The sequence below is a fragment of the Panthera pardus genome, unplaced genomic scaffold, assembly GCF_024362965.1.
Source record: "Panthera pardus isolate Hobbes unplaced genomic scaffold, ASM2436296v1 HiC_scaffold_6, whole genome shotgun sequence".
NCBI classification, from domain to species: domain Eukaryota; kingdom Metazoa; phylum Chordata; class Mammalia; order Carnivora; family Felidae; genus Panthera; species Panthera pardus.
In genome coordinates, this window is record NW_026526991.1 from 87,407,903 (window position 1) to 87,641,440 (window position 233,538).

General features: G+C 35.0%; 3 protein-coding genes, 1 long non-coding RNA gene and 1 pseudogene across 12 annotated transcripts; 2 read left to right on the forward strand and 3 right to left on the reverse strand.

The window, feature by feature from the left end:
- The first annotated feature begins 2,059 nt into the window (after positions 1-2,059).
- SLCO1A2 (solute carrier organic anion transporter family member 1A2) lies at positions 2,060-127,481 on the forward strand. Of its 8 annotated transcripts, XM_019452160.2 has the most exons (18): positions 2,060-2,203; positions 70,243-70,357; positions 72,804-72,994; positions 73,335-73,454; positions 78,386-78,527; positions 82,937-83,069; positions 84,665-84,751; positions 86,603-86,709; positions 88,531-88,677; positions 91,647-91,745; positions 92,313-92,534; positions 94,908-95,072; positions 96,274-96,469; positions 102,561-102,726; positions 103,672-103,844; positions 109,726-109,790; positions 110,337-110,454; positions 127,195-127,481. In XM_019452160.2, the coding sequence occupies exons 4-18, from the start codon at positions 73,395-73,397 to the stop codon at positions 127,412-127,414; spliced, it is 2,100 nt and encodes a 699-aa protein (XP_019307705.2). In that variant the 5' UTR covers positions 2,060-2,203; positions 70,243-70,357; positions 72,804-72,994; positions 73,335-73,394; the 3' UTR covers positions 127,415-127,481. The 8 variants fall into 8 exon arrangements, with proteins under 8 accessions (XP_019307705.2, XP_053750923.1, XP_053750919.1 ...); XM_053894944.1 differs by lacking the exon at positions 84,665-84,751 and having other exon boundaries at positions 2,062-2,203; XM_053894947.1 differs by lacking the exon at positions 84,665-84,751 and having other exon boundaries at positions 2,062-2,203; positions 96,442-96,469.
- Positions 17,677-28,937, reverse strand: IAPP (islet amyloid polypeptide). The gene is made up of 4 exons (XM_019452163.2): positions 28,904-28,937; positions 23,401-23,597; positions 22,980-23,074; positions 17,677-18,067 (listed from the first exon to the last, which is right to left on the reverse strand). Exons 3-4 carry the CDS (start codon positions 23,057-23,059, stop codon positions 17,878-17,880), a joined length of 270 nt encoding a protein of 89 aa, XP_019307708.2. The 5' UTR covers positions 23,060-23,074; positions 23,401-23,597; positions 28,904-28,937; the 3' UTR covers positions 17,677-17,877.
- Positions 58,537-66,659, reverse strand: LOC109268693 (uncharacterized). Its single transcript, XR_002080737.2, has 3 exons — positions 66,520-66,659; positions 65,500-65,616; positions 58,537-58,639 (listed from the first exon to the last, which is right to left on the reverse strand). It is a non-coding gene; the product is annotated as an uncharacterized LOC109268693 (long non-coding RNA).
- Positions 127,482-139,662: 12,181 nt separating the features above from the next.
- Positions 139,663-212,643, reverse strand: SLCO1B3 (solute carrier organic anion transporter family member 1B3). Of its 2 annotated transcripts, XM_019452149.2 has the most exons (16): positions 212,518-212,643; positions 211,677-211,751; positions 206,672-206,802; positions 179,294-179,435; positions 175,621-175,753; positions 172,234-172,355; positions 170,739-170,885; positions 170,479-170,577; positions 169,969-170,211; positions 168,758-168,922; positions 166,974-167,169; positions 163,110-163,275; positions 160,829-161,013; positions 155,021-155,085; positions 150,385-150,502; positions 139,663-139,933 (listed from the first exon to the last, which is right to left on the reverse strand). In XM_019452149.2, exons 3-16 carry the CDS (start codon positions 206,756-206,758, stop codon positions 139,726-139,728), a joined length of 2,076 nt encoding a protein of 691 aa, XP_019307694.2. In that variant the 5' UTR covers positions 206,759-206,802; positions 211,677-211,751; positions 212,518-212,643; the 3' UTR covers positions 139,663-139,725. The 2 variants fall into 2 exon arrangements, with proteins under 2 accessions (XP_019307694.2, XP_053750562.1); XM_053894587.1 differs by lacking the exons at positions 211,677-211,751; positions 212,518-212,643 and adding an exon at positions 205,602-205,670 and having other exon boundaries at positions 206,672-206,694.
- On the forward strand, positions 175,844-178,642 carry LOC109268546 (prefoldin subunit 4-like; annotated as a pseudogene).
- Positions 212,644-233,538: the final 20,895 nt, after the last annotated feature.

Below are 233,538 nucleotides of genomic sequence, written 5' to 3' on the forward strand. Positions count from 1 at the left end.
AGTGCAGCTGTGTTCCAATAAAACTCAAAAACAAGTGGCAGGCCAGATTTGGCCCCAATGCGTACTTTGCTGAGCTCTGTTCAATCCTATCCATGCAATGGTTAATATGGATACCTTATAGTGGGGGAACAGGTATCAATACAGCATCCTTGCCAGCATGGTGAGATGGTGTCTAGGTCAGAACTTAGAGTTTAATGAGTTATCCCTCCACGGGTGCTACATCTTCCAACGTGAGAAGAAACATAACCCTCTGATCCAGGCTATAGGAATCTTTATAGTGGAATTATTACCAAGAAACACTATCTCCATTGCTGCAAGTTAGAGATGAGGACTTGAGGGAAGTAAACAGTAAAAAGAGTTTAAAGGAGACTTCTCAGTTATTTTTGGATGTCTCCTCTTTGAATAAATATTTATCCAAGATCATCATCCCTCCTTCAGCAGCAGTGAAATACAGAAGCCCTTTATACTGTCACTGCTGCCCCTGCCTCTGCTTACAACATTTAATGTGACTTCTTAACATGCAGTAGTATTTTACCATATGCTTTGTTGCACCCAAAGACCTGTGCATATGTTCCTCCACACTTTGCTGGTGAGTCCACTGGAGAAACCGTTCACTAACGAAGATTTCCAATCCCTTCCCTGCAGGTGAAAATCCAGTGTACCATGTTGAAGATGCTGGTCCTATAAGTTGCCAGATAAAAGTTCTAGGCAGGAAGGCACATGAATCAGGAAAGTAGGCCACCCTTTCAGCGTGTGTGTGTGTGTGTGTGTCCACATGCATGGGGTTGGTGGTACTTACAGACAAGACAGAGCACAGTCACTCACTTTAAAAATGAGGATGAAAACAATGTGTTCAAAGATCCCCAAAGCTATCTTAAAACAAGTCTGAATGGCTGGCAGAATAAAACCTACTTTTGTTTCCAAACAGATTCAAACTTATAAGTACATAGGCAATGAAGGTGTAGACAGAACTCGTAGATTGGTCTCAGAAAGACATCCTGGGTTCTGAAAGCATTGATAAGTCCAATTTTGATCCAGCCTCTCTCCCAGCCCTTTATAGTTTTTAAAATACATTTATTAAATAGGCCTAGTGAGGGGAAAATATTCTCTCTGAATCTTATTATGTTGACTTTTTTAGATCTTCCTTCCTTCAGTCAGAACAAACAATGCCTATGACTTCTTACCACCTAGGATAGTATTTTGCATAGAGTAGGCACTTAGCAAATATTTGTTGAATGAAAGAACAATAATCACATCAAATATTTGAGGTAGATGCTATAATTATCCCTTAGCATAGGTTAAAAAAACAAAGCTAATGATCTTGTCCAAGAACACAACTCATCAGTGCTGGAGCTGGTTTAGCTGGTGCTTGTAAACATTCCATAGCATTTGTTTTATGTTAATCCAAACCATCCTTTCCACTTCATCCTGAATTTTACCTGGATCTGACCACCTCAGCACATGACATAGCTAATCTTTCACTCACTCGATCTGGCTGGCAAGTTACCAATGGAATAACTTGTAATCATTGTTTTTCTCCTATCCGCCTACTGTTTGGAAATGTTGTTGGCTGACGGGAGAAAATCAATGTTTGATAGAAATGAATGGTCCTATCCACAGCATTGCTCCAAGTTTATTGTCTCCAAGTTTATTCCTATTTTGGTATCATCTTTTCTTAGGTTATCCAGTTACCCAGAATTGAACTAATGCTCAACATATTAAGTTTGTTCAATACATGAGTAAATCAGTAAGCAATTCTTTGATTTACAAAAGATTTGTTAATATACAAAGAAAAATACTGAAGTCTAAGAAAGTTAAGTACTTATTATTTAACTTATTATGTACTCACTGAGTTTTTCTTTACTCTTTTGATACAATGTTATAGTCTGAACCACAACCATATAAGAGTTAACTTAAGAAAAAACAGCCAGGGAGAGGAGCCTCTGTTTCCAAGTGATTAATCTTTTCTTTAACCTGTTTTACGTAACCCTCAGAGCAAAGAAACTTTAACAAAGGATTAAAAGTTATATAAACAAAGATCCCTTTATTTATAACTCTGATTCTCTGCGGGACAGGAAGTTCCAACTTACATGTGTGCAGAGAGTTATACATATTGGTTACTCAATGTGTACTTTTAAAAAACTGTGATGATCTTACACAAGTGTAGAAGCAGCAGTGAATGGAGATGATGGTGAATGCTAAGGTAAAGGGAGTTCATTGACTTGGGTTGTTGTGAGTGCATTTCAGTTATTTTTGCTTAGAAAAAAATATAAGGCCAATTTAATACTTGGAAATATAAGACTCTTTGGGTTTTCTAATTATCTTGTCTATAATTTTCTGGTAGTGACAAGAATTCTGTGTAATGCAGGATCATGTAATTATAATAATATTGCTTGTTCACTCACAAATATATGGATATATACTTGGATTTTTTCTAAATATGCAGTTATGTGATTTGGAGCATTTGAAGTGAATCTAAATGATTCTGGATAATACTGCTTTCCTCTTGTTTTGCCCATGGTCTGAAAGACTTCTTTTTGTTTATCTGGTTCCTCCAAACCCATCCTTCTAGTTCTGATCAAGCTCCATGTTCTCCATATCCCTGTCTCTCTCCCATGAAATCCTAGAGCATTAGCTGTCTATATTATACACATACAACACACACACACACACACACACATGGGTGTTTTCTTTAAAAATTCAAAAGTGAGAGTTATATTTTTAATAAAGCCAGATGACACAAATAGTACAAAAAGAAAAAGTCAATTTGGTATATATCTTTTTACATTTCTTCCTATATTCACATAAAATATACATATATCATATATAATTATACATATTTATATACAAATGTTCCCCCTACTTTTATTCACATGAATAGAATCATCATTATATATGTGACTTACCTTGTTGCTGTATTCATTCAACTGTGTACCATGAACATTCCTTTAGGTCCACACATATATCTAAATCATTCTTGGCCTGTATCTCCTTAGAAAGAAACATGTCCATTTCTAGGGAACAGATTTCCAAAAGGGAAATTACAGAACCATTGCACCCTGCAATTCACAACTTACCATTTTTATACCTAATTTGATTAAATATTATAAATTTCCATAAATTTTTAAATTTATTATATTAATAAATGAGAATATTGTGTTGTGCTAAGTTGCATTTCCTTAGCTATTAGTGAGATTTGACATTCTTTTACAAAAAGCTTTTTATAAATTTTTTGGGCCATTGCATTTCCTCTTTTATGAACCCCAGCTCATACCCATGTTTGTCTCTTTTCTTGTCAATTTGTAAGAGTTCTTTTTTCACATTAGAGATATAAACCTCTGCCTCTTGTATATATTTCAAATCTTTCCTCTATCTCTTTCTCTTTCTTTCTTTCTTCTTCTTTTTTTTTTTTAACCTTACTTATGGTACTTTTTGGCCTTTGTGTAATTTGCATCATTATGAAGTCAACTCTAAATTTTTTCCATTATTGTTTCTTGTTTTTTTTTTTTTTTTCTTTTTGGAAGAGTTTTTTCCCAATCCTAACACTCCTACTTTTAAAAAATATTTTCATTTTTTACATTAAATCTTCAATCTATTGCTCTTTTCACTTTTGAACATGACATTAGGGAGGGCTAACAGTCTATTTTCTTTCCAGAAGGAGATCTAATTATGATACAATATCATTTATTACACAAGATATATTTTTTCCTGATGAACTATTATTGAAGTATTTATCTTTTTTTAAATGTTTATTTATTTTTGAGACAGAGACAGAGCACAAGTGGGGGAGGGGCAGAGAGAGAGGAAGACACAGAATCTGAAACAGGCTCCAGGCTCTGAGCTGTCAGCACAGAGCCTGATGCTGGGCTCGAACCCATGAACCGTGAGATCATGACCTGAGCTGAAGTCGGACACCTGACCGACTGAGCCACCCAGGCGTCCCTGAAGTATTTATCATATATTACATTTTCAATTTTACTGGATCTAGTTATGGACTCAGTCTGTGCCAGAGACTTGTTTGCCTGCTTTTTTGCTCATGACTTACTCTTTGAATCACATTAATGCTACAGAAGATTTTAGCATCTCCTATGGCAGGTGCCTACCATCCTTTTCAATTTCAGGGCAAAGACATTGTTTTGCCCAACCTCAAGCTTAGTGAGCATGATTTTAGAGGTTTGCTCAGAGTGCTTTATATTTGTCCTCTACAGTTTGGAGGATTCAGAGACTGGTCTGATTCCTGCTAAAAAGTCTAGAAGGCAAAGAGCGGAGGTGGATCCTCCTGCCAGGAGGTGGAAGGAAGCAAGGGCTACATTTGAAAAGGAGCAACATCCCAGTCAAGGGTGGGTCAACTGGTTTGAGTCTGTCTTAAGTCTGGCTAATTGGATTATATGGAGCAATGATGAGACCTAAGTAGAGAGGCTAAAAGTGTGTCCTACAGGTAAAAATTTGAAGGAGAACTTGTGTGTGACTAGTCAGAGGAAGTGCATTTACCCCACCGAAGATACTGCACATTAGAGATCACAAATGAAGGGTAACATCTCCAAAGACCCACAGAAATGGCCGGGAGAGTCTGTTTTAAATTGCTCTCTAGGCCAGAGAAAGAAAAAATGACATTACCTGCCTCTTTAACTTCCCACACCAAGTTTCAACTCCGGAGGACACAGAAGCAGCCTTGCTTCACTGTGTGGGAAGAGCTGCAGTGGGGCTAGGGAGAGAGGCCAGGAGAAGCTAGAGCAGAGCATAAACAAACTACCTGAACCCTTTTTCCCACCTGGAAGATTTGGATATGTTGTAGTGGGAGGAAAGAAGCTTCAGTTTAAATGAAGTTCAAAGTCATTTTTGTGAGACTAATGTGACCAGAGGGCTTTTATTTTTCTTTTGAAAGTCAACAGAAAGTAGTGCAAACTGAAATTCCACTTAGTATCAGGAGAAGAACAGGTCCCATAAAATCATTTTATAGTCAGTGGAGGGAGAAGAATAAGGCTTACTCTCTGATGTTATAAAGACCATTTGTTCAAGGGATTTGTACTTGTGATCAATTTCTAATGTAAATAATAGGGTGGATTATTTAAATTTTAAAGTCTTTTTTCAACAACACATCCCTTTCAGTAAACATTGGCCTTCTTCTCAGAAAGACACCAGGATTATATATTTGCCTGCCTTCAATCTTCCCTTTACTTCAGTATACTGTTGCTAGTTGCTCTACTGAAGTATTTTCTACACATATGTAGTATTTTACCATTTAACCTAAAGACATCTTTATGAATCATGAGAATAGATTTAGCTTTACAAGTATGTCATCAATTCCACAGGATAGGGATTAGTAAGGACAGTTGAAGCATGTGACTCAAACTTGGGCCACGTTATAAAGGGAGTTGTTTTCTAAGTGGAATTATCATTTATAGTAATGATGATAATTTCAGAGATTTATATAGTATTTTAAGTCTTCAAAATAGCCATTTGTTTTTTAAAAGACAGGATATAAATAGAATTGCATGTCCTATACTGAAATGAGGACAGAATGTAGAAAATGTCTCAAGAGTTACAGGGGTACCTGGCTGGCTCAGTCAGTAGAACATGAAATGCTTGATCCTGGGGTCATGTGTTTAAGCTCTGCATTGGGTGCAGACATTACTTTAAAAAAAAAGTTACTTAATACAGCTATTCAAATGCAGAACAGGATAAGATGAAGCTCAAGCTTGACAGCTTTTTAGTCATTTTGTCTAGCAACAGAGGCAGCAAGAGCTACCAATTATTGAAACTTATAATGTGTCAGGCTTTCTGACAAGTACTTTGCATCATTTGTCTCCTTTTTCATTACATGCCATGTGGATGTCTAATCTTTTCAGGATCCACCAAGAAGATTTATACATCCCTATTTGAGTCAATTCTAGAAAGCCTGACAAGATCTACCTAGATGGTCCCTTAGCAGTTCTGGAAAATCAGAGGTATTCAGGTTACTTGGGTTTAAAAATTAGAATTAATTCAGATATGGCAGTGGGAGCTTAGGTGCTACAAAATGTCATCTAATATGTAATGTAAATCGCATCATATTTGTAATCCAGGAAAAGAATGAGAGAATGTAGAATGGGTTCTATATTAGTTTGGTTCACCAACATTTTTGTCTTATAAATTATAAATATTTTTGTCAGTGATAATATATGACTTCATATACTTTATGAGAATATAATATGGCAATCCAGCGATCACCAAACTGTATAACTTTTATTTACATTCTCAATGGAAAAACAGCTAATGAAATAAAACTGTGAAAAACCCATAGGAAATACCTCATTGTAAAGACATCCTGGTTTCCTTTCATATCCATATTCTTTTATTTATGTATGAATGTTATTTTTTCTTCATTTGCTAGTGACACATTGTGGTTTATGTACTCCTTTATGCTGTGAATCTTGACGTTAAAGTCCAGCAAATGGGGCCAATTATAGGACTACTTAATATCTAAATTCACTATGAACTACAATGTCAGAAATATATATTTGAGTAGTGAACAAATCTTTGATCTTCCTATCCCATCTTTTGCCATATTTATCTGACAGAATAAATTGTTTACATACATAAGGAAAGGACAGAGGGTAGACTATGTTCCATGTTTCTGTTTTCCAGATGGGACCCTGATCATTTGCTAACCTCTTACATCAATATTGGATCTTAACTTCTTAATAATCTCATCTGTATATGCAACTCATAATCACGTTTTTGTGTATTTCTATCAGCTAAATTAAGTTTTAAGTAGTCATTCCTAGAAAAGGCTAAAAAGAAAGGTGTGTAAGTGGTAACAACGCCTTAGCTTTTGTGAGGCAAAGTTCCAGATAAAAACTTGTAGAAAAATGTAACTGTATGTGTTATGACTATTTTTAGATATGTAAACACTTTGTCCTGATGCTTTCCTGTATTACAGTTGGAAAAACAATTTAGCTCAGATTACTGGTCACAGTGACTAAGCTCATTTGGTAGAGCAGCGCATTATCCGTTTTAGGTGATTCTGCTCTTAAACGCAAATATACCAAAAGGGCAGCATGTGCTAGAGATGTGTAGACGTAAAGGATGGTTAAGTACCTGAGCACATGATGTGCTAAAACAGCCACAGTCAAGCGTTCGTTAGATTGTTGTATGAGGATGTTCATGATGATGAAGAACAAATGGGTCTTCTCTATATTTGAATAGGCTCTAGAAGACGAATCCTACACTCACAACTTTTCTCAGCTGTAGCTGTAGGGTCTCCTAAGCATCCTGATTTGAGTTTACTGTTTTCTTATTTTTTATTTGGAAGTCTTAGAATCAAGGTGCAGCCAAACGTGAACAGAGTGAAGTTGTATCAGTATTTAATACCTCATGTTCTGGTCAAGGCCGTATCTTGGAATTGAGCTAATAATAATCACAGCTCAAAGTTGCCAAATGTAGTATAGCCAGGTATAATTATATACTAAGTGATTTCCATGCATTATCTCTATCCTTTCATCTCTACAGAATAGATTATCTTTTTCATATATTAATGAAGGAATTGAGGTTAAAGAAACTACGAAATGTTTTCAAAGTTTCGAAAAGAACCAGGATCCTAACAAAGGTCAGCCTGATTCCAAAACCCACCCTTCCCACCACACCAGCAACCTCACTGTAGTAGCTTCCAGAGTCCTGATGAGTTTTTGTTTTTCAACATAATGATAGGACATCCTTCAAATGATTGATTTTACTTTTCTATTATGGAAGTTGAACACACCTAGAGCAATATCTCTTGGGTATAGACATCTGCTAATTATAAACTCAAATTCAAAGAAAGCTCCAGAAACTGGCATTTAATGTCCTGGTCCTCAAAGAACTTGGTTCTGTTTCGTAGCCTCTTTCCAGTTCCATTTTTGTAGGTGGGGGACTCTGGGAAAAAAGAGTCCCAAGGATTCAATCCTGTCTGAGGAACCCCGAGGAAGCTTCAGAGAAACAAATGGTTTCCATTGTGTTGCTCTTTTCCCTGCTTTGTCCTGTCAGCCTTCTCTACTCCACTGACCCAGGCTAACAACATTTAGGATATTTAAAAAAAATCTTATTTATTTATTTACTTATTTTATTTGAGAGAGAAAGAGAAAGAGAGAATGAGAATGAGCAAGGGAGAGGGGTAGAGGGAGAGAGAGAGACAATCCCAAGTAGGCTCCATGCTGAGCAGGGCTCAGGGCTCGAGGCAGGGCTTAAAGCTGGCTCCTGTGGGTCTTCCACAACCCTGATCTAAGCCAAAATCAAGAGGCTGTCACTCAACTCACTGAGCTACTCAGGCTTCCCACATTTAGGATCTTTATAGCCAAAGTAGAATCGGTGCTTTAAACACTGATCATGCCTAACTCTGTGCAAGAAAATGGTTACAAATGAATGTAGGTACCAAAGCCTGACCAGAGGAATTGTAAAATAACCAGGACCCTTTAAGTCTTTTCCTTCTATTCTTTCTCCTTTTTACCCCTTGCAACTTGAGCCTCCTGCCCACCTTTTTTTTTCTTGACTTCAAGTGATGATTCTATTCTCCGAGGGTTTGTTATTAGCTAATCAGTACTGTACTTCATCTAGGGTATTATTTGATAGTAAGGATTTCTCTGTCAAGAGAGATTTGTCTTTTATTGAGGGACTTTTAAGCTAAAAAGCCTTTAAAATGCAAAGTAATAGATTTCAAATTGTAAAAAAATTATGGGGGTTAATTGGGGTAGGGGTTTTACTCAAGCAAGACCTGTTGCTTATTCAGATTATTCATATTTCTGGCAGTGGAGGCACTTACCGAATAAAAGAAAGTCAATTGTCACAAACAGTTTTATCACACTTATATGTGTGTAGGGCCATAGGCTCCTAGCCCTCAGGTAAGCTCACGCTACTTATTACAGCATTTCAGTTTCCCAGACCCCACATTCACATATTTATAGGATAAAATTACATTGGAAAATAAAAGATTTTTTTTACCTATGTCTACAAGTTTTTGACAAAATTAATTTCCCTTTTTACAGTGACTGTCCATGATTTCAATTTAAAAGTATTAAACTTATTAATATATGGTTTGTTATATATGTGGTGACATTTCTGGCTGCTTAAATTCCAGCCTTTAAAAGTTTGAGAATTTGCTCTTGCTCTTCTAACCTACTTCCAACCCAGGTAAACTCTACCAGATGTGCTTTCTCTATATTGTCTGTGATTTCCTTATTAGGGTTTGTGTGCCACTTCTTACTGATCATGACCTTTGTTCTAAAAACAAAAGGAATGTTTTTCTCAGCAAAGAGGTGGATTCTCAGAAACTGCATCTTGTATGGCTCTGTCAAAATTTTGTAATTCTAGACATGGTTGTGCAGGACAAGTGTCTTTGCATTGGTTATTGGAGCAGGAAAGGTATCTTGCGATACAAATCCTATTTAGGATTTGGGTAGATTATTGTCATTATTCTATTTCCCTTTCTGTTTCTTTGAATGTTTCTCCACATTGTTTTGAGCCCCTTTTTGTTATCTACCTTTATCATTTTCCTCCCCCTCTCTCTCTTTTTAAATTCCTTTTGTTTGCTATCAATAACAAAAGTACCAACTTTTGTTGGTCCAATATTGTTCCTTTCTTTGTGTACAGTGGCCATGACTGTAATAGCTATCACTGATGGAACACCCAAGATGCATATTTTCTTCCTACTCTTTAATAATAAAATCCTACAATTATTATCCCCTGTTTACAAAAGGTGGGAGTTGCCATACTGTATCAACTTTATCATACTGTATTAAATCATAACTTTATATTAGGTTTCATTCATTCATTTATTCATTAGTCATAGAGTACATTTATTTAACAACATATATTGAGTGCCTGTTATGTCAAGTAGTGGGCTTACATATTACAGGAATTACAGAGATGACTCATATGTCCTTGTCTCCAGCTAGTTTACAGGCTAGATCAGGAAATAACACCTGGTCATACAAACCAAAATGCAAAGTAGAAACTAGGAACTTCGTCAAGATGTCCTCGAAATTGTAACCAGGAAAGTATTATCAAATACCAAAGTGAGCTAAATAATCATTTGTTGAGTGACTGAGTAAATGTTTGAATAAACTGGTATCAGAAGAGTAATACAGATAAAAGTCTATGCAAATTCAGAGGAGAGCTGAAAACATCATGAGAGATTCCTCGGAAAATGTGGATTTTAGCAGAACCTCGAGGTAGATTTCCGAAGGGTGAAGAAAGACTACAAGTTCAGTAAATTATATGACCAAAGTTGTGGAAGTGGGTGAGTGTGAGGTGTGAAATATATAGAGATTAATATGAAAGACAGGCGGTAGCAATGAAGATAAAAATATAGTCTGAGAACCCTCATAGGAGAACCTCAATAGATTGGCTACTGAATGAAGGCCTATTCACTCAGCAGAGTTTCATTAAGCCATAAAAGAAAATTTTCGTAGTTGTATACAGAGCAAAGAAATAAAATCTCAATAGAAAACTAAATATGAAAATCTAAGTTGAATTTGGTGAGGGGTGGGAATCAAGATAAGCTACAAGCAATCTTTCAGTATTAGACATATTTAATAAGTATATTCGATTTTCCAAACTTTCTTTCAATTGAAACCTTAAAAAAAACAAGGCAAAACTATCTCATACTGGGTAATGATTGTTATTCTTAACATCAAACAAGTTCTTCATATTTTGAAAAGATATTTTTGTCCTATTATTCTTTTGCCTGACCTGTTTATCCAGTTCCAAGACAAACTGATTTGGCAAGGTTCTACATAAAATAAATCACAGGACATAGTGGAAGTACAATAAAAATATTTTTGTTTGGACATGATGTAGAGAAATTGTCTGGACTTTGGAGACTGATAAACCTGGGTTCCAATATTGTAACGACCCTTATTAACTGTGTGATCCCGGACAAGTTGCTTTATTTTCTTTAAAGAAATAATCGCTTTATTTTGAAATATGCAGCTGTTTTGAGACAGCAAAGAAATCCTTATTATTATCATCTATTTTGCAGAATGAAATTTTTATGCCAGCTCATTTTTTGCTCCTTAATTTTTATCAGCAAATGGTATAACAATATTTGGCTCATAGAGTTTTCTGAAAATTAACAATTATATATATATATATATATATATATATATATATATATATACATGTGTATATATGAGTATGTGTAGATGGTACTTAGAAAATAGAGACTTTTTTTTCTAATACTGCCCAGATATTTTGTTTCCTTAAAATCTTTGTGGTTTAGTTTGTTAGGCTGTGAAAGCAAGATGATGGTTTTGCAAATTAGGAAATAATTTTTAGGGAATTGAAGTTGGGGGAAGCAATATAATATAGTGGCTAACAGCATAGCTCTTGTACCTAGCACCCCAAAACTAGGATGCAAATTCCATGAGGATAGGGATTTTGTCTGGATTACTAATACATCCCAAGCACTATGAATGGCATATAACAGGCCTCAGCAAACATGTGGAATGATGAGTATCTGGGTTAATACCTTGGCTCTGCTATGGGACTTGGATTGTATTTGGTCCAAACTGAGGCAGAAGGTAAAGTGACTTTCTCAAGGTCAAACAGCCTCAGTTTCTTCATTTGCAAATGGGGATACTAAGTGTATTTTTTATTGAGACATAATTGACATATAACATTATATTAGTTTCAGGTGTACAATATAATGATTCAATATATGTATATATTGAGAAATGATTGTCATAGTATGTCTAATTGATATCTATCATCACACATGGATACAAATGTTTTTTCTTATCTTTTTATAATTTTTTTTAAATGTTTATTTTTTGAGAGAGAAAAAGCGCAAGTGGGAGAGGGGCAGAGAGAGAGGGAGACACAGAATCTGAAGCAGGCTCCAGGCTCTGAGCTGTCAGCACAGAGCCAGATGCAGGCTGGACCCCACGAACTGTGAGATCATGACCTGAGGCAAAGTCGGATGCTTAACCGACTGACCCACCCAGAACCCCGAAATGTTTTTTTTCTTAAGATGAGAACATTTAAGATCTACTTTTTTTAAAACACCTTTCAAATATACAATACAGGTGATTTTTTTTTAATGTTTATTTATTTTTGAGAGAGAGAGATAGAGTGCAAGCAGGGAAGGGGTAGAGAGAGAGACAGAGAATTTGAAGCAGGCTCCACGCTGTCAGTGCAGAGCCAGTCATGGGGCTTGAACTCGTGAACTGTTTTGCCCTGAGCCAAAGTTGGAAGCTTAACTGAGTCACCCAGGTGTCCCACACAATACAGTATTAACTATAGTCACCATACTGCATATTACATCTCCAGGAGCTATTTCTTTTAAAACTGGAAATAATAGTATTTATTTCATAGGAGGATTTAGTCAGATAATAGATGTGAATAAACTTAAAATAGCATCTGACACTTAGCATGCCATAAATATAGCTCTAAACAGGAAGGCAATGAGTGCTTAGCAATCAATGGGTATCAATTAAATTGTACCGAGTATAAGCTGATGTAGATAAACAGATAGGGACATTCAGATGTAGGGTAGAGTACCTGCTATTAAAAAAATAAATAAAAACATGTTAAATGCTCTCTCAAGCACCTGGCTTAGTTCTACAGTGGGCAGGTACCTCTCCCTTACAAAGTGTGGCCCAAGGTCATTGTGCTCTGGCAAGGTGGCTTTTGTGGGAAATGCTTTGTAGGGAGAGAGGAGGCTTCCTCTCCAAGGGGAAAGGGAGAGAACCAGCATTTATTGCAGAGCAGATTTGTAGCCAAAAATCCCAGCTGTTTTCATTAATGATACAATCTCTTTTCATCTTCACAGCCAATCTCAGAAATATTTTTTCATGCCATATATGAGGAAAGAGAGGTTCAAAGTAATTTGACCTTAGTCACACAAGTGTACATGACTCCAGACCATCTAGCTTTCCTATCTTAAGGCACTAATGAGGACACATACTCATCAGCTCTCTCCTAATCACTCCAAGGAGTGTTGCCGTGGAACAAATGCAAATCTCCCATCTGTCATTGTGAAGAAATAGCAGGTCTGAAATCATCATTTTTTCCTATGCAAATAAGAAGTGAAGAATTTGACAGCAATTTTTAAAGAATCTGCCATTATTTACCCAACATAGGTGCATTTCACACCATTTGTAGACACCAAGGGGCCTTGGAAACAACAATGGAATTTTTAACTGGACTTCGTTACCCAGTGACTTCTTCAGCAGTAGAAAACTGGCACTGTATTATAAAGCCTAGGTATATGAAAAACCCCTTTAAATAATTATCAGATAAGTAGTAGCATTTTGGAGATGTCCAGAAGATCTCATTATTCACTATCAATAAATGTTTCAAAGTAGAGATCTTTCAGCTAGTATACTTTCCAAATGATATAGGTTAAAGAGCCGCATGAATAGGAATGACAAATATACACTACATTCTCACAAAAGTGATCAATAAATAATTTTCGAAGTTTAAGCAATAGGCAAAGATTCAAATTTTGTTTAGGAATTCAGTGTATAGTCTAAGTCAATAATAAGGGGAAAGGGAAGGTTGATAGCATATTTTATCCTTTTTCAAATGAAAAGGCATTTTTCAAACAGTAAGGTGAGAAACATGGCCATTTGCTCCTGTCCCACTCCACCAGAAGACCCATTTTCTATGGAAGTTACTTAATCTCACTTAATATGGAAATTTAGGATTTTTATTTCAATAGTTATCTTACGGAATTTAAATATTTAATTGTGTAATACTATGTTAACTTTATTGGGTGATGGATTTCATTTCCCAAGTGTTTAGTAATTCAAATCAAGGCAAGAAAACCATAATTAATATGTTCTAGTCTATGTAAGGTATATTCCATACCAAAAGTGAATGTCAAGTAATTTTCAGAAAACAAAAACTGTTAAGCTCTGTGCCAGAACAATATCAAGAACAGAAAAAGGAAATTGTTCAAGTAGCTTACCTTTCTCCAGAATGTGCAAATAGGCTTAAGCTCCTTGATTGTAAAATAGAAAATTCATGGAATGGAGACTAAGTCCTAGTTTCTGCCCTTAGGAACCTAGCAATGTTGAAGAGAAATGTGTCAGTTACCCAAATAAGACAGCAACAACATAACAACATAGTATTTTTAATACAAATAATGATATAATATAAAATAATGTATTTCTTTTGAATCTGAAATATATCCTCAAAGTGTGATGGCAGCTCAGTGGGTGGAGAAATCATATTCAGGAAAAGAATGATGAAAGATTCTTGACTTTGTCATTAAAAGGTTTAAAAAGGCTGCACTGGGGACAGTTGTTCAGCTTAGAGGGAATGGAGGGAAGAGACAGAGACTGGAAAAGAAGAGGATATGTGATGATATCAGTTTAGGAACAACTAAAACAACCAGAGTTTGACAGGGAATAAATGTATAAAGTGAAATGCTACGCAGTATAGCTGGAAAAGAAGACTGGGGTTAGTTTGTGGTGAGACTTGAATGTCAGGCTAAAGAATTTGATGGATTTTAGTAGATTAACAACATGCCTTTTAAAACTTCTGTGTAGAAGGCTGATGTAAGAAATGTGCTTTAGGCATTGGTGTATAGAATGGCAGAAAATACTGGACATTGGAGAACTATCTGCAGGTTGCTGTAAGGTCCTGACTTGCAGTAAAGAGGTTGAAGTTACATTATTGGCAATGGGAGAAGAAAGGAGAAACATACCTTAGTAGCAAGGGGACTTTCAAGTACATGTGTCCTGGTAACTGATTTGAATGTGTGGAGTGAGGAATTTGAGCAATTGGTGATAATTCTAAGATGTCAAGACTGAGTTATAGTGAGAGAATGCTTATGCTATTATTCATAAAGCCGATAGGAGAAGCAGGTTTGTTAGGTTGAGTAAAAGTTAGAGTTTGGTCATTGTATTATGGTGGGTTGTAGATAAGTTATAAAAGTTTATTTCCTGATAACACTCCGTGTCCAAGAATGGAATGCTCTCCATGAAGTCACTCAGAGCTCCCACCTGATGGATGTGTCCATCCTCATCAGGAACTGCTGCAGTAGAGGAAAAAAAGATTGAAAACTGTAGGCTTTTTACCTACTGGATCAGCCTGAAAATGACATATCACTTCGCTAATATTTGGCCAGAATTAGCCAAATGGCCTCACGTAAATGCAAAAGGGTTGAGACTATAATCTCTTGTAGGTTCAGGAAAGAGAGGATACTGGTGAGCACTACAATGTCTACTAGAAATGCACTGAGTGTAAGATGAATCTTTCCATAGCTTTGGATAGTGTGTGTGTGTGTGTGTGTGTGTAAAGAAGAATCGGTAAACAAAGAATACTTCCTCCTACTTTATTTAAAAAGTCTGTTTTGTACTCAGCTTAAGGAGCTTTGGACCCACAAGCTTTCCTTCTCTTGACCAAAAGGTATTCTACATAATATTGCTAGGTAATGATATTCAGGCTTCACAGAAGTAAGATGTTCATTGCATAACGTTTCTCAAAATGCTCAAGAGAATTTCCAGAAGTTTTTTTTTTTTATTAATTTATTTATTTTGAGAAAGACAGAGACAACATGAGTGGGAAAAGGGCAGAGAGAGAGAGAGGGAAAGAGAGAGAATCCCAAGCAGAATCCAGGCTGTCAGCACAGAGCCAGACACGGGGCCTGAATTCACGAAACCATGAGATCATGACCTAAGCCGAAACCAAGAATCAGACAGGACACTTAACCAACTGAGCCACCCAGGCACTCCAAGAGAATTTCCGGAAGTTTTAAATGGAGTTTTACTAAATAAATTCTTGTCTAACTCTGTATTTCAACATGGAAGATAGGGAAATCATTTGTACTTTTAGTAGTTTAGTGAAATATAACTTGTGCCATGCATGTGAGTATTTGGAGGCTTAACTCACTTCTAGATTATTCAAAAGTACCTATGATTTCAAGTATCCAAGACACAATGAGAAAGGTTGGGATAAATGTAGTCCCCAAAACTTACTGTTAATATCACCAATTGTATCAATTGAGTTTTACTCATTGTTTTCACAAGGCAATTATAAAAAAGCAGGGAAAGTATTTGGTAAACTGCATGCAATAAGGCATTTCCAACTTTTATGAGATTCCTATTGGCCTACCAACCAAGAAAATAATCCTGAATTTGTTCAAATGTTTCACTTTGATAAATTTAATGAATAAATTTATATGGACATCTACTGTTAATATCTCTTATATCAATATAATAAATTCTTTTCTTTCCCAAAATCTCCCGCTTAGAATAAGTTACATAGCTACCCTAACTACATTTCACTCCTTAGCACCAGAGGTTGTTAGGTTACTATAATCACACATAATTTTGCTATAGAGTTGATATGCAATACAGTTTTATTTAAAGTAGACTGTTATTGGAGCACCTGGTGGCTCAGTCGGTTAAGTGACTGACTTCAGCTCAGGTCATGATCTCACGGTTTGTGAGTTCGAGCCCCACATTGGGCTCTGTGTTGGGCTCAGAGCCTGGAGCCTGCTTCAGGCTCTATGTCTCCCTCTCTCTCTGCCCCTCCCCCACTCACACTCTGTCTATGTCTCTCTCTCAAAATAAATAAATATTAAAAAACATAAACTAGACTGTTATGGGAAATTTTTTAAATAACTAAGTGTAAGAAATTATAATTTAATCATACCTTGCTTAATTTAAAATGTTGAGCTCAACTCCACTTTGAAAGAAGGGCCAACAGTTTAATATCACAAATAGGAATTTATACATTAACTTATTTATTTCAAAATGCAACTTATGACATAAATCATTATAAATATCATCTCCTGTTTCTATACACCTATACACACAAACAACTATAATATGACAATCTAAGGCATACTTCATAAGGGGAAATTTTAATGTATAAATCAAGTCAATGAGTCAGATTCTCACTAACATTGAGATGCTTTTTTTTTCTACTTTTTTTTTAAATACAAGTTGAGTGCTTTTAGAAATGGCATAATACAGCATGATAGCAATTTATCTCAGTTAATGCTGTTTCCAAAGGTAACTAACTCACAGAGAAAAGCAGATACCCCTATATAAATGAGACTTAGAGGGAAACATTACAGTTCATAGCCAATTCTACAGCTTCCTTCAAAAAAAAATGTATCATACATATGTAACCTCTGCCAGAAATGTCCAATTGGTTTAACAAACAAAATAAATCACCATACAGTATACAATTCCCAGAAGTCTGTGGTCTTTTAGTTGAAAACATGATTAATAGGAACACAAGTTGCTTTTGCAATACGCTGCATCAGAATATGACTGAGGTTTGCTGAAAGTCACTTGAGCAGAATAAAAGGGATATATGTTTAACAAAAGCACATCGATGATAACACACAATGAAACCCTCATGAACACAAATTGCTTTAAGATTTTTAAATAACCTCTAGTACCAGCAAATCCAGCAAAGAATATAATTTCAAAAAAATATTTTGACTGAGTAAGAGCAAAAATTAATTAAAATTTTTACGTAGCATTTTATCTCATTTTAGAAATCTAATGCAAAATGAATTACTTAACAACGGTCCTTATGATTACTGGTTTTTTAATGTTCTTAACTTTACTCTTAGCTGTTTACAATTTACCAAGTTTCCAAATACCATTTTCTCCTTTGTTCTCAAACTCAAGCCATAGCAATACAAGCTAAAGAGTGACTTTTTAATGTTTTTAAAATAAAAATCTATAACAAGAACACTTCACTTTTAAAGATACTGACTTTTTATTACGGGACCTTAATTAGTGTTAAATTTAAAACAATTCTTTTCAAGACAATTTATATGTACTGGCAACAAACATGGGACACACAGACGCAGGTTCATGCTAATGTTAAATTACACAGGAAATCACTAGAATATTTGTACATGAAACAAGAAGAATTCTAGAGGTACATTGACCTCTAAAAGGGTAAGTAATTCAATGGTTCCCTGTTTAAAATATCAATTGTGCTCCTCTTTCCATATGTATTGGATCCCACATTGGTAGGAGAAAGAATGGCACCAAGATTGTTGCTGGAACGAATTAAGAAATTTGCCAGGCGTTGGGTCGCACATGTGGCAGTGTTGCATTTCCGCTTTTCCACTTGGTTACTGGTGGCATAGAACAAATATGAAAGGTTAGAGACTTAGACTCATGGTTGGATATATTAATGTGACAACAAATATATCAATGGGAACTGGTTACTTTTACATAAGTAACTCAGTGTTTTGGTTTGGAAATAGCTGGATAACAGATTTTTTTTGACACCTTGAAAATGCAGCAGAATCAATTTTTGACTAGGAAATCATACAGCAAAACTTCCATTATAGTCAATGTTGAATTTCCTAGTATTATCCTTTGAAACCTTAGAATATATTCCAAACAGTAACAATAATAAAAGGTTTCCTTATGTTATATTCTTCTAAATCTTGATGAATCTAGTTCCCAATATATAAAAAGCATTTAGAATAGAAAATGTATATGGAATCTGGAATATGTAGAATTAAACACATATATATTCATTTCCCACATCTTTCTAATAAAAATTAAGCAGTGTAAGATATTTTTGTTAAGTTCCCTGAGATCATCAAATCAGGGGTGTTAAGAAAGAAATTTCAAGTATTATAAAGTCTCAAGAGAATCAAATTTACCATCTGTTCCTACACTTGGACTATTGTAGTGTGGGAGTTCTGTTACTCTTAATATAAATACATGAATGTTACTATCTTTCTGCCACCTACTTAGTTCCTTTTAACAATTTTAATGATAAGACTAGACTGAATGTTAAAATAAAAGACTTTTTATATTAATAGTATTAATGTTCACCACATTCTTTCGGCCAGCTGGAACAATTGCATAATAATATTATGGGTAAGTCAGAAATGATCACTATGGTTAAATAATTGATTTGAATTTTAACTTTTGTTTCTTTTTACAGAATTTATTTATGTCAACTCTACATTTTTGTACCACCTTTTGTTTTAATGCGCTCTCAAAATGATATTGGAAATGGATACAGAATAATAACATGCTTCCTTTTTGTAGATGATTATAAAAGCTAGGGAAATGTTTTAATTTCAGCTCCATAGAAATAAAAATATTGGTAAAACTTAGGATAAGTATAAACTGAGAAAGAAATATAGGTATGAAGCAATGTTCAGAAGCCAATGCATATATTTTATTTCAATGTGTTTACTTTATGTGGAGAGTACTTCTTACCTGTATCTCTGTATAGTGATAGCCTCAGGGTGTTTTTAAATCTCATGTGAAACTTGAGAGTTTTTATTCTCATATTTTTTTCCTAAATACAATAATTTCTTATGGCATTAGGTATCTGGATGATACCTTCTGGTATTAGGTATTGGGTTGAGTCTAAGTGTATGCTGACAAACCAATTATTCAGGCAAAGGAAATCCACTCTGAGACTTAATTACTTGGTATATATGATAGTATTATTCATATTATCTATTTAATTATTTCTCTTTGCATGTGTCATAAGCATGGCCAATGTGCATTTCCAAAGAATGATTTAATGCTTTTTAAGGATTAAACCAATAATTCATACATCAGACATTTAATTCTGAAACAGAATAAACCTTTCTTGAAAAAAGCAGAAATTAGAATTTGACCCAAACACTTCAAATTAATAAATATAAAGAAATAAATAAAGTTCTGAGTGAAATTGGAAAGATGATATCTGTTCCAAGATATGTTTGGCAAATGCTTGGAGTAGAGTGTGAACTAGTCTATTTGCTAAAAATCTGAGTGGTACTTTGATAATTGCTCTCAAGCTCTGTAACAGGATTTAAAATTATTCCAACCAAAATGTTATCTTATTTGGATTAGCTAGAAGAACCATCATTCTACTAAACAGAAATATTAAGAGCTTTTATGATGACTGATTTCATTATTGTGCAAATGCTTTCACAAACACAACTTTTCATGTAAACATAGCAACAGTATGTATAAGATTCTATCCCAAACTATTATTAGGATGGAAAAAGACAGATTAAATGGTTAGTAAAAGGCATCACGCCCCTACTTTCAGGCATTTTGTTCTCTTTAACTACTTGGGTAGGCAAGGCTTGCCATCTAGTAACAAACACTGGTTCAAAGCTATTGACAATTTATACACATGCATATGTCCTTAACTTTAAGAGTTTAAAAAGTGAAGACTGTAAGCTAAAGTATCACTCTTAAATTGTCTCTCTTTAAAAACACCTCAGTTTCAGGGTTTTTAAAAGTTTTAAACTGTATCCCTGCTCTAGCTCCCAATATTCATTTGTGGAAGTATAAGAATTCCTACAGCAAGCTCCTATGTGTATAGCTTGGAAAACTCTGTTAATTATACTGTTAGATAATCTCTGATTATCTGCTAAGCAGGTTTACAACTGAGTGTTTAAAAGGTGTGGGCAAATGTATGATCCTGTTGCTCCAGTCAAGAGTATTAAATAACTATTTTTTAGTATGACTTGTAAAGTCTGTTTGTTACTTCTTTTTTTTTATTTTAAGATTTTTTGAACTGTTTATTTTTTTTATTTTAGAGAGAGAGAGAGAGCACGAGGGGGAGCAGAGAGAGAGGGAGAGAGAGGATCCCATTGCAGGCTCTGTGCCATCAGCCCAGAGCCCAATGTAGGGCTCAGTCCCACCAACTGTGAGATCATGACCTGAGCTGAAATCAAGTGTCTGACGCTTAACCAAGTGAGCCACCCAGGTGTCCCAAGTTTGTTACTTCTTAGTCTCACCTCATACATGTGTAGACGTTAAAAAAGATCTCAAGTGAGATGATTAAATTTTATGAGAAAAATCACATTCAATGAATGATAAATTAACATCAGCTTTGTCTTTTAAAGGTGTTTGAAATTTGAGTCATTTTCTGAAGAAGATTTTTTTGAGGTTATAGAATATTACATGGTTGAACAGCTCAGGATGATAAATTTTCATTAAAAAAATGATGAGACATACTCATTTCAGGAAACCCATTAAAAAGCAATTTGAAGAATGCTTTACAAGTATTTCTAATGAAGATTCTAAGTAAGAGATTGTGAAAATAACTTGATAATAATGTTATATACTATTTTATTTTCAAGTGAAATTCACTTCCTAATAAACTAATATCCATGAAGCCATACTGCATAAAGGTGCTTATCAAATGTCTATACCTAATGAAAGAAAAGATCAAGATATAGACAGAATTATGAAGTAATACTGCTAATTTTCCTGTCATTCTATTGTTCTGCTGGTTTACCAGAAACTTCATGTCAGTTTTAGTTATTTTTATCCACAAAAATCCAATTGAAAATCAGAGTCAATTCTGAGAATATCCTGTAAATTCGATAAGCCTGAAAGGACAAAGGAAGTCTGATAACTCCTGCTATTTGTTTCATGTGGGTGCTGTAGAAATATACATATCACCACAGATTGCCACCTCAATGAAAAAACACCCCAAGGGAAAATGGACAAGATGCTAATAATTCTATGAGAAAAGTTCTAATATGACTTAAAGCAAACTCTTCAAATATAAACTTAACTCTCTTTGGTGTTAAAGAATGTGTAAGTTCAGTCCTAAAAGACTACAAGGAGTCAAACTGATTTAAGTACAAACAAATCCTCACTATATTGTATATGACATATGTATGCATTTGGACTTGAGAATCTTTTAAATAAAAGAATTACCGTTTTAAAGGCTTTCCACTTGAAAGTTGTAATTACTGCTAACATTATCACCTGATAGTTTTTAGACTTCCTTAAAATATTACCAGTTAAATGACATGACACCTTCTGAAATAAACCTTTTTAGGAAATTCTGGTGAATATGCTACCTACTGAATTCATTTTTAAGAAGTATTAATTTACATTTAGTTAAGCTCAGAAGTAATCTTATGAAGAATATATTTTTTTATAATTTTATTTCATTAACAGAACAGTTAACAATATAGAAAAAAACCCCTAAGAGCAAATGGCTTTTTTTTAAATTTTTTTTTAACATTTATTTATTTTTGAGACAGTGAGAGATAGAGCATGAACGGGGGAGGGGCAGAGAGCGATAGGGAGACACAGAATCCAAAGCAGACTCCAGGCTCTGAGCCATTAGCCCAGAGTCCGACGCAGGGCTCCAACCCATGGACCGCAAGATCGTGACCTGAGCTGAAGTCGGACGCTTAACCGACTGAGCCACCCTTTTTTTTTTTTTAATTTTTTTTAAACGTTTATTTATTTTTAAGACAGAGAGAGAGCATGAACGGGGGAGGGGCAGAGAGAGAGGGAGACAGAATCTGAAGCAGGCTCCAGGCTCTGAACCATCAGCCCAGAGCCTGACTGCAAATGGCTTTTTAACTAGTTCTTAAAATTTTTAATTTGCCCCCTGATTATTTCTATGTATTTTGATTTCCAGAAAGAGATGTAAAAGTTCTGGATATTGCCAGAGCGCTCCAAGGAGAAAAAGAAATCTGTAAATAGACAATAAAATCCCACCTGTTATAAAATATATGCTTTAATTAAGTTTTTACAGTTTGTTTTAGAATCAGGTTAATATAGTGGAAAATACTACCCTTGGCTTTTCCTGCTTCATGTTCTGGTTTTGCCCCTCTAGTTTCCAAAAGCATTTTTCTTTTTCTTTTTCTTTTTTTTTAATATGAAATTTATTGTCAAATTGGTTTCCATACAACACCCAGTGCTCATCCCAAAAGGTGCCCTCCTCAATAACCATCACCCACACTTCCTGCCCTCCCACCCCCCCTCAGTTTGTTCTCAGTTTTTAAGAGTCTCTTATGCAAAAGTATATTTCTTGATAAAACTGGAACTATTCCATTCCTTTCTGTCAGTTCTGTCAGAAAGTCATCAACCACTGGTGTTATTCTTTAAAGAACACAGAATTCAAGGAACAGATAAACAGTTTAATGTACTGTTCTTAAGCATGATTTCATCAGAAATCTAATGGCATAAGGGCTGTTAGTTACATAGCAGTTTTTAATTCTAATTTTCCCACATTTTACAAAAGAAACAGGATTTTTTGTTACTAACCTTTCAATGGGGGTAGCTTTCAGATGGTGTAGTGCAACCAAGAGCACAATGAGAACTACTGGAAGTTTCAGGAGGCACATTGCTTCTCAAATTTTCTGAAAAGAATAATTCAGCATCGAAATCAAGAAATGTCTTATAGCTCTGATTGATGGAACTTGAGACTAGAGCCTACTTTAAAAAAAATCTCTTTAAACATAATCTCCAAATATAGCAATTTTATTGATACAGTCTCTTGATACTGTTTAAACAATTTTCAAATATTTTCAAAATTTTCAATTTCCCAATTTCCTTCTCTAAACAATCTGGAAAGTTGATATTATACCACATTATTGCTTTAGCCTTTCTTTGAAATAAGTATATATTTGATCCCAAATCTAAGCTTCCCTAAACGATATTTTCCCATAAACAGGAAACTCTTTACCTTTTAGTGTTTCAGCGTCAGCAATATCAGAGAATGCCTCTAATGGTAAGAAAGCTTTATAAACAATCCCAAGCTTGCATCCACTGGAGTATTTGCCCCCACACTTGCCAATGAGTAATCCAGCTCTTATATACTCTTCACACCTTTCCCGGCTCTGACATCAGGCAGCTCAGAGAAACTGTCATTAATTTCCATCCCTATAGAAAGTGCCTCATAGACAGCAGAAGCAGATGGGTCATTATTATATTACATTAACACATCAGTAAATATTAAGGTAGCAGATACAGAGTGTCTTTGTGCAGTTAATGGTGTGTCACACACAGCAGAAGTTTGAATTTTCCATTTTTGTGAAATACAAGAGTGGATTTTCAAAGATTAAGTGGTATGCTCTAGTAAAGGATTGATAGAAAGAAGTGATTAAGAATAACAAATGTGTTTATATGCAAAGAGTGAAGCCAGGGACATTGAAGAATCTAATGAGGAAGCTAAAGCCAAATGACCCCAATGGCTTAATTCCATGAACATTCAGTAGTAGAGTAAACTATGAGGCCAGGGTGGATAAAAAAAGACACTTAAAAAGATGGGGGGGTGGGGACAGAAAGAAATCGAAAGCTACTTATAATGAAATGGGGATGGAAGATTAAAGGCAGCAAAACAATAATTTTCAATCCCCAAATTCATTTGTCAGCATTTAAATAGAGACACATATCTGTGTGATTAAGAATTTTTTTGCTGACTCTTTCTATTATTACATAGAAACATCACAATTACTTTGAAAGAATATTTAATTTGTTATTTTTATTTTCACCAAATTGTTCTTTCTTTTCTTGTATTTCTAAGTTATATTTAAGTTAATGTTCTAAGTTATGACAATAGCCGATGTAGCAAGTAAGACAAATTCCAAATGCTTGTGGAAATATGCATATCTATGCAATCTAAAAAAGATGGAAGTACTCCAAGTAAAAAAAAATAAGTTCACTGAACTCATATAATTCTTTAAAGCTTAGTAATATAGTTTGAGGGTGGTTAGTAAAAATTTCAGGAAAAAAATCAGTTTTCCCAATCCTTATTCTAATTATCCAATGATTCTGAAATTTTAATATTTCTGTAAAATTTACTGATATTCCAAAAAGAAAGAAAACATAAACTCAAATGATTTGGGTTATACCTGGGTGGCTCAGTTGATTGAGCGTCTGACTCTTGATTTCGGCTCGGGTCATTAGCTCATGGTTCGTGGGTTCAAGCCCTGAGTGGGGGGAGGTTCATACTGACAGTTGGGAGCCTGCTTGGGATTCTCTCTACCTCGTTCTCTGCCCCTCCCCCACTCATCCTCTCTCTGTCTCTTTCTCTCTCTTAAAATAAATAAATAAACTTAAAAAAATATTTTTAAAAATCAAGTGATTTGGAAGAATGATAATTTCCTGTAAGAAAATGATTGATGTATTTAACAAAGTATATACAATGATTTAGAAAATATAACAGAAGCCCAGAGATGTTAAATAGCTTATTCAGCATTATACATCTAGTTCATTTTGAAACCTTGAGCCAAAGCTTGGTTTTTCTGATTTATGGTCTCGTGTTCCTTTAAACCAAAATACCTGCTTTTAGCTACATATTTATTTTATTTCCCTATTTTTTTTCCCCTCTGAGGTGTTGAAGGTGCCAAACATAACATTCAAAAATTGGTTTTCTCTCCCTGTAGGAAATTAATGTTATAAGGAAAATGTTCTACCTAAGAAAGGAACAGGAGAACCTGAATCTTTTTAAGGGCTACCTTATGTCAGTCATAGTTATTTAATTGATATATGATTCCTCACTTCATCTTCACACATCTGTTTTCATCATTAGATGGTGATACAGTGATTCAGAGAATGTAAGTGGCTACTTAAAGTTGCACAGCTACTCAGGGCAAAGTGAAATTCAAATTCTCATCTCCTTGTTCCATGATATTTATTTCTTTGTTATAAAGGATCTCTGTTCTCATATACTGAATTGCTAATTCCTTCCTGTAAATGTTGTATCTTATTATAACACTTCAAATGACTCCGTTGCAGCCAAATATGGCCTTAGGCAGTCTTGTATAATGTTTGGTAAGGTCAACATCTATCCCAATCTCTAACAGCTTTAGGTCTTTCATGCTTCCTACACTATTGAAAGTGGAGGTGGTAAATTGTCTTTATGAGGTAACTCCATTTCCAGATAATAAGCTCCTTCCTACATGACAAACATTACTGTCACTCATCTTTGTACCCACTTTAGCCTTGCTAGTCCAAGCGTAAGTAATGCCATGGCAGTTTTGGCCTTATTTGGAAGCTTGTTAGAATTTCAGGCCCCACCCCAGAGCTACTGAATCGGAATGTGCATTTAAGAAAAGGTTTTCCTGGGGTGCCTGGATGGCTCAGTCAATTAGGTCTCTGACTTCGGCTCAGGTCATGATCTCATGCTTTGTGAGTTTGAGCCCAGCTCAGAGCTGGAGCCTGCTTCAGATTCTGTGTCTCCCTCTCTCTCTGCCCCAACTCCCATTCATGCTCTGTCTCTCAAAAATAAATAAACATTGAAAACAAATTTTTTTTAATTTAAAAATATCTTCCCTGGGTGACTGTATGCACACTAAAGTTTGAGAAAATCTGGTCTATTGCACATTCCATTTATTCAATGATTCAATAAACACTGATTAAGGACACATTCTATGATAGGGAATGTTCTAGGGACTAGAGCTACAACAGTGAACAAAGCCAAGTCCCTGCTGTCATGGGAGCTTAGAGCCAGTGAAGGAAACAAAATCAAAAAAGTGAACAAGTGAATATGTAATTACAAGTGTGAAGTGCTGTGGAGAAAACTAATTTGGTAGTGAGAGAAAGAAAAGTGGTGATGTTTAAGTTGAATCCTAAACCGTAAGAGATGACAAAGGAAAAAGTAATGGAAAGTGTTTAAGATCTGAGAAACAACATGTGAAAATTCAGGTAATTGAAGGAGAAATTGGTGTAAAGATGATTATAGCGTTAAAAAATCAGTGTGGTGTTGTACATCTGAAACAAATGTAACATTGTACGTCAACTACACTCAAATTAAAAAAAGTAATAAAAAAATAATAAAGAAAACATTAGGCTGACTACTGTGGGTAGACTGGATCAGAGGGGAGCAAGAGTAAAAGCAGGAAATCTGTTGGAAGACTATGGCAGTGTCCAGATGTGAGACAGTGATGCCACACATAGGGTGATAGCAGAGCAGTAGAAAAGTAAATGAGTTCAAATCACATTTGGGATCATTACATGATTTGACAATGGATTAAGTATGGAGAACAAGTGAATGGGAACAGAGCATTAAAATGAGAGCCAGGTTAGGATATAATTAATAATACAAATTAATGGGCTTTTCATCAAATTTACAAAATATATTTTATAAATCTTTTAGAAAATAATTTCTATTTTTTATCAAATTTGTGTGTCTACAATTTTTAAAAATCAAATACTATCAGAAGTCTAATAATAAAAACAGCAGTCTTCTGTCTTCCTTCAGCCTACCTCTGAATTTTGCTCTCCATTGGTAATCAATTTTAGCGATTTTAGCTGTTTTCTCCATATTTTGAAAATAATCTCTTCTTAGGACACCTGGGGGGCTCAGTCAGTTAAGTGTCTGACTTGGTTTCAGCTCAGGTCATGATCTCATGGTTCATGAGATCAAGCCTTAAATCAGGCTCTGTGCTGACAGCACATACCCTACTCTGGAAGATAAAGAGTTAGTTAGTTAGTTAGTTAGTTTATTTACTTGATTGGTTGATTGATTGATTGATTTTTAAGTAATCTCTATACCCAACATGGGGTTTGAACTCAACCCCGAGATCAAGAGTTTCATGCTCTACCAACCGAGCCAGCCAAGCACCCCAAGAATTAGCATTTAACAGCACACTTACTTTTCTTCTTTATCCTGTTCCTCTAATATTTGAATAAAACATTTTGAGGGGCGCGTGGGTGGCTCAGTCGGTTGAGCGTCCGACTTCGGCTCAGGTCATGATCTCATGGTCTGTGAGTTCAAGCCCCTCATTGGGCTCTGTGCTGACAGCTCAGAGCCTGAAGCCTGCTTCGGATTCTGTGTCTCCCTCTCTCTCTGCCCCTACTCTGCTCATGCTTTCTCTCTCTCTCTTTCAAAAATAAATAAACATTTAAAAAAATTTAAAAAATAAAACATTTTGATTGTATCAATATTAGATGGATTTTTAAAATATTTACATTTAAATTTTTTGTTACAGAAACTTTCAAATGTATATAAAGTTTTGATAATTATCAAATCACAAATATATCTTATTTTCTCTATATTCCTACCTACTTTCCTCCCACTCCATACCAGATTGTTAAAAACAAATCCTAAACACTATACAATTTTATATGTAACATTTTTCAGGTTTATATTCATGAAAGACAAGGAGACTTTATACAACACAGCTACAAAATTGTTGGTATAGCTAAAGTGAAATTTTACAGTAATTCCTTAATATAATTAAATAATCCAATCAGTATTCACATTTTTCAGTTGTCTATAAAATATTTTTAATTAGTCTGTTAGAGTCAGAATCTAAATAAGATTGCATTTGTTTTTTTGTCTCTCATGACTCTTTTAATATATAATTTTCCTTCCTTTCTTTTTCCTACCATTGACTTATTAAAGAAACCAGGTCATTTATTGTATAGAATGCCCCACATCCCAGATTTTGCTGATGGCAATCATGAGGTATCATTTAATGTGTTCCTTTCTCACTTGTATTCTCTTTATACTGGTTGTTTGGTCTAGAGGCTTGATCACATTCAGGTAAGAATGCTTACCTACTGCATTACAACATCTGGTTGAATCTTTATTCCTACTGCATTACAACATCTGGTTGAATCTCTTTTATGGCATTAAGACTGATCAGCGAGGTCAGATTTTGTCAGCCACATTGTCCATTCTGAGTTCTCCATTAGCCTTTCACTCTGATTTTAGCAACCATTGGTTATAATTGCCTAGAACCATTGTTTTATTACAGGCTTCCAGTGATAGTCTAATTATGTTATTCCCTCTACATTTATTTGCTGAAATTCTCCAATAAAGGAGAGCATTCTTCATTAAGTATTTCACTACCTTGAGGTACAGTTTTAAAGAAAAAGCAGGATATATACTTCATTCTTTCCTCTCATTCATGAGTTTTCTGCATACAGTAATGAGATGGTTCTCAAGCATCCTCTAAATATGAACTTAAAGGTTTTTTGGGGGGGATGGGGGTGGTTCTCAATGTGAACCCATATATTTTAACATACATGTATTTTGATCCCCACTTTTTTGATGTTCAAATTATCCTATGTTAGAACTCTTGCACAATGCTGGTAGATTAGTTCAGCCACAATGAAAAACACTATGAAGCTTCCTTAAGAAATTAAAAATGGAACTAGCGTATGGTCCAACAATCCCACTTCTGTGTATATATCCAAAGAAAACAACATCATCGTCTTGAAGATATATCCGTACTTACATGTTCATTGCAGCATATTCACAATATCCAAAGTATGGAAACAACCTAAGTGCCTGTTGACAGATGAATAGATAAATAAAATATTATTTTCTAGAGAGATAAAATATGATACAAGATTGTCTATATACAATGGCTGAACTATACACAATATTTTCATATAAAAATAGAAAACATAAAAATAGTAAGAGTTTATAGCTGATTTTTCACTAAACATTTTTTTGTTGTTGCTACATAGTTGTAAAACTATCTTGGGTACTTATAAAATGGCAGAGTAGGAGGATCCCAAACTCACCTCATCCCGTGTATACACCTACATAATACCCACATCAGTGTATATAACCTAGAAAATGACCTGAAGCCTGGCAGAATAGACTCTCCACAGCTAAACATAAAGAAGAAGCCAAATCAAAAAACGGTAGGAAGAACAGAAATCCAGTGAGGAACTAAACTGACTTCAGGACTGTCCCCAGGAGGGAGGGACTCTGCAAGCAAAGAGAGGGGAGAACAGACCCCATACTGGGCATCTTAAGTAAGGGGAACCTGTTCAGAGAAGACAAATATCCATACCATTTGGCTTTGAAAACCAGAGGGGATTAACATCATGAGTTTTAACAGTCAGTAGAGCTTAACAGTTGGAATTTTAAAAATCAGTTCTGGGAGAGCTGAAAAGTGATAGGAAACTGAGTCACCACCCTTAAAGAGACAGCATAACAAACAATCCTGCTTAGATATAGCATAGAAGCAGCAGTTTGAAAGATGTCTGGGGTATATAGAAAGGAGATTTATTTACTAATCTCAGAATATGTGCAGGAAGGGCAGGGATCTTTGGGAGACTACACCAAGAACAAAGGAGCTGGCAGGCACTATTTTCCTCCTACACCGCCCAAGCTAGACACATGGACACCTGTGGGAAATAGCACATGAACACTCTCCACCTAGCTGCCTAACAACATGCCCCCACCTCCATGCTCTTCTGCAGACTCGCCCCCTCCAACTCAGCCTCTGCAGCTCTCCAAAACAGTGCCACCTCTCCTCTCATGGCAGACTTGTGCAAAATTTGCTAACACTTCATGCCATGTCCCCACACTGTTCTGTGGACACACTCTCTCCAACCCTGCCCTCAGCAGGAGTCCATCCAAAGTGGTACCACAAATGTGGTGGTGTGCAAGCAGCCTTGACAGTAGCTAGCACCACCACAAAGTGACACCTACCCTGAGGAGAGGGGAAGATAACCACACACAGCAGTTTGACTGCAGTCTGAGCAATGGGCTGGAGACAGATATCTTGTCTGACCTCAGGCCCTGCCCACCAACAAATTTCTTAGGGGGACAGAAGAGGGATAATGTTTCTGACTTTGGTGGGACCACACCTCTGTCAAAAGCCTAGTTTCACCCAATTCATACCCAAAGTGGCCCAAGACTGGCCCATTAATAACACAGGAACCAAACCCTGGGCACTACAGGCAAAGAGAACCACTGCAGATGGCTGGACTGAAGGCAAATGCACTTAGCCACAGCAGTAGGGTGCACACTACACCTATAGAAAGTGACAGGTTCTGGTGAGCAGGGGACATGCACTACACAGGGCACTACAGGGCTTCTTCTTCATAAGGCTACTACTTTCAAGAACAGGTGACATTGCTGACTTACCTAACACATAGAAATGGAGAGTTAGATAGAATGAGGAGTTAAAGGAATATGTTCCAAATGAAAGGAAGGGAAAAATCAGACAAAATGGAGATAAGTAATATGTCTGACAGAGATTTTAAAGTCATGGTCATAAAGATATTCACTGGATCTGAGAAAAGAGTGAAGGACCTCAGTGACATCCTTGACAAAGAGAAAATTTAAAGAACCATCAGAGATAAAGAATTCAATAACTGAAATAAAAAATACACTAGAAGGAATAAATAGTAGACTAGAGGACAGAAGAATGGATCAGAGACCTGGAGGACAGAATAATGGAAAGCAATCATGCTGAACAAAAGAAGAAAAAGGTAATAAAAAAATAAGAATAGATCAAAGGAACTCAGTGACACTATCAAGCATAATAACATTTGTATTATAGGGATCCCAGAACAAGAGAAAGAAAGGGGGGCAGAATTTTATTTGAAGAAATAATAACTGGAATACAGGGAAGGAAACAGAAATTCAGATCCAAGAGGCACAGCGAACCCTCAACAAAATCAAGCCAAGGATATCCACACTAAGGCATGTAGTAATTAAAATGGCAAAAAGTAGTGATAAAGAATCTTTGAAACAGCAAGGGAAAATAAAATAGTTATATACAAGGAAAACCCTATAAGGCTCTTAGCTAATTTTTCAGCAGAAACTTTGCAGGCCAGAAGGGAGTAGCATGATATATTCAAAGTGCTGAAAGGAAAAAACCTGCAGCCAAGAATATTCTATTGATCAAGGCTATCATTCAGAATAGAAGGAGAGCTAAAGAATTTCCCAAACAAAAGTTAAAGGGATTAACCACCAGTAAAACAGACTTACAAGAAATGTTAAAAGGGATTTTCAAGTGGAAAGGAAGGACTATAAGTAGGAGTAAAAAAATTTGGAAGCACAAAAGTAGCAAAATTAAGTATATCTATAAAAATCAGTCAAGGGATTCACAAAATAAAAAGATGTAAAGTATGACACTATATGCCTAAAAGATGGCAGGGGGGAAAGCAAAAATTTAGTGCTTTTAGAATGTGTTCAGACGTAAGTGACCATCAGTATAATATAGACTGTTATATGCATAAGATGTTATATATCAACCTAATGGTAACCACAAATCAAAAACCAGTAATAGAAATGCAAAAAATAAAGAGAATAAACTTAAGTATATCATCAAAGGATGCCAGCACAAGAGAAGAGGGCAAGAGAAGACAGGAACAAGAACTATAAACACAACCATAAAACAAGTCACAAAAGAAATAAGTACACAGCCATCAATAATTACCTTGATTGTAAATGGATTAAACTATCTAATCAAAAGACTAGGGTAATAGAGTGGACAATAAAACAAGACTTATCTATAGACTGCCTGTAACAGACTTGTTTCAGTCCTAAAGACATGTGCAGATTGAAAGTGAAGGGATATTAAAACATTTATGCAAACAGAAGTGAAAAAAAAAAGCTAGGAGCTAGGGGAGCAATACTTATAATGGACAAAATAGATTTTAAAACAAAGACTCTAACAAGAAGGACACTACATATTCATAAAGGGAACACCCCAAGAAGTTATAACAATTATAAATATTTATGCACCCAATATAGGAACACTTAAATACATAAGGCAGCTATTAACAAACATAAAGGAAGCAATCGATAGTAATACAATAATAGTAGGAGACTTTAACATTCCACTTACATCAATGAATAGATCATCCAAACAGAAAGTCAACAACTAAACAGTGGCTTTGAATGATACATTAGACCAAAAGGATCTAACAAATATATACAGAACATTCCATCCTAAAACAGTGGAATGTCATTCTTTTCAAGTGAACATGGAACATTCTCTAGAATAGGTCACATGTTAGGCCACAAAACAAATCTCAAAAAATTCAAAAAGATTGAAATCACATCATGCCTCTTTTCTGAACACAACACTATGAAACTAGAAATCAACCACAAGAAAAAAAATCTAGAAAGAACACAAATACATGGAGGGTAAATAACATGCTAATAAACAATGGATGGGCCAATCAAGGATTTAAAGAGGAAATAAAAAACTACATGGATCCAAGTGAAAATGAAAACATGATGGTCCAAAATTTTTGAGATGCAGCAAAAGCTATTCTAAGAGGGAAGTTTATAGCAATACAGGCCTACATCAAGAAGCAAGAAAAAACTCAAAAAAACAACTTAAACCTATACCTAAAGGAAGTAGAAATAGAAGATCAAACAAAACACCAAACTATCAGAAGGAAGGAAATAATAAAGATTAGAGCAGGAATAAATGATGTAGAAACAAAAAAAAAACAAAACAAAATAAAAACAAACAAACAACAAAAAACAAAAACAATAGAACAGATCAATGAAGCCAGAAGCTGGTTCTTTGAAAAGATCAACAAAATTGATAAACCTCTAGCCAAATTAATAAAAAATAAGGACTCAAGTAAATGAAATCACAAATGAAAGAGGAGAAATCACACAACCAACACCACAGAAATACAAATAATTGTAAGAGAATATTATGAAAAATTATATGCCAACAAATTGGACAACCTAGAAGAAATGGATAAATCCCTAGAAACAGATAAATTACAAAAACTGACAAGAAATAAAAAACTTGAACAGACCAATAACCAACAATTAAATTGAATCAGTAATCAAAAACTTCCAACAAACAAAAGTCCAGGGCCAGACAGCTTCACAGGTGAACTCTATCAAACATTTAAAGAAGAGTTAGTGTCTATTCTTCTCAAACTATTCAAAAAATAGAAGAGAAAGGGAAACTTCCAAATTCATCTTATAAGGCCAGCACTCCATCAAAAAGAGAACTATAGGCCAATATCTCCGATGAATATAGATGCAAAAATCCTCTATGAAATACTAGCAAATTGAATCTAACAATACATAAAAAAATTCACCATGATCAAGTAGGATTTATTCATGGGAGGCAAGGGTAGCTCGGTATTCACAAATCAATCAACATGATATATCACATCAACCAGAGAAAGGATAAAAACCATATAATCATTTCAGTAGATGCAGAAAAAGCATGTGACAAAGTACAACATACAGTCATGACACAAACCCTCAACAAAGTAGGTTTAGAGGGAACATACCTCAACATAATAAAGACCATATATGAAAAATCTGCACCTAACATCATACTCAATGGTGAAAAACTGACAGCTCCTTTCCTAATATCAGGAACAAGACAAGGTGCCCACTTTCACCACTCTTATTCAGCATAGTACTAGAAGCCCTAGCCACAGCAATCAGACAACAGAAAGAAATAAAAGTCATACAAGTAAGGGAAAAAAAGTCTCAGTATTTGCCAATGACATGATACTACACATAGAAAACCCTAAAGACTTCACCAAAAAATACTAGCACGATAAGTGATTTTATAAATTCACAGGATACAAAATTAATATACAGAAATCTATTGCATTTCTATACACTAATAATGAAGCAACAGAAAAAGAAGGTAAGAAAACAATCCCATTTATAACTTCACCACAAAGAATAAAATACCTAAGGATAAACTTAGCCAAAGAGGTGAAAGACCTGTACTCTGAAAAGTATAAAACATAGATGAAAGAAATCGAAGATGACACAGAGCAATAGAAAGATATTCCATGCTGATGGATTGGGAAAACAAATATTTTTAAAATGTTGATACCACATAAAACAACCTACAAGTTTAATGTAATCCCTAACAAAATATCAATGGCATTTTTCACAGAACTAAAACAAATAATCCTAAAATTTGTATGGAACCACAGAAGGCCCCAAATAGCCTAATCAATTTTGAAAAAGAACCAAACCGGAGGTATCAAAATCCAGATTTCAAGATATATTACAAAGCTGTAATAATCAAAACAGTTTGGTACTGGGATAAAAAGGGATACATAGATCAAGAGAACAGAATAGAAAAACCAGAAATAAATCCATAATTATATGGGTATTTAATCTTTGATAAACAAGACAAGAAAATACAATAGGGAAAAAGTCTCTTTGACAAATGGTGCTGGGAAAACTGGACAGCTACATGCAAAAGAATGAAAGTGGACCACTTTCTTACACTGTACACAAAAAATAAACTCAAATGAATTAAATACCTAAATGTGAGACCTGGAACCAAACAAAATCTAGAAGACGGTACAAGCAGTAATTTCTCTGATGTTGGCCATAGCAAAATTTTTCTGGATATATCTCCTGAGGCAAGGGAAACAAAAGCAAAAATAAACTTTTGGGACTACATTAAAATAAAAAGGTTCTGCATGGCAAAGGTAACAATGAACAGAACTAAAAGACAACTTACTTAATGGGAAATATATTTGCAAATGGTATGCCTGATAAGGGCTTAGTTTCCAAAATATATAAAAAAAATCATCAAGTAATTCAATTAAGAAATTGGCAGAAGGCATGAACAGACATTTCTCCACAGAAGATATCCAGATGTCAAACAGACACATGAAAGATGCTCAACATCACTCATCATCAGGGTAATGCAAATCAAAACCATAATGAGGTATCACCTTACACCTGTCAGAATGGCTAAAATAAAAAACACAAGAAACAACAGGTGCTGGTGAGGATGTGTAGAAAAAGAAACCCTAATGTCTTGGTGGGAATGCAAACTACACAAACTATGCAAAATTATGGAAAACAGTATGGAGATTCCTCAAAAAATTAAAAATGGAATTGCTATACCATCCAGGAATTCCACTGCTGGGTATTTACTCAAAGAATACGAAAACACTATTTCAAAAAGATGTATGCACCCATATGATTATTGCAGCGTTATTTACATAGCCAAAACATGGAAGCAATTCAAGTGTCCATTGATAGATGAGCGGATGAAGAAGTTGTAGTATATATACACAATGGAATATTACTCAGCTAAAAAAAAAAAAAAAGAAAAAGATTGAAATGTTGCCATTCGCAACAACATGGATGGATCTAGAGGGTATACCGCTAACTGAAATAAATCAGTCAGAGAAAGACAAATACCATATGATTTCACTCATATGTGTAATTTAAGGAACAAACAAATGAACAAAGATAGAAAGCAATGAACAGAAAAACAGACTCTTAACTATAGATAACAAATAGTTACCAGAGGGGACGTGGGGGTTGGGGAATGAGTGAAATATGTGATGGGGATTAAAGAGTACAGTTATCGTAATGAGCACTGAGCAATGCGTAGAATTGTTGAATCACTGTATTGTACATCTGAAACTAATATAACCCTGTATGTTAACTATACCAGAATTAAGAAGATAAATTAATGTTTACAAACTTATTTTTTTAATGAATTGCCACAAATGGTGTGGAAATAATATTATTGTTCTAAACATTTTCAGAGGGAAAATGTGTTTTTATTTTTATTTTTATATTTTTTAATATTTTGGTAGATCATGGCTTTATATACTAAGCCCAATGGGTTAAGAAAAAAATAGCTGAGGGATCATCGTGAGGGCATTATTTATTTTCTCTTCTTTTTTTTAAATTTAAATTTTAGGTAGCCAACATTACAGTGCAGTATTTGTTTCAGGAGTAGAATTCAGTGATTTGTCACTTACATACAACACCCAGTGCTCATCACAAGTGCCCTCCTTAATACCCATTACCCATCTAACCCATCTCCCACCCACCTACCTCCGTCAACCTTCAGTTTGTTCTCTGTCATTAAGAATCTCTTGTGGTTTGTTTCCCTCTCTCCCCTTTTTCTCCCCCACCCCCTTCCCATATGTTCATGTTTTGTTTCTTAAATTCACATGAGTGAAATCATATGGTATTTGTCTTTGAGTGACTTATTTCACTTAGCATAATACATTTTAGCTCCATCCACATTGTTGCAAATAGCAAGATTTCATTCTTTTTGATGGCTGAGTAATATTCCATTTTATATCCACATTTTCTTTATCCATTCATTGGTCAATGGACATTTGGGCTCTCTCCATAGTCTGGCTATTGTTCATAATGCTATCTGTACACCTTAGAATCTGTGAAACAATTTGTTTATAATCTATGCCACTTTGCATCAAGTAATGTTTTTTTTCATTCCACTCCACTCTGAGGGTTTAAGTAAGATTATTTTTTATGCAAAAAGCTACAAATTAACAACGTGGGTAATTTTTCCAACATACATACTTTCACCTCTGTAAAATCACAGAAGCACTTTGCTGGAAAGCAATCTAGAATTGCCATTGTTTTCACACCACATGTAGCCATTCTTTCCTGCCATCCTTTAAAATGCAGCACTGAGGGACTCCTGGGTGGCTCAGTCGGTTGAGTGTCTGAACCTGATTTTGGCTGAGGTCATTGATCTCACGGTCATGAGATTGAGCTGTATATTGGGCTCTGCACGGAGCGTGGACCCTGCTTGGGATTCTCACTCTCCACCCTTCCCCCACTGATGCACATACTCTCCTCTCTTTCTCTCTCCCTCAGTAAATAAATAAATAAATAAATAAATCTGTCTATAATCATTTTAAAAATGTAGCACAGAAAAATTTAAGTCCCTAAAGTGAATAATGTCTTCTCCAACACTTTCTTCACATCTCCTCTTACCAGATTCAAAAAATGTGAGTAATATTTTGAAAAGAGACAGGAGCCCACTGCACCCCACCAAAGTCTAGGGGAGTGTGAGTAATGCCTTTCCCTCACAGCTTCAATTCATTTGTAAGCTTCTGTGGAGAGCTCAGTATGCGAGGTTCGCATCTTTATATTTTAAAAGTTTCTCAAGAAGTTATCTTAATGAACATGTGTTCTTTCTATACTATTTTAGTATTTTTAAAAATAATGTATTTTCAATGACTTCTAAGATCCTAATACAGATTAGGAGCTTTTGAAAGGCCTATTGTGTTCCCCCAAAATCAAAACAAAATAAGCACACAAATGAACAAAAATCTTTGAGTTAGAAGAGGCTGTAGGGAGAATTTAATTTACTCACTTTGATGCTTGACTTATTTATTTAATGATATTACAGCATTATTTGGTACTAAACTCTGAAATATGGTGTAATTGGAGATTTGGGCGACTGAACAGAAAATAGCAGTGATGTTTTCAATCCGCTGAGTAAAGTACTGCAAACAGAGTGACTTACAAACAGAAATGTATGGTTTCATAGTTCTGGAGGCTGGAAGTCTGAGATCAAGATGTGAGCAGGATTGCTTCCTTCTGAGGGCTGTTCCATGCCTCTCCCCTAGCTTCTGGTGATTGCCTGGCAGTCTTTGGTGTTCGTTGGCTTGAAGAAGCATCACATCCATCTCTGTATTCATTTCTATGTGGTATTTGTGTGTGTGTGTGTGTGTGTGTGTGTGTGTGTGCATGCGCGCATCCAATTTACCCCTCTTTCATTAAGACACCAGACATATTGGATTAGGGGATGAAACTACTCCAGTTGACCTCATCTTAACTAATTACAAGCACGTTTTTAAAGCCATACTTTTCTACTTCAGTTACCAAATTTCAATATATGTGCATATCATGTAATTTATTAAAAATGTAATTCAAGTCTTCTAAATCCTTTTTTAATGCTTTTCATCTTGTTATGTCTTAGACTGGGAAGAGAATTAAGGCCACTTATTGTTTTTGCTGATTTATCTTTGTACCTCCTGAATTTTCTGCTGTGTGAAATTGCCTGACTGTTGCTGGGTGCACAGAAATGTATCACACATATTTTTCTGTGAATTGTCCTGTTTAGTACCTTTAAACTACCTTTCTGTATTTTTTCTAATGCTTTTTGCTCTGAATTCTAGCTTGTTAGACATTATCTTGTTTTTTCTTGTCTACCTTGTGAGACTCTTGTTTTTTCTTTTTCTCTTTTCTTTTTTGCATATGCTATGTATATCATTGCTCATCTTTTATTTTAATCTTTCTGAATAATTTTATATTTAGTGTGTTTCTTACACAGCATAAGGTGAGATTTCATTTGTGAGTTATCTGAAAAACTCCTTCTTTTGGTAAGGAAGTTAAGCCCATGTGTTTCTTGATATAATAGATATTTTGGAATTACCTCTGTCATATCAATAATATTTGTTCTATAGGCTTAATATTATCAGCTTTGGTCCAAGCACTTCATCCTTACACAAACCCCTATTTTTTAATATATCATAAAACTGAAATACAAGAGGATAGTAACATACCTAAGGTCACAGACCCAGTTAGTGATAGAGCCGGAATTCAAATTGAGTCTGGTTCCTGAATCTTTTATACTAATTCTGAGTATTATCCTGAAATCTCTTCTTCAGTTCATGAATTGTCTCTTTCATCTCTATCTGATATGCTGTACCCATTAAATGAGTTTTTAATATCAAAGGTTAAGTTGTTTTACTTTTAAATATTTATTGTTCATTTATAATAGTCTTTTTTTGGTTGGTTTTAAAATAATCCAACTTTAGGTTTTTAATCATTTGATATATGTTTAATGTTGTGTTTCTGATAATTTCAGCATATGAATTTCCTTAGAAATTTAATCTGTATTTTGTTTCTGATAGCTTTCAGTCAAAATGGCTTGATTTATATGTATAAGATCATATGCTTTTAAATTCAATCTGTAGGGGGTGGCACCTGGGTGGCTCAGTTGGTTGTGCTCAACTTCAGCTCAGTCCATAATCTCATGGTTCCATGAGTTGAAGTCCCTCATCAGGCTCCCAGCACATAGCCTTCTTCAGATCACCCTCTCTTTGTGCCCCTTCTTCGTTCTCTCTCTCTTTCTCTCTCAAAAATAAATAAATAAATAAATAAATAAATAAATATGTTAAAAATACGGATAAATTCAATCTGTAAGAATCCAAGGGGCCCATAGTGGGATGTTCCCTTAGAAAGGATATTTATGGTTTCATCTGCCACTATCAGAATTTGCCAGTATTTGGGATCACTTTAGCTCCAAGGAAGGTCCAGAGTTATATAGAAGACTCACATTAGTTCTCCAACCTTGAGGTTAGGACTTCATGATTTCAGGATTTTTATCAGTATTTGTTTCCAGGGCAACGTTCTTTCACTTACTTACTTGTGGCTGTGCTCAAATTTTAGTTCATTGTCTCACCCCTCCTACTTTGAGATTTCCTTTTCTTCTTATGAGTTTAGCCATGCCTATCTGTATCTATATCATCTATATCTATCACCCATCATCTATCATCTATCTATCTATCTATCTCCTAATGTATCCAATTTCTTGCTACCTTTTTATTAAATTTATTTATTTTGTGAGAGAGAAAGGGAGAGAAATATCAAGGAAGAGAATCTCAAGCATGCTCCATACTGTCCGTGCAGAGTCCATGTGGGACTCAAACTCATGAAACTGTGAGATCATGACCCGAGCCAAAGTCAGGTGTCTGACGCTCAACCAACTGAGCCACCCAGGCACCCTCGTTCTAGTTGTCTTTTAGTGGGAGGGTCCTTTGGTATAACTTCACAGTATAGAAGCAGAACTGTGTAGGTATATTTCAAAGAATTCTGAGCTATAGAGCCAAATTCCTCTGTATAAAGGTTGTAATAATCTTCTCATCTTTAGAAATGCATTAGTGTATCTGTTCGTCCTTAAATTTTTCAACACAGTTATATTATTTAGAAAAAAAAAAAACTACCCATCACTTGTATGGTAAAAGAACGCAATATTTTTATAATAACTTGAATTTCTTTGATTACCAATGAAACTTAAAACTTTAGTGTATTTGTGCAATTTATTTTTAAATTGCCTTGAAATATGGATTTGGATTTCAGGATAGGTCTAACCTAGAAATGTGGGATGTTTTTGGACATAAATTATACAATGAAAAAAGAGGATGTACAACAAGAATAAATTAAGACAAAGAATATCTTGGGGCACATCAAAATTTAGGAGTCATACTGAAGAGTAGGAGTAGAGAAAGAAATAGGAGTGCACAAACATGACTTATTGGGAAATGAAAGTAATTTCAAAAATGAAGTGATGGGAAAGTTCCAAGAAGGAAAGCTTGGGATGAATGTCACATGGTACAAATACATTATGTAGGATGAAGACTAAAAATAGAAATTGGAAGCTGGCAAGTAAAAATTCACTGATGACAGGGCACCTGGGTGGCTTAGTCGGTTTAGTGTCTGACTCTTGATTTTGGTTCAGGTCATGATCTCACAGTTGTGAGCTGTCAGCACAGAGCCTGCTTGGGATTCTCTCCCTGCCCTTCCCCTGCTCACACGTGTGCGCGCTCTCTCTCTCTCTCTCTTTCTCTCTCTCTCTCTCAAAATGAACGAATAAACATTAAAATAAAGTTTACTGATGGCTATAGCTAGGAAAATTTCAATTCATAGTAAGGAGAGAAGCAGATATAAAGGAATAGTGTGACAGTCCTGAAATGTTACTGATGTCTATCAGTGGATCTCAACATATTGAGGATAAGGATTCTTTTAAGACTATGATGGGAAAATAGTATGTGGAAAATATGCACTTGAACATGTCATCTAAATTTTGGGCACAGCACCCAGACATTTATACTTCCCCTGACAATACTCTTTATATGGATTCTTCTACTACAGCCTCTTTGAAGAGCTTTCATCATAAAGAGGAGAAAGAAAGACCAATAGCTTCAGGAGAGGTTAGGGTTAGGTTAAAATAACATGGGAAAAATACCTGGCCAACTTGCTAACTACACATTCAATAAATGTTTATTGATCTTTCAGGAGCCATCAGAAAAGGGGAGTTTGGTGAGCGGGGAGAGAAAGAGATAATTGTTGGCATAGTGTTCTCAAAGAGTTGGAAAGCAATGTTTTATGGGGAAGAGGGAGGTGGACATTAAAAATGTATGGTTATCTAGAATCTGCTCTGTGTCAGGCATTGTGTTAGGATCTTCTGTATAATATCTCACCTGATCTTCAAACAACCCTGTGAAGTAGGAAATAATTAACTTCTACTGAAGATCATTTGAATGCTTTGAGAGATTATATAACTTTTCACATTCATGTTAGGGTATGGAAAAAGAGTCTAACATCCATTTCCACACACTACAGCTGCCACACAGTTGGAACAATTATATATAAGTTAGGAAATTAATTTTTTTAGGAAATTAAGTCTTATAACTAAGATTGGAGTTTGAAGGAAGGTAAATTTGGGAAATTTGAACTGTCAAATGGCAGAAAATGACCACTTGAGAATAATTATTAGCCTGACCTTCTTTCTATTGACTCATCAGAAATGCTCCTTAGCTATGCTAAAGGGGTGTCCTTACATCCTAGCAGACCTGCAGCTGCTTGGCCTGTGCATTGACCTCCACTAGATCTGATAGCAATGGAACCTGGGGTTGGACCAAACCTCTGGGAAAGAGCCAAGTTGTCTGCAGGAGATTTTCAAATATGACTTAAATAAAAAGGAAGAACAAAAAAGAATATAATAGGCCCATTAGAGCAATCATATATTATCTCCTACCAAAGCCACTGAACACTGACTGCTCTTGCTCTTATATTTCCTTAACACAAATCAAAAAGTATGGAAAGAAGCTGTAAACGTTCCATGTTGTAGAAGTCTTGGGAGTAACCTTTATTCCCCTCTATACAATATTACTGTCTATTACTGTCTATCATGGTTCTAGTTAGCTCTTTTAAATCTTGTTTAAGATTTTAAATCTTGTTTAAGATTAAATCTTGTTCATTAGCTCTTTTAAATCTTGTTTATATTTTTTTGTTTTGTTTTATATTAGAAACCTTTTATAAATAATATTACTTTCTGTTGTTTATATTTGAGTTTTATTGCAATTTGATCTAAGTAACTTCCAACCTAAGTAGATATGCAATAAAATTAACTGGCTCCAAATAGTAATTTTAGTTATGAATGCTGTGGTTGGATCTAATTACAAAGATGAGTTTTGTTGTTGTTGTTGTTGTTTTTTTTAAATTTTTTTTTCAACGTTTATTTATTTTTGAGACAAAGAGAGACAGAGCATGAACAGGGGAGGGGCAGAGACAGAGGGAGACACAGAATCTGAAACAGGCTGCAGGCTCTGAGAGGTCAGCACAGAGCCCGACGCGGGGCTCAACCTCATGGGCCGTGAGATCATGACCTGAGCCGAAGTCCCAAAGTCAGATGCTTAACTGACCAAGCCACCCAGGTGCCCCACAAAGATGAGTTTTAAGTGATACTGTGTATAGTCAAAAGAACTCTGATTAGGATTTGCTCATTTACACAGGTCCTATAATAATTTAAGAAGAGACCCTGTGATTATGTTATGGCACTGCTCAGAGTAACATAAAATTTAAATTGAAATCTATCTATTTTATATCCACTGTTGAGAAGTTTAATAACTTATGCCAAAAATTGCTTTAAAGATTAGTGGTTTAGGGGCGCCTGAGTGGCTCAGTTGGTTAAGCGACCAACTTCAGCTCAGATCATGATCTCGCAGTTCATGAGTTTGAGCCCCATGTCAGGCTCTGTGCTGACAGCTCAGACTCTGGAGCCTGATTCAGATTATGTGTCTCTCTCTCTCTCTCTGCCTCTCCCCCACTCATGCTCTGTCTCTTTCTGTCTCTCAAAAATGAATAAACATTAACAAATTTTTTTTTAAATAAAAACAGATTAGATTAGTGGTTTCACTGTAAGTGTAAATTCATTGGGTGACAAAATTGCCAAGCTCACTGAGATATTTTTGCCTACATTCACCCATACTCCTTCTACCCCCAGACAGATTAGTTAGAAACAGCTAATTAATCAGTGAACCAACCAAATATGTACAGCACAGGGAAAGAGTGTTTTTATTTCAGTGTGTTTTAGCATAGATGGACTATTGATATTTGTTGTACTATACCTTTGGCTGTGGATGGAAAAGCCAACACCTATGTATTCTGAACAAATATGTTCAGTTTCAGAGGCTCACAGCAAGAAAATTTTATCTATAAACAGATGATAGGCAAAAAGGAGTGATTATACATAGGCAGAGTTGAAGGTCTCATGATGATGACTGTGTTCTTGAACACATCTAAACACAGCCATAGTAACACCCCTACTAGGGGGCCCCAAATGTTCAATTTAGAGATTCTCTCAGTCAGATGACCTTACTGAAACAGGTGAAGGTGGAGAAATGGGGGTGGTGACCCAGTTACTGGGAAAATGGAGTAGGACTCTTTGAGATTTTACTGACAATATGGAATTGGAGCTACCATACTAAAGCCCCCTAGGCTTTTAATGGCTTGAATTTCTTAGAATCTTATCTAATTGCTACCATTCACCCATCTTAGTATTTCCTCTCTTTGCATTTCCAGAGATAAATTCAGTTTACCTCTGGATAAACTGTGGGTCTGGTGTAGGCTTGGTGTAGGTCTGGACTGAAGTGCTTTGGTGAAGTGCAAGTCTAACCTGTCAGTCTGTGAAATAAAACAGAAGACCTTCCCTTTTAAAGGCTATCCTTAAATGCAAAGGGAAGAAAGACCAGGAAGGGTGGATGATATCAGTTAGACAAAGTTCTAAGAAGTTTGAGCCATTAAAAACCATTAAGGTGCCTTAGTCTATATGTGACAACATGGATGAACCTGGAAGATATTATGCTATGTCAGAAACACTGCATGATTTTCCACTTATATTAGTATCTAAATAGTTAAACTCATACAGAGTAGAATGGTGGTTGCATGGGCAAGGAAAGGGGAAATAGGGATTTGTTGTTCAAGAGGTATAAAGTTTCAGTTATATAAGATGAACAAATTCTAGAGATCTGCTGTACAATATTGTGCTTATAATTAACAATACTGTATTGTGTACTTAGAAATCTAAGAAGTTAGGACTCATGTTAAGTGTCCTTACCACGGTAAAAAATAAAATTAAAATGTCATCTAGTACAAACAAGACAAAACAAAACAAAACAAAATTCTAGCAGAGCTTTTAAGATAGTGACTAAGAGGCTGATGCAATCGGGAGCCTGACATTTTCCATAAGAATAGAGGTATTTGGAGGTATTTTGAATCCACCTCAATCTGTCCTTCAAATTTGTCCCAAGATGTGTTTGAAACCTAGGAGAAAACTTCCTAAGGCCAATTTCAAATCAGTACAAACCAAGACCCAAAGGCCCAGGAGATGTTGGTGGGTTACACGGCATTTGTCTGACCTCAGGTATGGGAACACAATATAGCCTGGTGTTGGTACACTTCTTATATTCCCTTGACCAAGAATCAAGCTTTCAGTATTATATTGCTAGTAACGTTTATAAGTATTGTAAGGCATTTTTTTAAAAAATGCAAGATACCAAATGTATGATGTTCATGGAAATCATTTGAATTCTCCTGAGTTGGTAGGGATTTTTTTCTCCTGAGATGAGCTGATAAATATGTGGCAGATGGGCTGAAGGCCACATTTTGAGAAACCATACTAATAAAACAAGATGACGTGCTTGTTATTCCCAAAACACCCCTGAATTTTTTGACCTCCAGGTTTGTACCTCTCATGTTATAAAACACATTTTCCCATGTTGTACAGTAGTCTACATGTCTTACTTATTGACTGCTAAGCCGCTTGAAAGTGAGAGCTACTAATTGCTAACTTCTTATTCACCCAATGACTCTTAGCACAGTGTCCTGTACACATTTAGGCACCTTGTTATTATAGTGTAATGATTAAAAGTTAAGCTTTGGAGGCTGACAAAATTGGATTGGAATCCAGGTTGTGTGGCCTTAAACAAGTTAATATCTCTAAATCTCTATTTCCTCATTTATAATACTGAATAACAAAAGCAATCTTTAATGGTTATGTGGTAAATGATAATGCATATGAAATATTTTCCACAGTGCCTAGAAGTTTATAAACACTCGATATATGGTAGCAATTTTGTGAGGAAAAAAATTTAAATCACCCAGTATTTTCATTAAAAAAACATAGAAAATACAGATAAGCAAAAATATTAAAGTAAAAACCAACTTAGTCAAACCTCCAAGATACAATAAAACATAATATTTTGATGAATATTCTCCCAACATAGATTTTTAATCTCTATATATCTTCATGTAGACTTAAAGTGACATCATATCTTTCATACCATTTTGTAACATGCCTTTGTTATTTAAGAACATGCTATGAATACTTTTCTTTTTTTTCTCAGTAGATCATATGATTTATTTTTTCATATGAAATTTATTGTCAAATCGGTTTCCATAAAACATCCAGTGCTCATTCCAACAGGTGCCCTCCTCAATGCCCATCACCCACTTTCCCCTCCCTCCCATCTCCCATCAACCCTCAGTTTATTCTCACTTTTTAAGAGTCTCTTATGGTTTGGCTCCCTCCCTCTCTAACTTTTTTTCTTCCTTCCCCTTCCCCATGGTCTTAAGTTTCTCAGGATCCACATAAGAGTGAAAACATATGGTATCTGTCTTTCTCTGTATGCCTTATTTCACTTAGCATAACACTCTCCAGTTCCATCCACGTTGCTACAAAAGGCCATATTTCATTCTTTCTCATTGCCAAGTAGTGCTATGAATACTTTTCCATGTCAATAATAACCTTGTAATAATGTGGCCACATTTTATTCTATTGCATATGCATAAAATAAACAATCCCTATTGTTGGACATTCAGGCTTTTTTTCTGTAATTTAAAAATATTTTATGGAAGCAAAGCTGTGGTAAATATTCCCTTCTACATTATTTTGTCCATAATTTTTTCTTAATCTTTCCAGAAATAAAATTGTCAGGTCAAAGACTACAGTTTTAAATACCTGATATCTTCTACTCAGTTGCCATTTCAGTACTTTCATCATCAGTACACGAAAGATCTTTGCCAATGTTGAGTATTATAATAAAGCAAACTTTGACAATTTGATGAGTAAAAAATGGCAGCTCATTTGTATTTTAAAATTCAGTCTCAATTCAGCAAATACTAATAGGCATCTATTGTGTTCCAGGCACTGAATTGGGTGATGGTAGGAAGTGGGGGGGATGATTCAGAGGTAAGCAAGACAGATCAGGTTCTTACTTTGATAGAACTTAAAGTTTAGCTGGTTTAAAAGTATAAATGATATGATGTCACTCTAAATCTATATTAAGCATGTAGCAGTTAAAGGCGTGATGACGAAGAACATATCTAACGGAGCTATAATTTAGGCCAAGGTGTTAGACTCAGCCTCCTGGAATACACTTACAGATGAGCAGAAGTTGACCCAGCTGGGAAGTGAAGGAAATGCAGGGAAGCACAGAAGTAAGCGCTTTTCAGACTGACTGATGTTTGAGGAACTGAAGAAAATATAGTGTGGCTAGAACATGGACCCCAATCGAATGATTCAAGACACAGTGTGAGAGGTATTTAGAGGTCAGATCACATAAAGGCCTTGGAAGCCACATTAAGATTGAGGACTTTATTTTAAGGATATGATTTTTCATTTTTAAAATATAATTCTAGTTGCATTTTGATAATGGAGAGTAAGAGTGCATTTGGGGAGAGTAAGGGTGCATTTGGGGAGATTAGGTAGGAGGCAACAATGTGGACAGGAGTGACTTGCAGCTTGTATTACAATTCTTTGGTTACAAGTGATAGGAATCTAACTTAAACCAGCTTAAGGCAAAAGGGAGAACTTTTGGCTCTTTTAACAAAACATTAAAGTAAAAATTTCACCTGGTTCTTAGGAACAATGGAAACCCCAAACTCCAACAGTCTCTTCCTCATTCCCTCTCCCTTTCTTTTCCATTCTCTTTGCTGTCATTACCCATCTTTTTCCTTTTTTTTTTTTTTTTGTACTTTCTACTTTTCAGACTGATTGTCTCAGACTGGTTTTTTCCACATGGCTACAAACAAGGCCACAGGTGGCTCTAGTAATGCAACTATTACTGCTGCATCATCTATAAAAGGACAGACTCATATTTTCAATGAGTTAAAAACAAATCCAATAGAGGACTTCTGGTAACAAAAAGAAGTGGAGGGGTGCTAGAAAGTCAAAACAACAGATGTCCATTATAGAGCAGGGATAAGTGGATGGATTCAGAAGATATTTATAAAGCAGAATTGACAGACGGAACAATTCATTGAATGTGGAAGTGAGGGAGAGAATATAATCTAGGAGGACTCCAAATTTTCTGATTTAGACAGTTTGGTAACAATAAATTTGAAATGTTTGCAAAATATCCAAGTTGAGTAGTTTAGCAGGCAATTGTTGGAAGAGTCTGATGTTTGTGTCTTTATAGATGGCAATGGAGGCAATAGGAATAAGTAATCTCCACAGGGGTAAAATGAGGAAGGGAAGAATAATAACAGAACAGAGTCTTCAAAATTTCCAGCATTTATGGAGTGGGTAGAAGAGGAGCATCCAAAGGAGAGTAAGAAGGAGCAGATAGAGAAAGAAAGCTATGGAAGGTAGCATCACTATTAATATAAATGGCTGAATCAAATTAATATTAATTCAAGTGATAAAAATGTCTTCTGCCTTTGATCTCTGGTGGTTGATAAATGACTCAAAATGCAGTGAGGGTACAGGTAAGAGGTGATACGTACGGAACATGATATCATGAAGCCAAGGGAAGATAATATATATATTTTTAAAAGAGAATGGTCCTCAGTGTCCAATATTGCTAAAAGGTGAAGAAAAAGAAGGACTAAAAGGTAGATGTTTGTTGGATTTAGCAACAGTGAGCTCACTAGGGGTTCTGATGAAGGATTTTAGTGCAACAGTTTGGCTGGAAGCCACAGTGGTTGAGAAATGAGGTCAAGAAATAAAGATACTGATTATAGGTGATTTATTGAAAAAGTTGTTAAAGTTTATAATTTTAAATGTATGGTAATTTACTTGCTATTTATTCTTTTGTGAATATGTTCTTATTTTTTTGTCCATGTTTCTGTTGATGGTATATCTTTCTTATTGATAGGTAAGCATTATTAATATAAAGCTATTAAAATTTGTCATATGTATTTCAGTGTTTCCCAGATTCTTATTTGCTATGAATAGACTTTATTTTCTTTATTTATTGTTGTTGCTCTAAATTTTAACTTTTTAATATTTAATATAAGTATTTTTGCCTCTACTTTTATATTTAGAAAGGTCTTTTCTTCCATCATAACCTATAAATAATGCAAAAATTTTCTTCCAGAACTATTTTTTGAATTTATTTTGGGCTATGGAATGAAGTGGGAATTTAGTATTTTTCTTATGGTAACCAACTATCTCAAGAAAAGTGATAATAATAAATGACTGAGTTGAACTGATAATAAAAGTAAAGAGATAAAAGAGTCATGTGCTTGATCATTTGTGGATTGATATAAGACTCAATGAGCACTGGGCCTAAAGATGAGGAGAATGATGTATGTAAATTCCTACTTACTCTAGCAGTCAAAACAGTTCCAGTAAAGTGAGACCAGCCATTCTTTTAGTCATATTTGATTTGGTTGAGATCTCTTGAATCCACATTATTGTACTGACTGGCAGTATGAATGCAGTACATATTTGAAACTCAGCACTAACTAGGAAATATGGGTGTAAAAATAAGGTAAAACCATAGTTCTAGGCCACAGGGAAACTTAAATATTGTTGAGACCTAGGCATATGAAACAATAAGCATGCCTGATGAGCTATAATACATGGTAATTGTGAAGTAGAGACAATTACTGCAAATGGAGTTAGAAAAGGTGATGAAATGGACCAAGGCTACCGCTTAACTCTAATGCCCAGTGTGCCACTTTGTACTCTGTGTATACCGAATAAATTGTACTTGAGGAAATAGATCAATTTGGGCTCATTGACAATGAATTTTAAGCAAGTTATCTTCAAAGGTGTTTCACTTTCAACAATTTCTTTCCATATGAAGTTAGCAAAAAGGAAGACAACTCCTCTGTATCTTAAAACAGTCCTCATCTTTCAATAACACAGTTTTGACTGTCTATAAATAGCAGCTTTCTCCCCCCCCCCCCCACTGTAGTTTGAAATAAGTTTGAATTTGAGATCAGTCATGTTACTAAGAGATTTCCACAAGGAGTGAAGGAAATGCTCTACCTTACACAAGGGGATTTACATTGGGCAATTACTGCAAAACACACTGGACCTATTGTTAATGGCACAATGTCATTTGTATGGCTTGCTAGCTAGCTCATCTTGTGTCCAAATGAGGTACATTGGAAAATGTGGGTGTTTCTTTCATAAGGAAGTATGCAAATTCAGGATATACAACATCTGATGATATTGGAGGTTGGGTCACACAACAGGCCAAAATTCAGTCAAAGAGAAATTGCTCTGGAATCTAAAACGAGATATTTATCACTACTGGAAAGATGGCTATGCCCGTGGCTTCCGCTAAATCAGGGATAAAAGATAGTTATTGTTCCATATATGTTTTCTTTTGGGGATATATCTTCTCAGTATAAAATCACATAGTTAGCAGTTTTAGTTTGATTGACTGTACATACAAAAAGGCAAATTCTTTCGAACACAATAACCCATTTTTGATCTACATCCTGTGCTCAAAAAACATGTTTCTGTGTTTGACTGCTCTATAACACATACTACCTTTTCACCACAATTTTATGGAAGTAGGTGAATTCTTCAAAGATCAAGGCACTGAAAGCCGTTAATGGAACAGACTTTAAATTTACTAGTTTACCAAAAATATTGTTTTAAGGATTAATCTCTATAAGAACATTAAATGTTTTTTTGTATGGTTTCCTATAAACATAATTTATTGGTTATATAAAGTGAATATGATTATTTTTTTCTTGAATATAGTCAAGAACCTATTGAAGAATATGTTATATGAATACATTCTTCATAAATGCATTCTTCCTAATTGTATTCTTCATGAATATATTTATCACAAATATTACTATTCAATGAATTTATTCATATTTATTATGCTTATAATACCATCTTATTAGGCTGTATTTAATTAATATACTTATATTTTAGAACATATTAAATTTTAATATATTTAATATATTCTATACATTTATTAGAAAATAATTAAGACCAAATAAGCTTAGGACTCAGCTTTTGACAAATTGAATATTCTTTAAAATGTATTTATACAGAGAAAGACAGATACCATATGGTTTCACTCTTATGTGGATCATGAGAAACTTAACAGAAACCCTTGGGGGAGGGGAAGAAAAAAAAAAAAAGAGGTTAGAGTGGAAGAGAGCCAAAGCATAAGAGACTCTTAAAAACTGAGAACAAACTGAGGGTTGATGGGGCGTGGGAGGGAGGAGAGGGTGGGTGATGGGTATTGAGGAGGGCACCTTTTGGGATGAGCACTGGGTGTTGTATGGAAACCAATTTGACAATACACTTCATATATTGAAAAAAAATAATAAAATGTATTTAATGAAAATATATGTATGTTTAAAAACAATATGCCTTATGACAAGTTTTTATAAGTTTGCAAATTTGGTAAATTTGGAAACTTTGTCATTTGGTAAACTGACTTTGTAACTGATGTCAGATTTAATTCTATTATCAGTTCATTTGTTTAAAAAAAAACATAATTTGTGATTGTCTTTCATGACTTGGAATGGAAAAATGCATTTCAGTTTTACACTTTTGGTTCAGTTTTGACTACTTGGCTTCAGTGATGACGTGGCAAAAACCAATTTAAAATCAATTACAATTCATAACATTATACTATAAATCCATTCCCACAAATTGATAGTGAACCTAAATTTTTTAGGATTACCCATTCACCTAAAATTAACAAACATAGTTATTATTGTTTGTGCCAAAGGAAAAAAAAAGATAGTATGGGGCTTGCTTGCAGATAAATCTGTTATTCTTTCTCTGGTTCTAAACTTTTAGAATAGTCTATTCTCAGTCTCTAGACTGCTATGCTCATATGATAAGCATTGATCCACAGATTTACAATAATTTAGTTTTTCTAGTGCAAGGAGCAGGTAGAGTCTATATGAATATGCACATACATTTAGACTTTCACATACCTTGATTATCTGAGCTTAGGTAAAGAATGAATTAAATTTGGACTATAAAAAGTCTTAGAAAATTCTGCAAATGTGCTTAACAAAATCAAACATAAAACAAAAACAGATCAAAATCAAAGCAAAGCAACAAGTAACTGAAGATTGAATATTAATCTGCTTCTTTGAAGGTATTGTTATGGTTTAGTTTTGTGTGTGTATTTAACTACCATCTACTGTCTCCTATAGATTAATTGCTCTGTATTTACAAAACATGGATTCGAAAAATCATTCTGTTCATTTGAGCTAGGGATTTTGAAGAAAGAACCTTTATTATCAACACTGATCTTACCAAGAAAAAGGACAAGCAGTACTACAGTTCGTTATTAAAGAGAAAAGGGCTGGGGTTTACTAACATCTGAATTCAGTGTACAGAAAAACTTACTCTAAATCTAAAACCTCAGACTGCTACCTTACCTTTAAAAAAGAAAATTGTGGGGCACCTGGGTGGCTCAGTAGGTCAAGCATCTGACTTCAGCTCAGGTCATGATCTCATGGCCCAGGAGTTCAAGTCCAGTCCTGTGTCGAGCTCTGTGCTGACAGCTCAGAAACTGGAGCCTGCGTTGGATCCTGTGTCTCCCTCTCTCCCTGCTCCTCCTCCACTCATGTTCTGTCTTTGTCTCTCAAAAATGAATAAACATTAAAAACAATTAAAAAAAGAAAATTGTTTATAACTTGATGAGCCAAATGCATTATTGTGCATAGAGTGGGACTTTAATTAATATGTTCATTTTCTTTCATCTTTCTCTCATGAATATAATTTTCTGCTACATTCATCAGATAAGTTACAGTATAATATGAAGGATCTTAAAGGGTTTTCCTATCAAATATTCATTTGCCTCTTTGGCTTCTTGTGTGCTAAAATTCCCAACATTCGAGCCAGTCTTTTTAATGAAAAACTTTAACAAAAGGCCCATTAAAATATGCACCTGCCTGGGAGGAGCCTGGTAAATTCAAAATTAAGAGGCAGCAGAAGAGGATGTTACCTCTTAGTGAGAATGGTGTCTTTAGTTAGCTGGCATCACATTGGAAAGTAGCAAAATGAGGCACCTGAGGGACATGTCTGAAGAGTTAAGAGAAAGGGAAGAGCAAAAGGGACTGAAAAATATTTTGCCATATGGAAACCATTTTGACAATAAATTTCATATATTGAAAATAAAATAAAATAAAATAAAATAAAATAAAATAAAATAAAATAAACAAAAAAAAAAAAGAAAAATATTTTTCCATAGAAGTTAGTCCTTGGGGCACCTGGGTGGCTCAGTCAGTTGAGCATCCGACTTTGGCTCAGATCATGATCTCACAGCTCAGTGAGTTCGAGCTCCACATCGGGCTCTGTGCTGACAGCTCGGAGCCTGGAGCCTGCTTCGCATTCTGTGTGTGCGTGTCTCTCTGTTCCTTCCCTGCTCACACACTGTCTCTCTCTCAAAAATAAATAAAGATTAAAAAATTAAAAAAAAAGACCTCAGTCCTTGATGTAGCCTGTCATCTCTCATACAGACTAAGGAAGGAAAAATAAATGACAATGACAATTTGATTTTCAAGATGACAGGTGTATATCACATGGGCACGTGTGGTACGTGGCACATGTGTGTGGATTTTTTACAGTATATATAGGTGTTTTAGCTTAACTGGAGGCATGAGGTACAACTTCATAAGTGATTAGCTGTATCTACTGACCAAATATTTCACTGTGCATAAGGGAACCTGATAGTGGCTAATATACTATTATCCAATCTACACATATTTGCTGAGTCTCTTTTATTCATGGAACTACATTTTTAACAGAAACTGTAATATCTTATAAAGGAATATAGGAAATTTTTAACCTTTTGAGAGTGATATTTTGGAATTAGTTTACTTAAAATCCCATCATAGAGACAACCATTTATTCTGGCCCAGTCCAAAGAAAAGAGTTAACCGACCACCAAAAGATGCTTAATTAAAAATTTTCTATATTGGTAGGTCCAATGATATTTTAAACAAAAGATACATTAGTAAGTTACATATATTAGCTATTCTGCTAACCAAGAATGTTTTTGCCATTATATGATGAATTTGAAGACAGTCACATTTCCACAAACTCAGAATCATGGCCTGGTGAGTAATGAAAGTAAAATATTATCTGGTTTCATTAGCCAGTGATTGATGAATCATAACTAATGACCTTTTTGTGAAAAACTTTAGGAAAATGAAGTCTTTGAGCTACAGTCAACTTACATCACATTTCTTTCTTTCGGTTATATTAATCAAATCTCTTTGTGTAACATAGCTAAATTTGCAAGCAATTCAGATGATCCAGATAAACTCAAATGTATTTCACGTCATATTTTAATACATGTATCTATCCTAAATGATATCATTAAGGGGTCTGCTTAAAAATTTGGTTGGCTAACTGGAGATAATACTTTGACCGCTTGGGATACTGATGTCCATTCCATGTAGTTTCAAATAAACAACAAAGTTGGCAAGAATCTCCTAACTTAAAATGCAGACAGCTAGTGTGAATATGTCCTAAGTGACTTTTCCAAAGTATTTTTATTCAGCTTCCTCTAGTGTTAAGCAATGGTTTTTGTGCCTGACTTATTCACTTCTTTTTGGGGATACAGACCAGACTTTCATCAGGTCTACTTTCTCCTTCATGCCCAATAAGGTTAGCTACACCTGGTTTGCATGAAGTTCTTTATGGTTCTTCCTACTTAAAAAAAAATGCCTGTAACAGCAGACTACAGGGCTACTTTTTTCTTCTGTTTGGTTTGAAACCAGTCATTACTTTCAGTTAATAGAGACAAAACTGGAGTCATTACCTCTAGGTGTTCACATTAGAATGTACATTTATCTACCTGTGTATAGATGCAAAATAAGATGTGTGCGTGGATATGCGTGTATGTGTGTGCACATGTACATGTGTGTTGGGGCCTTAGGAGGACAGTGTTGGGGAGAAACTAAAGGCCTGTAGGTAAGGGACCGCTTTGGGAGCCAGGCAAGTGATGGCTCTCCCCTGAAAATATCTAGTACACGACTTTCAAGTAATCTCATAATGAATTCGGTTTCCTATTCAGGAAATTAATATAATCATCTAATCCATCCTTGTCTTTTTACACACAGAGAAATCATCATCCTGTTAGCAATAGCAGAAGAGGGAAGGAGCCAGAAAAGAAGCAATCATAGATCATATAGTCTCACTAATCACCAGTTGCCCACATTAAGATATTTACCCCATTTTCTGTATGCCCGTGGGGAATGAAGAGCTTCTTGAAGGAGCCTGCTTATTTCATGACAGACTTGCTTTTTCACTTTCCTGTCAAGAATGCCTAACCTCTACCTTTCAAGTTCAGTTTGAGTGCTGCCTAAATCATGAAACTTTCTGTGATTCCCTAAGTTGAAAGTGATCTTTTTCTCCAGTAATAATAGTAACTAATATTTATTTAGTACTTTTTGCAATCCAGGAATGATGCTTGGATCTCTGCACATAGTAACTCATTTGATTCTCAAAACAAACCTTCAAGGTAGGTACTCTTAGTGAGTACATTTCGTTGATGAGGAAATAAGTTGGATAATTTTTCCAAGGTCATGTAGCTAGACAGTTGTGAGTCAGGATTGGAATCAGTCTGGCTCCAGAACTTACATTCTTGTTCCTTAGTCTATGCATTGGCATGACATAACTTTACATTATAGTTACTTCTATAGATATTTTATTTAATAAGCCATAGGCCTCATGTAGATAGAAACTGCATTTTCTAAAGCTACATGCATCTAGAAGAGTGTTCTGTATGTATTAGGTATATATGTTTACTAACCAAATCTGTACAAAGCAGGATTGGGAGAGCTATATAATCAAGTAAAGGAGAAATAATTGTTTCCCTTAATAAAAAAAAATGCTAGCATAGAGAACATTAGACAAGATGGCAAATTGGACAAAGGTGGTGGCAAAGGAAATAAAATGGAATTGATTCAAGGACTAGTTAGAAGGGAAACAGATGGGATTAAATAAAGCTTTACTTATAAATCTTTTTAAGTCTCCTCTACCATGGTGGCAGATCTCTAAACTAAGAGAAGTGCCTCATATTTTTATCTATCTCGTCTGCATTGGTATGAGTGGCACGAATACAAGTAAGATGTAGGTGCAATACTAAGTAAGAGACAGCTCCATAGTTTCAGACATAAGATATGAGACAGCCCATTCTTTAGCTTGTATCATATTTTCAGATTTCTGGCCTTGTAGGAGGGAAAATCAGATTAGCCAACATTCAGATATAGACAAAATGGACACACAGAAATTAGTTTATATCGTAACTCACCTTGGCATGTTTTCATTAGCCCCAAGGAAATATAATTCTCTCCTAACCAGAAATTTGTGCTGAACAATTTTTCTTACGCAAATTCTATTTATTATTATCTGACTTATTCCTATTGGTTGACTTCAAAATATTTAATAAAGAAAAATACTTAGTTAATAGTGCCTTTTTAAATGGTATTCAAGCATGTACTTTTTCTATAAATTGCACAATCATATTTGTTATGTGTATTGACATCATATTTAAGAAATCCCATGACAGCTTATTTAATTTATGCATCTTAAGCTCCAAGAAAATGTGTGATTCACACTGATCTGTAGTATTTTGAACTTAGAATGTTTGTTTCAAAATACATGATTTTAAAGTGCTATTTAATTTATGGAAAGGATTTACAGTTTGTTATTCAGTGAGTATTTATGAACTATTTATTAACAGAGCAACACTTGTCTAGGTGCTTTAGAGCTTTTTCTATAGCACACATAAAAAATAACTATTTGTATTGTATATCGGTACAAACAAAAGTGGCTGCTCCCAGCTAGAGGTGACAGTCTTAGGGACTCTGGCTGTTCCAGGCCCAGAATGGCCCTCTTTTGGCTGGGCTATTAGCATCTCACTACACCTTTAACCTGTTCACTAAATAAGTGACACATAGTCTGGGAAGGCTTTTTGTACAAGAAGCTCTTTTTTATGAGTAAAATGTTGTATCTTCCTTTAAAGAGATTGTAATCTGCCTGGAGATACACATACCTATGTATTTTATAATGCAGAAACTGATTCAGTGAAAAACAAAAAAAAATTGTATGAAAGTAAATATTGATGAAGATGGGATGGGGGAGACTTCAAAGAATGGTACTTTTGGAGTTAGACCTTGAAGAATAAGAGGAATTGGCAGAGAAAGCAGAAAAATTTTCTATTAAGATGGAAGGACATAGTGGTAGGTGAGTTTGAAAAAGTAAGTAGCAGATACAGATAGCTGGAGCATAGGGTGAGTATAGAAACGAATATGGATCTGACAGTTAGGGCCATATGACTTTTCAGATCCTCTGGCTATGGGTGAATATACTCTGATCCCTGTCCCCCATCACTGACTTGGCCATTTGGCATGCTCTGGCCAGTAGAATACAAGCAGAGTATACTGTGTAGGTTTAGCACAAAGCACTAAGGAACTCTGCAATAGCATCTTCTGCTTGCTTCACTTGCACTCTTGTCATCTAATGTGAGAAGAATATGCTTAAAAATAAAACTGCCCTATGACCCAGCAATTGCACTACTAGGTATTTATCCAAGGGATACAGTTATGCTGTTTCAAAGGGACACATGCACCCCAATATTTATAGCAGCACTGTCAACAATAGTTAAAATATGGAAAGAGCCCAAATGTCCATCGATGGCTGGATGGAAAAATAAGATGTGGTGTATACACACACACACACACACACACACACACACACACACACACAATGGAGTATTACTCAGAAATCAAAAAGAATGAAATCTTGCCATTTGCAACTACATGGATGGAACTGGAGGGTATTATGCTAAGTGAATTTAGTCAGTCAGAGAAAGACAAATGTCATACGACTTCACTCATATGAGAACATTATGATATAAAACAGATGAACATAAGGGAAGGGAAACAAAAATAATAAAGAAACAGGGAGGGGAACAAAACACAAGAGACTCTTAAATATGGAGAACAAACAATAGGGTTACAGGAGGTGTTGTGGGAAGGGGGATGGGCTAAATGGGTAAGAGGCATTAAGGAATCTACTCCTGAAATCATTGTTGCACTATATGCTAACTAGTTTGGATGTAAATTAAAAAAAAAATAAACGAATAAATAAAAGAAGAATATGCTTCAGGTAACCTGTATTTCTAAGTGAAAATATGTGGAATAGAAATAAACCATGACAGAAGCCTAGGCTCCAGCCTGTCTCAGCTAAGTACTGCCTATGTCCAACCCACAGCCAAACAACAGAGCTATAAATGTGAAAATACTTCTTGTTTTGATGCCACTGAGGTTTTTGAGGTTGTTATGTGGCATTATTGCACAACACTGTATACATACAGAAACTGGTACTAGAAATAGGGTTCTTCTGTAACAAAAACATGAAGTATGCGTCACTGGTTTTCGAATCAGATGGCAAAAACCTGTAATATGATTTAGGAAAATGGTGACTCATGTTACATGGTGGTAAACCATTTAGTCAGTTTGCCTGCAATAGCCTAGAAAATGAAAAAAAGTACCTAATGAACTTGTGGCACAGGCAAGGAGGTTTTTGTGGCAGAAATGATAGCATGAGCTGGTTGTTGCTAACTGGAATTGATAATAGGCACTACAAAAGAGAGATGTGCTCAGACAATGGTGTGTTTCCAAGCAGAATTCAAAGGAATTATTTAGAGCCCAGTAATCTATGATTGTAAAATAAAATTCTTTCCATTGAAGATGTCTTGGCCATTAAGGCAGGTCCCCAGGGGGAAAACTTTATATACTAATTGTTCTTTAGGGACAACTGCATCAAATTCACATATTGAGCTTACCCATCTATTTATTTTTTGTCTCAAGCTTATATTTTTTGTCTCCTCTCTCAGCTGATACTAAGGGACGTTGCTGATAGTGTAGATATGATCTGATGGAGAGATGTAGGTGCAATACTAATCGATGACATGGAGTATGGTCTATCTGCTTGCGCATGCCCTCTGAACTTGCTTGTGCCTGATAACAAAGGCATTACTTTTATCTTGATTGATTGCTTGGCTCTTACCTCACTCCATAGCTTGGTGAGTCTGACAGAATCCAGCTCATCATGGGTGTCTCTGGTCACACGGTCACTTGATGTGTTCTAGGCAGTCAGTCGCTCTTTCATTTTCAGGGCCTGGTAGTTGCAGAGAGCAAGGCCTTGCTTTAGAAACGCAGGGGGATAGGGGCGCCTGGGTGGCTCAGTCGGTTGAGCGGCCGACTTCAGCTCAGGTCACGATCCCGCGGTCCGTGAGTTCGAGCCCCGCGTCGGGCTCTGTGCTGACAGCTCAGAGCCTGGAGCCTGTTTCAGATTCTGTGTCTCCCTCTCTGACCCTCCCCTGTTCATGCTCTGTCTCTCCCTGTCTCAAAAATAAATAAAACGTAAAAAAAAAAAAAAAAAAAAAAAAAAAAAAAAAAAAAAGAAACACAGGGGGATCAGTGCACCTGGGTGGCTCGGTCAGTTAAGCATCCAACCTCAGCTCAGGTCATGATCTCACAGTTTGTGAGGTTGAGTCCTACGCACCAGGCTCTGCGTTAACAGCTCAGAGCCTTGATCCTGCTTTGGATTCTATGTCTCCCTCTCTCTCTGCCTCTCCCCTGCTTGTTCTCTCCCTCCCTCTCTCAAAATAAATAAACATTAAAAATTTTTAAAAGTAAATAAATATCCTAAGAAACTGAGGGGCGGGAGTGTCTCTATTGTGATTCTCATACCAGAGCTTGCCATGACCTCCACACATTGTCTTTTCCCATTACAGCTATCTCTGTAAATGTGAATGTAAATGCAAATCATTTTTTCTCCCACACAAATATGAGCAACTTCTGGTTCTTTTTTTCTGATAAAGATAGAAAAGAATATATTTTACAGATGAATGGTTGCATAATATACATGTATAACATGTACCTGAGACCATGTTAATCTTCCCTAGAAAAAATAACACACTTTCACAGCAGCTGTAAATGGGATTACTGATAGTTTGAGTTTGTGATGATCTATTGTCATTCTCCAGAATTTGTCTATTTATTGCAGGGACAAGAGCAGTGTATAAATGGGGCATAGGAAAGGAATCCTGCACTTTTGGTCTTTTAAGGTGGCATTATTTTCTGCTGTTCTCCACAGATCACTATGATAGATCTTACCCCATAAGCCAAGGAACAAATGTGGGGGTTCTACCATTTACCAAGAATATCCATTCTAATTATTGATCAAAAAAAACATGGCCATGAGTGTCTCTGTGGACCCACTGCAAGCTAGACCTGGACTAGAACTCCATTTATTGTCTGCCCACATGTGGCCCCAAACTAACAAGAAGCCTGTAATGACTATTATGGTCTCTAGGTATCAATGTCAATTCAGATTCTACATACTAGTCCCTGAAATACTTGAGTATATCCCTTTCCCCAACATAAGAATACTCTAATAAATGTTTAAATAGCTCATTTAGGAAGGACTGGAGGAAACCATACATATGCGTTGAGATGTCACAATCTTTTCCTCTTGGGGACCTGGCCTCGCCTTCAATCAATAGTTTCCAGTCTGAAAAATGGCTCATTTGGGGAAAGTAAACAAGATATTATAACATTTTCTTAGGGATGGCTTCTTTCAACCTCTAGAGAATCTATCCTTGATTTCTTTTGATTGTGTAGGTTGAGTAACATTCATGTTGGTTACCATCTATCTTGCACCTATGGTTGTCATGTTCTGTTAACCATCCCCATAACTTTCTGCAGTTCAAATCCCACTGATTACTACTCCAATGTTGACACTACTTAAAGTTGTTGTACCAACTTTGCTTCTGATATTTAAATGTTACCATTTGGCCTCTACTGTCTTATGATTTTATCATCCTCTTTGTTCTTAGAGACCAATATTCTATAATAGCATCTCTTAATGTTATCCCAGGTAATCATCTCTGAATTTCTCAAAAAATGCTTACCAATGAATTCCATAATGCTTGGGCAAATACAATATCCTTTGGAGTCTCCTGTGTAACACAGCTGACTGGTGGGGTTTTTGGCCTTATGTGACATATCTACTTTAGCATGCTTGCTTCTTTGAGCTTTTTTTATCCCTTCTCCTACCATCTCCATAGAAGTTCTGGAATGTCTATTTCACTTATTGTAGGCTATCACTTTTCTAAGGTTCTAAGAGACATTATAGAAGCATACTAACTTAACCCTTGTCAACTATTAAACCTTAAAAAAAACCTTTATATGTAAGGGGTGCATCAGGAAAGGAAAGGGGAAAATAGTTATAGATTGTTTTAAAATGTCAGCTAGGAGAATTTTTTTTAATGTTGGAAGAATCCATAACCTTGCCAAATACTAATTATAAATTTTACCAAAATTTTTAGAAACAATGCATTTGAAAATTTTTTGATGTATTTGAGAACATTTTTGCTTAGCCTGGACAAATTTCACATCCTGTATCAAGCATTCAAACCTTGGTGGTGTTTTTCTGAGTACTCTTCTGATATCTTGCACCAGGAAATGCATCTGAATTGTTTTCTTTAATAATAATATTTTATTTATGTAACTCTCTAACCTTTTAAATTAGTCAACTTTTCATCTGTCTCACGTTACTCATAACCTGACCCACCCTGTGGTTTCAGTCTGTTTCTTCCTTCCTTCTTCCCTTTCTTCTGTACTCAAACTTGGCTTTATGGTACATAATTTCAATTCTATACTTACTGGCCTCTTAACTTCCTTTACTCCCCTAACCAATTATTGAATCAAAATTGCCAATTCCAAATTCTAGATAAGCACATTTTTCTATTTATCTCCCTATTTTTCTATTTCTATTGAATATTTCTGGCACTAATTACACAATGGTATTTATGATCTTCTATAAAATTGTATCATCAAATCTTACTCAGTCTAGCAATCAGTGCTATTCACCAATCTTTTTACTCACTTCCATTTCACCTTTTGTTTTTAACCTCAACAGTGACCACTTTTAACTTGTTTCATTCTACTGTGGTCTTCCAGCATGTCCCTGACCCATTTGCTTTCTACTGACAAACTTAATTCTCCTCACTGAGAATGTGGTAGTCATTCCACACATATTCTCTTAACTTCCTCTTACCTCAAAATTTCTTCAGATTTCAATCAACTGTGCTTTTTCTAATGTGCCCACATATCCTTCCTCATACAAAGAACACCCACATGAATAGACAAATACTTGTATAAATACGTGTAGACAATGTCATTTAATAAGGAGAAAGAGTTAAACAGCAAAAGCATCCATTGGTGTCTGTATCTGCTGAATGGAGTGAGAATGTGTTTGTCTTGGACTTAGTACAGAGGTTAAACTTCTAGCAAAAAGCAAATAAGAAAATAAAAAAAAATTAGAAAACAAGAAAATACAAAAAATACAAAAACAAACAAAACAAAAACAACAACAACAAAATAAGTACAATAAAGACTTTTCCATTGCTTAAGCTCAGAAAACACAGAGGCAATCAGCCAGAGGACAGAGTGCTCAGAACAGATAAATGAGCAAAAAACAAGGCAACAAAAAAAAAAAAAAAAAAAAAAAAAAAGAGAGAGAGAGAGATACTTGTCAGCCGGGGAAAATATTTAAAAAGTGGCAAGCTATTTTAGAAGTTTAGTTTTACTTTAAATTATTGAACTAAGTAAGGACATGAATTTATTGACAAATAAATCCAAAGACATGATATTATATTAGCTTTTGGAGTCAAGTATATTGAAGAAAAATAATGTCTTGTTATAAGAACTTGAGATAAAAAATTATCTGCAGTTAATAACAGAGAGGATGAATTTTTTTCCAAGAAGAAAAAAAATGATTATTTCAGTACAGATCAGTGTTGTCATCATGGAAAATGTTTTGGATTGGATTTGGAAGTATCAGTTTGAACCTGTGTTCAGTATCTATGCATTTTCCTAAATCTATATTACCTATCTTTACTTGTTGATATAGACATCTATTTCCTGGGAGTACATATGTATATATCTCTATCTTGGTTTGTAAATATTATTTCCCCCTAAAGAAACTGGGGTTTCTTGGAGAAAAAGTTAACCCGAGAGCTGTGCCAGGGAGAATGAAAATGAGCCTAGAATATTTTCAAGAGCCAGAAAAAAAGGAAATGCCCAAACAATGATGGAGACATAGCCAAAAAATAGAGTAACCAGTTGGAAGGGATTTCTATTGGGAAATTTGAACATGAATATATATAATGAAGGCAATAGATTATAACTCATCAAATAAAATAAAACTCGTGAGTCCATATTGAAGTAAATGAATAAATAAACATTGAGAGAAAAATGATAGCTCTTTTTTTTTAATACCAGAATGCCTACTAATAAATTTAACAGGAATAAAGGGATTAGAAAACCATCAATGGATACTAAAACTAGAGGATCAAAATCTGAGGAGAAACAGGATATTTACACAGGTCTCAAAGTATCTCCACAGAAATTATTTATGAATTACAAAAGGAAAATAATAATTATATAGAAAAAAATGGCAGCTATACTTTCACCAAGTGATCAAAGCTAACGTTTGCAAAATTGTAACAAGCTGACATCATGTGCCTCAAGATTATATGCCCTGAGGAGGACACATCACTTCAGTGGTATTCCTATCTAAAATGTGTAACCAGAACTTAAGAAGAAACATCAGACAAACTCATTTTGAGAAATATTTTACAAAACAGCTAACTTATGCTCAAAAAAAATTCAAGGTCAGGAAATACTTAAAAGAGGGAAAAAATGGAAAGAAAGAAAGAAAAAGGAAAAAACTGAATAACTAACTGTTTCTGATCAAAATAAACTAAGATATGACAATGAAATGCAGGGTATGGTGCTGGATTGGATCCTACATTATTAAAACAGAAAAGTTATAAGACCTTATTAGGACAACTGAAGCAACTTGAATACAAACTATGGATTAGATAAGAATATTGAACTAATGTTAAATTCTCAGGCTTTGATAATTGTGTTCTGGTTATATAAAAGAATATCTTTAAGAATATCTTTGTTTTTAGGAAATACACACAGATATCTTTAATAAGAAAGGATCACAGTATCTCCAAAGTATTCAAGCGGCTTAGGAGTGGGAAGGGAAGAACATATACACAAAGAGAATGAGAGAGAAAGAAGGGGGTAGAGGAAAAGGGAGAGAATATGGAAGCAAATGATGCAAAATGTAACTAACAGGTGAATATGAGTAAAAAGTATATGGAAATTCTGTATATTCTTGCAACTTTTCTCTATGTTTGAAGTTATACCAAAATAAACACTGCTAAAACAATACTGCTGCTTAAAGGAGCAGATCCAATAAATGAAACTGTTCATAAAAGCTCTGCTTTAACAGCATTCATTTCTGGTGGGGAGTGTTAGATCATAGGAATAGGTAAAAAGATAGACCAGTAGGTTGACTATTATGATATGTTCTGGCTAAGAACCATGGACTTTGGCAATATTTTGGCTTTTAGTCAATCACTGTGTAAAAGTGTTTTATTAGGTATTTTGTGTGCATAGATACATATGATGTCTATTTCCATATTTTCCAAGTGAGAACTTGACTGGACCAGTGTTCATCCATCTCTTTTGGCTTATATAAGATTCTTATTCTCCTTCACGATAATGCATAATCTTTTGAAAATTCTTATAAATTAAAAAAAGCTTATTTAATAGTAGACAATTATACCTAAATGTTTAATTTAATTTTTTTATTTTATGTTTTAGAGCGAGGGAGAGAGCATGTGTGGGGAAGAAGGGCAGAGGGAAAGTGAGAGAGAATTTTGAGAAGGCTCCACACTCAGTGCAGAGCCCAACATGGGGCTTGATCCCACAACCCTAGGATCATGACCTAAGCTGAAACCAAGAGCTACCCAGGTGCCCCTAAATGTTTAATTTTAAATTGATATTGGTAGGCAATTATTAATTTTATTTAATTATGATATTTGGTAATATTAAGTATGAATGCAAATTTCTTGTCATGTACATCATATTAACAAAAGGTGTACACTCTTAATTTTAAACTAATATTGTGAGTAAATGTTTGATCTGTGAAGAAATAAATCCAAAAATGACATTATGTTGTCTTTGGCTGTGGGGAATCACATATGAAAATGTAGATTTTTGTGTTTATTATATTTCTTAAGGTATTTAAAAAGCTGATATGATGTTAGGAATTTCTATGCTTAGATTGTTTAAAAATATTTTAAAAATCAGAAAAGTTAGTTTTATAATGCTTGACTTTTTTTCAAATTGAGGAAATAGGGGAATGGCTTTTAAGTTATTATTTGCAGATATGTCTCTGAGTGTGAAAAAAAACATCTAGGTTCAATTTTCCACCTATTATTCCTTTTCAAAATTGATTTTGGAACAATAAGGCCATAAGATAAGGTCCTAGGTAAAATTTTTGATTAGATGAATGAAACTTAATGATCCAATGAAACTAACCTTATGGGAAATTTATAACATTATTATTTTGGGGGGCACCTGGGTGACTTAGTCGATTGAGGGTCTGACTCTTGATTTTGGCTCAGGTCATGATCTCACAGTTCATGAGATCGAACACCACACTGGGCTCTGTGCTGATGGTGCAGAGACTCCTTGGGATTCTTTCTCCCTTTTTCTCTGCTCCTCCCCACTCTCTTTCTCTCTCTCAAAGTAAATAAATCAACTAAAAAAATTACTATTTTTTAATGCTCCTCATTAGGTTATATTTTAACATTAGTGCTTCTCAAGCTTCCTGTGGCCCATTCAGTGGCCCATTAGAAGTATAAATAAAAAAGCATACGGCCATGAATAAAGATAATTTAAAATTGTCTAATGACCCAAGCCACCATGCTGACAAATTCAGCTGAGGGGTAACTTGAAGGAGATGCCAGTCATGTGCACATTCATGTGACTGACACTAGCCCCCGAGCCTCTCTCTTGATATTTATTCAGGCCTCTAAACTGTTCCCTTTATATAATTTAAACAATTGTTTCACTTACTAATCCCAGAGTAGAAATAGGAATGGATACCTTCATGGCCTGTGCCAACATGCAGCCAGTGTGAAGTGCTAAGTAGTGAGGCCAGATACCTTCTAGCTCTTTCAGTGGCTTCAGTCAGGAAATTTATAAATGCATTGGGCTGAATAGCTAAAATAAATACCAAATAATCAAAGAGAAGGGAGAGAAAAGGAGACAAAATATATTAGTGAAAGCAAAATAATTAAAGAAACAAGAAAAAATAGAAGTAGTTAGGAATACAATATGAACATGAAGTAGAAGTGTGCTACATTCTTATTACATTAAAAAAAAATCAATTCCAAAGATGGGTGTTCTTTTTCTCTATTTTTTTTAAATAAAAAAAGTATAACCATTCTTGTGGAAAACAGCACAGAAATTTCCAAAGGAAAAACAAAACAAAATCAGCCATAACGCATCCAGAGAGAACTGCTTTTAAGATTCTGGTTTAGGTCTTTCAGTATTTTATCTAAATGAATACCACAATGAACACACACACACACACACACACACATACACACCCCACATCCTAATGGAGAGGCAGCCTAGGTTAATAATCTCAAAGGCATACTGCTTGGATCTGAATCCTGGCTCTGACACAAGCTATATGTCCTTGCACACATTACTTGACCTCTCTGTGCTTTAATTCCACATCTTTAAAGTTGGGATGATATTATTGATGTCATAGAGTTTTAGGAAAATTAAATGGATTGACATTTATAAAGCTTCTAGAGAGGGCCTACAATATAAAAATTATGTACAAAGTTTATATTTTTTATTATCTCCAATTATATATAGTTTTACAAAAAATGGTATCATATTGTATATATAATAATAGATCTTGTGTTTTTCTAATCTGGTCATAGCCTTTTAGGAAAACTGCTTCTCCATGCTTTCTTTGTTTGTTGGGACCTTTGAGAGTGTCCAATAAATATCAATAAATACCAGATTTCCCCCATCCTAATTTGAGTCAATTGAAAAACAAGACAGGAAAGTATAACACACAGAGTCCAAAACATCACTTTTAGCACTTACCAAGCTGATAGGGAATGTAGCTTACTTCTGTTAGCACACTTTCTTACAGTTGACCTCCAAATAAATAGGCTTTCCCAAGTAGTCTTTCAATCATATCAGCCATCTCACATGGAGTAGGTGAGGTTACAGAGAGAGGATTTGGTTGTGAATTCTATCCACATAGAAGGAAATAATGAGAATAAGGAATAATAATAATGCTAGTCTTTTCCCTTTTTCTTATTCCACCATTGACAGGTTTACTTCTGACTGTACTTTTAAAAATCTGGTTGTTGAAACATTCTAACAAAGCGCTTAGTGGTAACTAAGAGTATATAGCTCAGTTCTCTTTGGACATTTTTCCTACATATAACTTAAATAAGAAAGCTGGATATGTACCTTTTTATGTGAAGATTTGGTGACCGAAACTGTGTTTACATAATATAAAAATAATTGATTTATGTATGAGTCAGCTGAAAATCAGTTCATTTGATGACAAAGTCTCATGTCTTACTGGTTATCACATATAGATTGCAATGTCTACATATGTAAAGTTGAGAGCTGGCCAATTATGGAACTAGTTAAATCTCCTGAGTCTATTACTGAGAATTAAAAAGACATTGAGGGGGCACCTGGTGGCTCAGTCAGTTAAACATCTGACTCTTGATTTTGGCTCAGGTCATGATCTCATGGTTCATTAGTTTAAGCCCCTCATCAAGCTCTGCACGAATGGTGCAGAGCCTGCTTGGGATTCTCTCTCTCTCTCTCTCTCTTTCTCTCTGTAGCTGCCCCTCCCATATGCTCTCACTTTCTCTCCCTCTCTCAAAATAAATAAATAAACTAAAAAAAAAGAGTATTGAGGATTGAAAGTATATTATCCAATAATATAAATAGCAACCCTTCACTGCATGTTGATTATCCTCTAACATCATATTACACTTTTATTACATATTATTTTAAATCTACTCCAACTGATTGTGGCTGTCTTGGTTATTTGTTTTTCTGCCTCCCATCCTCTGATCCTCTCTGTATCCCAAGAGACTGAATCTCCCAGGCACCCTTGCATCTGATTTCATGTTAGGTTGTCAGAGGCAAGTATTGGTGTGAGACTGGAATTGTTAAAATCAAAACAAACAAGATCAGCCTTGGAAATTCCTGGAGCAGAGAAAACCAGTTTACTCATTTAATTTAGTTTATTTTTTGCAAGACTAACTGGATGTGGGTTATTTCTTGCTTGTGCTTCTGGAAATCATAAGCAAAACTTAAAGTATTTCCCAAAGTTGATATGAAATAACCACTGACCAATTCACTATCACTTAAGAAAATTCTAATATTCTGACCAACCATTGTGAAAATAAAACAGTCACTGTTTTCTTACTATGCTTAGATGCTTTATAATAATATACTGCTGAGCCACATTCCATGTTTTCGTTTGTGTGATAAATAAGCCCACTGACCCAATCAACAGAGTAACACAGAGACTCAGAGCACAGTGAAGTGAGGATTTAATCAACATTCTTACAAGAGTGGGTGCCTGATGAACAAGCACACTTGGTACAGTTACACAGGCAATTTATCTCATAGCATGCAGTTCCCTCTCCTGATTCCTCATCGGCTGAGTACTATACAGGTTACAGCCTTACCTGGAAGTCACCTATGCCCGTGTAAGGCAAAAAGTAGTCTGATTGGAACAAATGTACATTCCTTGAGGTGATGCAGAGACTTCAGTTCTTTGCCGCATACTCATTGCAAAGCCCACGAAAAATAAGTGAAATGAAGAGGGGAAGAAGAACCAGGAAGTGAAGTGTCTAAGGGTTTGGGTTCCATTGCAGGGGAGCGGTTCGTACATATTCCCAATAGGTTGTAAGCTTATTATTAACTACATAGCACAGCTTTTATTTGGTGTTTCTGAAAATTAACCATCTCACTTCTCACAGTTTTAGTGCTCCTGGTTTTGCAAACTATCTTTTTTGGTCTGTGCACAGTAAACTTTTATTAATTACTACTCGAGTGATTCATTGGTCTTACTTCTGTTATTTCTGAACTTTTGACAGGAGTGTAAAGAGAAAAAAACAGCCAGGGCATATCCACCCACTTTAGGTAGAGCCTCTGACAGTGGCTGTGTGTCCTTGAAGGACACCAGCTCCTGCAGCGCAGTCTTTTTCCCTTTTTGATAACAGCGTTAGGCATGGGAATGACTTCCTACTGGTATATGGCTTTTTAACTCTTCTAATACCTTTATGACACTTTTTCATATTAAATTCCTTTACTGAACTACCTGTCATGAGCTCTGTTTTTCTGTCCAAACCTTGGCTGATACAAAGGTAGAGGCTATCTTCCTTGTGTGGATAGATTAAGGTAACCTGTAAAAATCACACAGCTAGTTTAACACCAGGCTTTCAAACCAGTTGTGCTTCACTTCAGAGCCCAAGTACTTAAACTGCTGTGCTGTATTCAAATGATATTCCAAATGAGTATTCAAAAAAACAGTTTTCATGAATCACTTCTTCCCATTAGTTCAAATTGTCTGCATTATGGCACTAACTAGCTATGAGTATCATTTAATTGTCTATCCCCCCAACCCCAATAGCTTATGAGATCTCTTGAGAGCAAGAACATATGTTATTCATCTCTGTATCCCTAGCACCAACTACTGTGCTTGGAATGTAGTAGAGTCTTAATAAATATTTGGGGAATGAATGAATAATAATCATTGCCATTTATAGAGTAACTGTTTCATTCCAACAACAAAGCTAGGGATCTTATGTAAATTTTATAACTCAATCTTCATTAACAATCTTGCAAGATAGGCATAAATAGTCCAACATCATTGTTAAGGAAAATAGGCTCAAGAGATTAAACAACTCACAACTAAACTAGGATTAGCTAAATGGGCTTCATGTCCTGACATTTTTATTATATCTAGCTGCCTCTATTAATATGAATGGACAAATACATATATCAATGGTTTGGGGGGGAAAAGTAAACATTTTATTTGGGGAGCTTTATAAACAGACAAAATATTATGTCTATGAGAAAAAGGAGCAGCTCAGTATTTACTTGCCATAATTAAACGAAGGAACACATTTTTGTATACAAAGTTATGTCTATGAAGGCAAAAGGAAAAGAAGAATTGGAGTAATAATCTAAATAAATGAAACAGTTTATATGACAAGTGTGGAAAGTGTTAGCTATTCCCATAATTATCTAGTCATTCTCTAGAATAAATTGGCATGAAGTAACAATGATGATATTTACAATCAGTTCTCCTAAAGATTTAGAAGTCAGGTTTCAGTTTTACTTTTTCCACATATTGGTCTATTACCCAGAGTTAGACAGTATGTTACCCAAAGTAACACGGTAGGTATATTTATTTCTGGATTGCTAGTGGAAGCTTTTGTTTGTGTTTTTGTATGTTCTATTTTTCACTTTGCCTGGTGAAATCCATGTACGAGTCTATGACCCAGTTAAGTTTCTACCCTACTTTGTCTGCAGTCGTGCATTTCTTGTACCTCCTCTGCATGTAGGAAGGAAAATATAACTATATTTATGATGCTGATTTGCAGAACCCATTATCTTATTTTTTGATTTCTGATGGAAATGAACTAATAGAAGAAAAATAATTTGGTAGGCATCATACAAAGAGTTATTGTTGCTTCCATACATGCCTGATTGGCACTACTTGTTGTGCTATTGGTTGAAATTATTTCAGCTGGACAGCACCAAGAGGCTGTTCTCTTCTTGCAGGGCTAGTAGGAACCATTTGAAGATTCTGGAAATAAACAACTTTCATAAGATTTTTGCTGGTGCAGCCCTCTCTTTTTTTTTCCCGGGAAAGGATGTTCTCCTAAGTCTTCTTCATGTATGTATTGCTAGTGTTGTCATGATAAAGGAAAGCCTTTATTTTCTTAATAGTATAGAATAATGTAAAATTAAATGTATACATGTTTCTTCAGTGATTTATAGTAACAAAAAACTGTGTCTAGATACTTAACATTGGGGGGAAAGCACAAACAGGACCATTTATTCCTTTTGTAAAAATTTCACTCTTTTGTGACTGAAACATATCATTAAGGGCTGACAACCAAGGGGTGCCAAAACCCCCAGGGTGTTGCTATTCAATGGTTATAGAATTTCAGTCATGCAAGATGAAAAAGTTCTAGAGATCCAAATACCAAAAATGTGCATTTAGTTAATTCTATAATGTGCCTTTACCACAACTAAAAAACAATACAAAAACAAAAACCCCCAGAGTCATGACCACTAGGTATGGAAGACACTCAACCACATTTGTATGAGAACACATACTAAAGAATTACCTGCTTTCATTTGAATGCTGAGAAGGAGTTAGTGAAAGAAAATGCTTCTCCACTTAATAAAACTCAAGCAAGTTGTTTTCATTAACAGTAATGATTGATGGAGATTTATTGGTGACACTGTAGTCCCAGGAGCAGAAGTCACCATGTAAACAACACTGTGCTAACAAAAAGGGACTGTTCACATGGCTGGCACTTGCAGGGCCATGAAATATGAAGAAACAACACGTGCATTCCCTGATTCAGAGCCACGGTGCTCAAAAGTGATGGTGACATTAACCATTGGATTTCATGAATTTTGTTAAACAAACAGAATAAATTTTATTCATTCCTTTATTTATTTTCCTTCATTAAAAGTTTTAAACATATCTGAAAAGCCAAAAAATTTTTAGGGAAAGTTTACTATTAACTCAATCACATTTAATTTCTTCCAAGTGCTTAGCTTCACACACTACCTCTTACCCCAGGCAAGACAACTGTTTATAGAACTTCTCTCAAGATAGTAAACACATTTCAAACAAATCTTTGAGGCATGGTGATAAAACCTGCTCAAGATGGTTACATAGTATCACAACGCATAGAAAGAACTACAGAATTCCCCTTTGTAGTGACTTTCTGTGTCACTAACTCCACCTTCTATGTTCTGTGGCTGCATAGGAAAACAGGCATTTAGAATAGTCATGACTTTAGCCACTAAAGAGTAAAGCCAACTTTGACATGGAAGAGGAATAAGTTTTCTCCCTCTTGTACTGTTTCATTGGGTGACCATAATTGGGCTCAGATATTAGCAAGGAGAACAGAAGGAAAAAAGGCAGAGGAAAGACCAGATTCTAAATCATGAGAAGGAAGGAACGAGAGCAGCTGAGAGGTTTATAATACAGGTATAAAATAAAAAGCAGGTATAATACAAATGAGAACCAAAGAATAGCAGTTCCCATTCTTTCGAAAAATTAACCCTATCTATTGGTTTTTCCAAAACTAAGGCCATGTACTTGTTCTATAGTTAAGGTGATTTGGCATTTTAGGTGGGGGATTTCAGCATGAGTTCATGTGTATGCCATTCAGATTTGCCAAGATTGTCTCTAATAATTTTCATGTATGATCTATGAATTTCTCACCTCTTACATACCAAACAATTTGTATTTGATCTGATGCTATTCAGTTCTATTCCACTGTGTTTTATTTAGAAGTTTTATGTTTTTCAATAAAAATAGAATTTCCTTGGGATCTGGGTCCAAGTACTTTCCACAGAGACTCATTAACTAGGTTATAACTAGTTTCTGTTGTCTATAAGACAGCCTATCTGTCTTAAACACTGCTGAAATCTTGTGATTAGCACTATGTCTGGTACATAGCAGACATATTTGTTGTCTGTGAGAGAATGAGTAAAGAAAACTAAGTTCATACATAATTGTTTAGACTGTTGCCTTCATGCATGTAGGGAAGTGGGATTCAGCAAATGTATAGAGGTAAGACAATTAAGTTTTGGAAAATGGGAATCATTGAGGATCACTTATTAAATGGATTTTGTTCAGAGGATTTTAATAAATGAACATTGAAGATACTACTAAAATATCATTCTGGCAACCTGAAGTGGATTTATGAAAATAAATATTGTCAGAGTGAAACACTTTAGTTTTGGGGCAAAATAATGCCCTAGTTTCTTTCTTTTTTTTTTTTAAATATGAAATTTATTGTCCTAGTTTCAAGACACAAATAGACAAAATCTTTGAGAAGGGGTTAGTAGAATTTAATAGAGTTTAACTCATCTTCTTGTTTTACATATAAAAATGTGTGCCTATGTATTATATACAAGTACACATATATCTGTATTTATTACATATGTAGGCATATCGCTCTCCACTTATATATTTGGTCTTCTTATACACCTCACATTCTAACTTCCAACTGTAGGATTCTTTTCCAGATCACAGAATTATTTGTTATTTTTACTTAGACTATTTCCATGATTAAAATTCCATATCTCCCCAGGTTTCCTTGAATCAGCAGTGCCCCAGAAAGTGTTTCCCTTCCTGAGACTCCAGGGAAGTCTTGGAACGCAAAGAACTTGAAGAGGGAGCCTGGCCAAATAGAGATTTTTGAGCCTTGGTAGGCTTGCTGAAGCAGATTTTTAGCACAAACACAAATCAAAGTCTTTGTGTTCTTAAAAGCAGCATTTTCATGTAAGTCCAAAAAGCTCACTTTGGTTCTATTTGTTTTGGCTAAAGAAATGAAAACCTTTGTTTTAACCACGTGGTCATTATTTTGCAAGGGGACCATAGCAAATTATTATAATATCTTTAATCTAGCTAAAGACTAACTAAAGTTATTTGATGTAACTTTCTCAGTGGAAAATTAGCAACTAAATCTTCTCTAACATCATTATTTTCTGGATCTGAATAAAAGCTTCTAAGGTATTTTTGTAATACAGTAGAATCTGATTGTTACTCAGATTCTATATTTTCTTCAAAAGAATGACGACTTATGATTTTGCCAGTTAACAGATTTTTGTCTTCTTAAAAGGACGAACTAAGAAATTTCAAGCTTTGAAACATAAGTATTTGGAACACTCAGAAGAACAACATGGCAGAAAATGAGAAAAGAATTAAAACCCATAGAATAAGATGTCTTTCCAAGATGAAGGTATGGACTTTTGTGTGTATGGATATATGTATGTGTACTTTTTTTTTTTTAGTTTAGAGTTTGCAAAGTTGCTCACATGAAGTGCTTTAATGTTAATGTCACATTACCTAATATATTGATAATTTCTTGCTTTAATTAAGTTGGTTTTATAACTGAGGGTTAAACAGGGCTACTGATTCAGGTAATTTAATCAGAAATGATTTTGAGGAACTTAAATGGAAGACAAGTTCTTAAAATTTTCAGGCGATAATATGTTACAATAGGATTTGATTTTCTGGATAAAACGGCCAATTTAATGTTCACTCTTTTGAGGTTTTTAGTCCAGAGGAGTGTGGGGGTCTCACCTAGAAAACGGTTCATTGTACAGAAATGCTTTGTTGGTCTGTTTGTAACGATTAATTCACAATGACCTAGTAAAACAAATATTTACTTCAAGCTTTGGCAACATATCAACCATTGTCTGCAAGAATAATGCCCATTTTGTTAGCTGTTTCTGGTACTCTTGACCATTTCAGAACAAATTCTTTTTGTATAGCTTCAAAGCCATTTGCCTTCAAAGAAAATTTTAATTTGTTTTAAACCAAGGGATCTGGATATTTGTCTTGATTCTAAAGCTAGTGACTGCAAGTGGTTTTTAGACTAATGTCACCAATATTCTCCTTATCAAAGTTTGTTTTCTCTTCATACATGTGTAGGGAAAATCTATACATGTGCATAAAAGTGGAGAATGATGATTTAGATCTAGCAAGCTACATTTGCCTGAAATGCTGTATTAATTATTTATTTAAAAAATCCCCTTACAAAAAAAAAAATTCCCCTTAAATTATCCCTCAATTCTCATGCCCTTATCCTAAAACTGAATGGTTAAAAATAAGGATCTAGGCTCAGGCTCCCCGTGTTCATGCCTAGGTTCAACTGCTTTCTTGCCATATGACCTTGGACAAGTTGCTCTTTGTGATTGCTTCATCTTTCTGATTTGAAAAAGGTAATAACAAAACTCCTATTTCATAGGATTTTTTCCTTTTTACATACTTGGAAAATGACTAGAATATTATATACATTCTATAAATATTAGCTATTATTATTAATAGTACTATATTTTCACTAACTGGAATTTAAATAAAAACTTGGAAGTAAAAAATTAGTATTAATAGCATTTGTGTATAAAAGTCAAGTGTCATTTATTTAAAAAAAGGTTTTAATGTAATATTTGCTTACTTAGGGGTATGACAAGATTAGATATTGATGTTCACATTATGGTAAAATGTTGCAAGGACAAATTTATCAGGTAAATTGGGAAGCAACTGCTTAATAGCCAGATTTTTTTTTTTTTTTTGGCTTCTCTGAACTTAAAAATATGCATGTTAAGCAAAATTCTTTTTTTTTTTTTTTCAGTAGATAATCACATGGTTTATTTAAACTTGAGGATAACTGGATACTCTTCATTTTTTATTATTTTTCAAAGCTCAGTAGCTCCTAAACTTTTAACTTGTGCCCTTATAGTAGTAAATTTTAAGCAAAATTCTTAAAAAACATCAGTGGACTGTCCTCAGTAAGTTTGCTTCAAACTCTGTGGCATTACTGTTAACAGCTAGTAGAACTAGCTTCACAAGTATAGAGGTTATTTCGTACTAGACATGAGTCAGAATAGCCACTGATTGCTTTTACTTTGTGACTAGAACCAAACAGTTTAGGTAACCCATCTAGGTGTTTTAGGAAAGAACACTGGGGCCATGATTCTTCTAGTGTCTGTTCTTAAAATATTAAATAAAATAAATTATACCCCTAAATATGATTTGTACATTATTTGGTAGACCTTGCTTTTAAATATAAAACCTGAAGGGGCACCTACGTGGCTCTGTCGGTTAAGCGTCCGGCTTCAGCTCAGGTCATGATCTCGTGGTTTGTGGGTTCGAGACCCACCTCGGGCGCTGTGCAAACAGCTCAGAGCCTGGAGCCTGCTTGGGATTCTGTGCCTCCCTCTCTCTCTGCCCCTCCCCCACTCATGATCTCTCTCTTTCTCTCTCTCTCTCTCTTTTTCAGAAATAAACACTTAAAATTAAAATTAAATATAAAACCATGTGAATTTTTTTTCTCAATAATGTGCTCTGCAAAGATTTATAGTGTGGAGACAGTTTCTACAAATGACATTTACTATAAAAGAATAAACAGAGATATAGCCATATAATGGTTTAGTTCATATTGAGCTTTATACTTAAATTTCTCAGGACTTTTTCCACATAAATTTCTATTCAGATTTCTCCAAATGAATTGGTACAGCCAATTCATCTCAGTTGTATTTAATTCTATTACATTTCATCTTATATTCAGCTTACTTTCAGCTCTGACCACTTCTTCAAGATGTTTTTGAATACTTATTCTGTTATTAATTCAACAAACCTGTATTAAGTGCCTAGACACCAATGATCTAAAGATAAATAATATATGTATCCCATATTTGAATTGTTCACAGTACAGTGAAGGAGGCATCCAAGTACATACATAAAGTGCACGGCGATAAGGGTTATAATAGAGGCAGTACACAGCAGGATGAGAAGGTAGAGTGAGTGGTCAAGGCTACTTGGGGAGCAGAACAAGAAGTCTTGACGATAGAAATGATGATAGAGTTGACTTTTAAAAATTGAGTATATATTTATCATATACACAAGAGGAAGAAAAGTATTACAAGTGGAATACCATCCTGTAAAATACACTGAGATGTAAAATGGCATGGTGAATTAAAGAAACTTTAAGTAGAACATTATGTATAGGGATAAGCAGCAGGAATGTTACTGACATATAGATGAAACATGGTTTGCCATCTAAAAAAGTATAAATGTTTGTTTTTGAGAAGTCATTAAAACATTTTAAGAAGTGAAATCACATGCCAGTTATGGTGGCAGGTGGAGGGAGTTTAGGTGTGGACAAGACTACAGGCAACTAAGGAATGCTGACAATTGTCTCATCTAAACTGGTTGTACATTTGAGGGATTTCAGCATTTGGGTGATAGGGAAAGCTATGGGGATAAATAAGATTTCCTAAGGAGAGCACAGATAGCACAGAGTAGAGGGTGCAAGACAAATCCTGAATGAGCTGGCCAAAGAGAAGACTGAATAGAAAGATGCTAGCAGGTAAGTGGACATATAGGTGTATGTGTGGGGGGAAGGGGTGGAGGGTGGGAACCTCAGGAAGAAAAGAGAGATTAATGGAGTCAAATGACTCAGAGACATCAGAAAAGCTGAGAACTGAGATGTATCTATTGAATTTGGAACTCAGGAAGTTGTTTTTGACCTTTAATGGAGTAGCTTCAGGAGAGGCTAAACAGTAGGAAGGTAAAGGGTGAATGGAAAGTTAAACAGTCTAGGCAATAAACTTAGACTGTTCTTCCAAACATCCTGTTGGTAGCTGGAATTGCAACCATCAGGGGGTAGGGAAAAATACCATATATATATATATATATATACACGTATATCACACACATACACACACACACACACACACACACACACATATATATATATATATGAAGACAGAAGTATTTTAAATACATTTATAAATTAGTAGAGAGGTGGTAAAGAGTGTGAGGTTGAAAATAGAGGAGAGAGTAGTAGTTGATGAATCAAGATCTCAAATGGGAAGAATGGATTCAAAAGCATGGGTAGAGGGATTTTATTGTACTGGAGAAGGGACACCTATCCTTCTAAGGTAGGAAGGGAATTAGAGAGGCAGTGATGGGGGAAAGTTTGATGGTGCTGTTGCTGAGATCATTTGCTGGTCATGAAGACCACATGACTGGTTCGAAGACTGAGAAATAGAAAAGATTGTGAATAACTGTGAAGGGAATGTACAAGGTGCAATATAAATTGTGGGGTTGGTTTAAGATTGAGAATTTGGAAGATGAAGGGGTGAGGATTTTACAGATTTGAGTCTGCTGGCTAGAGAGTAGATTGAATGGTCTCCAGGATGGAAGTTTCATCAGGAAACATCTTTAAGTAAGACCAAGGAAAAAGTCCTTTGGCCTAGGGTTGGAAAACCACCATTCAGGATGACCTAAATCTATTTATCTCTATTGTGTATTTACTTAACTATGCTATCACTCAGTATACAATACTCCTTTGCCAAATCTTCTACTAAAATCTAAGTCTGCTTCTTCCTAATTTAATAAATCTGTCAAAATTGTGACTTTTCCACATTTTCAGTAAAACCATACTAGTTTTTGGTGATCACAATGGTTCTGTTTGTTAAGTTGCCCTTGGTTTTTGTTATGGATCACATCAACCTGACTGTCCTCTAAAACTGTATCAGTAAGTAGGAAATGTGATTCAATAAATAGAAATTTATTGCATTCATACTTGTTTCTTATAGCAAATACCTGTTCCATTTAGAAACATTTTTATAACGGTTTATAATTACTTTATAATATATTTTATTATAATATATATAATATTGTTTTAAATAAATAAACTGGTAGTGAGCAGCAATCTAATGTTGCATAATTTGCATATTACTTTGGAGACACCTTGAACAAATTTGCTATAGAAATAATGTCTTTGTGTAATGCTGTGTTCCTTTTTTATCATATATGTATTTCTTGTACTACAGATGGCAGTGTAGTGTTGAAGATCTATTTAAAAGCTATCTCTTATTTATAATGACTGTTTCTGCATATGTAAAAGAGGTACCTATAAAATAATGAGGCTACAAATACCCACAAAATTCAATATTACTAATCAGTCCTACTCTGAGTTTTCAGAGACAACATGGCATGAAAGACCAGATGAAAAGACTGCATTAAAAGTTTCTTGCAAATTTAAGGGTTACTTATGTTGGAGATGATCAGTCTTGTGTTAGAAGAAATTTTGTCAACAAATGGAAAATATACAATTTAAAAATAATTTTTCTATGTTTTCTTATATTCTTTTCTCCCTAGATGTTTCTGTTGGCAATAACATGTGCATTTGTATCCAAAACACTATCTGGATCTTATATGAATTCCATGCTCACACAAATAGAGAGACAATTCAACATTCCTACATCTCTAGTTGGATTTATTAACGGGAGCTTTGAGATTGGTATGAATTATTTTTGTATTACTCCTTTTTATATTTTATCTATAAAGCTAGCCTGAATTTTATTCTCCTCATTTGCAATTTTAGGCCATCTAATTTGACTGAATAATATGTTTTCCAAAATGGATGAATAGCCTTGCTAACTTTGGATTATGCTTAGAGACAATTCATTTAAATATTATCTCCCAAATAACACCTAAGTATTGCCACATATCCCACCACTGGACTTTTTATTCTAATAGTTTTTTAGCTAGCTAGGATAAGTAGCAGAGTATTTAAGTTTTTTAAATTTAATCTATCATTTGAGAATTCTTAAAAGCTCTATCTTCCTATTTAGAAGACATATGTCATGGAAAACAAAAGAATCTGTTTTCCAAAGGAAACATGAATATTTTTATTTTCCTGCTGTTTCTGGGAGGTTAACAATTCTTCTGAGTGCAGAAGGAAGAAGAAACTGTTTTTCGCATCTCCCTGAATTTATTTCAGAAACAGACTCTAGGAAGGGATAAAGTCTGTTCTTACTCTCTGAATTTTGTGGAGGACTGGGAAGATGTGAACATAGGGGAGGACTGAGGAAGAGAAAGATTTCTCTTGTAAACAAAGCTACATAGAAATACGAATGCCATTCTTTTACAGTTTTAGAGTGACTTCTATTTCCTCCAAGGTGAATTTTGCTTTCAATATACTTAATATCCGGAAGAAAAATCAGGATTGAGGGGAGGCAAAACTGAAACAGGTGATGCTTGATTGTATATTCTAGCACTTAACTCCCTGAAACTAAACTCGGCACCACCTGTGTGCTGGATCTTGGTGATGGAGTTAGATACAACTCTTTATATAGCCCTGCCTAGACTGTGCTCACAGTCAAATGGAGGGCATAGAGACACAATAATAATTTTAATTGAATGCAGTACATTTGGTGACATAGATAGATGCAAGGTCCTATAGAAACATACAGCAGGGACATAGCCTTACTGAGGGAAGATCTTGACAGATGAGTAAAAAGTTGTCTAGGTGAAGAAACAGGGTTAGATGAGCGTGAAGGGAATTCCAATAGAAAAAGAAGCATAAGGGTGAGTCAGAGTAGTAATTTGTGTGGGGAGTAACATTCAGCCCAATATTGTTGACTCACAAAGCTTATGTGGGAATTATTAAGATATGAGTCTGGAGAAATGGGCAGGGGTGAGAAATGGAATATGGTTGGTCTTCTGTGCTAATTACGGCACTTGCATGAAATAAAAACTATAACAGTAAAAAGGGAAAAAAAGGTAAAAAGAAACCCAGTTTTATTTGAATAAAGTTACCAAAATATTAAAACAACCTGCCATATAATAATATTTGTGCTTGCCAACACACTAAATACAATATCTACCCTAATTTTGAAGTAATGAGTAGTGTCAATATTTTGAGGTATTTACAACAATGTAATGTCATATGCCAATATCTATAACTTTTATTGGTGACAATCTGTGACAAAATCGTAGGTACTGTTAAGGCTACCATAGTTTGCGTCTACTCTCACTATCAAAGAAAATGCTAATATAACTTTAATTATAAGTTAGTGAAAATAAAGACGCATTTTTTTTTTCTCACTCAAGATCATAGAACCCCTGATTTCTATCCATGGACTCCATGGGTGTTTGTTTATATATGGCAGGTTAGGCGGGCCTATTTAAAACAAAGGTCAGATGGGGTGCCTGGATGGCTCACCTAGTTGAGCCTCTGATTTGGGCTCAATTCATGATCTTGCAGTTTGTGAGTTTGAGCCCCACATTGGACTTGCTGCTATCAGCACAGAACTTGCTTCAGATCTTCTGTCCTCTCCACCCCCCTCCCTCCTCCACTCCTACTCGAGCTCTCTCTCTCTAATATAAATAAAATATTAAAAAAAATTAAAACAAAGGTCAAATTTGCTTTCTAGCAGGGCCATGCTTGTGGCTGTGTTGGAGATAGATTTGAAGGTGGCCAGCCAGCCAGAGAGGATTCTAGCATGGCAAAAGCACAAGAGAGAGCTATCTGGATCTGAGTCACGGATCATACTGGTAGGAATAGAAAGAAGAGAGTGACCTAAGAAATATTTAGGAGTTAAATTCCTGAGAACTTAGTGACAGATTGGATGTGGTGGATGAGAAAAGTAGGCATCCCCAGATTTATAGCTTGGGTAGTAGAGTGTATAATGGGGAAGGGGGACAAGATTGTGGTAGTGGCTATGGGAATGATGGTGAGTTCTGTTTAGGAAAATTGTGGTAGTAGCAGTGAGATTTTGAGTAGTGATGTCCATGTTGCAGTTATAGGAGTTGGAAGCATTGGAGGAACTGTCTGAGCTGGAGGAACTGATTAGTGAGTAAACAGGTAGTTGTTAAAACTAGAGAACAGATGAGGCTATTTAAGAAGAGGGTATATGGTGACAAATACCATGGGCAGAGTGCATCCTTGAGGTACACCAATATTTCATGAACAGGTGGAAGAAAGTAACCCACGAAAGTGTTAAGAGAAGAAATAGAGAATTAAGAGGGGAAACAGGAGAGAACGTATAGATACCAAGGGAGTACAGGTTCCCAAAATAAACATTTCTCAACGGTCTCAAAAGCATTAAAAGATATCCCATTAGATAAGGATAGAAAAATATTCCCTGGGTTTGATGAGATAATTGATGATCTTTGCCAGGGCATGTTTAGCTGAATAGTGGATATACAAGCTAGGAGGAAGAGAGAGAGCAGTGACTTTGGGAAAGAACAAGAGGGAAAGAAGTGGAATCTGCATCAATTTGGAGAGAAACTAGAGAACATCTGTAATTAAAATGCATCAGAGAGGGAGACACTTAACATATACAAGAGAGATTATAATGAGTGGAGTAACTTGTTGGAGGGAATGGAAGTGCCCAGGTTGTGTGTTAGTCTGTGGATGGTAGGAGGGGCACCACAACCTCTGAAACAGAAGGAAAGTGGTAAGGCCATAACCTGGGAACTGGACTGCCCCAAATTTCTTGACAAAGTAGAAAGTATTAACTATGGAAAGTGAGTGGTGATAGGTGGCTTGAGAGCAATGATGCAGATCTGAAATAATCGCTGAAGAGAAAAGGAGAGGTAATTTACAGATGCCAATAAATGTATTACTTTGCTTACCTTTCCTCAGTAATGTTTATAGATAGCGTTCTCCATACCCTTGACAAAATCTTGTCTGTCCTTTCCTATTCCCTCTCATGGTAATTATTTTATTGACAGAGAAATGCAATTTGAAATATCAGCTTACCCTTATGTGGAGTGAAGTCTCTTCCTTTCTTCTCCTTTCAAAAATGGATATGGATTTCAAACTGTGGCTTTCTAGAGATGATACTGTCAACATGGATGGCTTTGATGATAGGAATTTTAGAGACTTAGGTAGGACAAGGTGGTTGTACTTGGTGAGGCACTGTCCATATAAAATAATGTAGGCACTGACATCTCTTCTACTTACAAGGCAGACTAGAGAGAAACAGATATGGAAAGAAAAGTTTTCAAAATATACATTACTACATAGAAAAGTATTAACAAATTGAGGGAAAGTTTTTAAAACTTTTATAATTCTTGAGCTCATCATAGAGGTTTTCCTTATGCATAATAAGATCAGGGAAAATATTGATTACTGAATTTAAGATGTATGATATGAGAACTTCCTCATGTGTTTGGTTCTTTTGACCCTTTACACCATACTTATCAAGGACCTGTTCACCATAATGAGGCCTCCCCAATTAGTTTCTTTATCCTTAAAATTCATTCTAAGACATGTGGATAAATTTTTCACTGAATTATTTACTCCTCAAAGCAAGTGTTATTTCTAAAACTCAGTGGAGAAGTGGGTATCTACTCTTTTTTACTTCTAAGGAGAGAAAAACAAACATAGATCTCTGGCTTGATTATATTGACCAATACAAAGTTATATCTAAACAATGAGTTATAAAACATATATATATATATATATATATATATATATATATATATATATATATATATCTGAATTTGACTTTTGCTTCTCTTTTCCGACATAGGAAAACATTATAATATTCTCTGGAGCAGGAATGGAGGGAAAGACCAGAGGTGACACATCTAAGACTAGATAATAACACACAAAGTCTTTAACATCTCTCAGAACTATCCTTCAATCCCTTCTACTCACTTCTCTTCTGCTGTTCTCTTTAACCGTTGGGGTTCCACAGATACCTGTTTGTGTATTTGTTGACATTGTAAAACAGAGTCCTTCTTCAAGGCAAGAATTGTGTCTTATTCATTTATTGTTTCATGCATCCCTAGTACCAGTTCTAGTATTTGGAATAGGTTTTATAAAAGAAATGCTAGATAGTAAATGATTGAATGAAGATAAGATATTGTTCATGCTTAATTGAAATATTCATTTCAATATCAATTTTCTCCTAGGAAATCTTTTGTTGATTATCTTTGTGAGTTATTTTGGAACCAAATTACATAGACCTATACTGATTGGTGTTGGATGTGTGGTTATGGGTCTAGGGTGTTTCTTACAATCTCTACCTCATTTCCTCATGGAGCGGTAAGTACTCAAGTTTCTGATTATTTCATAGATTCAACTTTGGACTGTATGGAATGAAACTTGAAATTTCCTTTCTAGGAGTAAAGTTTCCTAAAAGCACAGAACACTGCAATGGGAACTGGAAGATGCAGATTCCATTCCACTGGTCCACTGTGCTCTTGGCTGCCTCACTTCATTTATATAGTCATATTTTTCCATATATGAAATAGAGATTTGGGATTTTATGGAGTGAAGTCTGATGAAATGATTTTTAGGACCAGGCAAAATTATCATATTGCACAAAGAGTTGTCCCCTGCCCCTTCACCATTGTCCATATTACTAGTTTTGAAGAGAAGTTACTTGCAATTCTTTTAGTTCTTTCTTCTTCAATTTGCCTCCATAGTTCTAAGTAAATATTTAACCTTTTAGTTTTTAATACTTTCATGTTATGTCATATATTTTGATATCTTACTATAAAATTATATTCACTATTTCCATGTGGACGATTATGTAAGTATCTTTCACCACTGAACCATGCTATTATTTTCTTTTAATATTTTTCATTTTTATTGGACTTCATAATTGCTCCTTTTTTATTTGATTCATTTTCTTTTTATCTCTCACTAATCATCAGCAAACTCTCCACTGGCAGGGCAACATCTCAAAATACTCATACATATCACAAGTTTTCATTTTTGCCTTAGAGATACCTCTATGTCACCAATTCTCCATTTTCAGTCTGAACTGGAATCTCCTTAGGCTTGGTGCATGGCTCCTTCCTTGAAATTTTTCCTCACCATTATCCTTGGGAATTTGCTTTGCTTCTTTCCTGTATTCAGTTAACTTAGATCCTGGATATCATATCTTCTACTTTTTTACTCACTCCTTTTTTTTGGAAAACATAATCTAATAGGTTCCTGAGAAAATGTGTAAGAGACATAAAAATTTTAAGACCTTGAACATTTGGAATTCTACTCTCACACCTGATTAATATTCTGGCTGATATAAAATTCTAGGTTGGAAATATTTTCCTACGGATTTTGAAGACATTGTTCCAATGTTTTCTAGTTTACAGTAGTACTGTTGAGAATCTTGTGCCACTCTAATCCCCATGACCAGTTCCTTTTCTCTGGGAGCTATTGGGATTTTCTTTTAAGCTACAGAGTCTGGATTCATGATAATTGTCTTAGTATAAATCCTTTTCCTCCATCATGCTAGGTGTATTCAATCTGGGCATTTGGAGAATTTGTATTGTTTCTTTGATAATATGTCCCCTCCCCATTTTCTCTTTCTAGAACTTCTACTGCTTGAATTCTGCATATCCTGTTATATATTTCTCATCATTTTCTCCAATTTTATATCTTCTTGTCTTTTTGATACTTTTTGGGAGATTTCTTTAACTTTATCTTCTAAAGCACTGAATTAATTTCTAACTTTTGCTATCCCATTTTTAATTCCCAAGGACTCTTTTGTTCTTTGTATCTTTTGAAGGAATATTTTGTTCTTCTTTCAAGAATATGATGTCTTTTTCCAACTAAATTTGTTCATCTATCTTCTTTGTCTCTGTCTTCTCTGAGTGTATAATTTTTATTTGTCCTTGTCTTTACTATTATAGGCTTTCCTCATATATCTGGTGGTTCTTGGTTATCTATACATATTTAAGAGAGAGGAATAACACAAGCTACCTGGAACTTCTGTGTATGTGTGTAAGACTTAATTAATGGAAAATTTCTTTGTAGGGTGATTGTACATGGCCTGGCTGTGTATTAAGCGACTCATAACTGCCCATAAACTATCTTAGGCAGGGATTCTCCAATCTGTTTTCCGGGAGGTAGAAGCTTGGTTACCAGCACATGGGAGTGGAAATCTCACTTTTCAGTATATGGATTTTTTAAACCTAATATCCCCAGTTTTTAGTATATCCTCCCTATCCTCAGTGTGTTTATTCAGACTCTAAAGTCAAAAGCCATATTCAGTTGAAATGACAGAGGATGTCTAAAAAGGCTTAACTGCTCCTTATACATACTTGAAAGCAATCCCCTTTTTGGACCATGCATCCTCTCACCTTTAGAAGTATCTTCTCTCTTGACTGAAGCTTTCCAGGGATGTGTGGCATGTGTTCAGTTGCTCTCGTACAGGCAATTACTCAGTTTTATGTTTCTCATATCTACTAATTCAGTGATCATTCATTTATCTACTTTTCCATTTTCAAAATCCTATTAAACTCTCTCTTCTTGTCAGATGTTCCCTTTTCTTTATCCTCATGGCATTATGTCTTTTCCTTTTCTATTTTAAAATCCAGTTACTGCCATTTTGCTGATGTTTTGGGAATGAACGGACATGTGATGTGTTATTGGGTTTTAACTCAATAATCTAAATGAAAAAGATATTTTAGCTCTCAGATATTTCTGAAGGGATCAGAGGCATCAAGACAAAGAATATCTACTGTTCTTTTATTTCCTATCATATCCTATCCTGTTCAAGACAATGTTGAGTAATATTCAGCAATTTTGTCATTTCTTTCTATACTCTGCCAAAGGTATTATTTATTTTGTCTGAAGCTTCCATGTCTCATGGTACCATGGGTGTGGAAACAGAAGCCTTAGTCCACAGTTCACAGCCAAACTCTATGGGTATGACTGGGCAGTGTTTCTAAGGGGAAGGTATTTTAACCATTTTTATTATGTTCTGTAACATATTAGGACTCTTGGTGACATCCAAGTATAACACTCTTGAGCTCATTTGAAACTCAGAAAGGCAAGTTTTCTTTTGGCTTTCTCTTATCTAATAGAAATATAGAAACCAATCCAGTGTAATTTCTAACAAAGAGAGACTTAGCTGGACATATTTCCTCCATTGTTGCAGCATATAATTTACTTTCTGAGAAAGGGCATGTGGATCTTCTGGTAATATGCCTAAGATAAATGGTCACAGTTTATTAACACTTTTGTTTTCATGAGAAGAGAAAAAGTCATTAAATTGTGCTGTCACAGTGTTTAAGATTCTTCTATGGTTTCTCATGATGGGTAAATGCTTTGTTTCTTTTAGAGGGTTAATGAACAGGTGAAGGAATTATTGTTTGGATTCTCAGAAAGTGAGAGTATATTTCTTATTAGGAAACCTTAGAGAATCCAAAGTTAGAGAACTGCTTTATTGTGCTGTTTTTTCTCTCCCCGAAGCCTTTATCTTCTTAATTATGCTTTGTTGAGTCTATTATTTTTCTTGGTTCTTGTTTCTTATCACACAGTAATTAGTTCCAGGAAATGATCACCTAAAAACCACCAAAGGTCGATGTCAGATGATTTGGAAGGTAGATCATCCACATACAGATAATTGCAAACTAGCTATCAAGGGATTGTACATTGAGAGTGAGTGGCAAGTTCTTTTCAATAATATTAATTTATGATGATTAGGTGGCAAAGACAAAAAGATACTTTCTTTTCTGGATTTGGATGTTGTGTCTTAAGTGAAGCAGGAGTTAATAATCTGCACAATGCTCACATTGTCATCGTTGGCTCCTTAACATCAACATGTTTTCCCTGTGTTCATACAGATATGAATATGAATCTACAGTTTCAGTTTCAGGCAATTTGTCCTCAAACAGTTTCTTGTGTATGGAAAATGGAACCCAGATTATCAGACCAACAGAAGATCCATCAGGTTGTCTACTTCATTGTATTGCTTTCTGTTCAGTGAATTTGTAACTGGACACTTTCTGCTGGGGGGCTTTGAATGTTATTAAGTTTGGTTAAGTAAGCAAGTAAATGAACAAAACATATTTTTTTCAGGGATTTTGGAGGAGATCGTGGAGGGGATTAGGAATGGCTTATATCCATTGGCTTATATCCATCCAATAACATTATAAAATGTTATTCCTCTTATATTTGAATATATTTAATAACAATGCCTTATCTATTCTTTGAAATGGTTATTTAAAAATAAGCCGAAGACATCCGTTCGAGGACCACTTAGAGTTAATTCCACAGAGGAAAACACGTTAGAAAGATGGATTTATGCTGATGATTTGTAAATGAATAATAGAGATAGAAACAAAAAGATTTGTGTTATATCACTGATCTTCTATAGCAGAGAAAGGAAGCAAGTATGCTCTAACTCTGATTTACTCTATTCTCTTTCTGCTGAACTAGGAACTTATCTTTCTGCCCTACTTCTTCCTCCCTACCAGAGATACTACTTTACAGTCTGACACAATAGTGGTGCTTCTTCTGGCTTCCTGCAATCCCAGGCACCAACATGCCAGCTTCTGCTCCTTCATATGCTAAGAGACAAACAAACAAACAAAACCAAAACAGTGACATCAAGAGTGGCCTATATACTCTTCTTTTGCCAAAGACTGACTAGGTCCTATTTTCTATTTTTTTCTTTAAATATGCATTGTAGTGGATAAATAAAAATTCTTTGATCACCAGATATTTTATATTTTGCCCTGTGGTAGGCCTAGAGTTTGACTATGACCTCTAGATACAACTTGCTATTCTCACCACAGAAAAAAATTATGAATACCCAGAAATTGACATTATGATTTTCTGGATAGGAATGACTGAGAGATAGACATATAGATAGATATATAGATAGATATTTCCAGGCCCAGCTGTGCTCAGGACCCTCACATCTTTGGGTACCCAGCCAGATTATAGAAGATGAAAATAAGTTGTCATTCACGTTCCTGAACATGACCCTACAGAGTGTCCTCCTGGCTTGGTAGCTATTTTGGCTTAGAAAAGAATTGGCTGTTTTCAGACATGTGCTTATCTTCATCCCTTTCAATAACCTTTGGCCTAATATTTATTATTCTACTAAGCAGTGCTGCTCCAAGGATTGGGGTGGATTTCTTTGTTAAAAGATTATTTGGCGGTTACAGTAAACAGTAGGTTCTATAGAGAAAATGTGATTACTACCAGTTAAATATTTTTAGTTTTTGTGAAGTGGTTAGAGCTGTAGAGAATTAAAACTTCAGTGAGATTATTATTTAAATCATATAGTATCAGTTCTAGGGAGAGATATTTGTAGGTTTATTTTCTCTTCCCAAAGTTAGTGTAGAAATCGGACAGCTCTCATAGTAGCTAACTGGGTCTAGTAGCTAGTGGCAAACTGTTTCTTTGGAGGGAAATATAGTTCTGGTTTTTAGTGTTTGTCAATTTCCATCAAATACTGCCATCAACTGCCAATATGTTGTCACTAAATACTAAACTGAAGAGAGATGTGTATACTACTCATCTCTCCCAACCTAGTAGTAACTGGCTCCAACATACCATTTATATTTGCCATACCTAAGTACACTTTCAGAAAATGCAACTGGAATGGCCCAATGATTCACTGCTGACATAGTAATACAAGTAATTGAGAAGATGCCATGTCACATAAGAACTGTGAAATGTTTAACAAAAATTTAGAATTAAGTATTACTAATACTTTACTACCAAACCATGAATACAATGTATCTTTTTTCTTTTAATACAGAGTGTGTGAAAGAAGTTAAATCATTAATGTGGATGTATGTACTAGTAGGCAATATTATACGTGGAATTGGTGAAACTCCCATCATGCCTTTGGGTATTTCCTACATAGAAGATTTTGCCAAATCTGAAAACTCTCCTTTATATATTGGTGAGTTTGAAAATCTGCCTTAGCCTCCTTTCAGGAAAGTTAGTTTCTTAAGGGTGGATATCAGTTATTTGGAGTCAGTGATTTCCAGAATGACGAGCAAAGTACCTCGGCACAGCTGGCCATCAATGAAAGTTTGCTGAATGGAGCAATTACATGCTAACTCCAAATAAGCCACTTTGCTAATTCTGCTTCTTTCTATTGAAAATACTACTAATCTAGTGCCCCAGGAGTTCTCTTTGATTTGTCCATTTCTTTGGCACCATTCTACATCAAATATATTAAGTGATTTACCAATATTTTCTTTAAAATGTCCCTTATTATTCAAAACCTTTCTTACAATTTTCATTACCTCTATTTTTTGTTCAGGTCTTCATTACTCCATCTGTAGATTATTATAACATCTCCATTGGTCATTTTATTGCTAGGATTTTTAATATCAATTTCTTATCAATGTTTTTGCAGTACAATTTTCTCAAACATTGTTTTGATTATGTCTTCTCTACCAGTTTATATAACATACTGGCTTTTTATTTACTATCTCTGATCTCTCCACTTATTACAGCTCTGTACTCTATTTAGTTTATTTAGTTTTTTGTATAGTTTCTCTTCATCACAGTCTCTCCATGCTAGTCAGATTTTTCAGATTCTTCACAAATCTCTGGTTCATATTCTTGGTTGTGTTTCTGAAAATTTTCTTTTCTAAAATTGATCAGTGTCATCTCCGACAATAATCAATTTAAGATCTACCCTCTTAGGTTGTCTTCCAATCTCCTAAATAGTCTTCATTTATTATGAATAACTTATTTATATTTTTTAGTTATTCCATCTGTTGTTAGCATAAAAGCATAACTTTTAGTACAGGAACAATTTTGCCATTACTGTAGACATATATTTTAAGAACTGGCAATGTCAAAGAAGGTCAAAGAAGACAGGAACAGAGCTACACATAATTGGAAAAGATCAAAATATTTACAGATCCTTTACCCCAACGAACCTTTGGCACTTTTTGATGATGCACTGATTTTGCAATAACTTTTTTCAATGTTTTTCTTTTTGGTACTTTCAAATCCCTTCACATACTTATCTTGAAAGAATACAAATGCTTTCCTGTAATAAATTAATGAATACCTTTTTATATGTATTTCTTTATTCAATAAATACTAGGATGTATATTATATAGAAATAACTGTGATAATATCTATATGTTCTAAGGTCAATAAGACAGTCCATATGAGGTTTAGTATATAAATCGCTACATAATTATAAATCAATCGAATTTGATAAATATCTCTGTGTAGTTAATTTTTTTAAATAGACTTAAAAATTAAATAAATAAATGTGTGTGTGCATGTAATTAAATAACTATAAATCAGTTAGCTATACAATTGAGGAAAATACTTCCATGTATGGCTCTGAAGTTTAGAAGAGAACATAAAATCTAGAAATGAATTTTGAGAATCATATATAGAGAAAATAAATTAAGAGGGAGAAATGAGTTTTCCAAAGGAAGCCATATATATAGTGAGAAATCCTACATTAAAATACTAGAGAAAACTTTTAGTTAGTGAGTAGAGTATAAAGAAGAAAAAGCAGGGGCACTTGGGTGGTTCAGTTGGCTACTGTCCGACTTCAGCTTAGGTAATGATCTCAGGGTCCATGAGTTCAAGCTCCGCATCAGGCTCTTTGCTGACAGCTCAGAGCCTGGAGCCTCCTCTGGATTCTGTGTCTCCCTCTCTCTCTGACCCTCTCCTGCTCACACTCTGCCTCTCTCTCTCTCTCTCTCTCTCTCTCATATAAATAAAAATTAAAAATTTTTAATAAAAAAAATAAAGAAGAAAAAGCAAAGGAGTGGTCACATGGGGAGAAAGTAAAACAATAAAGGCATAGTTTTATGAAAGTATTAGGAGGAAATGTCAAAAGAGGAGCTAGCAAGCAATGTCAAATAACATGAAGACTAGGAGGATGGAGACCAGAAAAGGACACTGAATTAGTGACAAAAATAACACTGGTCTTGCCTGCAAGTGCTTTGAGAAGAATGTGGAAGAATTTGGGTAGATTCAGTGAGTGGTGAGGCCATAAGTGTAGAGTGTAGTGAAAGGAAAGAAAGCAGGGTAGATGTGAGATAGTATAACCAGAGGGTAGGAGAGATTGAACAAACACAAATAAAGACATGTTTAATTGAGCAAGATCTCTGAGAAGATAGAAGGGGATGACGTCAAGAAATGTGGTGTGTATACTGGGTGGGCTAGCCTATGGAACGGTGGAAAGGCAGAGACACTGGTGGAGACATATTTTGAAGTAAGGAGGAACAAAGTTGAAGAAGGTCATGTCTTGGTTTTCAGGAGCTGTGAGAGCTCAGCCTTGATTCTGAATTGTAGATATGCTAAGAACTAATTGATGATGAAATTCCAGATGAGTAAGCAGTCGTGAGGAAAGAGGGGACTGATGAGTATGGAAGATAATGTGGAGAGTAAGAAAGGAGATCATGATGAAAGTGAAGAGAAGGATCAGTGACAGTGAGGACAGAGCCAGAGGAGGCTTCAAGTTGGAGATGTGAGAGTAAAGCTTTCCTGAGGAATATACCACAAGAAATTTACAGGGTGTTACTTTAGAATTCCTCCAAAAATGTGCCTATAGAAAGCAGTAAAAGAATCTTGCTCTGTATTGTGGCTTTGTCAACAGCATGATCCCAGCCTATGCTGCCACAGCAGATTTTTACCTGCAATTCACCATGAAAGAGAATTTAGAGGCCTAGAGAATGCAGTTTTACATTTTGAGGCTCTTTTTTTCCACATTTACAGAACAAACTTGTTACTTATATGTACACTAAGCTTCATTTTCTTACAAACTGAAAGTTTAAGGCAAACATATCTGAGGCAGAAACAAGTCAGGCTCTAGACTTATGGAATTAGGACTCTTTATGGGGGTATATAACTATATTATAACTTTATATTTTCATTTATTTTTAGGGTTTGTAGAAACAGGAGCTATCATTGGTCCTTTGTTTGGACTTTCATTAGCATCATTCTGTGCCAATGTTTATGTTGACACTGGATCTGTGAACACAGGTAATTCAATACGATTATTTATAGTATCAATAGTAACTGAAAGTAACGTCAGTTGTTATCACAGTTAGTTGTTGCCTTATTTGACCCTTGGTTAGGTAAATTGATTCCACTTTTCAGGTTCACAAATTGGAGTGAAAGAGTTTAAAGAATTTTTGAAATATTTCAAACCAGTGATCAGGAAAATAAGTTAAAATGCTGACCTTCAGACTCAAAATCCTGTGCTCTTTCTATGGCACCACAATCATGTTTCTTATTTTCAAGAGATTTAAAGATATAGGTCTGAATTTCTTTTAATCAAATAATCATTTGTTTATAATTAAATAGAGCTTGTAGTTATTTAATAAGTATCTACTAATAAGTTCCTTATAGGATAGGCCAGATAAGCAAAATAATTTATTGCTAGACAATACTGTAATACCACATATTGTCAGACAAATGTTATGAATGTCTAAGTTGCATACAAATTCTAAACTTGAATAAAACCTGAGAACTGTAATATTAAGAATTTTCTACAGTTCATGAAGGAAATAGTGACAAGCTAACAAAAATGTGTATATTTCTTTACAGATGATCTGACCATAACTCCCACTGATACTCGTTGGGTTGGTGCATGGTGGTTTGGCTTTTTGATTTGTGCAGGAGTGAATGTGCTCACTGCCATTCCGTTCTTCTTTTTGCCCAAATGGCTTCCAAAGGAAGGACTAAAGAGTAATGCAGACATCATTAAAAGTGACAAAGAAGAGAAACAAAGAGAAGAGGTCAAGAAGAAAAAGGATGGAATCACTAAAGGCAAATATAAATACTATATAATTTATTTTTTATTTTATACAGATGTGTCTGTATTTCAGTCTAACACTATAACATGCCAGACTGCGTTAAGACAATTTGTCATTAATAGTGAGTAGTCAATAATGTCTAACTAGTCTGAGTCTTCCTGTGCTACTATATGGAAATAAGTGATATAATTTCAAGACAAATTATCTGTGGTCAGCATTTATATAAAATTTTATATCAATTCAGGCACTAAATAAATAAATAAATAAATCCCCATTTGCCTTTAAAAAAATCTATTTTATACAGAACATAAGTCTAATTAAAAAAAATTCAAACAGAACAAAAGGAGGAAAAAATATACACTATTTCAAAGTGTATACTTCTGAAACTAAAACTGTTAGCTTAACTTGAGCTTCCTGGAAGTTAAGGCATAAAAAGAATACATGAAAGGTCATATAATTCTCTATATTTGATACAGAGAGGAATAATAGTTCTTAAAGAGAAACTGTTCTCAAGTAACACATTGCAATTAAAGAAAAACATTCTCATATGATGTATGATACAGTAATACTGAACCACATAGTAGTTCTTTTCCAGCAAGTGCAAGTGCACATTTCATAGAACAGGTTTTGTTTTTTTTTTTGGATAATCTTCAATAAAAACTCAAAGAATAATTTACAGAAAGTGTTTCTGTGGGAAACTAAGCTAAGGTAGTCTAAGTATTTAGTGTTCAAGAACACTGATTCTCAAACTTGGCCATATATTGGAATTACTTGGGAAATTAGAAAAAAAATATTGATGCCTAAAATTCTGTAGTATTCCCAGGTGTGATTTAATTAGTATGAGTTATCACCTGGGCCTTGGAATTCTTAAAGATTGTTCATTTACAAGATGAAGAGAGACTCAGTTTACTTATCTGTAAAATGAGGTAATAATAGTACTTTTAATATAGAGTTGTTGTGTGAGGGTAAAAGGAATTCTGGCACATTACTGTTATTACTGCTAATAGTATTAGTGTCATTACTGTTGATGTTGCTACTTCTACTATCACCCATAAATTATAATACCAATTTGCACAGAACTTTTATTAACGATTACACATTAACTTAAGCTAGTATTAAACATAATACTTCTTAGATCATTAGGAGTCAATTCAGAACCTTTAAATTTTCAGTGATCATGATTAACAATTCTTTTTGAAAGGTTGATGTGGACTCATAGAGGATTTTAACATAGAATATTGTTTGTGATCTGCAAGGTCCATTTTCAAAACTAGGAAAGAGGTGAGCTTAGTATGAGAGATATAGAAAGGAAATTTGAACTACTGAGACTCGTTTACTAGGACAGAGATGTCAACAAACACGTACAACTTAAAAAGCTCCAAAGTGCTCTGAACACAACTCTCTCACCCACCATGTACTTTATTCATATTTGTGATATGAATTCTACAGCTAAAATAGTTTTCTTTGCATCGAATTGTTCTTCCTTCTCTCCCAATTTATTTGTTCTTTGGATTTTGACAGTTTATTGAGAAAAAAATACACAATAAGGAAGGAAATCAAGACAAAAAAACATGAAGATAGGAAAAGTGAAAAGTAACTATACATGAGACTTTGATCCCAAAAAGGTGGCAGGGCAACCCAGAATATTTGCAAGAGATGGGCCACAAATTTGGCTTCGAGCTGTGTCAGTCCACACCGACAGGGGAAGTTTGGGTTATATCATTTACATAACCCTTAGTATGTTGTACCAAATGAATCAAGATCTCAGAGAGTGGGACCTGGGCGTTTGTATCTTAAAAGATCCCCAGGTGATTTCATTGTGTACCCAGTATGAACCACTGGCAGGACCAAAACTGTTGTTCTGAGGAAGAAGAAAAATATCCGGTACTTGACAAATTATATCCCATGAATACCCACATATATCTTCATTTTGAATGTTGAGGAATGATAATATCAATATTTGAGTGTGAACTTTATCAAGTTTACCTCCTTCTAAACTTTAAAGAACAGAACAAGCATCCTTCATTCTAGATGATCTCTAGAGAAGAGAGGATATTCAGAGAAGGAAAAAGAGAAGGAAAAAAAAGGAAATGGTGTGAATGCAGACAATATTTTCCCTAAGACACAATAGTAACTTAATGATGGCAAAACCGTTGTGTTCTGATCCCTACCCAGTCAACTGCATTATTGACTTGCAGAAGGTACCAAAAGGATATAGCTTTAGCTTTCAAGAGGTACAAACAAAACAAAACACACATTTAAAAAACAGTATGAGCATTATAAATAGAAAAATGTAATTTGGAAGGGAAGTTGATGTTTTAGAAAAAGTAAATCTTAAAATGCAAAGCCAAGCTAGTATAATACTGCTGTCATTCTTTCATTTCAGATTTTTTGCCATTCATGAAAAGTCTTTTATGCAACCCAGTTTACATGCTTTTCATACTAATAAGTATTATACAGTTCAATGCATTTGTTAATATGTTCACCTTCATGCCCAAATATCTGGAACAGCAACATGGAAAATCAGCTTCAGATGTAATCTTTCTAATTGGTATGTTTATTCTCCTCTGTATTAGTAGCCCACTTGTTTTTTTTTTTTAAACCATGAAATGGTGAACAGTGTGATGATGTGTCTAGGAGACTCCTAAATTGAAATACATTGAGATGTTTCTGTCTCTGGTACATTTCCCCCTTCCATTCTTCCGGGAAATCAACAAAGGGAAGGAAGGAAAGAAGCCAGGAAATCCTGGCTTTTTTCTTCTGCTCTCTCTCCAATCAGAATGCAAGTTCAAAATATTTGTGGAATTCTTGGGGAATGTACCAATTAGAGAGAGTTTTTAGGTAGGCAAGCCATTAATATGCAAAGGAAACCAATGCTAATTCGTCAGGAGTCTGTTTTACTTTTTTAACTCCGGTTTATGAATTCTGTCTCTCCTTAGTTCCCTGGCCCTCTGGTGGTGTCTTTGCAGCACAGGCATTCTTATTTTCCTGTGACCACATTAACTTCGGTGGTATTCCTCTACCTTGGGTTTCTCCTGAGATCTTTTGATTGATCTGAAAAGTGAATTTCTTAGACTACCTGGATCCACGTCACATAGAGTGCTTGTTAGAAGTTAAGATACCTGGCACCCACCTCAGACATACTAAATTAGACAATCTGGCGTGGGACTCCGGAATGGATTTTTAAACACTCTCCCAAGTAGATGTGATGTGCTTCTGTGACAGACCCTGACATTAAGAATGCCATCAAGGGCTGTCTTTTTCTTGTTTTTTTTTTTTTTCTTTTCTTTTTTTAGGGAGAGGGACATGAAATGTAAATACACTTGACAATCACAGGCTCAGCAAAGTAACCTTCTAAGGTACTTTGAATGAAGTCAAATTCTTAACAACTAGAGTCGGTACAAACAATGCCAAAATCATATTAATCATAAACTACTGGTTAACTTTGAATTGCCACTCCTGCCTGAATCATTAGAAAAGAGATGTAGATCATGATCCCTGCATATAAGAAATTTACAACCTACTACAATAAATTAAATGAAGGACAGTGATAAGAGTCTTAATATACTTTGACATTGTGGAGCATTTAAAAATCTCTCTGTATGTAATATGTAAATAAGTGGAGATAATAATCAATCAGCTTTCTTCACTGTGAGTTGGACCTAGATGGTTTCTTATGTAAGACATATTAGATACCATATTTGTTCTTTTGCTAAATCACTTTGTAAACAACATTTTACTTACATTTATAGGTATTTATAACTTACCTCCAATATGCATTGGATATATAGCTGGTGGTTTAATTATGAAGAAATTCAAGATTACTGTCAAACAAGCTGCCCACATAGCATGTTGGTTATCTTTAACTGAATATCTTCTTCATTTTTTGTGTTTTCTCATGATCTGTGATAATTCTTCAGTTGCTGGCATAACCACCACTTATAAAGGGTATGTTGTTTTCTAATGAATGTCATACTTTTAGAACAGTTAATGACATATTTTATTCAATGATTACCCAATGACCAGATCATTTGCTAATTGGAATTGATAGCAATAATCCATGGTCTTTCTCTTTCCTCCATCTGTCAGTTATAAGCCTATCCCTCCAGGCTAATAGGGTTAGTTAGTTTATGAGTGCACATGTATGTGTGTGGGCTTGTTTTTGGATATCCTAGTAGACATTAAAGTGGATATCAAAGAAACTGCCAATAGTTTTAGGTTGCATTAGGGTATGTTGTTCATATATTTTATACTCTCATAAATGGGTAAAATTAAGAATTAACTATACAATCTTAATCACCTTTATATGTTTCCACGATGGGCTTAAATCCAGCATAACTGAATCCGAATACACGATATTTTAATTCATATGTAAATTCATACATTTGTGTAATTATGTCTCTATCATTGAATAGTTCTAGATTTATATTTGAGGGTAATCTGAATTTATAGGAAGGTTATGCATACTGATATCACCTCTTGTATTTTGAAAATACATATCCTAACAGGTGTGAGGTGATATCTCATTGTGGCTTTCATTTCCATTTCTCATAACTGGTGATATTAAGCATCTTTTCATTTACTTATTGGCCATTTGTATGTCTTCTTTCAAAAAATTTCTATTTAATTCCTCTGCCCATTTTAACACTTTATCTTATCCAAAAGACCAAGAAGCAATCTTCTGCCTATTTTAAAATCATATTGGTGTTTTTTGTTATTGTTGTTATTGAGTTTGATTAGTTTTTATATATTTTGGATATTAATCCCTATCAGATATATGATTTGTAAATATTTACTCGCATTCCATAGGCTGCCTTTTCACATTGTTCATGATTTCCTTACTGTCCAGAGCTTTTTAGTGTGATGTAGGTCCGCTTGTTTATTTTTGTTTTTGTTACTTGTGCTTTTTGGTGTCCAATCCAAAAAATCACTGTCAAGGAGTTCACCCACAATGTTTTATTCTAGGAATTTTATGGTTCTGGGTCTTAAATTTAAGTCTTTAATCCATTTGAGTGTATTTTTGTGTATATAAGTTAGGGATCTGCTTTAATTCTTTTGCATATGGCTGCCTAGTTTCCCAACATCATTTATGAAGCGAGTATCCTTTCCCCACAGTAAATTCTTAGCTTGTTTGTTGTAAATTAATTCACCACATATGCATGGTTTATTTCTGCATTCTTTATTCTGTTCCTTAATCTTTGTGACTCTTTTTTATGTTAATACCAAACTGTTTTTATTACTATTACTTTGTAAAATAGTTTGAAATCAGGAAGTGTGATATCTCTAGCTTTGCTCTTTCTCAAGATTGCTTTGGCTATTTTTTTGTGATTCCATACAAGTTTTAGAATCGTTTTCTATGTCTATGAAAATGCCACTGGAATCTGTATAGGGACTGCACTAAACCTGTAGAGTACTTTGGGTAGTATGAACATTTTAGCAATAATAATTCTTCCAATGCATGGCCATGGAATAAATATCTTCTATTTATTTATGGCCTATTTTGTCTTTAACAGTGTCTTATAGTTTTCAATGTAGAGATTCTCACATCCTTGGTTAAATTTATTCCTTAAGTATTTTATTCTTTTCATTCAATTATTGGATTGTTTTCTTTTTTCTTTTAATAGTTTGTTGTTACTGTATAGAAACAGAACTGATTTTTGTATACCGATTTCCCATCCTTTAACTTTACTAAATTAATTTATTAGTTCTTGCCATATTTTGATGGAGTTCTTAGGGTTTTCTATATATATCATGTCACCTACAAATAGAGATAATTTCACTTCTTCATTTCTGATTTGAATGCTTTTTATTTCTTTATCTCACCTAATAGCTCTGACTAGAATTTCTTGAATAAAAGTGGACAGGATGGACATTCTTACGTTGTTCCTGATCTTAAAGGAAAGCTCCCAGCTTCCCATCATTGAGTATGTTGTTAGCTATGGACTTGTCATAAATGGCCTTTGTTGTTAAATTTCTTCCATATGTAATTTGTTAAGAGTTTTTATCATGAACGGATGTTGAATTTTGTCAACAAAATAGATGCTTTCTCTGCATCTATTGAGATGATCATATGATTTTTATCCTTCAATTTGTTAATGTGATGTATCACATTGATTGGTTTATGTATGTAGAAACATTCTTGTATCCCTGGAATAAAACCCACTTGATCATGGCATATGATCTTTAGAATGTGTTGTTGAATTCATTTTACCAGTATTTTATTGATAATTTTTTGCATTTTATATTCATCAGGGATATTGTCCCATAGTTTTCTTGTAGTGGCTGCATCTGACTTTAGTATTAATATGATTCTGGCCTCATAAATGAGTTTGGGGATGTTTCTCCTCTTCAATTTTTGGAAGAATTTCAGAAGAATTGGTGTTAATTCTTTAGATGTTTGATAGAATTCACTAGTGAAACCATCTAATGCTGGGCTTTTCTTAGTTGGGAGGTTTGTGATTATGATTTAATCTCCTTGCCAGTAATTGATCTATTCAGATTTTCTATTTCTTCATGATTGATCTTGGTATGATAAGTGTTCTAGAAATTTACTCATTTCTTCTAAGTTGTCCAATTTATTGTTGTATAATTAATAGTTTTGTCTTATGATCGTTCATATTTATGTGGTGTTGGTTGTAATATTTCATCCTTAATTTATAATTTTATTTATCTAGTTTTACTCTCTTTGTGTTTTTCTATTTCCTTGATATGTAAAGTTAGGTTGTTCATTTGAGGTCTTTTTTTTCTTCTTAATTTATGTGTTCATACTATAAACTTTCTTTTTAGAATTCCTTTTGTTGCATCCTAGAAATTTTGGTATGTTATGGTTCCATTTATTTGTGTCAGAATATTTTTTTATTCCCTTTCGATTTCTTCTATGATCCAGTGGTCATTTAGGAGTGTGTTGTTTAATTTCCATATATTTGTGAATTTTCCAGATTTCCTTCTTTTAATTGATTTCTAGTTTCCTATCATTGTGGTCAGAACAAATAGTTGATATAATTTCTATTTTCTTGAATTTCTTGAAAATTGTTTTGTGGACTAACACATGATATATCCGAGAAAATGTTTGTGTGCTTTTTAAAAGAATGTGCATTCTGTTGCTATTGGATGGAATATGTTGGATTTGTGTATGTCTTGTAGGTGTCTATTGTATCGTTCAAATCTGCTATTTCCTTATCGATTCTCATCTAGGTGATCTATCCATTGTTGATAGTATGGTATCAAAGCCTCTATTATTGTATTGTTGTTTATTTCACCTTTTAGTTATGTTAATATTTGTTTTATATACTTGGGTACTGCAATATTGGGTACATAAGTATTTACAATTGTTATATCTTCTTGATGAATGAATTTCCTTTTGATTTGATAACTTTTCGTGGCAGTATGGCTTCACAACTTTAGCATAATCTTTTATGTATTACTATAGTTCTTTCCTTTGTATGAGGCTTACATTAAAGTATATTTATAGCATCCTATTTTATGTTAACAACTTGACTTTGATAGCATATGGAAAATATATTTGTATTTCTCCCCACTCACATTTTAGGTTAACATTAAAATTTACATCATTATTACATGGTGTATCTAATAATGTATTATTCTAATTATGGTTATTTATTTTTTTTTAACTTTAAAACTAGAGTTGTTAGTGAATTAATTATACACCATAATCATGATGTTAGAGAATTTGACTTTGACTATATATTTACCACTACCAGTGAGCTTTACACATTCACATGTTTCTATAATGTTAGTTATCATCATTTTATTCCAGTTTAAAGAATGTCCCTTAGCATTTCTTGTAATTCAGGTCTAGTAGTGATGCACTCCCTCAACTTTTGTTTGGGAAAATTTTTATCTTTCCTTCATTTCTGAAGGACAGCTTTGCCAGGTATAGTATTCTTGATTGAGAGTTTTGTCTTTCTATATGTTGAATATATTATCCCACCCTTCTGACCTGCAAAGTTTCTGTTGAGAAATCTGCTTATAGTCTTATGCGAATGCACATGAAGTGACAAATAATTTTTCTCTTGCTGTGTTCAAAATTCTCTCTTCATCTCTGACTTTTGTCAGTTTAATTACTATGTGTTTTTGTGTACTTTAGTTTTGAATTCAAACTATTTGGGATTCTTGGCTGGGTTACACATTCAAATGAGGCTACCGGTGGGCGTTTTGATTGGGAAGGGCTTCTGACTGTGCTCTGCAGTTCAGTGGGACCACTGATAGATCTTTGCAATCACCTCTGGTTGGACAAGGTTGTAGGCTATATTCCCTGGCAGGATGATGCCACCGGTTGGACTTTACCACTGGTCAGAGCAATGGGCTGGGCTTGCAATTGCTCCTGGTCAGCTTGGGTCTCTGGCTGTGTTCTGTAATCAGAAAGGGCCACAGGTATGCCCTGAAGTTGGGTGGACCATAGACTGGGCTTCATAATCAGGTAAGCTGCTGACTGTGCTCTGCTGTTGGACAAAGTTGCTGGCCAGAATCTCTAGAGGAGAGAGGCTTCTAGTTGTACCCCAGAATAGGGTGGTACTAGAAACTGCATCTTCTGGTTGGGCAGAATTGCTCTCCAGGTTCTCTCATCAGGTGAGGCTTTAAGTTTGTTCCATGATTTGACAAAGTCACTGGATAGGTTCCCTGCCTGATCAAGGCTTCAGGCTGTGTTCAGCAATTGGCTAAGGCCAAGGACTGGGCTCTGTTGCTGGGTGGTGCTGTAGTCTGGGCTCTGAGGCTTCCCAGGGTTACTGTTCAGGCTCCTTGGTTATGTGGGGCCAGAGGTTATGTTTAACAATGGGGCAGGGCTATTTGCTTAGCTTCCAGACTGAGCAGGCTGTAGGATGGACTCTATGACTCCCTAGGTTCTTTGGCCACGCTTTCTGGGTGGGTCGAACATGAGGCTATGCTCAGCAGTTAGGGAAGCCTGTGAATTTGCTTCCCTGCCCAGATGTGGCAGCTGAATGGGCTCCACAGCCAGTATAGTCTGTTGACTGTAAATAAAGCAGAACTGCCAACTGAGTTTCTTGGATAAAAGGAGCCATCATTCAGCTCTGTAGATCAGTAGAACTACTGGCTGGGATCTGTACTTGGATAGTGCTGCAAGTAAGGATACTGTCTATCAAGAGCTGAGTGCTGGTTGTTGTAATCGCTGTCCCCCTTCTCTATCTAATCCCTAATAAGTGAAGCCTGCAGATTCTTCTAGTCATCCTCATGAAGTGAGACCTGAATGAGCCTCCTGGGTAACATCCCACAATGCTGAAGGTACTTGATGTCCACCTTGGGCTCTCTTTTCCCACTGGAGAAATTGTAGACCCAAGGAGGTCTTCTCAGTGTGGTGTTGTGCTGACCTGGGGGATGCACAATTTTATCAGAGTCTAACTGTTCCTCTTACTCTTCCAATGTGGTCCTTCTAGGTCTTTGTGCTCCAGGAAGGTGCGTTAGCCTCATTCCCAGATTCTGGGATTTTCACAATGGTATCTTGTCTATAGATAGCTGCTAATTGGTCTTCTTATGAGGGAGATTCATCAAAAACAAACTGTGTTGCCATTTTGATAACCCCTGGACACTCTTCATACTAGAAGAATGTCTTTATTTACTCAAGTAGTTAGATTTCTGAAGCTAAATGTAATTAATATCTGCATTATAAACTGAATTTATAGATTTTGATCTTCAAGCTTGCTTTCATAACATATGATCTCTTGTTAAATGCTACCATATGGATCAGCCACAGGGATTAGGTCATCTTCATTTTTGAGTGCTAATAATACCTGGAAACATACCTTCCATATGGTGGACACTCAATTAATACTTGTTTATCGGCTATTTGTTTATCTGAAATAAATCATTGATAAAGTGGCTATGTGATCACCAAAGCAGGTATATTTTATGCCAGAGATATAGTATTGAGGCCACACATTGGTGGTTGGAAGATTTCTGTTTCTATTTTGGGAAGGAGAGGAAATATAATTTTGGATTAAGATGAAAAGAAGAAAAAGAAAATGATCTTTCAATAGCCATGAATTATTTTAAATTATTTCAGAATGCAACAAGATTTATATATGGAAAACGCCATTCTTGCTGACTGTAATAGGGATTGCAACTGTCCAACTAAAACATGGGATCCTGTGTGTGGAAACAATGGTGTTTCATATATGTCAGCTTGTCTTGCTGGTTGTGAGACATCCGTTGGAGCAGGAATAAACATGGTAACACATTCTGTTGGCTTTCTTTTTCCCACAAAACTTTGTTTTTATGTATTGCACTAGAACATTCCCACATGAACTGGGGCCACATTTGATAAAAGTAAAAGTAAAGTTTTTCTGTATGTTCACTTGATTTACCTTTTATTTCATAAATCTTATTTTAAACCTCTGACCACTGATCTTATTTTTAATCAAAAAAATTTTTGAGTATAGCAGACATCGATCACTGAAATTTAATTTCATAGCTGTTGGCAGTATTACTCAGGTAATTTGTTTTAAAAATACTCTGGATTGAAATATTTTTATCATGGAGATAAAGTTGGTGGTTTTGATATCAATTATTTACCTAATTGCTTTTTTTCCCTTTTTTCCCCTGTATGTATGCTTGCATGTGCTTTCTGTGTTTTTCACATTCTGACAGCTCTTTTAAGAAAATGTAACTAGGTTTTGTTTTGTTTTGTTTGCCTAAAAACATATTACAACATTTAAATGTTGGTTGGTTATAAATTAAATATAACTTTTAATTCCAATTAAAACCTGGAAACATAAAAACTTTAAAAGGACTTATTTTACTCTGTTTTTGAAATAAACTGTATTTTTGAAACAAAGTTTTATTAGTAAGTATCTAAATATTTTAACTGACTTCCAAAACAATTTTGTTTGTCATACTTCATTTTGTAACAAAAGAATATGTGTTTTTAAAAGGCTCGTCTTTAAGGTAGCTGAGTTACTGCAAATTTACTCTATTTATTTAGAAATAAATACCATTTTTCTAAAACCATCATTCAGTAGTTTGTTTTGCTATAATCCTGAGAGGCACCACAAAGGAGATGAGAATAAAGAGAATAAATGGTCTCTGCCTTGATCCAGTTGCCTATGTACAAAATATTTGTGATTTGTGTTCAAAATTTTACTTTCTTTAAATAGGATAATATTATTTTCTGATAGGTATTCCAAAATTGTAGCTGCATTCAAACATCAGGAAATTCATCTGCAGTTCTTGGGCTGTGTGACAAAGGACATGACTGTTCCATGATGCTCCAGTACTTTTTAATCTTGTCAGCAATTGGCAGTTTCATTTATTCCTTATCTGCCATACCTGGATATATGGTTCTCCTAAGGTACAGAAAATATTTTCTTTATTTATATTCCTTTTGGATCCTTTATTAAAGAGCCTTTTTCTAAGAAATCCCCCTGGAGCCCACATTATCTAAGAATCCTGTGCTCATATATATCATTTATTAAGAGTTTAACACTAGACATTGTCAGATTTTACAAAATTTTAAAAGTATAGGAATATAAATATTCATATTTTGCCATTTTCCTCCCTATCTTTCCTTCCTTATATTTTGCAGTTAAATTAGTGACCCTCTCATTGTTTCACACAAAAGGAAACACATTTATATTTTAGTGTAAACCATATGAAATGGTCATTTTGATGGGTAAAGAGTGGTTGCCTTGCAGTCATTTCAGATGGTTCAAAGTACTGGGCAGCAGAGTGCAAAGCTGTCAGAGCCTGTGTCACCAATTCCTATCTACAGGGACTTAAACAGGTCCCTTGATTTATTTGAGCTTCACTTTAAATAAACAATAGGCATAATAATAAATGCTTGAGTCTTTTACAAAGCTATTGTTAGATACAAATGATGAAGGGCTTTGCAACACTAGAAAATTGTAGAGCTAAAATTCAGACTTAGGTGTGGCATACATGTGTTCTTGTTATTCCAAGATTCTTCATGTCTAGTAAACGATTGTAAACATCCCTAGTAAATAAAATTTGCATTTTCTCCCTTTTTTTCATCATATGTCATTGGAACTTAGAAGCAGAGTTAAGTTCATTGTGATTCTCAGTTCACAGCACATTATCCTCATAGGCTGGGATAAGTTTTCACTCTTTCTTGATTTTGCTTTTTTTCATTCTATTTTTCACCTCCTCTCACCATAGCCACCCATATTAATATGATAGCTACATGAACTTAAATATGTATTTTCTTTTGTAAAATACTAACACCTTTTTGTGAGTATGTGTTGCTATATTCACATGTGTAGTGTTGTGCTTTAAATCTTGCTTTGGTTCATAAGACTCACGAGTACATACATTCACCAAATACTGCTTAGTATGTATATGTATGAGTTCTCACACATTCCCCACTTGAGAGTTCCTGCCTTCTTACAGCCTCACTAACACTTGACATTATCTAACATTCTGACTTAGACTAGTCCAATGACTGTAAAATGGTAGTTCACTGATGTTTCAATATGTGATTTCCTGATCCAGTGTGTTTAGGCATCTTCAAAATTTATTTTTTAGCTATTTAGGCTTCTGATTCAAGATGCTTATTGATTTTCTTTGCTGATTTTCTATTATATGTCATATATTTTTCTTGGTGATTTTGCTGATTATTGTCTAAATTATAAATGTTAATGTAATATTGCTTACATGATACAATTATCTCCTAGTCTCTCATCTTTCTTTTAATTTCTCCATACTCTCTTTTATGAAATTAAATCCTAAATATTGTTGTACTGAAATCTTACAATTTTCTTCCCTTAGGGTTTGTGTGTTGGGGAGTCACATTTTAAAAATGTTTTTATGTTCCTAATCTATACAAATATTCACCTAAATTTTATCCTAATAGCTTTATAACTTTACCTTTTACATATGGTCTTGTGTTGTTTTTTTTTTTTTAACATTTATTTATTTTTGAGAGACAGAGACAGAGCACAAGCAGGGAGGGGCAGAGAGAGAGGGGGAGAGAGAGAATCCTAAGCAGTCTCCGTGCTGTCAGCACAGAGCTCAACATGGCACTTGAATTCACGAATCGTGAAATCATTGCCTGAGCCGAGGTCAAGAGTTGGACTCTTAACCAACTGAGCCACCCAGGTGCCCCTGTCTCTTCACTTCTAAACCTTACACATCTTAGGCTTTTAAATTCTTCTTAAAGCATCAACGTGGACCTCCAAAGCTATGTGAAATGATAGTGATGATAACGAGTATTCTTGTACTCTTCTAATCTTAATGGAAAACATACACATTTTTCCTTGATGATATTTGCTGTAGATTTTTCAGTATACAGTTTTCATGTAGTTTCTAAGTTTTTAATAATGAAATAGGTATTAAATGTTATTAGATGTATTTTTCTGCATCTATGATTCTATAATTTTTCTACTCAGTATTTTTGGTGTAGTAAAATAAAATGGTAGATATTTTCATGTTGAACTGTTTGCATGGATGAAAAAAACCATACTTAATTGTATTTTTATATATGATTTGGTTTGTTTAAATAATACTTTATTTAAAACTCTTACTTCTATGTTGATAAATAAAATAGACATATTTTCTTTTTTTTCTTTTTATTCTTTTTTTTGTTCTGGAATCATCATAGGCCCCACAAAATGAATTAATAAATTTTCTATTTTTTAATTTCTGGCACTACTTACACTAAATATTTGTTGAAAGCTATATGAATCCATCTGTGAAAGTATTTATACTTTGGGATTGTTGGGACAGTGATACTATTTATTATTTTCATTTATTTAATATTAGTGCCTATTCATATTTTCAATTTCTACTTAAACCTGTTGTATGTAGGTGTTTACAATATTCCTTATCTGATATTCTCTGATGTATCTGAAAGGATTTCCCTTTTCTTCTTACATATTTTTTTATTTGCCTCCTCTTTACTTTTTCTTGATCATGGTTGTCAGAGGCTTGTCTATTTTATTTTTCTCTTTTTAAAGAATGAGTTTTGGTTTTGTTAATCTTTATTTCATGTAATCCTGCTCTTCTTGATTTTTTTTCTTTTAGGCTTGCTCTGTTTTTCTTTATCCAACTGTTTGAGTTTAATACTTAGATCATTTGTTCATTCTGACTACTGTACATAAATCTATACATTTCTTTCCAAATATTGATTTAGCAATGCCTCAACTAGTATTTTCTGTGGAGTTTATTTCTATTTCGTAGTGATTTGCCCCACCAGGCCAAAGATTATTTATTAATGTGTTATGTAATTTCCATATCTTTAAGAACTTTCTATAGGTATAATTTATTATTATTGTTCTATTTTTTATGTTCAGACAACTTAATCTGAAAGATTACAGGTTGGGGAGATGGAATATCAAGGTTTTATTTGGGGCCTAGCGCATTTTTTTTTAGTATTACATGTCTTTTTTAAAAGAATGTGTAACTGAATTTTGGGTATATAGTTCCATATCTCTTGCATTGAAGTAAAGCATTGTGTTATCTAAATTTTGCAAATGTATTCTTGTTTTTGTCTGCATTAATTCATCAGTTTTTCAGAGATGTTCAAATCTATAAATATTGCTGGTGTATTTCTCCCTATAAATCTCTCAGTTTTTTAATTCATATATTTGGAGGCTATATTATATGATGAAAATGTGTCTTTGATCATTATATTTCTATTGTTAGCATCACTTAATTTTCTTTATCTTTTAGTTATTTCTTTTAGGGAATTGTATTTTTTTTTTCATTAAAATGGAAGTTCTAGCTTTCTTTTGGTTCGTTGTTACCTGTTATATCTTTTCCCTTTCCTTTATTTTCAATCTTCAGTCTTTCATTTTGCTTCATAGGCAATTTGCTAGGTATCATTTTATAATCTGAGATAGGTACATGTAGCTCATTTATATTTATTTATTTTTAAAAGTTTATTTATTTTGAGAGAGAGAGAGAGAAAGAGAGAGAGAGAGTGAGAGTATAAGCGGGAGAGAGAGGGAGAGACAGAGAATCCCAAGCAGGCTCTGCATTGACAGCACAGATCCCAATTCAGGGCTCAAACTTATGAACTGTGAAATCAAGGCATGAGCCAAAAGCAAGAGTTGGACACAACTACTCAGCAACCCAGGCACCCCTCACTTAGATTTCTTGTAATTATTGTGGTAAGATTCTTTTTGCTATTTTATTTAATATACTCTATTTATTTGACTTTCTTTTTACTTCTTTTTTTTTCTTTTTTCTTTTTTCTTTTTTCTTTTTTTTTTTTTTTTGCTTTCCATTGTACAGTGGTACCCCTTTATCTGCAAGGGACATATTTTAAGATCCCTAGCAGATGCCTGAAGCCATGGATAGTAACAAACCCTAAATATTTGATATTTTTTCCTAAAGATACATAACTGTGATAAAGTCTAATTTATAAATTAGGCACAGTAGAGATTAAGAACAATAACTAATAATAAAATAGGACAATTATAACAATATACTACAATGAAAGTTAAGTGCATCTGGTCTCTATCAACATATCACATTGTGCTGTACTCACCCTTTTTCTCCTTGAGATGATGTGAGATGATAAAATGACTACATGATGAGATGAAATGAAGTGAATGATGGAGCTCTTGTGATATACAGACTGTAGCATTCAGCTGCTATTGATCTGATATGTCAGAAGGAGAAATATCTGCTTCCACACCACAGTTCAATGTGGGTAACTGAAACTGTGGAAAGTGAAACCATAGATAAGAGGAAAGTACGGTATATATTGGATTTTCTTCTGCTACTTTGATTATTGAAATGGTCAGACTGATTATTGATATTCTTAATTATACTTATATTTTGCTCATCAATTTTAAAACTTTTCAGTTAATATCTACTTCCTAATAAAACAAGTACTTAATCATGCTCTCTTAATGTCCCTCCTCTCTTCCCCCACCTCTTTCCAGGGTCATATTGTAGAATTTAATACCTGGATTTTTGTTAATATGCTTGTGTTGTCTCTATTTTTGCGGGATCTCCCTGGATTTCCTACCATGATGGCAAAGGGATGCAACATCATTGCTATTCTGCCAATTTAAAGAAAAATTTGAATTTCTCTCAGCATTTTCCCATGATGTGCATGCTAACTTTTCTGATTCCTGGATTCTAGAAATTGTTATTATCAATGCCAATCAATGATAGAGTTTGTAGAATAGTTTAAACTGTTTCAACAGTTTAAATAATAACAGTTTAAATTAGTATTTCACATTTCTGTGAGATCATTCAGTAGTATATTAGATATAGAGAGGAAAGAAAAATTCTTCAGTAAAACTTAAATGCCTTATTTTCTGTATTAAATGGAAATCATGGGACCTAGAGGGTCATGCTGAGTCTCTTGGCTTCTCTTCCTTCTGAGTAAAATCATTGATGTTGTCTAAATAACCTATGTGTCAGGTAGATAATGTCTAGATCAATCTATAAGGTTTCTGAAAATTCAGTAAAACATTTATGTTAAGAAAATGCCAATAAGATGACATTTTTGCTAAAAATGTATGCTTTTGTGAAGAAAGCTACTTTTATTTTCTCAGCTTTGAGTTAGTCAGGGAAGAAAAGGGAATACAGTAGAACTCTCAACGTGAATTCTTTGAGGAGCTAGCCATGGTGATGCTGGAGTGAGTGGGACACATGAAAGTCCATTGTAGAATTATAGTCTCTATTTCTGCATATAGGAATTTCAGGCAACAGTGCAAAAGACTGGGGATTTTGGAGAGAATGGAGAGATCTTTGTGACTCTTGAAATGATACCAAATCACTTAAAATATGTTTGCCTTGGATTTCTTCATCACATTCCTTTGAAAATTTCTATCCTTGTTTGCTTTCTGCCTTTCATTTATTTATATAATTCTTGGCTTTTCTGTATTTTGTTAACACAAATAATTTAAATACAGCTAGGGTTGCATTATTCTTGTTTTAGGCTGAAGGTTTAATCAAGAACTACTGCTTCAATAAATGGATACTGGGGTAGAAACTGATATGAAATATTTTCTTCTTTGATAATTTTCTGATAATAATGAGCAAAAAAATGATAGGTAAAATGCCAAGAATCAAAAGTAGGGCTCGTGTGTAGACTACAAACTGGATAATCAGGCCTTGGATAACCAAGATCTGAGCATGCAAAAAAAATGTTCTAGTGCCCAGTGTGTTACCAGCATTTACAAACAATTTTTTAAAGAAACTACAACAGCGTTTAAATCTCTATTTTCATTTTATTTATGAATTTACTTATTTTTTAGGTGTATCAAGCCTGAAGAGAAGTCTCTTGGTGTGGGGTTACATACATTTTGCACAAGAGTATTTGGTAAAAATTGTTATTTTTTTCCAGCATCATATCAGGCCACTATTAACTACCAAAAAAATGAAATCATTCTCTCCAAGTCTAGCAAATATCCCTTCTGTTTGCAGCACTTAGTAATTTGTATGAGAATAAGGTACAAGAAGAAATGGAGAATTTCCCCTTTTTCTTGAAAAAGACCTATCTGAACTTAATTTTGCTTTTCAGCTGTTAGAAGATTTGAAAAGCAAATGAACGAAAAATACTTTGTTAAGGTAAAATGTATACATGATTGGTACAAAAAATTGCAGAAAAAATATAAAGAGTCACTAATTCAATGATTTTCAATATCAGTGATTTTTATGTTGCATTTATCCATCACATTACTTATCCTTTATAACTTAGAAATGTTATAGTAAAAGTAACAACTTCTGATATGTAAAAATAAAATTAAAGCATTCTATTCATACTTTATTCTACAAATAGAGAAAACGGAAATGTTTACAAACAAAATAATGTACCTTAATTCTTACCTTGTTGATGTTTTTTTTTTTCTCCCCTCTTTAACTGTAGCTGGAATTCCTGCACCTATTTATTTTGGAGCTTTAGTGGATTCCACATGTTTACACTGGGGAACTTTGAAATGTGGTGAGTCAGGAGCATGCAGGATATATGATTCAGCCAATTTCAGGTAAATATAATAATCTTTTTTTTTAAAGAATTGCTTTCTAAGCACAGACTGTACATAAAATGACAACATTCATGTATAACACTTTCTTTTTCAGTTACTAGACTACTTTTGGCTATGCTTCCAGAACATATGCTAATACTACATCTCTATTCCTTATTTATATACCAGAATTTTATTTCCTCAATATTTTCAAACTACTTGGTAAATATAAGCATGGATAACTCCCTTAACCTAGCCTTTCAAAATAATCTTTGTTAAATTGTTTGCAATCAACGCATTATTGAAGGTAATAGCTATACATAAACTACCTTTAAAAATTATATTACTCTTTAAAGTATCCTCATTGCATCCTACATCATTTCAGCATCTTACTAGCCTGAATATTTACTTCTTTTTACATCTACCTCTACTTTTTGAAATATTTTTCCTTCTTCGTTAAATTTTGCTGACACAAAATTCTTCATGTCTCATAAAGTCTTATTCTTTTGTTAGTATAAATCTGATTTTAAACAAAACTCAACATAATGTGTTTTTGAACAAAATACTTCCATTTGCTCTATTTCCATGTTCTTTTTTATCTGGAGACCTGAATTTTGTTTAGATCTGTATCAATTTCTCTTGATCGTACAAAATTGAAAGTACAAAAATTCATTTACTAAAAAACAATTTAGCATTGTTTAAAACATTCTAAGGTCTTATTTTGATTAGTAAAAGGATATATGGCAAGTACTATGAAGAGATCAGACAGCATGAGATTCATGTTTTCATCAGTTCTCTGTTCCCCAAAAGCTCTTCAGAGGTAATGTGAAGGTGGGCCCGCGTACATACCTTCACAGTTGAGAAACACTGAGGATCACTGATATAGATTGGCCTCATCCTGCTACCAAGATTCCTGTTGATAGTAGCCTTAATTAAATGCTATTTTAGACAAGATGATTTTATTTGTTAGCATCCTCTATCAGTCAGATTAATTAGAGTGGCTGATAAAGTGTACTCGTGAGAAAATTTACCAGATGGTGTAGAGTAGAAACAGGAGGTGGATATTGTTGGTAAACAGTTCTCCATGGGTCTCTTACATTTCTGCATATCTTATTAGCAGAGAATTTTGTTTTGGACTATCTTTTCAAGGATGTTTGAATAGTAAATGATCTTGGAGTATGTAGATGATGTTTTCCTATGGAGCAGAGTTTGCTGTCTAGGATGATAAAAGTAATAACTCTCTCTAAGGCTGGCAGATTTTCTTCCAACCCATTTAAAAGAATGGGATTTCCTAAGTTCAGGCTTTCTTAGCTGTGAACCAAACCCATTGTATGCACAAAATTCACATAGGTTTCCCATGGTGTGATTTCTTTGGGACTTGAAGGTTAAGGAAAACCAACCTGAACATGAAGCTTGTGATGATTGTTGTACTGTGAGTAAAAATGTCCTTTGTCTCTGGCCTGGAAGTCTCGTATCTCCAGCCAGCATCCATGCAACTATGTCAGGCTAAACTGTCAGTTTAAAATCCAGGGAAAATCTAGGACTCTTTTACAGTTCGAAGAATAGAAATACTGACTAACTTTAAGCTATGCCAAAAATGTAAAGATATAAGGATGGCCACTTACATTTATTCCAAGCTAGTAGAAAGGAATAAAAGGATTAAGGAAAATTCAAGGAAAGTAAGAAATAGGGAAATAAAAGCACACAAAATAAGTTGAAAAAATAAGCCTAAATACATCAGCTTTCATAATAAATGTGAACCAACTGAACTTGCTTAAAAGATACTTTCATGTGAGTTTCAGTGTTTTCAAAATTCCAGCTATATGTTGCTTACAAGACATAGCTTAAAATATATATGTGAAGAAAGATTGAAGATAAAGGTCAGGAAAAAAAATACCAGGCAGATATTAAATCAAGCTTTTGTGATTATATTAATGACTGTAAGACAAAATAGAATTTAAGGTGAAAAGGATTAACAGTTAAATAAGGATATTACTTAGTAATAAAAAAACACTTTATCAATAATATGTAACAGTCATCAACCCATATATATTTATCGACCTAATCTCAAATATATAAAACAAAAAATTTACAAAATTACAAGAAGAAATCTACAGAGTAGAAAATTTCAACACACTTTTCCAAAAGGAAATATAAAATATAGGCAAAAAGTTACTGAGGATACAGAAAAATTTGAATCGCCAAATTGTACAAGAGTTATCTAATAGATATACAGCAATTTAAAAAACCCCAACCAATAGAATATATATTTTTCTCAAGCCTATAAAAAACATTACAACTAAGTCTAATGTCACAAAGTTTAAAAAAAAGTTTGATACCTTAAAACCATTGTTTTCTGTCCATAATGCAATGCAATTAGAAATCTATGATAAAATGTTCCCAAAACCTCACATTTGAAATTACTTACAGGTCAAAGCATAAATTATAATAAAAATAATGAAATAACTAAAGCTCTACATCAGTGAAAGCACTGCAGAGGAAAATTTGTGGGACAAAGCTAAAACAATACTCAAAGGTATATTTAGAACTTTATATGTATATATACATATTTTTTAAAGACTAAAAATTAATGAACTAATTATTTATAAAAAGGACAACAATGTAATTTCAAATAAGGTAGAAAAGCCTGATAAGTAGCTCAATAAGTTATGTATTGATATATTTCTTATTTCAAATAAGAACAATAGATATAATTTTAAATTTGAAAGGGATATATCTGGGTTCAAAGATAATACATGGGGCGCCTGGGTGGCTCAGTTGGTTAAGCGTCTGACTTCAGCTCAGGTCGTGATCTCACGGTTTGTGGGTCCGAGCCCCACGTCAGGCTCTGTGCTGACTGCTCAGAGCCTGCAGCCTGCTTCAGATTCTGTCTCTGGCTCTCTCTGCCCCTCCCCTATTTGTACTCTCTCTGTCTCTAAAATAAAAATTAAAAAAAAAAACGATAATATAAACATCATTCTGGACATCCAGTTTTCCTGAAGTAGAAATTGAACAGCAACATAAAGGAATAAATAAAAGCTGAATACAAAGGCTAATGCAAAGCCTCTAAGCCTAGAAACAGGAAGTGGTTTCTGGGTGATCAGTTTCCAAAGAAAAAATAAAGTACTTCCAAGGAGTCAAGAGATTAGATCCAGATTCAGTGCTTAATCCATGAGGTGGTGTTGAACACCCATGAACTGGGTTGAGTAGTGTCCCTCAAAATTTCATGTCCACTCATAACCTCAGTATATGACTTTATTTGGAAATAAGTTGTTTGTAAATAAGTCTTTAAATTAGTGAAATTAAGATGAGGTCCTTCTGGATTAGAGTGGGCCCTAAATCAAATCACCAGTGTCCTTATAAGAAGAGGAAAAGAGGCATAGAGACACGTATATACAGGACGAATCCTGTGTGAAGGCAGAGGTAGAGATTGCAGTGTTGCATCTACAAAACAAGGAATTCTATGGATTGCTGCCAGTAGGTAGGAAGAGTAAAGGAAGGATTCTTTCCTGGAGTCTACTGAGGAAGCACACTTTGGCTTCAAATTTCTAGCCTCCAGAACTGTGAGAGAATAAATTTACTTTGTTTTAAGCCATCAAGTTTGTGGTGCTTTGTTACAGAGGTCCTAGGAAACAAATACAAACCTCTTTGTAAAAGAGGTTTTAAAAGAATCTCTTTAACACATCATTGTTATGTTACTAAGGAGGAACTAAGACATAGATATATCCAAGAACCAGACCAAACAATCTGTTCTCCTTGTGATTAATCCCAGTATCACTATAAAAAAAATCACCCTTATAAAAACTCAGTCTGGCCTCAGGAACAAAGGGAAAGCTATTAGATTTAGAAGAATAAATACAGAGAAAGAGCAAACAGAACAAATTTGGGAGAATAAATACACAGGAAGAAAACCAGAACAGTCAACAAAAACAACAACAAAACATTCAAAATTGTTTAGTTTTGCAAGCTAAAACTTAAAAACACATGAACAAGAGGAGCCAAGATGGCAGAAGAGCATGGAAGTTTTTTGAGTGTCTTGCATCCATGAAATACAGCCAAACACTAAAGCATCCTGCACACCTAGAAAACTGATCTGAGGATTAACACACAATCTGCACAACCTGAACCACAGAATTCAGCAGGTATGTGACATGGAGTGGTGAACTTGGGAAGACAGAAGCCACAGAGGGCAGGAAGCTGCTTTTGCATGTGGAGAGAAGACAGAGACAGAGGGAAAATATGGGAAAAGCACCCCTCCCCAAAAGCAGCTGGGGGAAAAGAGGAAAATTGGAAACAGCCACAGGGACTGAAGTAAAAAGAAATGAGTAAGGAGACGGTTTAAATTCCATTAAGACTGTAAACAGGAGGAGCACAGAGTCTAAACTCTGCAGCTTGATACCTGACGGTGCTCTGGTGGAAAGAGCAAATCCCAAGGAGCAGAGTGGGGTCCAGGAGGTTCTCAGGCCACACGAGGAGAAGCAGTTCCACTGCTGGAAGGACATTTGGTAGAGGCCGTGAGACCACCTGGGCCCAGCAGGCCCCAGAAGGCGGCCACATTCTCTGGTGTTGGAACAAGGTCATTAAGGGTGAAGCCTGGTGCCAGATGTGTGTTGTGATTTTCCATAATCCCTAAAATGCTGCTGCTACACTCTCTTGTGAACTTTTTCTGGGGTGGGCTGGCATCTGGCCACAGTCTCAGGGCACCAGCAGCAGCAGGGTCCAGCAAGCATTCCTGGGTGCAGCCAACATTTGGCCATTGCTCGGTGAGACCCTCCCGCAGAGGGGCTGAATGGGTCAAAGCTGCACAGAAGTAAGGGGCCTGGGAAAACAGTCGCATCTGAGATAAAACTCAGGAGAGAGGTACTGCCTGGGGCTTGGTCAAAGACAGTGAAAAAGCAAGAAATGGACAAAAGCTGAAGACAGAGGACGGATGCATGATTGCTGGTTGCAGAAAACAGAGTTCCAATACTAGAGACTGGGTAGCTGGGTGACACCATTTTCACCACTTCCACGTATGTGCATACGCACCTGCAAGCACCACAACAATCGACCCCAGTAGGCTAACAGCGCCATCTAGTGGAGAATGGAGCCAGTACACTAAGCCCTGCCCAACTGGGCCAACCTCTGTCTTTAAGAACACAAGCCTCACCGCCTACTTAGTTTATGGACTATAAAATGCTTCATAGTTTGACTTCTAGGGGAAAATGAAGTAATTTCAGTCGTATTTCAGTCTGTTAGACAGTCAAACTATTCAATTTTCTTTCTTTTTTCTCTTTTTCGTTTCTTTTTTCTTGAATACAGAAAGAGAAAAAAAATCATTTTTATTTTCAATTTTTGTTAAAAATATTTTTCTTTAAGTTTTTTCTACTATATTTTTTACTTTGTTTAATTTTTTTTCATCTCTTGTTACAGCCTTTAATTTAAAGTCTAGTTTGTCTGATATAAGTATGGCTACTCCAGCTTTCTTTTGGCTTCCAGGAGCATGATAAATAGTTCTCCATCCCCTCACTCTCAATCTAAAGGTGTCCTCAGATCTAAAATGAGTCTCTTGTAGACAGCAAATAGATGGGTCTTGTTTTTTTATCCATTCTGATACCCTATGTCTTTTAGTTGGCGCATTTAATCCATTTACATTCAGTGTTATTATAGAAAGATATGGGTTTAGAGTCATTGTGATGTCTGTATGTTTTATGCTTGTAGTGATGTCTCTGGTACTTTGTCTCACAGGATCCCCCTTAGGATCTATTGTAGGGCTGGTTTCGTGGTGACAAATTCCTTCAGTTTTTGTTTGTTTGAGAAGACCTTTATCTCTCCTTCTATTCTAAATGACAGACTTGCTGGATAAAGGATTCTCGGCTGCATATTTTTTCTGTTTAGCACACTGTAGATATCGTGCCAAGCCTTTCTGGCCTGCCAAGTTTCAAAGGAGAGATCAGTCACGAGTCTTATAGGTCTCCCTTTATATGTGAGGGCACGTTTATCCCTTGCTGCTTTCAGAATTTTCTCTTTATCCTTGTATTTTGCCAGTTTCACTATGATATGTCGTGCAGAAGATCGATTCAAGTTACGTCTGAAGGGAGTTCTCTGTGCCTCTTGGATTTCAATGCCTTTTTCCTTCCCCAGTTCAGGGAAGTTCTCAGCTATAATTTGTTCAAGTACCCCTTCAGCACCTTTCCCTCTCTCTTCCTCCTCTGGGATACCAATTATGCGTATATTATTTTTTTTTAGTGTATCACTTAGTTCTCTAATTTTCCCCTCATACTCCTGGATTTTTTTATCTCTCTTTCTTTCAGCTTCCTCTTTCTCCATAACTTTATCTTCTAGTTCACCTATTCTCTCCTCTGCCTCTTCAAGCCGAGCCATCGTGGTTTCCATTTTGTTTTGCATTTCGTTTAAAGCGTTTTTCAGCTCCTCGTGACTGTTCCTTAGTCCCTCGATCTTTGTGGCAAGAGATTCTCTGCTGTCCTGTATACTGTTTTCAAGCCCAGCGATTAATTTTATGACTATTATTCTAAATTCACTTTCTGTTATATTATTTAAATCCTTTTTGATCAGTTCATTAGCTGTTGTTATTTCCTGGAGATTCTTCTGAGGGGAATTCTTCCGTTTGGTCATTTTGGAGAGTCCCTGGCGTGGTGAGGACCTGCAGGGCACTTCCCCTGTGCTGTGGTGTATAACTGGAGTTAGTGGGCGGGGCCGCAGTCCGACCCGATGTCTGCCCCCAGCCCACTGCTGGGGCCACAGTCAGACTGGTGTGTGCCTTCTCTTCCCCTCTCCTAGGGGCGGGATTCACTGTGGGGTGGCGTGTCCCGTCTGGGCTACTTGCACACTGCCAGGCTTGTGTTGCTGGGGATCTGGCGTATTAGCTGGGGTGGGTAGGCAAGGTGCACGGGGGCTGGAGGGGCAGGCTTAGCTCACTTCTCCTTAGGTGATCCACTTCAGGAGGGGCCCTGTGGCAGCGGGAGGGAGTCAGATCCGCTGCCGGAGGTTTGGCTCCGCAGAAGCACAGAGTTGGGTGTTTGCGCGGAGCGAGCAAGTTCCCTGGCAGGAACTGGTTCCCTTTGGGATTTTGGCTGGGGGATGGGCGGGGGAGATGGCGCTGGCGCCTTTGTTCCCCGCCAAGCTGAGCTCTGCCGTCAGGGGGCTCAGCAGCTCTCCCTCCCTTTGTCCTCCAGCCTTCCCGCTTTCGGAGCAGAGCTGTTAACTTACGACCTCCCAGACGCTAAGTCGTGCTTGCTGTCGGAACACAGTCCGTCCGGCCCCTCCGCTTTTGCCAGCCAGACTCGGGGGCTCTGCTTGGCCGGCAAGCCGCCCCTCCGCCCCGGCTCCCTCCCGCCAGTCCGTGGAGCGCGCACCGCCTCGCCGCCCTTCCTACCCTCTTCCGTGGGCCTCTAGTCTGCGCTTGACTCCGGAGACTCCCTTCTGCTAATCCTCTGGCGGTTTTCTGGGTTCTTTAGGCAGGTGTAGGTGGAATCTAAGTGATCGGCAGGACGCGCTGTGAGCCCCGCGTCCTCCTACGCCGCCATCTTCCGGAACCCCTTCTGTTTAATTTTTTTTCAAATTCTATTTTACTTCAATCATTTCATTTTAGTCTACTTCAGCGTATTCTATTTTTCAAATTTTCAAATGATTTCTTTTTTTCTCCCCTTTTTTCTCTAATCTATCAAGCTACTTTCAACACCAAGACCAAAACACACTTAGGATCTAGCATCATTTATTCGATTTGTATGTGTGTGTGTGTGTGTGTGTGTGTGTTGTTTGTTTTTAATGTCTTAATCTTAATACTTTTTTAATTTTAATTTTTTCTGCCTCATTAATTCCTTTTCTCCCTTCAAAATGACTAAATGAAGGAATTCACCCCAAAAGAAAGAGCAGGAAGAAATGACAGCCAGGGACTTAACCGGCACAGATACAAGCCAGATGTCTGAACCAGAATTTAGAATCACGATAATAAGAAGACTAGCTGGAGTGGAAAATAGATTAGAATCCCTTTCTGCAGAGATAAAAGAAGTAAGCTAGTCAGGATGAAATAAAAAATACTATAACTGAGCTGCAATCTCAAATGGATGCTGTGGCGGCAAGAATGGATGAGGGAGGACAGAGAATCAGCGATACAGGACAAACTTATGGAGAATAATGAAGCAGAAAAAAAAAGAGGGAGATTAAGACAAAAGAGCACGATTTAAGAATTAGAGAAATCAGTGACTCATTAAGAAGGAAGAACATCAGAATCACAGTGGTCCCAGAGATGAAGAGAAAAAGGGGTAGAAAGGTTATGTGAGCAAATCATAGTGGAAAACTTTCCTACCCTGGGGAAAGACAGAGACATCAAAATCCAGGAAGCACAGAGGACTCCCATTAGATTCAACAAAAACTAACCATCAATAAGGCATATCATAGTCAAATTCACAAAATACACAGGCAAGGAGAGAATCATGAAAGCAGCAAGGGAAAAAAAGTCCCTAACCTACAAGGGAAGACGGATCAGGTGTGCAGCAGACCTATGCACAGAAACTTGGCAGGCCAGAAAGGAGTGGCAGGATATATTCAATGTGCTGAATCAGAAAAATATGCAGGCATGAATTCTTTATCCAGCTAGGCTGTCATACAAAATAAAGGCAGAGAGGGGCACCTGGGTGGCTCAGTTGGTTAAGCGGCCGACTTCGGCTCAGGTCATGATCTCGCAGTCTGTGAGTTCGAGCCCCGCGTCGGGCTCTGTGCTGACACCTCAGAGCCTGGAGCCTGTTTCAGATTCTGTGTCTCCCTCTCTCTGACCCTCCCCCGTTCATGCTCTGTCTCTCTCTGTCTCAAAAATGAATAAACGTTTAAAAAAATTAAAAAAAAACAAAATAGAGGCAGAGATAAAAAGTTTCCCAGACAAACAAAAATTAAAGGAGTTTGTGACCACTAAACCAGTCCTGCAAGAAATATTAAGGGGGGCTCTCTGAGGGGAGAAAAGATGAAAAATACATACATACATACATACATACATACCAAAACCAACAAATATTAGAAAGGACCAGAGAACACCACCAGAAACTCCAACTCTACAAACAGCATAATGGCAATAAATTCATATCTTTCAGTACTCACTCTAAACATCAATGGACTAAATGCTCCAATCAAAAGACACAGGGTAACAGAATGGATAAGAAAACAGGATCCATCTATATGCTATTTACAAGAGACCCACTTTAGACCTAAAAACACCTTCAGATTGAAAGGAAGGGGACAGAGAACAATATATCATACTAATGGTCAACAAAAAAAGCCAGAGTAGCCATACTGATATCAGACAATCTAGACTTTAAAATAGAGACTGTATCAAGAGATGAGGAAGGGCATTATATCATAATTAAGGGGTCTATCAACCAAGAAGACCTAACAACTGTAAACATTTATGTGCCAAATGAAGAAGCACCCAAATATATAAATCAATCACAAACATAAAGAAACTCATTGGTAGTAATACCATAATAGTAGGAGACTTCAACACCTCACTCACAGCAATGGACACATCATCTAATCAAAAAATCAACAAGGAAACAATTCTTTGAATTACACTTGGACCAGATGGACTTAACAGATATATTCAGAACATTTCATCCTAAAGCAGCAGAATATACATTCTTCTCCAGTGAACATGGAACGTTCCCCAGAATAGGCCACATATTGGGATACAAATCAGCCCTCAGCAACTACAAAAATATCGAGATCATACCGTGCATGTTTTCAGACGACAATACCATGAAACTCAAAATCGACCACAAGAAAAAATTTGGAAAGGTAACAAATACTTGGAGACTGAAGAACATCCTACTAAAAATGAATGGGCCAACCAAGAAGTTAAAGAGGGAATTAAAAATTATATGGAAACCAATGAAAATGATAACACCACAACCCCAAACCTCTGGGACACAGCAAAGGCGGTCATAAGAGGAAAGTATATAGCAATCCAGGCCTTCCTAAAAAGGAAGAAAGGTCTCAGATACACAGCCTAACATTACGCCTTAAAGAGATGGAGAAAGAACAGCAAATAAAACCCCAAAACAGCAGAAGACAGGAAATAATAAAGATTAGAGCAGAAATTAATGCTATCAAAACAAAAACAAAAACAAAATGCAGCAGAACAGATCAATGAAACCAGAAGCTGGTTCTTTGAAAGAATTAACAAAATTGATAAACCACTAGTCAGTTTGATCAAAAAGAAAAAGGAAAGGACCCAAATAAATAAAATCAAGAATGAAAAAAGAGAGATCACAACAAACACAGCTGAAATAGAAACAATAATGAGGATATTATGAGCAATTATATGCCAATAAAAAGGGAAATCTGGAAGAATTGGACAAATTCCTAGAAACATATACACTACCAAAACTGAAACAGGAAGAAATAGAAAATTTGAACAAACCCATAACCAGTAAAGAAATTGAATTAGTAATCAAAAATCTCCCAAAAAAACAAGAGTCCAGGGCCAGATTGTTTTCCAGGGGAAATCAACCAAACATTTAAGGAAGAATTAATGCCTATTCCTTTTAAGCTGTTCCAAAAAATAGAAATGGAAGGAAAACTTCCAAACTCTTTCTATGAAACCAGCATTACCTTGAATCCAAAACCAGACAGAGACCCCACTAAAAAGGAGAACTATAGACCAATTTCCCTGATGAACATGGGTGCAAAAATCCTTAACAAAATATTAGCCAACCAGATCCAACAATACATTAAAAAAAATTATTCACCATGACTAAGTGGGATTTATACCTGGGATAGAGGGCTGGTTCAATATCCACAAAACAATTAACGTGATTCATCACATCAACAAAAGAAAGGACAAGAACCATAAGATCCTCTCAATAGATGCAGAGAAAGCATTTGACAAAAACAGCATCCTTTCTTAATAAAAACCCTCAAGAAAGTAGGGATAGAAGGATCATACCTCGAGATCATAAAATGCCATATATGAACGACCCAATGCTAATATCATCCTCAATGAGGAAAAACTGAGCGCTTTCCATAACGAGACAGGGATGTCCACTCTTACCACTATTATTCAACATAGTATTGGAAGTCTTAACCTCTGCAATCAGACAATACAAAGAAATAAAATGCATACAAATTGTCCAGGAAGAGGTCAAACTTTTTACAGATGACATGACAATCTATATGGAAAACCCAAAAGATTCCACCAAAAAACTGCTACAACTGTTTCATGAATTCAGCAGTTGTAGGATATAAAATCAATGCACAGAAATCGGTTACATTCCTATTCACCAACAATGAAACAACAGAAAGAGAAATCAAGGAATCAATCCCATTTACATTTGCACCAGAACCCATAAAATACCTAGGAATAAATTTAACCAAAGAGGTGAAAAATCTATACACTGAAAGCTATAGAAAGCTTAGGAAATAAATTGAAGAAGATACAAAAAAAAATTGAAAAAATTCCATGCTCCTGGGTAGGAAGAACAAATATTGTTAAAATGTTGATACTACCCAAAGCAATCTACATATTCAAGGCAATCCCTACCAAAGTAACACCAGCATTCTTCACAGAGCTAGAAGAAATAATCCTAAAATTTTATGGAACCAGAAAAGACCCCGAATAGCCAAAGCAATCTTGAAAAAGAAAACCAAAGCAGGAGGCATCACAATCTCAGACTTTAAGCTATACTACAAAGCTGTAATCATCAAGACAGTATGGTACTGGCATAAGAGCAGACACTCAGGTCAATGGAATGGAATAGAGAACCCAGAAATGGACCCACAAATGTATGGCCAACTGATCTTTGACAAAGCAGGAAAGAATATCCAATGGAATAAAGACAGTCTCTTCAGCAAGTGGTACTAGGAAAACTGAACAGCTACATGCAGAAGAATGAACCCAGACCACATTCTTACACCATACACAAAAATAAACTCAAAATGGAAGAAAGACTTCAATATAAGACAGGAAGCCTCAATCCTTGAGGAGAAAGCAGGCAAAAACCTCTTTGATCTTGGCCGCAGCAACTTCTTACTCAATACGTCTCCGGAGGCAAGGGAAACAAAAGCAAAAATGAACTATTGGGACCTCATCAAAATAAAAAGCTTCTGCACAGTGAAGGAAACAATCAGCAAAACTAAAAGGCAACCGACAGAATGGGAGAAGATATTTGCAAATGACATATCAGATAAAGGGTTAGTATCCAAAATCTATAAAGAACTTATCAAACTCAACACCCACAAAACAAATAATCCAGTAAAGAAATGGACAAAAGACATGAATAGACACTTCTCCAAAGAAGACATCCAGTTGGCCAACAAACATATGAAAAAATGCTCAACATCATTCATCATCAGGTAAATACAAATCAAAACCACAATGAGATACCACCTGACACCTGTCAGAATGGCTAACATGAACAACTCAGGCAACAATAGATGCTGTCAAGGATGCGGAAAAGAGGATCTTTTTTGCATTGTTGGTGGGAATGCAAGCTGGGGCAGCCACCCTGGAAAACAGCATGGAGTTTCCTCAAAAAATTAAAAATAGGACTACCCTACGACCCAGCAATTGCACTACTAGGTATTTATCCAAAGGGTACAGGTGTGCTGTTTCAAAGGGACATATGCACCCCAATATTTATAGCAGCACTACCAACAATAGCCAAAGTATGGAAAGAGCCCAAATGCCCATCGATGGATGAATGGATAAAGAAGTGGTGGTAGATATATACAATGGAGTATTACTAGGCAACCAAAAAGAATGAAATCTTATCATTTGCAACTACTGTTGCCATTTGCAACACTTATGCAAAGTGAAATTGATCAGTCAGAGAAAGACAAATATCATATGACTTCACTCATATGAAGACTTTATGAGACGAAACAGATTAACATAAGGGAAGGGAAACATATAATATAAAACAGGGAGGGGGACAAAACAGAAGGGACTTTTAAATATGGAGAACAAACAGAGGGTTACTGGAGGGGTTGTGAGAGGGGGGATGGGATAAATGGGTAAGGGGCATTAAGGAATCTACTCCTGAAATCATTGTTGCACTATATGCTAAATAACTTGGATGTAAATTTAAAAAAAATTAAAAATTCTGAAAAAAAAAATGAACAAATCTAATGGTAAAAAAGATAAGCATATAAATTCCCAAAGAAACATGACTTCGTTCCTGATTAAATTTCATATAATGTAGGAGTTTGACAAAAACTTTAAAATAAGTATGCTTAACCAGCTCAATAGTATTAAAATTAATAAATGGCATAATATCCATTAAAAGTTAACAAGAAATGATAGGAAAAATCAAGCAGAAATAAGAATATTAAGAACTCAGAAACATTATAGATTAAATGCATGTTATTGAGATAATAAAAGGAATCCTAAGTATATAATAAATTTGAAGGCAATACAGTTGAGAATTGGTGAACTGGAAGAGAGTACGGAAGAATTTATCTAGAATGTAGATCAACAATGTGAACTGATTCAACAAAAATAAACACCTATGTAATATTAAAGACCAGTTAACAATTAAAACATACACCTCAAAAAAAATTTCTAGAAAAAGAATAGAGGAAATGGCAGATATGAATTTAAAAAAATTAATGGCTTAGAATGTTCTACAATTTGAGGCATGAATTTTCACTTCAAAATACTTTTTTTATATTTATTTATTTTTTAATATATGAAATTTATTGTCAAATTGGTTTCCATACAACACCCAGTGCTCATCCCAAAAGGTGCCCTCCTCAATACCCATCACCCACCCTCCCCTCCCTCCCACCCCCCATCAACCCTCAGTTTGTTTTCAGTTTTTAACAGTCTCTTATGCTTTGGTTCTCTCCCACTCTAACCTCTTTTTTTTTTTTTTCTTCCCCTCCCCCATGGGTTTCTGTTAAGTTTCTCAGGATCCACATAAGAGTGAAACCATATGGTATCTGTCTTTCTCTGTATGGCTTATTTCACTTAGCATCACACTCTCTAGTTCCATCCACGTTGCGACAAAAGGCCATATTTCATTCTTTCTCATTGCCACGTAGTATTCCATTGTGTATATAAACCACAATTTCTTTATCCATTCATCAGTTGATGGACATTTAGGCTCTTTCCATAATTTGGCTATTGTTGAGAGTGCTGCTATAAACATTGAGGTACAAGTGCCCCTCTGCATCAGTACTCCTGTATCCCTTGGATAAATTCCTAGCAGTGCTATTGCTGGGTCATAGGGTAGGTCTATTTTTAATTTTCTGAGGAAGCTCCACACTGCTTTCCAGAGCGGCTGCACCAATTTGCATTCCCATCAACAGTGCAAGAGGGTTCCCGTTTCTCCACATCCTCTCCAGCATGTATAGTCTCCTGATTTGTTCATTTTGGCCACTCTGACTGGCGTGAGGTGATATCTGAGTGTGGTTTTGATTTGTATTTCCCTGATAAGGAGCGACGTTGAACATCTTTTCATGTGCCTGTTGGCCATCCGGATGTCTTCTTTAGAGAAGTGTCTATTCATGTGTTCTGCCCATTTCTTCACTGGGTTATTTGTTTTTTGGGTGTGGAGTTTGGTGAGCTCTTTATAGATTTTGGATATGTCTGATACGTCATTTGCAAATATCTTTTCCCATTCCGTTGGTTGCCTTTTAGTTTTGTTGGTTGTTTCCTTTGCTGTGCAGAAGTTTTTATCTTCATAAGGTCCCAGTAATTCACTTTTGCTTTTAATTCCCTTGCCTTTGGGGATGTGTCAAGTAAGAGATTGCTACGGCTAAGGTCAGAGAGGTCTTTTCCTGCTTTCTCCTCTAGGGTTTTGATGGTTTCCTGTCTCACATTCAGGTTCTTTATCCATTTTGAGTTTATTTTTGTGAATGGTGTGAGAAAGTGGTCTAGTTTCAACTTTCTGCATGTTGCTGTCCAGTTCTCCCAGCACCATTTGTTAAAGAGACTGTCTTTTTTCCATTGGATGTTCTTTCCTGCTTTGTCAAAGATTAGTTGGCCATACGTTTGTGGGTCTAGTTCTGGGGTTTCTATTCTATTCCATTGGTCTATGTGTCTGTTTTTGTGTCAATACCATGCTGTCTTGATGATGACAGCTTTGTAGTAGAGGCTAAAGTCTGGGATTGTGATGCCTCCTGCTTTGGTCTTCTTCAAAATTACTTTCGCTATCCGGGGCCTTTTGTGGTTCCATATGAATTTTAGGATTGCTTGTTCTAGTTTTGAGAAGAATGCTGGTGCAATTTTGATTGGGATTGCATTGAATATGTAGATAGCTTTGGGTAGTATTGACATTTTGACAATATTTATTCTTCCAATCCATGAGCAGGGAATGTCTTTCCATTTCTTTATATCTTCTTCAATTTCCTTCATAAGCTTTCTATAGTTTTCAGCTTACATTTTAAAGGCATAGTCAAAAAATATATAAATGAGCATATCAGAGTAAAATTATAAACATTCAAGATAAAGAAAAATGAATATAAAAATTACCAGAGAAATAAATAGGTGACTTACAAAGAAATAACAATTAAACCAATAGTAGATTGGTTGTTTACAGCAACAACACAGCCACATATCTCTGATCCTTATTGCTTTGGGTTTGAGTTGAAAAAAAAAAACACACACAAACCAAAGAGCAAGAAATGAGCCAATATCACTAAATATAAATCTAAAAATTTTCTTTATGACAGAAGACACTATAGACTATAAAGAATGTTGGTAGTAAATAAAAACTATTGAAGAAAACGTCTGGACAATTGCTGAGTTGGGTACTCTAAGACCCTGAGACATTTTAGAGAAAATCTTGCTAACATACACAGGGAGACATGTAAAAGGAGATTTACTGAAGTATTGTTGATAACAGAAAAAAAGTTAAACAATACAAGTGTCCAGTCTTGATATTCAGATTGGACAAGTTCAGCATAAGGAAAAAAGTATAGGCTGGCTTAACTTATAAATACACATGCAAAAATTCTAAAAAATAATAAATCAAATGTAATAATGTATAAAGCCTCACTGATAGAGTTTAGTCATGCAAGGATGGTTCAACATTAGAAAAATCTATTAACCTAATATACTCTATTAACACAATTAAGGGGGCAAAATCTTTGATGTTCTGCTAACTATGGAACAAAAATAATCTGGTGATACTTTATGCATTCATAATTGAAACTCTGAGCAAATTCAGAATAGAAGAGGAACTTTCTTAATCTGAGTAAAATCATCCAGGGGCGCCTGGGTGCCTCAGCTGATTAAGTGTCCAACTCTTGATTTTGGCTCGGGTCATGATTTCATAGTTGTGAGATTGAACACCGTGTCAGGCTTCATACTGAGCATGGAGCCTGCTTGCGGTTCTCTCTCTACCTCTCTCCCTCTCTTAAAATAAATAAACCTTTTTTAAAAAGCCATGAAAAAGACCCCCACAGAATATATAATATAATACAATTGATGGTTATTCTTTGGAAGCATTCTTATTAAATACTAGAATACAACTGCTGCCATTGTCAGTATTGCATTCAAACCAGAGGTTCAATTTGTTGTAAAAAGATTTTAAAAAACCCAAAGATAAGAAAAGAAAATAAGTGTGAATTTTCTAGATGAAAATTTGCAAAAAAAAATTTAACAAACCATTAATAAGTGAGTTCAGCAAAGTTGCTTATATAATATTGACATGCAAAACAGCTGCGATTGTCCTCATGGGAATGAAATATTAATAATTAAAGATACTCAAAACTAGCTTGTACTCACCACACTATGTAAGCTTAATATTTAAAAACATTTTTTTATAGATACATCTACCTTGGTTTGCCAGCAGCTCTAAGAGGATTAAGCTATATCCCAGCCTTTTTAATCCTAAATATTTTGAAGAATCGTCATCTACCTGGTGAAAATGCCTCTTCAGGAACTATACTTACAGAGGCAAAAACTACAAAGAAGGAAAATGAGTGTAAAGATATGGACCAAAATTCCAAAGTTTTGAATGATAATGAGTTGAAAACTAAATTGTAATACCCTATTATATCATGCTTCCCAGAGTTGTGGACTACACTTATAACCGAACTGCTTTTAAAATCAATAGGGGTAAGTGCGTAACTTTTTCTTATCTTTATGAACCTCAATTTTTTTTTTACCCAAGATAAAAAAATGTTCACTGATGGTATTTCTGAGGAATCCACGGCACTTGAAATTTTCCTCAGAGGACATTTATAACAACCTTCAAAACAGGATATTAGACCCAGTTTTATTTTTTATGTTAAAATAGCAATTTCTCTTTTAACTCATGTGAAATAAGGGTATATATCCCACATCTCCTTTTCCAATTGATCTTAAAAATTTCCTATTAGGAAAATCTGTTTAATTTCATTGAATTTCTGCTTTGTTATTGGGGTTAGAGACTGAAATTCTTACATGACTATTAAAATACTTACATGACTACTTAAATGACTATTTAAATGACTATTTAAATACTTTATTCAAGTTCATCATTTTTATGTGAAAGAAGCTGATGTCTTCTAATTATTTAACTTTTCCTTAAAGAAGTTTTCTTTTCTTTAACTGTTCTTTAACTTTTCCTATTCATTCCAGACATGATTGTTTTAAAAATAGATTACTCATTACTATGCCATCACCTACTATCAATTTGTTTTCTGCTTTATTACTCAAGTAATATATTTGCTCATTTTGTTCAGAATACTGAAAAACTGAGTCAGTTTATTAAAAATCATGTAACAAAGATTGTTGGAATTTTTTTTTAGCAGTTCAAACCTGGTGACTAAATTCTCTCTGAAAAACAAGTATCTGTGTCAAAGGATGAAAGTATAATATTAGAAAAAAATAATCCTTAAAAGTTATAGTGTCAGATATTGTCAGAGGAACATTTTCCCAGAAGACAGAGGGATTTATCACAAATAAAGAAAACAAGCTAAGGCCACAGCCAGAGAGCTAAGCAAAACAAATATAAATAACCTTCCTAATGGAGAACTTAAAGCAATGATCATAAGGATAGCCCCTGGGCTTGAGAAAAGAAAACATCAGTGAGAGCCTTACAAAAGAGATGAAAGAGTTAAAAAAAAGTATCAATCAGAGATGAAGAATCAATAAATGATATTGGAAGCAGGCTTGATGTAATGAACAGCAGGCTGGAAGAAGCAGAGGGATGAATTAGTGGCCTAGAAGACAAAATAATGGAAAATAATGAAAGTGAACAAAAGAAAGAATTATACAACCCAAGAATAGACTTAAAGAACTCAGTGGCTCCATCAAATTTATTACCATTCATATTATAGAAGTTTCAGAAGAAGAGGAAAGAGTAAAGGGGGACAGAAATTTTATTTGAAGAAGTAATAGCTTAAAACTTTCCTAATCTTGGAAGAAAACAGATATCCAGATCCAGGAGGCACAGAGAAGTCCCACAAAAATCAACAAAAGCAGGCCAACAATAAGACATATTATAATTAAATTTGCAAAATATAGTGATAAAGAAACACTCTTAAAAGAAGCAAGAAAAAAGAAGTCTTTAACTTACAAGGGAAGACTCATAGGATAGCTGGATATTTCTCAACAGAAACTTGGTAAGCCAGAAGGGAATGGCATGGTATATTCAACAGGCTGAATGAGAAAAATCTGTAGCCACGTATATTCTATCCAATTATCTATGTAACTATAGAAGGGAATTTTATAACGTTCCACTGACATCAATGGACAGAACATCTAAACAGAAAATCAACAAAGAAACAATGGCTTTGAATGACATACTAGAACAGATTGACTTAAAAGATATATTCAGAACATTTCCTCCTAAAAGAGCAGAATCCACATTGTTTTCAAGTGCACATGGAACATTCTGAGAATATAACTTATATTAGGCCACAAAACAGGCCTTAAAAATTTTTGTAAAGAATTGAAATCAAACCATGCACATTTTCTGATCGCAAGCTATGAAACTAGAAGTCAACCACAAAAAAAAAAAAAAAAAAAAAAAAAACCTTGGAAAGACCACAAGTACATTGAGGCTAAACAACAAGCTACTAAACAACAAGTGGGTCAACCAGGAAGTCAAAGAATAAAGGTAAAACAATACATGGAAACAAATGAAAATGAAAAGATAACACTCCAAAACCTTTGGGATGAGGCAAAAGCACTCTAAAAAGTAAAGAGTAGTATAGGCCTATCTCAAGAAGCAAGAAAAATCTCAAATAAACAACCTAGCCTTATATCTAAAGGAGCTAGAAAAAGAACAACAAATGAACCCTAAAGCCAGCAGAAGAAAGGAAATAATAAAGATTAGAGCAGAAATTAATGATGTAGAAACTAAAACAAACAATATAAAAAACAAAAAACAACAAAAGACAAGCAAAGAGAAAACAACAAAAAAACCCAACAATAGAACAGATCAATGAAATCAGAAACTGGTTCTCTCTGAAAAAAAAATAATAAAATTGATAAACTTTCAGCCATATTTATCAAACAAAAAAGACAAAGGACCCAAATAAATAAAATCACAAATGAGAGAGTAGAAATAACAACCAACACCACAGAAATACAAACAATTATAAGAGAATAGTATGAAAAATATATGCCAACAAATTTGACTACCTAGAAAAAAAGAGACATGGTTTTGGACCCAGTGCTTTGGGCTCATTCTTATCTCCTCCTGGCAGACGGCATTTTACCCTGAGAGCATAGGGTTCTCTCTTGACATTTCTTGGTGGAGGAAAGAAAATTGGAGAAAGTAGTTGGAGTGCTTTGTGATCTAGGAGATCTGTGGAGGTCAGTTCTTGCTCTGAACACTTAAACTTCTTCATGATAGGGTAGACGTAATGTCATAGCAGATAAAAGTGGAGAAGAGAAAAGGAGAAGATAGATAGAGGGAAGCCTAGGATCACTTACTTTCTTAATTAATATTGTGGAGAGTCTAAGTTAATGGAAATAGAAAGAGTAATTTAATGTGTTACTTATAATTCTAACTATAATCAATGCTTACAAGAACCAAAAAATAAGAACTTAAGAAAATATAAAAGTTGGGAATATATATGTAAAGGGAAAGAGAGGGAATAACTATTCTTCATATTTCATAACACGAAGTTAACAAATATTTTAAACTTGATAAATTAACATAAAATTAGCATACACATATTATTAGAACTGCTTAAAATGGTTGCCTCTGCAGCACTGGACTATCAGGAGGAGAAGAAAAAATAATATATATGTCCTTCATTTTAGTTCATTTTGCACTCTGAATTTTCCCCCTGTGCATATAAATCATGGTTAAAAAATAGTACTTCATGAAGAATAATAACACATCAGCAAAAACAATAATAATAATAAAAGAAATAAGATGATGCATTTTACAGAAAGGGACAAACTGAGTCTTCCAGTTTGAAGAGTTGTTGAGGTTTTTCAATGGGTGTTTATTGAACAACTACTTTTGCATTTGTTGGTCCTAGAGGATATATGGTCCTAGAGGTCCTGACAGTGATGTGAACTAACTAAGTGTAGTCTGTAGAATTTAAGTAGAATGAAAGTTGGCGCCATTTTATTAGGTGAATAAATATACACAGAAAACAATTATAGAACAACAAATAATAGCACAATGTAATTTCCAACACTGTGAATGTGTAATGGGTCACTGAGTAATCGGAGTTTTTGCATAAGCTCGCCATTCAGGTCTTGGTGGGAAATGATGACTCCAGATTGATAGAGAAAGAAAAAAAATCCAGTCCTAATTGAAGGAATGATTGAAGGGAATGAAGAATATCTTCTTTAACTACAGATATGAGTTATTGGCAGAAACTTGCTAATTGGTAATTTTTTTTCCAAAATAAAAAGACAAAACTTTCTGAGAATACATTGTGTGGTCTTTCTTCCTTCCTACCTGAACTGTGGATATTAGGCCTTGAGGAGCAAGAGCCACCTTGCAACCAGACAACAGGCATAAGAATGGAGACCAACATTTGAGGAACGTGGAGCAGGAAGACAGCCAGAGCTTGGCCACCTGATGTAGTGCTGAAAATCTGCACCAGCAGGGTCAGGGCTAAGTTTTGTGGAATATTAAGGTTATAATGTAGAGTTTATATAGAAGAGAGCCTATATAAGAAAGCTTATAATATAAGCTTATAGAGAGGAGAGCCTATATAAGAAAAAATTAAATGAATACAAAATAAGGTTAAAAGTGAATATTTAAGATGAGAAAAAACCCACAACAAATTCCATGTTATATGCTTCAGGACACAATCATGATAAAAAATGACAACAACAAAAAAACTTACTGTAAATATTACAGTTTAATGAGAAATTTTAAAAGCTTTCCTGCTGAGGATGAGTGAGAGAAGAAAACACTTGCTGTCATCATTTCCATTTAACATTATGCCCAATGTCCCAGCCAGAGAAACAGGAGGGGAAAAGAATGAATGAAAATTTGTAAGGATAGGAAAAGAAAAAATAAAATCATCAGTGACATGTTGTGTAAGCAGAAAATCCAAAAGTTACTAGACATAAACTGTCCAAATAAGTGAATTTTAACAAATCTGGATACACAAAATCAAACACAGATTTTCAAGTATCAATAGCAATTAGGAAATGATATTAGTAAAGCATACTATGTAGTATAGTATCAAAAAAAAAAAAACCACCACATTGAAATCTTAGGGATAAATCTCATGGCAGGTATCCAAGACCTCTACCCTCAAAGCTACAAGAGAGTATCCAGAGAAATGAATATCTATATCATATTTATTGGTTAAAACATTTAATACTGTAAGGATGTCAGTCTTTCCAAAATTTATCTACAGATTCAGTGAAATCTTAAACAAAATCCCAGTACTTTTTGAAATGCAGACACTGACAAGATTATTTGGCTTTTACATGGAAATATAAAGGGTCAATGCAATCTTGAAGAAGAATGAAGTTGGAGAAGCCCACCACCAGATACTAAAACCTATAAAACTAAAATAATTAAGGCAATGTGGCATTGGCAAACAATCCCCCATCCTGGGTGCCACCCAATCTTCCACTTCTGGTGCCACTCTCTCTCCCTTGCAGATGACCTCTTCACTCAGAGTCCAACACTATGTACTGTAATTGCTCTCCTACCTGGAAATCTTTCTCACTCTACTGAAGTTCCAACACCTCACATCATACCTCTGTCCTGCTTCCTCCTACAGGGATGTCTACCTCTATTTAGATTTTGTCACCCATGCCAGAATGCCCATGTGTTATTGTCCTCTTTACTCCTGTGATGGTTAATGTTATATGTCAACTTCGCAAGGTCATAACACCCACATAGTAAGCCAAGCATTATTCTAGATGTTTCTATGAAGGTATTTTTTTTAGATGAGATTAACATCTAAACCAGTAGACTTTGACTAAAGTAGATTACTTTCCATAGTGAGGGTGAGCCTCAACCTAACAGTTGAAGGCCTTAATAAAAAAAAGACTACCGTCTCCTGAAGAAGAGGAAATTCTGCCAGCAGACTGTCTCTGGACTCAAAGTGCAACATAAACTCTTCCCTATGTCTCAAAATTGCTTGCCTAATATCTATATCTATATCTATCTATCTATCTATCTATATTATTGATTTTGTTCCTCTAGAAAACCCTGACCAATATTCATTTCCTCGGGTTCTGGCACCCATGTTGGTCCATCCCTCTTATGGACACTCTCCTAGCATTGCTTGAACCCTTGAGCTTTTACATGCCACTCAGTTCCCTGTAGTTCCCTCAATAGCTAACGTTTCCTATCTACCTACATGCTTACTTTTTTGACTCCATCTAATGGCTCAGGATTGAATTATTCAGTTTAGGGAAAAGAAAGACAAGACTAAGGAAAGGAAAGAAAAAAGGAGAGAGAGAGAAGAAGGGGAAAAACACAATTAAAATATTGATAAATTTTATTAAAATTGATAAATATCTAGAAAGTAGATGCATGTTGCTAATTATATTTTCACACTAAGCTCACTTACGTCCAGGGTTAGATTAATAAATGCTTCTACACAATACTGTGGTCTTGAAACTTAAGTTGATTTCATATTATCTCCTGCTCTAGAATAGAAACAAAGAGTTTTATTGACTAAATATTTAAAATGTTTTTCAGTTTGTTGAACCATACAGTGAGCATAGGAAATCCTGGAAGTGATTTTAAAATTTATGACTCATGTATCTACTTCTTAAATTTATTGCTCAAGAGATTTGTGGATCCAACAAACAACTATCTCAGTAGATTGTTTTTATGTTGTTAAACAATAAGTTTACTTTACTTTTACTTTTTCTGTGTTATAGCCTGGTTAATACATGTATATATACAACTCATACCGGACAATAGTGCCCAGAACTTTGTTAGAAACAGTGATATTCTTTTTTGCATTTGGTCTTAATAAAAATTTAAACAAATGTTACTTAAAAGAAAAGAAAATCACAGTAGCACTGAGAGGGATATAATTCTTGTTGCAGTCAATTTCCAAATAAGATTATAATTTGATTGGTCCCAATGATATGTCAACTTGGTAAATTCAAAAGACATCTTTCACCAATATCATTTTTTATAAGTAAATGACAGTAGTGTAAGTTACTTGAAAGGGAGGAAAGGATGTTGCTGGGGAGAGAAAAAGAGATACATTCTTCCAAACAGTACCTATATACCTAATGTGCTAAGTTTCTTAGAATAGGCTAATATACAGAAAAGATATTTAGTTGGCTTTCACATGATGGGAAAACCTCATTGTTTTCATAATTCTGTATATTTTCCTAAAACATGTGAGAAAAATAACTTATAGACCTGGTGTAATATACACCTAATGACTTCTAACAAGTTCACCACATTGGATATGTTTGTGCAGGCATTCCAAATATCAGGTGTATTTGCAAGATTACGCCTTTTCTTCTACCTTCATCCTTAATGGCATTATTTGTGCTTTTCCTTATCAGTTTGTTTAGAGACTTCATATTAATGAAAAGATCATATTAAGAGTATGGGAAATATTGCTAGAAGAACATCACTAGAACTATTTATGCACAGTTGCTAGGGATAATTTTTTGAGTTAATAAAAATAGACTCTAATTTAAAAAATCCAATCTTTAAAAGAAAAAATTAACTGAGAAGATAGATGGAACTCAATAAAAAAAAATTAAAAGCCTTCTTGCCTGATGACTTGAGCTTATAGAATGAGTTACTTTAGAAATGATATGTGTACTAAGATCTGTTTACCAAATAGATAAGATACTAGTTATTGGAGAATCTACTGACTAGAATCAAATGAGGGAAAGGAAGAGAACTACTCTCTAGTTATCTAAAATGGTCTTGCAAATTCATAGTTAATTGAAACACATTTTCTTTTTCATTAAAGGAATAAGAGTGAGATTTCCGGTTTCAGTTCAGGCATGCACAGAGCAGGAAGGATTGTTGCACCTACAACTTTACACTAAGAAAATGCAAATTATAACTTTTCTCAAACCCATCAGTGAATTGATATTAGTGTGCAAGCAGCTAACTAGAAAGCTGAAGAAGGAGAGGCTTCTGCAGGGAGAAACAGAATTTGAACATTTACTCGCTTAGGGCAGAAGCCACTCAATGCCGTATAAGTTAGTAAAACGATTCAGGTAGAAATTTTTAATGAGTACCTAAAGACCATATGTGGTTTGGCATGTGAAGGTCCTGAAGGTGGCAAAGAGAAGGGTTTTACACCTCTTGCAAGTGATTCCTCCATGAGCCCAACCAGGCATCCTCAGGGAACATTAGAGAGAATCTTGTAAAAGCACTATTAATGCTGGCTGGGGATAGAAAACAGCAGGCACTGCTCAAATTCTACACAGACCAGTACCCCCTCTTTCCACTAAGTAACAACAGCCTTTCTTTCCAGTGGGGAATGGCAACAAAAACTGTAGCTCAGGGTTACTGGTGAAAACTACTACAATTGGGAAGGGAAGCAAGAAAGAAAAGTTTCACTCCCAAGACCTAGGTTCACAGAGTTTGTTTCAGTCTCCCTCCTCCATACCTGTAAACCCCACGATAGTAGCAAGCATCTAGTAAGAATAAGAGTGGAATACAGTGGGAGAGCTAGAAGACACAGATTATTTCTGGGTAACAAAACAAAAGGGAGAAGCAAATCCATATAGGGAGTAGAACTCTAAACACAAGGTTTCCCTGGAGGAATCTGAAGCCCTAGGTACACTGAGGGTATCTATAGCAAAAACAAACTCCAAACCCAGCTCTACTTCTGCAACAAACCCCACAATACAGTCCTGGCCGAAGGAAAGATGGACTCATCTACAAATAAAGAAGATATTCACCTCAGTATTGACTGTCCTATAATACATTTATGGACTTCAACAAAAAAGTATAAGACACACAAAAAAACAATAAAACACACTGTCTGAATAGACAAATCATCAGAATCAAGCTCAGATATTAAACAGATTATGTGACAAATGATTAGACAAATTCATTAGACAAATGAAGACATTTATTTAAGTGAATGTGACTCAATGGAACATTTTTGTAGGTTTAAAATGTATAGGACTGTATCATTAGTATCAATCCTAAAAATAGGCAAAGGATATTTTGGTGTTTATAATCTCACTTTTCTGTGACCTTTTCTCTTATTTTCGGAATATCCTCATGTTCTCCATTCCCATTATCACAAACCTGCTTCTAGAGAAAAGATTGGAATCTCACTCACACTATTACATGACTAATAATTCGTGATCCCTTCCAATTTAAGTGAAGACCAAGTGTTAATTCAAAAGAATAAACTTCTAATGATGGAACTTGGGGCAACATCAGGTTTAACAATGGAGATTGGTTTGGGGTCAAAGATCCATCTATGACTTAGGGGCAGGAGTGCTCCACAGTGTTGCTGAAAATGCTCCACTTGCATAGTGCTCTCACTGGAATTTTTTTATTATTAATTCTCAATTTTTGGTAAAATATCCAAAAATACCTATGTTGAAATCGAAACAGAGATGAGAATGGTCCCTGTGAATGAGAGACAAGGACATGTTTATTCTAGAATAGTATTTATTATAGTGTATATTATCATATGTTTACATGCCTGTTTCTCCAACTCTTTTGTGGGCTCCCATAGGGCAAAGACTGTTTCATAAATGTTTTTGTTACATGTGCTTAGCATGTAGATGGCAGTCAAAAGATATTTTTAACATTTTGAAAAGTATTTCTTAGGGACACCTGGGTGGCTCAGTTGGTTAAGTGTCCAACTCTTGATTTCAGCTCAGATCATGATCCCATGGTTTGTGGGATTGAGCCCCATGTCAGGCTCTGTGATGACAGTGCAGAGCCTGTTTGGGATTCTCTCTCAACCTCTCTCTCTCTGCCCCTCCCCTGATCATTCTCTCTCTCTCTCTCTCTCTCTCTCTCTCTCTCTCTCTCTCTCTCTTTCAAAATAAGAAAATAAATGTTTTAAAATTTTATTTTTTCATTTAAAAATATTAAAGAAAAATTTCAAAACATCTAAAGTCCCCACTCCCTATCCAATGACCTTAATGGAGCTTTAAAATGTTTGCATATTGTTTTTATGAGTGGCATTTTTGGAGTTCATTTATTCATTCACTTATTCCTTCATTCAAAAATAATTGATGAAGCACCTGCTATGTGTAGGACACTGAGCTGAATGCTGGAAATAAAATAGGTAAAATGAGTTTAATTTCTACCTTCCTAGAGCTTATGACTGTGAGGGAGACAGTTAACAAATCATAAATACATGTAAAATCACTATTTTTTTAAGTCCTATGTTGCTACAAATATAATTGGAGGACTCTTAAGCAGAGAAGTCAGAGACACTGAAGGAATGGTGATTGAGCCTAGATCTGAATGCTGAGACGCGGTTAATTAAGTGGAAAAAAATTCAGAAGGAAAAAATATCATAGTAAAAGTTCCCCCTGCATGAAAATGGATGGGATTGTAAAGACAGGGTGCAAATAAAAAGTCTTAGGCTGTATACTGAAGTCTCTCTTCACAGCAGAAAGGCATTCTGCCACTAAATTTTTAATGTTTCTTTTCTAGATCTGATTTCCTCTTCAAATATATCAAATTTCCTAGGTTGGTGCTTTAGTTTGTCCTCTAAATTGCCATCTGACTTCTAAATCACCTACCTTTTTTCCATAATTTGCTTTTTTATCTTTTTCCTCCACATTTTCACAAATTTTCAAATTCAACTTCATCATTGATAAGGTTTTTTGGCCATTGTCTTCTTTTAACCTTATCCAATGTATGTCTTAATTACACTCTTGCATTATTTTGCGTCCTTGCAAACTTTCCTTATTCATATTTTTGTAGAATTCCCACTCCCCTCTGCTTTCCCCTAGGATTTGTATTCCTGTTTAATAAATGTCATTGAATTAAGGATTAATATTCTGGATTCTTGGATTCTGAACTAGATCAAATAATCTGAGGCATATTTTAATATTCTTTTCCTTCACTGCACATATCACATTTATAAATATAAATTTATTCTTTTAATTTATATCATTTTATAATTTTATAACAGTTAATTTTATAACATTGGTAATGTTTGTTTCCTTTAAAGTATAAGCTCCACAAGATAGGGTCCTTTGTTTTGTTTTGTTTTGTTTTGTTTACTATTATATTTCATTTTGCTTGACAGATATTTTATACTTGAAATATATTTGACACTCAAAAATTGTGGAATAAATATTCAAGATGTTGCCTTTATTTTTTTTTATAATGCTTTAAAAAACAGCTTCATAATTTTCTCTATTTTTTGAGACAAGGTCACACCAGACTTGTAACATAGTAACTGAGCATGTTGGTGGTTTTTCCAAATCTCTGTTTGTGGGAGGAATAAATCTTCTCAGGGCTACAGTTTGAGAATAGTTGAATATACATAACTTGTAGGCTAATTCTCAGATTCTAGCAAGCATCATATTATGTGACTTTGTCATACTCGGGAATACCTTCTCCTATCCTGTGGTTTTCTGTATCTCTTTATCAGGGACTCTATGTAGACTTTTTTTTAATATTTTAAAAAAATTTTTTTTAACATTTATTTATTTTTAAGACAGAGAGAGACAGAGCATGAACGGGGGAGGGTCAGAGAGAGGGAGGCACAGAGTCTGAAACAGGCCCCAGGCTCTGAGCTGTCAGCACAGAGCCCGACGCAGGGCTCGAACTCATGGACCGCGAGATCACCACCTGAGCCGAAGTCGGACGCTTAACCGACTGAGCCACCCAGGTGCCCCTAGACTTTTTTTTTAAAGGAGATGTCTAGGATACATGAAAAATTGTTTTGAATCAGAATCTCTGGGGGTGGGTACATAACTGGTTTCTTTTAAAAAAAGTTTTACAGGTTATTCTAATGCCAAAAATTGTCCTTTAACCTTATTGAGTATAAAAACTACAAATTTTTAGCAGTCAGTATAAAGCTGTTGTCACTTAACAAACACAATATTCAAACATTTGTTCTCATCCACCCTTATCTTATTTGTGAAAGCTGTCTCTTGGTGCACCAAAAACAAACAAACACACACAGACACACACACACACACACACACACACACGTAATTGAGAAACAGCTGGTAAGTTATCTGGTACAAACTCCATGTCTTCCAGGGAGCAAATGGAATGAAGATACATCTTGTAATGGGCTTTGGTTTCTCAAGTTAATGTCAGTTTTCTTAATCCACTTCCATGGGCCTGAAAGAAACTTAACACATTCTGTAATATGCTGTCTGACAATCATAGCTTGCAAATTCTCAATTATGTCTACTTCTTCACTAGTATTTTAATGGAAAGTTGGAAGAGGATACATCAGGGGTTCATGGTCAAATGCAATTTCAAATTATAAATTAATGAGGTCTGTGAAATACATGACTTAATACATGAATGACAGATGTCATCATAGTATAAAGCCTCCATCACATTAACTTCATGTTTGAGTAACATGGGCCAAACTGGTTTAAAAAAAAAAAAGTATTAGGCTTTTTTTTAAGGTTATTTATTTTTCTCCTTCCTTTTTACTTCTATTTTCTAGTCACTGGTTTTATTGAGTTACAATTACCTGGGCAAAAATTTTTTATTACATACTAACCATACCTCTCACTATAAATTTGTATGGATCATCTGCATTAATGTTCACCTAAAATGCATAGTCATACCCTGAACAAAGAGTACTCTCATTCCTTTTTATATATAGTCTGGTTCATTATGACAAATTCATAGGTGATTTGCTGTACTTTCATAAGGGAAGAGTGTGAGGACTCTCGGTGAAAAGACCAAGAACTGCTCAAAATAACATCCTACTACTTTAATACAATGTTAGTGTAAAACACAGCAACATATTTTTTTCTTCCCCTTACATATGTGCTTCATTGTCTGCAGAAGGTACAAAATATCCATCATTATTTAAGGGTTCTAAGTTTGCTTCATTCATATCTTTTCTTCCATTTTCTGACGCCCTGGTATTTTTTCCTTGATATATTTTCTTCATGGTGAAAATTAATACAACAAGCAGAATAAGTGCTGAAAATCTTAAGCTCACAATCAAGCCCAAGTAGGTATTTCTGTTAAAAGAGAAAAAAATTGAATTTCCATTTTCAGTCATTTAAAACAATTTACAGTGTTGTTCTCCAGTATGCAGAAGACCTCAAGAGGAAAAAGAAATGGGATTTGAAATTATACATAAGAATATTCAGTCAGCAATTCTAGTGGTTATTTTTACTGATACATAGGAGGGTTTTTAAAATTATTTTAAAAGGAATATATAAGCCACAGAAACTAAGCATGATTAATGATCTACCTAAATGCTTTATAAAAGTAAGGTATACTTGGAATGTTTAGCTTTCTCAAAGATGGATTAGTTCATGTGTAATGGAAAGAGACTATGAAGGAAATGAATTAACTAACAGATCATCAAATTGAATTCATTTAGATTGAACCAGGAGCCAAAGTTTAGTTTATAGGCTAAATGCAGTCCACAGCCCATGCTGTATGGCCTAGTGGAAGTGGTTTTTTTTGTTTGTTTGTTTTGTTTTAGTTTTATTTATTTATTTATTTATTTGAAATTTGTTGTCAAATTGGTTTCCATACAACGCCAGTGCTCATCCCAACAGGTGCCCTCCTCAATACCCATCACCCACTTTCCCCTCCCTCCCACATCAACCCTCAGTTTATTCCCAGTTTTTAAGAGACTCTTATGGTTTGGCTCTCTCCCTCTCTCTTTTTTTTGCCTTCCCCTCCCCCATGGTCTTCTGTTACATTTCTCAGGATCCACATAAGAGTGAAAACATATGGTATCTGTCTTTCTCTGCCTGACTTATTTCACTTAGCATAACACTTTCCAGTTCCATCCATGTTGATACAAATGGTCAGATTTTATTCTTTCTCATTGCCAAGTAGTATTCCATTGTGTATATGAACCACAATTTCTTCATCCATTCATCAGTTGATGGACATTTAGGCTCTTTCCATAAATTGGCTACTGTTGAGAGTGCTGCTATAAACATTGGGGTACAAGTGCCCCTATGCATCAGCACTCCTGTATCCCTTGGGTAAATTCCTAGCAGTGCTATTGCTGGGCCATAGGGTAGATCTATTTTTAATTTTTTGAAGAACCTCCACACTGGTTTCCAGAGTGGCTGCACCAGTTTGCATTCCCACCAACAGTGCAAGAGGGTTCCCGTTTCTCCACATCCTCCCCAGTATCTATAGTTTCCTGATTTGTTCATTTTAGCCACCCTGACTGGCATGAGGTGACATTTCATTATGGTTTTGATTTGTATTTCCCTGATGAGGAGTGACGTGGCACATCTTCTCATGTGCCTGTTGGCCATCTGGATATCTTCTTTAGAGAAGTGTCTATTCGTGTTTTCTGCCCATTTCTTCACTGGATTATTTGTTTTTTGGATGTGGAGTTTAGTGAGTTCTTTATAGATTTTGGAATCTAGCCCACCTACTGGAAGTTTTTAACAAAGCTACATTAAATTATCTTGCACACATGGTCGATTCTTATGATTCTCAGCTTTGGTTGCACATTAGAATTATACCAGGAGATTTTTTTAAATCCCATGCCCATGCCACAGTCCCTGAACAATTAAATAAAAATTTCTGAAGATGGGACACAGATATTTGCAGTTTTTAAAGCTCCTCAGGTGATTATAATGAACAAGAAAGACAGATTGTCACTGACCTAGTAGGTTAGGAAACACTCACTGGCCTCATGACATTGTTAACTAATTGACAAGCTTTACACAAAAAAAAATATTTGAACAATTATTAGGCTTAATTGAAGCTGAATGGATTTATAGAATTTTGAGCCATATAAGCTTAAATTTATTAAAATTACAATAGAATGTTGTGGTGTCCCACATATAACAAAAGAAATATTTTAAACCTTCAAATATATTTGTCTCATCCTTGGGTTATGTCAAGTAGTTCTACAACAATGTTAAACTTTTCAGAATTTCTATTGTTACTGAGAAAAATTACTATGTGTTTTTGGTTATGTAACTGTTGCTAAGAAAACTTGAGTAAACTGGGTTTAGGTTAGGGATTGATATCATAATGTAGATTTCTACTTCTTGGAGTAGGAATTGTTTACATTATTTTTATGCTAGATAAAATGAATGAACAATTATCTGGTTACCTCAAATATTAAATCCAAAAAAAATCATAAGGTGACTAGGTTTTGCTGTTTCTTCACTGGGGAACACGCTGCTTTTTTAAAATTCCACTTTGGACAATGTCTAGGCAGTACTTTTCAAAGTACTTTAGGCAATGAACACAACTGACCAAAAGGAAAGTGATAAGGCCCTTGAGTGAGCTTCAAAGTGTTAAGAGTTCTAAAGAGGGTTAGTTATCTCCAGCTGGTTGCAATATTGCAAACTTCATGACAGAAAGTAGTAGCTTTCTTAGACTGCCTTCTTTCACTTGGCAATGTGCATTTAAGATTCTTCCTAGGAGGGGGGGCCAACATTGTGGAGAAGTAGGGGGATCCAAAGGTCCCTCGTCTCACAAAGTAGTGTTGAAGCTAAAGGACTTTGAACTCCAATAGTCCAGAAGGAAAAGAGACTGTGGCTTCCAGGGACCCACCAGGACAACCTGATGGGTCATAGGTGTGTGACTGTGAACTGGAAGAGACAAAATGAACCGAGGGGAGGGATCCCCTTCTGCAGAGAGACAAAGGGAAGAGAAGAAGCAGCTGGGGAAGCATAGGTCTGTATCTAGACAAGAAAAATCACAGACTGGGACAGAGAAAGAGGCAATCTCTAACTGAGGGGCTTTCTCCGGACTGGGACTGGGGTCAGCTGCCTGGCCTGTGCCACCAGTTAGGGACCACCTATTGGGCAGCATGGAGTGCTGCTTCCCCAGTACTGGGCGCACAGAGTGGGAGTTTGAATTCCAGCCAAGCACCAGGACACTGGAGTTGGCGGAGCAAGACAAACCGCCTCATTTGCAGCCGAAGCACAGTGAGGACAGCTCAAACAGAGTGGTTTGGGACACCTGGCCCATGGAGGAGAGACTGGGGTGTCACCATTTTCTCCTCATCACCAACAAGGTGGGACTTCAGCAACGGAGACCCGGGGGGTGGAGGCAAGGCCAGTGAACACCATGCCACGCCCCTCTGCACCTGATAACTGTGTATCTACTGGAGTGAGATTGATACTGATGAACCAGATGGCCCCTACTCCAGACCAGCGCTGTCACATTGCCTGATTTAATTCTCAGACAATTCTTATTATATAGATACATTCTTCTTTCCTTTTCTCCTTCTTATCTCTTCCCTCCTCTAGTCTGGTTACTCTGGTTGTTGGCTTGTTTAAACAGACATATTTAATCCATTCTCTTGATACATGTTCCACATCTCTTTCTTTATTCTCCTTTCTTTCTCTCTGGATTAAGCCCTACAGTTTCTTTGTATGGATAACTTTATTTTCTTTTTCTTTTTCCTTTACTCCTTCTTTATTTTTCTTACTCTTTCTCTCTGGATTAAGCCATATAGTTTTTCTGGTCAATTTTTATTCTTTATTTTTCCCCTCCCCTGTCATTTCTCTCTTTGTATGGGATAAGGCCTCTTCCATCAGTACCTCCTCCACCCTTTTATTTACTTGTAGCTCATGTTTGGTTTTTTTGTTTTTGTTTTTTTGTTTATGCGTGTGTTTGAGTGTTTTTGTTTTCTGTGTGTTTTTTGTTTGTTTGTTTTCCTTTCTGGGGATACTTCAAGGAACAAATCAAAGCACACCTAGTGAAGAGTTCAAAACATCACTATGAGTAGGGAGATAAAGTAACCAAACTCACAACAAAAGACAGCAAGTACACTCTCCAAAAAACACCTCCTGAAGGTCCAGGCCCTGGACAGTGTATTACCCCTCTTTAATATAGTAGTTCTCAGAGGCGCAAGACACATAACAAGCTTTTAAAACACATAAGGGACATAAAACTAGCCAAAATGATGAAACAGAAGAATTCTCCTCAAAAGAAATTCCAGGAAGAAAGGACAGCTAAAGAACTGCTCAAAACAGATATAAACAGTATAACTGAATAATAATTTAGAAAAACAGTCATAAGATTAATCTCTGGACTTGAAAAAAGCATAGAAGACAGCAGAGAATCTATTGCTGCAGAGATCAAGGAACTAAAAAATAGTCATGATGAATTAAAAATGCTGTAAATGTGGTGCGAAATAAACTAGAGGTGATGACAGCGAGAATTGAAGAGGCAGAGGGGGAGACTGGTGAAATAGAAGATAAAATTATGGAAAAAGATGAAGCTGAGAAAAAGAGATATAAAAAAATTCTGGATCACAAGGGGAGAATTAGGGAACTAAGGGATTCAATGAAATGGAACAATATATGTATCATAGGAGTTCCAGAAGAAGAAGAGAGAGAAAGGGGCCAAAGGTGTGCTTGAACAAATCATAGCTGAGAACTTCCCCAATCAGGGGAAGGAAACAGACACTGAAATCCAGGAGGCACAGAGAACTACCTTCAGACATAACTTGAATTGATCTTCTGCATGACATATCATGGTGAAACTGGCAAAATACAAAGATGAAGAAAGAATTCTGAAAGCAGCTAAGGATAAACAGGCGTTAACCTACAAGGATAGACACATAAGGGTAGTAGCAGACCTATCTACTGAAACTTGGCAGGCCAGAAAGGAGTGGCAGGAAATTTTCAATGTGCTGAATAGGAAAAATATGCAGCCAAGAATCCTTTATTCAGCAAGTCTGTCATTCAGAATAGAAGGACAGATAAAGGTTTTCCCTAACAAACAAACCTGAAGGAATTCATCACCACTAAACCAGCCCTACAAGAGATCTTAAGGGGGGCTCTGTGAGTGTTGTAAAGACTGTAAAGCACCAGAGACATCACTATAAGCATGAAGCCTACAGATAACACAATGACTCTAAATCCAATCTTTCAATAATAACACTGAATGTAAATGGACTAAATGCTCTAATCAAAAAACACAGGGTATCAGAATGGATAAAAAAAAGACCCACCTAATTACTGTCTACAAGAGACCCATTTTAGACCTGAGGACATCTTCATATTGAAAGTGAGGGGATGAAGAACCATCTATCATGCTATTGCAAGTCAAAAGAAAGCTAGAATAGTCATACTTATATCTGAAAAAAAAAATAGATTTTAAACTAAAGACTCTAACAAGAGAGGAAGAAGGGCATTATATCATAATTACAGGGTCTATCCATCAAGAAGAGCTAACAATTATAAATGTTTATGCACGGAATACAGGAGCACCCAAATATATAAAACAATTAATCACAAACATAAGCAACCTTATTGGTAAGAATGTGGTAATTGCAGGGACTTTAATATTCCATTTACAACAATGGGCAGATCATCTCTACAGAGAATCAGTGAATAAACAATGTCCCTGACTAGTACACTGGACCAGATGGACTTGACGGATATATATAGAACTTTTCATCCTAAAGCAGCAGAATATACATTCTTCTTAAGTGCACATGGAACATTTTCCAAGATAGATTACATAGTGGGTCACAAAACAGCCCTCAGTAAATATAAAATAATTGAGATCATACCATGCACACTTTCAGATGACGATGCTACGAAACTTGAAATTAACCACAGGAAAAAGTTTGGAAAACCTCCAAATGCATGGAGGTTAAACAACATCCTACTAAAGAATGAATGGGTCAACAAGGCAATTAAAGAAGACATTTAAAAATATATGGAAACAAATGAAAATGAAAACACAACAATCCAAACCCTTTGGGATGCAACTAAGGCAGTCCTAAGAGGAAAATACATTGCAATCCAGGCCTATCTCAAGAAACAAGAAAAATCCCAAATACAAAATCTAACAGCATACCTAAAGGAACTAGAAGCAGAACAACAAAGAAACCCCAAACCCAATAGAAAAAGAGAAATAATAAATATCAGAGCAGAAATAAACAATATGGAATCCAAAAAAAAAAAACAAAAAACTGTAGAACAGATCAATGAAACAGTTGTTTTTTTTAAAAAAATAAGCGGGGCACCTGGGTGGCTCAGTCGGTTAAGCATTCGACTTCAGCTCAGGTCATGATCTACCAGTCCATGAGTTCAAGCCCTGCATCAGTCTCTGTGCTGACAGCTCAGAGCCTGGAGCCTGCTTCAGATTCTATGTCTCCCTCTCTCTCTGCCCCTTCCCTGCTCATGCTCTGTCTCTGTGTCTCAAAAATATAAAAACATTTTAAAAATTTTTTAAAAAGAAAAATAAGCAAAATTGATAAACCCCTTGCCAGAGTTCTAAAAAGAAAAGAGAGAAGACACAAATAGATAAAATCATGAATGAAAATGGATTTATCACAACCAATCCCTCAGAAATATGAGGAATTATCAGAGAATACTATGAAAAGCTATATGCCAACAAATAGGAAAACCTGGAAGAAATGGACAATTTCCTAGACACCCACACACTACCAAAACTCATATGGGAAGAAACATAAAATTTGAACAGACCCATAACTAGTGAAGCAATTGAATCAGTTATCAAAAATCTCCCAGAAAATAAGAGTCCTGGACCAGACGGATTCCCTGGGGAATTCTACCAGATATTTAAAACAGAGTTAATACCTATCCTTCTCAAGCTGTTCCAGAAAATGGAAATAGAAAGAAAACTTCTGGACTCATTATATGAAGCCACTGTTACCTTAATGCCTAAACCAGACAGAGACCCCACAAAAAAGGAGAACTACAGGCCAATACCCCCGATGAACATAGATGCAAAAATTCCCAACAAGATACTATCAAACTGAATTCAACAGCATATAAAAAATATTATTCACCATGATCAAGTGGGATTCTTTCCAGGGCTGCAGGGCTGGTTCAATATTCACAAATCAATCAATGTGATATATCACATTAATAAAAGAAATGATAAGAACCATATGATCCTGTCAATAGATGCAGAAAATGCATTTGACAAAATACAGCATGGTTTCTTAATAAAAACCCTAAAAAAGTTGGGATAGAAGGAACATACTTAAACATCATAAAAGCCATATATGAAAAGCCCTCAGCTAATACCATCCTCAATGGGGAAAAACTGAGAGCTTCCCCCCTGAGATCAGGAACACGACAGGGATGTCCACTCTCAACACTGTTGTTTAACATAGTGTTGGAAGTCTTAGCATTAGCAATCAGACAACAAAATGAAATAAAATCCATCAAAATCAGCAAAGAAGTCAAACTTTCACTTTTCACAGACCACATGATACTCTACATAGGAAAACCCAAAAAGACTTCACCAAAAGACTCCTAGAACTGATACATGAATTCAGCAAAGCTGCAGGGTACAAAATCAATGTACAGAAATCAGTTGCATTTCTGTACACCAATAATGAAGCAACAGAAAGAGAAATAAAGAAACTGATCCCACTTACAATTGCACCAAAAACCATAAAATACCTAGGAATAAACCTAACCAAAGATATAAAAGACCTGTATGCTGAAAACTATAGAAAGGTTATGAAGGAATTTGAAGAAGACACAAAGAAATGGAAAAAGATTTCCTGCTTATGGATTGGAAGAACAAACATTGTTAAAATGTCGATAGTACCCAAAGCAATCTATACATTCAATGCAATGCCAGTCAAAATTGCACCAGCATTCTTCTCAAACCTAGAACAAATGATCCTAAAATTGTTGTGGAACCACAAAAGACCCTGAATACCCAAAGTAATATTGAAGAAGAAGACCAAAGCAGGAGGCATCACAATCCCAGACTTTACCCTCTACTACAAAGGTGTAATCAAGACAGTATGGTATTGGTACAAAAACAGACACATAAACCAATGGAATAGAATAGAGAACCCAGAATTGGACCAAAAAATGTATGGCCAACTAATCTTTTACAAGGCAAGAAAGAGCATCCAATGGAAAAAAGACAGTCTCTTTAGCAAATGGTGCTGGGACAACTGGACAGCAACATGCAGAAGATTGAAACTAGACCACCTTCTTACACCATACACAAAAATAAACTCAAAATGGATGAAAGACCTGAATGTGAGACAGGAAACCATTAAAACCCTAGAGGAAAAAGCAGGGAACAACCTCTTTGACCTCAGCTGCAGCAATTTCTTACTTGACACATCTCCAAAGGCAAGGGAATTAAATTACTAGTAAAAATGAACTATTGGGACCTCATCAAGATAAGCTTTTGCACTGCAAAGGAAACAACCAACAAAACTACAAGGCAACCAACAGAATGGGAAAAGATATTTGCAAATGACATCGGGTAAAGGGCTAGTATCAAAAATCTATAAAGAACTTACCAAACTTAACACCCAAAAAACAAGAAATCCAGTGAAGAAATGGGCAGAAGACATGAATAGACACTTTTCCAAAGGAGATATCCAGATGGCCAACAGACACATGAAAAGATGCTCAATGTCACTCCTCATCAGGGAAATACAAATCAAAACCACACTCAGATATCACCTCATGCCAGTCAGAGTGGCCAAAATGAACAAATCAGGAGATTATAGATGCTGGAGAAGATGTGGAGAAACGGGAACCCTCTTGCACTGTTGGTGGGAATGCAAACTGGTGCAGCCTCTCTGGAAACCAGTGTGGAGGTTCTTCAAAAAATTAAAAATAGATCTACCCTATGGCCCAGCAATAGCACTACTAGGAATTTACCCAAGGGATACAGAGTGCTGATGCATAGGGGCACTTGTACCCCAATGTTTATAGAAGCACTTTCAACAATAGCCAAATTATGGAAAGAGCCTAAATGTCCATCAACTGATGAATGGATAAAGATGTGGTTTATATATTCGATGGAATACTACTTGGCAATGAGAAAGAATGAAATCGTTCCATTTGCAGCAACGTGGATGGAACTGGAAGGTATTATGCTGAGTGAAATAAGTCAAAGAAGGACAGATATTATATGCTTTCACTCATATGTAGATCTTGAGAAACTGAACAGAAGACCATGGGGGAAGGGGAAGGGGGAAAAATAGATACAGAGAGGAAGGGAGACAAACCACAAGAGACTATTAAATACAGAGAACAAACTAAGGGTGGATGGGGGGATGGGAGAGAGGAAAAATGGGTGATGGGCACTGAGGAGGGCACTTGTTGGGATGAGCGCTGGGTGTTGTATGTAAGCCAATTTGAAAATATATTCATAAGAAAATAAAAATAAAAATATTTTCCATCAAAAAAAAAAGATCCTTCCTGTCTCAGGGTACCTGGGTGGCTCAGTTAGTTAAGCGTCTGACTCTTGATTTCAGTTCAGGTCTTGATCTCAAGGTGATGAGTTCAAGTCTCTGTGGGGCTCCACACTGGGCAAAAGATTCTGCCTTGCCTTTCTGGAGCTTAATAGCTCATTTCTTCTTATGGTTGAATAGTATTCTGTTGCATGAATGTACCATAGTTTGTTTATCCATTTACCATGGAAGACCATCTTAGTTGCTTCATTTTTTTTTTGTCAATTATGAATGAAACTGCCATAAATATTTGCATACAGATTTTGTATGAGTGTAAGTTTTCAGCTTATTTGGGTAAATACCTTAGAAGCACAATTACTTGACCATATAGCAAGCCTATGTTTAGCTTTAAAAGAAACTGTCAGACTCTTCTAAAGTGCCTGTACCATTTTGCATTTCCACCAGCAAAGCAAAAGATTTCCCATTGTTCCATATCTTTGCCAGCATTTGGAACTGTTTATTTTTTATTTTTTAGGAGCTCTTTATATATTCAGGACATTTGCCTTGTGTCTGGTTATAAGTTACACCTTCTTTTTCCAATTTACCTTTTGTCTTTGAACTTTGCTTCAGTTTTGGGACACAGAGTTTTGTTTTGTTTTTTCTACTGTGGTTTTAGGGGCTAGGATCATACTGAGCAACACATTCCTGCTTCCTAGATAATTAAAAGTATTTCTACCAGAGTTTTTTTCCTAATACTTGTAGTTTCATATTGTAAATATATGTGTTTGATTAATGTGCATTTATTTTTTATGTAAGGTTAAAGTACTATTGCAACTATTTTTTTTCTAGATGACCATCCAGTTGTTTCCCCATGAGTAGAAGATTGTAGAAACAACATTTTTCCTTTTTTTTCCAGACCTATGACCAGAGCTCCAGCTGATAATTTTATATCATCTTAGAGAAGCCAGAATGTCACTGAAAATAGTTTTCTTTAGTATTAGGAGAGATTTTAGAAACAACAACAACAACAACAAAAACCTGAGTACAAATCCCAGATCTTATTGTTATTTACTGTATGATTTTGAACAAATTACTTATTCTTTTTGAGTCTTTATTTCTTCATATTTAAGGAAAAAGGAAAAAAATCCATTTCCTACAGTTGCTAAGAGTATTAAAATGAGATACCATGCTGCCTGATACAACATGAATACAAAGTTCATTAAATGGTGTTTATAATCATTATTATACCGAAAATGACATGTCATCTTTTAGGCATTAATATAGTCAAAGGAAAAAATCAATTCAAGAAATATATTTATGACATCTTACCCATATAATCTGGAGTTATACAACCTGCAAAACCCTCGTTTCCCACAGCTGCTGGTAGACCACTTCATACATGCTTTATCAATCAGAGCCCCAAAATATATAGGAGCTGGAATTCCTCCTGCAACATGAGATGAGAAAAGGTCAATTCAAGGAACATGTTTCAAACATAACTATGTGATATTCCACACTGATACATTTTAGATTAAGTAAAAGTTAAAAATTTTAAAGCACTCTTCCATTGTTTTGACCTAAATTTACTCAATATTTGAGACTGTTAGGAATCTCAAAGGCTCAAATCACATATAATAGCATATATCTGTTATCTACCTCACCCGCCACACATAGGGAAGAGAAGATGGAACATTAAACGCATGTACACTCTGTTCTTATGATTCCCAAGTAACTTAAGCCTGACTGATGAAAAGGAGAATGTTGTGAGTAAAACATGAAAGTTACGTTGGTTCGTACATAATTTTTCTTAGGCAAGGAAAGCTGAGGAATGGGAGTAGAATTATAACTTCACAGGGAAAGGTAAATGTTCTCAACTCAATTACTGCAAAGTCAGGAGAGTCTTGTACGCTATTTTTAAGAAAATTAGAAGGTAGGGGCACCTGGGTGGCTCAATTAGTTGAGCGTCCAGCTCTTGATTTCTGCTCAGATCATGATCTCACAATTCAAGCCCTGTGTCAGGCTCCGCACAGAGTGTAGAGCCTGCTTGGGATTCTTTCTCTCTTTCTCTCTGTACCTCCACGGCTCATGCTCAATTTCTCAAAACGAAATAAACAAACAAAAAATTAGAAGGTAAATGCCAACACTAGCTCTTCCTCCACAGACAAGCACAGGCTCAGCTTCACAGAATTCTAGGCATCTTGGCAGGTTGTCCTTTCTTGGCTTAGAGCTCCCCTTCCACTTTGTTGGTGTCATTAAAGCCCACAATCCTGCATTTTCTCTCCATTGATTGTGCACATTTTTAAAATCTCCTGAAGGAGCATGGGCTGTTCAAGTTAGGGCTGGTGGCTGAATTTTGTTTCTGTTAATGTTCTGATGAAAATGATGCCTAGGTGTCTAGTGGTCTGTGCCTAACCCAGGTTTTATTTGTAGTGTACAGTTTTACAGAATGTAAAGCTTTTTAGAAATACATATGCTGCCTTATAGAAGAAGTGCCCATCTATTCCTACTGCTATTTTAATAAACTCTGAGATAAATTCCTAGTTCAAAGGACTAGTAATTTGAATAAAATTTTAGGGACATGCCAGTAGAGATCTATATTGCATATGGTGGAACTGAAGTGGCCATGTTTTTACTTTGTTCTTTTTGTATTTTGATGAGTGGCTGACAATTTTTATTTTGTTACATAAAAGTGGTAGTGATTCATATTTCACAAATTTTATTAATTCCATTTACTTTTAATTAGTCTCAATTTTCTGAGAGTGAAAAATTGGAGATGACAAAAGTCTGGTGTCTGGGCTAAACATATCTGAGGAAAACTGGTACTGAGAAAATGGGTGAAAAATTTGCAGCTTTCCACAAATCACAGCCACCCTTTGAAAAATGAAAAATGCATGCCAATAATTTATTTTCCCCATATAATACCACCAGTCTGACCAAACTGACCAAACTTAATGCATTAAATGTTTTAGGTAACAACCTTGGTCTTAAGTCATTACTAGAATTTTAAAACTTCAAATTATCTATTTTTTGATTATCCTTTTCAGTTTAATGATTCTCTATGGACTCCTCACAATTTACACATATTTTGTATTCAAGAAAATTATTTGTGAAAGTTCACTACTCAGGATGCACTTTTTTTCTCCCCATAAAAGCAGTTAGGTTCTATTGCACCATATATTGGACACATCAAAATAATGTGCTTAATTAGGATGGTAAAATTCCTTGCTTTCTGTTTTATGGCATTAGAATAATTTCCTCTAGTCTCAATCTTATTTCAGAATCTAAGGAGGAGTGCTTGCTTCCACATTCTATTTCATCTGCTAGCTTCTATGGCTTAGCTTCTAGGAGTGGGGCATCTCCATCATATCTGGAGGCAGGAAGCTTCTAGGACAGACAGAGCTGTGAGATTAGAGAAGAACAGAAGGAAGGCTGGGTCGAGAACTAAGTGGAATCCTGCAGCACCTCCATCTTCTTCTCTCCATATGTTTTGTATTTCCTCTTTCTACCTTTAAGGATCTGTGGCCTTCTCAAATATACTTCCTGTACAACTTCTCCAGTGCAATTAGCCATAGAGTTATGTTTCTTCCTTTTGCTTGCACAGATCCCAGGGACTGGCCCCTCTCGCTTACTTTTCCTTCTGCCATCAGTGGCTGCCTCCAGGCCTGGTCAGTCTTCTACCCCAATCCCTACAGGAATGGTGCTCTTTTCCTACTTCCCAGGAATAAGCATACTATGTTAATACATCTTACAAAGGGGCTTGCACAGGAGTTAAGTTAGGAGTTGGTGAGCTAGCAAGGGAAATCTGTGTGGTATAAATGGCAAATGACAACAAGGGAAAAAGGGCGATATCCTATATCTTGTACTAATCACCTCATTCGAATATTTAGAAATAGGACTCTAACCTCTGGAGTCTACAGCCCTACTCTTTAACAACATAAAACATTACGTCCTGAGCTTTCTTTCGTTCAGAACACTCCTTTAGTCCCAGATGTTCAGTCCTACCATTTAGTTCCCATTTCCTCTCTCATTTTTAACTTCTGATAAAGGTTAGGGTCCCCAGCCTTAGAGAAGAGGCACAGCAAAAAGTCTGCTCCTGTTGTTTCACACAATCTCAGCCTGACCGGATACCCAGTACTTCCAAGCTGTTTTGGGCATTAACGTCTTTGTGTAGAAGGAAGGCCCTCCACTTTGCCTATGGGAAGTAATATTCTTAATTCTAAAAGTAGAGAAACTTGGAGGATCACTTATCTTTGTGTTAAAAAGAGTGTAAAACAAATATGATGACTCTTTGTTCTAGTTAAACCTTGACATTAACTAGAATGAACAATCAAATTCTCTTTTAATAGATTTTGGATACTAGCCCTTTGTCCGATATGTCATTTGGAAATATCTTTTCCCATTCCGTTGGTTGCCTTTTAGTTTTGTTGGTTGTTTCCTTTGCTGTGCAGAAGCTTTTTATCTTCATAAGGTCCCAGTAATTCACTTTTGCTTTTAATTCCCTTGCCTTTGGGGATCTGTCGAGTAAGAGATTGCTACGGCTGAGGTCGGAGAGGTCTTTTCCTGCTTTCTCCTCTAAGCTTTTGATGGTTTCCTGTCTCACATTCAGGTCCTTTATCCATTTTGAGTTTATTTTTGTGAATGGTGTGAGAAAGTGGTCTAGTTTCAACCTTCTGCATGTTGCTGTCCAGTTCTCCCAGCACCATTTGTTAAAGAGACTGTCTTTTTTCCATTGGATGTTCTTTCCTGCTTTGTCAAAGACGAGTTGGCCATATGTTTGTGGGTCTAGTTCTGGGGTTTCTATTCTATTCCATTGGTCTATGTGTCTGTTTTTGTGCCAATACCATGCTGTCTTGATGATTACAGCTTTGTAGTAGAGGCTAAAGTCTGGAAAGAGCTCACCAAACTCCACACCCAAAAAACAAATAACCCAGTGAAGAAATGGGCAGAAAACATGAATAGACACTTCTCTAAAGAAGACATCTGGATGGCCAACGGGCACATGAAAAGATGTTCAACGTCGCTCCTTATCAGGGAAATACAAATCAAAACCACACTCAGATATCACCTCACGCCAGTCAGAGTGGCCAAAATGGACAAATCAGGAGACTATAGATGCTGGAGAGGATGTGGAGAAACGGGAACCCTCTTGCACTGTTGGTGGGAATGCAAATTGGTGCAGCCGCTCTGGAAAGCAGTGTGGAGGTTCCTCAGAAAATTAAAAATAGACCTACCCTATGGCCCAGCAATAGCACTGCTAGGAATTTATCCAAGGGATACAGGAGTACTGATGCAGAGGGGCACTTGTACCCCAATGTTTATAGAAGCACTCTCAACAATAGCCAAATTATGGAAAGAGCCTAAATGTCCATCAACTGATGAATGGATAAAGAAATTGTGGTTTATATACACAATGGAATACTACGTGGCAATGAGAAAGAGTGAAATATGGCCCTTTGTAGCAACGTGGATGGAACTGGAGAGTGTGATGCTAAGTGAAATAAGCCATACAGAGAAAGACAGATACCATATGGTTTCATTCTTATGTGGATCCTGAGAAACTTAACAGAAACCCATGGGGGAGGGGAAGGAAAAAAAAAAAAGAGGTTAGAGTGGCAGAGAGCCAAAGCATAAGAGACTGTTAAAAACTGAGAACAAACTGAGGGTTGATGGGGGGTGGGAGGGAGGGGAGGGTGGGTGATGGGTATTGAGGAGGGCACCTTTTGGGATGAGCACTGGGTGTTGTATGGAAACCAACTTGACAATAAATTTCATATATTAAGAAAAAAAGAAATTCTCTTTTAAGTTACTTAGTTTTCCTCTCATTTTTTATTTACAACAAAAATAGAAATTATTTTGAATTGTAACTTCTAAACATTTCTTATAATTGGAAATTAATTATATTCAGTCTGTGAGCTTTGGCATGAAAATTTGTATCTTAAATTTTTAATCTCTATATTTAGCATACCTAATGCTCGTATAGTTAGTGAATGGAAACCCACTGCAAGGGATTTCAGCTGAGGTTGAACATTTCTGAAATAAAATAAGGGCAAAGAAACATTAAACATCTCCAAAATACCAAACCAAGTTCAATACTTAAACATTTCTTGGGGCTCCTGGGTGGCTCAGTGAGTTAAGCATCTGACTCTTGATTTCAGCTCAGGTCGTGACCCCAGGGTCATGAGATCAAGCCCCGCATCAGGCTCCATGGTGAGCATGGAGCCTGCTTAAGATTCTTCCCCTCCCTTCCTCCCTCCCTTCCTCTCTCTCTCTGCCCCTATTTACTCTTTCATAAACAAACAAACAAACAAACAAACACTCAGTGGCATTGTTCTTCATGATCAAATGAAAACCCTCAAGTGAATGGCTGACATTTCAAGTTGTCTTTCAGTTGTTTTAAAACGGGAACATATGAGTGATAATAATTATTATTCTCTTATTTTTCAATATGTTGAGATTTCAAGACAGTTTAGCATTTTCACATTTGATCCTTTGAAATCCTATCAGTTTGTGATTGGAACAGACTTTATTATGCCTACAAAGAAACAGATCTCCTGTGACCCATTCAGTTGACACAGGCCACGTGATACAGCAGATGCTTTTATTGAGGTCTTGGTGTGAGGAGAAGAACTCTTTTACCATCCTATTTCTGTCATTTCTGCTAAAAGCAAAGTTCACTAATATGATTCATAAACCATGGAATATAACCAAGAGGGTCAAAAAAGATTCCTGTGTATTCTAGTGTCTAATGTATGTAAATGGCATTTTAAAGGGAGCAAGCACATTTGTATCCTCTCTTTTAGAAATTAACTCACTCTTCCATTTAGAAATTTCTTTCCACCATTCCATTTTTCTGTGTCCAATGAGATGATGACACTACCATACCTGTGATAGCCTAATACATTTCAAGTGAAATGAATTATCCAGCAGTAATGGCAGGATAGGGAGGAGTTGACTGTTTCTATGGAATATTTCTATGGAAATACTTGATTAACTAATACAAAGGTGTTTTTTTTTTTTATTTGAACTGTTTGGATGACTGTATTTGTTCATAGAGATAAGCAGATTTAGTCATTCAACAGATGTCTAAGTGTCTCCTATGACATTCCATGCTAGTTCTTGTTCTTGAATAAGGAGATAATGGTTGTTCATATTGAATAAGTGACTTGGAGAAATCATGTAACCTCTCTTAGTATCAGTTTCCATATTCCTGAGTCCCTGGGTTCCGACATGGTTTAGTTCATTCTTTAATCACACCCAGTCTCTTGTTCTTACAGCACTCAAACTCTTCCATTATATCCCTTGTTACCAGGAAAATCTTTAGATCATATGTTCTTAGGAAAGTTTTCACTTTCTTGTTCTAACAAAGCCTGGCTTCCCCCTGATGGTTCTCTTTCTATGCAACTCTTTCAAGTGGGGGCTGTTTTTCTCCCATAGCCTGCAGTCTCACTGGGCCTCAAGAATAGATGTCCTTCTTGCCTTTTCCTTTACTTATTTTTTTACTACCTGCAGACTCTAGTGCCTCCTCTGAAAGTCCTCTAACTTCCCTCAAGTATTGTGCCATTCTAATATATCATTCTCTAACTTGCTGAAATATCTATGGACTAGCACAACACTCCCTGCCCCCCCCCCCATCATTCCTTGGCAATTTTAGTACTAGGCTGTGATTTTTTTCCCAAAACTATATCTGCCACTCTTCATAGTTATTTTAATAATCCATGTAAACCATCCTCTCAAAGCTCTGGCCTACATGTTTCTTGACCTCTTCACCCATTTGGGGTTATCTCACCCACTGCATGGTCATGCTAATCAGTACATACTTCCCTAATTATCAGCTTTGAGCTCCCTTCTTCATAACACCTCTTAACTTCACTGTATCCACTAAACCATCTCCAACAAAGTTCAGACCCACAGGGCTCTTCAGGACCTTGCCACCCTCCACCTTGTCCCCACCCATCTCCGTTTTCACCACCTCATTTCTTTCCTACCATGTTCTCTCATTACCATCCTTCCTTTCATATACCTTAAACTTCATGTCCCTCTCATCCATTATTGTCCCAGGCAAGCAAAAATGCTTTCATCCAACCCCTACCTTTTTCATTAGACCCCTCCAGAGCTGTGCTGACTTGAGGAAATCATTCAAACATTCTGACTAAGCTCATTTTAAATTCATAAGTACAACCCCCAAGGGCCTCTGGTACAATCCTACTGTATTTTACTAGCCCACTTTCCCAGTTTATTCTCCCAACCTTAAAGATTATTAGTTCCCACTTTCTGATCTCATTTCAAGCCACTTCTTTTTCCTCCTCTCTCTTAGTTGATTACCTTGCATTTTATTTAGCAGAAAAAGTAGAAGCAATCAGAACAGACTTTCAATACCCTTGTATGAGTAAAGCTAAACATGTAACTCTTTTTTTTTTACTCACATAGAAGACATTCCTTTCTGTTATAGAATAAACTCCATGCACTTGTTCATATCCCCTTTCACCTTCCCCTGTCATGTTCCCTTTCTTTCCTGTACCATCAATTTCCTTAAACTCTACTGGATAATTCTCATCAGTACACAAGCATGCTATAATATCTAACATAAACAGAAATCTTGACACCACACCCTTGTTAACTTACCACATCTCTTCTCTGCTTTTTTATATAACATTACTAATATGAAGGATTTTCCCTGAGTATCTACACTTCCCCTTCTTGCATTTTCTATTGGTTCTTTGCAAAACAGCCCTTCTTTCCTCCCATCTTTATGCATTACTTTTGTTAAATCTAGTGACAAGTACATAATGAAATCCAACAATTACTCCCTAATCTTTAACTGCCATGATACACCTTCTTGGTTTCTCTCCAACCTCATGGAATCTCTTTCCTAGTTTCCTTCAATGGATTCTCCTCCTATTCTTGGTTTATGAGATTAGAGTGCCTGGGTCTTGGTTCTAAAATCTTATTTCTATCTGTATTCAATCTTTAGAAGGTCTCAACATTGCCAAGACTGTAAATAACATCTCTGTGTTATTCATTCCAAATTTAATGTCTCCTGCTCCAATATTTCATCAATAGGCATCTCAGACTTACAGGGATAGAACAAATTCTTGCTTATCCACTATCTTCAACTACCCTTCCTTAGTCTGCCTCAGTTTGTTGAAAGTACCACCATCTTCTCAGAGCTGAGCCAGAACCTTGAAATCATCCTTAAATTTTTCTTCTTACATGCCACATTCAATCCATCAGCAAATACTATTGACTTGGTTTTAAAAACAGATCAAAGACAAACTCATATCACTTTCTAATTCCTTTACCATCACTATCCTCAATCAAATTCCCATCCTGTGAAGAACTATCAAAGCCTTCCATTCTCCCTGATTCCATCCTTGAGTCCCAAAAACTTGATCTCCACACAACAGCCAGAGTCATCTTACAATTGGATAAGTCAGGTGTATAATTTTAATGCCTAATGGCTCTGCTGGCTTCTTAATACAATTAGAATAAATTCCAAAGTTGTTTCTGTGACCCACAGGGTATGTTTTATCTGGACCATGCTCTTCACTTGTACCCAGATCAGCATAGCTTATACCCTCATTTTTTATTGTGCTCTCTTATCAAGTGACTTCCAATGCACAATATTTGAATTATTATCATTTATTTGCCCCACTTCTATATTCTTAGTCTGAGTTATTTTTCTTCCTAGTGCTTAATACTTCTATTTTACATATTTACTTGCTTATTTATTGTTTCTTCTTTTATGCTCATCCAGTCTTTCACCCTCACTGGAAGCTAGTAAAAGAGGAGCCTTTATCACTTATGTTCATAGTTCTGTCTCAGCTCCTAGAATTGTGTCTGACACATAAAATGAATATAATGAATGAGTGAGTATCATCATTCCTGCTTAGTCTAGTTTTAATAATAGCCTTATGATGTAAGCATTGGAAAATCATTAATAGACTGAAGTTCATATTTTTATTCTATAGTCTGCTTCACAAAAGTTTTCTTTCATTAAAATTAAAGGCTGGTGAGAGATCAGTAAATGTTTTTGATGGTAATGTTTATCTTAACCACTTAATAAGGTAAAATATAAATGTCATCAATGATGAAACAGTGTTCTCTAAAACCCTCTATTCACTCTGCAAATATTTTAAATTAAAAAGCTAACTAAGACTTAGGGGCACCTGGGTGGCTCAGTCAGTTAAGTGTCCGACTTCAGCTCAGGTCATGATCTCATGGTTCGTGGGTTAGAGCCCCGCATCAGGCTCTGTGCTGACAGCTCAGCGCCTGGAGCCTGCTTCAGATTCTGTGTCTCCCTCTCTCTCTGCCCCTCCCCCTGCTCTTTCTCTCTCTGCAAAATAAATAAACATTTTAAAAAAAATAAAAAATAAAGTACTAAAACATTTTTTTAAAAAAAGCTAAGACTTAGATAAAGCTAATGCAGAATTTTGAGGGAGTTTTTTTTTTTCTGATAATTAATGTGTAATTTGGCAAATATGGAAGAGTTCTGTTTTTGAGTAGACATTTTATATTAAGGTGGAGACATAGCTGTAGAATAAATTAGCATAAATAATTTAACAAGATTTGGAGTAAGAATAAAATTTAAACAATTATAGACTCTGTCTGCTCATGTATATTCATTTTAACACAACTTATCACATTTGTTTTCTTTCCCTTCCATGTCATGTTGTTGGCTGACAGTGAACTTGTGGTTAACTACCTAGGTCCTAAAAGTATAATTTGGATGTTAACCCAGGTTACCATATTTACACCTGTATATTTTTGAGATATGCATGCAAGTTTTAATATGTTTTCAGTTTTAGGTAACTGAACAATTAACCTCATCAACATGGTCTGTGTGATCTTCTCCCTTCCTAACTCTCCAATCTTATCTTATGTCATAGACCTCTCACTCATGATGTTCCAACCAACTCAAACACTCCAGTTCTTTCTGGTCTGGAAGAATTGGCACTGATGCTCTTTTTCTATAAAGTTCTTCATTTGGCTAATGTTAACCTATTCTTTAGACTTTAGGATTCAATGTTGCTTTTTTTGAGAAGTCTCTGAGTCCTCTTCTCACTGCTCTTCACTTCAATCCTCAATTAGGTTTTCCTCTTTATTTTCTTTAATGTTGTTCTTTTTCCTTACTAGTACTAATGACAGTTTCTAATTATGTATATATTTTTAAACTTATGTTTCTTACATCATTATTTCCTGTAATAATCTAATGTGTATCTGTTTTATTCACCATGGAATATTCTTTAAGCATGGTGTAAGTATTAGTCTAATGAGTGAAAAAAGGAATGAATTCTGCTCATATATTTTTTTCTTATCTATGAGGGTAATTGAGAGACCAAGTCAAAAGCAATTTTGATGGTATATGAAAACTTCAGAATATTGTAGATGGTTTACATTACACAGTCTGGCTCCCAAATGTTTTCTTTCGATTAAATCAATGGTTGATTCACTCTGACAGGCTTATCCTGGTGTAAGGCATCTCAAAATTAGAAGTTCTTTTAGAATCACAACATGGATTTTTTTTTCAGAATTGAAGTGATTTTCAGTCACTCCATGTCACAAAATTCTTCATAAGAGGAGAAAATATGAAATCTTGTTATCATTCATTATGGCATTGGAGTATCACAATAATCCTAAGAAAATGCATTCTTAGAAAATTAAAATGTAACAAAATATAAATTCATGTTCCTAATATATTATGGAAAATATGTACATTATTAGGTGTGTTTATTGTCTAAATATACATTAAAGTGCATTAAAAAGTCATACTTACTTAAAAACCAGCATGATAGTTGGGGTGCTTCCCAATGAAGAGAAAAAATAATTCAAGACTTGCACCAGTACATAAATATAAAATTTTTTTGTACAATGATTGTCTCTTGGGCATTCACCCAAATTCACTGAATTATTTTTGTTCTGGACACCAGTTACTTCCACACAACTACAGTTATAAAACACCTAAAAAATAGTTGTTGAGATATTACAGAATATATTTGTAAATTATGACTGGGTTATAAATCATTTCATTATAGCTAAAGAAGTCTCACCCATCAAGCTAAAATGTTTAGTTTTTAAAACATACAGTTGTTTAATAGATGAAAGGCAAAATTGTTTCCTCTATTACTCTAGAAAAAAAACAATTCACTATTAACATTTAACTCATTACTAATTTAAAAATTAGAAAAAAATAGAAAAATTAATGTTTGAAACTGTAAATAATTTCTCATTAATATAAATTCTTTTAAATAATTTTCTCCCAGTCAATTTTACTTTCTATAAAACATCTAGTTACTCTCCTTAACAATCCTACTAAGTGCCAGAAACATCTTCTGGGGAGAGGCTACTCAGAGAATCCAGAAAATATAGTTTTGTGGGGGGCAAAACCTGGAGCTACCCATTAGAAATGGGGCAGAATCTAGGGGAATAGGAACTATGCAGGCATACTGGAACTACTTTGTACAGCAAACACAACATCCAAGAACATAATGACAGATTAGAGGATAGATGATGTTATCACCGGGGAGGTTCAACACAACAGAATACCCTAATGAATAGAGCACAGGGGAAGAAATCTTAGGAACAAATGATTTTAGAGATTTGATTCGGCAGGCAGTTTATTTATATAGGTGGCTTAAATAAATCCTGTTTTAAGGCTAGGCTAAAAAAAGCAATTCACTTAAGCTTAAACTTCTTAGTACTCTAGACTATTTATTGAAGAAGGAATTGGAAGAGAATTTGAATCAGTACTTATCTGATGATCAAACTTTACTTTTTCACTAGGAATAATATGGAGGAATCCTTTATGTATCAAGCCTATTGACCAATATAACCAAACTCAGGTACAAAGGACATTATTTTGAGTAATTAGGAAGGGATGATTTCTTACTAAGGATTTGGTAAAAGAACTCCCCAGTAGTCCCCAAATGTTATAGTCATGCCAGTATTAAGAAAATGTCTCCACAGTATACAGAGTTCTCTTTAGGATTCTAACATCATGTCTCTTCCAGGCCTTCACTAAGGGGCCAAGTGGGACCATGGATTAAACATGCATTTTCAGTGAAAAGCACTAGAGCCATGAATATAAAATAGGGGTTTTTAAGTATAGTCCTTGGATGTTAATTTATGGCCTGGCTTCAAAGACTCTGGGTGCTTTATTCTTCAAATTCTCAATACCCTTCAATAATACAATTAGTAGGGTTATGGACAAGGAAAAGATGGAAAAAGTTTGAAAATCAAAGACAGAAATGTGTGGAAGAGGCCATGATTGATCATAAGCTGATTATATTGCTAATGTTGGTGATAAGAAAATGGCTCCCAACTTTGTGAGTACTCAGTAGATTGTAAGTAGAATATCTGATCCCCAACTACTGGAAATTAACCCAGAGAATTAGGGAGAACCCATAGTTTGCATGGAAGGGAATATTTTAAATGAAGAAGGATACGGTATTTCTATGGAAGTTGTCTGGAATAGGTAGGCAAATGACTAAGTTATACTGGATAGAAGTGCTGCCCTTGGAGATATGAAAATTTGGAAGCCAAGAATTGGATAGTCAAGTGAGCATGAAGCCTTGATTAATTTTTTGGAAAGTCAAAAGGGTGGTGAGCCTAAAGGCAATTTTGCATATAGATTGTTGTACTGGAAAGGCAGAAAGTACTGACAAATTGTTGGGTCAGGACTTTCCCCTAACTTCTGAAGGGTAGAGGATAAAGTAACCCTAATTGAATCTAATTAGTCAAATGAAGTGCTTCCTAGAGATCTTAAATGCATTTAAATTCCAGACAGTCATATTCTCATAAATTCAAGGGGGAAAGTAGGAATAATCTCAATGAGAATTCAAGCAACAGAAAAACCCATTTGTGTTTCAAACAGGATTTTATTGGAGGTTTTTGTTTACACAACCCCACAACTATCACAATGACAGACAATACTGGGAGTCTTTTTCTTTTATCTTTTTACTGGAGACTTCACTTTCAGAAAGATTTGATAAGTAATAGGTAAACCAAATACATGATTTTGATCATGGAGAGAAGAGAAAGTAAAAACAAATACTCACTATAGACTTTTTATTGCCACTTGAAGATTTGCAACCTGCTAGACAAGGTGACATGTAAGTTACTCCATTGGCTCCACAGACAGGTTCCCAGTGACTTTCATCACAATTGCAGTCTGAGTTGCAATAAGAAAGTGGTACATTTATGTGAGATGCCACTGGATTATTTCTGGAAATATAAGGTAGACATATATCAAAAAGAGAGCGAGAGAGAAAGAAGAAGGAGAAATAGGAGAAGGAGGGAAGAGAGAAGAGAAGAGAAAGGAAGGGTAGAGTAGGAAAGGGAAGCAAAGGGAAGGGAGGAAGAGAGGAGGGCACGAGGGGAGAGGGAGAAGGATGAGGAGGGCAGGGGAGGAGAAAGCAGGGGAGGGCAGAAGAGAAACAAGGAAAACAGTTGGGCTTTAACCAGAGAAATTTGATGAATGATGATGCAAAAATGGCATTTTAATACTGCTTATTAACTTAACACATACCCCCATCTTCACCCAGACATAATTTATGACCTAGAAAAAGTAAAACGTAAAGAAAAAAAAAAGATCAATAAGACTTAGATAGGAGATCTTTGTGATCCTACCAAGAAATTATTCATTAAACAAGTCACTTCATTTTTCTCAGACTCAGTTTCTCTTCAAGTAAGGCAATAAACTAAGGTTCTCCCCAGCTTACTATAAAGTCCCATGAATCTGTTAGTGTTACTTAGTTTGAATTTTAAAATCTATATTTCAACTACATAAGAAAATAATTCACTATGGTCAAAGCAGAACTCCTAAGGATCAATTTTTAAAAATCAAGAATAATAAAATCACTCGAAAAAGACAAGAAAAACTCCATATAATTTTTAAATGCAATGACAACATGCTTTAAAATGATGGACTATAAAACATGGTTGTATTTACAAGATATGATTTCATAACATGGCTAAAATTATAAAATGGATTATTTGTATAATTTAATTTTCTGCTTATAGATTTTTAAAATTATGCTTTTGGTTTTTATAAAAATCTTGATAACAGAGAACTGATGAATTATCTTTGAATAAGATACTTGTGACTACTCTTCCTAAAACAGTTTGCCATTTGTAAGTCAGAGATAATAACATCAATCGCATAGGGACTTTTTGGAAAAAAAAATAATAAGGAAGTTCTCAAGTTTTTATTCTCAGTAGCCCTTCATAGTATTGAGGACCCCAAAGATTTTTTGTTCAAGTGGGTTATATGTATTGGTATTGGTATATATAGACTCTAATTAGAAATTAATACTACAAATGTTTAATACATGAGAATACACAAGCACACATCATTAGCCACCAGACTGATGTTATCATTACATTATTGTAGCCTTTGAAAATATCACTTTACACTCATGAGAAAATGAGAATAAGAAAGACAAATACCATTCTGGTATTATTATAAAAATAGTTTAGAATCTGCTGAGACTTCAATAAGGTCTCAGGGACTCCTATTGACCCTCAGGCCACATTCAAAGAAACTCTGCACTTATTTATATTTTAAAAAGTTAGTTCTGTTACTAGCACTTCATAAATGTTGAATATATCTATTCTATTATTTACTATGATTAAACTATGATTTTCATGAAGGCAGCGATGTATCCTATAAATCTTCTTGATCTTTAAGGAGGCACTCAGTAAAATTACTGAAGGAAAATAATCCCACACAATTCTAGCTGCTTTCTTTTGAATAGATAGCACAGTTAGTATACATGCTTTTAGGAAACTGGCTTTAGGCTAATGCATATCTGACAACTTGGGAGCCCTTAGAACTACTGATGTGATATAGCATCAGTCTGGAGTCATTGTGTGACTTCAAATAAGTTATGGTTCCTCTGGGTCTCAACTAATAAATTAAGAGGATTTAAGAGGTTTGAGCTTCATGATCTCTAAGGTTCTTTTTTTAAAATATTTTTTAAGTGTTTATTTATTTTGAGAGACAGAGTGGGGGGGCGGGCAGAGAGAGAGGGACACACAGAATCCAAACCAGGGTCCAGGCTATGAGCTGTCAGCACAGAGCCCGATGCAGGGCTGAAACCCACAAAGCATGGGATCACAACCTGGGCTGAAGTCGGACGCTTAACCGACTGAGCCTCCCAGGTGCCCCTCTAAGGTTCTTTTACCTCAAAAGTTCAATGTTCTAGAATGTATTATGATGAGTGAAATACATCAGTCACAGAAAGACAAATATCGTATGATTTCACTCATGTGAAATTTAAAAAGCAAAACAGTTTAACATAGGGGAAGGGAAGGAAAAATAAGATACAAACAGAGAGGGAGGCAAACCACAAGAGACTTTTAAATACAGAGAACAAACTGAGGGTTGCTGGAGGGGGTGTTGGGTAGGGGGATGGGCTAAATGGGTGAATAGGCATTAGGGGGGTCCAACTTACTCTGACGAGCATTGGGTGCTACATGTAAGTGATAAATCACTAAATTCTACTCCTGAAACCATTATTATACTATATGTTAACTAGCTTGGAATAAAAAAAAAAAAATCAAAGTTCTAAGTACTCTGTATTTACTGGAGTGGGTAATGCTGGGTGGATAGGAGTAATTACCAACAGTCAGGATTAGGAGGAAGCAGAGAGATAATTCAAGACCAGGTTGACAAGTATCTAAGAATAGGATGGTGTTTAGGTAAGCAGTTGTGGGGAAATTTGACACGTTCAAACTGACACCTCATGAGATCGAGACTTTAGAAGCTCAGAGCCAACAATAAACAGCACTACGTAGCATAGTTATACAAGCATAATCCAAAGATCTTTCCTTGTTGTCTGAATGTGAACCTTTCCAAGCTTAAATTCTTGGCTATATTCTGGAGATTATAAGAAATCTACTCCAGAATCGTGCCCCTAATTTGGGGTAGAGACTGGCGTACTGGGAATACTTCACAATACTTGATAATACTACAAAGTAAAGGTTTTCCAGGGTCTAATATACAATCATATATAGGATATTTATTAATTCTACTGCTAATAAAGATAATATCATAAGAAACAGTATTAGCTTGCAGAAAAGGAGAATTCAATACAATGTAAGGAAGTAGACTTAAGTAGAAAGTCTACGACTTAAGTAGAAAGCCGATAGCCCTGCACGGAGGTAGGAGACCCAGTGTACCACATGGGAGAAACAAAAATAACTTCTTGATGCTAGTGCTGGGGATTTGGGTCCCCCTATAGCAAAAGTCGGGGACTGAGAATATTTGAATATCTGAACAGATGGTTTCTATGAGGGAGTTTCTTCTTCTGGAAAACAGCAACAAAATATCACCTGCCTATGAGACTTGCATTCTACTATTTAAATCCTTTACACCTCCTCAAAATGAAGAGTTCCAATCCTTAAAAACTCATTCTAAATTTGTCTATCACTTTAAAATAAAATAGATAGTTGTTAAACATTACAGTTAACTGTAGATAAGAATTTTTCAGTCACTTTTGGAAAATGTTATTTATATTCCTCTTATAATGCATCCAAAATTGTAGTGGTTAAGACTAAAAGTTTTGGAGTCAAAACTCTCCAATTTAAGTCAGAATCTTAACATTGCTAGTCTTGTAATATGTGTATTTCTCTACACCCTGCTTTCCCTATCTATAAAATGGGGGTAAAAGTACCTGTCAGTCATTATAAACAAGCCCCAAAAGATAACTATTATTATTACAACTTATGTAGTTTTTCTTTTAGGAAGGAATAAAAGGAGAACTTTTTGAGATTTTAGGAAGTGGAGGTTTTAAGAATTTGTAAATTGAAATTTCAATTAAAAAAGTTTATCTAAGATTGTTATCTTCCCTGTTTTACTTATAGTCTTTTACATTGTATAGTTTATACATTGTGCAATTAATATATTGACATATACAAACCCATCATAGGTCAATGTTAGGCCAGCAACTGATTTGCTTTCACAAATTACTGCAAAGTTGAATTGTTGAAATATGAGGGCCAATGCACTGGTATAAAATGATAATTTGGCAATTCCAAGCAAGCTAAGTTTGAATTTTTTAATGATATATCCTCCTGTAAATATTCCAGTTGCAACAGTTGGTAAGGTTATGGTTCCTAGAAATAAGAGAAAAAAATTGTTGTTATATAAATATGGTTATTCTGAAATGTGTTATAATATGAAACACAGAGTACATCAACCAAATGTATCCCATCTTACGACTTAAGTAGAAAGCCGATAGCCCTGCATGGAGGTAGGAGACCCAGTGTACCACATGGGAGAAACAAAAATAACTTCTTGATGCTAGTGCTGGGGATTTGGGTCCCCCTATAGCAAAAGTCGGGGACTGAGAATATTTGAATATCTGAACAGATGGTTTCTATGAGGGAGTTTCTTCTTCTGGAAAACAGCAACAAAATATCACCTGCCTATGAGACTTGCATTCTACTATTTAAATCCTTTACACCTCCTCAAAATGAAGAGTTCCAATCCTTAAAAACTCATTCTAAATTTGTCTATCACTTCAAAATTAAATACTAGAATTAATATCTCTTCTTTATTCATCCCAACACACATATACCCTAAAATGATAAATAGGCCTAAATATGGTATTAAAAATGACCCTTATTATAACTTTTCCATGTCATTGTCCTGCAAGAGTTATTAAAGGTAAAGATCCCTCTAACAATAACAAACAACAACAACAACAACAACAACAACAACAACAACAACATAATTCAGGCTGGGAACCTTACTGGGAGTCAAACTCAACTTTTACCATTTAAACTTTTACCTTAAGTTCAATAAAAGTATTGAACAGAATTATCATTTTCTTGTTTATTTATGACCACTCACATGCCACTTGAGACGTTCAGTTTAATTTATCAAATATTTACTGAGTTTCTACAATGTGCTGAGTACTGTACTAGGTAATGTACTGCTCTTAAAAATCTCATATTGGGGCACGTGGGTGGTTCAGTCAGTTGAGGTCTGACTCTTGATTTCAGCTCAGGTCATGACCCCAAGGTCGAGGGATTGAGCCCTGTGTTGGGCTCTGCACTGAGCATGAAGACTGCTTAAGATTCTCTTTCTCTCTCTCTCTCTCTGCTCCTCTCCCTAACTCTGCTCTCTCTCTCCCTTTCCAAAAATAAATAAAATAATAGTAATCTCATTTTATACTGGTGGTGAGGGAAGAATTATATAAGAAAACCTTTTCTTCAAAAGCAAGTCTCAATATGTCACTGGAAACAGATATAGCAAAATAACTCATAAAATATGATACTTGTTTGAATTATGTAGACATCAATGATGTGTTTGTTTTCTCTTTCCTATTTTTTGTAGGTAGCTGAGTTCTGATTTAAAGTCAATGAATTATGAAATTATGATTACATTACAAAAGGATTTGTCTCAGGATCTCAACACTAAACTATAAAATTCAATTATGCAGATACTATATCTAAATAGTTCATTCACGTGCAACTTTTCTTCTAGGAATTCATCTTCTCAAAAATAGCATGATATGTGACTTCAAATGCAGAACAATGATGACACCATGAGACAGACAAATTCAACAAGATTTGCAAAAAAATAATTAGAAATTATACTTACTAAAATATAAAATTGCCTTCACAACGAAATGTCACTTGAAACTCAATTACTTGGTAGTATATAGCTTATCAAACAAACATAAATAACGTGTCTTACCAAGAAAAATGTTAGCCTCAGATGCTGACTGACCATACTGTTGCTCTATGTATTTGAAGACATAAGTAATAGCACCAATATGGCTGCTGGCCAGTAGCAATGATGAAAACAGTAATATAACATATAGGGGATTGGTAAGGATGCTTTTCAAGGACTGGAAAAAATCTATAAAATTATAAAGATAAGATATTACAATGCAGCTTAAGTATACATTAATATCTTAATTTCGTAAATATAATAAAAGTTAAATAAGATTGAAAATTACTTAAATATATAACATAGAAAATCAGAGTACCCTGCAATTCTACTGTCAACAGTTTTTATATTTTCCTTCATTTTTCCATATGTTCATTAATATCTATTCAATTAGTTTATTTTACCCCAAAGTGAAATCATACATACATGCTGTTTTGCAACTTGCTCAGTTCACTTCATATTTGGTTATTCTTAGCACACTACCATACAACTGCATGTATCATTAATTCATTTATTCATTCATTCAACAAATATTTGGTTTTCAACTGGGTCCCAGGCAATATGCTAGGTGCTCAAGAAACAAAAGTGAATAGACATGCAATGTCTCTTATTTGTTAGCACTTAGTATTAATTTTTATGTTAATAATACAATTATTAAGTAGAATTTTACCTTTAAGTAGAAAGTTCACAGAAATGAGAAGACCAAAGTTAAAAAATTATAAAGTTCTATTTAATGCAGGACTCAGATCTGTTTCTTGGTATGCAACTTTTCTGCTTTAAAATACTATATAGTATTATAAATCACCTTTCTTGTGGTACAAGGAGAAGAAGAGAATAATGATGTTGTGTCTCAGGTGACATTATTACAACAATAGTAGAACAATCTGTGCCTACAAACAGGTGTGTGAAAAATTCATAACTTCGGTGCATGGCATGAATTTTGTGGTCTGGGTCTATAATTAGAGGGGTGACTAATTGTAACGGATGTTAAAAGTGGAAGGACTTTCTTAGAAATAATTGTAGTAAGTGTTAGAGTCTAGCAAGACAGGACCAGGTATGGTTATTTAGAGATGGATGACGTGGACCTTGAAACATCTCGCTCTATAGGTCTCTAAAAGTTTCTATCAAACAGAGTCAGAACTATGCTTTCTCCCCAGTGGCAACTAAGAAATAGTTTCGTCTACTTTCATTTGAAATTAATAATTCCAAATTGACTATAAATGTGAAATACTTACCAGTCATATTTTCACTAATATTTTGCCCACGGTTGGTCACATTAGCTATTTGACTCCTTTTCTCATTTCTTTTGGGGAGATGCGAAGATACTAAATCTTTACTTTCTTTCTGTGGTTTATCCAGATTTTGGGGCAGGAAAAAGAATGGAATGGAGGACATAATGGATAATAGTCCAGCCACAAGGAAACCAAGCCACCAAGCACCAACCCAACGAGAGTCCTTAGGAGTAATTCTGATACTGCCTAGAATAAAGAATTATAAGTAGCCAGTCAAAAAATCATTTTGAAATGCAATAAATTCTGAGCAATAATAATGACTGCTACCCTTCGTAGATACAGAAATTAAACTCTATTACATCAATTCTGAGACACTATTTTTTTAATTTTGTTCACACTTCATCACACATATAGTCAGTAAAGAACTACTGAAAAAGTGGATTCAGTATTTGGAAGGATGATGTCCTGTACTTGAAAAGTATTATTATGTTACCTTGTTCTTATTATACTTACTGAGATCTACATATCCAATATCCACGTACATTTTAGCAAACAGAGATCCCTGTATAAAGCCAATGATTGGACCAATCATTGATATTGCATGCAAAGTACCTAAAAATATTATAAAACAATTTTATCAGATGCCAATAACAACATTATACAAGTCTCCAAAGAATTTTTTAGTAAGTAAAAAAATGAATTTAGGAACACTATTATTTCAAGGGTGGACCCAGGGAAAGTAATCATAAAATCTAATATTTTCTGTACATTACCTAAATAAAAAGAAGAATGTCCTGTTTCAGCAAAATCATCAATATAAGAAATCCCCAAGGGTACTATGGGGGTTTCCCCAATTCCACGGAGCATATTACCCAGTAGTACATATATCCATAGATATGATCCAGATTCCTTTTCACAACCTATGCAGACGAGAGTGTTTTATTTTAAATATTAATTTTAGCATTTATATAAGAAACTCAACTGCTTTAACCCCTTAATTATTCCATTTAAGATTTTTTTTATTTTTTCGAATTATAAGACTGATTCATAGTTACTTTACAAAATTTGACAATATAGGAAAGCAAAAAGTAAACAAGTAAAAACTAAGTTATCTATAATCCCACCACATGCAGAGAGCTACTTCTCATGTTTGTATGTATCTTCCACATTTTCAGTTCACATAAAAATATGCATAATATTTATGTACATTATATTTTTAAATGTCCAGATCATATTATAATCTCCTTTTACACTTAATACCATGTTATGTCAATTTCCCCATGTTTTTCAGATTTCTTTTATATCAGGGTTTTAATGACTGCATGGTGGTGTGCTGAATACGTTTTGTAATTAATTAATCCCTTACTTTTTACTCACAAAATATTTTGAAGTTTTCATTCTGTTAAACAGGTGTGCCGTAGCTAGAACTGTAAATAAATCCGGTCACATTCCTGATTATTTCTTTAAGATAAGTCAGTAAAAGTAGAATTGCTGATTTAAGCATGTATGCTCTTTACTATATTGAAAATTAACTTTCAAAAATCTAGAAATTTATATACTCCCAGCAATACATAAATGTTTCTCCCTCTATATCATTTCTTTTTATTTTTAATAAAAACAGGTAGAAAAATCTTTTTTGAAATGTTTTCCTAATAAGTAGAAACACCCAATAGGCAAAAAAAAAATATAACTATAATTTACAATTTGTGCTTAATAGGTAAAAATAATCTTTAATTGGTGTAATAATTGTGTTTTTCCTAAGGAGTAAAGTCGCATTTTTAACATATTTATACCACTTTCCTAATTTAAATGTATATATTCTTTGCCAATTTCCTACTGAAATATTCTTTTTTTAAAAATTTTTAATGTTTATTTATTTTTGAGTGAGAGAAAGAGACAGAGACAGAGCATGAGAGGCAGAGGGGCAGAAAGAGAAGGAGACACAGAATCCGAAGCAGGCTCCAGGCTCTGAGCTGTCAGCACAGAGCCCGACGTGGGGCTCGAACTCACAGACTGCAAGATCATGACCTGAGCCGAAGTCAGAGGCCCAACTGACTGTCACCCACGTGCCCCAAAATATTCTTCTTTTCTTATTACTTCTAAAAGCTTCTTATATATAACATATATTAGCATGGTTTTGTCATATATACATAATAATGCAAATACTTTTCCTATTTTTAACCACTTTTGCTAATAAATCTCATAATAATTTTCACAGATATAATTAAATTGACCAGTTATAGAATTAGTGACATTATCAATTCTTACCTTTTTCTACTATCTTAGGTGATGTACTATTGAGTAACAAATTTTCACTAATTGAACAGGTTGAAAAGCTTGTTGTTAAATTTTCTGATGGATTGACAGGACTTTCTGTAGAATACCTGTAACTGTAAGAATATCACCAGATTTAAAGCTTTGCTTATCTACTGAATAGTTTCACTTTCCCAGAAATACAGATAAATTTTCCCACTTTATTTGCACAGTTTTTTTCTCTAAGTTATCAGAATCCCTTTTGTGAATTTCCCAGCTTGTATTTTAGGAGAAGAAATGGGTACAAATGAATGGGAATGCCCACTAAGAATTATTATTCAATACTCCCCAGGAAAGGAGGATTATCATTCTAGGAGTGCTTGTATTCTGTTCAAGAGGTACAATATCTTGGTTTCATGCTTTGTTAAAAAACGAAACAAAAAAATCCCCTGCTAACTATACCTATCCACCCATTTGAATTATCCTCAAGTGGCCCCAATCTAAACCTCCTGGTAAACTTTCTGATAACATTTAATAAACTTTAGTGTTTTATAAGTCAATCTATAATGCATACCAGTTCATCTATATATTTTATCAATACCTGTCTGATCTTCTGTCACAGATATTCGTACCCCCATCTCCCCCCCACACACTCAAATGTCTGACTACAAAACTTAGTTTAAAAAAATTCTAGTCTATTTCAATTGAGTGAGGAAGAACTTAATAAGAACAACAGAGATGGAGCTAGTATAGGGACAGTGTTGATCCCAAAATACTGAGGTGTCCTGTGAGCTCCAAGGGCAGCCTACTGCAGGCCGGGCTTTATGCTCAGCTCCAGGGAACTAGAAATAAAACACACAGCTTTTGTACCAAGGGCATTTTATTCTCTATAAGATAAACATATACAATAAAAGACATGATAATTTTAATATAATAGGTCCTGAGTTGTCATAAAGGAAAAGGGGATGATCATCTTTCCTCTGAATTGGGGAAGGTGGTAAACTAAAGAAGAATTCACAATGAAGAGGACATGCAAGATAAACCTTAAAAAAGGATAGGGGCTCAACAGTTAGACAAAGAAGGAAGATTATGCAAGGCTATAGAAACACCATGCACAAAGATATAACATTATCATGCATGACACATGGGGGAACACCACAAGCCTTGAGTATGATTCTCCACTCTGGGGAGCAGTGTAAGATGAAGCTAGAAAGATAGTCAGGTTATATATAAATGAGTTTGGATATTAATCCATAGGCAAGAGGCATTCAACATTTTCAACTATGACCAACAGTAAGAAACACATTTTGCATCACAACATATACATACATATATATACATATACATATATATATACATATGTATATACATATGTATATACATATACATACATATATACATATATATGTATATATATATACATATATATATGTATATATATATATACAATCAAAATAAAAGTTTCATAGAACAATATTTGTTTTCATACTGTATATTCTTCTATTTTATTCTATCCAATCCTCTCAAAAGTTGTTGGTTTCGATAATCTGAATTGGTCCCCTAGTGGGTCAGAATCTGAAGCTTGAAAAACACTGCTGTAGGAAATTGGGAATTTTAAGCAGGAATAAAATAATTAGATTTGTGTTTGAAAATGAATAGTATGGAATATGAGTTATAATGGAGTTGAGACTGAAGGCAAAAACTCTAGGCCCGAGATGTGGGAAGCTTAAGTTAGGTTAGGAAAAATAGGGATGAAAGAAGGAGACAATCTGACACATTGGAAGTAGAATAAGGAAGATTTGGTGGCCACTTGTCATCTGTGTCAAAATAGAGAATCTAGAATGAGCCCCTTGACTTTGGTTTGAGTTCCACTGTGGTTAAATTAATCATTATTGAGAGAGTGAATGTGAAAAATCTGAACTGGTTTTGACACAAGGATGAATTTAGTTTTGAATATATGAATGGGAAATTCTTATCGGATGTTAGGCTGGAGATACCCATGAAGTGGTTGACTATATAGAGACTAAGTGTAAGAAAAAATTAATGTATATATGTGATTGATACGTATAATGCACACACTTCATACAAAAAATCCAGAATGAAAAATGAAGAAGACTGAAAAGGGAGGTTAGGGGATACTGACATTATGGTGTCAGCAAGAGAATAAAAGTATGGGCATGATGAAGAAACCACATATATAGAAAATAAATCAAGAAACAGAAATATAATGAAAATAAGAAGCAGCAGCACCAGGAAGAAGAAAATTCTTATGACAGTCAAATAAAGGTGGGGAAAGGAATTAGTATGCCAAAAGACATGACTGTTTGTGTTGACAATGAATAAGTAATATCTTTAGCAGAAATTGTTCATTAACTCTCAATATCTATTCTTCTCTCTTTCCATTGTAATAGTAAGTGGGATTTTTAGCTAGGAGCATGGTAGCCTGGAATAAAGTCTACTTTTTCCAATGTCTTTATATCTGGATGTGAAATGTAACAAAGTTCTGCCCAATGTGAAGTTAGGAGAAGTGTTATACTTCTGAAAATATTTCTTAAGCCCCAGCCAGCATGCACTGTTTCTTCTGGTTCTTCTTCCCTTCTTTCATCTTGTTGCCTGGAACAACATTGCCAATTTGGAGCATGAGGTTAACACCATGCAAGGCAGAGAAATATTGGGGCACCTGGGTGCCTCAGTTGGTTAAGTGTCTGACTCTTGATTTTGGCTCAGGTCAGATCTCAGGGTTCATGGGATCAAGTCCTGCATCAGGCTCTATGCTGACAGCACGGAGTCTGCTTTGGATTCTCTCTTTCCCTCTCTCTCTGCCCCCACCCACTCATGCTGTCTTTCTCCCTCTCTCAAAATAAATAAACATTTTTTTTAAAAAAGGCAGAGCAATATGATAAAAAAGAAGCATGAATCTATTATGCCTAGTCTGGCTACATTAATTTTTTATGTGGAAAATAAGTTTCTATCTTATTTAAGCCATCACTATTTTAGGTTTGCTGTCATTAGTATTTGACTCTAATCATAATGATACAATGACCTTAAGAAGAATACTCTCAATGGATATGGTAGTGGGTTAGGTGATAAACTCTTATTGAGCATTAAAAAAAAACTTGTAAGCAAATACATGCAGTGTATGTCGTATCAAAAGGCCATAAAAAGTTCATTTACTTCCTATGAAAATGTATACCTTCTTTAGTGCTATTCATATCTGAAAGTCAATGAAAGCCATGGCTGATAAAGCAATAAGTTACTTATACAAAATATACTTCATTTCTACACATGCTTACTGGGTATTCCTCTTAAAAGATGACTGCTTGTTTAAAAGGAAAAAAGATGAAATTCTACCATTAATTTATAGTTAAATGATAATTAAGGACAGAACTATTTAACACTTACTAGCCCATAAAAAAATGTGGTAAAGCAGTCAAAATACTTCCAGTTCCCATAATGAAGCAACCAATTCCAATTATCTTTGGTCTGTGTAGTTTGGATCCAAAGTAACTCACAAATACAATCACAAACAAATTTCCTAGAAAGAGAATAAAATTATTTTGACATGATTAATCATAGCAAACACTGACAGTCCAATTGTGTGTCCAGTAGAATGGAAAGCCCCAGAATGAATACAAGTAAATCATAAGACATAGTACCTTCCCCCAAAGGTCATGTAATTCAATTGAGAAGATGAAACCCACTTATATTAAATCACTCACTGTAAAATTATATGTTATTAATAAGAAGAAGAATGAGTTTTAGATAGGAAAGAAATCACTTGAATGACCAGGTAATATTAGTGACATAAAATTTTACTGAAGAATTTAGATTGGTTTGAATTGTTTTTGGCTGGAAAAAAATGCAGAAAATCTTCCTGACCTGAGAGAAAGGTGTTCATTCAGGGATTTATTGATTCACTCCTATAATTTTTTAAATTCCTATTAAGTACCTGCCATAGTGTTAAGAGCTAGAAATTAAAAAAAAAAAAAAGGAATAAATGATAGTATTTGTCCTCCAGGAACATATATACCAGTGATAAAAATAAATAGATGAACAGAGGTGGTATTAGATCACAGAAAAGAAGAGCTTAAATTAAGTAGGGGTTACAAGAAAGTTTCCTGGAGGTGAGGCCATTTGAGATTTAATGTCTAGTATAAATTATTTAGATTAAAAAAGGGGAAGAAGAGTATTCCAAGTAGAGGAAGTCATGACCAGCCTAATCCATCTGGAGCTACATGTATAACAGCAAATAGACACAAATCAAGAATTGCTAAAGCAGTTGATAGGGAAAAAAATTAAATAAAAGTGCCAAAATGAACTGGTAGATAAAGTAACTTATGGAGAAACAGTTAAATAAGGAAACTAAAAAGAGGAGGAACTGAAAAAATCCAGTTAGTATCTCTAGAGGTACTATGGTATGGTGCATCCATAAAATAAGAACTGGCAGACTAAAAATAGAGAATAATAAGAATTTTTGTAAATCAAAAATAGTAAGGGATGTCTGGGTAACTACATTGGTTAAGTGTCCAACTTCAGCTCAGGTAATGATCTCACGGCTAGTGAGTCTGAGCCCCAAGTCGGGCTCTGTGCTGACATCTCAGAGCCTAGAGCCTGCTTCAGATTCTCTCTCTCTCTCTGTCTCTGCTCCTCCCCCCTCAAAAAAATAAACATTAAAAAAAATTTTTAAATAGTATAGAGAAATGTACATATTGGGACCTAATAAGATAGAAGACAGCATCAGAGATTGATGGAAAATAAAGTCAATACAAGTAGAATTTTAATGCTTATTTATTTTTGAGAGAGAGAGCGAGAGAGAGAGAGAGAGAGAGAGCGCGCACAAGCAAGTGGGGGATGAACAGAGAGAGACAGAAACCAAAGCAGGCTCCAGGCTCTGAGCTCTCAATGCAGACCCTGGCATGGGGACTCCAACCTATGAACGCGATATCATGACCTATGCTAAAGTCGGTCGCTTAACTGAATGAGTCACCCAGGTGTTCCAAACAAAGATAATTTTAGACAGAAAAAGTTAAAGGAACCAAACTGTGAGGAAATTTAATATCTGTCTTATATATGTTCCAGAAGAAAATAAATAATAGAGAGAAAGATACACATCTAAAAATAGAAAATAAATTCCCTGAGTTAAAGGGAGACCTTCAGTTAAAGTTAACCCCTCAGATACATTTCTCCAGAAGTAATAAAAAAAAAAAAAAAAACAGCCCTGATATATGTTAGTAAAATTTCTGAAATTCAGAGATAAAGAGGAGGTACTCATCAGTGCATGACAATGATATTTATAATGATGTCTTATATGTAATATTGGGTGTTAAAAGGCAGTAGGTAAATATTTTAAATGTACCAAGGAAAAGATTTTGAAATTTAAATTCCATACTCAAATTATTACTTGAATACAATGGTAAATACATTTTCCAACAAGCAAGAGCTTGGGAAATATGTTATGTGTTCAATTATTTCTGGGAAAAAATAACAACTTAAAGATCTACTCCAGAAAAACTAAAGATGAGATTTGAAGTCATAAGATTCAAGTAACAGTGGTAAGCAAAGAAACCAGGAAAATCTAAAACCATGCCCACATAATTGCTGTCGAATAGCTACAAAGTTTAACTAAAATACTAAGAATCCATTCCTCAATAAAAAGAGACACACAGAAAATTACAATTTAAAGTTAATAATAATCCAAAACTAAAATTCTAGATGGTTTCATTAAATCTCAGAGGTGAAGAGTGAAGGATGCAAGGTGTCGATAACCTCTTAATCATGAAAAAGCGGAATTCATAATAAAAATATAGATGGGTCTTTCTTTATACAATAGCTTTATTCAATAGCTAAATACACTTTAAATTAACTTAAAAGATAAACAGCAAACTTATAGAAAATATTTGTAATTAATAAAGCATACATAATTTTTGAGTCCCCTCAAATCATTAAGAAGTCTAAAAAGGGACCAAAACGGTGGCCACCACGAAGAAGGGGGATGCAGAAGATGTCAATGTTACTTTTGAAGACCAATAAAAAGATGAGCAAACATGCACAGAATGCAAGTAGAACCACAGAGCTGAAGGAAGAAATAAGATGTGAAAAAGATACAACTGTAAAATTTACAAGTTGTTGTGAGGACATCACGCTTATAAGGTGATGACCACTTAATCATATCTTATCAAATCGGTGATATTTTCACCAGTCATCCTCAAGAAGAAACACAGGACATGTTAGGAGAAGCAAAGAAAAATTTGCAAAAGTAAACTAATGCCTTAAAATCCAGAATGGAATTAATTCAGTGGGTGTTAGCAGATTCAATTACATGCAAAATTCGAGAGCAACATAAACCTTGAAGCTGATGAAAGTTAAACATTTTATAATACTTTTTAATATTTGCTCAATAAACTTGGATATTATTTAAAATGAAAAAAATTCTGAAGGGAGGAAGGCAAAGGTAATAAGCTATGAATTCACAAAGTAAGAGAAAATATTGTCCAGTAATAATATAAAACCTCACTGTTATTAGAGATATCTGAATTAAAGAAAACAAAGCAATACATTCAATGTTCTATAAAAAAAAACTTTCACCCCAAATTTTATACCCAGTAAAACAGTAGAACAGAGGTTGCTCCAAAGCTGTTCCTCCTTCCTCAAATCATCAGAATCATAATCCTCTCTCCCAACTTTAAAAAAAAAAATTTTTTTTTTCACTAGGGCACCTTGAGAGAGGAAAGGTACAGCCCTAAAAAGTATTAGCTGCAAGCAATGAGTTTATATAAATCAGCATTTCTCAACCTCTACATTATTGACATTCTAAGTTAGATTAATTCTTTTTTGTGGGGATTGTCCTGTGCATTGTAGGATTTTTAGTGGCACTCTTACCCTCTACTACTAGATGTCTATAACAATCTCCCTCCCCCCAGTTATGACAACCAAAAGTGACATCAGGCATCATCAAATTGCCCCCGGGGCAGGATAGAATTTACTCCTAAGAATCAATGGTGTAGAGCTTTTATGAACAGTTTTACCTCAACAAATCTGGTTACTAAGTAATAATAAAAATAGAAATGAAAATTACCAATTTCAAAGCCTCCATCAATTAAGCCAGAAACAGAAGATGATATGTCAAATCTCTTTTCTATCTGAGTGATGGAACTTTTCATAACAACTCCACCGAGTGCCTTACACATAAAGCTGAGTGACAGGGCTACTAAGAACATCTATGAAAAAGCAGAAAGAAAAGTTAAAATGATTAATAAAAAGACTATAATGCTTATGTATGCATAGAATTAAAAATGGCTTATCTTATTTACTTAAAAACATTATTTTTATCATAAAAAGCATACCCACCTTTCCTCTATACCAATTGGTACTTTAACATTACCTAGTCCTTTAACATTACCATCGCTACAGTGATAAACATCATTTTCTAATTTGGTTACAACATCAGGTAATTAGAGCAGGACAGTCAAGGCTGTTATTTTTTATTTAATATTATTAAAGATTTCTAGATGATGTCTGAGATGGCCATGGTGATAAGCTATTCTTTATTCCTTCATGAACAGTATAGACTAACTGAGAGGGAAGTGGCTAGACATTCTCAAAGGTGGCATTTCCAGGAATTCAGCTAGAAATGGAACTTTTAATTTTTAAATCATCACTATTATTGGAGAACAAATTAAAATGAAAACAACAAAGTATTCAATGTTCTAAAAAAATACTTTAACTCTAGTGGTTATAGGTGTTTTATTTTCAAATTAATTTTAACAAAATTTGTTGATTTACCCATAAGCAAATTCCTTTTAAATCTAGCATTAAAATATTATTTTGTTATTGACTGGATGTTTGTGTCACCACCAAATTCAAATGCTAAAATCCTAATCCCTAATGTGATAATATTTGGAGATGGGTTCTTTAGGAATTAAGTCATAAAGGTAGAGCCCTCATGATAAGATTAGTGTCCTTATAAGAGCTTACTTTCTCTTTCTGCTCTGTGAGGACACAAGAAGGTACTATCTGAAAATGAGGAAGAGTGTCCCACCAGAACCCAACAATGCTGGTATCCAGATCTTAAGACTTTCAGCCCCCAGAACTATGAGAAATAATTTCTGTTGTTTAAGCCACCTTGTCTGTGGTATATTCTTTATAGTAACCCAAGCTGATTCAGACAGGTCTTTCTCATTGCCTTCTACACCACTGCGGGTAGCCACCATCATGTTCAGCCTATTAGATCTTTCTGCTTCTGCTCTCATCCTCCCTCTCAACACGGTAACTACAAAAATTCTTTCAAAATAAAAATTGGATCATGCCATTACTCCCTGTTTTCCCATCTCACTCTTAGTAATATCTAGTTTTTCCAATGGCCTACAAGACCCTAAATGATCTGTCCTCCCCACCCCAACTATCTGTTCCCCACAAGTATTCCCTCTTACTCTTCTGATCTCATCTTCCGTTACTCTACTTCTTACTCATTCCTCTCCATCCACACTAGTCTTCTTCTTGTACCTTGAGCATCCCAGGCTTATTATTTTGCCTCAGGTTATTTGTTCTTGCTTTTATTCCTACAAGGAAAACTCTTCCCCATAGTTATGTCCCTATCACTCACTACCTCACATCCTTGAGGGTTTTGCTCAATGAAACTGTGTTGATCTTTTGTCTAACTACAACCTAGTATGTGTCTTGCATGAGGTCATGCTTGGAAAAAGAGATAAAAGGCCCAATACAGCCGTTCCATGGCTGGAAAGATGTGTGTACTTTCATTCTGCATATGGAATTTTGATGAAGTTGAAAAGACTTGAGAAAAGTTGTAAATGTTACCACTTATTAGAAATAATTAAGCGTTCTTATATAAGATATAGGAAGTCATCCAAGAGTGAAACACAAAAGGTGGAATGATATCAAAATCAATTTTACTAAATTGGTGAAGGGAACAACAAGACTCACAGGACAAAGATATTAAATTTGTCGAGCAGGATTAGAAAAAAATTGTATGAATATTTTCTTCAAGGAACGCCAATTAGGAATTCTTGTAGAATTATTTACTGTCTTTACATTATAAAAGAGAAATTAAAATTTTCAGGTTCTAATCATTTCCCAAAAATAATCATGTTACTGACATCAGAAATTAAGAAATGTAGATGGGAATGATGTCAGCAAGATGACAGAGGAGCCCCCAACCCACCTTCCCCCATGGATACATAGATTTAACAACAACAACTGAACAAATATCTCTATGAGAAATCCAGAACCAACTTAAAGCATTTTTGCATCCTAGAGAGTGTAAAGCCAACCATGCAAGCCCAGTAGGAAAATCTGACACTGTCAACTTTCTTGCTAATTGGGACAAAACCCCCAACTCCTATCTTCTCTATGGGGACTTAAAGCAGAACTTATATCCAATGTTCTGACTTGTAAGGGGGCTGCATGAGGGACCAGTTTGTATCCAAGTACTGACAAGAGTACATGGCCAGATTTGAGGCTCTGGGAACAAAGACAATAAACCATGCACCAGAATCATGCAGTACCATGGATAGACACTAGGTGGAGAACCAGTACTGTAGTTTACTAACACAGGGAGGCTGCAGTATCTCAGACACCAGGAAGAACTTCTAAGTAGACACCAGCAAACTTCTTCAAATAGCCCAGGGAGGAAACACACCCAGAAAAAAGTTGAGAGGTCTAGAGAATCTCTAGTCTGGCTAAGTAGTGAAACTTATCCCTGTACAAAAGAGAATTGGCTGATTCTTCAAATGCCAAAATTCCAACAAGAAATAATAAGACATATAAAGAAACAGGGGACCACAACACATTTAAAAGAAGAAATTAAATCTCCAGAAATTGTTCCTAAAGAAATGGAGATATATGAATTGCCAGAAAATGAATTCAAATTTACCATCAAAGGGATATTCAACGGATTAAAATACAGAATAAATATACCTCTAAATGAAATCAGAAAAACAATGCGTAAGCAAAGTGAAATTATTAATGAAGAAATAGAAACTAGAAAGAAGAACCTAAGAGAAGTTCTGGAACTGAAGAAGATATTGCCTGAATGGAAACTTCACTAGAGAGATTCAAAATTAAACAGAAAAGAATCAACAAATTCAAAGACTGACCCAAGGGGAAAAAAATTAATAAAAATGAAGAATATAAAAGACCTATGGTACACCATCATGAAGCAGAACAGTATATGCATTATGAGAATGCCAGAAGAAGAAAGAGAAAGAGGCAGAAAATTATTTGACGACAATGAACCCAAATTTTCCTAATCTCAGTGAAGAAATTTTAGGAATTTAAAGAAGTTCATCTAGGATAAAATATAATGAGACCTACACCAAGACACATCACAATCAAATTGTCAAAAGTCACAGACAAAAAGAAAATCTTGAAAGGAATAGGAGAAAAGTAACTCATCACACACAAGGCAATTTCCATTAGATTATTGTCAGATTTTTCAGCAAAACAACCTTTCAGTCTAAAAAAGAATATAATATAATATTCAAAATATTGAAAGTAAAAGACTGCCAACCAAGAATACTGTATCTGGCGAAATTGTCCTTTAAGAGCAAGGAGAAATCAAGACTTACCCAGATAAGTCAAAGCTTAGGGAATTCATCACACTGGATCTGCCCTACAAGAAACACTGAAGGTTCTACAAGTTGAAGTGAATGGATGATGAATAGCAACACAAAACGATATCAAATGAAAAATTCCCTAGTAAAGGAAATATAAATTCCCGTATTATTGTAATGTAGGTGAGTAAATCACTTATAAATCTAATTTAGATTTTTAAAAGCATAAAGAGTCATTGTAAATTTATGTTAATGGACATGCAATATAAAAAGGATAATTGTGTCATTAACAACAAAGTGGGATGGAGGCAAATACATAAAAGTGTAATTTTCATATGCAGTTGAAGTTCAGTTGTTCTCAGTTTAAAATAGAGAACTGGGTGACTCAGTCGGTTAAGCGACCAACTTCAGCTCAGGTCATGATCTTGCCATCTGCAAGTTTGAGCCCTGCATCAGGCTCTGCGCTGATAGCTCAGAGCCTGGAGCCTGCTTTGGATTCTGTCTCCCTCTCTCCCTGCCCTTGCCCCATTCATGCTCTGTCTCTGTCTCTCGAAAATGAATAAACATTAAAAAAAAAAATTTAAAAATGGGGTGCCTGGGTGGCTCAGTTGGTTAAGTGTCTGACTTTGGCTCAGGTCACGATCTCATGGCTCGAGCCCATATTGGACTCTGTCCTGAATGATTGCTCAGAGCCTGGAGCCTGCTTCAGATTCTGTGTCTTCTTCCCTCTCTGTCCCTCCTCTGCTCACGCTCTGCCTCACTATCTCTCAAAAATAAGTAAATGTAAAAAAGAATTTTAAAAAAATAAAATAGATGGTTATAACTTTAACTTGTTTTATGTAGTTGCAATGGTACCCACAAAGAACATGTCTATAGAATATACATAAAGGGAAATGAGAAGAGAATCAAAACATGCCATTACAAGAAAAGAAAGAAAGAAAGAAAGAAAGAAAGAAAGAAAGAAAGAAAGAAAGAAAGAAAGAGAAAGAAAGAAAATCAGCAAGAGAGGAAATGAGAACAAAAAATTTAAGAAAGGAAGAAAAACAATTGACAAAATGGCAATAGTTCTTTTCTATCCACAATTACTTTAAATGTAACTTGATTAAATGCATCAATTAAAAGACATAGAATGTCTGAACTTATTTAAAAAATAAGATTCAACCATATACTGTCTATAAGAGATTCACTTTCAATCCAGGATACCAAAAGGCTAAAAATGAAAGGGTCTGTAATAACCTGGATGTTTCTGTCCCTTGAAAATTCATATTGAAAATCTAATCTCCAAAGTGATGGTATAAAGAAGTGTGGCCTTTGGGAGGTTATTATGTCATAAGGGCAGAGCCCCCATGAATAGGATTACTGTCCTTAAAAAAAGAGACCCCAGGGGGACTCTCATGCCCTTTTTCCATGATATGAAGACACAATGAGAAAACAGCCATCTGTGAATCAGGAAAAAGCCATCTCCAGTAACCTAATCTGCTAATACCTCAGTCTCGGATTTCCCAACCTCCAAAACTAGGAGAAATAAGTTATTATTATTTAAGCCACCCAGTCTATGATTTTTTGGTTATAGTTACCCCACAGGTGAGAAACAATATTTTATGCAAACAAAACCTAAAGAAAACAGGGATGACCATACTTTTAGCTGACAAAATAGTCTTTAAGCCAAAAAGTATTGCAAGAGACAAAGAAGGACAATATAATGAGAAAAGGGTCAATCATCAGGAAGATATAACAATTATAAATATGTGTCTAACATTAGGGCACTCAAATACATAAACGCTGACAGAACTAATAGTAGAAACAGAAACATATTAAGAATAAGAGATTCAATACCCCACTTTCAATAGTACAACCAGACAAAAACCAACAGGGAAACAGAAGACTTGAACAACACCATAAGCCAATTAGACTCAATTGCACCCAGACATTTATAGAACACTCCATCTGTCAGAATATACATTCTCCTCAAGTGTACATGAAACATTTTTCAAGACAGACCATATGTTAGCTAATGAAGCAGTCTTAACAAATTTAATAAAATTGAAATCATACAATGTATTCTCACTGACTGCATGGAGTGACATTAAAAAATAATAGCAGAAGGAAACCAGGAAAATCCATAAATATGTAGAAATTAAACAACATCACCAACAGATCAAAGAAGAAATCACTAGAGAATTTAGAAAAAATCTGGAGACAAATGAAAATGAAAACACAACATACCAAAACATATGGGATGTAGTAAAAGCACTGCTAAAATATAAGTGTATAGTGATAAATGATAACATTAAAAAAACAGAAAGATCTCAAATCAACAACCTATACTTATACCTCAACGGTCTAGAAAAAGAAATAAGCCCAAAGTTATCAAAAATAAGTAAATAATCAGGATTAGAGGAAAGATAAATGAAAAAAGGAATAGAAAAACAATAGAAAAAAATCAATGGAACTACGAGTTGGATTCTGAAGAAATCACCAAAATTGACAAACTCTTAGATTAACTGAAAAAAAAAGAGGAGGCTCAAATAACTAAAATTAGAAATAAAAGAGAAGACATTACAAATAGTATCACAGGAATAAAATAAATTATAAGACACTGCTATGAACAGTTATATGCCAACAAATTGGGTAGTCTAGAAGAAATGGATAAGTTATTAGAGAAACAATTTACCAGGATTGAATAATGAATAAATAAAAAAAATCTTTAACAGACCTATATCTAGTGATGAGACTGAAGCTGTAATTAAAAATCTCCCAACATAGAAAGCCCAGGACAGTTTCACTGGAGAATTCTACCAAACATTTAAAGAATTAATGCTAATCCTTCTCAGATTCTTCCAAAGAATTGAAGAGGGCACAAATTCATTAAATGAGGCCACATTACCTGATATCAATGTCAGACAAAGACATCACAAGGAAAGAAAACTACAGACCAATATCCCTGAAGAATATTGATATAAAAATTCTCAACAAAATACTAGTAAACAGTGTCCAATAGCACATTAAGAGGATCGTACATCATAAACAAGTGGAATTTACAATTAGAATGCAAGTCTGACTCAACATATGAAAATCAATCAATGTAATACATCACATTAACAAAATGAAGAATAAAACCACAATCATCTCAATAGATACAGAAAAAGCATTTCACAAAATTCAACACTCTTATGATAAAAGCACTCAACAAACTAGGAATAGAAGCAAACTAACTCAACAGAATGAAGGCTGTATATAAAAAGCCCATATCTAACAGACTCAATGGGGAAATATTGAAAACTTTTCCTCTGAGATTAGGTACAAGGCAAGAATGCCAACTCTAGCCACTACTATTCAATGCCATACTGGAAAGTCTAGCCAGACCAATCAGACAAGAAAAAAAAAATTAAAGGCATATAAACTGGAGAAGAAGTAAAATCATATTTTTACTATATTATTTATTTATAATTATACTTCCTACTTATTTATAATTTATATAATTTATACTGTTACTACTATTTGCTCACAGATGACATGATCTTATATGTAAGAATCTATAAAGATTCTACACACAAAAAACTATTAGCACTAATAAGCAAGTACAACAAAGATACAGGATAAAAAATTAACACTCAAAAATCAGTTGTGTTTCTATACACTGAAAATAATCAATCTGAAGAGAAAATTGAGAAAAGAATACCATTTATGATAGCATCAAAGTAATAAAATATTTAAGAATACACTTAACAAAGATGGTGAAAGCCTTGTACACTGACAACTACAAAACATTGCTAAAGAAATCAAAGATCAAATAAATGGGACATCTGTGCTAGCAGACTGGAAGATGTGATATTGTTAAAAGGTCCGTATTACCCAAAGTTAAAATGTGCAACCTACTAAGTGGGGGTATGTTGATGATAAAGAGAGGCATGTTAAACAAGGAAAGATGTATGTTTTCATGTATTGAGTGGGATACCCTAACTAACCACCTGTGAGTTTTCCCTGGGACCTCTCACCAGTGTGTTGTGGCTTGAAGCACCCTTGGAGCCACTTCCATGCTTTTCAGTTTTCTTCTCCTGCACAAGTCTTAGACTAGGATTTTTTTCTAATTCTTTTTACTAATTATCTTTCAGAAAACCCTCATGGTTTCTGATTTACAGAATATATCTCTTGTTTTCTAACACAGTTATGAGTTGCTTTTAATACCTTTTAGACTATTTATTAAAATTGGAGGGAGGAAGAGGTGGCTTCTGCCTTATTATTCTTAGCCTGCTATGAAGAACTGGAAAGCTTCAAGTTAGAGCTCTCTTCTAATGAATAAATAGAAAAAATGTCATCAGGCTCTCCATCAAACTCAGATGCCTGACACATAATGAGCAAATACTCAATAAATGTTTTTGGGTTGTTGAAAAAATTATTATTCCTCCAATTCAGATTATAAATCTGGTACACGGTCAACATGTAGTGAAACCTCTCATTTCTTGGTTTCCTCAGTTCTTAGATGGCAATTATTACAACATGTTTGTTATAATAAACAATGAGGATTAATTGAAAAGACATACATAAAATTTTTGACTTGCAGAAAGTGCTAGCCACACAGAAAGCACTCACAAGTGTGTTTTTATTACCATTGCGAACTACCATCAACCAGTTTTTAGGTTTAAGTTCATTTAGACCAAAACAGGATTTATGATCATTTAGCTAAATACAGTTTCATGCCATACACTATTATAGGCACTGCAGAATCAATAATGAGCATATTGACAATATGATTTATTGATTATTTAAGAAATACAAAAGTGAACTCTCATTTAAATGCTGACCATCAAGCTCTCATTTGTGAAATCAAAGAAGAAAATTTCAGAAAAGTAATGGAACATATCATTAAAGCATATGTAAGTATAACTAAATACAAACTCTGTCCTGTAGAAGAAGGAATTTCTAAAAGTTCAGAGAAAACTTTTGTATAGTCCATGTCTCCAATCTTAAAAGGAAAATTAGCTCAAGATAAGAGAGGGACCTAAAAAAGTAAAAATCTCACAGTATAATTCTAAATTCCTTTTACAAATAAGAAAAAGGTAATAGATGGAAATACATAGCCATCATAGAATCTCTCCAACGAGCTGGGATTTTAGAAGGATATGAAATGAATTAATATAGATAGATTTATAAATGAGCTTTAAAATTTTTTTAATGTTTATTTATTTTTGACAGAGCGAGAGCGAGAGTGAACGAGAGAGCATAAACAGGGGAGGGGCAGAGAGACAGGGAGACACAAAATCCGAAGTAGGCTCCAGGCTTTGAGCTGTTTTCACAGAGCTTGATACAGGGCTTGAATTCATGAATGGTGAGATGATGACCTGAGCCAAAATTGGACATTTAACTGAGCCACCCAGTTGCCCCAAATTGGGTTTTCTTTTAATCTATAACCCTATAAGATGGGCATTTTTAACCCTATTCCTAACACAGAACTGAGGTTCAGAGAAAGAATGACACGATGATTTTCTTAGAACTTAAAAAACAAATCAAAAGGAATAAGAAAGCTGAAATCTTGAGTGAAAAACATATAAACACCTGTGCCATTAGGTAGAGAATTTAAGATTGAAAGATTTCAAAATAGAGATATAAATGTTCACAATTATCAAATAGAATTTAAAGTATCACAGATAAAAAGAGACAACTGGCATGCAGATAAGAGATCAAGTTGATATTTACCTGCAATCATGGCAAGTCAGTCCTTTAGCTTTTTGGCAAGAGTTCTGGAACTGAAGTATGAAGACAGTTCCAAGTTTCCAATTGGTTACAAGTACAGCCAAGATTAACTCTGCTAACTCATCTGAACCTCAATTCATTTACTTAGCATTTATTGAGCAACTCCAATACAGCAATTACTCTGCTACATCTTGGAGTTGAGACAGGTGCAGAATAAGAAGGGCAGAAAAAAACTAGATGAAATCAATGTCCCAAATGAAGTAGTAATTTCCTGGGACAAAAACAATAAATAATTCCAGCATAATAATGTAATGAGTACTATAAATTTATAATGTTATGAATACATAGAAAAGATGATTAATTCTGTCTATAATGGTTAAAGTTTCTATAGGTGTGGTGACATGTGAACTAAGTCTTTAAGAGATAATAGAAACTGGGGTGCCTGGGTCGTTCAGTCAGTTAAATGTAGGACTTCAGCTCAGGTGATGATCTCGCAGTTCATGGGTATAAGCCCCGCATTGAGCTCTGTGCTGACAGCTCAGAGTCTGGAGTCTGCTTCAGATTCTGTGTCTCCCTCTCTTTCTGCCCCTCCCCTGCTCATGCTCTCTCTCTTTCTCAAAAATAAACAAACATTAATTTTTTTAAAAAGAGATGATAGTAACTTATAAATTGAAGAAGAAACACATTTAAAACAAAAAAGGAAACACATGAAAAATCTGAGCAGTGGAAGAACACAGATCATTTGAAAAACAAAAAGAATATCGGTTAGGTGGAACATAAAAATAGAAATACACAGACACTGGGAGATGAAATTGTATTTTTAAATGTAACATAAGGAGATCAAATTTTAGAGGGCCAATTCTGATATCCCTGTGGAATATGTACTCACGACAAATTTATTTGAAAGCTGATTTCAGAAAATAAAGATGAGTTGGAAAGAAGGAAACAAAAAATCACAGACACTTTGGAGTTTAAGAGGAGAATCAATAAGATGTGGGAATAATAGAAAATGAGTTTTCTGATCTTGTTTTCTAGGTTTCTAGTTTGGATAACTGTATGTTATGAGCAATAGTTATGAGCAAATAACTATTATTGCTATTTGGGATGAGAAAAAGAGAGGTTTTGGGGTTAAAAACAATGAAGTCACAAATCAAGTTTGAGATTCCTAAAAATAAACATACATCAAGTAGACACATCTGGCAGGTTTGGGGCTCAAGAGAGAGTTTTGTCTGGAGGTCCTTTGCAGATTTACTAGGGAATAGCTATATAATCCATTTTCAAGTTTATTCTGATGAGGGACGCTGCGGCAAGCTGAGGGCAAAACATAGGCTAACATTACCACCCTCCCCCAGGTGGAATGTGTGTGATATTCCTCGGACACTTCTGGCTACCCAAAAACAAAGGAAAGGGGTTTAAGTGCTTGCCATAGTAATGTGGAAAACTAAGAAAAATGAAAAGATTAAATTCCTTTACTGCCTATAACCCAATGACAAGTCCTTGAAACCCTCAGAATGACCTCCCTCTAGGATCTCAGCTGCTTCAAGGATGACACTTTGGTAGGGGCAAAAGAGAATCTTAGTTTAACATTATCCCAACCTTGAGTATCTTGTAAGTCTACTTCCTGTATCTCTACTGTCCCAAGGTATGTGCTGGCAATCATACTCCAAACTTACGACCCCCTGATATACATCTGAAGGGTCTCATGATTGACGTTTTATTAAAAGGTAATAAATGGCATTTTCCTAGCAACACCTAGCCCCTCAAGGTCCTGGAAACCTTGCTTCCAAAATGTCTTAGAGACTTACTTTACCCCTAACCCCCTCCCAAACTGAGGGTATATAATGAGTTACCTGTCACTACCCCAGCGCAGTTCTTCTTGCCCACAGGGCCTTTTCCCATGTTTTAATAAAATGACCTTTTTGCACCAAAGATGTCTTCAAGAATTCTTTCTTGTCTCTGGGCTCCAGACCACCCCACCCACCATCACCCCAAAACTTCATCAATTCCATTAAAAAATCTCATACCCTTTTTAAAAATATTCCTGTCCTTTCCACTACAAAGTGAGAGTTGTTTACATTTGCATAAATCAAATCTTATTTTTTGCATCACTTCTCAAGTATCCTTAGCAGGCTATATTATTCTCACTTTTCAATTTGTTTTTTCAGGGTTTTGTTTCAGGCTCTCTTTTTTTTTTTTTTTAACTCCACATACTCTTTCTAGGAAAGCTCCACAATTGCCATTGTTTTTGTTACCACCTAGATGCTGATGATTACCAAATCTATATCTTGAGCCAAGATTGCTTTTGCTGAGTTTTAGATTGCTTTTCCAAAGTGCCTACATTTGAACTCCATTCAGGCTCTTCATTGTTATGCACAGATCTCACTGTCTTCTTCCTCATTTTTCACCTCCTTTTCCTGGATCACCACATTCAACCTGCTGCCCAGGCCAGAGCTACTCTCTTATTGATTACCTCCAATCAATATTCCAAAGCTAAAAACGTAACCTTATAAATATCTCTTTTCAACATACTTCACTTTATATTTCTACTTAAATGACCATCATCTTTCACCCAGATTACCACCTTTTCTAAGCAGTATTTCTCATTCCTCACTGTTATTCTTTTCACACTGCAGCCAGGGTGATTTTTAAATATGTATAACCATTTCCATTTCTAAAAGACCTCAGTAAATTCTCACTAACCTAATCCTCCAACAAATAACAATTATAAAGTCAAAGGGGAAAACAAAATCACCTGGAGGAACACAGGGGAGGGCAAACAAAAGCAGTCAGATTCTGGATGGGAGATGATACTTAGAAGAAGAAAATGGTTAAGGTTAGTTTCTCATTCTTATGGCTTTGAGGTGAGGTCATAGTACCTCAAAGCTAAAACTCTTTTTGAAAACCTATAGTCCTTTTAATCTGAAGAATGAGAAAGAAGAGTTTAGTTTAACCACAGTCACCTAAAAGTTAGGGGGAGATTCTTATAAAGAGATCCAGAGAAGGTAGGTGGTGGGATGGTGGGGGGAGGGGTGGAAAATTGGAAAATAGGGTGATTGTATACACTCATTAAATCTTTGTTGAAATTTAATCCTTCAATGTTTTCATTTTTATTCTTAGATTTCTTATGTTTCAAAACTTGTTTATTTTCCATGTTAATACGGTGATATAAGGCACTCTTAGCATGTTTTACTGAAAACCAAAATTTTCATGGTTGAAATCTACAAATTATTATTTGATTTTTTTTGTTTTTAGTTATCTCTTGAAAACTACATCTAATGTTTTTCCTGCCTTTTAAGGTCAAGGTATACAGCTTTTAAATTAATCTTAATTCAAAAATATTTATAATGTAAAATTATTATGCTATTTGCTTTAGTGAAATAAATTTATTTTTCTCTCATTTTCATGCTGTGCAAAAGAATTTCTAGTTAGAATGCTTTGTGAACGTCTTTGTTGTTAGCTCTCAACTTCCATAAGTTTTAATTTAATTTAGAATTGAATGTAAATATTATAAATTTAATACACTATTTCCAATTAGGATTCGAGGACAATATACTGATGTGTTTCAGAAAAATTAGGCTTCAGATACATTCTTTCTCTCTTCACCTCATTTTATTTCATATCTGGATTCTATATCTCATATTTTCCCCCTTCTTTTTCCTTATACCTCTTTCTCTTTGCATTGTTTTCTTATTGGCAAAAGAGGAAAACTATCCATGGACTTGGTGTGCATGTGATGCAAGAAAACAAAATCTACTTTGCAATGACAAAGTCTAGATCCAGATGCCCCTTTTCCCACTTAATAACCTAACAAAGATGGAAATGTTACACTGAACTTCAGTTGCCTCATACATACAAGAATAATATATAACTTTTAACTTATTTCATAGAAGTACTCTCAGTTTGAAAGGAAATTATGTTCCTGAATTCATGGAAATGTTTGTGAACGTTTGTCAGTACACCAAACATGTATGAAATTTGGAAGCCCTTTATTGATTTATCCTTTTTCTCTATTTATGAATATAAGACCTGTTTCTGAAACTTCACTCCATTCATACTCTCTGTTTATATTAATTGTTCTTGGCAGTGGGAGAAGAATAGGAATAGTGTTGACTGTCAAGACCCTGCCTACAAACTCTATAAGATATACTATAACTGAGTTAGAAAGATGTATATTATAGACCAAAAAATTATAAAGCACTTGTCTGATGCATAAATTGGGCAGTGCATCCCATACCTAAAGATTTAAGCAGTATTAAGTATCAACCTTATGCTTTAAAAAAAAAAAGGTCTGTGTCTTATTTTTTTTTATTTTTTTCATGTTTATTTATTTTTGAGACAGAGAGAGACAGAGCATGAATGAGGGAGGGTCAGAGAGAGAGGGAGACACAGGATCTGAAGCTGGCTGCAGGCTCTGAGCTGTCAGCACAGAGCCCGATGCGGGGCTCGAACTCACAGACCATTAGATCATGACCTGAGCCGAAGTTGGATGCTTAACCGACTGAGAGCCACCCAGGTGCCCTGGTCTTTGTCTTTTTAAATCTACATTTCTTTTATTTAATATTGCTTTATATAATTTTAACATACTGAGACTTTTTAATTTTTTGAAATTTCCTTTTTGTCTATTACTAACTAGTTGTGAGCAACTATATTCTCATTAGCAGTCACTTTGGCTAAATAAACATCTTACAGTTAATTCCACTTGCAGTTTTTACAGTTTGTCATTTAAAAAAACTTTTTAAATTTATTTATTTATTTTGAGAGAGAGAGGAAGAGAGAGAGAGAGGGAGAGAGCGAGAGAGGGAAGGAGAGCATGTGAGTGGGGAAGAGGCAGAGAGAGGGGGAAAGAGAGAATACCAAGCAGGTTCCGTGCTGTCATCTCAGAGCCCAGTGTGGGGCTCAATCTCACAAACCATGAGTAGATGACCTGAGCCAAAATCAAGAGTCAGCCACTTAACTGACTGAGCTACTCAGGTGCCCCTAAAATATTTTTTAAGTTCATTTATTTATTTTGAGAGAGAGAAAGCATGTAAGTGAGAGAAAAGCAGAGCAAAAGGGTGAGAGAGAATTCCAAGCTGGCTCTGTGCTGTCAGTGCAGAGCCTAACTCGGGGCTCAATCCTAGAAACCATGAGATCATAACCTGAGCTGAAATCAAGAATCAGATGCTTAACCAGCTGAGCCACCCAGGTGCCTTACAGATTGTCATTTTTATTTCCGTGCATTTCCATCTTTCTTACTCAATTCATTTCAGTCAGTTTTATGTATTCACTGTCATAATCCCTAGCTTTCTGTGCTATCTTGGCATTGATTATGTGATTACCTTTAATTGCTTACAAATTTTAAAATGCTTTATTAAAAGGTGAACTTCAAAAAAAGTGTCATAAATTATGTCTTTAATGTTTTAATGTTTTAATATGTACTAGAGTTTCAAAATGGCAGACTTTGACATAATTCCTTAATCATTTACTGGCACTTCCCTTTAAAAAGAATTAAGAGAAACCTCCTAGCAACTAAAGGCCTCTGCTATGAAATCTTCGCAAGTTTATCTTCAACTTCACTTTTGTACTTTGGACTTGGTCTTGATCTTAGTTTCCCTGCTCAGCAATTACTCAACCTATTATATAATACACAGCGATTACATTTTTTTTGGCTGCATTCAATATAGTTGTATGACCCAGGGCAGCCTTGGAAGTCAATGTCTTCCACCTCAATGCAGGGAATGGTAATTATTGACCATACCTCAGTAGTAAGTGCCCCCCACAGTAAAATCAGGGTCTCTCAAAAGTCCTGACCAACAGAGGAGCTAAGCAAAGGAGGTAAGCCTGACTAATCTCAGGTATTTTCTTCCGTGGATATCTCCCTCAAAATTCCTAGACCGGTTTCTTCTTAGAAGACTGAAAGAGCATTGTCAGAGGAATTTGGAAAAGTAAAGTGACATGTGTTTACTAGTGACTACTGTTCTTCACCCTAAGGTTTATCTCCCTCCCTTCTTCTTGAGCTCTTGGGGTTGACATCAGCAAGGGTCTGTTGTTTAGTCTCCCTGCTGTTGCATTATCAAAAAGAGGTAATCACCAGGACCCTTGGGTGGCTCAGTTGGTTAAGCAATCGACTCTTGATTTTGGCTCAGGTCATCATCTCGCTGTTTGTAAGATCAAGCCCCATATTGGACTCTGTGCTGACAGCAAGGAGCCTGCTTGATATGCTCTCTCTCCCTCTCTCTTTGCCACCCCCCTTCTTTCTGCCCCTCTCCTGCTCATGCTGTCTCTCTCTCTCTCAAAATGAATAAATGAACATTATAAAATTAAAAGAAAAAAATAATTTAAAAAGGGTAACCATCAAAACCAGAGACATATGACCTTAGGACAAAATAGTGAGAATGTAAGGAAGATAAAGCTCTTCAAAAGTAAGAAAAGAAAAAAAAATACCTGGGATGTAGACATAAGTAGTAGATGTTTTTAGAAGATACGTCAAAGGAGTTTAAAGCAAGCATAATAAATACACAAAATGGATGAGGAAAAATATTAGCAAAATGAAGGCAAAATAAAATAACAAAAAGAATAAGTGGAAAAGATGATATATGGAAAGTATAATACTTTAAAAATAATATTTGAGATAAAAATAAGAAAGGATGATTTGGAAAACCAAATTGAGGATCTCATTCATAAAGAACTTAACTAAATAATAAATGCCTTAAAAGGGAAAAGGAATACAGAGGAGAGGAGGAATATTTAAAGAAACAATTTAACTTTACCAATATTCAGCAAAGATGAAAAACTTTAGGTTGAAAGGGACAATAGAATATCCAAAAAGGGTGATAAGGAAGAACCCATGCATGTATATGAGAAAACTAGGCACAGTGGACTGAAATTTAAGAATATTAACAGTAAAGAAAAATTTGACGTCTTCCAGGAGAGATAGCACATCGCTTTTAAATAGCAAGAGTGGGTATAAAAACAAATAAACAAATAAAAAAACCCAAAACCACAAAACAGATGCAAAGAATAATATTTTTTAAGTACTGGAATAAAAGAACACTGAACCTAGAATTTTACATTTGTCCAAATGGCCAATCAACTATAAAGATATATGTTCTTAAGCATATAAGTTTTCAAAACATTTGGCACATACAGACCCACATTGGAAACAGTATGGAAAGAGGTGCCTGGGTGGGTTGGTTAGTTAAGCATCAACTTCAACTCAGGTCATGATCTCAGAGTTCATGAGTTTGAGCCCCACATCAGGTTCTGTGCTGACAGCTCAGAGCTTGAAGCCTGCTTCCGATTCTATGCCTCTCTCTCTCTCTCCCTCCCCCATTCACTCTGTCTCTCTTTCAAAAATAAATAAACATTATAAAAAAGAAAAAAATTTGGGAAGATTTCCTTAAATAAAAGGAGAACCAGAACCAGGAGATGATGCATGAATTTGTAAAATAAGGTGGATAAATTTACATGGTAAATTTTGTTATTGTATTTAGAAAAATAAGACCAAAAATAGGAAAGGAGGAAAAATAGTTATGATATCTAAAAATTAAAATTTTAGATTTAAGATCCAAAGAGTATCAGTATGATAGAGGATAAGAAGACACATCAAAGGATAGGGAACATACCTTTGGGTTTGCATTGTTATGGAAAAAGATAATATATCAATTAAAAAGTATAAGAAAACATTAAAAGGAGCATATAAATTAGGATAAATTGGTATAATAAGCTAATATAAACATTCCAAATATATCAACATATACAATACATGTAAAAGGACACAAATATTTTAGTTTTGCTTTTTAAAAACAATATCCAACTGTACCCTTTTTATAAAAGATGCCCCTAAATCATGAGGAAATTCCGATCATAGTAAAGAGAGAGAAGGCACAGTTACTAAATAAAAACTCTCTTAGCCATAATAATATTAGCCAAAGTAGACTTAAAGAAACATTATCAGGGATAGAGGAGGTTTCTATATATTGATATAGGTATATATCTACTTAGAAGATAAAACAGTTAAGGGGTGCCTGGCTGGCTCAGTCAGTTGAGCATCTGACTCTTGGTTTGAGCTCAGGTCATGATCCCAAGGTCATGGGATCAAGCCCCCTGTTGGGCTCCACGCTGAGCATAATACCTGCTTAAGATCCTCTCTCTCTCTCTCTCTCTCTCTCTCTCTCTCTGCCCCTCTCCCTTGCTTATGCTCTCTCTAAATAGAAAAAAGAATGATGATGAGGAGGAGGAGGAGGAGAAGGAGGAAAAGAAGGAGAAGGAGGAGTGAGGAGGAGAAACAGTTAAAAAATAATGTACTTCATAGCTCCCAAACATATAAACAAAAATCAATAAGGGGGTACATCAGCAAGATAGTGAAGTAGATTTTCACAGAAAAATTCCCTTTGTGAGAAATCCAGAAACAAATTGAACAGCTTCTGCACACATGGAGAATGTGAAACCAGATTCACAGAAGCTGGTTGGGAAATTTAGGATACCTTCTCACCAGAGTCCCTGCACTGACATAGCACCATATGATCAGGATGAGATCCCTAGCCCCGAGCCTCTCCCAGGGGAGGAAGAAAGTTGACTTATACATTCAGCATTCCATTTTTTTCCAAGGGTTTTTTTTTTCTAGAGGACTGGCTTCTGTGTTACCAGTCTTAGAGCTCTGATAGATCCAGAATAGTCTAGCCACTGTGGGGGAGAACAGAGATAGCAGTAAGGACTGGTAGACACAATAGATCCTCTTCCCTGCTCAGCACAGTGTAAGCATGTAAGAACAAATCCCCAGTTCTCAGCTTCTCAAAGGTAAAATTGGTAGAGGACCCCAGAAACTGGCTGAGCTTATTAGTGGGGGTCTTATCTTTGTGAAGCCAGTATGTGAAGACTAGGAGATATGACTGCTTTGTCTAATATACTGTCAACACAGAGAATCAATGAAAATGAAGAATCCAGCAAAAATGTTCCAAACAAAGGAGCAAGATAAATCTCCAGAAACTGACCAAAATGAAATAGAGTTTGATCATTTAATGACAGTGAATGCAAATGACTCATGAAGATGCTCACTGAGGTCAAGAAAACAATGTATGAGCAAAGTGAGAATTTCAACATTCTTGGAGATAGAAACTATAATAAAATGTCAAACAGAAATCATAAAGCTGAAGAATACACTAACCAAACTAAAATATTCATGACAAGGATTCAGTATAAGACTAGATCAAGCAGAAGAAAGGATCAGCAAACTTGAAGATAGGTCTTTGGAAGCAATTCAGTCCGAATAATAAAAATAGAAAAGAATGAAAAGGAGCAAAGAAAGCTTAAGAGACTTAGAGGGCACCATCAAGCAGAACAATATACATGTATGAAAGCCTCAGAAGGAGAAGAGAGAGAAAAAAGACCAGAAAGCTTATTCAAAGAAATAATAAAAAAACTTCCCAAACTGGGGAAGGACACAACATCCAGATTTAGGAAGGCCAAAAAACACAAATAAGTTAATTTCAAAGAAATTCACACCAAGACACATGATAATCAAGTTGTCAAAAGTCAAAAGTAAAGAGAGAATTTTTAAAGAATCAAGAGAAAAGCAACTTGTTACATACAAGGGAACCCCAAAAAGATGAATACCAGATTTTATGAGGACCTTGAAGGCCAGCGGGAATGGGACAAAATGTTTAAAGTGCAGAAAGAAAAAAAAAAAAACCCTGCCAACTAAGAATACTATACCTGGCAAAACTGTCCTTCAAAAGTGCAGGAGAGATAAAGACTTTCCCAGACAAAAACTGAAGGAGTTTATCAAGACTAGACCTCCCTTACAAGAAATGCTCAAGAGAATTCTTTTAGTTGAAATTAAATTATGCGAAGTAGCAACAGGATAGCATAAGAAAATATGAAACTGTCAGTAAGGTATGTACATTAACAAATACAGAACACCGTATTACTATAATAGTGGTGAATAAATTCACTGATAATTCTAATATAGAAGTTAAGAAACAAAAATATTTTTAAATAACTGTAACTAAAATATTTAAAAGGTACACAATATAAATAGATGCAAAATGTGACAACAATAGCATAAAGTAGGTGAGGGAGTTAAAATGTTGAGTTTTTGTGTGCTATTAAACATAAGTTGTTATCACTTTAACATAATGGTATAACTATTTTATGTAAACACCAATTTAAGCACACACACACACACACACACACACACACACACACACACACTTCCTATAGAATTTACACAAAAGAAAAAGAGAGGGGCACCTGGGTGGCTCAGTCGATTAAGTGTCCTACTCCTGATTTCAGCTCAGGTCACGATCTCACGGTTCTTGGGTTTGAGACCCATGTTGGGTTCTGCACTGCTAGTGCTAGTGGAAGATTCTCCCTCTTTCCCTTTCTCTTTGACCCTCCCCCACTTGTGCATGCTCTCAAAACAAATGAACTTTTAAAAAAGAGAGAGAGAGAAAGGAATCAAAGCATATCAATTTTAAAAAATAACAAAACACAAGGAAAGACAAGACTGAAAAAAAACAGATAAAAGAACTATAGGCATACCTCATTATATTGAGCTTTCACTTCATTGTGCTTTGCAGATGTTGTGCATTTTACAAATGGAAGGTTTGTGGCAAGCAAGTTTATTAGCATCATTTTTCCATCAGCATTTTCTCACTTCATGTTTCTGTGTCACATTTGGATAATTCTTGCAATATTTCAAACTTTTTTTCATTATTATTATATTTAATAAGGTGATCTGTGATCAGTGACCTTTGATATTATTATTGTAACGTTGTTTCAAGCCTGTTAACACAGCATCCATTCTGCAGCCCATGGATCAAGGAGTAATTTCTACTTTCAAGTCTTACTATTTACCAAATACATTTCATAAGGCTAGAGCAGCTATAGATAGTCATTCTTTTGATGGATCTAGGCAAAGTTAATTGAAAACCTCTGGAAAGGATTCACCATTCTGATGCCATTAGAAATACTCATGATTCATGGGAAGGAGTCAAAATATCAATATTAACAGGAGTCTAGATAAACTTGATTTCAACCATCTTGGATGACTTTGAGGGTTTAAGACTTCAGGAGAAAGTAATTGCAGATGTAGTAGAAATAGCAAGAGAACTGGACTTGGAAGTGGAGCCTGAAGGTTTGACTGAATTGTTGTAATCTCCTGATCAAACTTTAATGGAAGAGGAGTTGCTTCTTGTGGATAAACAAAGAAAGTTAGTTTCTTTAGATGGAATCTACTCCTGGTGAAGATGCTATGAAGATTGTTGAAATGACAATGAACAATTTAGAATATTACATCAACTTAGCTGATAAAGCAGGAATAGGGTTTGAGAGGATTAACTCCGATTCTAAAATAAGTTCTACTGTGGGTGAAATGCTATCAAACAACATTTCATGCTGCAGAGAAATTGCAAAAGGAAGAGTCAATCAATGTAGCAAACTTTGCTGTGTCTTATTTTAAGAAGTTGCCACAGCACGGGGCACCTGGGTGGCTCACTCAGTTAAGCATCTGACTCTTGATTTCAGCTCAGGTCATGATCCCACAGTTCGTGAGTTCGAACCCTACTGGGGCTGTCAGCACAGAGCCTGGTTGGGATTCTCTCTCCCCACCGCCCCTCTTTCCCTGCCCCTCCCCCTGCTCATTCTCTCTCAGTCACTTTCTCTCTCTCTTTCTCCCAAAATAAATAAATGAGCATTTTTAAAAAAGGAATTGCCATAGCTGTCCCAACCTTTAGTAACTACCACCCTGATCTTTCAACAGCCATGAACTTTGGGGCAAGACCGTCCACCAGCAAAAAGATTATAAATTTCTGGTTAACATTTTTTAGCAATAAAGTATTTTTTTAGTTAAGGTATGTACATTATTGTTGTGTTTTTTTGACATAACGCTATTGCACACTTAAACTACATTGTAGTGTAAACCTAACTTGTGTGCACTAAGAAACCAAAAAAATCACTTGGCTCCCTTTACTGTGATTGTTGCTTTATTGGGGTGGTCTGGAACCAAAGCCTAAATATCTCTGACATATACTTGTATAAGACTAACAGAAAACAATACTTTAGCAATAGTAAATCATTTCTATCAATAATTACTTTAAATGTAAATGGATTAAACTCCCCAAACAAAAGACATAAAGTGGCTGAATGTATAAAAAAGAGAAACAAGACTCCACTCTGCCCTGTTTACAAGAAACTCACTTTAGATTTAAGGACACATATAGGCTGAAAGTGAAGTGATGGAAGAAGCGATTTCACACAATTGGTAACCAAAGGAGAACAGGAATGGTTGCACTGATGTCAGGCAAAATAGAATTTAAATAAAAATGTCACAAGAAGCACAAAAAGACATTATATAATGATAAAGGTGTCAAATGACCAGGAAGATATATTTTTTATATATATATATATATATATATATATATATATATATATATATCCAACATCAGAATGCCTAAATATATAAAGCAAACATTGACAAAACAGAACAGAAATATGTACAATACAGCAGGAAAATATATGGCAATACAGTAATAGTAGGAGCCTTTAATACCTCATTTTAGATAATGGATAGAACATCTGGATAGAAGATCAGTAAAGAAATAGAGAACTTGAATGATACTATAAACCAAATGAACCTGAACAACATATATAGGACATTCTACCTAACAACAAAATATACATTTGTGTTAAGTGTACACATATCTTTTTCCAAGATATATCACATGTTAGGTCATAAAAATCCTTAACAAATTAAAGATTGAAAACATATAGAGTATCTTTTCCCCCCACAATAGAATAAAGCTAGAAATCGACAGCAGAAAGGAAATTGGAAAATTCACAAATATGTGAAATTAAACAACACGTTCTCAAATAAAAATGGGTCAAAGAAGAATTCAAACAAAAAATTGAAAATACCTCAAAACAAACAAAAATGAAAACACAATGTACCAAAAATTATGGAATGCAGCAAAAGTAGTATTGAGAGACGTTCATAGTGATAAGCACCCAAGTTAAAAGAAGGAGGAAAGACCTCAAATAAACCATCTAACTTCACATGTCAATGAGCTAGAAAAAGAACAAACTAAGACCAAAGTTAGCAGAAGGATGGAAATAACAAAAGGTAGAACAGAAATAATAAATAACATAAGAAAACCATAGGAAAAATCGGTAAGTTGGTTATTTTAAAAGAGTAAAAAATTGACAAACCCTTAGATTAAGGAAAAAAGCACACTCAAATAATTAAAATCAGAAATGATAAAAAAATACATTATAATTGATGCCATAGAAATAAAAAGGATCATTAGAAACTAATATGAAAACGTATACACCAACAAACTGGGTAACTTAAAGGATATGAATAAATTACTAGAAACATACAATGTACCAAAGCTAAATATATAAATATATAAGTATATTAAACATATATAATATACAAACAGTGCATACACACACACACACACACACACACACACAAATAAATATGAATAAATAAGTACATACACAAACTATATATTTTTTTTCACAAGTTTTGGAGATTAGAACCTAGACATCTTTCTTTGAGGGCTGTTATTCTGCCTATCTATGAATATATTATGTAACATGGTGTTAAGGTTGCAAATGTAATTAAACTTGTTAATCAGATGACCTTAAAGAGATTAACCTAAATTATCCTGGTTAACCCAATGGGATCACAAGGGTCTTTTAAATGTGGAAGAGGGAGGCCTAACAGTCAGTGTTCATGTGATGCAGTGTGAGAATTACTTGACTGGCCATGAGCTTTCCAAATGAAAGAGAGCCTAGCCACAAACTTTGGGCAGCCTCTAGAAGCTGGAAAAGGCAAGGAAATGGCTTTTCCCCCTAGAGACTCCAGAAAGGAACACAGCCCTGCTAACACCTTGATTTTAGTACATTGTGACTCATTTCAGACTTCTGAACGTCAGGACTTTAAGATTATGAGAGAACTCTAACACATTTATTTTTTGAGCCATTAAGGACATATGTATGCACACACACATATACATGTGTGTGTTTGTGTGTCAGTGTCAGGTGGTGATAATGCTTTGAAAAAAATAAATCTTATCAAAGTGTCATGAATAACTAAGGGTATTTTATACAGGATGGTCAAGGATGAGGTAATGTTTAAACAGAAATGTGAATAAAATGAAGGAGCAAGGTATCTGGAAATAGAACGTTCAGATGGGAAAACAAGTGCAAACTTCTCCAAGTCAGAAGTTTGCTCAGCATTTTTGATAAATAGCAAAAAGGCTAATAAGGTTAAAGGCTAATGTGAAAAGTGAGTCAGAGGAAACACAGGATATGAATACCACTGATGATTACATAAGGGATGGTTATTCTGGTTATTTTTGGAGGGTGAGTAGGAATGAAGGCAAAGAGGGGGGACCTTTACTTTTGTCCTATTATATATGGGTTTTGGTGATGATACATTACTATTTTCTTGTCTTGAAATTTTATTGTAACATAAAAGTATAAGAAATCTGAAACACAGAAATATCAAGTGTAAAGATGAATAATATATATATATATATATATATGATGAAAATATACATGATGTGGTTGGTTTAGTCCAAAAATTGAGGAAAAGGGGGATGAAAGAATCAAATTATGTTGTTTTTATTTTTAAAAACCTATTATCTATTTTCACTTTTATACATCTCTGAGTTTGTATATACATGCCAATAATAACATGTGTAAATGTGTGTGCCCATGCACATAAACAAGTGTAAGAATCCTATGGTTGCCTGATACTGAAAATAGTTGGTCTGAAAGTGACTATTTGAAAATATAAAATGAGGAAGATGATTAAATAGCCTACTTATAAATCCCTACCTACCAGAACATCGTAAGGGGTCTAATATTATGGAAAGCTATAGTTACTTCAGAAATGTGGAATAGAATTGGGAGCATGGGATTTGGAATCAGACTGCCTAAGTTCAGACAGTGGCTCCACCACTTACCAGCTTTGGGACTGAGAAGTATTCATTTGCCCTCTCTGAATCTAAGTTTTTTCATCTGTAAAAGAGAGATAATAGCATCTGGCTGATGGAATTTTGGTAAGGAATAAACCTACTAAAAGAAATATAACACTAGAACAGTGTCTGGCATATAATATGTGCTCAATAAATGTTAACTTCTATTGTTATTGCTCTCTGGTCTAGATTATTAGACTGCAATTAATATACATTATACACACAAACTTTCTAACTTCCAGCTTCTCTCCAAATATGCTGCAAGGGACTGTTCTAGCAATTTTAATTGTTTCAGCCAGATTGTTGTCACTTTACTATGCATATGCAAATGAAATTACTGTAACCCTTAATGTTAAAAAGAAGCAGAGATTGTTTTTTTGTTTTTTTTTTTCCATTGGATATCCTTTCCTGCTTTGTCAAAGATTAGTTGGCCATACTTTTCTGGGTCTAATTCTGAAGTCTCTATTCTATTCCATTGGTCTGTGTCTGTTTTTGTGCCAATACCATGCTCTCTTGATGATTACAGCTTTGTAGAAGAGGCTAAAGCCTGGGATTGTGATGCCTCCTGCTTTGGTCTTCTTCTTCAAAATTACTTTGGCTATTTGGTGTCTTTTGTGGTTCCATACAAATTTTAGGATTGTTTGTTCTAGCTTCGAGAAGAATGCTGGTGCAATTTTGATTGGGATTGCATTGCATGTATAGATAGCTTTGGGTAGTATTGACATTTTAACAATATTTATTCTTCCAATCCATGAGCATAGAATGTTTTTCCATTTCTTTATATCTTCTTCAATTTCCTTCATAAGCTTTCTATAGTTTTCAACATACTTTAACAAATGGTGCTGGGAGAACTGGACAGCAACATGCAGAAGAATGAAACTAGACCACTTTCTCACACCATTCACAAAAATAAACTCAAAATGGATAAAAGACCTGAATGTGAGACAGGAAACCATCAAAACCCTAGAGGAGAAAGCAGGAAAAAACCTCTCTGACCTCAGCCGTAGCAATTTCTTACTTGACACATTCCCAAAGGCAAGGGAATTAAAAGCAAAAATGAACTATTGGGACCTCATCAAGATAAAAAGCTTCTGCACTGCAAAGGAAATAATCAACAAAACTAAAAGGCAACCAACGGAATGGGAAAAGATTTTGCAAATGACATATCGGACAAAGGGCTAGTATCCAAAATCTATAAAGAGCTCACCAAACTCCACACCCAAAAAACAAATAACCCAGTGAAGAAATGGGCAGAAAACATGAATAGACACTTCTCTAAAGAAGACATGCGGATGGCCAACAGGCACATGAAAAGATGCTTAACATAGCTTCTCATCAGGGAAATACAAATCAAAACCACACTCAGATACCACCTCACACCAGTCAGAGTGGCTAAAATGAACAAATCAGGAGACTATAGATGGTGGAGAGGATGTGGAGAAACGGGAACCCTCTTGCGCTGTTTGTGGGAATGCAAACTGGTGCAGCCGCCCTGGAAAGCAGTGTGGAGCTTCCTCAGAAAATTAAAAATAGACCTACCCTATGACCCAGCAGTAGCACTGCTAGGAATTTACCCAAGGGATACAGGAGTGCTGATGCATAGGGGCACTTGTACCCCAATGTTTATGGCAGCACTTTCAACAATAGCCAAATTACAGAAAGAGACTAAATGTCCATCAACTGATGAATGGATAAAGAAATTGTGGTTATATACACAATGGAGTACTATGTGGCAATGAGAAAGAATGAAATATGGCCTTTTGTAGCAATGTGGATAGAACTGGAGAGTGTTATGCTCAGTGAAATAAGACATACAAAGAAAGAGAGATACCATATGTCTTCACTCTTATGTGGATACTGAGAAACTTAACAGAAGATCATCGGGGAGGGGAAAAACAAACAAACAAAAAAGAGGTTAGAGAAGGGGGAGCCAAACCATAAGAGACTCTTAAATACTAAGAACAAACTGAGGGTTGATGGGGGGTGGGAGGGAGAGTAGGGTGGGTAATGGGTATTGAGGAGGGCACCTGTTGGGATGAGCACTGGTGGTGTATGGAAACCAATTTGACAATAAATTTCATATTAAAAAATAAAAATAAAAATAAATAAAAAGAAGCAGAAACAGCCCAGCACACCATATTACCCTTAGACTTACATTTACCACTACCTTTTACCTGTGACTGCTGTTCAAATATTTCATCAGAACAGACTTTATCAGTGATATCTGAAAACAAACAAAACATGTTCTCTGGACAAATTTAAAAGGGGCCTTACATAACATTATTGCAATTGAGTCTGACTTCTGTAGTCCTTATTCAGCAATTAAGACTACATCTGTGAGTAAAAAAAAAAACAAAAAAACAAAAAACAAAAAAAAATTCAAAATATTGATAAAAGGCAGCCATGATTATTATTATCTTTTTTTTATTTCTTCAAAACTTCTCTACAGGAGTTTAAAGGCTTTGACGTGGGTTTAAAGGTTTTTGATTTAAAAGCTAGATGAATTTAGGCAAACTTCTCAATTTTCCTCAATCTTTGTTTCTTCAACACTGTGCTCAGGGAGTACTTTATTCTACGAAAATCCCAATACAGTCTACCGTTTAATGTCTCATAGTTTCAAGACAAAATCAAAACACAAGATTATTATTTTCACTAACTTGCATGTGAAAAAATTAAATGGCTGTCCTAAGTTAGTAGTTAGTAACTAGGTGTTTGGACGTCTTTCGATTATTACTACAAATCTCTTTTCCACCATACTCTGTTATTTAAATTATTAGAATGAAAAATGCCTTTCTCTAAAAGAAGAAAAAAATTAATAGGTCAAGACCACAAAGTGATTCACAAGACTAAATAATCCATTGCTTATAAGTCAATTCTAAGAATATATTTATATATTATTCATTATATAGTGACTTATTTTAATGACGTCTATAAATATCTTTTGGTCCATCAAGTACCAGAGAAGATTTCTAAATCAAAAGACTTCTAAATTTTTAACATTGACAAACTCTTAGCCAGTGGTAGTATCACTAAGAAATTCCTTTTTTTCAGATTTAAAGACTCATTTAAATCATGATATAGATCATTCTATTAATATTTTAGTGTATGCTTTCATTAAAAATGCTAAATGAAATGAAATATTCTTTTTAAAAACTGGCTGTGTTTTTTTTTTTTTAGAATTCCCCCTTCACTTGTTTTAATTTGGAAACATGAAATTCTTTCTACCTTGAATCCATTGCAGCATCTAGTTTCCCTTTTCTCTGAAGGTGTTGTCTCTGCTGTCTTTTTCAAAAGTTGATTTGGGTCCATCATTGAGTGTTTTCAATTGTGGTTGATGCTTGGTTTGAAACGACCACCTATTCAGGGAGAAAAAGGATAACTTATTTCACTTCGACAATATATAATTCAGAAATATGCTGTAAGGCTGACATTAATCAATAGATAAACCAACTAATACTCATTCAGGGTCTTCAATGTCCAGAGCACTAGGCAAATGCTAAACACCAAAGGAAGGGGGAAACACATGCACACACAGAGTCCTAATTTCCAGGGATTATAATTTGATTGGGAAGATAAATTTCTGAAAATAATTTGAAACAACAAATGAATAGTATAGATCATATACTAGATGAGATCAAAAATTTAAAGTACTGAAAGAAAAATTTAAATGTTTCACATATCTCCATTATAAAATTTAGGTAGGCAAATATATATTTAATTCATCTTTATAGTTTTACAAAGGGTCAAACCGTGCCTTGTACATAGACAGTCAAAATGGGTAGACAGAAAAATAATGTAAGGAATTGTAATTAGAGTGACCTAAGAAGGTTTCATGGAAGAGATACCTCAGGAACCAGGTATGAAATGCAGGTCGAGTTTGGACTTGTTAAAGAGTACCTCTCAGAGAGACTCTGGCCATGCTTGACCTTACCACTATCACAACCCTACTTTATTTTTATTTTGTTCATTTACTTTTGAAGGTAAAATGTATGCAGTTGCATGTATGTAAAATATATGTATTTGAAAGTACAAAACATCAAAAAGACGTACATTAAAGAATCTTTCTGTAGCCCTTGTCTACCCAACATCCAGTCTCTTATTCTGAGGACTAATTTAACCAGTTCTCAGTGAATATTATCCAGAAATGTGATATGCATTTTTAATTAAATACATAATAGCTTCCTTTTTTAACACAAATGGTGGCATACCGTCAACACTGCTCTCTACCTTTTTATGCTACTTTATATTAATAAATGACTTTTTTCAGTTTCTTTATGGTTGTAGTTATCCTATTGTCCATCATATATCTAGTTACATATTGATAAACATTTAGTGTCTAAATATTTCATACTAGAAATTAAAAAAAAAAATTTTTTAACGTTGATTAATTTGTGAGACAGCGAGAGATAGAGCATGAACGGGGGAGGGTCAGAGAGAGAGACACACACACAGAATCTGAAACAGGCTCCAGGCTCTGAGCTGTCAGCACAGAGCCCCACACAGGGCTCGAACTCACAGACCGTGAGATCATGACCTGAGCTGAAGTCGGACGCTCAACCGACTGAGCCACCCAGGCGCCCCTAGAAAATTTTTTTAATATGTCATTTTATTTATGTGTAAGATAAATTCTTATGAGTTTTGAGGTCAAAATGCAAGATAAATTATAATTTTGTAAATTGTTAAGCCTCTATTTTAATTTTAATTTTAATTTTTTGAGTTTTTATTTAAATTCCAGTCAGCACAGTGTAATAATTAGTTTCAGGTGTAATACATAGTGATTTAATAATTCCATACAACACCCACTGCTCGTCATAAGTATACTTCTTAATCCCCATCACCTATTTAACCCATTTCCCCCCACCTATCTCCCCTCTGGTAACCATCAGTTTGTTCTCTATAGTTAAAAAATCTGTTTCTGGGTTTCTCTCTCTCTCTCTTTGCTCATTTGCTTTGTTTCTTAAATTCTCCATATAAGTAAAATCATATGGTATGTATCTTTCTCTGATTGACTTATTTTATTAAGCCTCTACTTTAAAGACTAGTAAAATGAGTCAACTTGTTCCTTAGATTTGCTCTTTTATATGGAACAGTGAGTTCTTCGCTGTAATGTATTCTCGTATTCTTCGTGAAAATGTATTCTTGTTTATACATATCTGCATAATACATACTTATGTATCTAAGATATTTATATATAGAAACACACATAAGCATAGATATATGATAATAGGGCTATAATTATACAACATATTTAAAATATGTCATATGTGCAGTTGATTCTTATTATTTGCAGTACTTGTGTTCTATAAAGTTGACGCAAATAGCAAGACCTGAACATTGTTCCTAATAGAGGGTTAGATGTCCGTGTATCTCTGGCCACATCATTTTCATCAACCAATCAATTTATAACCCTGTTTCATGTGTGCTTCTGTTTAAAGATATCTTATTTATGTTCAACATCGCTCCTTATCAGGGAAATACAAATCAAAACCACACTCAGATTTTACCTCACGCCAGTCAGAGTGGCCAAAATGAACAAATCAGGAGACTATAGATGCTGGCAAGGATGTGGAGAAACGGGAACCCTCTTGCACTGTTGGTGGGAATGCAAATTGGTGCAGCCGCTCTGGAAAGCAGTGTGGAGCTTCCTCAGAAAATTAAAAATAGACCTACCCTATGACCCAGCAGTAGCACTGCTAGGAATTTATCCAAGGGATACAGGAGTACTGATGCATAGGGGCACTTGTACCCCAATGTTTATAGCAGCACTCTCAACAATAGCCAAATTATGGAAAGAGCCTAAATGTCCATCAACTGATGAATGGATAAAGAAATTGTGGTTTATATACACAATGGAATACTACGTGGCAATGAGAAAGAATGAAATATGGCCTTTTGTAGCAACATGGATGGAACTGGAGTGTGTGATGCTAAGTGAAATAAGCCATATAGAGAAAGACAGATACCATATGGTTTCACTCTTATGTGGATCCTGAGAAAGGTAACAGAAACCCATGGGGGAGGGGAAGAAAAATAAAAAAAGAGGTTAGAGTGGGAGAGAGCCAAAGCATAAGAGACTGTTAAAAACTGAGAACAAACTGAGGGTTGATGGGGGGTGGGAGGGAGGACAGGGTGGGTGATGGGTATTGAGGAGGGCACCTTTTGGGATGAGCACTGGGTGTTGTATGGAAACCAATTTGACAATAAATTTCATATTAAAAAAATAAAGATATCTTATTTAATGTATATTGTTGATCCATTAATTTTAAGTTTGTGGCCAATAGCACTGTCTTGCTCATGCCTGAGGGATGCCTATGTAACTCATATATTCTTTCCATCATGTGCATCACGTCCTTCTTGCACTTAGGAACACTGGCCCACACTTCAGCACTATACTTGGGAGCTGTTTAAACAGCAAAATCATCAAAAAAATGCACAAAAGTGAAAAATTATGGCTCTAAATAAACTGTGAAAAGAACACTTATTTAGAACATGATAGCTAAAAAAAGAAGGCAGAGCCACATTTGTCTGACCTCAGCTGGGACCGTGTGTTTTGGACAACTCAGATTTTTTGCCACTCTGGACAAGTTTATGAATGACCATAAAGAACATTAGTATTGATTTTGGGGTTACAAATAAATTTTAGTGAGAAGGCAAGTTCACAAATACTGAATCCATGAATAATGAGGATCAACTATGTATTTTATTAATTTATTCAATCAGGATTTATTGAGTCCTTATATTATAAAGACAATGAATATATAAAATGCCAATTTAATAGATAATGTATAACTGTAGAAGTGATAAATATCTGAAGATATTATCATGTGTATGTAAACATATGCATCAATGCAAAAACCCATGTCTATGTACATCTAAGTAAATCCTAGTTATTCCACTTTTTTTGCATGTGCTCCCAACATGCCTATACCTTTTCAGTTACTAAGTGGAGAAGAATGAGGAAGAAATCAGTAGTTAGGGACCCCAAAGTCATAACCAGCCCTTTGATAAATTTCCTGTTATATTTTTCATGAATACCTTTTTCTGTATCTTTCCCCAGAATTTAAATGGTTAGGAAGTCATTTTTTCCACTTAAATCTATTACTGAAAATCTCTTTGAATGATTTATGAGGTGTATATACACCCTATAGCTTTAGTTCTGTTTGTTGTGCTTTGTTTTTTGGCTACTGAACAAGTATTCTTTTTCTTTTTTCTTTTTCTTGAATTTTTTTTTAGAGAGAGCGAGTGAGCAGGGGAGGGGAAGAGAGGCAGAGAGAATCTCAAGCAGACTCCCCAATGACCCTGAGATCCTGACCTGAGCCAAAATCAAGTGCTGGACACTTAACCAACTGAGTCACCCAGGAGCCCTGTGAACAAGTATTCTTTAAGGTCATTATATCACCAGTCTAGCCCTGTTTATTGCATTTGATTAAATTATGATTTCTTATTTTATTTCTATCATATCTGTCTTCAGAGTCTTTCAGAGGTCCCCTGTATCATACAGAATAAAATTCACCCTTCCTATTTGAGATTCTTTACAAACTAAACCCAGCCCTTGTTTTTAGTCTCATTTCCCAACACATCCATTAGCACCTACAGCCATATGGAACCAAGTGTCCCTAGAACGTTCTGCCCTATGTTTCTTCTTAACCTGTAATGTTCTTCCTCATCTTTTCATTGTAATTCCGCCCCAAATCACTCTTGTTAGATATTTTCCCAGTTACTCCCAATTGAAAAAAACCTTTCTCACACTGCTGCTTATAACTTGTAACACAGTCATTACTTTTCCCTGTTATTTCTACAACTTTCTCAGATAGATTACAATTCCATACCTCTCTCCTAGATACCAAGAAAAAATAGCAAAAAAGTGGGAAATGTAGGACTTCCCCCCTCATGTCTGAGAAAGACTGAATTGTAATAGGTAACCTCAAAGTAATAACGGAGTTGGAGTATCAATTTAGGTTTGACTCTTACCACCACACTTTTTACTTCATCATGGCATTTTAAACCTGATTGAAGAATTTAACTTACTTTTCTCTGGACACTTTTTTTTCCCCCTCAGGGCCCCAAACAATTGACATTTAAATACACTTTGGGGACACAATATGTTTCTAAGACAGAACCACAGGCATTCAGACACAGCACTGCCATTCTTTCTTCAACAGAACAGCCCAGTTCTGCCTCGTTTGATTGGGCTGGAGTGGCGGGCAGAATCTCACTAGCCTCTCCTTACCTGTGTCAAGCTTTTACTGTTAGAGAGATCATAAAAAAGCAGTGCAAGCCAGGTAACCCAGTCTCTACTGTGTACCTATGGAACCAAGGAGGAAAAAAAGAGAAAACAAATTTAACTTTTTAGACCTTTTATGAAGGATTTTCTTCATTTTCTACCTCACTTTTGCAGTCACAATGGTCTATTAAGAGTAGCCACCTTCCTGAATTGGAGAAGGGAACTAATACTTATTGAATTCTTAGTTTATGCCAGGAACCATGCTGGGAAAAATTTTTTTCTCATTTGATCAGAGACAAAATTATCTAGAAAACTTCTTTCTTTGTCCTCACCTTGAGTCAAATGAGTTGAAACAGGAATGTAGAGGTGGGTAAGTGACTTTGAGACATGTCCCATTTTTTTTATGTTTGCCAACTAACTCTCCACCCTATATTATCCAGTTAATATGGGATAAAAAAAAGTAGGGAATACATCTAATTATTCCATATAGTCAGTGAAAATAAATGCCTTGTAGTATATTTTGAGAAGGTAAACAGAGATCCATTTTTTTTAACTTGAAGTTTCACTTATCTAGAAAGTAATGGTAACAGGGTTTCAAAATTTATTTTTAAATTATGAATGTCTTATTTTCTACATTTTAACTTTCAGAGCATAGAAACCGGAGGCTCATCTATCTCCAGAAGTCATATTTAATAAATTTTATAGGTTTAAATATAAGTGTGCTGAAGACAAAGCATAAAACATGTAATATTTATCATGTTCATCAAAACATTTTTTTCCCTTGAAATCTGTGGCAGTTTCTCACCTAGAAGAAACACTGAAATTAGAGGTTCTCAAAGGTTCTTACCTGGACTTAGATCCTACACCAGTAGCAAGGAGTCCATCCCTTTATCTGTTGTTAAAATCTCTCTTTAAATAGTGAGTTGGCTTTTTTTTTTTTATCAGTTCAGTGATGATTAACCATATTATTAGGTCATTGTCCTAAGTAAACAGAAGAAAATTAATTATTCTAAGAGTCTGCTCCAGACTTCTACATTTTAAAAGTTATATATTTTGTGATCTCAGTCTATTAATTACCAATGTTGTGGTTGGACCCATTCGGGTGGTTTTTATTATGATTTCAAGATGCCTCTCAGCAATAAACCATCAGGGAACTTTGGAAAAATACAGGTTTATTTCTTATAGGACTGGGGATTTACACAACACACATGGGGGCAAACAGCAAGGTCATAGGTAGAGGGAGAGAGCGCAAAGCCTGGGATTCTGCTTTTATTCAAGATGCTCCTCAGCAATAAGCATCAGGGAACTTTGAAAAACTACAGGTTTATTTCTTATAGGATCTGGGATTTACACAGCACACGTGGGGGCAAACAGCAAGGTCATAGGTAGAGAGAGAGTGCAATGCCTGGGGTTCTGCTTTTACTGGGGGTGAAGGTTGAGGCCTAGGGTTTTACCAAATCACTCTTATTGGTGAATTTAAAACATAAGAGTGAAAATGTAAAGCTCAGGAAAAGTAAAAGAAAAGTGACCCTAAATGGTCAGTTTTTGAAATCAACCAAGATCTCTAAAACAAAGATGCCTCAAAGGTGGAGGATGGGGGATGGCTCTTTATCTGTTCTGTGGCTGGCAGCTGTTTATTTAAGATAGCCCTCTTTGACGTGTCTGCCTCTTTGAAATGGATGCTTTGGCAATCAGAGCTTAACCTAGGCACTTGTGTTACAGAAAAGGAAAAAAAATGTCAGATTTTACACTACATTACATTAATTTCTCAGAATTTATAAATTATTTTTATGTAAAAGTTTAATTATTAAACTTCATTTCTGAGAATAACTTATATTTGCTTAAGTTGGTTGCATAATATTTTTTCTTTAAAAATACAAACATAGATTATCTAAGATATTTAGAACTAGAAAAGAATTCAAGGCAGTTTTTTAATGTGTCTACTGGTTCCTTTAGCATTTAAGATAAAACATACTCTTTTGCTTGATACTTTGGTACAGTTCTAATACAGTGTCAATGAATACTGCATACATACACACACACACACACACGTATATATATATAGCTATTACTTAGAGAACACCATATATATATGTGTATATATGTATATATGTGTATATATATGTATATATATGTGTATATATACATATATATGTATATATATGCTTGTGTGTATACGTGCACACACACACATGCATATATAGCAATGTGAGATTGCATATATGAAAACATTACCCCTTAATCACTTCTATAAGACAATTACTGGAACAGCTGCAGCAATATGTATTTAAATTCTGTATCTCAGTTATTTGATACATTAGCTCTGTCCATGTTTATTTTTAGAAGCATTGGAATCACAGGAGGAACCAGAGATTGTGGAGGGATAGAAGAGTTGGGAGACCCCCAATTTTCTAAGTAAGGGGAACTGAGAAATGTAGAACTGGGACAAAGAAAATTAAGATCTGGTTTTCCAGATAGCCCTCTGTTGAGTCAGAATCTATAGTAGTCCAGGCCCACCCCTCCACCCAACAATCTCCCCACAGGAAATTTTGATTCCATTTATGGAAGTTTTTTTTTTTTTAAATAAGCACTTCATTTAATATTTATGTATCTCTAGATTTTGAGAACCACTAGAGCAGACCTAGAGAATACTTTCAGGACATTATGGACTTCCCTATTATTCAGAGTGGAAATAAGTTTAGGGGCTTCTACGGTAGTGATTCTCTCTTCAAATTTCCATTCTACCAAGGTGGAATGAAGGTAAAATAGTACAAATTAAGAACCGTCCTAATCCCTAAACTAAAGTCTTCTGGTGAAATCCTGGAGTGTTTTCATAGGTCAAAGAGCGTCTTCTGTGCTCTTCCTTCCGTATGACTGTTTAATTACTAATTAGACCGTGCTTGTGCAACTTGTGGAGAAGCAAGGTGGTCAGAGGAAAGATGTTACAATAGTTCCTTTAAGATCCATATAATGCTAACATCCATGGGTCAGGAGAATTGTATAATTTTATAAAAATATTCTAGTGATATTTGTTTCAGAGATTATCATTACATTTCTGATGGCATATCATAGTCCTTGAAATCTGATAAACTTCAATGCCAATTTGTCTCTGCTACTTGCTAGCAGTATGAGCTTAAGGTTATTTAAGATTTCTAAGCATCAATATCCTCATCTGTAAAATACAATACTTGGAGTAAGGATTAAATAATGTGTATAAAGTGCTTTACACAGTACTTGACATTATACTTCAATATCTACTTTCTAATAGGATTCATTGTATGATGTTTGTGTATTATAAATATTTACAGCAATTAATTCACATAAAATTAGTAAAAATAACATCTCTAAGACATGTGCCTAGCAGTTTCTTCTGGCAATTTTTATTGCCCGAGTTCTCAGGCATGCTTTGAGAGAAAGGCTTCAAGCTCAAAGCAAACATGCTGCCACCTGTCTACCCCACTTCCCTTGGCAATGGTCATGAGGCAGCTCCAGTAGGTGTATACTCCTGGAAAGAACCCAACATTTCTGTATGTACTGATGCTAAAGCCCTTGTGTCATTATGATTACTCTTACTGTGACCATCACCTTTGTTATTATAGGTACCACCATAAGAAGGAAGGTATTTCCTGATCAGTCTCATCACCTCCTCTCTAATCCCCATATGGCTCTGCCAAGTCTGACTAAGACCCTTTTCTTGAGTCTTTTGGAACTCACAGTTAATCAAACATAGAATTCCCTTTACCTTCAGTCTCTTCTCTGAATTTCTTGCTGTTGTTCATCTCTTGCTCTAACTTAAACCTGGCGGTTTCCTGAAGACTGCCTCTCCCGCTGCTGTAATCAGTGGGAGCTGCACTATTCTCCATATTGCTCCATACCAGATGGGCTGGTTTTCAGTTTGCTCTACTTTGCTACTTCCCTTCTGTGTTCATTCCCTCTTCTCTCAGAAGGCATAGTTTTCAATTTCATATCAAAAGACACTATCACTTATTCTTCTTCTTGTTGGAATCATCTACTAATCCTCCAGTCACTTCCACTTATTCTGTGACAGTTTAAGCTCCTGGTTCAAAGTCAATCTCTCAGAATGTTACTGTTATCATAATTATTGGTGATTTCAATGATCATGGAGATAATCCTTTTAATTTTCTGGCTTCTTGGTTTTTAACCTTTCCTTCTCCAATGATCTTGCTTTTCTATCTACTCCAATGGATATATCCTAGACCTTGTTACACAAAAAACTGGAACTTCCCCCGTAATATCATTTCCAAGGATTGGTTTACCACTGTCTATCTTTCCAGCATATACTGTGTTATAGTCAGATGCAACAACATTTTCACTAATCAGGATCTATAAACCACTGATTGATTCTACCAGAGATTGCATTGTTCCTGGTTTCATGTCCTCATTTTCCTGCATTTCTGGGTTAGATTCAATGGTCATGGTAATAATTTTTTTCCATATCTCTTCAAGTCATTATCGACCTTTGCATCATCTTAATTGCTTAACTACAACCTTGATTAACCCCAACTCTCAGACTACTCTGTCAATTCATCCATGCTACTGAATGAGGTTGAAGAAAAACCCTCAACATGTTGTCTTTAAGTTTATGATTAAGAAACTCAAATGAGCCTTTGTGTAGGTATCATGCTGCATTTTCCTAACTTGTGTCAGCTTGTTTTTGACTCTTTTTAAACTTCATTTATCTCCTCAAAACTCTAAAACATCCTCTCCTATCTTTACCTTCAGCTGGTGACTATTTCACTGACAAAAAATGAAGAACAAAACTCAAAACCTCCTTCCAATACATCTATCTACCTATAGCATCAGTGCCACATATTTTGCCTTGAGGAACTGTCCATGCTGCAGCCAAGATCATTCTCCATTTGTGCACCAGATTGTCTCCTCTCCTTGTGTTCCAAAGGATATCAATTTTCCTGCTCTAAAGAAATGTTCCCATCAGCATATAAGCATCCTGTCACTCTCCCATCTTCATAAAGCCCTCTTTTGATTCTGTACCTTTTACAGGTATTGCACTATTTTTGTACTGTTAAAAAGTCTTCTCAAAAGACTTATCTATAATATTGCTTTCTATTCCTTTTCTCACATTCTTTCCTGAGTACACTCAATCAAGTTTATACCCCCAATTCCACTCAAACTACTCTTCCCTAAGTCATAAATTACCTAAATGCTATAATGTGATGGTCTTTATCTGACTTGAACTATTAGCCATCTTTCAGAGCTGACTATTCCCTTCTCCAGGAAACAGTTTTCAGGATACTATCCTTTGTGGTTTTCCTCTTAACTCATTGGCTTCCATTTCCACTTCATGTACTAAATATTCTATATATCTTTGGCCTCTTAATGGGAATGTCTCAGGATTCAATTCCCACTTATTCCATGACAGTCTTACAAGTCACTCCCAATTATTCCATGACAGCCTCAGAATTCAACCATTATATTTTGGTGATCTCATCTATTCTCATATCTTTAATATTCTCTATATGTTGAGAATTCTAAAATTTTTACCTCTGGTAAAGACTTTATTCCTGAGATTTTTCCTCAAGACTTTATGGTAGATTTTTCCATTGCCTGCTCACCATCTCCCTTTACATAGATAAAGGCTTCTGATACTAAAAAATTTTAAAGCTGTTCCTCTCATCTTCCTTTCCCAAACCACTCCTATAATATTCCCCATCTCAGTCAATTGTAGTTCTATCCTTTTAGTTGTGTGTACACATGCGCACATGTACACACACATGCACACACACTATTGGAATAATTCTTGACTCTTCTTTTACTCAAAACATATGTTCTAATTTCAAAATATACCCAGAATCTGACTCTTTATCACCACCACCATGGCTGTCGTTCTGGTCCTGAATTATTGCGGCATTCTCCAATTCGTGTTTCAGCTTATCTCCTTAAATTCACCAACTGCACTCTCCCATGTAAACTTCACCACAGCAGCCAGAATTCCACCATGTCAAAACAGATCATATCATGACACTGATCTGCTCAAATCCTCCAATGGCTTCCTACCATTCAGCTTAAAGTCCAAAGAATGGCCTTAAGACTTTTAAGATATAGACCCCATATTCAGAGTATTTGTATTTGCTGTTCTTCCAATCTATTCTTCTCTAGATATCTGCATAGCTCACTCCATCACCATCTTTTATCACCCACACAAATGATACCTTTTATCTTACTTTCATTCAACATCATTATTGTGAAATTCAATCATATTGTTGTGTATATCAGTTCATTCCTTTCTATGCTGATTAGCTCACATTATACAAATTATTTCAATTTCTTTATCTACTCAACTGTTTATAGAAATGTGAGTTGTTTCCAGTTGGCTATTACAATTAAGTGTTATCAATATTTGTTTATAAGCCTTTGTGTGGGCATACGCTTTCATTCTCTTGAAAAATGCCTACTGGTGGAATGCCTGGGTCATATGAGAGTTGTGTACTTAAGTTTTTAGGAAATTTCTAACATAGTTGTATTATTTTACATTCCCAATAGCAATGTATAAGAGTTTTGTTTCTCTCCCTCCTAATAGTTGGTATGAATAGTCTTTAAATTTTATTCCTTCTAATAGATATGTAGTAGTATGTAATTCTGATTTCAAATTTGCTTTTACCTAATGACTAATGATGTTGAGCATCTTGTCATGTGCTTATTTGCTATCCTTCTCTCTTTCTTTCTGTCTTTTGGTAAAATGTCTGCTCAATTTTTTTTTACTCAGCATTTACTGAGATGTTTGTCCTCTTATTACTAAGTTGTAAGAGTTATTTAGATGTCTACAAACAAGATCTTTGTTGGGTATACATTTACAAATGTTTTCAAGTCAGAACCTTAAAATTTTGATGAAGTCTAATTTAATTTTTTTATGTTTATTTATTTCTGACAGAGAAAGCGAGAGAGAGCTAGTAAGAGCAGGGGAGGGACAGAGAGAAAGGGAGACACGGAATCCAGGCTCCAGGCTCTGAGCTGTCAGCACAGAGTCCAATTCAGGGCTCAAACCCATGAACCCTGAGATCATGACCTGAGCCAAAGTCAGACACTTAACCATCTGAGCCACCCAGGTGCCCCTGATGAGTTCTAATTTATCAATTTTTCTTTACCTTTTGTGCTTTTTGTGTTCTGAGAAATCTTTGCCAAAATCAAAGTCAATAAATTTTTCTTGTTTTGTTCTAGAGCTGTTAGCTATTATGTTGAAGTCTATACTCCATTTTGAGTTGTTCTTGGTATAAGACATGAGGCAAGGTTCAAGACTTATTATTTTGCATATCATTATCCAATTTATTTAGCAGCATTTGTTTAAAACATTATTTCCCTATGAACTTGATTGGAAACTTTGTAAAATATCAGTTAAATATAAATGTGTGGGCCTATTTCTAGACTGTTTATTCTTTCATCGATCAACATGTCTATCTTTATGTCAATACCATACTATCTTCATTGTTATAGCTTCATAACAAGTCTTGAAATCAGATAATATAAGTCTTCCTACTTTGTTCTTCTTTTTCAAGAATGTTATGACTATTCTAGGTCCTTGACATTCCCATAAACATTTTTTAATACACTTGCTAACTTCTGAATAAAACTCTGGTGGAATTTTGGTAGAAAATGCAGTGACTCTATAGATCAATTTTGGAATAATTGGCATCTTGGTAATATTAAGTCATATAATCCATAAACATGGTGTATCTCCCCCTTGCTTAAGTTTTCTTTAATTTTTCATAGCACAGTTTTGTATTTTTCAGTGACAATTCTTTCACATATTTTGTCAAGTTTGTTAAGCATTATTATTTTTATACTATTATAAATTATATTAATTTCAATTTCTGATTGTTTAATGCTAGTGTATAAAAACTTACATATGTATATTGAACTTATGTCCTGCAATCTTACTAAACTCAGCTGGTAGTTTTACTGGATTTTTAAAAACATATTTCTTAAAATTTTTAATGTAAATTACCATGCTGTGTGCAAATGAAAATAGTTGCCCTTCTTCCTTTCCAATTTGGATGCCTTTCCCCCTGCCTTATTGTACTGTCTAAGACCTGCAGTGTTCTCTCTGGACTATCATATTATAAAATAGAAATGGTGACAGCAGGTCCCTGCCATGTTCCCAATATTAAGAGGAAAAGTTTTCAGTCTTTCACAATTAAGAATAATGCTAGCTGTAGGTTTTTGTACTTACAGGTTAAAGAGGTTCTCTTTTATTTCTAGTTATCTGAGAATCTTAAATCACTAAGGTCAATCAAAAGTCAATTCAAAAGTCTAAAGTCAATCAAGGTAATTCATTGCATCCATAGAATAAAGAGGAAAAAAAAAACCCTAAAATTATATCATCTTAAAATATGTAAAAAAGGCATTTGATAAAACTCTTCTTTAACTCATGATAAAACTCAGCAAACCGTGATTAGAATTTCCTTAAAGTAATGAAGAGTGTCTATCAGAATACCTATATAATCACCATACTTCATTGTATTTTTATTGGACATCATTGTAATAATGAATAGGAAGAAAATAGAAGGGCCAATATATTGAAAGTCCAATGAATTAGGAAGAGACTAATTGAGGGAATGAGATGAGCGGGAAAAGTGGAAATCTAAATGTATTATTGTGAAGCAGTTCCAGGTGATGATAAATACCAGAAAGTAGCTACAAGATGGGGTAACAAAAGTGAAATAGATTACAATTTTTCCAATACTCAGAAAGGTGTCGGATTTCTCCTCAGTTATCTGTGTTGAGTCTTCAGGGCAGCAGATGATGATATATTGTATAAGTACACTCTCAAATCTAGTAGCAACTAACTATGTGTGGTAAGGGAACACTTCAAATGTGGCTTGTGTGACCAGGAAACTGAATTTATTTTATTTAATTTAGATCTAAGTAGCTAGTGCCTACCTTATTGGGCAACATAACTTCAGGTTATCAGTCTGTAGCACGACTGAGGTAGAGCAGAGGAAAAATGGTCTTTTCCTACAAGTGTCACAAAATCTTACTTAAACCATTTCTAAGGCTTTTACCTTTTATCTAATTCTTTTCAAGGGCTGAAATACCAAATAATTAGGCTGTTAGGAAACATAGGGGATAAGTAATTCTCTATTATTTCTATTTTCTTATATTATTCCTTTTTTCTCCTTCTCTTTTCTCTCCCTTTACTTTCCTGCTGTATCTCAGGATCAAGGATCAAGCACAAATGACAGAAACATTATAATCACTCATTATGTGGTAGCTATTGTAATAGGCCTTTCTAATTTTATTTTGTTAGAGTGTGTGAGTGGGGGAGAGGGGTACAGGGAGAGAGAGAATCTTAAGCAGGCTCCACGCTCAGTATGGAGCCCACCATGGGGATGTGAGCTGAAATCAAGGGGGACGCTCAGCCAACTGAGCTACCCAGGCTCCCCTAGACCTTTTATGAGTTTTTCTAATTTTAAACAATGCTATAATGAATATCCTTTTATGTAAACACTTAAATATATCTATGATTATTTCTATAGTGTATATCCTAGAATCAATATTACCAAATCAGAGTATAAGCTTTTCAAAACTCACTTTTCAAATTGCTTTCCAAAAAAGAATATCTCAAGAACAATGCCTACAAATATATTGCACCTCTGATGGATTATATCCCTCAATCATATATTTGTTCAATCTTAGACAATTACAAAATTAAATCTTACTGTTTCATTTTTGCATTTATTTGATTACAGGCTACATTAATGCTAATTCATAAGACTTTATGACAGAGTCCTCTATTATATTTCATATGCTACAAATCTTCTTTACCTCAATTCTCTCTAGGTCACTTTGGCTCAAATTCAGAATAATATTTTTCAAATATTATTCAAATGGCAAAAATGTGTGTCCTCTTGAATAGCACCAGTATGACATTTGGTTTTCTGAAAGAGAAATCCTAATTAACCCTGTTTTCTGAAAGATTCTTAACACCTTAGAGCACAAATATTATTTTTTTTCTGGAAATTATAACTTTCCTAGAGAATTCTCAAGTTGTTCTCTCTTACACAACATAACAAAGACTAGTCACAATCCCCAAAATTGTCTTTGGAGCAACAGAATTCTCCTGTCCTCAATGACTGCTAACCCCAGGCCTCCAGAAATTTCAGTCATGCCCTTACCTCCTGGGATTGCCTTGTTCCTTTATTCTCGGGCCTTTATAAGTGTGTTTTGTGTACCATGCACTTCCTCATGGCTTCAGATGTCCTCTTAGATACTTTGGCTATCTGTAGCTGCCTAACAATTTTCATAAGACAACACATTGGTTAATTTAATCAACCACTCCAGAAGGTAGGACTAGAAAGAGCTGTTTAATTTTGGAGTAATGAAGGCCTAGGTAGACAAGAGCTGATAGTGTGCCTGTAAATCAGAAACAAATACAATAACCCAAGTAAAAATTACCTGTGTGGTACTGAAGATTGTAAAATTCGCCAGCCAGTAGATGGAAGCAGAATCCTATCTGTAAAGATGAATACTATAAATAATTCACACATCTGAGTAGTCATTTAGCACTTTGCAGTAAAAGCAGCTTTCATTCTCCAGGGATCAGCTCTTTCTTGGGCAATATTTATGCAGTCACTAATCCCTATTCAAAGGAGATTAGGGCCTTTCACTAATTTAACCCATGCCTAGGATATGACATTTTTTCCACATAATTTCAAGTTAGGTGAAGTAAACATCTAAAGAGTAAAATATCATCTGAGGCTTTCAATGCTAAGAAGCTAATCGTGCTACATGTTTAAATGAATTCTGTTCTTGGTCCATCCTCTCAGAAAAAGAGTGCTACTTGGCTTAAGATCAGGAAGGCAGGATTAGACAAGGACGGGCAAATTCACAGAAGAAAAGGAGTAAGGGGAAGGGCATACATAATTTAGTAAAGGGAATAATGTGGCCTGTGAGTTCCATGAGTGAAAGGATATATCTGTGATGTTTGCTTCATAGGCTAACACAGTTCTGGACACCTGGTAGATATCCATCAAATATTTGTTGAATAAAACAGTGAATGATTAAACAGAAGTTCAAATGGTGTCTCCATATGATTTGCTATCTCAGCAGGTCACTTGTAAAATTTATGTAATGTATAAAACAAAGTTGAAAGGTAGTGGAAAATGATGTGGGAGGCTGAATAATGTCCCCCAAACATATCCGTGTCCTCATCACTTGAACCTGTGAATGCTCATTTATGTGACAAAAGGGACTTTTCAAATATGATCAAGTTTAAGGAACTTAACATGGGGAGAGTATCCTGGATAATCTGGATTGGGCCTAAATGTAATGGAAAGTGTTAAGAGGGAGGTAGAGGTAGGCTTGACTACACTCAGAGGGGAATGTGGTGTGGTGACAGAAGCAGACTGGAGCTACACATTTTGAACAGGGAGGAAGAGGCCACAAGCTAAGGAATACAAAAAGGCACTACAAGCTGGGAAAAGCAAGAAAATAGACTCTTTTCTCTGAGTCTCTGAAAGGAGTCAGCCTTGCCAATGCCCAACTTTAACCCAGTGAGATTGATTTCAGACTTACGACTTCAAGACTCAGAAGAGAATAAATTTGTGCTGTGGTAAGCCACTAAGTTTGTGGTACCTTGTATAGTACCAGTAGGAAAATAACATAGGTGGTGACTGCCTTTGTCAACCCTCCTCTCACTTCCTCTGCTGTCCTCCATATACCTACCTCTTACAGAAACCGTCAATAGTGAAATGTTCAAGTAACGGTCACTGAATGTTGTATATAAAAAATCTCTGGTGGGTGAGGTTTGTGATAAGTGTTGCTGTACTATATCCAGGATTCACAGCTCATAGGTGGGTTCCAGGTACCATTCAATGGGATTTCTATTGTTAGCAGCTACTCTAAATTCTCTCCACTTATATTATCATAGTAAATTACTATATTTTCTTATGGTCTTGGTGGCTAAGAGGATGCACCTCACATATTTCTAACTGCATGAACGTAACTGACCAATGGTCATGAAATTTGTTATTTCCTTCTTGGAGAATAAATATATTTGATATTCTGAACATAATCTAGTTTCTTTTATCATGCTCCACTCTAGAAACCCTAGTTGTCTAGACCTTTGACCATAGTTCCATTTAGCCGATCCTCTTCCAAGAAACTGAATCTGTTTCATTTGCTATTACCTCAGATTGAGATCTCACTCCATACTGGGCATGCCAGCTTGATCATAATGATATCATTCACTCAACCATAGATATTCTATTTCCCCACAGACTCCAGTTGCTATTCTGCTCATCCTTGTTCACTCTGGAGATAAAGTTTGATCAATCTCCTTGGATGAAGAACTTACCATCTAGTGGGAATACAATATAAGAAAAAAGCTAGAAACTGAAGCAGCACTTTATTTCAGAACCCAGAGCTTGAATAAGCATCCTGTGTACAGAAATCAAGTGCTTGAGCAACCTTGCCCCTACAAGTTGGAGGAATAGGAGGCACAGAGATAATAGGAAGGAGGAACCATTCAGGAGCAGGGGCACATTTGCGGGAACTAATGTCCCTGGCTACATGAAAAATTCCTAGGGACTATAGAATGTTTTGGTGGAGGCAAAGAATCAGGGAGCCCCTGTCATGAGAGTGACTAGATTCCCTGAGGTGCGGTGAAGTGGACAGGAGAGTAGATGACATTCATGTACAGTGATGGCACTTTGCCAGCTCCCAGGAAATCCATACTCAGATTTATAATGGCAAATTCACAGATTCACAATAAACACTCATCACAAGCAGAATTGCAATAAAGTAAATACTTTCAAAATGGCCAGGGTTCTGGCAGGGTTTTAAAAAAATATATGCATTTCTGAATAAGGCAAAACAGATGCACTCCTGAATACTTTTCTGTCTTGGAATTGGAATATTTCACTACTTTGGATTTTGCTTATGAAGGATGGAGCCTTAGGCATGAAATAAATCAATGCCTGAATTTTTAAAATATGGATTTAATCCACTCCAGACTTGGCCAAAAGCACTGTATAACCTAAGATTGAGTTCTACTGATGTTGGAGGATGAATGTTAGAAAATGAAATATGTTAAAGAATCTTATGTGTGGATGCACCTGAATAACCTCAGTAATAAAGTCCAATTAATTGTAAATAATACCTTAATAAAGCCTTTTGGTAAAAATTCATCATATAAAACTTTGTGTAGAAAGTTTGTAAGCTTCCATCATGTGATGTCTATTTACACATTTTTGTAGGGGCGATTTCTACACCTTCTACACCTCCAAATTTTTACTCCATTATTCTATTTCTCTCAAATCTAGGACGTTTCCTTCATTAATTCACTGGGTACTTCTATGCCAAGACCATTACAGTGGGGAAAAACTATTTCTTGACACACTGTGGGACTTGCAGGCAAGAAAGAAATTAGCAAGGGGATACATATATTAAGGAGGAATAGTTAATTACTATAAAGAGAAATAAGTAAGATTAGTGAAATAGAAATGGACAGCACATACTATTTAAGATGGGGTTTTTAGGGAAGGCCTTCAAGAAGCTGACGTTTGAACAAAGAGAGAGTGAAGGATCAAGTCATAGGGGGCAAAATGTTCCAGATAAAGGGCTTAGGAAATGCAAAGATCCTGATATAGAGGCTGCGTGATATGTTGGAGGAACATGAGGAAGGCCTGAATGGAGCATAGTGAGGCGGGGAAGAGGAGAATAGGAAATGAGAGGTTACAGGTAACTGTGCTTAAAACATGTAAGGCCTGGGAAGGCCATGGTAACATTAAATATACATATATGATGCCAAAAATTATACGTTGTATCAGTGTGAGTGCTTTATAAAGTTATCAGGGTTTCTCAAACCAGTTTTTATCCAGATTAGTCTACTTTGAACTTCAAAGGCCTTGATTTTCAACTCAGGTTGGTCAATGACAGGTCTTGGTGGTAAGAGGGCACCCAGCTAGCACAGCAACCCACACACTGCTAGTAAGTAACTTGATTTTGTGTCTATGAGAACTTTCACTTCAGTGGTCCTGATCCTCCTGCCTGTTGACTAATGACTTCTGAGTTCACCTCCAGTGCTGACACTGATTACTGTGGTGGTAGGTACTCTGTGTTCATTAGTCAGCCCTACTATCATTGTGAGGTTCTTTGCGTTGTATGAGCTACCAAATATAGAAATATTTTTTTTTTTTACAAGTCAACCACTTTAGCCAGCCTAGAAATCTATACCAGAAAGAAAAAGGAAAAATAAAAACAACAACATAGGCAAACTAATTTTATTGTTTAGATAGAGGCAAAAATTGTGGAACAGAGTTGAAAACTTGATTCTTTCAAAATCAAAATTGAATATCCTGGATATATGGTACCCTGTATCATATCACTATCTCTGCTGGTTGGGGGCTTTAAAACAATATCAACCACATATAGTGAGTGTCAAGAGCACTAGACTAGGCATCAGCAGATATGGGTTTAAGCTTCTACTCTGTCAAAACCTGACACTACAACCTTAGCAAGTCAGGTATATTTATATAATCCTTTTATGGACTCAAGTTTTTAATCTACAATGGAAAGAAACATTGATCTTTAAGATTATGTGGAGTAAAAAAATGCATATACTAACATGCATTATGGACTCCAAGGAAATATGCATTATGTATAAATGCCATATATATAAAGATTATAAATAAATGGTCTCTTAGGTCTCAACTAGATAGTTTTAGAAGCTGACAAAACAATCATGAATGTATCTAGAAGAAAAAAATGAATATATCTAAGAGACTTTGAGAGGGAATCATATGAAGAAAGGCATATGCTGTCAGAAATTAAAATGTATTTTTATACCTTATATATATATATAATTCTTATATTGTGTGATCCTGGACAGAAATAGGCATAATAATGAGATTAGAAAACCCAGACACTCATAATTTAATAATTTGCAAAGGCAGCGAATATAGATTATTAAACACATAGTATTTAGGGCAAGTGGCTAACAATTTGTTGAAATAATTAGGTTCCTTATCTCAAAATACTACATCAAGGGGTACCTGCATGGCTCAGTTGGTAGAGTATGCAACTCTTGATTTTAGGATTGTGAGTTTGAGCCCCATATTGGGTGTACTTTAAAAAACCTTTGTAAACACTACTATATCAAAATAAATCCAGATACATTAAATATTTTTAGAACTAAATCATAAAACACAGATAGGGGCGCCTGGGTGGCTCAGTCGGTTAAGCGGCCGACTTCAGCTCAGGTCATGATCTCACGGTCCGTGAGTTCGAGCCCCGCGTCGGGCTCTGTGCTGACAGCTCAGAGCCTGGAGCCTGTTTCAGATTCTGTGTCTCCCTCTCTCTGACCCTCCCCCGTTCATGCTCTGTCTCTCTCTGTCTCAAAAATAAATAAACGTTAAAAAAAAAATTAAAAAAAAAAACATTATAAAAAAAACTTAAAAATAAAATAAAACACAGATAAATGCAGGTAATCATATCATCATAAGGCAAGAAAATTATTTTAAGCACATTTATAAATTTAGATTCCATACAGGAGTATATGATTATAGAATTTAAAAATACACTTAAGTCAAAATTCACATTAAACAAAATTTATTTTTTTAATGTTTATTTTTGAAAGAGAGAGAGAAAAACAGAGTGGAAGCTAGGGAGGGGCAGAGTGGGAGGGAGACACAGAATTCAAAGCAGGCTCCAGGCTGAGCTGTCAGCACAGAGCCCAGTGCAAGTCTTGAACCCACAAACCACAAGACCATGACCTGAGCCCCGAAGTTGGACGCTTAACTGACTGAGCCACCCAGGCGCCCCGATATGTAAGTTTTAATACACTAGCAAAAATGAAAATCAAAACAGTGAAATGCCATTTTTAATTTGTAAATTTGATAAATTGGTGAAGTTTGAGCACAGCTAATCTTTCAAATGCTGTTTGTGAGGTTCTATTGTCTTTCCCTTTTGGAATGCCACTGGTTAGTATATTTGAAACATTCTATCTCTAGGAATGTATTTTAAAGAAATAAATATAAAGCAAAAGGATGCATGCATGATATTTTCCTTGTGGATTTGTTTATATACCAAACAGAAGACACATAAAAATAATTTATTAATAATTTATATCTTAGATCTTTGATTACATTAGTAAAACAAACTTGGAATTGTGAAAAGAGGAAATAGAAAATAAAAACAATTTTTTAGTTTAATTTTTAAAATTAAACTGCAATTCTATTGAGGTAAAATTGACATACAAAATTGTAAGATATCTAAAGTGTACACAGTTGTGATTTGATATACATATGTGTTGTGAAAGAATCCCCCATCTAGTCAATTAACCCATCCATAACCTCACTTTTTTGGTGTGTGAGAACATTTAAGTTCTACTCTTTTAGCAATTTTAGTTATACAATACAGTGTCATCAACTACAGTCACCATGTTTAATAGTAGATCCACAGATCTCATTCCTCTTATATCTGAAAGTCAATACACTTTTACCAACCTCTCCCTATCTCTCCCACCCTCTAGGCCCTGATAACCGTTCTTCTACTGATTCTAAGAATTTAATCTTTTTTTAAATAGATTTCACAGGTAAGTGATACCATGTAGTATTTGTCTTTCTCTAGCTGACTTATTACACTTAGCACAGTGCCCTCAAAGTCCATCCATGTTGTCACAAACGGCAGGATTTCCTTCTTTCTCATGGCTGAATTACATTCCATTGTATATATATACCACATCTTCTTTACCCATTTATCCACTGATGGACACTTGGATTGTTTCCAAATCTTGTCTGTATGAATAATGCTGCAGTGAACATGGAAGTGTATATGTCTCTTCAATATCCTGTTTTCTTTTCCTTTGGATAGAAGTGTAATTCCTGGATCATATGGTAGTTCTACTTTTATATTTTTGGGGAAATTCCATACTGTTTTCTATCATGGCTGCACAAATTTATATTCTCACCAATAGTTCACAAGGGCTTCCTTTTCTCCACATTTCTGTCAACCACCTATTATCTCTTGTCTTTTTGGTAATAGCCATTTAAACAAGTGTGAAGTGATATCTTATTGTGGTTTTGATTTTCATTTCCATGATGATTAGTGATACTGAACATTTTTTCATTTACTTGTTGGCTATCTGCATGTCTTCTCTGGAAAATGTCTACTTTGTTCTTCTGTCCATTTTTAAATTGGATTGTTTAAGTTGTTGCTATTGAGTTGTAGGAGTTCTTTATATAGTTTGACTATTAACCCTTTATCAGCTATGTGATTTACAAATACTTTCACTCATTTTGTAGGTTGCCTTTTCATTCTGTTGTGGGTTTCCTTTGCTGTGAAGAAGTTTTTTTTCTTTTCTTTTTTTTTTTTAATTTGATGTCATCCCACTTGTTTATTTTTGCTTTAGTTGCTTTTGCTTTTGGTGTCAAATCCAAAAAAATCGCTGCCAATATTAATGTCAAGGAGCTTACCTCCTATGCTTTCTTCTAGGAGTTTATGGCTTGTTCTTACATTCACGTCTTTTAAATTTAACATTTTAAATGTTTAATCTTACACAAAGGGAGTCAATAGACAGCATTTATTATTTGATTCTTTTGCATTTTTCAGAAGAGAAAAATAGTATTAATGTATATTTTTATAATTTTTAGACAACCAATTGCAAAATATTTTTCAAATTGCTAAAGAAGTGGCTATGATTTCCATACTGTTAGTAAAAACTAAAAGCAAAAATATAGCACATATACATATGGAAGAATAAAGGAAGATACCAGGAAAAGTAAAACCAAATGCAATACATAATATAAAAGAGGAAAACCAAACATCAGGTATGACAATTAAATATATTTGCTAATAGACAAAATTTTAGATAAGGTAAAATTTTAGAAAATTCAATTTTATACTGTTCATAAATTTCTAACCTTAAACAGAACACAGAAAATTGAAAAAAAATAAAGGTAGGAACAGCGATACATCATGTAAACATAATCAATGAAGACAGAAGTAGCAATATTTTTATTAAAATAAAATTCAAAAAATTAACTATAAATATTAATATAACATATTAATATATATTACACATATTTTTTAGAAAATCTATACTTCATAAAGACATGATAGCTATAAAACACATTAAGTTCTACAAGTAAAAATTTTTGAAAAAATGGAATTAATTCATAAAACTTTTTCAATTATATTGAAAGATTTTAATATATGATTACTCTCAAGCTTTAAAAAACAGGAAAGAAAATAATATCAAAAGATGGGAGGTGCTTTTGGGATGAGCACTGGGTGTTGTATGGAAACCAATTTGACAGTAAATTTCATATATTAAAAAAAAAAAAGATGGGAGGTGCATAATTAATTGGTTTGATATGGTACATATATATTTATTATTGTCCTTTATCATTAATAAACATCCTTTATTTTCAAAACCTGAACTTATTAATATTCATAAATTAACTTCTTTGGTTTAAACCTTTTATAAATTTCCAAAAGGATAAAATGAATAGGCTACATTCCCTAATTGTAAATGTGATTAATCTGAAAACTAAAAGGCAAATTTAAATTAAAATTTCCAATTTCCAAACAGAGAAATTTTAAATCATTCTCCTTTTAGAGCAAATAGGAATTTTAAATCAAATTGAAAATCAAGAATGTATTTGTAAACAATTACAAAAACATCATTGGTACTACATCAGGGCAAACCTTTTAATTATACACAAATTTTTACTGTAAGAGATATTGTTTACTATGGTAAATGATATAAGCTTACAAATCAAGAATTTAGGTAAAGATTTTTTTAAAGCATGACTAAAGAAAGCAGAAGTAAAGTAAAAAACAAAAATTAATCAATTAGGTAGCAGAGAAACAGAATCCAAAAGCCATTTCTTTGAAATTTTCAAGAAAATAATTCCCTGTTAAGCAAAATTCAGAAAAAAGCCAAACTCAGTCATAAAATTAGGAATGAGAAAAGAGTGTAATAGCAAGTTGAGGCTTATGTGCTCTAATTTTATGAAATTAAAAAATCTGGGGGTGCCTGGGTGGCTCAGTCAGTTAAGCGACCGACTCTTGATTTCAGCTGGCTCATGATCTCACCCACTCCAGCCCTACATCCAACTCTGCACTGACAGCATGGAGCCTGCCTTGGATCCTCAGTCTCCCCCTCTCTCTGTTGCTTCCCTGCATCTTCTGTGTCTCAAAAATAAATAAGCAGTTAAGAAAAATTTAGAATTTCCTGGAAAACATACAATTTGTTGAATCAGGAAGCAGATTTCAAAAAAAAAAGCTACAATAACCAATCAAAAACTTTTAAAAATATTTTTCTTTAAATATTTAAAAAATATTTAAATTTAAAAATATTATTTCTTTAAAAAGCTAGAAGCACTCTTTCAAATGTAAAACAAACAGATATTTCCTATGTTATAAAATCTGTTCCAGAACCTTAAAAACTAAATAGTTTACCAGTTAACTTTACAAAACTGCATAAGCCTGATACCAGAAGCCGACATATAAGATAGCAAAAAAAAAAAAAAAAAAAAAAAAAATTAAAAGGAGGAGGATAAAATTGTATTTTTAATACATTGCATTGAAGAAAACTAGTTAGGCCCAAGACTTGTTAACAAAAAGTCGATTTAATACCAAATGAGTTTGAGTTACACATCCTCTTGAAGAGATCAGCAATGTACATCATCACATCTTAAAGTTTCTGCACTTGTGTGAGAATTATCATTAACGGCAAATTCTAAAATTTTTCAAACATATAACATTTTTTTACATCGTCATTATTAACACTTAAATATGTTAATGTACCTCTAATGCTTGATCATAGTTGGTCCTCAATAAATATGTTATTCTTTTTCTCTCTTTTTTCCTAATTGTGAGATTTTGTGTCTTCAACAGTAGATGGCATTGAGCTTAATCATAACCATTCAGGCTTTTCCTGATGGAATGGTTACAGAGCTGATTAAACATGTTGTCAAGTTAAAATAAAAATACAGGGAACAGAAAGGAGATAAAGAGAGTTTGGAGACATCGAGGGAAGGGAGGAAGCTCCAAGGTCTTCATTGCACAAAGTGGGGAAACATGATATGATTTATGTTTATTGAACAAGAAATGGAGGTATTGATGTGACATTCAAGGAACTCAGAATAGTGACCTCACTAGTACTAATTACAAGGAATGAGAGACATAACTCCTAATCTATCAGACAGTCAATAGACATTGCCCAAAGTCGGTAAGTCAAGAAAGTGGTACAAACATATTATTTAAAGATGTGGAAATGACTATTTTGAAAAACCAACAACCCAAACTAATTAGAAGTAATTGCCTTTGAGGAACAAAAGTGAAGTTGGGGTGGAGGACTGTTACTCTTCATTTTAAATCCTTCTGTATTATTTGATTTTTTTTAGATGATGTGCCTGTTTTGGTATGTTAAAACTCTTCTAATGTAAATGTGTAGATGTACAAATTTTATTTTTAAAAGAGTTAGTGGAAGATGACAATTTAGGATATAGATTAATACAGGCATAATATGACTGTTCAAAACGGCTAAAACTCAATTTCAATCTTGGCTCAACCAACTACTAGGACTTGATGATTTTAAATAAGTCACTAAAACTCACTAAACCTCAGTTTTTTCCTCTAAAAATATCAGTAATTATAACTACCACATGTTATTTTGATATTTGAAATTGAGATAATGTGTCTAAAGCACTCAGCACACATATGGAGAGTGCTTAATATTATTATATTTAATAGTTATAAAGTAACTTAATAGTTGTTTTTAAAATTATTCTCGATTATATGCTGTAGTCAATGTATTTTTTCAACCTCCCTTTAGGTATGAGCATATAAATATGTAATATGTAAGTGGAGATTTCTTAAATGCTAATTGTCACAAAAATTCTTCTAGTTTTTAAGAATTTCAGAACATTTTTATTACCTGCTTTAGAGGCATCATGATGTATTGGAGGAACCCGGGATTAATTTGTCCCCCTCCACCTTGGGTAAGTCATTTAATCCAATTTAAGTCACTCCATTTATAAAGTGGCATAGCTGGAGATTGACCTGTCTGAAAATTATAGAGAATCAGATGTTCATTTGAGGTGCTGGCCACTTCTAAAGGCTGGAGAATAAGAGAATAAAGTGACCCATTGAATATGGAGCAACTGTGAGATTCCCACATGTCAGTCAAGGCTTGACCTCCAAATGTCTGGCCCTAGGACTGAGGGAATTTATTTGACCTCTGAAATGAAGTTTGGTTTGTTAGAAAAAAAAAAATAATCATGTGCTTTTTGAGGCATAAAAAGCCTGCTTATTTCTGTCAGATGAATTTACTCATCTAAAATAATCAGGGTTTCTCTTTGCAAATTCAATTCCCACTAAATCATACTAAATCATATGCCATATTTTTGAGTTTCATATACAGAATTCCACTTGTTGAATTAATGGCTATGTATAAAAATATGGTTCCTTTTCACTGACAGTACATTAACAAAAAAAGATCATTCAATCAACTTTCATGCCAACATTCATTTTTCAAGTTATCAAGAGTAAATTGGATAAGATTCTGTTTATAGATTTACTTGCAAAAAAATTATTTTTCATGATATTGCTACAAATGTTTAAAAAATAAAGAGGATGTGGGAGACAGGATGAAGAGCTTGAACTTTAATTATATCTCTACAGAGCAAATTCTTGACAAGTATACTCCCTCACCAACTTGGTAAATATTTATTGTGGGTAAGATTGATACTGAGATGACAAAAAAGAATTCCTGCTCTCACATTAGCACATCAGCAGCAGGTCTGATGTAGGCATGCTTGAAACAAAAAACCGTCTATTTTCATTTTCAAAAACAGTAAAATATGAGAAAATCTTGCATCACTAA

Coding starts and splice junctions, on each gene's coding strand:
- IAPP (XM_019452163.2), bottom strand. CDS start 23,059: ATGTGCCTCCTGAAACTTCCAGTAGTTCTCATTGTGCTCTTGGTTGCA. Junction 18,068..22,979: donor AAAGCTACCCCCATTGAAAG/GTTAGTAACAAA, acceptor CTATGCCACCAG/TAACCAAGTGGAAAAGCGGA.
- SLCO1A2 (XM_019452160.2), top strand. CDS start 73,395: ATGGCAGAAAATGAGAAAAGAATTAAAACCCATAGAATAAGATGTCTT. Junction 86,710..88,530: donor ACCAACAGAAGATCCATCAG/GTTGTCTACTTC, acceptor CTTTTAATACAG/AGTGTGTGAAAGAAGTTAAA. Junction 91,746..92,312: donor CACTGGATCTGTGAACACAG/GTAATTCAATAC, acceptor ATTTCTTTACAG/ATGATCTGACCATAACTCCC.
- SLCO1B3 (XM_019452149.2), bottom strand. CDS start 206,758: ATGATGGACCCAAATCAACTTTTGAAAAAGACAGCAGAGACAACACCT. Junction 175,754..179,293: donor TGATGGAGGCTTTGAAATTG/GTAATTTTCATT, acceptor TTCTCTTTCTAG/GAAATTTGTTTGTGATTGTA. Junction 170,212..170,478: donor TATTGGATATGTAGATCTCA/GTAAGTATAATA, acceptor TCTTTATTCTAG/GCAGTATCAGAATTACTCCT.